The sequence below is a fragment of the Platalea leucorodia genome (genome assembly GCF_965183815.1).
Source record: "Platalea leucorodia genome assembly, chromosome: 5".
Lineage (NCBI taxonomy): Eukaryota > Metazoa > Chordata > Aves > Pelecaniformes > Threskiornithidae > Platalea > Platalea leucorodia.
Genome location: NC_138827.1, coordinates 20,299,180 through 20,581,966, shown reverse-complemented (window position 1 = coordinate 20,581,966; position 282,787 = coordinate 20,299,180). Strand labels below are relative to the sequence as shown.

The 282,787-nt window shown below is 41.0% G+C and overlaps 6 protein-coding genes across 10 annotated transcripts; 5 read left to right on the top strand and 1 right to left on the bottom strand.

Annotated features, from left to right (window-relative positions):
* Window positions 1–62,016: 62,016 nt before the first annotated feature.
* On the top strand, window positions 62,017–73,436 carry LHX8 (LIM homeobox 8; the record flags this gene model as incomplete). The annotated part of the gene is made up of 8 exons (XM_082313237.1): window positions 62,017–62,097; window positions 62,424–62,582; window positions 65,698–65,819; window positions 67,481–67,701; window positions 68,160–68,263; window positions 71,243–71,338; window positions 72,438–72,621; window positions 73,360–73,436. The coding sequence occupies 8 exons, from the start codon at window positions 62,017–62,019 to the stop codon at window positions 73,434–73,436; spliced, it is 1,044 nt and encodes a 347-aa protein (XP_082169363.1).
* Window positions 73,437–92,728: 19,292 nt separating this feature from the next.
* On the bottom strand, window positions 92,729–191,024 carry SLC44A5 (solute carrier family 44 member 5; the record flags this gene model as incomplete). The annotated part of the gene is made up of 22 exons (XM_082312096.1): window positions 92,729–93,609; window positions 95,656–95,740; window positions 96,381–96,469; window positions 97,865–97,935; window positions 99,771–99,844; window positions 101,128–101,231; window positions 101,624–101,718; window positions 102,804–103,066; window positions 104,319–104,406; window positions 105,358–105,450; window positions 108,219–108,318; window positions 110,847–110,978; window positions 111,407–111,519; window positions 114,210–114,293; window positions 115,505–115,628; window positions 117,255–117,315; window positions 118,106–118,234; window positions 121,050–121,134; window positions 124,703–124,787; window positions 132,208–132,281; window positions 139,936–139,984; window positions 190,988–191,024. The coding sequence occupies 22 exons, from the start codon at window positions 191,022–191,024 to the stop codon at window positions 93,497–93,499; spliced, it is 2,148 nt and encodes a 715-aa protein (XP_082168222.1). The 3' UTR covers window positions 92,729–93,496.
* An 8,829-nt stretch (window positions 191,025–199,853) lies between these two features.
* Window positions 199,854–215,036, top strand: ACADM (acyl-CoA dehydrogenase medium chain). Its single transcript, XM_082312522.1, has 12 exons — window positions 199,854–199,936; window positions 203,157–203,256; window positions 204,049–204,146; window positions 204,257–204,326; window positions 206,687–206,787; window positions 206,874–206,954; window positions 207,839–207,969; window positions 209,179–209,287; window positions 210,137–210,277; window positions 210,356–210,451; window positions 211,179–211,427; window positions 214,581–215,036. The coding sequence occupies exons 1-12, from the start codon at window positions 199,913–199,915 to the stop codon at window positions 214,650–214,652; spliced, it is 1,272 nt and encodes a 423-aa protein (XP_082168648.1). The 5' UTR covers window positions 199,854–199,912; the 3' UTR covers window positions 214,653–215,036.
* A 2,536-nt stretch (window positions 215,037–217,572) lies between these two features.
* Window positions 217,573–232,671, top strand: RABGGTB (Rab geranylgeranyltransferase subunit beta). Its single transcript, XM_082312819.1, has 9 exons — window positions 217,573–217,595; window positions 218,216–218,323; window positions 219,423–219,620; window positions 221,983–222,088; window positions 223,584–223,636; window positions 223,756–223,866; window positions 225,836–225,961; window positions 226,749–226,898; window positions 229,645–232,671. Exons 1-9 carry the CDS (start codon window positions 217,593–217,595, stop codon window positions 229,783–229,785), a joined length of 996 nt encoding a protein of 331 aa, XP_082168945.1. The 5' UTR covers window positions 217,573–217,592; the 3' UTR covers window positions 229,786–232,671.
* Window positions 232,672–233,119: 448 nt separating this feature from the next.
* MSH4 (mutS homolog 4) lies at window positions 233,120–262,203 on the top strand (the record flags this gene model as incomplete). The annotated part of the gene is made up of 20 exons (XM_082314299.1): window positions 233,120–233,612; window positions 235,856–236,020; window positions 239,032–239,195; window positions 241,882–241,992; window positions 243,059–243,174; window positions 243,809–243,982; window positions 246,383–246,555; window positions 247,324–247,391; window positions 251,311–251,385; window positions 251,810–251,874; window positions 252,425–252,594; window positions 254,084–254,220; window positions 254,652–254,755; window positions 255,586–255,710; window positions 255,981–256,181; window positions 257,405–257,523; window positions 258,074–258,202; window positions 259,708–259,882; window positions 261,583–261,671; window positions 262,018–262,203. 20 exons carry the CDS (start codon window positions 233,120–233,122, stop codon window positions 262,201–262,203), a joined length of 3,039 nt encoding a protein of 1,012 aa, XP_082170425.1.
* Window positions 262,204–264,159: 1,956 nt separating this feature from the next.
* Window positions 264,160–273,280, top strand: NAA20 (N-alpha-acetyltransferase 20, NatB catalytic subunit). 5 transcript variants are annotated; one of them, XR_014228159.1, is made up of 8 exons: window positions 264,160–264,264; window positions 264,424–264,448; window positions 264,553–264,643; window positions 265,901–266,036; window positions 267,049–267,194; window positions 268,602–268,689; window positions 270,973–271,154; window positions 272,555–273,280. XR_014228159.1 is itself a non-coding variant. In XM_082311732.1 (7 exons), exons 1-6 carry the CDS (start codon window positions 264,212–264,214, stop codon window positions 268,685–268,687), a joined length of 537 nt encoding a protein of 178 aa, XP_082167858.1. In that variant the 5' UTR covers window positions 264,160–264,211; the 3' UTR covers window positions 268,688–268,689; window positions 270,973–271,335. The 5 variants fall into 5 exon arrangements, 4 of the variants coding, with proteins under 4 accessions (XP_082167858.1, XP_082167859.1, XP_082167857.1 ...); XM_082311732.1 differs by lacking the exon at window positions 272,555–273,280 and having other exon boundaries at window positions 270,973–271,335; XM_082311733.1 differs by lacking the exons at window positions 270,973–271,154; window positions 272,555–273,280 and adding an exon at window positions 269,788–269,895.
* Window positions 273,281–282,787: the final 9,507 nt, after the last annotated feature.

The following is a 282,787-nucleotide window of genomic DNA, read 5'->3' as shown; positions in this document are numbered from 1 at the left end:
GAGGCACTGCACCCTGTGGGCCAGGATGGCGGCGAGGGGCTCCGCTCCCTCGTGGCAGCACGACTTGCTGAGTCACATCGGTGCTACGCAGCACAAGTTCTTCTGTCCCCTTCTTGCTCTCCAGGCATCCATTCCAGCTGAGGTGGCAATGGTGGGCCTCCAGCAAGGACCTGCTGTGTCCCTGGAAAGCGTGTTCCGTCTTTGTCTCCAGCTGTCATCAAACTGCTGAAGAAAACTCTCAGCCAGGAGCCCTGCGGGACAGGCCCCCAGATCTCACGGCACCCTTGCTTGTACTGAATTTTAACCTGGGTTGGTGGGTCTGTGGCTCGTCCTCCCATCCTTCAGGAACATCAGCTGTGCAAAATAAATGTTTCCTGTGGTCAGTTTTGAAATCTTTTCTGTATAATGAGTAAACTGTTCCTTGCTTATGCGAACTACATTTTAAAGATATTGCTGCTGTCCAAGGAAGCACACAAGCCAATTTGGCATCTCATTAATTTCTGTGCTGCTTCTGGCAGCCTTCCCTCTTTCTTCCAGATCAGGTGAAAGAGTAGTGCTTGTATTTTCTGTAAAATTATTTCCCCCTGCATCTGAACACGGGTCACCCACTGTTATCAATGAAAATGAAAGCTGTCGCTGAAATAACTAAAAAGCAACAAAATCTTTGCTGACTCTTTAGAGCTTCACAGTCTGGAGCGCCCGCTGGACTTGAGTCTTGTGCGGCCTGACTTGGCAGAGCCCAGCAGCTCTTCCAGTCTCTTCTTCTCTGAGCTTACAAAATGCTCATAAGAAAACAGGTGACTTTGTAAACAGTTGTTAAGCAGAAAAATGCTGTAAGGTAGAGCAGAGTCCAAAACCCCACCTTTGACCAGGGTGGGCAGCATTTTAGCAAGTGTGAAACGCAAAGTGCCACGCAGAGAGGCCAGGTACCTCACTACCTCCTTTAACCAGCAAGACGGCAAGGGCTAGATGAAATTACCAGGTGGCAAGCTCCAGAAACAAATTGAGATATTCTTCACATGACACGCAGTTCTGCTGGGGAACTTGCTGCCAATGTGGCTCTGGATGACAAATGCATTCAGCGTAGGTTCAGAAAATAGCTACTCACATTCATAAAGAAGAATACATCATAGGCTGTCAAACATGAAGATGGAGCCCTCAGACCAGGATTCTGCATTATCTGAGCACAGGGTCCTTCTGAAGGGAAAAACACAATTTCCTTCATAACCAGAAAAAGGATTAAGGACAAAAGCAAGAGTAGGACATTTCACAAACACAAATATTTTTTTTTATTTTCCAAATCTTACTGATCTTTTGGCTGACATTAACAAGGATGGCTCTGAATTCTTCCACTACATTAGTAGCTTAAATCCATGTGCCACCAACAACCAATACACAACCGTAACAGAGCATGCCTGTCCGAGGTCCTGGAACACAGTACTAAATCCAACCTGGAGCGCTGATGGAGTCGGGGTGAGGTACGCTTCCACGGAGACAGAGCCTGGGGTCTATACCAAAACACTCCTCGTGCTTAGGTCATTCTTTGAGTAAATTGAGGATAGATGGTGGTTTCCAGTGGGATATCAAGGTTTAGTTATTTGACTGAGAATGTACAACTGGAGGAAGCAAAAGTAAACTGTAAAAAGAGTTTCCTAGGTATATAAATAAACGTAAATGCTAACACAAACAATTATATCAGATTATGGCAAGTACAGCAGACAATAGTTTGTTGCATTGTCTCATTCTTACTATAGGGAGCACTGTGACCTTTAGGGATTTTAATAAATCAGCTCCTGATGACAATACAAGCAAATGAGAGTGAAACAGGTTTGTGGTTATAGCTGAGGCCCAGGACTTGGGAGATCTGATTTCTATCTTCCGCTTTCCTATAGAGTCTCTGTGTGACTTTAAATATATTTCCCATTTTTTGGTGCTGTATTTTGCCCATCTTTCAATACAGCAAACTACAGTTGCCCCTTTAACATGAGCTTTACTCTCAAAGGGTGATTGTGATACACCCAAAGCAGCAGGTAAAACACACGCTAATAACAACCACAGTAGCAGACAGCTTAGCCTTATCCAGTTCTCTTGCACTGGCACAGTGCTGTGTGAGGATGTCTTCAGAGCAGAGCTTCGGGTAGCTGCTTTGCAAGCATAAGGTATCAAAACTTCTCAGTGAGGTCTTTGAGGTAAGCTGAGCTCTTAGAAAGTATATCCAAATTACAGTCTTATCTGAGGACAACTTGTGGGTCAGCCTGAGTCATCGGTCACTGGTGTCGGTGGCTGGGATGGGGCACCACGGTGCTGGCTGGGAAACCCCAGGGCCACCCAGCAGGAGACGGGGTGGCCTCATCACCTTACAGGCGCTCCACACTGGTACAAGGCACAGCACCGCCTTCGCACCAGACACAGGCGCTGAGGACCTGCTGACGTGCAAACACGTAATAGGGAACGACCCTGAGGTTTCTGTTGCTTACCCAGCAAAATAACAGCTGGAGTTACAGACATTTCTGAAAAGCTTACTAGGTACCTGTGCATCCACAGACAAAACCTAACCCAGAAAAACCCATTAGTCAGACATTTGCAAATGGTGGGTTTTGAGCTGCAAAAGGCAACTGATACTCAAAGGTAACAAACCTAACACTGCAATCCATTATTATCAGCTATTCATTGTAGATGTAAATAGTGTCAGCTTACACTTTTCACACCATATTTTTACTTAATACCTGCCAAAGACTGGAACCAAAATGCTGTCAAGACTGTTCTTTTCAGTTTTGATTCCTTGAGAAAGAATCTGAGGGAAAAACTTGACTAGGACTCCTTCAAACAAACAAAAACATTATGCACTCTTGCAAATGAATAGAAAAGAAATAGACAGTGAAAGGAAATGTCATCAAAATCCCAGGATCCCAACAGTCACAGAGATGTGAACAATCTTCTGGTAACCCTATAGCTGCATTAAAAGCAAGCGAGCAAGCTGCAGGCAGTATCACTGAAATGATTACTCAATTCCTCTTGGAAGTTTACATCCAGTTCATGTCTTACATGCCCTACGCTCCATGTTCTGCAACAGGTAAAAGAAAACTCAGCCATGTGTTCCTGTTTTAATTACAAACCCAGACCTTTCAACCCATTCCTGGATGACTTAATCACGCTGGGAGACTGAGCAAAGATGACAGATGAATGTGAGCATAAGAAATACACAGTTGTTAATCTGAACCTTTCCTCTGTGCTGAGTGACTGTGAACTCCTGCTACGATCAGCAGAAGCAAAACGCCCAGGGGACCCAGGGGAGGCCTGATCCTGGTTCCAGGACTTGTGTAGTACTTTGCATTCCATAGAAGCTGCATAACTCACCATATTTGGTATATTTTTCCTTATAAAACCCCTAAGAGGTAAGGTTTTGCAGAACGTGAATTGAGCCATAAGAAGTGACTGATTTACCCAAGGGCACATGGAAAGCCATGCCACAGCAGGAGACTGAACTTTGATGTCCAGAGTCTTTGACTTGTTCACCAAACACAAGCCCATTCTCCCCGCCTAATCTGTGCCCAGAGGCATGTGCAGTCCAGCAAGAAACAGCAGAAAAGGAGAGGCATAAAAATGTTTAAAGCTACCCTCTAGCTGTAACCATCAGTGGTCCAGCTCAGAATACTCTGACACGCAGCGTGGTGGTATCCTGGCTAATGAACAGAGCTCCTTCTAAAGAAGGCAAGAAAAGCAAAGGGCAATTTTGACCTTATTCAGACTATTCCATCAAACATCCATTACCACCTACACCACAGCACTCAGTATGAAATTGAGATCTCCTAGCAGGCTGACAATGGAGTGTCCCAGACCCTTCTCCTTGGGATGATAGAAGACGGCTCTATTTCATCACTCAGACCAAAGCCCATGGCTTCAGTGGTATTTAATCTCCCTGCAGTGTGTCTGAGCTTTTTCTTTACCAATGATGACTCTTCAATAAAACTCTGTAACTGCAACTTCATATGCACAAAATAAATCAATTCTAACTGCACAGTCTAAGTATGTGAGCATTCTGGCAACCAGTTGAAAACAGATAGGTTCCTACTCATAGTTCCATGGCAGCAAAATCCATGACAAACCGAGGAAGATATGTTCAGAAAGTAAAATCTCACACCGATACTCATATGGAAATCATTTTTTCAAAACACTGTGGTATTGCAAACCCAGCCCAATAAACAGCAAGGTCACAATAGCATTGTTCATCGCGGCATCTCCTGTAAAATTCGGTTTATTCAGAATTTTTGACTGCCAGGCCCCTATTTTCTTTTCAGTGTTAAAAGTTAATGTTAATAGCTGAACGAAAGAGTCATCCTCAATCACCACTAATTATTTCTATTGGTTCAAAAACCCAGGAATTAGGCTATATACTCCTGAGTGCTGCAACCTTACCTATAGAATGGTTGCCTAAATACCAAGACGGAACATTGCATACTTCTTGTTTACGATAACGGAAAGTAATAATTTTATTAGTTACTAATGCTGTGAGAGATCTCATCTGTGTATTTGTTTCTCAACGCAAACATAAAAGCCTATCTTTGCTACAGGACACTACAAAGAAAAAAAATGGAATCAACAGTGGGAAAGAAAATAAGTTTATGTTGTGTTGTTATTCACAGTATAGCACACACAGCACTACAAAATCCATGTTAAAACGGAGCTATTCACACCTGAACCCAGCAGAGATGAGTTACAGGACTCAGCACATCTCTTCCACCTTCCCTGTTTGAAAGCAGAGGGATCCTGGAGAATTCATAAGTGCTACTGAGAAAATGACAGTTCACACTGTCAGACTGTCACTCCAGACTATCTAGAGACTACATCGTATCTCCAGGAGAGGAACATGGCCAGGTCAATAATGCTGTCCCAGGGGCTCAGTCTTTAAAGCAAACCTAACTCCTCATTCACTCTCTTTAAAAGTTCTCTGCAAACAAAATTGATAAAAGATTCCTTTTGTGCATGTAAAGCATATTACAGAGGGACAAGAGTTAAGTGAAGAAATCTAAGACTTAAGTAGAGCTTTGCTTAGATAATGCTTTGCTAAAGTGATTGTCTGGATTAATCTTCCATTAAAATCAACACCTTAAGTAAAATGTTGTTACTGGAACAAGCTCCCGAGGGAAGAGGTCATGGCCCCAAGCCTGTCAGTGTTTAAGAAGTCTTTGGACAATGCTCTTAGATATATGGTTTAACTTTTAGGTTGCCCTGTGTGGAGTCAGGAGTTGGACTTAATGGTCCTCACAGGTCCCTTCCAGCTCAGGATATTCTATGATTCTATGCATGTTGTTGGACAAAGATAAAAGTACCCATGACAACTTTGTTTAAAAAGCACGCAAACTTGTCAGTTTAGAAGGACATATAGTGGTCTTCTTGAGAACCTGTTGGAGCTGCACGGGCTAGTTCTCTGGCTAGAGACAAAGTCACGATCAAATGCATACAATTAACTTAATATAGTGATGAGCAAAAGTGACCAAAAAAAGAGACACCCTGATGTCTCTAACCATTCATCCAGCACTGAGCAAGGTGTGAAAGCTGACCATGTTTAGGTGGTTAGGAGGATCTAGAGCCTGGCTGAGCATGCCTGAAACTATCAGCTAGACAAGCAAGGTGGGAAGAAGCATTCCTCTCCTCATTGTACTCTAGCTTTTTGCACTGGGGAAATTTTTCAGCTGTTGCCATGCCAACCATCCTTTTGGCTTGCTCACCCTTATACAAGACATTTTATTTGTTTTCAATGGTTCCTAATCCAGGAAAGGACTTAAGCTTGTGCTTAACCTTAAACACATACTAAAGTCCCATTGAAGCAAAGAGGGAAGCATATGCCCTGGCTTAAGAATCAGTGCCAAAGCAAGGAGAATGATTTAAGTGGTTTTGGAAATAACTTTGTGGTTTTGCTCTTCCTTCCCTTGCACAGAGACATAAGCACTGGTTGACTCCCCAGAAGGGAAGGGAGCACGCTGCAAGCTCTCTGCCATCATCCTAGGAGCTCCACCTAGCCATCCTGCAGGGCCAGCAAGGGTATGAGCCACTGCCAGTTCAGAGAGGTGGCTAAAACCCCCTCTACAGTCCTTTCAGAGCAGCATCATGGGTACAACTGCAATGCCTCGTTACTTTTATTGTGCTTCTATCACAGACTGCAATGGCCCAGGAAGCCTTGAGTAGAGTTCAGAAATATTCAGGGACAAGGACTACATGCTGTTTGAAGATTGGGGCCATATTATTTCCAGTGAACCTAACCTGCGAGAACCATCAGAGTTCCTTCTCTGTTAATTGGAAAAACTATGCTTTCACTATATTTTTCACTCAGTGAGCTCATTACTGAGCAAAGGTACCACGCAGGGAGAAGCAAAGGGAAGTCCCAGGAACAAGACAAGCCATCTGTGTCTGGTGAGCAGGAGACATCAGCTTTATCTGTAGCAAAAAGAGGTAAAGTATTGCTGCTACCAAACCATTCATATGTGTGACTGAGCAAAGGGCAGAGGACTTCTTAGATACCTGGGTAGCCTTAGAATAAGGCTACAGTGACAGGTAAGTCTCACACTAGCCTTTCTCCGAGGTGCTAGCTCATCACAGCCACAACGAGCAGAGTTCAGCTCATTACAGCCCTGGTACCAGTGGGGGCCCTGGGTATGTGTTTTTTCCTCAAATGTACCTCTGCCATCTAATTAATTAGCAAATAATTCGCCTAAATTTTGGGAGGTCTTCAAGTGGTTGCAGCTTTCTATAATGAGTAGGGTTTTCTAACAGCTCGTTGTGTCCTCTCACTGAAATGCATAGTAAAACATGGGCAAAGATAGGGATTAAATCAGGGACTTAGTAGCATCAGGGGTGGGCCAGGACTGAGCACCCTCCAGAGACCCACCCACTGATGCGGACAGTCAGGGATCAATCAATTCTTCCCCATACATTGTGGCAAACACTTACACGCCCCACAAGGAGCCTTGTTCACTGATAAATACCAGATTGCCTCAACATGGCTGTTCTGGGGCTTAAATTTCCTGAAAAATGCAGCTTTTATTAAAGATAATTAAGCATTGTTTTCTTTGGGGTGAGTCACTGAGCTGCATCATGTACTGCTTTCACATTTTGGAAGATCAGTATGATGATACCGGGGAAATATAATCATTTTGATTACCACAGCAAGAGCAAGGGCAGCAAGTTCTGATCTTAAATTTCACAATGAACATCTATTATTACTCCCATATTAACAAAGCAGAGCCCTGAACATGTTCATTTGTTACTCAGGGCTCCTCGGGAATATTGGAATAACTATTGTTTCATCCCACTTGCTAGATACTACGGCTTTGCAGTTCACCAGTTCAAGACAAATTCATACTGACTTCAGGAAACTATTAGGATATTGTAGCCAATTGACTTCTACCAAGAAGTAATCACTTGTGAACAGCAAGGATTAAACTCCATCCTCAACGTGGTCTAAGCATCTTTTTAGGCACTTTTTCAGGAACACCACATTGGAGAAGCCGAGATTCACAAGCAGTTTTGTAAAAGAAGCTTTTGCATCATCAGTAAAAGTCTGTTGAAGTTAACAAAGACTTTACTACCATTCATTCAATGGAGCCAAATCTTCGTCACCGTTTCAGCAGCAAGGGCAGGATTCACCTCCAGCCATTCAGAGGAAGGAGACACTGCTAGTTTAGGACACATCCACCTCAAACACAAAGGCATTTCTCCAGAGTTCTAGTTCACATCTGAAATGCTTCTGGAACAGTGATGTGGAGGTGTTATGCCAAAGTAGATGCATAAATAATTTGGCTTTCATTTCAGTTAAGACTGCTAGCTAATTCACTGGCAGATGTAGGCACTCTGGGTTATAGATACACTGCAGTCCACCTTCCTCAGCTCAAAAGCTGCACCAAAGTCAATGAAATAACCTAATTAACAGCATCTGATGTCCTGTCCCTCCATTTTTCATTTCTGTCTTTAGTTTTACTTGGTTGAATTTCTGTTAATTTCAAGATCTTGTGCCTATTGCAAGGAAAAAAAATCTGCCTATTAAGAGAAAATAAAAGTCTTAGGCATCAAAAATGGTCAAGCAGCGCTTCAGAGCCTTGCAGAGGCTCGGAAAATCATGAAAATCAGCTGTAGTTAGAAAAGAATGAACCTCAAGGCTATAATTCTGTTTTGCAACACATGTAGCAGCTCACAACTTGTAGCAGTACAAAACTTCTGAGCATATCTGTTTCCAGCTGAGGAAGCTGTTGTAGGATTGTTGTGGAAGGCTATATTCTTGGTTCCTTCTTCTTGCATGTTTAGCTTTCAGAGGATGTCAGGGCTTTATAAGACTTTGAAACAATTGACCGATTGCTTTTTTTCTTTAAGATAGCTAGAAAATGGATACTGGAAAAGTGAAGAATCTTCTAGAAAAATAATTATAGTTGTTCTTAATGATTATAAAAAGTATGAAGACATACAGAAGAGTTAGATTTATTGTGGAAAATTATGAATTGTCTCTAAAACTTGATCACCTGCAAAATATATCTATGTTTGTGACAAAGCTTTTCAAATGAGTCCGATTAGTTTCCACAAGATGAAATCACAAGAATTTCTCAAGGGATTGGTTTCTAAAGCTAATTTTTATTCCTAATACCAGCAATAAATTATTTTGACCACTTCATGAGTTCCAGGCTGCCACAAATTATCCAAACCACACTACTGGAATAAACCACTTTAAAGCTTATCATTCCTACGGAGTATTTTGATTATTTTATTCAACTAAACTTAAACAGCAAAAAAACCAAAAACCAAAAACCGCAAGGGAAACTTGTGTGTGGTTTAAAGCCATGTTCACCTGGTTTCAGCTCTTGTCTTTGTCTTGAGTTAAAGCTATACTCATTAACTTGAAACAATAAACTCAAACTTTAACATATTTGGGTTTAATTTGACTTAAGAATCTTGGCAGCATCCCTGGTAGGGTATTATCCACAACCTTCTTTGGCTTTCACAGATGTACAGCAATTTAAAGCTCCATGGACAATGCTAGTGCCTTTGAGATAACCTAGGTATATTTAATTTTATATAAAAGCACAAACACTAGGCTGCCACAGCCTTACCAAGTGTGTCCCAACAACGCCAGCATTTACATTGAAGGCCCACTCTAAATGCTGGGAAGTCTTTCTGTGATGAAGGCAGGTGCAAAAAGAAAGGACAAATGGGTCATGAATTTCTAAATAAAATGCTGGATTTTTTTGAAGATGCATGAGTATGCAAAGGACATTTATCAGTAGGAAGGACTTTGTAAAAGCGCTCTTCTTGCTACCATGTCATTTGAGTATGAACTTTGTAGCTCTACAGTGTATGCTACAAAGCCTCTGCCTGTGGAGAAAACAAGTCCTTCTTACTAGTGTTACCTCATTTTCTGAACACTTCTTTGCCTCTGCTTTCCTTCCCAGCCCCTCAACTGCAAACCAAGGTTACATTACTCAGTGCTGCCTGGTGTTACCTTGGTCATACACAAGTCAATGTAGTAAAAGAAGTATTTACTAACAGTTACCGCACAGCAATGTCCAAGACAGTGCCATATTGCCCTGAATTTAAAGCAGGAAATTATTTTTGAAGTGTTGTGGCACCTCACAAAAGCAATTCAGTGTTGTCAGCATTGGATATTCTATTGTATTCTCCAAACCTTGATAAGAGCTCCAGTAGTTTCAGCGAAAATTCCCTGGAGTACCTGTCTGATAGCATAGAAATGTAATTTAAACGCTGTTAGCTGATCACATATCATTTGTGAGAGAACTCTAGATTAAGTGATAGGGCACTACTTGCTAAATGAAAGCCAACTTCTGCCAATAATCATAAAAATATAGTTGTGCAAGTGTTTAATACAGGTCCCAGTAGCTAAAGGAGAAAAAAACAGACTGTAATCCCATTGCAAAGACTAGGTGGAGGCACACTCTGCAGCCCAGCGAGCAGAGTTGCTGCTAGGATGATGCACCGTCCCCAAGATACCGTGTCCCATCATTGCCAACCCATCACAGCGAACACCGCTCTGAGTATCTCCATGCTACATCTGGGTGTTGCAGACAGTGACTGCCGGTAACCTACAAACTGCCTGGCTGTGTTCAGAAGTCCCTGAGACTGTGGGTAGAAAAGAGGCATCCAAAAGCTGAGGCCAGTCGTTAACAGCTGGCATGATCGCTGTGTCCTAACAAAAACACGGTACCAAGCCCTCACCCCTCCACCGCGCGAGCCCCCTCCGGTGCCCATGGCCCTCAGTAAGCTGGGCACCACACTGCCCAGTCCTTCTCCCATTGCTGTGCATGCCACTGCCAGGGACAGAGCACAGCCCTTTCCCACCAGGCTGTCCTGCAGCGCCCACAGAGAGCCAGAATCCCCCAAAGCTGCTCATTTCTCAGGGGGAAACAAGCACCTCAGCCTTTCCCTTGCTGTACTCTTCAGTGTGCTTTCCACAGACATGCTGTGTAATTTCACAACAGCAGGTATCACAGACATGGCACCTTTTATGCAAATATTAGGCAAGGTTCTCACCACCCAACATCTGAACTTGCAAACGCAGAGCTCTTACTCCAGTGCTAGTTTGAGTTATTTTGTTGACGTGGTAAAAGACGCAATATCATGCAACACACAAAGGCAGCCAAAACAAGTATCTACAGAAAAGATTTGCAAAATAATTTTCGCTCATGGCAAAACTGAAGAAAATCCCAACTCCCATGGTACGTATATAGAATGACCAGTTCCAGAAATAAATTACTATCTCTGCTTGCATGCTCTGCTCTGTATACTTACATTGCTTGCCAAGACTTTTTAGAGAAATGTTTATTTTAAAAATATGCTGATTCATCAACACTGATTTTTTATGTAGTGAAAAAGGTCGGTTATGACAAATTGCCAGTTTCAATATCCAATTCAAAATCCAGTTTCAATAGTCTAAATGGAAAGTTCCAGTTTTTTATTCAAAGCCAGTTTTTTGTTATGAAAATGTGATCACTTATAGTAAAAATGTGACATAAAAAAGAAGAAATTCAGAACAAAATATTTTAAAATATTCTAAGCAAGTGGTTACAACTGACTGCCTTAATTTTTTTATTTTCAGTGGTTCCTCACATCCTAACCATACATCCGGAAATCTGGATAGTGGTCTTAAGTCTTTCTCATGCTTTTTTCCCTGCAGCATTCTTCTAAGTACCATCAATAGCTATCAAAGCTTCCTATTAGCACAATTCAGACAAACACAGAGGGCTCACAATGCAGACAGTCAAGCCAGACACACCAAGGCAGTCACATCCCTGTGTGTAACAAGTCTGAGTACCTGCACTGACAAAAATTTCCCATTACAATGCTCCTTACATCGTCCTCTACTAATGCTCCATCGCAGCATGGCACACAGGAGACAGCACTCTGAAATCCCCTTTGGATGTAAAAAAGAAAGTTTATCTTACCTCCCTCAAGCACTTATTTTGTTCACTTAGTAACAGCCTTATGCCATACGATCTTTAATTAATATTTGCTCCTTCTTTCTTACTCTCATCTATCCTTTTCTCTCCTTCCTGCAGGGAGCACGGAGGGTTACCTGGGCTTCCCAGGGAGCCTGCCCTCCCTGAGGTCGCCCGTGGGATGGCCTGTGGCCACTCTGAGCCCACAGCAGGGCTGGAGAAGAGGCTCCTCACCTCTGCCCTCCCTCCCTGGGGTGCGGGGCGGCAGGCATCAGGCAGCCTGCCCCGTCAGCGCAGACACTTACACGGTGCTGGAGTACTTCTTGGCTCCTTGCTAGCAAGGAAATGGGCACCTTCAGGACATTTCAAACACTGAGGTGATTGTACAAAGTGGTTTATAGCTTTGTAAAATTACACTGTGTTATTAAACACTGTGCAGCATGTGTTGTCCCAAACCACCAGCAGTAGCAGCCCAAGAACAGAAGCCTAGACTAGACTGTAATTTGCTTCTACATTTTAATCAAGAAATAAGACCTAATCAGCCTTTCTTATAACTCCCCACTAAAACAGCATCATGGAGGCTCTAACAGCATTTGCCAAAGCTGCTTTCTACAGCTTTGCTTTAAACAAAACAAAACAAAATAAAACAAGGAAAGGAGGCATGGGATTTATTTGCAGGTCCAGGTTTTCAAGGCAATTAAACTCCTTCTGCATTGAAATCCCCACGTTTCTTTACTCAGCAGAGCAGGGAAGATCCCTTTGTTCATGGGGAAGATGACAACTGGGATTTACTTATTTGTTCTCACTGTCTGTGAGGCACCCCACTGACAAAGCACATCTACCCACCCCTGAATACGCACCTGGGAAGGACTCTCCCACACTACACATACTGAAACACGCCCTTTGCTACCCACAATGATCAATACCAAATGTTAGAAAAAAAACACATGAAAGAATTAAATTAGAAAAAGGCAGTAGTATAGAAAGGGTTTCTAGTCCACGAGATGTACTTTCAGACTCTAACAAACATTTTACTTTCAAAGGACAGCAATCTGGAAAGCTCAGAATATTATGTAAGGGACATAGCCAACAGAAGGATCATAAAGTTAAAAAGTCTCTGTTAATCAATGACAAATTTAGTACTTGTTGCTACAATTACAAAGATAATAGTTCCTTTATGTCAGTGCCTTTGGTTTTGCAGCTGTAAAATAGCTTTGAAATTCAGCATTTCAAGTAACAGAAATTAATAGGAGGTCATTTCTACCAGAGAAATTTTAGGGGCCCATCCTCTCTAATCATCATTAAAAACTAAATCCACAGGAGAAGAGGCACTTTACTGATTGTCAAGTGGAAGCTATTATTCATTTGATGAAGCTCTTGGCACAGTGCCATTTATTCTGCTGTAGAGCCTGCTGGTTGCTCTACTTCATCTCATGCAATCAAGGTTGTTTCTGCCTGCCAAGAGTTATTTATAGAGTGGAAAAAAAACCCAATATGTTCTCTTGCTTCAAAAACAAGTTTCAAACTTTCTAACTGAACAACTGCTTCCCTACTCCCCAATGTCATTCTTTTATTTTGAGCCCCATTTGTACAAAAACAAAAGCACATTCCTAGATTTCATCTTCCCTACAACATGGAAACAATTCCCGTGCCATGCACATTTTCATTGAGAAATCATCTGATTTTCTCAAGTTAAGATTCTGCAGAGGTACAGACCTCTGACAGCATGCAGCCAATTTCACCGCAGGTCAGCCCTCTTGGCCCCTGTCAGTGTCAAAGGGGATGTGCAGAAGAAGCACCTCCTTTGAGGATCACCTTCACTGATGCAATTCACCTATACCTAGAGGGTGGGAAAAATTTTTTAGTGATGGGGACACTTTGCCTGTCCTCACAAAGCTGCCAGGATGAGGAGGTGGATGAGGTGTTTGGGCTGAGGGAGGATGAATTTCTATCCCAAAGCTTGATTCTCCAGCGTCCAGATCGTGTGTGATCTTTACACCCACGCAGAGGTTTCCACTGTGTTGTGGAAGGGCTTTATGTCCTCTTCGATGCGCAAATGACCATAAATCCCTAAGCAAAAGTTTAAAGCCACTTTTTGACCTCAAGGCCAGTTTAAATCAGGAATTCTGACATTCTTGAACTCAAATATATGAAATCAGAAACAGTCTTTGAAGTGCATGTAGTAAAACACCACTAGTGTCAAGTTTGTGAATGAACCCAGAACCAGCCCTCTAAAGTTTCTCTAGTTTTTAAGAGCAGTCCCATATGAAGCTCAAACTAAATATCTTTAAAGGGGGGAAAGTGAATTTCACACACAGTAAGAGTAGAAATCTCACAAATGCACAAGAAGCAGAACTATCAGCATGCAACTGAGTAATTTTACAGTTGAACTCTATTCAGCTCTGTGAAACAGAAAGCAAATCGTGGCCATTTTCACTCCAGATCTGAATCTGAATCCGAATTCTCTCAGTGCCAGGAGGCACACAAGGCGCGAACATCGTTCTTCCACTTCGATCGGTCTGCGGCTGCGTGCTCTGGAGTCCCAAGGGCCACAGCGCAGTCTTCTGTTGGTTTTTTCCTCAAGACATGACCAATCCAGTTCCATCTCCTCCTCCTCACTTCATTACTGATTTTCTCCACCTCCGCCATTTCGGGTTTTTTTTGAAAGTTGATGCTCATCGTTTCTGCAAGTTTTTTTTTTGTTTTTTTTTTTTTTTCCCCAGGAGGAGGTAGTTGGCCTCCTGCCCAACCCCCATGACTTGGAGGGCCAATGTTTTTTCTGTCAGGGTGGCCTTCCCTTAGGCTGCGTTGGTTCGCGGCACCTTCTTCAATTTTATCCGGTGCACCCTCCAGAGAGGGATCCCCTATCCACCACCCAGGGGACACGCCTTCTAGCCGTGCAGCCCCAGCCGAAGGTTTTCACTCCAGAAAATACTGTTAATCCTCCATTTCCAGAACTATTAACCAGTCCCTTTAAACAGACAGGGTTGTTTTGAGTTTACTCACTGCAGTTCCGATACCTTTACTCACACAGAAGAGCCCCTTATTCCATGAGCATTTTCCCTAATATCACACAATTATTCCCTGAACAAACTATCTGTCACTGGTACATCCTTCCCTCTTCACCTTAGGACTTCATACGTAATAAACAAAGCACAACCCCTGCACGAGTCTCCTTCACCCCTAAAGCAAAACTCTGACTGTTCCCTAATCCTCCATACATAAAGTCTCTCCAGTGCCTGATTTACTGATTTGAATGGGTAACAGAGTAAAGGCAGGGGCAGGCTCACTTGTGTGCAAAGAGCAAGGGACCAGTGCAGCAGCTCTTCAGGTAATCGTGGCTCACAAATTTCTTGTTTGGTTTGCAAACATCGTGTGGGGACTAACAAAGATGATTAACCTGGTCCTGTTTCTAAGCTTTTATTATCATTTAATGAACCTCGTAGACAAAAAGCAGAGGTCTGATTCCAGATCATCATTTCCTAAATAAAATACCAACCAAATGCAGAAGTGCTGTTTTCTAATGAGTTCTATTCCTTTCTTTTTGACCAATACAAAATTTGGTATGGTTTGGTGGATCTTCAGTTAAACAGAATTTGTCAGACGTACAGAATGCTACTAATAACCAACTACTATTGCGAGACTGCCAGGAAATCCCTTCAGTAAAGAAAATGTTGAGCGATTGTTAGCCAATTTCCTAGGGATTTTATACATAATAAGCAAAGTACATTAGGAGCTCTTGATTTAACAAAAAACCCTGAATTATGCATTTGTGTAATGACAAGTACTGTAGGCAACATTTACACAAGTATGCAAATTTTATGTAAAATCTAGTTTGCATATGGTGAAATACCCATCCCCCATATAAAACATGGGATAATTCCAGGGAAGAATTTTCAGCAGGTACTACCTTCTGCTGCACGGTAAGCATCGCACAGCTTGATCGAAAAAACATGCTTTTCTACAATAACCAGCAAAACTATTGTACTAACTAGTATGTGAAAAAAGATGTATAAATCACTGGAAAATCATGTGTGGTTTGAGGATTATGTCTCCAAGCTGGTTTTCCCATTGGATGACATGCCAAACCCTGGACACCAAAATGGGTTATGCTGAAGAGCAAATACCAGTCATTAACTTTCCTGTGGTTTAATAATTACACCTCTTCCTGGGGATGTGATTAAACCACACACAGCATTAGAAAACAGAGGGAATTAAGTCAATATGCCTCAGAGCTGTAGAGTAAGTGAATGTGTATAGCAAAAAAAAAGCTGGATCAGATGGCTGGATGTATATTTTCAAGGTCTGTACAGCAGTGCAACACACGAATGCAATAAGAATAACATCATTACCAGATGTAACGGCATTCTCCCCCTCCACAAGGGAAATGCAGCATTGCATTACAGAAAGACATGAGGGGCACCAAGATCAGCAGAGACCTGACCCCCCACCATGAGCCCTGGCTCTTTGAATGGAAGGATGACTCCTTGCCAAAACATTTTGGTCCACTGTTTCTTTCAGCACCGGTGCTGTGTTTTTATATTCCTTCCTGGAACACAGGGAGAAAGCACCTGAAATGCCTGGCAGGGTACTGCTGCTTCTTAAAAGCCTAAATACAATCAAACTGAAGCCTCTGGAAAGAAACACTGGGTGCAAGGACAAACACCCTCACCCCACACACATGCCTGGCTGAAGACAAGTTTTATGTTCAGCCTTCCGTATTCTCTTCCACTGTACTTTGACTTTAGCATTATAGTCTTAGAAACATTTCCAATCAATATAGAATTACTACATTACATAATGATTCATGTGGCACCGTAAGGTGACATAAGCCACAAGAAATGGCATTTCTGAAGAACTGCATTAAACAAAGACTCTCCTGTTTCTCCAGTTTTTAACTGGAGTAACTCCAGGAAATTCACTGGAGTTACTTCTGGGTGGGAACTAAAAAAGGGGGGAGGGAACAGTTTCTGTATTTTTCTCCCTGCCTGTAAGACAAAGTTGTACAGCACCCTCTCAGTGGGACACTGGTACTTACCAAAGCATCTACAATGAAAATAACAAATTAAAGTGTGATACTGGCAGGGAGAGCTTTCCAACCCCACTCTGACACTTGCCTAATTCTCCCCATGATTCTCTCAGCCCACTTGCTTTCCTACCCATGGGCTTGCCTGTGAGACTGAAGATTAGCTTAGCAGCAGGGGAGGTTGTAGGTGGGAGAACCACTCATTCTCCAACAGCACTTGGCTCACATTGGGCAGCTACACCACATTCCCCCAGAGAGAGCAGCTGGTGATTATCAACCTGGTCTGGATCTGAACCAGTGACCGGGAGAGAAGGGACCTTGTCGTTTGCCAAGCTATCCAGTGCTTCTTAATCTGAGCAGAAGTTTTGCTGCCAAATGTTTGTGGACCTCAGTGAATGTGACTCTTAATTTTTTAAAACACTGGAATTACTGAAAAGATAAATGTTCTACCAGCAAATTTTCTTTAAAAACATTAAGATAGTAATGTGAGAGTTTGTCAGTGTGCTGGTTTAGTCTTCTTGCTATATTACTTTCCCTTCTCTGGAGAAGAGAGCATTCAACAGCTGGCAGAATTTGATGGAAGCAAAAAGTAGCTAATTCAAACAGGTAAAAATTAGATGTTTGTCTCTAAAAACCTTCCAGCTTTATCAGACCCACTGTTAATACATAATAAAAAATATCTTCAGGCTGAGTGCAAATTTCTAGGTGGGGACAGCTCTTTTCCTAATAACAAGTCTTTACCTACTGACCGTGCTCTCTGAACACACGTCTGGAGGGGATGGGAAGAGGACTTGTTCTAAAACCATTTGCAAGCAACAGGGACAAGCCAAAGAGGTTTGGCAAAGTTTAGGAGGATGCTGGCTCAGGAGGCCAAATTAATTGGCTTTGATGGAGTAACATCAGGGAGGAATTTAAGACTAAAGCATTTCAGTTGTGAGTCATTTAGGCTCCAATGCCACCATCTGGTTTTGGACATTCCTGTAACCGTTACTGCTCAAGGCTGTGCTTCTGGGAAGAGTGTGGCAGTGTTCTGCCAGAGCAGGCAACAACAGAGTCTTATGGCTAGCCAAGGGTTGTTTTCAGTTCCCAGGGCAGGGGAAACGACAAAAGTGACAAAGTTTTCATTTTCTTTGAACATTTTTCTTCAATAGTTTGGGGGATTTCTTTGAAATACCCAAGGAGAAGACATTCCATCTTTCAATGATTTGAGAAATCATTTTCCACTCAGAGGTAACACTCCTAGAACTTAACTGTAAGTGACTATTCCCTGTGTAAACCTGCACTTTAGCAGAGGAAAAAAATGGGATGAAAGATGTTTCCCCCCAGAAAAATATTTTGAACAAATAATTTCAAACAGTTCTATCTAATTTCTTGCTCCACTTTCATAAAAGTGCTCAGCTATACAGACTTGGGATATGAACACACCTGGCCCAGCACCTCTTGGCACCTGGGCTGGAAGGAGTCATGCGTGCCACTCACCATAGCAGAGCCAGGATGAACTAATGCAGCAGGCCTGGAGTTTGCTTAGATGCTCCAATGTCAGCAACAGAGTCACCAAAATCCTCTGGGACAGGTGTTTTCTGAACTGAGGCACCACCCCTCACACCCTTCTGCAAAACCCACTAATATCAGTGATAACCCCAAATACAGTCTGCATGATGCTGGCTGCCCGTTTCTGGTTACGCAATACCCTTACAGTCCTGCATATCCTGGGGTAACCAGTCCCTCTGGAAGATCTCCATGGATGATAACACAGCCCTCGGAAGAGGCTGACAAGGTCAGCACATCCAGCCCAATGACCAGCTCACTTCCTTACCCTGAGCATGCTCCTTCTCACAGAACCACAGACTGGCTGAGGTTGGAAGGGACCTCTGGAGATCATCTGGCCCAACCCCCCTGCTCAAACAGGGCCACCCAGAGCCAGCTGCCCAGGCCTGTGTCCAGTTGGATTTTTAATATCTCCAAGGATGGAGACTCCACAAAGAAGGAATAGGATCACTCTTTAAGCAAAAATACCATGTTAGTCTGGGATGACCTGTCTTTGCTAAATTCATGCTATTTTTTCTCCCATTTGTCATTTATCTCCACACCTTTCATCATCCTTTCCAAAGTAAAGCTACTTCTCCTCTGTTGGCCTGGTTGACAAGCCAGCAGCCATCAACCACCTCCTCTGCACCCCTCCTCATTCTGCCCAGGGGTTACATGGCCACTAGTCTCTGGTCACACAGCACTGCCTCAACCAGGCAGTTTTACTAAAACACATTGCAACAGTCTGCTGGAGGGAGCTGGTAAGTGATTGCCTTCACATCACTTGTTTTTTCTTTTTTTTTTCCCCCTCCCTTCACTTAAATTGTTTTTATCTATACCCTCTAGTTTTTCTGGCTTTTGCCCTTCTGATTCTCTCCTCCATCCCACTGCGGGGTGAGGAGGAGTGAGCGAGAGGCTGGCAGGTGCTTAGTTCCTGGCTGGGGTCAACCCACCACAGACTGTCTCTAATGCAGGTCTTTATCCATATCCTTTTGTCTCATAGGCCATCCAGCATCTGCCCACAAGGCTGAAATAATATTTGTGGGAAACTTGGACAAAACATCAGTTTATTATGATATTAGTTTATGATCGATATATTTAAAATATATTGTATTTTAAATTACCTTTTACTTATTTTTCCAGCCTCAGTGCAGACTTGATTGAAGAAACTTTGAATTTCCCTCATAAAAATACAGCTCACACAGTCTTTGGTAATCTTCACTTTATCTTGCACTTTTTATCTCTAAGGTGCGACTATTTTGTTGGATTAATATTTTTTTTTTTCATTATAGGCTCTTTACTTATTCATAATGTCCTTTGAGTTCAGTCTAGAGTCATTCCCCACAACATTTTTTTCTCTGTCTGCCATACAGATTCTGGACAGTTTTTACACCTTTGATTTAAAGAAATTCCAAAGCTTTTCCACATGCAAAGAAACCTAGAGAGCAACACAAGTAGAAATATCTGGACCCTGTAATTATTAGTAGCATTTGCTCTCCGATCTGTATCTGGGAAGTTAAGTCTCCCATAATGATACAATTACTGGTACTACTTATCTCTCTAATAACATTGCTGAGATCTCTCTCCATTTCCAAATCCAACCCTGAGGGCCTACAGCAGACACCCGGCACTACCCCAGTAAAGCCTCTTATATCATCCTTTCCCCAGATGATTTTGTCTCAGACTAATTCTGGTTTCTATACACATTAGTCTTTCTTTGTTCTTAATAGTCACCAGGTTGTTAGTGTGCAGCGCTATCCCAGATAAACACATGCACACACACTCTCCAAGGGATGAGAACTTGCTACCACATCAGTACCAAGCCAACTGCTCCTGTTTGCTGCTCCCAGACTTCTGCTTTGAATTTGCTGGCTCTCCTGACCACTGGATACCACTGACTTCAAGACCAAGTTCTAGGAGAGACTATAACGGGTGGAAGAATGAGAGGGGTCTCACTGCCCAAGTTGGTACTTCCCACCAGCTGGCATTGCAACACCACTTCTGGCAAAATCACGGCTATGTATAAAACTCAAGACCCCTGTTTATATGACATATAAGGAGGACTGAGATCTTCAGTGTTTAGAAGCGGTTTCCTGGCTAGGTTATTTCTGTTTACAAAGTTCCCCTATTAAGGAAATATTTTATTGTGTTTTGATGCATGCAGACAGTACCCATAAAAGATAATACGGAAAGAGAAGAAAGTCCTGACAGTGAAACACTGTAGATATGCATTGTTTCACTGGCAGCAAATAGAAATATTTTGGTCCAGATGCATGTTATGTCATTTATTTAAATTCTAGGGGTTACACCAGGAGTGAAATGGGTCATATCTCTAGTATCACTGATGTGTATTTTACTTGCAATGACAAATAATTATTCTTCTTTGGTTTTGTATTATACTATCACATATCTGCTGTTTATAATAATTACTTTTGGACAAAGTTTAAATTTGCAGCAGTTGAAGATTGCATTTCTGTGTCTTGGGAAAAGCAAAAAAGCCAGGGCTAGTCAGCCAGAAAACTGTCTGGTGCAGACCACAACCAGAAAATTTCCCTTAACAGCTGAGCATATGGTCCTGGATGACAAGGATCTTGCCCTTCAATACATTGTCCATTCTAGGATATATTGCAGACAGGTCTTCATGGATACTGAAAGACTTTCAAAGGTATTGCAGACAGGTCTTCTTTCCCAAGAGCTCCTTTCTTTAAGGACTTCGATCTTCACAGTCACACAGAATAGGAGAATTTTATAGACATAGAGCTTTATGCCTTCTTTAAATGCCAAAGCTATGATATTTTGTGTGGAGGGCTATGAAGAGCTATCCCCAATAAACCTCAACACACTCAGTACTTATTGTGGATAACAAAGCTCAGCTGGATGGGAAGCCTTGCCTTGCTTCAAATCAAAACCCCTCCCTTCTAACTAGCTTAAGGTCAGGCACTGAAGTCAGCCATAGGACACAATTCCAATCATTGCTTTCCCTCTCAGCCCGATAGAGAGTAATTTCTCATGTAAACTCATATTAAAAAAAAAAAAAAAAAAGTCATCTATCTCTCATCTGCTTTCTCTCTGTTTCTGCTGCTCCTCTGGTGAGTCATCCCAGAACTCCTTGCCAAAGCCTCCAGCAACCACAGCAGATAGGAGTAGAGCTCACTTCCAAGAGAAGGCAAATGGAAGCCAGAAAGAGCCTGAAGTAATGATATGTGGTATTGGCAACTGACATTCACATCATTATCAGCAACTCAGTGTCACTCCTCAGCCCTACAAATAACATAAAATATTGACAAGTGCAGAAGGCATTTGCAGGGCATTGCATCTTACAGCCAAAAGGAAGGTCAGAACTGGAAAAGGGAGCATATTTTGGTAAGATAGAAAAAGATGATCTCAAACACCCCCTGCAGTCTCCCTTGCTATGGTTTTTGGAACAAGGAAATCTTTTTTATTATATATATTCATTGAAGTGCATAACACAATGAGCCCTAGTCCTTGTTCGAATCTTAAAATGGCACCAACCATATTTACCATAAATAATAATTATTGTACAGAGACTATGAGAATAGTGTTGCAAAGTCAAAAGACCCATCCTCTGCTATCACAAAATTGGAAACATAGGAAGAATTCTGTCCTGACAGTCCAGAGAGTCCCCTTGTATTGATGAACTTTGCCGAAAATGAAGGTACTGGTGCGGCCTTGGTCTCTAGCTGCAGTAGCAGAAAGCTGTGGGCTTGCAGCTGTTCCTGCAGGAAGTCCAGGCTGCATTCTCCAGAGCTCCGTGGTGGAGCAGCACAGCACAGGGTGATGTGCATGCACATAAAAGTGCAAGGGAGTTTTGCAGGCAGAAGGAAAAAGGAAGGAGGAGGGGACGATCACACAGCTCAGCAGAACTAATCCCTTAAACTATAAAATGATACAGCCAAAATTACACCATTAGATTTCCTTGGCCTTGATACAGCAAGGTCTTATAATGGGCAGCTTTAAACAAGCGAGTTGTCCCAGTTAGCAGAATTCTTACCACTTTTCAACTGATTTTAAGCAACAAGAATAAATATCACACACAACTTGAATTCACTGGTTATCAACTGAAAGGAGTAGCTGCAAACGTAACAGCTTGGCCCGAAGCAGAAATAAACACAGAAGGAACTGCCTGTGATGATCAGTAGCTTATATATTCAACGGGCTTTTTACAGTAGGCCGTTATAGACTCAGTTAAGCCATATCTCCATTTTAATATGCCACTTTCTGCATTATGACACTCCTTACAGCACACAGAAGATCAGCATAGGACTAAAAATAAACTTTTCCTAACTTATTCCTATAACTACACCATATTTCCCTACAATTGCTCTGTTCCAGGATTTATGCTTTTAATTTACATCATTGTATTTTTTATTGTCTTGCAATTACTTCTATGCTGTATCAGTTCCCACTAAACATGAAATTTAAGTTCCTACTAGGAGCTAAAAAAAAAAAAAATCAGACTTTATATGTAAATTCCACTTATGAGTAGTTCATAAAAGTTGGTAAACAATTAAAGAATTTCTGTGACTTGTTAATCAGTTCTTAGACTATTAGAGATCTTTGGGGCAATAGGCTATTAACAGCCTTCTGTAATGTTCAGCTGGTGTGAGTGAAAGTACCTATACACATGCTGCTCAGACTTGCAGTCTTTTAACCTTCAGTGACAGTTTATCAACAGCTAAACAGATACAGAATTCCTCAGAGAGAACACAGGAACTCCAGCACAATGGACAACAGTCGCCCATTACAAGAAGACTGAAAGGCACACCAGTCTATTTGATAGACTGGTCTATTATAAATAAATATACATTATAAATAAAATATAAATAAATAAAAATTATAAATATAAATCATAAATAAATAGATGTCTATTTGGTAGAAACTTAATAAATACATCATTTTTAATGAAGATATGTATCTCTGAAGTTCCTCTGACCACTGAAGCAGAAATGCAATGTATCCCATCTTGAGACCCTAACCAGGGGACTTAAAAAAAAACAAAATAACTATTTCACTGAATACAAAAGTCATTTCACGCTCCTTATTATCTAAATCATGTGGACTTAAGGCATAAGTAAGGGCATAACCGAGGAAGAGTATGCAGCTCAAATGCTTTGACTATAGTAAGTGAGCTGCATGTTGTATTTTCTCAATCTGAAAGAGACTGAAGAATTAAATTAAAGGCACATTTCGTGTCGTAAGTTTCTTGCAAGAATGAGACCCCTCCAAAATTTAGTTGCCTTCTCTACTGTCAGTATCTCCTCTACCTGGACTGCCCTCACTGTTGCCTTAATTTGCAAAATACCCACTAATCATAGTTAATGAGACCACTAAGGTAACGACAGTTTATTAGAGGATGTCATCTTTAACCAGCCATCAGTCCACACCATAACTTCTACATCCTGTAATTTACTCTGCCAAATGGCAAGATTAATTAGCAGTCACTGTCATTGAAGGGGAGGCATACACAGCTATTTCTGGAGAAGTCACCCAGCACAGGACCCACACTGATCAGATGCATCTGCAGACATAACTCAGTGCCTGAAAACACATGAGACTTGCAGTGATACACCACAGGTGACATACATCTGTGTTTCTTCCAACACAGTCATTTTAAGGGCTACCCCACACCTTTGGTGCAATAACCAGCTCTTTCTAACTCAGTCTGCAAACAGCAACAAGAAAATAAGGAGACAAGATTACTCCTTTTTGAAAGATTGCATTTCTTTTTTGATTTAGCAGCACTTATTTTCCTTCTTTCTCCACTATTCTGCTTTCCTTGTCAAAACCCTGTCCCCCACAGGCACTGGGGTCCTGCTGACAGGAGCACAACCCAAGAGCTTGCTGTGCTTCTGTTCACAGAGGCTGCCGAGCCCTGGGAAGCACCGCTGCAAGGGGCCCCACTCATGCTCAGACACCCACGCCTAACAGCCCAGAGCGCCACAGCCAGGGAAGGTCAAACTGGACTTTAAAATGTAGATGTCTAAAACAAGAAAAACACTTGCATGGCAAATGATTAATTCATTTGAAAAGTTTCTAATTGTTCTTGTGCAGCAACTTAAGGTTATTCCTGTTCTGCATGCGATGTCAAGTAAAAACATTGATTCTGCTTCTTTGTGTCCTGGAGTAAAACATACAAAAAATCATGTTTTACAAAACAGTTTTTTGGGTTTCTTCTACAGTTACACTTAACCACATGTATTGCACATATTCATTTTCTCCTGAGGTTTAAGGAACTATGCGGCATGTGTGCATGGATACTCTCATTTTGAGCAAAGCCACACTATTCACACAGACCTGTGAATGCAAAGCTTAAATGTTGAATTTCATCAAGTTCTACTATGAACCCTATTTAAACAAAGTAGGATTTACAATGTATGCTCTACAAGAAGGGATTTTTCTAGCAAATTCTGGGATTAACCTAAAGGAACTGTGAGACAATAGATTTTAACATTTTAATAAACATGTGAATCCCTGGGGAAATTAAAAATATAAAAAGATACCAGTTATTGTGGTCTGCATGCCAGATTGTTTCTTTTCTTCTGCCCTGTTACTCCATCTCGCAATGCTTACTGAGATAAACCTGCATCTCTTCCTACAGCTCTCTGCGTTTGTAGCACTGTGACCCCAGCTAGCCTTAGCAAATTCGACAGAGGCCAACAGCCGTAAGGGTAACCTGGGGGAAACGCCAGCCACTGCTCCATGCCCCATGGGGTGCCCCACACCCTGTTCAGGAAAGACAAGGGCATGGCAGCGGAGCAAGCATCACAGCCCTGCCCTCCGCCCAGCTGCCCAGCAGCCAGCCTCAGTGCCGGCAGCCCCGCGCCAGGGCCAGCCACGGGAGGTGCCATGCACCCTGGCTGCTCCGTGCACGACGGTCCCCAGGGCCACGGCTCAGTGGGGCTGTGGGCCAGGGCAAGGATAGGCTGAGACGCAGGGTGAGAGCAGAGCGATGTCTGCTTAGGCAGCCCCTCGGCAACAGGAAGGATTTTGATAACTGTGCTGGCACAGCCACTCTGAGACAAAGAACCAGAGCTCTGTGCCGTTCATGGGTCTTCCTCACCTTGCGTTTTACTGTTCTGTTTCATCCTGCTCTTTAGTTTGCTACAAATGCACACTGGCTTGTTTCCTTTGGAGTCAGGTATAGGTTCCAGGATTCTTTTTCTCCTCTGTAATTTCACCCACAGCTACCTAGGGAATTGAGTTGTATAAATATTGACAGAGAATTATACGTAACAAAAATATTTGTCATTTTTGTTTCCCTCACTGTTAGGATTTTGCTTCAGGGCACAAGGTGCCTGTTTCAGTGAATATGTTCATTAGTAGACAAAACAAACAGGATCAGAAGGTATGTTTTTAAATAGGATCGGCAATGCAAGCCCTTATTTAAAAACAGTCCCCCATATCATGCTGATACCCATGCACAAGGAGTCACTGAGCAGAAGAAGGTACCTGCCCAGGGATGAGCTGAGAGCCGTGCCCTGACTCCCTGCTCCCTGGCACCGCTGCTGTCCTGCACTGGGAGACCTGAGAACTCTGCTTATTGAATGAGGCTTGGAGACAGTGCTTATCAGGGTAGGTGCAGGGTAATAAATGCATTTCTAAGTATCTTGTTCTGACTGTGTTTAAGCAAAAAGCAATTTTTCCTGGCCTGTGCTTCCTAGGGGATTGCACACAGACTGAAGTTTGAGTAAATATTAAAATACACACAAGGAGTCTCCGAATAGCACCACAGAAGCATCATTCCCACTCCAGTCAGAGGGATTCTGTCTACTTATAACTGCTAATGCAGTACAACATATGGAAGCACCAAAATGCCCAAGTCAGAGTAACTGGAGTTACATAGAGCCCTAAGCAAGATATCAGTCTCAGCCCAGTAACAGGCTGCAGCTGAAATGAGAGCAAGTACACTAAGAACAGCTTTAATCTCAAATACCTGCTGCTACATCATTGTCGGATACCATTCCACATCACCAAGAATCCATTGAAGAGGCCCAGGAGCTGGGAGACAGGCTGAGATGTCCGGTTCTTGAGAACCTGAAACAGCAGCATGGTTTACTAAGGCAGTTTTTTATCATCTGCCATAAGAAAATAAGGGGAGACATGCTGTATTTATATGAGGTGGCTCAATTCATGTATCATCTAGGCAAAACAGGAGCCTATGTTATTTCTGTCATTAGTTATAATTAGAGAACTCTAATCAACCCCCTGCCTGCCCCAGTACTCAAAAGTGTTTGAATCTGCAATTTTGCTTGTGTTCTTCATTAAAGAAGAGGGAAAAAGGAAAAGAAATTCATTCATGAAATTCCCATCCATATCAAGAGTTTTTATTTTAGGTTTTACCTTCAACATATGTATCTTTAGATCTTTTAAACAGGAATACAGTTCTCTTCCTGTACCATCTCCAATAATAATTCTCTCATGCATAAATTTATGTAATGCTTGTTAAAGACTAGACATTTCTCATTCCTTTTCAGTAATAATTATAGGACTTTGGTGCAGAGATAGAGAAGTAAAATTAAGAGAGGATAAAGATCTTTAAGACAACCACAGGAGGTATTTGTTGCACACACTTTCTGGTGCAGAAGGGCAAAATTACTCAAAAATCTTCAGCATCTTGAGTCTCAACTATTTCCAACAGATGGTGCTGATGACATAATTACTAATGATTAAATTTCAACTTTTATTAGTGAAGGATTTTTAAAGGCACAGGTAAGCAGCACCAAGCCCATACTGAGATCTTTACTGGGGCTGCCCAGATGGCGTGACACCAAATTTCACCTCCACCTACTCCGCTGCTTTCTTTCTACATTTCTAGGAGGTTCCATACAAACGCTGGACAAAACCCTGTTCCCATGCACACTGCTGAAGTCTGGACTATTACCTACCACATCGTCATAAGGTGTCATAGATTTCATAGAATGCTGGATTTAAGAGGTTCATAGAGATTAGAGATGGAGTGACAATTAATCATCCTTTTTTACTCTATCATATCACTGCCCCAAAAGGTACCATCCACATGTGCTATAACATGAACAAAGGCTTCATTTAAGCCAAGTGTTTCACTCTTACAACCAAAAATGCATGCTACTAACAGAGAACCAAGGAGATCATGCCACCTCTGCCTGACACTTCTACGCTTGCACAAAATGGATAGGAGAGACTTACAGAGCTGGTTTCAGAAACCAAGCTGCATACCAAAGGATGTGAAAGAAGGTGAAAAAATGCAAAAAGGTTCTGCTTTTGGAAAGACCACAGATCTGCTGATTGCTAGAATCACAAGTCTGCAGCAAAACCCGCTAGTCAAACATCTGAGGGGAATATCTTTGTTTTCCCCAGAAACCTAGCACAGTTTACTTAGAATTTTGTCTCAGACACAGCTAATTGCCTATATGCTTTAAAGAACCAGTGAAATTTAATTAAAGTTTTGTGCTGCCTTGTGGAGGAAAAAAGTCTCCCTGAATCTAGAATGGAATAGGCAGAAGCCCCAGAGCAGTATATGTTTGACTCTATCGATAAATAACCACATGTCAAACATGTGGCCCAATTGCCAGCTCTAAAATACCCCAAACATGTGCTGAACTCAAGCAGTAATCAGGCCAGGATTTAATGGGCGCTTGAATCCCATGGGTTTCAGTGTTGCTGAAGTATGCATGCAAGAACCTTTCCTGAGAGGCTTTCCGAACTGGAATCAGAAAATGTAAGGTTCATTGAGGCGGACAGACCTGTCTCAGTTTCATCAGATTTCCACATTCCTGCCTCTTAGAAAGGAGCTATGAGATAGCGTAACACCAGGCAACACAGCATGTGTGCTGTTCCCACCAGACAGCATGCCACATCGAGCATGGTCAGGTGAGCTGCAGGAGCAGAAGAGCAACACAGAGAGGAATCAGTTACAGTCTGTTTATTCAGCTTATCTGGAATGAGATGTGTGGTGACTCTTATATATCCATGCTCTCAGAAGTATAATTATCTTTGAGCTCAACTACCTTTTGTTGATATAAGCCAAATCAATGAACTAGGCAAACAGACAAACCCACAGCTTCTAGAGATGCTGTGATACCAGCTTGCTTACAAGCCCATTATTCGTGTGGCCGCAGTGCCAAGGATCCAGGCGTTCCCCTGGGATCCAGGGAGTTCACAGACTTAGCCATCATTCATCAGCAATCCTCATGGTCAGGGATGGGCCTCAGACACCAAGCAGCACAGCTCTACAGGGTGAAATAGCAAGGTAGATGGAAAACTGTTAGGGGGCTTCTTGTGCACCATCATCCACTTGGCAGAAGGTTAAAAAGACATGCACCAAAGACAACTAAATGAGGTTTTGTGATAGGAAAAGCGAAGTTCCCCTACGGTCACCTTAGTAGTTTAGCACAACATACTGTAGGATATGTCAGTGTCCTGGTGCTCTTAGAACTCAGGACAGAAGAGGGATGTACAAGCAATGCATGATCAAAACAAAAAAAAAAGACAAAAAAAAAGCACAACTTAGGCTCAAAAACTATGGTGTTGAATTCACTATAGTACTTCCCATGTTTTCTACCTCCCAGCAACCCACAGAAACTGTCCCATGCTACACGGCTTCTGATCTCCTGGACAGCTCATAGGGATCACTCCATGCCTAAGAAATCCTTTCCCAGAGTGCAAAGAGCAGGGCCCTTCTGCCTTGCCCGGTGGGATGTCACCCTTTTTGTGCCCCAGGTTGTGTGGAGACAACCATAGCTCCAGAATGCAGAGCCAGGTTTTCTGGTAACATACTCTTCTCCTTAGCAGTCCACATCTACAGACACCTCTGCCTCTTTTTCTGCCACTGGAGCAGCCTGGCTCAGTCCCAACAGATGTCTGAGAAGCCACTTGTACAGACTGCTGAGTTCCATGGAGTTGTTCAGGTAATTGCCTTGTATGTCACAGGCCTATTACATTCACTGTTTCAATTCTGAGTGGCTTATAAAGCCTACCATGACCAACAAGCATGTTCCCAGTTAATTCATTCTGATTTCCCATACCAGCATTTCCCAGCAAAATTAAGAATAAAAACAATTAACAATCAATCATCATGACAGAATTTCAAGAACATATGATCTACCTGCAAATTAAAACTAAGGATAGAGTTAAAAAGGCCTCCAAGGGTATCCTGCATGGTTGCACGGACTTGCTTTTCACTGCTGTCAAGCAACAAACACATTCATTCTGGCTGTGTCAACACTCCTCTAGGAACTTTATTCAGCACTGACAGCACGGCTAATTCAGACATGGTGCTGCGCTCCTCCAGTTTCTCAGACACTTCATTCAGCTAGGACAGCTTCACACAGTGGTTCTCTCAGCAGGTGGATCAAAGACACTAGTTTTCCTGCACTCATCATCATGTATCTTGGTATTCCTTTCTTCTCCATTGATACCAAATATCAGCAACAGTCTCACTCTCTCAGTTTGCTGTGTTCACATCTATCCCAAGCCTGTTATTTCCCTTACATAAAGTTGCACATTATTAGCTTAGCTTTAGCTAGAGCTGTGATTCTTCCTCAAGAACACCAAAAGCCTGTTCCATTTTGCAGGGAAGTCTCTCAGGTACCAAGCACAAGCAGCAGAAGCCATCTCCCAGAGGAACCACTGAGCATGCACAAATGTGTGACCTGTTTTTCTAAAGGCACCTGGCAGAACCTGCAACACCAGGCAGAGAAAAATATTTTTAGCATTGGCCATCTCTCCTGAATTTCTCCCACTCCAGGAAATGGAAAGTGTTCTCTCTGCAATGTTACTCAGGAAAAAATGGACCAAGTATTCAGCTCAGTTTCCTAACAAATAAGGCTCACTGGCAAAGTACAGCTGTGTATATTCATGTATGCACAGTGTCTCAGCCAGTCCCTACTTAACCAGCTTGTAACCCCTCACCAATTTCCTCTGACAGAGGAACAGAGAGCCATCTCCCAAATTCCTAGTGAAAACAGATGGCCAAATAGCAGAAGGATCTTACTAATATTCTTATTGGTGGAGAAAGTGCAAGAAAAGCCTCCCTCCAGCATCTGAGGGCTCACACAAGGGAGAGATTATGGAGTCATCAGTGAAAACGCATACCTAGCTAAGGCACAAGTGAGCACCATGTTCAGGGAAACTGTCACTCCCATGAAGAGTCTCTGGGATCTATTAAGTGTTGAATTCTTGCTGTAACTGTAATAGTTACATTAAAAATCTGATCCGTCATGTATTACGAATGGATTGGAAATGAGGATTTTTGGACAATTTCTTGAATCTTCTCCATGGGTGGCACCTGGTCCTGCTGTAGCTCTTTTGTCCACTGCCTGATCTCCAGCCAGTAAGGCAAACCACGTTCACATCTGCCTTCTGCCTTTGGGTGACGCAGCTTCTAGAAGTATGATTTAGGAATCCTATTCCATGACCTGCTAAAAAAAGGGCATGGCCTATAACTGCTACCTTTTCACTTAATGTACCTGATGCACAGGACTAAGGACTCAATCGGCTGTGGTTATCTGTTACAAACTGTTTTTTCCTGTATCCCAGCACAGGCATTCTCAGCCCTGCGAGCACTGAGCTGCAGCTGTCTCCTGCCACTGCATCTGGAAACACAAGGCTGCCTGTAGCAGCCTCCAGCTCACCACGGAGTCACACCAGCCCCCAGGTCATCAGTCTCCCCGTCCGCTGCTGCACCACTCCAGCGCTCTGTCTCTGCCACACTCTTTCGCCAGTACCTACACAGTCCTGCCCAGACGTAATCCGTAGCTGTTTCCAGATGACAGCCATTGCCTTGGGCTGTGTTATTTTCCACAGGGTGTGTCATTCTTGGCACTGTTTCCTGAGATGGCAGCTTTGAGCTCCACGTTGCTCAGCCTCTTCTCACCACATCCTCAGACAGCGTACACAGCTCACCCGGCCCAGGCTTGCTGGCTTGTCAAGTGCTCGTGGCTTTCCTGATGAAAGACCAAGTCTCCCATAGTCACTTGTTCTCTCTGTTTTTTGTCCCCAGACTTGGTCACAGCAGCCTTCCCTTGCCTGTCTTCCCCTTTCCCCAGGCCAGCTTCCCAGCCACAGCACAAGGAAAAGCAGCACCAGGGCAGAGCTGCCAGGAGCAGCAGGGCTGGGCCTGTCCCATGCCAAGGATGAGCCGAGGGCAACCCTGGTGCGGGCAGCACCCTTGCTGATGGGCACAGTCCTGCAGCATCTGAACAGGGCAGGCAGAGCTGGGCTCTGGTAACAGTGCCTACTGACAGCCCCGGACCAGGCAAGGAGATCAACCAAGTCCGGGGAATCCCATCAGGAGCAAAAGGAGAGGGGGCCAGAGACACGACTAAAGACAAGCTGCAACATACATCTGGAGTCCACCCAGGAAACAAGCAACCTACAGCATCACTCTAAGGTCTACCCAAGAGAGAGACACTCCTGCAGCACCACTCAGGCAAGGAGTGAAGGACAGGGCCTGAGCTTAAATGGGGCTCCTGGGCCTGTGAGCAGATGGATAGGTGGACACCTCAGGTGAGGCTGGTCGGGGTCATCAGGGCCTACTAGTGCTCAGGGGGTCCCAGCATTGCCCTCCCTCCTGCACTGGGGGTAACGCTCCTCTCCCTCACATCCCACCAGACTCCTGCATGCAGCCTTCTGCGCTGCCAAAAGCCACCTCTGCCCAAGCACGTGGGGACACCGAGCAGCCCGGAAGGGTGTCAGGTGGAGCAGCATCTGCCAGCAGCACAGCCACCCCAGCCCGCTGAGCATGGGTGGTGTCCAGCTCCTCCCTAGCCCCCTCCACATCTCCAGACTCTCCTGGTGTCCTGACTGGGGTGTGTCGTTCATGCCTGTAATGGGGCAGGTTAAATCTTGTTTTCACTGTGAAATTAAGCCCCAAAAAATTCACCCTTTTAATAGAAATTAACCTCAAAACCCTCACCCTGCACCAAGGTTTTTATTTGCATGCCTCAAATAAAAAACAGGTATGTGGTTTAATGTTTGAGATCCGGCCTGCTAAAGCATGACTGCTGCTTTTGCACTTGTAACCAAGCAAAGACCAGGCCCAGCAATGAAAAAAACTTCTGAAAAAGCTCACGGCCAGCTCAGTGTTTGCAAAGGCAGGCACTGAGTGTTATACTGGCAAGGTCTGGGGGGTCAGGGCTTAGAACCAGGGTCACAGCTCGGCTGCTTCTGGCAAGACTAAGGCTTTTCAGGAGGAGGCCTAGAGGAGCTCTCTGAAAGTGCTCACCATGCCAGTAGGCGATAACTTGAGGGGAACTCCGGTTCTTTGGGGGCAAGTCTATGTCCTGAGCCCCCAAGACTTCAGGAGGAGGCTTCAGAGTCCCAGAGCGGAACCAGCAACAAAAGGAAATTACTCTGAAAACTGCTGAAAATTAGAGAGAAACTGTTTGAGAAGTATTGCCAGAATAACTGTAGTTTACCTAAAAGCACTACAGATGATAGGATTACTTTGGAAACAAGCAAATTTTCCTGTGTATGCATCATATGATAATATTTTATGATGCAACATATCTGGGATGTATCGATTAGCACAAAGGAGAAGCAACAGCAACAGCAATCACAACCTAATCTGTGCTTCTTACTTAGGTTGTAAATGTATTTATCGCAGCCTTATTTAGGCAGACTGCAAATTACATCCCTAACTGGATCATGACCAGGCTTGTGAAAGGGGCTGCGAGGGTAACATTGCACCCACAAATCGAGAAGCCATTTCGCCCTTCTTGGCAGGAGTGGAGGAGTCATTTTACAAGGATCAGCAATAATTGCTGCAAGGCTTAGGGGAGTTTATGCAGAAGCTCCCCAATTGCCTATCACGAACTGTCAGATGTATGACAGTGAAAAACAGAAGGAATCATGAAAATAACTCTAGTGTAGCTTCTAAAAATAAAACTCACAAATGTTTGTGAAAATTTTTAAAACACAGACAATGACAAGGTGACTGCTGAAGCTACAGGAGTGTTCTGTATTCAGTAGTGTAGATTACAGCGAATCTAATAGTAATGTCTTCCAATAGCTGAATCTTGGTGGGGAAATGAACTTTGCATTGTGAATAGCATGCTAAGTCCTCGTTGCATTGAAAAGTGATTAAAAACTTCATTGAGAGGGGCTTTTTTCCCCCTCTGTGGCCTCTAATGCTTCAGTAATGACAGAAGACAGAAATAACCTATTTACTTGGTAATTTTCAAGACAACAATAAACTGAATGCTTTGAACTTTGGCAATGCACCATCATTTGCCATTGGTAATATTAGTCTGAACTTCATGGGATACTGTTCTTGTTTATGGATTAATGAAAAATAAAAATTACTTTGCTTCCAGCTAAATGTCTACAACCCAGGCTGCAAAACAGAGCAGAGGAAGCTCTAAGTAGATCAGAATTTCACCTTGAAAGTTGTGTAAAACTAGTAATAGATTCATAGAATCATAGAAGATCTCAAGTTGGAAGGAACCCGTAAGGATCATCAAGTTCAATTCCCTGCTCCTCGCAGGACTACCTAAAACTAAACCATATAACTAAGAGCATCGTCCAGATGCTCCTTGAACTCTGACAGGCTTGGTGCTGTGACCACTTCCCCAGGGAGCCTGTTCCAGGGACCGACCACCCTCTCAGTGAAAAACCTTTTCCTAATGTCCAGTCTGAACTTCTGCTGATGCAGCCGCATTCCATTTCCTTGTGTCCTATCGCTGGTCACCAGAGAGAGGAGATCAGCAGCTCCCCCTCTACTGCCTTCCTTGAGGAAGCTGTAGACTGTGATGAGGTCACCCCTCAGCGATGAGGCCACCCCTCAGCCTTCTCTTCTCCAAGCTGAACAAACCAAGTGACCTCAGCCACTCCTCATAAGTCTTGCCCTCAAGGCATCTTGGTCACTCTCCTCTGGACACACTCTAATAGTCTGATGTCCTTCTTATATTGAGGTGCCCAAAACTGCACACAATACTTGAGGTGGGGCCACACTAGTGCAACGTAGATGGGTATAATCACCTCCCTCAACTGGCTCACTATGCTGTGTTTGATGCACCCCGGGACACGGTTGGCCCTTTTGGCTGCCAGGGCACACTGTTGACTCATATTCAACTTGCCACCAACCCAAACACCCAGATCAATTTCCGTGGGGCTGCTCTCCAGCTTCTCGTCCTCCAATTTGTACATGTAACCAGGATTACTCCATCTCAGGTGGAGAATCCAGCACTTGCTCTTATTAAATTTCATACAGTTGGTGATTGCCCAGCTCTCTACTCTATCCAGATCTCTCTGCTTGCTTGACTTCCCACACTTTGGAATTGCCTGATCCTGCACTCTTAAGAGATGGCTCTTAAAAAGCTACCAGCATCCATGGACCCCAATACCTTCAAAAGCAGATTCCCAGGGGACCTTACTAACTACCTCCTTCAGCAGTCCCAAGTCTGCTCGTCCCATGTCCAGGTCTGAAGTGTTGCTGGTAGTTTTTCCCCTGTTGCCAACTACTTGAAACTCAACTGCTTCATGGTCACTGTGACCAAGACAGCCACCAATCACCACTTGGCCCATGAGTCCCTCTCTGTTTACAAACAACAAATCTAGGAGGACACCTTTCCGAGTTGGCTCCCTTAGTACCTGCACCAAGAAGTGTGCTTCAGGAATTTCCTGGACTTGTTTGTGTCCGCTATATGATGTTCCCAGCTGACATCTGGGAAGTTAAGATCACCCATAAGGACAAGGGTGGTTTTAAACAGTATACTGTTTTTGTATACTGAGTCTTCTTAAGTGTTCATATACTGTCCAGCTTCTTCAGGATGAAAGCCAGAAATACTGAAAGTCTTAAGGGTAAATATTTCATTTTATCAACCCTGAAACAAAAGGATGCTAAGGAGCATCCCCCAAGTCAGGAATAAGCACAGCTACACAAGGTCAGGGTTATCAGAGAGTCTTAAAGATGTAGGTTGAAGAAAGTCTACTTCAGAGATTAAATTTTGAACTTCCACTAAGTGAAAAAAATGTTCTATGTTACAGTCTTCAAATTAAAAGTGAATGCATGCATACTGAAGTTTATGATGATGCAATAAGGGAATGGTGGGTTAGAAAAAAGGGTTAATGAGGAACTGTCTGATTACAAACATAACTAATGATGTACTTTTTACAAAAAGTACATCAGAAAACAGCAGAAAAAATGGGAAGCTATTTCAGTCAGTGATACACTTCGATTTTAAAATAGCTGATTTCAGCAAACAAACTTAACCTGATTCAGGCACTGACCCAAGGGAAAAAAAATGTCAACTTTCCAGGAAATCCCTAGCATTACTGAATGACTGAAATTTGACAAAAGACTGATTATAAATTGTTGGAAGAAGATTTTGTAGCGAGATTCAGCAGAGCTCAAGCCTCAGTAGTCTAGTATTAACACTAAAAGTCTGTCTTCAAATACTCTTACTATCCTCAGTTTCTTAAAACTTGTGGAATTTATCATGCCCTTAAATGCAGTAATGGAAAGAACATTTTCCTGTGTAAATAGATTTGGACAGAGTGCAGAAAATTGCTGAATATAGGTTTTTCTAGGACTGGGCTTAAGGTTAAAGCTGAAGTCAAAAAAAGATGTAAAAAAACTTTCTTCTTTGATTCAAAACAGCCAAGACATATGAAAACAGAATCCAATAGTCTGAACAATAACAATAATAATGAAATAGAGTTGCATATTTGAGAACAGTGGAAATATACACTGGAGGGAAAAATACATGTCACACTAGGCAACTGCTGTTTCCCTAAAATGTTCCTTCAAACAGAGACTTTTCCTTTGTTTTTCAGGTGTTCTATTACTTTCATCCAAGAAAGACAGATGAACTAACCAAATGCCAGAGCTAGCAATGCTGTTGCAGTTCTCCTAGACACACAGCATGGCCCAGGCAAGCCGGCACGGGAAGGGGGACATGAAGACGCAGAGAATTTCGGGTAAGAAATACCGAAGGGCAGTGTGGTGAGTGCTGGCACGTGCTTTCCCTACACTTCTCAAACTCCTCCCCAGACTGCTACTTGCAACAATTTCTCTAAGAAGCCATTTTCTATACCAAGGAAACACCACTGACAATTACTCATTTAAGGAAAAATAAAATGCCTTTTTGTTGAGGAAATATCAAAATAAGTACAAAGAGAAGAAAAAATAAGCAGTCATGGATCATGTCTGATGCAGAGCCCTAATCCATCAGTCACCTGATTTTTAGCTGTCTCCTACTTCCAGCCATTCCTCACCATGGCATCTCAGGCTCTCAGCCGGCGGTGCTGGGAGCTGGTGCCTTTACTAAGGGTGCACTGATGCCGGGAGGTGTTCTGAGTGTGGCGCTGGACTGAGCCCCAACCGAAGCAGTGACCGCACAGTTCCCCCGCCAGGGTCAGCGCACCAGCCTGGCCGTGGCACAGCCGCCACAGGCCCCAGCTCTGCCCGATAGGTGCATGCGAACAAAGGGGTGCGTGCATCGCCCCGTCCTCGGGGAGAACCTCTGTGCACAGGCTGGCACCGCACAGGCTGTGGACAGGCTGATACCGCACCGCAACCAAGCCTGCTGTGGGCTCAGCCAGGCGAGGGGTGGGATGTGGCCATTGGGAAAGGGAAGGGATGCAGAAGTTTTAGTTTTGGATTAGGGGAGACCTTTGCCACCGCCAGCTAGCCCCATGCTCCCAGTTGCTCCTGCATTAGTTAGTGTTTGGGCTGCCTGGCTAATTGTGGCATGCGAACGGCAGGCTGCACAGATGTCAGATGTCACGCTCTATCTGATGAAGAGGTCTCTGCCTCCGGCTGTTTATATATGACCTACCAGAATTTCCTGCTGCATGATGAAATAATTAGGGGGCCCTCATGCAGGGAATAATGTTGCGAGTAGGTTGCAAAGACATTACACATACAAAAAGAAAATCCTAAGCATTTTCCTTATCTGTGATATAATCTTCCAAGACTCCTTATATACATTCAACTTGTTTGTATTATTTCTTTTAAAGTTCTTCATGCAGATGCTAAATGAAGGCTTCAGAAAGTTTAGCAGCACACTTTCCTTTATGCTCAGATTACATAGTGGGAATAGTGGCATAAGCAAACAGGAAAAAAGGGAGATTTATTTGTTTGTTTTAAATCAAGATTGCTTTTTGCCTCTTAAGGCAGCAAACTCTAAACTGCAGATAGTTTAATAGAAGTTGATCCTGTCATCAGAAAGAGTCTCATTTTTGTGGCTCTTCTTTTTTCTAATCAGTTTTAATTCACAAGTGGTTTTATACATAAAGAGAATGTCCATATGCCCACACTCCATGTACTGACTGATCTCAGCCCTCTCCCCTCCTAACTCACTACACTAGAAAACCAACTGGATCACATCCTCAGTTTCAGTCTGGAACAGCTTACCCCTGACTATCAAACTTCCAGGTAAAACTTAGAAACCTGAGGTTTCTCTGACCTCGCATGTCCTGAATACATCCAAGGCAGGTGAACTGGGTAATTCTGCCGGCTGGCAACAGTGGAGAAGCAGCCCAGGCAGGAGCTTGGCAGGGAGCTTTGTTCAGAAACACCCTCAAAGCAGAGACCCACCCAGCTACTCACTCACACCAGGGCTGTGCCCAGAGCCCCCAGCCCCTGCTCTGCGGCCCTGAGGTTGGTTCACTGGGAAAGCTGCAGGCAGTGAGCATGGCCTTCCGGGCACACTGAGCCCTCTGAGAAACCCCCTGGTGTTTCACAAACCGAGTTTCAATGAGGTTGGCAAATCTGAGGCGAGAGTTGGAAGTCATCTTACAGGAAAAAGTTTGTTGCATCTTCTGCATTGGGGAACTGGTTTCCTAGGCTGGAAAATGAGGAGAGTTTGAGTGAGCTAGGACTCCTCAGTCTAGAGAAGAGAGGGCTCGGGGGGTCTTATCCATGTGTATAAATACCTGATGGGAGGGGAGGAAGAAAAGGCAGCCCACTGACAGGACAAGAGGCAATGGGCACAAACTGAAACACAGGAAACTCCACCTGAACATAAGGAAACGCTTTTGCACTGTGAGGGTGGTCAAACACTGGCAGACATTGCCCAGAGAGGCTGTGGACTCTCCATCTGTAGAGATATTCAAAATTCAACTGGACACGGTCCTGAGCAGCCCAGTGTAGCTGACCCTGCTTGAGCAGTGGGGTTGCACTAGGCGATCTCCAGAGGCCCCTTCCCAACCATAGCTATCCTATGATTCTGTGAAAATAGTAATAAGATTGTTAGCCTGAAAAAACTCTGATCTGCCTAGAAAGTCTTCCTAGAAGTCCATTTAATTTGCACTATTCTAATAACTACTTACAGTGCAGTGAAAAACATTATGCTATATTCTTTCAGTTTGGAGACAGACACAGTTACAGTTGTTACCCTTCCCTGCCATTCTTACTGTTCGCATGACTTCATGGGCTGCTGTCAGCCTCAGGACATTCCCTCTGTCTTTCTCAGAGCGATTACCTGCTTGAATAGATATTTTGTTTAGAAATGTAAATATTTTCTTTTTGTTTTTTCTGTTTCCAAAGCACATCATTACCATTTTTCTACTAAGGGAGGCTTATTCTACTAAGGGAGGCATTCTCATTGTTTTTGAGAAGACAAAAATATTAGATAAATCCTGCAGTTCAGATTAAGAAAATAAATGAAAATGAATTTTCAGATTGGGTGTGTAACTCGTAGCCAGCTAGCCTGGATTTTGACTCACTCATCGGGAGGGAGCATGAATTAGTCATAGGCATATCATTAAATAATCAGAAATCTTTCCAGGCAGTTAATCAAAATGGGGTATTCTCACAGAAATGTAGTAGTAAGCAAGGATATGCTGAAGAAATCCCTAGACAGGATAAATGAATAAGTCAAACTTTTTTCTAAATTTCTCTTATCACAAATCATAAAGTAATTTTGGTTGGAAGAAATCTTAGAAGGCAATCTGGCAACCTTTACTCAAACCAGGGACTCTTTGAAAGTAGATCAGGTTTGAATGTCTCCAAGGATGACAGCAGATGAAGCCCCCATATCATTTACCTTCACTTCTTAGTCTTTCCAAAAAAAGCTACTGTGCGAACCTCTGTAGCCTACATTTACGCAAAATGTCAGTAACAAATAAAAAAAGAGGTAAACACACCTTTTTATTAGCAACTGCATATTAGCTGCTAACCAGACAGACCCTAGTTGAGGGAACCTGTGGGTGCAAATCGAGAACACTTTAGTCCCTCAGCAAGGTGCAAGTGGTATATTTGGATCAGATCACTACACATCTTTTTGCTTCTGGCATCTTCACTTCCCATTAACTCTTCTTTTCAACTTTGACCTTTGATGCATCAATGTACTGGTTTTGGATAGGCTAGAGTTAATTTTCTTCATAGTAGCTTGCATGGTGATATGTTCGGGATTCATGATGAAAACTGCATTGATAACACACCGAGAGAGCAGGCTGGCGGTGCACAAGAAGTTGGGAGGGGACATAGGGGACATTTTAGCAGGGCCAGTACTGATAAGACAAGGCGTAGTGGTTTTAAACTAAAAGAGGGTAGATTCAGACTGGATATAAGGAAGAAATTTTTTTACAATGAGGGTAGTGAAACACTGGAACAGGTTGCCCAGAGAGGTGGTAGATGCCCCATCCTTGGAAACATTCAAGGCCAGGCTGGATGGGGCTCTGAGCAACCTGATCTAGTTGAAGATGTCCCTGCCAATTGCAGGGGCAATGGACTAGATGGCCTTTAAAGGTCCCTTCCATCCCCAAGCATTCTATGATTCTATGATAGCTGGGACAGCTGACCCCAACTGACCAAAGAGATATTCCACACCATACGGTGTCATGCTCAGCAATAACAGCTGGGGGGAAGGAGGAGGAAGAGGGGAACCTTTGGAGTTATGGCGTTTGTATTCCCAAATCACCGTTACACATGATGAAGCACTGCTGTCCTGGAGATGGCTGAACACCTGCCTGCTGATGGGAAGTAGTGAATGAACTCCTTATTTTGCTTTGCTTGCGCACGCAACTTTGCTTTACCTATTAAACTGTCTTTATCTCAACCCATGAGTTTTTGCACTTTCACCCTTCTGATTCTGTCCCGCATCCCACTGTGGAGAGTGAGCGAGCGGCTGGGTGGGGCTTGGCTGCCTGCCCAGATGAAACCACAACAATCATGATGGACTCCAGTGCAGAACAAACTGGGCTGAACCATATTAATTTCTTTGCTTCTTACACAGCCTCAAATAATGCACCCAGGCATACTAAAATTTATTTCAAAGACTTACCTCCAGAGATCTTCCAAATTGCTCAAACAGCTGCCGTAAGTGTATCACGTTTCCAGACTTCGCTTAATATAAATGACCTCAGATGACTGGAAATCGGATAACAGGTGACCAAAATATGAAAAAGAAGAGTTTTCAGTGTGGTGACCATCTATATTTTCATGGTTAGGAAAGCTGGATGCACACTTTTCTTAGAGCACAGCATGGAAAAGAAATTCACATTTCCCAAATATCAAAAAGTATGTATATCACTGCTCTATAGATATGGAATACAAATCTATTTTTAAATTATCATTGCCTTCCTATGATTATTTAGCATCTCAGCAGTCTCCCTTTCCCAGTCTCCATTTCTAAATGGATCCTGTTTTTCACTAACCAAAAGTTCAAGCACAATGAACAGACATTTCTTCGAATGTGTGTTGTCCCTACAGGTTTCAGTTCATATTAGCACTTCCTAAGTTAGGTTTGTACATAGCTCTGTAAACCATACTACCAAGGAAGTTGATCTCAAAGGCTGGAATAAAACTTAACATTTCCTTCATCTTAGGCCTCCACTAGGCTCACTATTTAATAGCTTCTTTAGTTATATCAAAAAGATATAGCCTCCTTGCTCACCACCATTAGTAGCATGCAAGTATTCAACATCAGCTAAGGCTTTGTGTGGGGAGAACAGCTGGTGGGGCAGGGGTGCATCTCACATCAAGAGCAACAGTATTCTGCCCTCTGAATAAGACAGAACTGTATTCCAGCATGCTGATATCACAAAGAAGCCACTGCCAGCTCAATTTAAGTTCCTTATTCTCAGTGTACCAGTGCACCTTCAAGAAAGAATAAAGAGACCACAAGACAAGAAAATTTCTCTTGCTCATGTATTTGAAGACTACAACCATAACAGACATCAAGCTGCCTATCATCAAGGCCAGGACCCCCTCGACAGCAGCCATTCCTTTCTGTAAGGGAAAATCAGCAATGATATGTGATGATGGAAGGCATTGCCTTCCTCAAGGACCAATTTAGCACAGCAGGGGAAAAGTAGCTAAGGCAATATGCATCTCAAAGCAGGAGAAAAATTAAAGGCAGGAAGAGGAAGAATGGATTTGGAAGGGAGAGTAAGGGATGAAAGTAGCAGTAGTAACCATGGGAAGGATAACCATGATAAGGACAGTGGATGAAGAAGAGTGAATGCAGTCCTTGCAGTTCATTAGTGGAGAGGATATCTGGACTGAGAAAACTGGGACATCGTAAGCAGAGTTGGAGCCTGGAGAAGTGCAAGTTTACTGGAATAGCTGTTGCTTTGTTTAACTTCTTTCTACCAAAAGGTAAAAAGCCTGTAAGAAGCCCACATCTGCACATCAGGTACCACGCAGCAGGATTACAGTGCTGCTGCTCTTGCTGCAGGCCCAGGCTTTGGCACTCACCTCTGACTACTGCACCAGGGTGAATAAGTGGGAGCTGCTTCTGCCCCAGCATGCCTCTTCCCCCTGACCCAACCCAGATGAGCAACTGAAAGGATGTCTCCCTGGCTGTCCCTCTGCCTTCCTGACCCGGTGCTTGGCATGGCCCCTTCCACACAGTGCCAGCCTTTTCTTGCCTAGCCAGAGTTCAGCATGATTATCCCGAGCTAATGAGACAGCATCCTCCCACCACGCTACCTGTGTGCACTACAGCAGGATGTGCTGCTGGGATAGCACTGTGCTAGCAGATCCTGATCCTGTAGGACCTTAGTCATTAATCTCCCTACACCTCTGTTTCTGCCTCTATTAAATTTTACTGACTTACCTCGCATAGCTGAGAAGAAAAATTATTAAATTAGGAGCATACTGAAAGTTGCGGGAAATTCCCTTCACAGCTGGCTGCTGACAGAGCTGTGGGACTGTCTCCAAAACAATTTAGAGACCCTAGAAGTGCCTGGTATTTGGATAAAGTATTTGTTGAATCACCATTATCTTTTGACCTTTTATTTTTTCACAACATGAAGTCACAACTTCTGCCTAAATCTGCATATTAAACCAAAACCCAGTAGTGGAAGTGTAAAGAAACAACTCCTTACACAAACTAAATATGATCATTGAAAGTTGATGTATGGAATACAAATTTTTCACCTGTAGGGCTCAGTCCTTCAAACCAAAACTTCCATTAACTAAAACTCAGGACTCTTTTTCAAAGTGGTTATGGATTTAGGCAGTCCATTTGAAAATATTCTTCCACCTGTTCAGCAGGTGGAAGTGGATTCCCTGGCCCATACAGACTGCTTCTGAAATCAACAGGTACCTCCCACACCCCACACAGCACCAGCTTCATGAAAACAGACCAGTAACTGCTGAATGCGGAGCGCGGGCCAGGGGTCAGCAGCCCAGCCTTGCAGATCTGTGGCCAGGAGAAGGTGTCCTGGGGCCCACCTTGCAGCAGCACTGACAGACCAACCGACCCTGGCTGCTGGGTCGTGTGGTGGTAAATCCACCAGCAGTTTCCAGACAGTCTGTTGTGACACTGGAGCCCTGTGAAACAGCCCTTTCAGGGACAGCATCTCCTTCCAAACAGTACTGCAGTTATGTCCTCTTTGGGTCAGAACCTGCCCTTTTTGCCCGTCTGCGTACCTCCCCGACCTTCAACTCCCACCACAGAGTAAACGTGTAATAATAACAGACTTTTTAACCGCTAATAATAGATACCCCATGTAAAGATGCACAAAATAGAGACAAATACAGTTTTACAGTTTCACAGGAAATTTTTTCTTGGTGGTCCACTTGATCACGTACATTTGAAGGATAATGCTGAAATGTTCTGAGTGTGAAACAAACTGTAGTCTAGGGGAAACTTGAACTCCCTTGCTGCCTGCCCCCATGATTTCTGTGATTGATTATATATATCCTTGTCTTAGTTTTAAGCTATTCTTCGTTTATTTCATTTGCAACATTTCTTAGGCTTTTCCTGATAATCATTTTATTCCCTTGTCTTCCTTTCATTTGGCAACAGCTGAGCTGGCAGCAAGCCCAAAACATGGTAAATGACAAATCACTACCAGATGAAGCTGTGAGTTTTACATAGAGCATTTCCTCCAGCCACAGAATACTTTGAGGCCCAATAAAATTACCAAACTGACTGAGAATTACACCAAGATCAAGCTTTACATGAAGGCCTCCCAGTTACAGAAAACCATACTAATTCTCCAAGCTGTGAGTCAAGTAACTGCATTAATGAAGCCCCAGAAAAGCTGTAGAATCAGAAGCAGTGATAGCAATGCAAGTCCATAGCAGGTCCCCCCAGTCAGGGTTTAATACTCGCTGCCTCACCTGGGAGCAGGCAAGGCCCTTTGTTCCCCTAGAGAGACAGCAGCCATGGAGAGAAATCCTCCACAAGAAGCAGTAATCCCTCTTGTGTGCTCCCTTATCCACAATAAAGCTAGGGAGCTGTGCCAAGTTACCTCCCTGCAGATGGGGCTTGGAGAGGGTGGTGCTTTAGCAACACAGCCACAGAAAGTTTCCCAGCAATCCAGCATTTTGGGCCAGAGAAGAAAGCAATATCAGAACTTACTGCTACCATCAACCATGGTAAATTCTTCTCTGCGGAGTGCATCCCCTCTAGAGTGTGAAAGGAAAGTGGGATGAAGGTATGACCAGAGAGAAAGATGTTTCTCCTGGGTACCCTCCAAGCAGGACAATGTTGCTTTTTTCCTGGGAGTCCTCCATGCAGTCTCCGTGAACCCAGCATTGAAGGCACAAGGTATGAAATATGAATGTTTTCCTGAACCTTGTTTCACCCTCCCAGGGCTGCTTCCCCAGGACATCACCTTTTGTTGCCCAAAATTATCAGACAAGAATTGAGACACTCAGTCTTGCAAAAAGGCTTCTGCAGTTTTTGCTAGGTAGACATATTTAATCAAGGCTGTAGCATTTACAGTGCCCTTGGAGCTCATGCACAGAGTTATAGTTCCTTATCTAGTTGTACAGACAGAGGTCTGAATTTCTGTGTATAGTAATTCTATAGGAGATACAGAATGATAAAGTGGATGTAAACTGAAACCATTCTGAGTCACATAACATAGGCTAAACAATGCCTGGCTGTGGACATAACCAAAAGATATAAAGTGAAGCCAGCAGAGTCCTAAAGAGAGCAAACACTCCTGGGGTATACCGTTCCAAAATTTTCAAGATGAATGATACAGCCATGCAATGAATGTTTAAAAGTAAAATCAGAGGGAAAGGAAAAGACTCAATAACAAAGTGGTGTTTGGCTATAGTTCTGTGTACCCAGATGCCACACATAATCGCTGGAAAACCACTCCCTTAAGAGGGGTGTTGTTTGGTTTTGTGGGGAAGTTTATAAAATATTGAACAGTTATATATACAAACACAGAATACACAGCACATATCAGGCTTATTTAGCTGCTTCCAATTTCAACCCTCATTCACCAAGGACTTAATTCAGCATTCATAGAGTATGGTTAGGACAATTTGTTGCCACCAAACAAGCTAGTAGACATTTAGGCTTGTCTGACTCCAAGGCACTATGGGACTGAGCAGCACTGGGGTTATCCAGGCTGCACACATGACAAACCAGTCTGTGAGTGGCAAATTCCCACGTCTCCCCATCGCTCGTGCTGCTGGACCCCTCTGCCTGGATGCAGAAGGACCAGCAGGATGCTGCTGCACCCCGGAGCAGCAAAGCCCGGCATGTTTTACAGCCAAAGGAGCACTGCTCTGCCTGCTGTAAAAATACACAAACGAGGTCACATGTAGTCATTCTTGGAAGAGTTAGATTTGAGTGGTTTATGAACAATCCCATACACCTTTTTTCTTTCAAAAAGGCCAAAATCCTGGTTAGTCTCACTGCCATGAGGCATCTCATCTCCATCGGACAGGATACTCAGGATGAGGATGTTCAGGCACACAGTCCACTCATAGCTGGATCTCTGCAATCCTCCAACCCACAGGGCAGACAGCAGGGACCCAGGCCAGTCCCCAGACCCAGCCCTGCCACACAGCAGCAGCCCTCGCCCAAACGTGCTACCAAGCTGTGGTGCACTCCCCAGGCATGTGCTGCACAAGAGCGAGGGCGGGCAGAGATGGCCCCACACCCTGCACCCCCTGAGCCCAGCTCTGCCCAGTGCCTGGGGCCCAGGCCAGGACCATCAAGGGAGTCTGGTGGTGGTGGTCAGCAGCAGGACAAACGCCAGGGCTCCCCTCAGCCAGGTTTGGCTGCTAGCTGGTGAGGGGGAAATCAGTGGAAATAACCATAAGAGCCTGAATCTGGCACTTTGCTAAGATGCTAATTTATTACCACTGGAGTAACCATTCTTTTCCAATATGTTTTTCTTTCTTTAAACATCTTTGAAGTTAAGCATTGCCTGAGAAATAATTGCACTGCATCCCTTCAGCCTTCTCAGTTTGCAGACCCGCACCCCTCCTCGGTGGGCCGCAGGCCAGCCCCGGCCACCCAGGGCTGGGCAGGAGGGATGCTGGGGACCCCCTGCAGGCTCCCCACCAACAGGGTCCCACAGGGTGGGCCCCCCCCACGTACGCCCGTGGCTGGCACCCAGCTGTAATAACCACGGCAGCATCTGCAGCCTCCAAGCGCATGGGATGGGACAACAGCGCTGAAATTGCAGCGAGCTGGTAGGTGGAGGTGAGGGAAACTTCAAAGGGTCAAGTCCAGACAATGCTTTCCTGTCTCAGGGAGTCACACGCAGTCCGGGAGAGGAGAGCAGGGGGAGGCCTGTCAACCTTCATTGGCCACAGGTAATGGTACAGGGTAATTTCTTCTGATAATGTCACCGGAAGAGGAAATCCTGCAGACTAAACTCATTAAGGTCTGAGGGGAATATGGTGAGGGGCTCTTTCTGCAGGAAGGAGGACTGTAGGCTGAGTTTGTCTGAGTGGGGGAGCATCTCTCATGGCACACAGATTGAAAGCTTTCGGGGCTTCCCTCTTTGGTATGTTTTAGTTCGTAAAGCCTAACTTCTCACTTTTGAGTCGAAACTCATCTGTCCTCCCAAAAAGTGCCCCCCCCGAAAACAACAATAGAAAAGAAGGTGACAGATTGGTGCTCAAGAGCCAGTAATTTGGAGGCATTTGAACAACTTTCCTTCGTTGGCACTCTTGTATCAAGCAAGCAAATAAATAAGACATAACATTTCCATAAGTGCTTGTTCCAGAGGTCGTTAAATGTAATGCGGATATTTCCATTGGCTTTGGATCAAAATCAATAATGCCTTGAAGTTGAGGCTTTCCAAGTACTCTATGGGCAATGGTGGAATAGTTCTCAACAGCTCTTCACCAAAAGGCAGCATCATTTGCCAAAAATAAACATTGTTATTTATGCAAGGCACCTGAGGTGTATACAGATTTAGCACCCAGCTCCCCCCTCCTTCAGACATCTGCAGATCTGGAGCAAGTCCCTTGTGGCATGGGCAGGAGGGGGCACCATGACATGGGGCTGCCCATCGGATGAGCAGCCTGTGCCTCCCGGGCACCGGTGACATTGCTGACCCTGCCAGCCCTGCGACCCCCAGCCACTTTGACCCTAATAAACCACGCGCACCACAGTGTTCAACGATTTGTCCCACACGTGCTCTCTGACTTTCAGGCTGCTGCTGCTGCAGTTGCTTTTCTGCACATTGGTAACAGATTTGGAGAAAACATGCAAGTTCCTCCTCTTCTGAGTCCATAGCATAGCAGCAAAGCTTAGCCTGCTCTACTTGATAGAAAAATGCCCTCGACTGCAGAAGCAATGTAGTCTGATCCCTGATATTTTATGAGAAAATATTTTGACGGTACAACAGCTGAAATTAGATAAAGCTAGGATGACTGGCATTTAATCTGCTAATCCTTCCAGAAGCAATTAACTTGAAAATATAAGAGAAAATTTTGTAAGTGCCTGTCTCCGCTTTGACAGTGCGGGTGGTAGCCCAGCTGGCACGCAGCTCTGACCTGGCCTTCTGCCGAGCCGGCGATTTACTGGGGACAGCATCTTGGCCACAGCTCCGCTCCTGCATCAGCAAAGCCATCCCACCCTTTCCTCCACAACACAGCTGTTTACTCGTGTTTAGAGAAAGATTCACGCATGCAACTTGACACAGGCAAAATTCAACTAACTGATTAAAGAAATTGGGCCTCATCTCAAAGCAAAAAACAATTATGACTTTACACCAGCACCAGTCAGAAAATTTCTGATGGACACATTTACCTCTGAAAACACCAGCTTGTCAGAAGTGAAACAATTTGGGGAAAAATATGTCACTTTTGAGAAACGTTACCTTTAAAACAAAGATGAAGAAAAAGTGTTTCCAGTAAAACAAAACATTATATTTCTACCTAATTTTATTCAGTTTTTGAAATGAATGTTGCTCAATAAACTGTAAAATATAAGATCAACATTTCAATAAAGTGTTTTGATTTTGCTAATCAGACTGCTCAATTAATTTTTTTTTAGAAATTGAGATCACAGGAAATGTAGAAGGAAAAAAAAAATCTGTTCCAGAACGAAAGGCTGAAATCATAAACTTCACTACAGAGTTAAAAGTTCTGTACCTGCACTGCTGCACTTTGAAGCATTTACCCATATTAATGGATTATAGTCTTTCACTCAGTATATCCAAAATATCAGCATAACCATTCCTTTGCAGACAAATATATGTATTTCATCTGCGTACACGCATACTTCCATGAGAAACCTAATATCTGCAGAGAGAAGACCAATCTCGTGGTCGTTATTCAGACTGAAGGCAGTGGGCACTTTGACAGAGTAAGGATCACAGGACTGTTGCATGAACAATGCTGCAATTTGATTTTTTAAACACAGAACTTCTACACTTGTCATCACTAAATATGCAAGTAACTTTTGCATCCAAAAATGTAAGTAACACGTTATATGAACTAAACCATTTGTCTAAGGTGGCCTTTCTTAGAAATGAAAGACAAAATTAAGAGGAGTATGAACTAACTGAAAATGCAGTAAATTGAATCACTCTGACTCCAATCTGGGAGGGATAGTTTAACTCAAAACTGGTCTGCTGTGTACAAAGTAAGTCAAAAAGCCTCAAAATATCCCAGAGGCTAAGTTCCGCCCAGCCAAGTAAAACAGGCATAATTTCTCTGCAAAACAGGTATATACATACTGTAAAAGCAGCATATATAGATCTATACTCCAGCATTATACACCCCATTCCTCTTTGTAAAAGGAGCCAGTCCATGGGCCACGCTCTGGCTCACTGCTGCCTTACACACACAAGTAGCCCAGGAAAAAGCAACGTGCAAGCACATGGTGCTCGTGCCCCACCACGAGAGCTGGCACCCTCAGCTCCAGCCGCCTCCAGAACCCCTCACAGCCCGCCCCGGCACCAGTGGCGAGGAGCGGCCGCCCAGCATGGCTCCCCGCGGGCAGAGGCGCTGGGCTCGCCGGCACGCAGGCAGGACAGCGTGCAGCACCTCTGACAATCCAACTGCGTGTTGGGTATTAGAGCACATTTTCCATTCAAAACTCTGGAACTGGATATTGTGCTAAACCTCCCATCACCGAATACCCACATATGAGGCAAGTGACTGAGACGGCAGAAACCACCATTGGAAGCACTGCGAGCGATTTATGCAGGGACCTGTTATTTTAGATAATGTCCTGTGCCGATGGCAGTGGGCCCAGGCCTGTCGCTATCGAAGTCAATAGATTCATTGTCTTTACCCTGAGTGGGGTAAGCCTAATGTGAGGCCCGCCTGGGTCTAAATTACTGTTTTTCAGATGCACATTGCAGATTGTTGAACTCTTACATGAGGCGCAGAGACACTGCTGCTGGAATCCACAGTTTCAGATTGCAGAGCAGAGCACTGAATAGACAGTGAAAAACTGACTACATGAAACCTACTCTCAGATGCATGTGCGTTTACATAATCTGTCCCCGGGACTGTTTATTAGTATTGCGAACTGTGCGCATATAACCTTAAAATAACCCCTTCCTCTGGTATCCCATTTGCAGAGGAAGATATTACACCCCTTAACTAGATCCATTACTCTTCCAATGCTTCCCTAAAATAACTGTTTTGATTTGGGAATTTAAATGAAAGGAAGCATACGTATGTAGGCCAGAGCATATTTAAAGCATCACTTCTGTTCACTGAGCTGGTCTAATTCTGTTTCCTTCTTCGTTCCTGATCATGGTCTCTAAAGCACTTTGCATCCGATCCATGAGCTTGTGCTTTTGCCTGGATATTACCTCACATCTAAAACAATAGAAAGATGGTCATGAACAGGCAAATCCTGCACCAGTATGGCCCTTGGGCTCTCAGTGCAGGAGGACGGTGCTTTAGATGACCCTGGAAAAGATGAGAGCTCTTCGCTCCATTGCACCAAGATGAGCAGAGAACAGAGCCTCCTTGTACATCTTAATGTGTACCTTGCTAAAGACTAATACAAACCCGAATGAATACACTTTGTGAGAGCATCTGTTCTCAAGTGATCTTCAAAATGATGAATTTTCTGTTGCCAGTGTACAACTGTTCTCTGAAAGTGAGGCAGAAGGAATTACCTGCCTCATCCCCTGTGGCAAAATGAGAGATGGTGTGGTCAGCAAAACCATGAAGATGCACCTGCAGAGCAGGCTGCCCTACGTTAACTATTCTTACTATCAAGATGCAACTGGTGCTTACACACAGTGGATAAAAACAAGTCCATTTGCCAAATCAAACTGGTGAAAACACGTGGTTCTAATTTTCACTTATAGTAAAAACAGTCTAATTACCATAGCATCTCTACAAGCCCTGAAAGATAGCACAGCTAGAAAGAAGGGATGCTCCTGTTGCACTGCGCAGAACTTCTTTAGTGATACAAACTGCAGAAAAAGCAGGATCCAGGAATATATGTAAAGTTATTTCTTAAGACTGATCCTGAGACTAAATTCTATTTCTTTTACATACCTATTTTAAAACATATTTTCTTCACTCAAATAAAAATGTTATTGTATTTGAAGTCTTAATCACATCATTAGTAACAACAAATTAAAATGAATTAATCCCATTCTGATTTATTTTGCTTGCAGTGTTAAATAAGAAGTACATAAAATACAATTAAGTCATTTTAAGTCCTCTCTTTAAATCTTAATCATGAATTGCTATATCTAGATAAAACCAAAACAAAACAAAGCTTTTTATTTGGTGTGAGCTGAGAGAGGTGTAAAGCACACAGTCTCCACTTACTCCAAGGTAAATACTTTCACTGCTTCTTAGGATTTCTGGTTAGGAACTTGCTTAGCAATATCGGGACTGGGCACAGATGATTATACAGGATCTGCTATTTGGAATAATTAGTGCAAGGAAACTATAACTACAATGTACGATATACAGAAAGATATTAGCCTAAGGGTAAGGAAGGTCTGACACTTGTTAAAAAAAAAAGACAGACAGAAATGCTTTGTTTACCTGTGCTGACATTTCCCTCTTGTTTGGTACCGACACTTCTGCAGGGCACCTCACGCCAAGGCAGCCTGCTTTATTCATTGTTAAGCACCCACACAGAACCCAGCCTTACTTCTCTAGCTAAGGCACTGCGTGTGCCCAGGTAGCAATTAGACACTTGGCTCACAGACCCCATTTGAGGAGGATCTCAAAACCCTCACTCAGGAGACACCAGCAAAAGACAAATATGAGTCCTGCTGTGTGCAGAGCAGTGGCAGTGCAGCAGGGCCGCGTTTGGGGTTCAGTGTTTCTGGTGTTGGAATAGCACTGCAGTGAGGGGTGCCTACTGGGGAAGAGCTGGAGCTTGGCGCTGTAGTGGAGGGCACCGCAGCTGTGTGGGAAGGACGGGGCTGCAGTGCGAGCGGCCGTGCAGGACAGGTATGCGCTTCCGCTCTGAAATGGTCACACCTGAGCTGCAGGTGATGTGACAGCACCGGACGGCTGAGCCTTGCCATGGTTCTTTCCATCATACACCATATCACGTGCACCCGACAACGAGAGGTCAGAGGGTTATTAATGCTTGTTAGGTCTTCCAAATTAGCCCACCTCTACACACACAGAGGACACTGTAGCTACCTGCCCACTGATGTACACAAGTCCCACCTATGCCTGTTGCCATGGGGTAAGTCCTGGCCTAGAAGTCACAAACCTGCCACAAAGCAGAAAAGATATGTAGCATGAAGCAGAGGATTTGTTGGATGGTCCAGCTGCTCTCCCACCACGTTGATGTGGTTCATGGGTCTCTCCTCTCATCTCACTTTTCTCTAAGTGGTGCCCAGAGTTCTCCCCCTGCATGGATGGACAAGCCTCTCACCCAGAGCAAGCACACACGAGCCCGCACTGCAGGGCTGCTCCTGGAGCCTGCATGCAGTGCACGTGAGAAGAAGTCCAAGAAAAGAGATCTGCCACGTAGCTGCTGATCTTCAGCCAGCCTGATACCTGAGCACCAGAGAGCAAATGTTGCTCCACTGTGATGCACCAGAGGTGCAGCCAACATTAACCTCAAGTTCTTCAGGTGGCCAACAACAGCATAAATGAAGAAATATTTCAGGGAGAGCTCTTAACCATACACAGGGCAGCAGGCAGTGAGGAAGGTACCTTGTCTGTCAGTTTGGCAAGCATATCGGTGAACTCTGTGTCCACTCAAGAAGTGTTGTCATAGACCAGACCAGTATCCATCTTACTGCAGGGGTAAGTCCTAGCTAGTGCCTCTGCCTGTTCCAGAAGACTTATTTGTTTTATTTATTTATTTGTTTATTTTATTATTTATCTTTTATTTTTGTTTATTTATCTGTTATTTATTTGTTTGTTATTTGCTATTTTATTTCTTTGTTTATTTCCAGAAGACTTATTTTCAGACAGGCACTGCACATTTGATCATTTCAAATATCTGCTGCACCAATCATCATTCTAAACGTACTTTCATTATTCATTCATTATCAGAAGGAGTCCTCCATTATAACAACACCTTCGTTGGTCTGTAGATGTAATAGCTGTCTGGTCAGACTCCATTCTTCTTGTATATATCATCTAGTCATACGTATCATAGCTGAATAGTACATTCACAGCTTCTAGCACTGAATAGAATCCTCATGTCCCTCCACAGAGATTTAGCTGTCTGAGATACTTGCTATGGGATCCTGCATATCCTGTTTAACACCGACATTCAGACATAAAGCAGCATCGTATGTCCTGGCCTATGCCTCCATGAGAACTTGGGGCATGATCAGCCACCAGTGTGAAAATCCCCCCAAAACACTAGCGTGATAGACAAGATGAAATGCAGCAAAGACAGGATGAATCTAATTTCCATTTCTGAAGTCTCTATGATTTTGTCTTACAAGAAAACACAGGTTCCCAAAATAACAGTGCAAAGTAGATGTGGAAGCATAGCGAAAATCACTGCAGAGTATTAAACAGTAAAACAAGATAGAGAGTGGCCCTGTCTCCCGCTCTGCTTACAGCAGTGTAGGAGGCAAAAACAAACAGACCTTGACGACAGCACAGCTACTGCTGTGGCAGGCACCAGGCAGGCAGGCTTTCAGGGAGTCATCTTTCCACTTGCCAAAATCATGAACTCCAGCCCAACGGGGCTCCACATACTGGGAGCCTTTCAGTGGTTAGGAGCAGGGCAATATGAAGTCTGCACTTCTGTGGCCCTCTGGCATGGCGTGCTAGCACGGGCCCATTGGATTCTTCATTCTGTAACCCTGCCTCTCGACGCCATCAGCGGCTGGCTGCTGACGATCTAAATATGTGGGTATTTATAACACAGCAGTCGAATAGCGTCAGTATTATAGTCTGCATAACCCTGATGGCAAGTCAGTGGTCCATTGAATTCTAAGTTTTCTTTCACCCCATTAGACCCTCTCTCCCTGAGAGTTAGATAAATAATTTTTCTCCTGCTCAAGCACCGACATTCAGACGGTACTAAGGAACAGCAAAGCATTAGACGGTGAAGTGCTGCTTTATATAGAGCTTTTTCCAGGTAACCAGCCAGAGCTGACTCCTTGAATGTTTGTTTGCACAGATTAAAACAAAGAGTTGCCTTTAAAATCTCCAGTGATTCCCTCTGTCACTCTCTTCTCCTTCTTGTAATCCCAAGCAGAAGCAAAGAACAGAAGATTATCATTAGATCACCAGTAAAAAAAGTCATCTTCTGTCAGATTGCTGTCATGGATTACAAAGAGTATTGAGAGTATCATAGGGAGAGTATGGTGGCTCTTAGGCCCCGCAAAGGGGACAAGCAGTTTTGTGTAGAGCAGTGAGGTGAACAAGACTACTCCTATATGTGCAACCGGGAAATTTTAGGTCCTGTTTAATGTGCTGCTTAAGTAATCAATCGCTTCTGTTACTTTTTTTTTTTTTCTTTTACATATGTTCAGTGAAACATTTCCTTGCTGCCCTTTAAAAGCAGAGACACAATAGCCAAGGGTGCTACTGACCACAGTAGGAATAGGACTGGATCCAGATCCCCAACAGTTTTAGCCAAGATACCACAGCACAGTGCTTCTTCCTAAAGCCACAATGGGCTCACAGATCAAAGATGCATTTTAAATCCTGACTGGTGTGCTTTCATGTGTGAACAGATTAGATAATCTCAGAAAACTGCTCAGAAAAAGCAGGTGACCAAAAGGAGTTGTGTTAAACTGATATGACGTAAACTTATATGACACATATCCCTACCTTGTCCCCTGCCCAGAAGTACTGGACTGCTTTCAAGCACTAAACTCAATAAAAGTAGATGTCTGGGCAGAAACGCACGCTGTCTAGGCCCTTCATTCTCCTATAGAGCAACATCACTCTGGCACCAAGTAAAATTTCCCCGCTTAGTTCTGTGGGTGTCAGTCAAGAGTTAATGTAGCCGTATCAGTGTAAAAATGATAAACACAAAGAGGAATAAGGTCCCTTATTTCTACTTAAAACGCTACACCTAACACCTGCAACGTCTGCGCTTTCAAAAGAAATGTATTTTATTTCAGAGAATTACAGTAGCACTTTGTACACGCCAGTCACAAAATTGTAAATCTTGATTCCCTACTTGCAGGCACATGCAAACATTTTGGCAATTGTAACCTGTGGGTAGCAAACCAGGATCTTGTTTCTGGAGGTTCGCTGTGGTTTTCAGATCTGGCGTGAATGAATCACCTTTTTTCATGAGCTCCCTTCCCAACTCGTGCACTTACTAAACAAAACATCTCTACCTAGGTAGTCCCAAATGTGCTCGGTTCTTAACAGACGTTTTATTTCATGCTGAACATTGTATCAACATGCAAAGTCATAAATTAGCTGGGGAAGGCTTTGAAAGCTTACATCTTGATACAGAGTGAATCTGCCCTTTAATTCACTTTGCAAAGAACAGTCCTTCCTACCGGTACACCAAAGGAAAGTCCCACCACTGAGTGTGCAATGAGGTGCTCATTGTAACATACTCTGAGAAGTGTCACTACCTTAATCATACAGCAACCAAAGTCATCCAAATCTCTGTGTTACAGCCAAATTTTCAACAGTGACTGGTGGTTAGGGAGACAGAAGTATTAAAGTGTCAGAGGTAGTACAGCTCCTTGATTCCTGATTTTCACCAAGCTAAGCACTACTTGAGGAGAAGTCCCCTGACCATGTCTGCAGCTGAGCTCTGAAAACCTGAAATCCAGCCACTTAGAAATCCCTGAATAAATTTCAAGCAAAAGCAAGCGCATTTCAAAGGCTGTGGTGTGCTCAGTGCATGGTATCTGAACAAGAAGACAGGACTGAGGACTGCATTAGGCACCCTCATACCAAAGAGTGGCCTTCGACATTGGAAAGAGGTGGGATTTGATCCCAAGGTAGTGAATATGATTTTTCTCTGAAAAGTATTTGCTCTGCTGTGGGGGAGGGGAATTTTCATTCGTCAAAAGAGCTAACTTCCTATGCCTGCCCCAGGCTGAGTTGTGCTCGGCATTCAGAGGCATAACTCAAATGAAGGAGAGGGTCCTGTGGAAGGCAAAGGCAGCTGCGCACTCTGCAGCTCAGCTCCTGCAAGGAGAGCCGCTGGCCTGCGGTGCTGACCCCGTCTGCTCTCTGTCATTTGCCTTTGCCCCCAGATCCGGTGCCAGCGCCAGCCCCGTCTCTCCGGGGGTTATCACCAGCGAGGCGAATTCTCTGCCGTGGCCGCAGCGGCGGCTGTGGCAGCCGCCCGCCGAGCCGCCCCCGGGGCCGCGGCGGGTCCCGGCGCGGCCGGGTGGGACGGAGGCCCCGTCCCAGGCCGGCGGCGGCCCTGACCGGCGGAGCCCCCGGGCAGCCCCGCCCCGCCCGGCACCGCTCGCCGGTTGCTCTGCCTCCGGCGGTCGCTGAGCCTCGCCTCAGCCGTCCCCTCTCCACGTGTCTTTCTCCGCCGCCTCCGTCCTTCCAGCGCCGCTTCCCCGGCGGCAGCCGCGGCCACCGCGGCCGGAGCGGGGCTGGCCTCTGCCGCTCGTCCCGCCCGAGCTCACGGGGTGGGCAGCGGCGGGGGCTCCTGGGGTGGGGGCACGAGGGACCGGGGGCGAGTGCGGGGCTGGGGACAGTACGAGACCCGGGGGGGCAGTGCGGGGCCGGGGGCAGTGCGGGGCCGCACGAGAGCCGGGGGGGGGGGCAGACAGTGCGGTTCGGCTCCCGGAGCCAGGCGGGCTGCAGGGCGCGGAGGATGCGCGCAGCACCGCGGGCAGGCTGACCGCGCCCCGACGGGGCGGGACTCCGGCCCCACAAGAAGCGCCACACCACGAAACGGGCTCCTCGGGGGGTGCCGGGAGGGTTTAGCGTTTCCACAACACCTGCTCGGGGGCCTGGCACAGGCCGCCCTGCCGGGCCTCGCTGCGTCCTGCGGGGCGAGCTGCGGAGGAGCCGCCGGTGGCACCCCTACCCCGGCCGTCGGCGGGCCTGGCCCCGGTGGAGCGGGGATCGGAGCAGCTGGGCAGCCTCCGGGGGGGCAGAGGTCGCTCCCCCGGGGGAGCCCTCCTCCTGCCGCAGCCCCTCGGATGCTTCGCAAAAGCCCGTCCACGGCAGGGGTTCCTGCGGTACGGCCCCCCCGCAGCCGCAGCGGGGCGCGGGAAGAACGGGTCCCTGGCCTCCGCCCCGGCGGCCGAAGGAGCTGAAAATCTTTCGAGCTACTGCGGCTCCGGCGGGCCCCCTCCTCCCCCCGGCACACGCGTTTGCATTTGACGGCCCAGGTCTCCTGCCAGAGTAGTGTTTATTCATCGCATAAACAGAAGTGAAAGGAATTAAGCGGGCAGATATGATAGCTCCGGGGAACCTTTCAGGCCCTTCAGCATGGAGTTACCATGCTCACAGAAAACAGGACATCCTTACAACTGAAAACATGCAGCGAGCTTTGTAGCTATGTATTTATAAACAACCGACGATGGTTTCCATTTTGGTTTTGCCCTCCAGTACGTTAAGGACAAAATGCTCTTTTACATAATATGATCGCTGCTTTAATTTCCTCTGTCCCCAGCACTTTCCCTAACTGAATGACAGCGTGACACAATTAGCACAGACGCTTAAAAAGTCAACTTCTAGATAAAGCGATCACTGTGATTTCAGGAACACATAGATGCAACACTTAATTCGAACACGCACAGGTTTCATCTAGATAGAGCAGGGACCAAGAGGTGAAATAAGTAGATCTGAGTAAGTGAAGAGAAATTATTGCAGTTACACACCAGGGTGCCAAAATGAGTCCCTGCCCTTCCTCCTGCAGCGCAAGGGCCAGTGCTCTAAAAAGATGCAGGGCTGCATCCCACTTCTTGCCCTCTGCCTTCCCACCCCTCCAGCCCCCAGTTTTTTTCCTGTAGGGGGAAAAAAGAAAAAAAAGGCAAATTGCATCACATTCTGGGTGTTGGTGAGGGAACCACTGGCTCAGGAATCCAACTAGGAAATAGAAACTTTTCCCTTTGACTGATCTGGTCATTCACGATTAAGCAACGCAGAGCTCCACACTGGAACAGCCATGAACAAAAGCCACATGTGTGCAGGTTTGGAAGATCCTGGACCCACAAAGCAGAGTCAGACAGCCTGGCTCAAGAAAAGTGCATTGCACTGATTCAGAAAACAAGTCATTGGTAAGAGACTGGGTTCATTTACTTCTCGTTAAAGCAGCCCAGAACCAAGAATTCAGGGCTAGTCCAAACCCTGCAGCTTTTACCAGAGTCTGGAGCCAGTGGGGATGCAAATTCACAAAGAGCAAGCCCGAGAGGGCTGGCTTGATTTCCTTGCCTGTCTCCCACAGCCCACAGAGGCCCCCACAGCCCAGGACACTGTGGTCTACAGATGGAAAACCTCCGGATACTGGCAGGTGTGCAAATACCAAAGTACGTGTAAGAAGATGGCTGAGACAAGAGAGGGGAGCTTGCATGGAAGTGAACTTTGTCCTGCAATGTCTGTCAGGCTTTCCTCTCCGATCTGTCTCTCCTGCCAGACATCTGCTGGCAAAGGAGGTGACCACATGGCCCCGCGGTTACACAAGGAGCAAGCTGCCGAGAGCGGGAGCAGCCTGCCCGCGGGCCTCCTTCCCGCCTCGCCCAAGCCTCCCTCGGGAGCACGGAGGGACCCGGAGGCCCCTAAGCGAACGGGGAGGTGAGATTGCGGGATCAGGGCACGCATCCGCTAAGGGGGACGCCGACACGCACCTCCACCCAAGCGGGGCCCGCGCCCGGCCGAGCAGAGAGCGGGAAGGGAAGGCGGGGCGGGCGGCGGGGCCCGCGGGGTGAGCTCGGCCGCCGGCCCCGCGCACCCCCGCTGCCCGCCGGCAGCCGTGCAGCGCACCGCGGCGAAGCGCTCGTCCCGCCGTGCCCCGCCGAGAGCGCGGCGTTAGCAGAGCGGCGGCCGGCGCGGAGGGCGCTCGCCGGTCGCCGTCGTCCTCGGGCTCCTGGGGAAGCCGCCGGTGCCGGGCGCAGGGATGCGGCGACCGGGCGGCGACCGCGGCCGTGCCCGACGGGACCAGCCGGGGGTGGGCGGCCCGGCTCACCGCGGCCCTCATCTCAGCGCCCGTTTTTCGTAAGCTGACCACAATGCCATTTCCAATTTCTCAGCAGACCGTGTTTTAACGGGAGAACGAGTTTCGCTAGAGCAGCCTCCAGGGAGAAACGTCCAGCCGCACGCACTTGCGCTACGGTGCAGCCTTTGATTAAGAAGTCCGTATGCCAACACCCTCTCGTTAAAACAACCCTAATTCTCCGCGTTCGGTGTTTTCTTCGTGCTGTGCCTTACCGTCAAATATATGAGAGATCTCTCCTATGTGCAACCGACTAGCCCTCCCACTCACACACATCCTTGCATTACTTGTGAGAGGGAGGAATCAGAACCAGACGCAGTCCCTCCGTCGGAGGGTCCCGCGGGAGCCCCCGCTCCGCTCTCAGCCTCGACAGGACCAGGCCGGGGCCACCCTGCCCGGCCCGGCCGCGGCGGACCGCGGGCCCCCGGCAGGTTCCCCTTCCCTCCGCCTCTCCCTGCTGAGAGCCCGCCGACCAAACCCCCCGCCGCGGGGTGCTGCCGCGGGGCCCGGCGCCCCAAGCGCGGAGCGAGGAGCGGCGGGATTCGAGCAGCCTCCGCGCCGTGCATCCCCGCGCTGTGCGCGGAGGCAGCCGCGGGGAGACGGGGGCGCGCAGAATTCGGAAATCCCCTAGAGCCTGCGTGTCTGCCTGTTTTCATCTCCTCACAAAACGATGCTGGGAATATTCACTAAAATATCGAGGGCGTGTAACTGAAACGATGAAATTTAGACTGGACTTTGGAGAGAGAGGTGATAACAGCGCACAGGCGAAGCACGGGTGGAGCCCGGATAACCGAGCCCGCGCGCTTTCCACGTCCACCCTGTATATATATATATATATATATATGTATAAAACTATAGCGTTTCTGACCTCTTCTCGGCAATAACGCCTCCCCAGTAAGCTCGGCAAGAACTCTCACCTCTTGCGAAGCAGCCCCGGCCATAGCCATAACCAGGCTCTGCTACCTGACTGTCTCCGCGCCGCTTCTCGGGGCGCCTTGTCCTCCCGCCCCGCCGCCCCTCCCGCGCCCCCGGGGCCGCCGGCCCAGCCCACGGCTCCGCGCAGCCCTCGGGGAGGCCCCGGACAAGCCCCGCCAAGCCCCGTACCCCCGCTTCCCCGGAGCCGGCGGCTGCGCCGCGGCCGCGGAGCCTCCGCCGCGGGGGGCGGGGGGGCGGCGAGAGACCCCGAGGCGACCCCGGTGCCGCGGCCCGAGCCGCGGCAGGGCGCGGAGGGGGTCGCGGGGCGCCAGCGACGTGGGGCGCTGGGCGGCCGGGGGGGCCGCCTCTCCCCGTCCGCCAGTGCACCCGCGGCTGTCCGCTGCGCCCGCTCGTCGCCGGGCGGGGCCGGGCTCCGAAAATAATAAGAAACACGGAGCAATCTCGCGTACACTGTTTTTTCCTCCAACGCCCGCTTTATGAATTACTGCTGCACGTTCACAATCGCCGTGGGGAACAACGCGCGGATTGACTTTGTTGGCTCCTACTGCTATATTTTTCAGAGAGAAAAGGCGTATGTATACAAAAAGGGAGTTATTTTATAGAAATCAAACGCGCAGCCCTCCGTGAAGCGCTCACGAACACCCTGAACAAACTCGTTGACAGCGCACGAAAAGGACCGACGAGCCACGAACTCGACGCTGCTCCCGGCCGTGCAACGGTCTCGTCGCACCCCGGGCTTACCACGGGCTCTCCTCCCGGCGGGTCTGGCCCCCGTTTCCTCCACGGCACATCTCTTCGGTGGCCGCCCTTCAGGTGCTCGGTTTCTGTCGTGCCGCCTGGGACAGACGATAGCTCTAATGTCGTACCTCTGACGGTCACGGGCGGGGAGGTCCGCGCAGAGCGCAGGAGAGGGAGTCTCGGCGGGCTCCGCGCTGGATGCGGCTCCGGGCCGAGCTCTCCGCGGGACGCGGGTGCGCGCTCCCCCCCGCCGGAGCCCACGGGGCTGCGCCGACGCGTGGCCCCGGGCACTCGCCGCTGGAGCGCTCGGCCGGTGGCGGCCCGGTCCACCCCGCTGCGGGCGGGGAGCAGAGACCGAGGGGGAGCCTCGGTGCGCGGTGCCCGGGCCGGGAGCGGGGGTCCCGGTGCGCGGCGGCGAGGGGCGGTTACCCCGGGGCGCCGGGGGCGCAGCACCGCGCCCTGCGGGGCGGCAGCCCGTCGCCCCCCGGGGCGGGCGGCCCCGCAGCCAGCGCGCAGCCGGGCCCGGGCGCGGCGGGACCTCGCCCCGCGGGGCCGCCTCTGCCGCGCTCCGGCGGCCGGGCCGTCGAGGGAGAGGGGCCGGGCCGGGGGCGGCGCGGGCAGCCCCGGGCCCGCCGGGGAGACGCCCGAAAGCCGCCTGCAGGCCAGCGGGGGGGCGGGCCGGGGCGTCCAGGGGCCGGGGGCTCCCGGGCTCCGGCCCGCCGCCCCCGCTCTGCCCGCCGCGGCTGGGCTGGGCTGGCTGTCGGTCGCGCTGCCCTGAGCCTCGTCGCGGCCAGAAAAAATACCCAAACCGCTGCTTGCCTCGCTGTGGCAGCGGCTGTTAGGGACATTAGGGTTAAATCTAAGCGAGGTTCTGTCCAGGGTTAGATCGGGTTTAGCGCTGGACAAACGAATGACCGACTGGGGACGTCCCGGATTTACCGGGGGTCGGCACCGCCACTCGTTCAGTTACGGTCTTGCAGAATCGGGTGCTGGGATTGGAAAAAACGATCATAATTTTTAGGGGGGAAAGAACACGGGGCTTCTCCTTTCATACAGTTTCTCAAAAGCAGAATTCCCTTTTATCAAACTTCTCATGTTTCTAAGCATACGGGCAATTCTCTCAGTTTGCTTTACTGAGGCTCTGCAACATGTCTTGCATCTATTGTCAGGCGGAGCTGAAACAAAGAGAAGGGGGAAAAGATGGAAACATAACGACAAGTTTAATTAAAAACACCTGGCTAGTTAAATACGTGCAGAGAAGCAGACACCCCGGTTATTTACCTCACCTGCGATGGACAAGCTGTCGCCTTATTCTCCTGAAATGTCCCGAGAACACGAGCAGTATTTGGTTTGAGGGAACTCTGCGGGCAAGGTTTGTAATCGTGGAAAAAGCGTGCCAGTAACCTACGGCCCCCCTCCGCTGAAAGAAGTGTTCTGGTTTTCCGGGGAGCTGTGGACAGCCAGCTCCTAGCAGCTCTGCCCGCGGCGCGACCGAAGACACTGCTGTTAATTAGCAACACCCGTGAGTCTTTCAGGCTTGATTTCAGAACCGGAGGAACGCTACGGCCTTTGGGCAGCTCAGATGCTCCTTTTTTAGCTTAATGAGAAAGGTTTTATCACGGGATCTTGGAGACGCGAGCAAGAGTAGCAGCAGTAAGGCAGATTTAGTTGTGAGTCGGGGCTACAGGAATACGCTCGGGCTTTGGGTTTCAGCAGTATGGAAAAACCTTTCCCGTTCACACGTACTCTGGCTTTCCGTCGTGTTTGCCTTCTTTGCTAATACAGAGATGTAACTGGAATCTTTGTTTAGACTGGGGTGGCGGGGGGAAGCTGTGGCAAACGACGAAGACAAACGGGGGGGAGATCCTCTGCTTTTTTTCGTTGCTGGTTTTTTCTGTTGTTGTTGCTGTTGTTGGGTTCCCCCCTTAACACCCCCCCCCCCCCCCGCACAAAGCCCGGCGCGGGCTCGCTGGCGGAGATAAGGATCCCGCCATGCTCGGAAGGCGGGTTTTGCGCAGGAGGTGAGGCCAGCGAGGCAGGTCCCCGCGCGGCGGGGTCCACCCACTTGAAAACAAAACTTTTTTCCTGCAGGCGCTGAGAGCAGAGACCTGGCGCGGGGTCCCCGGAGCCGCCTCGCCGCGCCCCCGGCCGCGGAGCTGGTATGCGGTAGGGCAGTGCCATGTATTGGAAGAGCGACCCGATGTTCGTCTGCAGGCTGGAGGACAAGGACCTTCCCGCCCTCGGCGGCCCCTCGGAGAAGGTGTGCGGGGCGGCGAGCGAGCGCACCGGGAGCGGGCGGGGGACGGCGCGGGGCGAGCGCGGTGCCCGGTGCGGGGCGGCGGCCGCTCCCGTCGCTCGGCGGTTCCGCCGCTCCCCGCTCGAGTCCGGCGGCCCCGGGCGCGGCCCCTCCGCTTGGCCCCGCGGAGCACCGCCGGCTCCCGCCGCGACCCTCCCCGGCGGGGCCCCGCAGGTACCGGCAGACCGCCGGGCCGGGCTGGCGCGGAGCTCCCCGCCTCCCCCGGGCGAGGCCGGCGGCAGCCGGCGGGGCCGGGCGCTGACCGCGGTCTCCCGTGCGCTCCCCCGCAGGCCAGCCCCGCAGCGGCCGACGAGGACTCCTGCTCTTCCTCCGCCGCCCTGTCGCCCTCCTCTTCGCCGCGGTCCATGGCCTCGGGCTCCGGCTGCGCCCCCGGCAAGTGCGTGTGCAGCAGCTGCGGCCTGGAGATCGTGGACAAGTACCTGCTGAAGGTAAGCGCGCCCAGCCCGGCGGGCCGCCCGGCCTCGGACGGCGGGGCCGGTGGCGGCAGCGTCTCCCCACCGACGTGGCACGGCGGCCCGGGCTGCTGCGGGGCGGTGTCGGCCGCGGGACCGGCTCCCGCCGCGCCGAGGCCGCGGGGCCCGGCCCGCTCGCACGGCGCCGTCCGCTCCAGCGCCGCCCGGCCCGGTGCCGGGGCTGGCGCCCGGGGGGAGCCCGCCGGGGCGGCTGGGGCCGTCGGGGGCGCCTGGCGAGCCGCACGGAGCCGGGCTCAGCGGGCCCGAGGAAGCTTGCCCCCGCCCGGCACGCCGCTCCGAACCGCCTTCCCGCCCCGCCGTTGCGGGAGCTGTCGGCATCTGTGCCATCGTCGCGGCTTGCTCCCCTTTCCGCCCGCAACGGCGTGCCCTGCGGCTTGCGAGCGGAGCCACTGCAGAAACGGGAGCGTGCGAGAGCACGACGCTAGTTGCGTGCTTGTCTGCGAGGTTCGGGCCTTAGAGAAAAACCGAATTGCTGCTTATGTTTTGGGTAACGCTTTTCTGTGCTGGGATCGTATTTTCTCGATGTGCTGTAGGAGAGAGCGGGGAAGAAAACTAATAGTTCAGAACATCGGTAACTTCCTTGTTGTGCTTAATGTTCCTGGCTAAGCGGTGGTGGCGTGACCCATTTGTTATTAGCTAAAATAAGTCTTCTGGTGTGATGTGAATCTCAAAGCAAAAAAGTGCCTCTTGAGAAACGTGGAAATAAGTTATTCTTGTAAAAGATGGTCTAATAATGTCTGTGAAGGAAACAAGCTGTGTGATTGCAGAGAAGTTTTGCTAGCCTTAGCATTCAGGACTGCGTAAGATCATTTAAAAACAAACAAAACCATGTGACTTTAAACATAAAGTGTCAATGTGGTTGCGGGGGGGGGGGGGGGGGGGCTATTTTCCTTCTGTATTATAGCATTTAAAATTATCCGGGATTAGACTTTTGCCCCCTCTCCTTTCAAAAGTGAGATTAGACAGTCATGCTAGAAGTCATTTGATTCCATTAGATGCAGCCTTAAATAAAGCCATTGTATATCCTGCAAAGTGAAAGTCAGTAACACCACTGAAAACGTCCCAATGTTGTTGTTAGATCATTTGCTTGGATCTCAGTTGGGGTGAGAAGGTCAAAGGAAGGTGTATGCTGGGTTGGTGTTCATTTAAAATAGGGTAGGTGCAGGTGTGGGGGAGCTGCTATGTACCTTTTGTTCTACTAAACCCCAGCCACCTTTGCAACGGGCTGGGCTTGCACATGAACAGTGCGGTAGGACTGGGAGCAGAGCTAACTTGAACTTGGTTCCAGTGACATTTTGGTAGCTCATTTACTGGTCATTGCTGTCTCCTGTCTGAAGAACTGGGGTAATGTGGCTTGGAGCAAAAGACCTCTAATTGATTTAGATTTAAGTTTAAATTAGCTATTGCTGCTTCCTGCACAGGCAGAGAGAGAAAGGAATCTGTGCTGGTAAACTGGTATCTTGCTGATCATCAGCAGTGTGTCTTCCAACTTCAGCCCTGTAAGTTAATAAGAATATAGACAGGTAACATCAAATGGGACAACTATCAAAGTTATCGATGTCCTGTTCTGTGGAGGAGCATTTTCCTCCGAAGAACAGGCAGTGAGATGAGCTTTGCGTGGCTGGGATGTCAGCTCACGCTTCGCAGGGCCGCGCGCCAGCAGCTTGGCTGCGTGCGGGCTCCTCTCGCCTGCGGCGGGGCTCCTGGCGGGGGTCGCCTGGGCAGCCCTCGCGCGGGGGGACCGCTGAGCAGGCTTGGTCTGGCCCAAGCGCTGCTGCCCTGTGTCTGCCTGCAGTGCAGCCGTTTTAAGAAATACTTGGGAGGATCGATTTGGTGACAGCTGTTATCAACAGCTTCACATTATATTGCAGTGTAAATTTGTCAGTGTATGGAAAGATGGCTGCCAACGAGGATAATAGTTGGGAGAGCGTTGGGCAACTGCAAACTCTAATGTTACAACCTGAAGAATGACTGAAAGGGGTGATTCCAGCATGAGTGTTGGAGTCAATACCTCACTTTCTCTGTGGTTTGTCTGGCAGGGTTCTCATGAAAGGCACATCCTGCATTATCTCAAATCTGCTGCTTTGCCATAGGCAATATATGGGCTGTTTGGTATGAGACGAGAAATTGGCTCAGAAAATTAAAAAAAAAAAAAAAAAAAAAAAATCATCTAAACTTAGTCATTGTTTGTTTTACAGAATTCTTCCTATGCAGCATGGGATTATCTAGAGGGTTATTACTTAATTTTTATGGTCGCTGGGAGTCTTGGGTTTTCAAATTATTTAAGTTATTTAGCTGACGTGTGATGCACAATGTCTGCACTACAAAGAGTTCTCTTTATAGGAAAGAAGAAATGAAAATAATTGCACTCAATTTATTTGCCCAAAAATCATATGTGAGTTTTCAAAACTGCTTATTTCTGCTGCTTCCCATGACTATGTCTAGTTTCACTGTGGATATTACATGTTAAAGAATTGTTGAATTTGTTATTAAAACAACTGCTGATATTTTGAAACTCATACTCTGTTCACTAACTTTGCTTTAACAGAAACCTAGCAAATGAAGATGTGGTTCATGGTGTGTTTCTATTTGACAGAGTTTTGGGTTTTTTTTCCCCTTCAATACTTGCATTTTAAAATTTCAAATCACTTTGCAAAGTTTGTTCTGTTAGGCAGGACTTTTTACAGACTGGGAAATAAAAGTATGTAAGCTAGCTGCCTTCCCAAGGTCGTGTGAGGCCAAAACTTGCTCTGTTACTTGAATGCTATGAGAACAGAACTGGGCACAAAATATCTATGTGGAACTTGAATCTCTTGCTTCCTCTTCTGGTGCTTTTAATTACAAAACCATGAAAGCTTATTCTGAAGACTCTGTCAAATTAATTAACTCTTAATATGCATGCAGTTCTATAGGAAAAATGTTCTGCCTTGAAGATAAAATTTCTGTCAATCATGGTACATGTAATTTTTGGCCTTGTCGGTATGGATGGAAAAAATAATTTTTGTAAATATGAAATACAGTATTGGTAGCATAAATGTTGAGGAGTATTTTTCTTTTGTGTTTTTTGCAGGTAAACGACCTCTGCTGGCATGTGCGCTGTCTCTCATGCAGTGTTTGCAGAACGTCGCTAGGAAGGCATACCAGCTGTTACATCAAAGATAAAGATATCTTCTGCAAACTTGATTATTTCAGGTATATCGTACAGGAATATCATTTCATTAGATAACATGTTACACTTACTTGTTACTTTTAGCTTAAGCTGCAAGTAAAAAGTGCATTTAGGCTCTGTGGTTTTTGCTTGCTAGGTTTATTTTCAGTAATTAAACTGACATTTCTTGCAGAGGGACTTGGGAAACCCCAAGTCTGTCTAATGTAATTGCCTACTAAGTCTGCTCCTCCGTTAGCTACTGCATAGCTACTGCATTTATACAATAATTTATGTCTGTGTGCACGGGGTGAGGGCCGGAAAAAGTCAGAGTCCCCGCCACAGTAAGGCTGTAAAGCTATCGTATGTGCAAAGAATCATCTTTAGGTGATGCCGATTGAGAATACAAGGTAGAGTTGAGATGATATTCTGTTTGGACTAGCACTCACTGGTATGAGACTTAAGGTATCACAAGGAACTGCAAAAAAACCCCAGAATAAATCCCGTGATCTTTAAAAGAAGCTTCCAGCAGTTATACCTTTCTGTGATCAATTTGATTTAGAACATGAAGCATTCTTTAAGCTTAAGGTCTAATCCTGTAAGGAAGAATATTATTTATTCATGCTGGCATTAAAAGTACTCATGATACAAATTGGTCCAGAAAGTAGCAAAAAATTTTGCTGTTAATTTTGGTGTGATTGCTAGAACTTCCTCAGACCAAACTATTTATGGGAGTCTCACTGTGTAGTGAATGGATTATGTCCAGCTAGTCAGTTTTGACACTGAAAGAGAGGAAAGGGGCAAGCTGAATACTGTGAACTTCTGGAAAATCAAAATTTTGTGGGACTTAACAAAAAACAAAAACAAACAAAAAAACAAAAAAAAAAACCCCAAACAACAAAAAAAAACCACCAAAAAACCCACACACCCCAAACCCTAAAACCCTCAACAAACAACAAAAAAACACCACCCACAAAAAAAACCCAAAACCAAAAAAAAACCTCAAACAACCCCAAAACCCCCCACAAACCAACTTATGAGTCTGCAAAGATCTTCAGGACAAATTCTTATCTACATAATCAACATATCTTGGTGGCTAGTTTCCTCTTCAAAGAGAAATATTCTACTGTAGTAATGTAAATACTTGCAGATATTTGAATTTCTTTTAAAATAATAACGTGATGGTAATTAAGGAAATAACTATGAAGATACAGGTTTTCCCCCTTCTTCTGCTCAAGGGGACTGAATGATTAGGGAAGGATGATGTAGCTAAATATAATAATTCAGACTACCACTAGTGTAACATGAAATATATTTGAATAATTGGGAGAATTCTGAACAGTCAGCTGTTTCCATCTCCCACTCACAGCTTTTCAAAGAGTAATTATCTTTATAAAAGGAAAGCTGAAGAGTTGTGAATTCACATAGTTAAGATGTTTCAGTTTTATTCTTTGCCTTATGAAAATGTTAAATTCTGTAGTTCAGTAGTGATCTTGCCTTAAGCTATCCAATACAAACTTGCTGAGTTTGTTGCAATAAAAACACAATCGTGCTGTCCCCTCATCCCTTGTGGTCCGCCTACTTGCTGGAGGTCTGAGCTGCGCTGCCATGTCCTGGTCACTTCTAATCTTCCCAAAAGGGAGTCACCCTTTTGCCCGAGGTGGTTAGCGTCTGTGCCTTCACCCTCCTGTTGCCTTTGTTTTTGCAGGCGGTATGGCACCCGCTGTTCCCGCTGCGGGAGGCACATTCATTCTACTGACTGGGTCCGAAGGGCTAAAGGGAATGTATACCACTTGGCATGCTTTGCCTGCTTCTCCTGCAAAAGACAGCTTTCTACTGGAGAGGAGTTTGCTTTGGTTGAAGAGAAAGTCCTTTGTAGAGTACATTACGACTGCATGTTGGACAATCTGAAAAGAGAAGTTGAAAATGGTAACATACTGCTTCTGTTAAGAACTATGTTTGTGGTTTAGTTTTAAGTAAATTGTTGGGTTTTACTTCATCTTCCTTATGAAGAGGTAATTACCTAGCTTTACTAGGGCTGGAAGCACAGGTTCTTGAATTAAAATAATGTGCAAATTATTTGACGTTTTATTTTTTTTTTAAGTTTGTATAACTTGTTTTCTGTGCTAAGGAAAAGAAAGCAAGAGTGTATCTACTTGATAAAATATCATGCTGGATCTATTCCTTCCCTCACTTATGAGGGAGTTAGTTGGGGTGTAATGGGTGATGGTGCCAGATCAATTTAACTTTGAACAGAATATGGCTTTTTTAAAGTTGAAATTCAGCTGGCCAAGTGCTGTTGGTTATTGTCAGAGGACAGTCTGACTTGTGACTAACATAGTTTTGAATGTTTAGCAGACGGTGTTGTTTTCTTTTTAATGCTTCAGGTAATGGGATTAGTGTGGAAGGAGCATTACTAACAGAACAAGACGTTAATCATCCAAAACCAGCAAAAAGAGCTCGGACCAGCTTCACAGCAGATCAACTCCAGGTAGAGGCAGTGCTAAAAACTTGCGTAGTTCAGGTTTATGCGGGACATAGGTGCTGAACCGATAGGAAATCGGATGCGTATGGGGGGAAAGAAAAAGCTTGCATGCTTTAAACTATTTCATAAACTATCAAGACACAGCATGTTTCTGGAATTGTTTGTTAGCTTCAGCAGTTTAATATGAAATAGTTACTCTTCAAGCTTTTTATTTCCCTGGGGGCAGGCAGTAATTCTGCAGCGTGGAAACAAAAAGGTTGTTCTATTTTGATTGCTCGATGAAATCTATTTAATCAGGCATTTATATCACTACACGTAATAAAGACAAAATATTTTTAGAATTATGTAATGTGAAGAGTTGTACTAAAGATGGGTACTGTATATGACTTCAAGACATTAACAGGATGGAAGTTTCAATTTTGTTGTAATGCACAATAAGGGCTGCAAAAGATTGTGTCCTCAAAACAGGTAAGTATCGTGGGTTCCTGTTTATATTCACTCGAACACAGGTTGACTCCTGTCAGTGGCAGCTTCTTGTTTTGCTTTGGTTTATAGAGAAGATGGGGAATAGTTGCGCATTTATTTCTTGATTGCCCTTTTTCCTCCTAAGATGGTTCTCCTCAATACTTGCTTTTTAGATCATATGTTATAGTCTTGGCTATACTTCTGTACACCAGGAAGAGTGTACAGTGTATCAACAGGGACTCGTCTTTAGTTTCCTTCCTTCTCTTCTCCTTCTCCCAGCCCTTCCAAAATGCTTTACGTGCTGGTTTCCTCAAAGCTGCTTTGAGCTCTGCCTGTTAAAAATATACTAAAGTCATTATAGTCTTGGTGTCATATTTCAAGACCTAGCTTCAGTATTTAATGCTGCATGTTTTAGAGGAGAAAAATCCCACTTTATTCATAGAGCTGAGTGGAGTGAAGTACAGGGAAAGTGCATTTGAAGTACTTGGCAGCAATTCTTGTACTGTCCAATTTGTTCCTGTACATGTGTTACTGAAGTATGTTTTTTCCAATATCCCTTTATACTAGCTCAGCCACTAGTTCTATTCCTTTCTGTGGTCAGGACTAAGGGAAGCGGGAGCTAGGGAGTCTGGAAGTACCAAATTGAAACCCCTCCTGTAGGGTCAAGCCTGCCCTGAAGGAGGAGGGAGGGGGATTGCCTGCATCTGCTCTGCTTTCAAGGCTTCTTGTCTCGTTGCTGCCTTGGCAAGAGTTAACTCTGGACTGCCTCAAATATGAGTTATTTTTGGATCACTGCTTCACTTAGGTTTCTAGGGAAAAACACCATGACTAGGGCCAACACTCCATGAAAGGGGTAGTGGTGAGACCAGGTTTAGAGGTCTCAACTTGTACTGGGAGGGAAGCTGCAGCTTTCTACCTAATCCTAGCTACGCATCCCTGCTCTCAGTTTATAATGTCTTTGAATTTCTGATCACACGTGGCCTCTACACCATTTGTCTGAGTTCTGTTTTGTTGGCAGATCTTCTTGTTCATCGTGAAAGCAGTTGAGAAAAACGGAAGCTGAGGTGTAATAACACATGTGAGACATTTAAGCAGTGCTATATAATGTGGCATGTGGCTGTTCAAATCTTGGTTTGCTATTTCAGCCATGACTGGAGACAGAATGTGCAGTCAATACAAAACAAGCATGTTAGCAATAATATGACAAGGGTATAGGGCAAGGGCTGTGGACATCAAGCTCAAACTTCTGCGAAAGGGAACTTTCTTTTTCCAGCAGTAGCTGAACAGGAGATAGGCCCAGCCATCAGAGTAGGAACTGTATTCAGGGCTGCTGCCTGTTTGCTGCCAATGAAACTTCCATGTCCCCCCTCTTTTCCTGTTTTAAATAGATTGTAACCTACTTCAGCAGGTGTTTGAGATCTTAGGGGCTCTTGTTATTTAATGGCACTTGCTATCTGCTCAGTGCATCTGTCTCTCTACCTGTCCTCGATGCTGGTATAAGACTTCCAGCAAGAGAATCATCAGAGGGATAAGTGATTGTCAGAGTGGCAGCATGTAGTAGTAACACACCTCGTGAAGCAGTTATACAAAAGGATGTCCACACTTTTGATATCTTTGTATGAAACAGTAGGAAAGTAAATAGTTTCAGTGTTTGAGTGTGGAGAGTAGTCTGAATCTTCAAAGATGAAGCCAGGCAAAATTTGCAGACCATCAAGGGACAAAATCCAGGAATGAGAAACCAGTTTACTAAGTTGCTGAAGATACCCTACAGAAATCCATGAAGCCTTACTTCCTTAAATAAGGTAAACTCTTACAGGCTCTAAAACTGTTGAGGATGCAGGCCAAGTTGACATCTACTTCCTCAAAAAAATGCAATTCATATCCTAATGATATGTGTTCACTTCAATTTTCTGTAAAAAAAGATGAGTGTAACCAAACAATTACATAGTGCAGATCAGCCAAGGTGGAGCCTCTGTGTTTCTCGGGTCAATTAAAGGTAAATGAGGCACAAAGTGCTTCCCAGTTGCCTGCATCCTCCATGCAGCTGAAAAGGGGCTTAAGTTGCTCGGTATAATGCAAGATGCAGATAGTGACTGACAAGTTCAGAGAGGTGGATCGAAGTTCATTCCTTCCTTAAGCTGTGCACTGTGGTCCGCTGCTATAGATGTTTTCTTTATCAAGCATGTTGGAATTACTTTGCAGGGAATTTTCTCCCGCAGTCCTTTTAATGCAATCATAACGGAGCACCTCCTCCATTTTTTTACTACTGCCAAGCAGAATTCATTTCTTTCATTTCTGGTAAATGTCTCAGTTCAGTTAAGCATAATAAGGGGCTTGTATTTTGACTTTGGGGGATTCCTCCCTCCCCCCCCCCTTAGTGTTTTGGGGACTGTCTGGGGACTAGTGATTTCAAGTTTCCTAAAAACAGGCAAGGAGCAGGACCACAGTCTGAGAGGAGTCTCTAATGCTGCTCTCGGGACTGCACACAGAAAACTGCAATCTCTTATTTTGCCTTTTCAGGTTATGCAAGCACAGTTTGCTCAGGACAACAATCCAGATGCACAAACACTTCAGAAACTGGCAGAAAGAACAGGCTTGAGCAGGCGTGTTATACAGGTAACTGTGCTAAGTTAGTTGACTAACAAAGTCTGGTACCCATCCATTGGAAATGCTTAATGACAATTTTCTCCATGTAGTTATTCTGAGATGGAAAAAGATCTAACCTGGCAGTTTTAACATAACTTCAGACGACATCCTTAGTCAGGAATAGGTCTAGAACAAACATGTTAATTTGGAAAATGCTGTATTCCTCTTGCACTTTGTGTGGAGGATTAATAATCTTCCAGGAAGAAACTTCTCAGCCCTAAGTAGTATAGAAATTGGCACTCTTCTAAATATCAATTTCTGACTTTAATAGTCCGTTCTTAAGACCTGCACTCTTTTTGTAAATGCCTTGTGGTATGACACATCAGGAGTGAGTGAATATCTAGTGATCTGTTCTATAGAGCAGAGTTAAAATGTATACCCATGCCATCCAAAACTGAGAGAAACACAAACTTAGAATCTTTCCTTGAAGATGCCTCTCAGCAAACATTATATGCATGCTCTTTTTATACATAAATATGATTTTTTTTATATAATATAAATGATACATTTATATGTTTTTATAAATAAAAATAAGCTTGCAGTTCCCTTGGCTCCTTCTAGTCTGGAGGATTGACAGTGTTTCTATAGAAACGAGGTATGTGGCAGCTGTGATCAAGCCTTAAAAAAGTGGAAGCTTGCGCACTTCTCAATGTGAAAAGGAAAATGGGTATCCTGTGAAAAACCTGCTTCGCTGTCGGTGGTGTTCAGGCATGGAGATGGCTGCGTCCCGTTGCGTGCCCAGGGGCAGCAGTCTAAGCAGCGGTGCGGGGCTGCGGATGCTGTTGCTCAGCCTGGCGGGACGCCTGCCCCGGGAGCTGTGCAGCCCCTCGCCGTGCCTGCCCTTTGTGGGCTGCTGGGCACCGCAGAAGCTTTCCTGACTTGACCGCGTTTGTTTGAGGCACCATGTAGGCTTAGAATGAATACTTCTTCCTTTGGACTGTCAGTCTTATGTTAAAGGCCCAACTAACTAACTGCATTCAGCTAAAGTTAGAACTCTGAGGTTTTTATTATGCTAATGTTGAAACAGAATGCAATCTATCAACGTGATGTAAATTTTCCCCCTTTTCAGGTGTGGTTTCAAAATTGCAGAGCACGCCATAAGAAACATGTTAGTCCTAATCATTCATCTACTGCTCCTGTCACAGCAGTTCAGCCCTCCAGGCTGTCTCCACCCATGTTGGAAGAAATGGCATACTCTGCGTACGTACCCCAGGATGGGACTATGTTAACTGCTCTACACAGCTATATGGATGGTAGGTATAACAATTTTACATATCCAAGTAGAATCATTATTGACTGTAGCAAGAACAGTTTACCAAATACCAATTAAAGAAACTTAATGGATTTTTAATTTGTAGTATTCTTTATAGAATATCTTAATACTGTACTTGCTCCCTACACCTCATTAAGAAGTGTGCCTCTTCAAGCAGTAGCCCTTCACTGTAAGAGCATAGCTGAAGATCTGGGTAGGAAGACCACTTTTTGTGCTTCCTCCAAACTATGAATACTAGTAATAGGAAGTCAAACACTCATGCCACGTTTTTATTAATATGTAATTTTAATGAAAACTGTTTACCACCCACTCCCTGACTCTTACCCCATGGATTGTAGGTATATTCAGTGCAGCAACTTTGCTGAAAACTTAAGCTTCCCTCACAGTAACGCATGGTGGGGGGAGCCTGGTGGTCAAAAGTATGTTTCAGTCACTGCATGTCTTATGACCCAGCAAGTCAACAACTTTGGCTCATATTTGTGATTAGGAGAGATGGTGAAGGTTTTGGGAGAACTAGACTCTGAGCTGCATGTGTGGCCTGTGTTTATTTTGCTCCAAAGCAGTGGTGTAAGGTGGGCTGTGGGTGGAGGAGTGTGAATGCTGGGCTGGGGAAACCAGAGCATGCTGCAGTGGTTGGGACCAGTGAACTGTTACAACTAGCTTATAATCTTTTTCTGCCTCCGGTGAAGTTGACCAGCAAATATTTCTGTTTTTGTAGCTCATTCACCTACAGCTCTTGGACTCCAGCCTTTGCTACCCCATTCAATGACACAGCTGCCAATAAGTCACACCTAATTCTTTTCTGTCAGGGAAATAAACTATTAAGGATGTAACCTTAAGTCATTTATTGTGTATTAAAAATATCATTGGAAAGATATTAATGTTAACTTTTTATTTAACATCTAAAGCATTTTCAAGATCATTTTTGCTGCCCAGGTATGTAAGTATATTTAGCCTGCAAGACACTTTTATGGATTCTGCATAAATAACTATTACATTGTTTACAAGCCTTATTAAACACTTTTTTGTATTGTCTGGAAGTAGTCCACTCTAGTTATGTGTGTGTTAATTTATTTGTCATCAAAAGAGCACTTTGCCTAAAAGAAAGGACTGACAATTGTGCAAAATGTTTACAATTCTTTGTGAAATTGTAGTTTATCATTAGTTTGTACCTGTAAGTTATTGCTAAAAGTATTACCTGTATTTGAGTTGTATACAGCCTATATGTTAAAGCTTATTTCTGTGAGTTTACAAAAATAAATTTTGGTTGCAAATATTTTCAAAATGAGCTGAATAAAGTTTCTGCTGTAGCATGCTAAGCAAAAATGTTGCTGTGTTTATGGCTGAACTGTGATCATTTGTGAAGTGCTTAACTTGAATCTTAAAATTAAGAGAAGGACCCTGGTATACTTAGGCACACTACACCAAACTCAGGAGTGTTCATATCTGTCTCAATTGATTTTAGAAATCCTTTAATGGGCTTAGATGGGTCTTCAAACACCCCAAATAGGTACTTCTTTAAAGTAAGTATATGCAAAACAGTGCTGCTCCTGAGGGTGAGGGTGCACACCTGCACAGTGAAGGAAATGGTGGATGTATAGGATAGATTTTTTTTTTTAAACTGTGATTTAAGTTGGTGAGTGGAGAACCTAAATTTGCATCTGCTTTAACATTTTGAATTTTTACTGCTTCAGCTTCTCTTTTTTCCAGTGGTTTTATCTTGCAATTTTCTTAAGCAGGATGGTAACGAATATGCAATACTTAAACAGAGTCTGCATTTTTAAAGTAAAATCTAGTTCAGTATTTTAACTGACCTATATCAGACTGCATATGAAAAGAGATTGGAATTCAATCAAATGCACAGAAGTCTACTGTGTTTTAAACTGTTAATGCGCTAAGACTTAGTTGCAAAGCATGTTGCGATACACTGATTTGATGGACAAAGGCTAGTGCATGCTATCAATTCAACTGATTTTTGTCTTCACAGACTAGTTTCCTTCAAGGATTTAAGACGGGTAGATCCCATCTGCACACCTAAACTTTACTTGCATCAGAAGGAAATCGTACTTTTGAAGGTGTGTGTCCATGTCCTTTTTTTCTCTCCCAACTATGAGTTAGTGTCTCTACTTTGTGAAAGTTCTTAACTGTCCCGGTTAAAGTGGAAAAGGTAATATTCTCCCTGCCACCATGGAAAGATGATGGCTTTTGAGAGCAAAATTTTAATGGCAAGCTCTGAATTATTCAAGTTCCGTAAATTAAATATTGGCACTGTTTCAAGTGCTACTCACAGATGTCTGAGCTAATCTGAGTAGCAAAAGCAATCTGTTTGCACTGGCACGGTGGTTTGTCTAGGCTAATATTATCCTGCCACATTTTTTTCACAAAAAACCTCTAAAGACATGGGTGTTGTGGGACTTGACTGACTTTACATTTTATTCTAACATAACTTCTTAGTGAAATACGCTGGGTGGAATACTGAATTCAGCGCGTTGTTTTCAGTACCTAAGCTAGCTCCACATATCGGCCTGATACAAAACTGCCTGCATAGCAGTAGACAAACTGGTTTTTGTTCATTTGTTTGGTCTGATATGCAAGTAGGACAAACTTACTGCTGAAGTTTTACCAGTTAAATGCTAAATAATGCTAATCTAGATCTTAACATAATTTGGCAATTTAAAATACTGTTCACTTGTCTTGTTTTAAAATGCAGCTTGACTTACATCAAGTCACTTTAAAGAAAAGTAATGATTCACTCTAATTTGAAGGGCTAAGTAGCTTCAGATTGCCTGAAACAAAGTAAGTCTAAGCTTATTTATGAAACACCCCCTGCTGTCTGGTTCCAAAGTCAGTGCAGGATTAAAGTAAATGGGGAGCAATTTTCCCATTTCCCTATGAAAATAGGAAGCAGGAGAATTCATCTTTTGTTACTGTGAATGCTTGAGCAGCTATTTGTAAGTGCGGCTGGAAAAATGTAGAGTTGAAAATAGGAAGTTCCAGCGGAGGATCTGGGCTTTCGAGTCTTCCCTTTGAGAATGTCAGACCTGCGCCACTGGCTGACTTCAGCTGGTGCGAGGCTGCGTGGGGCTGACAAAACATATGGAAAACTGAGGACAGTTTTAGTCTGCCGCTCTCAACTGAAGCTGTTGCTGTAGCCTGACTTGCAAGTTTGAATGCTGCTTTTTCTGCTGGTTGTGCGCTGGCTTGCATTTGTGACTTTGCTGCTGAGCCCTTCTGACCTTGGAGCCATCCTTACTGCTTCTTGCTGTTTTTTGAGTACCTTAGATATTGCCATGCTGGGGAAATTCATGGGATCTCTTTATGGGAAGAGAATGCAGCTATAGCTACAGCAGGAACACGTAGTATGCTGAATCAGTGCCTTTTAGACTGCACAGGTTCTATTTAAATCTGAAATGTTGTATGAAATTAGCATGTGAAATAAACTGGTCTTAACATCTTGCTTAGAAGTGACCTATCTTGACCATAGCACAACATAGAGCTCCATGTGGATGCTTTTGCAGAGAACTGTATTTGCAATATATATTCTCTCTGACCCTAAAGCGTTTAGCCTACAAGGTAGGATGATCATGTGGCGCTTGCAAATAGTTTCAATGCAACATATCTTAAGTAATCCAAACTGGAACTAATGATGCAAAACATTTTACATCAAGAGGTTCTCAAAGGAAGAAATATCACTAAAATGTTAAAGTTGTGTCTCAAAAGTACTGCAAGAAGACTGGCTATCGACTTCCACTCCTTTTCCCCTTCCTGTCTAACCTTTTTCTAACTCCTTTTCCCTGACCTGTCTAACCAATGCAAATTGGGGCTGGTCACATATTATTGTGTGCTGGAACAAGTAACTACACTGCAAAATAAAATTTGAAATGTATTATATTTGACCTGCTGTAGGAGGAGGGAGAAATATAGATGAAAAATATCCTCCTGGTGCAAACCTCACAGAATGTCTAAAGGATGTCTGTTTATTGTTAGAAGTTGTTAGTATTTCAGCTTGTGGAGTAAAGAAATAGTCTACTGCTATAGCATCTTCAAGACCTTTTAGAAATATTTCAAACTCTGCAATTAAATGAAATACTGGAACCTGGATGTTTTGAAATTCTAGCTACTCACTGGAAATACGGGTTTGTGTTCATATAAAGATAAACCTGAAAAGTACTCGGGCATTCTCTAGTCTGCTTTTCACCCCAAGGCACAATGAAATATCTTAGCTATGCTAGCGGATATATTTGACTAATCTGTTATTAAATGTCTCCCATAGTAGAAATTTTTAGAGTTCACAGGAAATCTGGCACTTTCTTAGGGGCGGAAAAAAATTCCAACAAAAGAAAATCCCCAGTCTTCTCCTCCCTGCCAAAGAAATCCAATTCATCGAGTCTTTCATACCAAGTCATGTTTTCTAAATGTCTAATTGTTTCCATGCTGTTTTCTTTGCCCATCTTCTTGGAGCATGAAACTCGGTTTTAGCAAGCCCTTACTGATGCTCAGCAGGAGGATTAGGGCACATAAGTTGCTCATTGCTGTGTGTTCCAGGATGATGACTGCTTTTCTTCTAATATTTCTTCTCCACATTCTGTTTGTGACCAGCTGTTATCTTGTCTCCTGTTTTACTATTCTCCATAGATTATTGCAACCTAGGTAAGCAGCTTCTATTTTGCCATACTGAATTTCACCCCGCTTCTTTCTTACTCCTTCTCAAAGTTTTCAAAATCATTTTGAATTCCAGTTCTGAGCTCCCCAGTGCTGCCTCTTCTGTGTTGTCAAAAATTCACTAAGAATCTCTTTATTCTGTCACCCAGGTAATTAACTAAAATACTGACTAGAACCTGATCCTTCGGTGATTCCGTTTTTCAAACAGGAGAAAGTATTGTGTGAAATGCTTACAACTGCTTATTTTCCAACTTTTCTATCCTAGGTTATTTCCCAATCTTGCTTATGTCAGACTGTGACATGTACAACTTCTTGACCACCCGCACAGCTGTTACCATTGCTAAATGGAAGTTGAGCTGATTTGACAGTCTCATTGTTTGTATTCTTGTTATTGCCAGTGTGGTTAAGATTTTAAAAATTCTTGAATAAAATAATTAGACTGAAATGAAACTGCATTATTGGATTCCCTGGCTTTCCTCTGCCCGTTTCCTGGGCTCTAGGCACTGTATCAATTCTTCTTTCTCCTGTCATCTCTCAAAAATAAGAGTTAATGATTTGAAGAGGCGGTGATCTGGCTCATCTGTCCTAGGACAAAATGCAGCAGGCCCAAGCTACTCAAAAACATTTAGTTTGAAATCATCTAGAGAGCTTGCTTTTGTTGGCCTCGGTACTGACCATGCTAGTGACTTGTTTGTACATTTCTTATGGTTGGTTGGCTGGGGTTTTTTGGTCAAAGCTGATATAGGTGAAGGTCTGGTATGGCCTTCTGGTATACATTGCCTATAGTTTTAACTCTGGGTAACAGATCAGCACTACTTGTACTCTTGACTAGATTTACTAATAAATGTACACGATGCTGTTTTCTTTACCCTTGGTGACATTTGCTAATGCTGCCTGATTTTATGAGTTAGCTTTTTGGCTAGAAGTTCATGTTGTTTTTCATATTTGCATTATAGTAACCATAACCATTTTCTGCACTTCTTCTACGATTACATCTGAAGTTGAAGAGTTGCTTAAAGTTTAGGCAAGTTGATCTTATTACATTTCCGCCTTTCCTTTATTAATTCATTTTTTATAAGCATAGATAACTTATGAATAGTTTAATTTCTGAAGAAACTGATGATTCTTGTCCCTGTGTATGTGTCCCATGACATTTTACAGCTTTAGCTCTGGATTTGTGGTATGCCTTCTTGAACCCCTATGTTTTCATCTTGTAATACACTACTCCTTAGGGCATGCAAAGTTAGCGATGTTATAAGGATGGGTAGTCAAATAGACGTACAAGGAATACTGTCTTTGTCAAAGACACTGTTGCCAGAAATATTTTGACACATGCATCTGTGCTTTTGTCTCCCTTTTCCTTCTTTTTTTTTTTTTTAAATTACATTGCCCTTAAAATCATTGCTGATTCAAAAGTCACAATAGTCTCTGACAGATAAAACTGATTCTATACTTAATTCAGAATGACAGCTGGTTTATGATGGAAGTGTATATTATTAAAGTAGAAGTTGCAAGCCTTCTGCTTTTTGTACAAACATGTGTGTAACCTGCTGTACCAGCTGAGGCGATCATTCCCATTCTGTGCTGTGCCAGTGACATGAATACCAAGCTAGAAATTCACAGGCAGCCACCACTCTGGTCCCCCTGTGCAGGGCTAGAAGGTGGCCTGCTGCCCATAGCCCTGCAAACCCTGGCTAAGGGTTTACTTGATTCCATACTGCTGATTTCACCTGTGGCTTTCATCATTACAGGAACATACATTTAAACTCCAAATATCAAGCTACTCCATATGTACTCCCTAGAGAACTATTTGGTAAAAATGTATGCAGCTGCAGCAGAAAAAATTTTGCAAGTTCAAGAATTTAACTTCTGTTAATTTAATTCTGTGTATTACTGTTGTTGCTACTTAACTTTTAACTTCTGCTCATTCTAGAATTAAAAATTAAGCAACTAGACTTGTCATACAAGTCACTAACAGCATGATAACCAAGTTTTTTTTAAAAAAAAAAAACAAAAACAAAACAAAACAAAACCCAAAAAACCCCAATTTATCATTAATTTAAATGAGCAGAAAAAAGCCCTGAACTGGTTTAGTTAATTTCTGAAAATCCACAGCTTAGTTGTGTGTGGATGAGTCTCCAGAATAATGACATCTAGGGACAAAGAAAGATAGTACAAGATTAATAACAAAAGAAACACAAACTGCCTCTAAGTTGTTAATAAATGGATTTACACTGAAGTGTATGTTTGCACATTTTAACTCTCCTATTTCCTTTTAAAATAAAATGAAGAGTTACTGAAAACATACCAATCTGTTAACTCTCTCTTTCATGTGTTCCTGGGTAGAACATGAGAGAACAAGATGCTTAGTGGATATCTACTGCACTACTGTGTACTTTTAACTGGCTTTAATACACAGTAATGGAATGCAGATCTAACATTGATTTTGGAGAGTGACCACCTGTTGTCTTATGTAGCTATCCTGGTTTCAAGCAGAATAGTTTTTCCTTTAAGTTATAAGATGCCTTTGCAGTTATACGTAAGGTTGTGACTAACGCTCACCCTGTAAAGAAATGCTGAGTCCAGAGCATGTCCTGAGCAGGGTAACATTCATGCAGCCCCTCTATTCCTGGAGGTTAAAAGAAATGGGAATACTACAGGTACTCAGTGTGTGCTTCCATCGACCACTTAAATTTGAAAAAGCAGATAGGTTTGGGATTGTGTGACTTAGAAAAATATAATCTGAAACTCTGGAGGTCTAAATTTGTTGTAAGGCGGCCACTTTAAAATTGTTTACAGATTTTTCCAATAAGTCTGGTAGTAATAACTGCAATACAAATGTAACATGGCTATTTTTTTCTCCTGTGGGGAAAAGCATTATTGTGGACTGATATGCTGTATAAACTGAAGTTAAAGGAAAAGACTTACTGAGTCATTCTTAGTTCTTCCATATATGCTAAAACAACTCCCTATCAAATGTTTTCTGTGTTCTGTTTTAAAGAAATTACATATTGTGAGTAGTCTCCAAGAGAAAAATCTTAATTCTTATCTGTATTCATTTTCTCTCCTGGCATCTATTGTTATCCCCAGCTGGCTCACCATCAACGCTTAGTCGTTCTCATTCTCTTTTAAGGATGGTGTTTTTATATTCCACACTTGATCCTGGTTTAGGCAAACTTAAACTCTCGGAATCAAATGGCTTTAAATCTGATCTTCTATGAAATGGATGCCAGGGAAGGGGTGGGGGGGAGAAAAAAAAAAAAAGAACCTCTTAGCAAGGGAGTTTTTTCAATGTGTAAAATCTTCCTGGTGTACACCCAACTTACCTGTTACAACTGCATCCTCTTCTGTGGTGCTCTTTCCCCTTCTCCAGCAACCCTTGAGAGGAGCAAAACAAGTATTCACAAAGAAGCAGCTGAAATAAATACATTTCATCGTCCCTGAAAATCAGCAGTTTCAGCCAATGTTTCTGTTAACAAAATACGTGGTTGATCATAGTAGCAATGGTCTGTAAGAGTTGGATATTTACAATTTGTTTTGACCCCTTCCCCTTTTCCTGGTACCGAGGGCAGTGACTTCTGCATTGCTTGCATTTATCTCAAGTTATATAGAAATTCTGTTAAATGCAGTTCTGATATTTGACAGACTCCCCAAGATATTTGCATCTTATGGAGCTGGATCAACAATAAAAAGACAAAATTGAAAATCACTGTGCATATGAAAAAGTATTTAAAACACTGAAGGACAAGTAGTGCTTTTTTCTGTTTTGTTTGTTTGAAAGTTATCCAAATCTTTGGTTTAGACTATCTTCTGTTTTGACATAGTATGGCTGTAGTTGGTGAAACCTTGAAGAGAATACAAGTTAAGCTATAAACAAAATATGTGGCACATGACGAAGCAAACTCCTGTGTCTTCTGTTTTCTGATACAGGACTAGCAGGGTTTGATCCCTGCTTATTTCTAGGTGTAGAAAGTGGTACAGTGCTTGCTCTCAGTTTCTGGAAGAGTGTTTTGACCCAAACATTTCTTTTCAATTAGTTTCAAAATCCGCACTTCAATCAGAAGAGATCCTTCTAAGGCAAGCAGAGCAACTGAACTTGTTTATCACTATGTCCTCTGACCAGCTCGCAGCAGAGGAGACTGCTTTGATATTTCTAGATGCAGGAGTCAGTTGATACAACCCGCCGTGGCTGTACTGTAAGCACTGTCCAGCACTAGTGACTCTTCTCTTGATGTGGATGAATGGCAGCAGTAGTGCAGAATGACAGCCTCTGTCTTTAGCCTCTGGACAGGTCTCTTGCAAAAAGTTTCTTCTGTAGTTGATTTGGCTTTTTCAATATCTTTATCTAAATGTAACTCTTATATTTTCACTATATTCGCTGGTTATGACAAACACGCCCTGAATACCGTGCATGTGGACTGCTGCGGACTCTCATGTAATCAGCTGGAACACCAAGGCTGCGGTCAGACAGAAGACTTCTCAAGAGCTGCTGGTTCTGCGCCTCGCTGAGCTATTCTGCTGCCAGCCAGCAGCTGTGGGACCTGCACCACCCTGCTAGTACGGAACAGACCGTCTTGGATAAAGCATGTAGCTCAACATTAGATTGACCTAAGTAACAGTAAAGCTAAAAGGCAGCTAATTTTGTATTGCATTGCTGTGCTGCAGCATTCAGCCCTTTTAGTGTTGGAAAACTATTATGGTAACCTAGAATATGAGGTGATTATAGAATATACAAATCCCAGCTTTTTCAGAGCTAAAAATGCAGGCTTTCCTGGATGAAGAAGTTATTTAGTATTGTTCCGTAGCTAATGCCTTAGTGTATCTAAGAAGAAAAGAATTCATCTTCTCCTACACAGGCAGAATAAAGTGTAAGGCAAAAAAAGCATGATTATGTTTATAGATACAACGGGTAGTTTCACATTGTTCTGTTGTTTCTTAGACTGGTTAGAATGCCTGTGCAGTCACCTTTCCCCTTCACCTGGACGTGTTTTTTTTCTAAGTCTGTGTTTTGTTAGTTCAGTGGGGAGATTAAGCAGATATGTGGCATCTTTGCTGTTTGAGAAAAGTGTTGAATATACCTCCTGATACTTTGCTTAGTTCTCCCATGCTGCTTAAGAGCCTTGTTGAAAAACGACAGAAGTTCAAGATACCAGGCAGACTATTAATAAAAAGTAAGTAACTCTTTTTCTGAACTCAGGCTTAGAAGCTCAGGGCTTAATTCTTTGTTCTAAGCTGCTGTCCATATAGTTTCTAAGCATTTTCCAAATATGGCTCTCTGTGTAAGGACATCATCCAGAAATGCAATACATGCTCTTCCCCACAGATGCATAAAGGAGATCACGTATTTGTTGAACTCCATGGGGAGTCCAGCTCAGCGATGCAGCTTCCGTGGAATAATAAGGGTGGTAAAGGTCAGGAGGTTTCAAATGTAAACTTGTTCTAGAACCAAAAATCCATTCTTTGTCTATTCAGAACATGTTGGATTTGAGGGATAAGTTGTCTGGCAGTTATGGTTTTTTTGAGTAGTTTAAGGCTGTGCAGTGTGCCCTGAATTTTCCAAATATACTCCCCTGAGATGAAAAATCTGACAGTGATTTTAGAATCAGTGCTGACTCCTAACCTGCTGGCTTACTGTCATCAAATAGGTGACACAACGTAAGTCTTCTGAGGGCTAATATATTTCTTCTCACCAGGCTGCTGGTGCAATACAATACCTTCACACAGACCATTGATCCTTCACTTCTTGTTAAAAACTGGGTAAATCAATTTGATGAGGACACCCACAGTCAATCTATTAATATTAAAGGTACTTCCAGCATGAGAGAATTACAGCTTATTTCAGGAGTAGGATTAGGGCTAGGGAAAAAAAAAAATCTCTAAGCTATGTCTGGCCCTACTACAGACTAGTCTTAAATCAGTTCACCCGGGCTTTTTCAGTAAGTACTCTGGTCTACCATTTTGAAAAGCTTGAATTCAGCAAAGAAAGCGGTGAAAAAACAAATCTGTATAGAGAAACTTTTGAGAGTAAATTTTGATAAAGTGGCTCAAAACAGAAAAAAAACAATAAGGAAACAATACCGCTTTTGCAAGAAAAAGAGCCAACACCGCCCCCCCCCCCCCCAATCTAATTTAAACACTGAGCTATAAAGACGTACCTTTTCCTGATCCAGTTCAGTTTCTCTCTCACTTTATATTAATGGAAATGTGCAGAAGGTTTTGGTGACTTCTGTGTGTGCAAAAAAGCAACTGCTGGGAACATGCTTTGAAGCATCCAATAGAACAAGGACAAAGATTTTGCTTCTTCATGTCATGCTACCTGGTCCAGCACAACTACACTCCCATGGTGATTGCTTTTATGTCAATGTATAATGTTCTTATGTGGGAGCAATTATTTATGCAAATATTAAGATGACAAAAACCCATCCAAACATGTCATTGTTATAAGAGGCTGTAAGAGTCCTCAGAAGGGACTGTACTAGGATGTACCGGCAAACAGGTACTGAACAGGGTAAAATCTATCAGGGAAAAAAAAATTAGGGCATAGCTCAGACCAGTTTATTCTTTAGACAAATGCTCTAAAAAAGTGTGTGTGTGTTTGTTTTGTTTTCATTTGTTTTGTGCTTTAAAGTGTACTCACTTCATATGTTACCTACAGTTGTGAAGCCCTTAAGTTAAAAAAAAGACTAATGAAGTAAGCATTTATTCCTTTGGTTGAAACAGTTGACTGTTAAGTGTGATGTAAGGCATGTGAGCTTTACGGTATTTAATCATTACCAGGATTAGCAGCACTGTGTTTTACAGGTGGAGTAACCAAAACCAAAGTCGAATGTTTGAGACTCCATCTGTCATTTGTCTCCCTTCCAGCGTTCATCTTTTCTCTTCTGCTCCCTCTGATTTCTTTTTCCCCCACACCAATAAGCGTACGGCAAATCAACAACAGTCCTGGGAAAAGACCCCACAACTTCCTTTTCTGCCTGCAAATTGCACATTCCTCTCTTCACACAACTCTCCCTGGACTTCTTCCCCACCCCTCCCATAAAGAGCTTTTCCCTGTTGGGCACGCACATGACTATGTACCAGCTCTCTTTTCGACATTGCTGTCTTGTGTGGTGGTGGCGGTGGCGGCAGTGGCGGTGGCGGCTTTTTTTTTTCTTAAAGCCCTCCCACATCTCAGCAGGAACCGATCTTCCCACCCCCCCGAATGATAGCTTATAACAGCTGCCATCGCAAACTGCACCAATATTATTTCCCAAGTTGACCTCATGGGAGAAAGCTGTCTACTGCTCCAAACCTCCTACAAACAAAATTTTATTACTGAAATATGGGAAACCTACAACAAGTAACAGTACACCAGTATATAAAAAAGTTACGCATTTTCTTATTTAAAAATTAAGCCATTGCATTTGGAAGACAGCTACTCCATTAAAAAGAGTCACACAAGGAAATGTTTGATTTTTTTTTTTTTAATGTGAGTTAGCAGGTCATCCAAGAAAGCTAACCATAAAAATATCATTTAAATAGGATGTAAACTGTAATTTGCTGAATGCAGGAACAACTAACAGCCACCTTTTTTTACTATTTTCAGAAATAATCAGCAGAAATACTAGCATTCCTGTAACATGGATACAGGCACTTACCCAAAATACGATTTTAAGACAAGAAAAAATTGCGTGTGTATGTTATGCATAGTTAAATTCATAGAAATGTTACCTTTCAATATACATTTTGATCCTCAGTGTCTCTGCAGGAATTTGTACAGGCATCTTGGTAGTGGACTGACATGCTAAGACATGCTCCACGGGGTATGTTCAAACATGCAGTTACAAGTTTCTTGTCACGACATCAGTTCAGAAAGAGTTGCCACCGCTGGACACCAAGAGCCACTAATATAAAACTCGCAAAGATAACATCTACTTTTTTAAGCTCCCGTGACCCAGGACCGCTACAGCTGAGTATTATACTATGATTTGTTAAACTGTTTTGGACCACTGTTAGTGTTCTCACAAAATAACCCACTTGTGAGCTTAATCATACCAATATGATGATGCTATTTAAGTACTTAGTATTTCTGTAAGAAACTGGAACTGCATAAGCTAAAAAAAAAAAGTAAAATAAACTCCAAAAAAAAGCCTTTTGACATTATCATTTGGAGCAAATTAAGCACGCAACATTCTCCTGAGACTACTTCGATTCTTTTCCAAACTTGGGCTCTTTCAGGCTGCAAAATTAAAGTAGATCGCCCGCAGAGCCCAGCCAAACCAACAGAAATGAGAACTTGGGACTTGATGAAAGTTGATTCAAGACAGGAAATTGAGTTGGTCAGATGTGTTGAAAATGATGGCAACCAGAAACTGCATTATGAAGCTCTGTGAAAAAACAATCCCTTTCTTTCCCTCTCTGAGCCATCTGCAGATGTGTGGATTTGCAAAGTAGCATGCCAGGTCTTAGAAGAAAATGCACCAATGGCAACGCTCATCTGCAAAGTCAAACTGCAAAGACGTCACAGGTGGTACACATCAAACACTGGCCAAGACAAAAGCAAAAACATTCTCATCCCGTATTTATGACCAGGGTCTGTTTCACTATAACAGGGCGGTTACGTTATCATTTCCGCCTTCAGCGGAAATTTCAGTCAGACCACGCCACTGCCGACTGCACCGCTGTTCTGTCCCAGCCTAACTGCAGCACAATTCTGACTGGCGGTGTCAGAGCGGCGAGTAAGGCGGCCTCTGCTCCCCTTTCCCTGTGCAGCAGGCGCTGGTGCCGGGGAGGGGAGCTCCCCCATAAGCTGCACAGAAGCTAGGCGCTTCCCCCAGCGAACCCATCGACTAAAGATGAGTAGCCATGCTGCGTCCTATCAAGCAGCGACATGGGTCATTGATCCGCACCCCAGGCCTGCAGGGAATGCTTGCATGGTATGGCCTTCCCCTTGGGTAACAGGCAACTAGAAAGAACAAACCTTGCAAAAGAAGAAGGAGCCCTAGAAAAGACTGGAGATCAGACTGCTGGTACACGTGAGAAAACTCAGGCTAGGTTTTGAATTCATCTGGATGAGGATTAAAGTTTCTATGGCATGCAGCCAGCGTTAGATTTAAATGTAATATGAATGGCAAGAAAACCATGTGAGATATAAAACACATCAGTCTGAAAACACATTTAAAAGGAGGCAAGAAAGCAATTTTGTTAGTAAGCTTGAAATTTTCTGAAGGAGGACAATATAACTAATAGCTCCAGTCAGTTCCAACAGACCATGTGTGTTAACAGGAGATACTGATGTAGTTTAAAAAAAAAAAATCCAGATTTAATTAAAATAACTATGTACATATGAGACACATAGTAAAGGTCCTCTATGCTCCAAAATCCCCTTACAATAACTAACTTTTATATTACAACTATATCTTCCAGCATCTGGGTACACTGTGATCGATTCAGCACGGCTATACATGATCACCTGAAGTCAAACAACGACATTGTGCTTTAACCTACACAGTGCTTTACTATTGTTGTCGTTTATTGCCAGGGTCAGAACCGAGCTTTACAGTGATGCTTTGCAGAACAAGAAGAATGCAGTCTTTGCTAGTCAAATTTGTGTCTGATCAAATGTTAAAAAAAAATGGGGAAAAAAGTATGCTTTCATGAAGATTTACTGTAAAACAGGAGTGTCTTTTAGCTCTTCCAAGCAACTCTTCTCTACCAGGCTTGTACCGCTTCCTGTATTGCATGGCCTCAGTCATATATATATATATATTTTTACATTTATATATCCATAAAGTGCCTATCACCATATTGATAAACATCCTTTGGAACCACTCTGACGCTTAGTTTAGCTGCTAAACTGGGCTCAGGGAACACCAGTGCCCCTCTGAAGATCACTTCTACAGTTCGCTGTTTAGTTTGGACCGAACTTGCCCACATCCAAACCTTCTGGGCTGAGCCATTCTCCTCTCTGTATGCTCTTGCCTTGGCACAACTTTACTTTTCCAGCCGCTGTCATCCACCCCCAAGGCACAGACACCTCACGGCTCCTGCACAGGAAAGCTGTGCGGTACAGGTACCGCTGCTCCTGGTGCTCCATAGCCGATGATATGGCTGACTGGACAACACAAACCCACCAACCTCCCCACCAAAATTGACAGCATTTAACCCTCTCTAAGAAATAGCATCCTACACTGATCATTTTCCCTTAACACATCAAATAGCTCTTCAGTCACTGAATCCCAAACATATAGCCATACTTTCTCCACTGAACCTTTGCTAGCTAACGTCTCCTCCCACGGCAGTTGCCACTCGGCCCAAGATGACAGCAATGCCCAGCTGGCCGTGACTGTCAGCATCATGGCTTTCTCTGTTAATTCAGAAACTCTCGAGGTTTTGTTGCAGTGATCGCTGAATGCCAGAAGCATCCTCAAACAAGGCTCCCCACATATGGAACGACTTATAATGCATACCTTAGATATTAACCTCCGGCCCAAATTCTCCCTTTGTCCTGCCTCCAAACAACTGCTCCAGTGCTGCCTCTGCTGAAATCCATCCTCACCTCTGAAAAGCTTTTGCATTGTTTTTAGTTGTTTTTGCTTTTTTCCCCCCATCAGCCAGAAAGATGTACTGCGGGCAGAGATACCGCCCCGTTTCCCCTGCTTGTAGCAATGGGCCACTGGCCAGAGCGGGACTCCGGCCTGCTACAGCTCCAGCCGTGATTTCAACACCTACAGCAGCATTTCCCGTGAAAGCTGAGAACGCTCAGTCCCCCCATGGCGTGCAATAAAAGTTTTGTTGACCTCGCACAAACACAGGAGAAAAATATGACTTTTAGCGAGTCTCCTAAAACTGACAAGAGATTTCTACTGAGTTACAAGGTATGAACTTGGCTGATTTAAAATACACCTTGTCTGGTATAAGATGATCTCAAAACCGGTTCAGGCAAAACTCCCGTGTTTTATTATTACGTGGTTCAAAAAATTTAAGTAAAAAATGTAACAAGCAATCCTCAAGCCTTTAGTAAATAAAACTAAGAATGGCCTTCCATTAAGGAGTGGCCCCCCCGCGCCGCGGGATTTCACGGCTGTCCCGACCAGCGCAGAGCCAGCGCAGAGCTCAGGTACGGGCGCGGTGCCTCCTCTGCTCCGCCCACAGGCAGCCCCGCCCGCCCCGCCCCCCCGCTCGCCCCGCCCCCTACTGCCCCGCCCTGCCCCTCCCCACCGATCACCGCCGCCGCGCAGCGCTGGGCACCAACAGGCCGACTCCGTTTTGTATCTAAATCTTTATTAGAACAATCCCCAAGAGCTGTAAAACAGTGAAGTAACAACAAAATTAAATATTAAACACTTTTTAGTTATCAAAGATATTTAAACAATACGTTCCTATTTCTGCATAGCAGAAGCAAACAGGTTTTAGAGCTCAAACTGTCATGCTCATGTTAATTTGGTTTTGGCAAGATAATAATATAACCTTAATAATCACATTAATGGAACAGTAACCTCCCTTCCGCCTCTCCAAGAGCCTTTTTTGTGATTTTACAACTCATTATTTGGGACAAATACATGTGGACTTTTTGTAGCATAGAGTAACAGACAATTTTAATATTAGTAGCACTAGTGTTACTTATACATGAAGAAACAGTTATCTTTCTAATTTGATTACAGCGCAGTACAAATTACGTATTACCTCAAAAATCATCACCTGTATCAAAAGTTAAAAAATTTAGAATAATTTATAAAACACTTGCAGAATAGCAAATTATCAGTCTTGAAATGGAGAATGAACTTTATGAACATGCAAACAGACGTATTACTGTAATAAACTATGTATTTGCTAGCTTTTTTTCCTTCTGTTTTAAGTAGCAAGGGCCCAGCTCTCCCCGCAGCTACGCAGGTACAATATGCATCATCATTGTCACTGAAAGCAGAACAGGCCCTACTCAGAAGTTCACTATACCATAAATTAAAGCTATAAAAAAAAAAAAAATCTACAGTCTTGCATTGTTTTTATTTAATTATTTGCAACACCACACTTGCCAGGTGTTTTCGCCTGGACCACACAATCTACTTCCATGATCTGACAACGGCTACAGGGAAATGGTGTGCACTGCATTACGCAGTTCAAATACATCTGACATCTTTTCTACAATTCATTTTATATCACTTAATTTGAAATAAAGAGAAGATTGTTTTTCCTATCATCTAGCCTTTTCTGTTTCGTAGCCTACATGATATGAATAAGCTTCAAAATATAAGCCAGGTAAAAGAATGGCCAGTAAGGCACTTTGTCAGAGAGGACACAGCTGTCCAGGCTGAGCAACTGGTCAAAGGGAGACATTCTCCGTTCCCCAAGTCAGTCAGTCTATTCTTCATAACCACTTCTCTGACAACCCATTTTTAGAAGAATACTTACTGACTGTCCCAGAATCAGCTTGACATTGCGTCCACCCAAATCTTTTTCCTGTTCTGGAGCAGAACATGCAACAGTAAAACATTTCATACTTTTAAATACTAATGTTTAAAAGACTATTCAGCATCCTTGTAACACCCAAGAATGAGCTGCTGAATAATACTTGGAAAAAAAAACAAACCCTCAGCAGGAGAAATGATCCCATCTTTCTTGTTTCTTTGTTTTGTTTCTGGGGTAACTTTTTTTTCCTTTTTTTTTTTTTTTTTTTTTTTTTTTTTTTTTTTTTTTTACAAAATTTGAAGGCTTGACATTAAAACTTTGGTCTAAAACATGTAAACAAAAGCCATCCATTAATATGTCATAGGGAGGAGACACAATGAATCCAACCAGAACTAAACCAAACATGATTGCGTGGATATGATAGTGGGTGTTTTCTACTGTCTCTTGGTTTCTACATTCTGCTTGTTTGAGATCTTCAAAAGAGTTCTTCCTATTCATGTAAAAGGGTCTTTCTGCAGAGCCACCCTGCCTTTCCCAGGAGAGGAGGCGCCCAGCCGAGGGCCAGGCAGGACCGGGACCCGCTGAGCCCTTGGCGAGCGGCAGCACGATGGGCTCCCGCCGAGATTTCAGTTCTAACGTCTCCTCCTCCACTGCACCGTACGCACTGAGCAGCCACCCACCTTCTGTCACCTTGGTCACAGGGCTGGCCTGCGCCTCGTGGAATGGGTGGGCGTTTTGTCACCGACTCCCATGGGCTCAGGAGCAAAGCATATGTGACATATTTTACCGTGTTACAGATAGCCACGTGTTCCACTCTCTAAAGTGAAGAATGGAATTTTAGATTTTATACTCAATCAAGCAACAAAGTAAATGTCCAAATCCATAAACGTCGCTACCAGTACCTCCTCTGTGGTGTTAAGTCTGCAGACTCTGGCCCACAGGATTAGTCAGGAACCATTATAATAAGTTAGTTTTAACATATTTTAAGTGATTCTTTCCCAAGTAAACACTTGCATTAATTTCTGCTTAATTTATTAATAGCAATTTATTTTTAAAAAGCCAATTTTAATATTAAATCATTATGATTTATTTATTCAATTTATTGATTACAAAATCTACATGGTATTGCTTTGTATTTTCACAGTTCTCATAATTATTTCATTAAGAAAATGGCTTTTAGATTTTCTTCTCAGAAATGATGATCACTTACATTCTAAATAATTTCACAAAATAGTGAGTGGAGCAAATTTATACATATATATATTTTTACTGTATATAAATAATAATACAATTTAAAACTTTCACTTTTAGAAATTCCTTTAGTAAATGCATAGGTTTGTTACAAAAGTCTTCTAATCAAATAACTGTATACTATTTCTACTATGTTTTATTCCTAGTAAACTCTATTGTTACATTCATATGATAAAAAAAGCACGCTGTATTCAGAAATACGCTTTTTCAGTTGAGCTCCCAGTAAGACACTCAAGTCCAGTAGAAATATAGATTACTTAATGCAGTTTCTTTAGCTGCGAACTAATCACACAGTAGTATTAAAACAAAAAAAAGAAAAAAAAAAAAAAAGCTTTAGCACATGGACTGTAATCAGACCAGCAGCTTTTTTAATCACAGAATGGTGACACATACCCCCAAAAGTTACTGATTTAATTCTCGGAAGAGATTAGAATAATGGGGGGTGGGGGTGTGTGTGTATATTCAATGAGAATAATGAGGAAGGAACGATGATGATGATGAAAAACTTCATCAGTCAAGAGTCTGATTTTTTCCAAAGGTAGGTTTCTCAGCCCTTTCTGAAGGTTAGGTTTTCTCTAGGGTATCATCTCAAGAGGGGTCACCAAAAACTGAAGGTGCCCATAATCAGTAGTTAGGTTTCAAACTGTACGCCTTTATTTTACATTCCTTGAGTCCTAAACTGAACCACTCATTTCTGCTTCAGGGGAAAGAGCTACAGTGCCCGCTGGATCACAAAGAATGGATCCTGTCACAGTTCACAGGATTTCAAGATCCTACCATGCCCATGTCTGGAGGCGCATGGGTGGTAATCACCTGTGCATCAACATGACCCCAGACCTGTTGCATGAAGGACAGTATTTCTGCCTTTGTAGTGATTACAAACATTGCAAACTGGAGCCATTAGTTAAGAGATCAAAATCACTTTGGGATGTGGATCATCAGTAAATTTTCCCCAGAAACTTATATTCAAATCATCTGGAAAAGAATTTGCCTGTCTGTTTGTGACACCAACAGACTCCTGGGACTAGGAAAGTATTTCCAGGCGCTGAACTCCTGTAACAGATCTGGCAAAGGTATGGCACATACCACTCCTGGGAAGCAGACAGTAATGGAATACCTTATTCAGTACGGTGGAATCCATGAAAACTAGGAGCAGCCATCAGTATGGTTGGGTTCTTGGGCATCCATGAGACTAATAAATTAAAACCTTTTCAGCTCAGCTCATGGCAGTAAGACTTGAGAAGTACTCCAGTGTAAGACTTTTTCCATGAGCAGAGCTGTTACTGACCTCAGTGACAGTTCCACTAATGAGAGGGTCATGAAACTGAACAGAATGTTAATGTGCTTTCTACCAATAGGTTTTGTACTAATGACTGGGCAAATTTAATAATCAAAAGACAAAATAAATCTTTTGGAGCATCTTTCAGTAGCTAAGTAATTCATCCTGTATCATGAGAAGACTTGAGTTCAATGTCTTAACACCTTACTGTGTGAGCCACTGAGAGCCTGGAGACCCACAGAAAGAGCACACCTGGCTCTTGGCACCGGCACGGTCATTGCAATGTCTCGTTAAGAAGCCCTTCTGAGCTAGGCAGAGGCAATGGCATTCCTTGTGCACATATATGGCCAAGACTTTCTTCCAAGGAAAAAAAGACTGCATTTGGTTTTCCTTTCAGTGAAGCTCAGCTTCCTCATAATGTAGAACACAATCAGAGACTTGTCAGAGATAGGGGGATATTAACACCAGTGCATCTCTCTTAGACATCAGCTAAAAATGATACATTCACCATCTTGTACCAGATGAAACCTCATTTGTGTGAACCACAAATCACTTCAAGTGCAGTGGGACCTTCTCTCAGTTATATCATCTTTTAAGCACAACTCACAGAAAACTTCAAGCAGTATCAACTATAGTCTTCTCTGACTACCTTCTTTGGGACCTGCAGGGTACCATCATTTCTTAGAAGACGCAGTTGTGGATGTGATTAAAATATCACTACAGTTTTCAGTGTAGGGAATCATTAATGCATGTGTAATCACAGTTTAAATAGCTGTGAAACAGCTTGTACAAAAAAATACAATCATAGCACCATATTTACAAATTTAGTACCATCTCCTGGTTAACTAGGGAGTCTCGAACTATCTTTTTATGGCTAATTAGGTTATATGGTAGTGCTTTCAAAAAATTGCCTGAATTTCTTTTACAAATATACACTTATAAAAAGAAACATTATCAAAACTGCTGTCATCTAAGGCAGCAACTTGTATTACAAAAGTTATTAAAACATCATTATAGACTTAAAAAAGCTTCAAATTTACATTTTCCTTTTCATAGGCACTATATAAACTCAAACGTGGCCTTGTTTTCACAGCTGTTAGTTTAAGCATTTAAACTAGTCAAATGTTACCAATGTTGCTCATTTTTTTAGATATAAGCAAAAGGAAAAAATAATCACCCATTAACCAGAAGCATCATTTACAGTTTTTACTTTTGCCTACTTTATACACATTTTGCTTAAAAGTGACACTGTTTTGACGTTGAGGTTTAGTGTATGTTATCCCACTGCCTTCTTAGGGCTTAGTTCCTTCTTCCCTAGAATTCGGTGAAGGCTAGCTGACATGAAGTACGGTTTTGCTGTAGATCCATCATTTCTTTCCAGGTCTTCACCTGAATTTACAGAGCAAAAGCGGCCAAAAGAGAAAACAGCGGGGGGGGGGGGGGGGGGGGGGGGGGGCGGGGGAGAGAGAGAATTGAAGAAAGGAGAGAGCAAAAGACCCAACATTAAAAAAAAAAATCTCAATCAAGGCAATTTAGCTATATTGTTAAGTTGATGAAGGACACTATAAAATTTCTGTTTTCTCAAACCAGAAGAAATTTTACATAAAGCAAAGACCCAAACATCTAGCCATTTTAAAATGACAGCAATATATCCCTTTTATTCTCCAGTTCTCTGGTTTGGCAGTATAGGTGGAAATTTTCAGAAACACTCATGCCTCCACTGAAGCCTGGCATTTTGGCTACTTCTTGCTATAAAATTTGTCCCAAAGAGAGCTGTGGATTTAAGCACTTTTTAAAACTGGATCCTTTTTCACTGCCTAAGATAAACATCTTTTGAAAACCTGATGCCACAAGTGCACAACATTCTATATGATTCCTACTGTCCATTACTGAATGGAAGCATGGGAAGCAAAACAGGATATGAATTTAAAATAAAGAGGCAGATGTTACTTTTTTTCCTACAGAAGGTCATGAGTAAATCACTGGTCTGGGTTCAGCCCAGTGTTTATGCCATGCAGTAGTCACAGACTACTGAACAATTTCCCACTGATGGGCAATCTGGAGGGAGTATGCAGTGAGGCACAGTCATTGCAACTGCAACCCTGCACAGGCAGACAGCTGTATCTGCAAAGCCAAAAAGAGAGCACTAGTTGTAAGGAATGGCCAAGAGGTTAGAGGAAGCAAATCTTCATATATCTCCATGGCAGTATATACCATGTGTCTTTGGAATAAACTAAAAAGAAAATCTGTTAATTTTTTAGTATACCAACAAACTTTGTAAATTTTATTAGTTTGATCAATTTCCATTTCATTCTAAATAATTGTAATAATTTATTTATTTATGGTTTGATTTTATTTCTTGGAGTGTCATTAGTGCTATGGCTGCCTGTGATCATGTTTGTTCAGAACCAAAGTCCATAACTCGAGATTAATAGGACGTAGCTCTCAACTAGACAGCAACTTCCAGTTTTCTGACTGATTTTGTTCCTGTGGTTCTTTGGCAACCCAGTTATTTCCAAAATCACTGCTAACCTTAGTTCCTAGGGAAGTAGGGTTAAGAACCTCAGTGTTTAAAGGAAAGAAAGAATTTATGGTATTTTAAGAGGAGAATCAGTATTACCATGTTTATCTTGCCTCAGTGATCCACTGTGTGTATGATAGATCAAGCCTATGACTACTTCAGTATTCCCTTAGTACTATCAAATAATTCACCAACTGCAAGAACAATCACTGCCATGTAACTTCTACCTGGACCTACCAGAATGACTTTCATCATTGTAGAAAAATTGTATCTTTATTTCTTTAATTCAGTAAATCTAGCAAATGGAATGTATTTTGTAATAGGTACATCCTCTTCTTACAATCATGTCCTAATTTGAGACCAACAGATTTCTTCTGTGCTTTTAGTATTCTCTGACTGGACACATTGAACAGCAGTCCCTTTGAGAGTGCCCATGATTGCTTGCCACTGGGGGGGCCAAGGGACAGATAGTTTTTTAAATGGTATTTCACACAAATTTGAAGGCAATTCAGCATAACACTTTGTTCAGGGCTATTATGTTGAAAACAAAGGACCACCTATATACCAAAGAACAACTTTGTTATTAACAAGAGGTTTGAGTGAATCATTGCTGTCCAGGGCTCTTTACAAAGCACCCAGAAGCTAACTGTTAATGAAAGTTAAGGAACATCTGAAAAACAAAAGCCAGATATCCCCACAAGCCATATAGCTATCTTCCATTACTTAAACTAATTAAATTTGAATACTAAAACACTTGTGCACTGAAGAATGCATCAAGGAGCCAGTCTGAAAAGCAGAAGCAGTTCATTTTTCACACAGTCTGCTAGCAGAATTCCATAAGGAACGGATAAGGTGGTTTTCTACTCCTCTTCCTGTGACTTGCAGGTATTAGTGAAGGAAAACATAGTACTTACAAAAGCAGAGGAAAAGAGTGTCGACACACATTGCATAGACGCTGAAGAACCCGTGTGCAACTAGGTAGGAGCCAATAATGACCGTCTACAAAAAACAAACCACAATAAAACCCCAAATTTAGTTTGGCATCAATGTGACAGTGTTAACATAAGTCAGGACCCTAGTCTGCTAAGCAAATTTGAGAGGATTAATGGCAGCTCTGGAATTCTACCAAAGGTTACTACTGCTGTGGAAAGGGATCACGGGTTCAAGACACTGTATCCCAACTTGCAGTAGCCACCAGTTTTCCAGCTGCCAAATTGGAGCCATTTCAACCCCCAAAGAGAATATATGCCAAGAATATTCTGAACTCCTTCAAGATTATTCTAAAGAACGACTCATCCTGGAAATGTTCCAGAGTCTAGGGGAACTACAAAAGAGGAAAGATGCATCACAAGTCCATTAGAAGCCACACTGTCATCGGTGCCTCGCCACCAGCCTTTGCTGTCTGGGAAGTCTGAGCAAAGCAGATGTGAAACCTAATTCTTCTGAAGGTGCAGAGTCACTGCAGTGCCACTCCTGCCTAAAGGATCCAGAGGACTAGAGTGTAGCAGTTCAGTCCTCACTTCAGTGGGTAGTGTGCCACTGAGAGGATGATAACAGGAGCTGTTACCAGACCATGCCCTGAGTAGTCTGAGCACCTCAAACTGCCCTCAGTGTTCAAGAGATTAGATGGTTGCCTTACCAACAATGGTACCCAGTAGTAATTTAACGTTGGTGCTTCCTGTGCAAAGACTGGTATTCTCTGTGTGAAGAAAAAGAACGCAAGAACACCTGCAAGAAGCACAGAAGATTAGCGATTACTATGCTAACTCTGATTTCCTAACAGCTAAAGAATGGATGAGACAAAACAAACAGACAACAGATCCAAGGTTGGTTTAAGAGTTTGTAAACAATAAATTTCTCAATACTAATTATCTGCTGGATCTGTATTCTGACAGAAGAGATATGTAAATTAATCAATTGCCATAAAGATATTCATGGGCCCAGAAAGACTTTAATGAATTGTTTTGTTTCATCATTCTACTGGATTTCATAGCAAAATTAATAAATAATGATAAACAAGACAATGACATGGGATAACAAAGACCATTGGGTGGATCTTTTCTAAAATAAAACAACAGTGAGCAAAATTCTGCTGCTTTAAATTTTATTGCTTGAAGAAATAATTAAGTATTTCAGATTAAAAGGAGAAATGGCAGTGCTAGTGATAAGCACGACAATAAGTTTAGAACAGACCAATGCATCTATAACAGAAATTGCCCAAAGAATTTATTCTCAAAGAGGACGAAGACATGAATTAATTTCAGTATTTCATGGCTTAGATTTCAGAGAATATGTTTCAAATCAAATTTGCTACTCCAGTTTGAAAGTCATTCTACAGCAATGACAAAATATTTTAGATCTGTTCTTGGTACTAGTTTTCAACTTTTGATTGAAATATAATTCATTAGTAATCTTTTAAAGTATACAGGATACAAAATACAGTTATTTGTAAAATAACGTTTTGAAACTGCTGTGACAATTTAGAAAAACCATAAGGGAATACTGCCAACTTGAATTTCTGAAAGTGCTTAATTTTTAAAAAAAAAATCACTTTTCTGTCACAGGAAAACATGAATAATATATTTTGTTATTTACTGATAACTAAGAAAACCCTACAAGGATGTTAGAAATACTCTATTTCTTTTGCTATAGCTTATAGCTATAATGGGCTAGAATACAGCAGAGCTTCAGGCCCATCTCCTGCAGACCTGCACCACCTCTTCTTGTATGTATGCTGTCTGCTACCAGGTGAATCTCATTTGCAATTTTGTTCAGTTCTTATGAAAGGAGAACCAATTGTGGCTGACTTATTGGATGTGAATTTGGTTTGATCCAGCTGTGATGCTTTGGCTGCAGAAGTCCTTGTGCCAGCAACACATGCAAGAGCACTAAAAGCAATTAAGGAAAAGAGGCTGTCAACAAAACACTGGGGGAGGGGAAAAAAAAGAAAAAAAATCTATTTTAGTTCAATCTTGCAAATCCTAGAAACACAGCAAGAGCTTCCCAAATAGTCAGACCAATGAGAACCTCCAGCTGTTAACTAAGCATATATGAATATGGCAGGCATACTTGTAGGTACCAGAAGATAGAACATACCGTTTGAAAAAAAATTGATTAGCTTACCTACACCACCAGCAACGAGAATTTTCCCCAAGAATAAAAGAAAGTCAGTAACTTTGTCCAGAACTGCAACTCTGTTCAGCAAAGAACAAATGATACATAATCATCACAAACCAGACATTTGTATTCTTTCTCCTTAAATCTCTGGATAATTGACAAAACACGACCAAGCAGCTGTCTTCTGCTGGTTTCACAGGCTGACAATACAACAACGCAGAAACACAACACAGAGATGAGCTTTGTTACAGCCTAATCCGATGAGGCAAAAAAGCACTGTCTCTTGCTGAGTTAGGCCTTAATGCAGCAATACTGCTACAGCACTTGAAGATTGTTTATTGCTCTTGCTGGTTAAAAAAAAAACAAACCAAAACATCAAAATATTTTTATTTCAGCCTTTCTACTAGGGTCACAGATAAGCCAGCCCAGAAGAGGCAAAGTACACACCAAACCAAAAAGCAACATTTGTGTAGATTGCTGGCAGGTCTGCTCCTATCTGGCCACATTTCATGACCCCATAACATGCCAAATCTACTATTTTAAGATATCACGGTACAACACTGAAGGCAGGAGGCGTCAAAGCAGGGAGACAATCACAGATGAATGAATGAAGGTAGACAGAAAAATGGACAGTAAATCTGCAGCCCTCATTGAAAGCAACAGCAGGGAGTTTCTGCTCAAAATCCTGCCAGCCTGTCTTATCAGAAACTGCAGGTAAATAATGGGATGGAAAATGAGCTTTGTATCATCAGCCTCTTGACAGCGCTGAAGGCTATGGATATGGTAATATACAGCATGGACTACCATGAAAGATAAATGTTAAGAAATATTAAAGAGAACAAATCATCATTAACCTGTCAGAATTCAGAATTAGCAAAACACACAAGATAAAACAGTCTCCGTTTGAAACAGTAAAATTATATGCCTGGCTTTTAGCTATTGCTCTTACTGATTAAGAACAAAAGCACAAAGGACAGTGAGGTGATGTTCTGAAATGAAATGAAGGCAGCTTCTCTTTCCTATTGTACAAGCACTACACGGTGTGGACACTACTGTACCAATATTAACGCAGGGTAACAGAGTGAATGCACTCCATTCTCCCATCTGCAATCCTTTCCTCTTCTTTCTTAAGCATCGTTTCCATTTTCCTGTCTTTCAGCCTCCCCCTCCACTCCTCTCCTCCTCCCAGTCCTTCACGTAATAATTTAAACCACCTAACCAGTTTTACTGTCTCTCTTGCTTGGTAATTAGATTGTCTGCTATTGCATCAACATGGCCTGCTCCCATTATTTTTTGATCTCACAGTAGTACAGGAAGAGCCAGGAGCAACGAAGAAAAGTACTGATGAGAACAGGGAGTTTGGCAGGAGTCTTGGTAGTGGGGAAAAGGGCCAGGGGAGTTCCCAGCACCAGGGGAGATCTGGTTACGTTAAAGATACTGGTCTTGAAAGCAAAGTACTCTCTCTTCTTTACTTCCACCCTCTGACACCCCATAAACTTTCTAGATGAATCTGAAGACTTAGGTCTTTCTGCTTTCCTTTTCACAGACAGTGAGTGGACCAAAGCTCAAGAAACACACATACAGCAGATGATGAGCATGCCATTCCTGTATCGGTAGATCTCCTTTCAGGGGCTCCACTGGCTTCTTGGAGGCACTATTACAATCTACTGGGTGCTTATGAATTTAAAAGAGCAATCACAACAAAACTGTTAGATTATACCAACTTTGCATAGGTTACTGTGCTGGACAGCCTGCTGTTACACACTGAGTCTTAGAAGTGAGGGCCATGTCTGAGGACAGAAGCACCTTACAATAATATTTGGAGGAGAAGTGGGAGAGGAAAGAAGTGTGTCTTCAGAGTGCAACAGCAGGAAATCCTGACATTTCCAAGGACTGGGAGATGGCCCCTTACCTTACCACATTCCTCATGAGCAAAAAGAATGCTTCCTTTGCTGAGGTGCAGAAGTTTTTACCATATATGGCAATCTGCAAAATAATAGTAGCTGTTAAGTATTTTAAATAATTAGGATACCTCCTTGTATGCCAGAATCTTACTGTGTGTAATGCATAGTTCTCTCTAATATGTGGCCTTGAAACCCAGATGAACATAAAGCACTTCCCCCAGTCACTTGCTGCCTCTCAATGCTTCCCACCGGGTTGGGACAGAATATTATGCATCTTTCCCCTTCAAATCACCTGGTGATGAGCATGCCACCCCTTGTGATCTTGCAGGCAGTAGACTCAGTACTTAGTTTGCCAAGTAGAACAAATAAGGTACTCGTTGAGGGATTCTTCTCACTTTTCTAGTTACCTACACTAGATTTATAGTCAGTGGAAAGGAACAGGCACTTGTAGAGCAGAAATTAGTTGACCCCCATAGGTATCTCCTTGGACCTGATGCTGCTCTCGCTTAAGAAGAAATCAGCAATACCAGTATCAAAGTCAGTGGGTTTACATCAGCATAAAGTAAAGCAGCTAAAGTTATTCAGGAACAAAACCACTTCTTCTTCCTGGAATAGTGTCCACAAGGGTAAGGTATACTAGAACAGCTCTTAGTGCAGTCAGTTTACCAACTGTAAACAAGACAGTCAAAAAGAATACTTCCTCTTCAAGATGGCATTAATTTGAAACATTAGTTGCATGAACATGGGTTATAACGGACCCATCACAGCCACCTCCTTTGAGATAAGTAGTCCATGACTACCATTCAACCACTGAAATTGCTTCAAGGCAGAACATCCTAGGCTGAAATCTGTGTCTGTTTAGGCGAAAATATGGAATTTCTCTTCTGGAAGCTACTATTACCCTATTTTAGGGTAATATCACTGCTGCTGCTAGTAGAATTTGTGCTTTTAACTTCCAGGAGGAAATACAGATATCACATGCCTTCTGACCTCCTTATTCAAACACTACATCCAAACAGAAGTGTCATCAACATGCAGTATGAAACAAGCTAATATTCCTGTTGAAAACAGGATTTCAATTGCTGAATCAGAGGGGAAGTTAACCAGTTATGCCATCCTTTCCCACTTACTTTGGGGGGTAAGGACGATGGACAAGTATAGGCATGAAAAGAGGCTGAGTTCAGAGGAAGGAAAAAAAAAGATCTTACTTTTTCATGGTAGGACCACATGCATTTCCTGAAAACTCCCATAAATCCCATTATTTATTCAGCAGATTCTAGTACTGCTGGCTGTTGACCAACTAGTAGTGGCTAGGATATTTTAGTGTCCCAGAAAGGGGAGACCACATGCAGAGACAGCACATACCATGATGTAGGCATTTCTGTTTATAAATTTTAAGAATCTTTCCAAACACCAGAAACAGCATTTGAGGCAGCAGAGTAGAAATCTAGTGAAGGAGTTCTGTGTACCTGAAAAAAAGGAGGGAGTACATCATACATAGAACTCATGAACAGTCTTCAGAACATAGAAAGCTATCCAGAAGAAAATCTTAAGTTGTGACAAAAGTAGAAACATTATTTCTTTTCTTCTAGGTATGGGCTCTCTTTCTCAACCAAATTTACCTCCCTAGCTTTCAATTAGATCAGATTCACATCCCGCGTGAACTTTGCATTGAGTTCCCAAGGACATAGACTCAATTTGAGTAAATCAGCACAAATTCACTGGCTTCAAATGGAACTACAATGGCTAAAAATAATGTCAAATTACTCTCTTTTCATTGCCGAAAAAACGTCTTAGAAAAGTAAGGAAGTAATTTACCAAAGGACATCTTAATAACCTAGAGCAGATTCATAAATCTCACCTTTCAGTTTGTGATCCAAGTACTCCAGTATTACTCTAATAAGCTGGACAATTGCAAGAATTAAGGCTCCAAATGCCAGCGAACCTGTATGGTATCTAAAACAAAATAAATGATTGTTATGTTGCGCCTATGTGTATATGTACAACTATATATGTATGGGGGTGGGTGTGTGTGTGTGTGTGTGTATAGAAACAAAATTATAACTGGAAGAAGGTCCATTATTGGGAATTACATATACTAATGGACCTTCATCCTGATCTGCCAGAGAGAGGAACAGGATGAAGCCATTGGTGCTGTTGATGTTTGTGTGAGTGCTGTGTCTGTGTCTGTTGATCTGCGTGGCCAGCTGTGTATGTATTTGTTGTATACATGTGCACATACTGGGAACGCCTGCTCAGCCTTGTAATTGGATGCACCTGGGGGCATGAAGCTGCTGCAGCCTTGCCACTATTGGGCTACAGGATTCAGCCTCCCCCTAACAACTACATTTTCCTGGTTGTACTGGTTTTGGATGGAATAGAGTTAGCTTTCTTCATAGTAGCTTGCACGGTGATATGTTTTGGATTTGTGATGAAAATAGTGCTGATAACACACCGATGTTTTAGCTACTGCTGAGCAGCATCAAGGCCTTTTCTGCTTCTCACACTGCCCCACCAGCGAGCAGGCTGGGGGTGCTCAAGAAGTTGGGAGGGGACACAGCTGGGACAGCTGACCCCCAACTGACCAAAGGGATATCCCACACCATATGGTATCATGCTCAGCAATAACAGCTGGGGGGAAGGAGGAGGAAGAGGGGGACCTTTGGAGTTATGGCGTTTGTCTTCCCAAGTCATCATTAGGCATGATGAAGCCCTGCTGTCCTGGAGATGGCTGAACACCTGCCTGCTGATGGGTAGTAGTGAAAGAACTCCTTATTTTGCTTTGCTTGCGCACACTGCTTTGCTTTACCAACTAAACTGTCTCAGCGCACGCGTTTTCACATTTTCACCCTTCCGATTCTCTCTCCCATCCACTGTGGGGGTGTGAGCGAGCAGCTGGGTGGGGCTTGGCTGCCTGCCAGGATTAAACCACAACGCTGACTAATCATTTTCATTTGATATTCTAAGTCTGGCTTCCCTGGATGTAAAAAGAGTGCTTGTTGGATACACGACAAGGCTCACATCCAGCTCCACAGTCTTACCGTATTGCTCGTCCAAATGAAGAGAAGAGCGGCCACAGTGGAATATCAGCTGGTTTTCGAGAGGCCCAGTAATAAGAGGCAAAGGCACCAGCAAGGGTACACTGACCCAGTGCAATTGCAAAGTTCACCAGCCAGAGAAAGACAAAGGCATTGGCTAACTGGAAGATGAAGATGTACTTATGGTACAGGCTTTCTCCTCCGTAAAAAGCAAAAGTACACTGAGCACCTGGACACAATTTAGTCACATTGCTTGTGTTAAAAGTCTGTATAGAAAGAAAAATAAACAATACAATGACAAGCAATGAATTATGAATTCTGAATTCTTCAGTCTCTGAAGTTTCGCAGCTTAATATAAATAACATAATTCTTCTTGACGTTTCATTAGCTCATTCAACACTGCACTCCAATACTATGTAACCTGTTTACATATTTAAGGATTCATATTAATGTCTTATGCAGGTGCTTAACTTTAAATCATGCAGTTAGCAAACAGGGCTGTTCACCACATGCCTGAAACCTACATAAATGGAATCTGAATTTCAGAAATATACTTAAGATACATAAACGCTTCAGTTTCATTAAAGAAAACTTGCTCACATAAAAAAAAAAAAAATTATTTATTTGAAAACCAGAGGCCAAATCTGGAGTTTGGGTGAATTACCACAGTTCAATTGAAATCCACTGAGCTATGCCATTTTATACAGCCCGTGGATGTGGTCACAATTTCCCTTACCTATCTTAGAGTATTAAAACAGGAGTAGTCTTTACATTGAATCACTTTTCCCTATTTCTATTGTTCATTTCATGTACTTGCTCAGTTTAGGCATGAAATAAAACCAGTCAATTTCTAATCCCTTTTGTTTTTAATGTTCAGACATCAGCAGGGTGGGGAATTGTTTAGGATATACATAACGGCAGCAGTACATTGAAATTTAAACACCTGAAAATAACCTTGATATAACATTTGATAAATATTTCTAGTTTTCAAAAAATACTTAAATTCAACTCCACAGTCAAATCAAAACATTTGACTGAAGGCAAAACCAAAAAAAAAGACAAATATTTTTGGAGCTTCATAAAGGTCATTGCTGTGGCAAAAGAACCCCAATATTTAGCTAAGCCTCTGCTTCAAAACATGGCTGGTCCTTGGGCAAGTTTGAGGCACAGCTTTCAAAGTCTTCCATTGCCTTTTGAGGACCACAAAACATAATCCTCATGAATTCAAGAACACCTTTCCAAATAAACCTGTATTTCTGTGTCTTCCTTTCTCACCCTGTAAATTAGAATGGTTAATATTTACCTGCCTCACAGGACAGTTTAGCAGAAAAATTAGTTTATGTCTGTAAATTGCTTTGAACAAAGAAGTGTTATCTGAACACTAAATACTATTTTCAGATTTAACATGAGGAATCATTACTTAAAATATGCACATTTTCTACTAGCATTGCATTTAATAGCGATTAAGAAATGCAATTAGTATAGCTCTCACTATAGGTAAATATTTGTTACACTTACCTCTGGGTCACAAGTCAGGTTTGCATACTTGCACAGTGTTTGATTAGCCATTACTTTATACACAGGTTCTCCTGATGTAGCCAGAAAACTGAATGAAATATTTTAAGGAGGAATCACAGAACTGTAGGCTTTGAGCAACTTAGTATTCTGCAGTGGGTAACCACGAGCTCTAAAGAACTTGTGCAGATAACAGAAAAACTGCTCTTGCTATGCAGAGATGTGTATGAAGGGTTGATAGACAAGACTGAATACTCTCGTTACCTAGAAAACTAGGGCAAACTCCATCCCAGAGCTGTAATAACCCCTGACCAGAACAGGCAAGGGGAATAACCTTGAAAGTTGACTCAGTCTTTCCTGCACATCTACCTTTGACAAGGAAGATTATGCAGTAGTTCTTCGACAGTTCGTATTTCGGTGGAAGAAGACACAGAGCATAAGGATAAATTAACATTGTCCTGAACAGCAATAACTGACCCTCTTTGCATGTGAAAGAACAATTTGTTTTCAAAAAGCAATTTTCCCCTTTCTGCTACCTTGCCAAACCCTTGCTGTTCCAGGAACAGACAGTGGTTGATGTTACGCAATTTAGAGAAGATTCAGTGCACTATATGTTCTCTCACTCCTTTCCTATACTTTTCTGAACAAAACACACCTGGAGCCCACCCCACCCCCAGCTAACTAAGAGACCATTAACATCAGGCCTATAGAGCATGCAGCACATTAAAAGCCATATTCACTCCTTGCTGAGGGCCCTTTTTTACCCCTTAAAGTCAATAATATGTGGTACACAAGGCTTTGTATGATCCCCCTGCCTTGGCATGAATTTTAGTCCAGTTCTTTTTAATGAAATTAAGTCCACTGTCCGATTTGTACATCACATGCAAATGTGCAGTGAGGAAGAGTGCATCAGTGCAGCAAATGCTAAGTGACCAAATAGCCCTCTTAACACTGGCTTGGTTAAGGTGAAATAGCAGAGAATTATCTTGTCTTGCAGACCAGAAGATTGTTCCTCCAGAGAGCTACACAGACAAAAGGATACACAGCTGTCACAGCCCAGTAGGAAATACAAATTGCAATGAGTACGAAGGTGACGATTGGGTAGAACAATGTAGACATTATATAGCCAATAGCCCTATGAAAGAAACAAAACATATCATTAAGCTACAATAATTTAAGAAACAAGCTTTTTATCAGTCCTCTTCTAGCATCACCCTATTTACTTGGAGCTACTTTTTGACAGTGGTAGCATAATCTAGTGTTGGGATCTCAGAATACTGCAGGTTCTTTCTTCAAATTTCTTCACATCTTCACTTTGTCATTTCTACCACTCCGCTTTTATCAGCAGCACTACAGTCAGCTTTACCAATTTGCCACGTTCAAGCCTGTCTTCTACTTTGTCCTTCTCCATTACTGCTTCACAGATCCAGGTCTTTCCAGGTCACAAACCCATTTGAATCACATCTCCTTGCTGACTGCTGCAGACATTACCCTTTACTTCCTCGTCCCACTCTGCTCAGCTCCTATGCTCTTCCATCAGCTCCTACACACCTGAAATTACCTCTTGCTACTTTGTATTTGAGGACACTCTTCCCAGCCCCTTTCCTGCCTTAAGTACTAAATATTTTGGGGCAGGGGCATTCAACTTGTCTTTGTAATGCCAGGACATGCTAGCACCTTCCTGTGACTATGTAACTTTCCTTGCATGTGCCATAAAGGAGTGGTGCTTGCCTTTGGCTGTTGGCAGGCAGAAAGAATAATGGCCTTTCACTGTTGACAGCTTAGAGAGCTCCTTTTAACATCAAGGCTGATGTTTTAGAGGCTGACATTCTAGAAATACTTCTTGTGGCTAGAATGTGACTAGTGTGCAGGAACTTGAGCATGCCAGTTCCTACTCTGCGGGGACTCCTCTGGAAGAGAGTGAGTTGACACTGCCCCTCTGGGTAAACTGGCTGCAGCTATTGCAGAGGCGGACACCTCCAGATGGGTATCTCACTGGATGTGATTTCAAAGAGCATGTGTTTTGTTCATTGAAGCTTACAGGTTGGTTATCTTTACGCTCCTGTCATCTACCACTTCCCATTACCCTAAATTTTCTTTCCAGTGACCATGTAAGCTTATCACAAGCCTTTGTCTCTTACTATTTTCTATAGTATTTCTCCTATGACTTGTGGCACTTCTGATGCTATTTGTTTCATAGGAGGCAGTTTCCAGAACGTAAAAGGAGACAAAATTACTCAGTTCCTACTGTGAAACTAGTAAATGCTGGGGGGAATGCAAGGGAACTGTCATGTGCAACCAAGAGTTTAAGAGCAACACATCAATTTCTGTCTGAGTCTAGAGATGTAAAAGCCCATTAAGAGTCACACAGGAGGACACGGCCTTATGCTGTCTGAGAAATAATCACTACATATTAGCAGTGTCCAGCAGTTAATGGTAGGCCTCTTAGTTACCAGTAAGACCATGGACAGTTACTCCAACAAACTGAGTAACAACTGTTAATTGTTTCTAATTATGGATTTCAAGTCAATTATTAGCATTATAATTGTAATATTTTTTAAAGAGTAGTTAAAAGATATTGAAAAATGTAATTTGATTTCCAGTCATTAGCAGCTTAATTTTCATCTTCCTGCATACAGGGCATGGTCTGTTAGGTTTACAGTAATTACATACAGTGTTTCACCTCATGCCTTATGCATGAGAGTAAAAAAATTACCCTCAAGTGACCTTTCCATGCTGCTGAAAAACTACAGAATGTTATTACTTCTCAGCAGGAAGTTTATGAACTTTCTGAAATCCTTCTACCTGTCAAGGTTGGGAACAAAAGTGTTGCAGAGTGTTAAAGGTGTTCCTGGTTTTTAATGAACAGGAATTAAAGAGTATAATTCAGTGCTGCCAAAATTAATTGCTATGCTCTAATTGCACAGTAGCATAAGACAGGAAACAGGTACCTGGCTGAATGCAGAACTTCAGTATTTCTTAATCCCATTGCAAAAATCCCAAATCCTAATTCCTGAGAACCACAATGTCAATGGAGATGGAAGAAAACTACAAACAAGTGCACACAAATAAACTCAGAACTAACTCTATGTGCTCTAACAACAGAGCTCTACTTCCAAGGCCTATAAGACCTTAGCCTATTTGCAATGAAATTCAAGGGTCTGATGTTTTAAGACCATTTCTTCTTTGTTATATTCCCATTTTTTTTAAAAAAAAGAACTAAGCGTTGGCACTGTGTAAAACAGGAACCACTGTGAACAAAGTCTATGCAGATTTCAGGAAACACAAAATGAAGAGGTCTCCTAGGCCTTCCATTCTCGTATCCTGCTCTGCTTTCTTCTTTACTCAGAGCTGAAAAGAAGTATCTTGGACTGCACCATATTACAATATCTGGTCATGGAAGTCTCCTTTTCTCTCTGCAGATTTATGCACATCCACACAAAAGTTTGATTGGAGCCAGAAGAATCCAGTCTTACTTAAATCAAGGCCACAGCCAAAACAACACCAATTCTCCACCACTAGTATTTCACTCTGGAGACAATCCAGTGACAGAGTAAAGTTGGCAGCTATAGGTCTCAGGCTCCTATTAACAGTGTACCACACTTAGCATTTCAGCTGGTACACCTTCTTGCACTGAAGATGCAAGTGGTACCACTAACAGCGTATGTATTCTTAAGGCTGAGAGATAAGAAATGTCTTATGGCAAAAGAGAAATCTCTTATAAGCACAACCTCATTAACAGAGAATTGGCATTCCTTATACTACCTGTTCGGCTCAACAAATCCAGTGTTGTACTTTAACTCCCGATTTCTGCCCCTCGTAGTGCAAGATGAAGCTCAGGAAGAGTGTACCCTAGAGATCATTTAATAAAATTCAAAATATTTTAAAATCAGACAAACATACCTACTACCTTCCTTCAACAGTGCAATAGCAATCCGGATCCGATTCCTTAGGAAGATCAGCATCAGTATGATTATGACCTCAACAACACAAAGTATAACCACTGTAAACAAACAAACAAACAAAAGGTTAGATTTACCAAGAATCAAACCAATACGCTGCCTCTGTAAATTGTTTTTTTTCCTTGTATTTTACACTACTGTTCATGAACTCCATAAAATTATCTGCTAGAGCAGTTCTCTCTTTCTCTCACTGCACCTGCCAATCTTCAATCCTATTTCATAGTTTCGTAAGTTCCAGTGTAGGGAAATTCTACATGCAGAGAGTCAGTCAGAACGTGTAGGACCCTGACATCAGCATTTATAATTTTAGAAGAAAAATGGAACATATCATTCTCAGGCAAAGATAATAATTTACTTAAATGTGACTGTAGTATTTGGCCTTGGATACAGTTCACCCTTAACAAATTTTACTTTTCGTAAAAAAGCATTTTGCATGTTTATACTCTAATGCTGCTAATTTGTAGTATTTAGATACAATAAAATAAATAAAAAGGACATGAAGCGTCAACTTTTTCATGAAGAGTGCATTTTCCTGATATATATTATTCTAACATTTAGATTTACTTAAACCAACAGGTTGGTTTGAGTATTAACCTGGCATGAGCTCCCTTCACCTTTCACCTCATTTGAGTAAAAAAAAAAAAAAAAAAAAAAAGAAGAGGCTAAGGATAGGACAGTTTTGGACAATTTATTTTCACCTTCCAGTTGTGCTGCTGGAATCATACAAACTTGCTTCTGAGGTCAGAGAGCTGAGAGCACCATGTCCCAGAACACTTCCTCTCTTAGTTATGAGCAGTGTTTGAATCATAACCCAGATCTGGTTTAAAGAGTCTGCTTCAGTCTGATTTCTATTTGTGTCAGTTCAAAACCTACTTCTGGAGTAGAAAGTAAGAAAATTCTCTGGACTTCATCTAGAGAAGACAGAGTCTTTAATGCCTGAAGCACATCTCCTCTGACTCTGAGACATATCCATTAATTCTGGGGGTGCTTCAGAGGAGCACATCCATCACATGGTTAGACAACATTTAAACCAGCCCAGCAGTTGTGGATGGTTGCACACAGCAGGACCTGTCTTCTCCAGCTGAAACCAAGAAGTTTTGTGGAGGGAGAGAAAGACAGAAGGGATAGTGTCCCTAAGCCTTGGTGTCTGGAGGTTTGCAAAGGGACATGGGAATTGGCTTCAGGCCCCACCGCTTAGACAGTCTCAGAATACAGACCCAGATAGTCACAGATGATATTAAATTGCCATCCCAAGTATTATCGGTACCGCTAGCCATCAGAACTGCAGGTGGCAAGTGACCACTGTGGTGCTCAGAGCCTCAGATTTTGTTCAGAACAAAGTTTTTGTTACATGCATTTCAGCACCTATTTTTGATATGGATCTCCATGAAGGAATCCATAATCAGGTTTCTTTAACGTTGGTTTCATTCCAGTTCGGCTCTGTTAAGTTAATGTAGCTTGTCCCAAACATTGTGAAAAAACAATGCAATGTCAGTACATGATGAGTTCTAGACTAGGACTAAGAGGACCTATGTTTTCTTCAAGGATATTTAACTGCTTTGCTGGGTGACTTTGGAAAAGTAATTTAACTAACTCCTGAGTACTTCAGTTTACTCATCTGAAAGTGACACTGACCTCTAGTTAAACTATACATTGGCTGCTAAGAATCAGGCAGGGGAAGAGCTTGGAGAGTTACAAGGAAAAACAGAATAAAGTCCTAATATTCTCTAGGGATAGCATACTAAAAAGCTCTGCCTCATGAGCTCAATGATCCAACACAGAGTTAAATGAAGACACAAAGCAGAGAAAGGAGATTTAGGCTGTAAACTACTGCTCTGTTAATTCAGCTACCAATAGGGAGAGGCAGCGTTTTAGGTTATGTCCCATTCATCATCAGTTAGTGTCTGTGTGCCTTCTAATAGAGCAGTAACAGCAGTGCAAGTAATATTTAACAGGTATTTGTTCTCTCTTCCGTCCCTCCTTCCCTGGGGAGGGATGTGTATGCTGCAGGCTGTCTTGTTCCAGTAGGATTTTGTTTTAAATACACTGCCCAGGTAAGAAAAGGCAATGAAGCACTTTTGAAAATAAAGGTGATGAAATTTGCAGTGGTTCATTCCACAGTCTTAGATCAGCCTCCCAGAAAATTCAGTGACCTGAATGTAAACAGTTCTACAAAGATGTGTAGAGTTATTAATCTCATTTCTGGCGCCCTCAAAGAGGGAGAATGAACAGATTGGGAGAGAAAAATGCCCCTCCTTATGCAACTTCATCAGGACTAACTTAGTTATTGCCTTCTACTGCCCCATTATGAAGACTGAACACACAGGAAGTGGAATACTAATAACACAAGCATTTTTCACTCACATCACTACTGCGATTGCATTCTCTCCCCATACTAGTCACCTTGCAAAAAAGTAGATTTTTACACAATACAAAGAAAGAGAATTCTGCTTACTTCTCTGAGCGACATATGTAGAGGAGGAGACTTAACAAGGCAGAAACTGTAGCAAGACAGTGACTGATTCTCCTGAATATCCATTAACAGATACCGAGTTTACAGGACACTTACTAAATGCTAACCATGTTTGCCTCAGTTGCAGGTACACTCTGAAGTCTGTCTGGAATCCAATATCATAAACAGTGAGGTCAGATCCAGGTATTCCTTTAAGATGATCATACTCCCAGTAACAATGCCAGATGCCTTTTAAAAAACAATCAATATAAAATGAGTGTTTCTGAAGAGTACAAAGACAAGTCTTTTAAAAAAATCTTTTAAAACCCAAGTGTTTTGTCCTCAGCATGTCAGGTAAGCAAAAACCAAAAACGCATTACTGTGAGACTAGTCAATTATAACATCACATATATAGACAGGAAATATCAGTACAAGTGAATACAGACTAAGCATACTGTGGGTAGATGATTCAGGTTACCACATCTGGTGCTAAGTATCAGCAGAGCTCAATTCTTACTAAATTTTGCTACCATTTAAGCCCTTCTTACTTAACTGTGTCTAATGCTAGGCATTAATTCTCCCAATTGTACCACTTAATTGATGTAATTACTGATTTTTCTTGCCCAGACTTAAGCAATAAGGAAAAATAGCCTCAGAGGCTAGAAGATTACACCTACCATAACCTATAATTCCAATCACACCAAAGATGAAAATCCAGAAGAGAACCCCAGCCGTGAACCTCAGTAACACAAGGAAGAGCAGACTCACAACCATTGCAATGAACAGCCCACTAGAAAGACAAGAAACAGAAACACAGGGAAAACAAGTGTGAGAATCTTCACTTTCTTGCATGCCTGTTAACTCCAAATGAGGGTCACTTCATCTCACATAAGAGAATGATTTGTAAAAATGTATTTCAAAACCTCCCTTATGAAATACATCCTATGGCTATTATCTGCTATTAGAAACAAACAGCTTATATATGGTGATCTCACAGGGCAAAGCCAGAAATATTTGTACAGACTAGGTTCTCAGGTTGTCTGAACGGGACTAGTACAATGCCTTTTTGGTCACTTACACCAGCTGAACAACTCACTGCCTTTTTCAGTCCATGGTCTAGTCTACAGTACAGAAAGTTAAATTGGAGGAATACCTATGCGTGGGGAGGCTGCTGTTTTATGTCCTCCATTAAAAATCCCTACTTGCAAAGAAACAATGTTAGTAAAGTAACATTCTAGGAGCCTTCCTAGAAGAAAAGAATTAAATTTAGGAGGAAAACCAGTGACTCTTTCTACCCATCAGAAGAGGAAATGATCAGGGCATTGTGATGCCTAAAAAGAAACTGTTAAGGGCTACCAGCGGGACCCCTAGGAAAGACACCCACAGAGTGTCTTCTCTTTATCAAGTCTGTGGTAAGGAAATACTTGTTTTCATTTCACTCCCAGAAAGCAAGTCAGAAAGGAAAAAATGACTGCAAAAGGCTTTTTCACTCAGCGAGGCCTTTTAAAGCAATGTGAATAAAGCAATGTGAATAATAATCCTATCCAACAAACATCCAGTTCAGATGCTTCACAGAACGTTTCATTTCTCAGTATTTTTAGTGGGTGTTACATTAGAATTTTGTATTAGTACAGACTCAAACAAATTTAAAAACTCTTCTTGCCTGTTTCAGTAACTTCTGAATGTTCCCAGCTTATTTAGCCAGTTACCAAAGATAAAACATGGGTCAGCCTGATCATAAACAATCAAAACCAGATGTTTTGGGCAAGCTAAGCCAGATGGGCAGAGGGACAAGAAAAAGAACACCAGCTTATTTAGTTAAACCTTTGTAAACTGGTCTTAAACCCTAGCCCTTTAAAGGCTTCCTAGCATGATGTATTTTCCCCTTCTGAATGGCTTGTTTGAAATTCAGAATGTATTCCTCAAAAAAAGTTGTAGTTTTGTAGCTTATGACTCTATTCTTGAAAGCAGTAAGTTATCTTTACCTAAAGTTATCTATAGATATACAAGTGTCCTAGTAACACCAAAACTGAGTACATGGTAACAACTGTCCTCAATAGACTGGTTCCCTTAAACTGAGGCTTGAAAGCAGCATTTCTTTTTGGGTATGCTAAAAAGACTAGAGCAAATCCATATTTAATTTTTAATCCGGCCTCCTTTCACTATCAGGCCGTCATTGTCATCACCCAAACTCTGGCACTTGGATATATTTGTCCAGAAATCGTTAGATGTATGCTATCATTTGGTGAAAAGTGTGAAGAAAATTCTATCCAACTACCTTAAAAGTAGCAACAATTCCTTATAAAAATACCATATTTGAAATGTGGAAACTGGCCTCAGTATTTAGAGTTTCTTTTCCAAAAATGGTCAATTCTCTCTCCAGCCTATCTGTTCAGTGATATCTCCTTTGAAAGAATCTGCAGCATAAGCCTGATTTCAATATGAGATCTAGAGAGAACCGAGCTTGCTGAATACCAGTTTCTTGCCACCGACTACCGTGAGCACAGTATCAGACTATGAGAATGCTGTCCTCCAACCAGTGACTGAACACCTTTAAAAGCTGACAGCTTATGTTTCTGAACTGACTAATTCTCCATATTAAGTTTATTATCTAAAGTTTATGTATTTATTGTTGTGGATTTGCATTCAGGCTTGAATAATGTATGCTTAATATATGCATATTATAGGCTCTCACCTGGCAAAGACTTCTGGTCCTGTTTAAATGTGATCAACAACCTGGTCCATCAAAAACAGTATTAATGGGCTAAAAATGCACATATACTTACCTATTTGCTTCAGCAAAATAGCTACTTCTTTTGTTTCAGTGCTGCATTTTTACTAATTGGTGGTTAGTGAGTATTAATTACAAGATAAAGTTAATACTGTTCAATACTTTTTGTTCTTGATGTTGCTTTGCCTGCTGCATTGGATTTATGGATTTATATTGGATTTATGGATTATAATGGATTTAACTATATATTGCTAGTATGAATTTAGAAATTACATGTTTTTTATATATATATATATAATATATAAAATATATATTTTATATATATATAAATATATATATATATATATATATATATATATATATAAATATATATATATATATATATATATATAAAAATGACACTTAGCCACTGCAATTGGTTTGAAAGTCTCTTAATTAAGATTTTTCAGTTTTGGAATGACCACACAGATGGGTCCTGCAACAGAAGACAAGACCTCCTGTTTTTCTGCCCGGTAAGATATTATAGAGCTACTCCAGATCAACTGACACTCTGTGTATGTATGCTGTGCTATCCTTACCTCATCTACAGTACCATAACAACATTATTATCATGTGATGAAAGGAAATTACAGTTGCTCCTTGAGTTTAAAAGTAGGATTGGTAACAAACACATACATGATCTGTTTTTTAATTCCCAGCATGCTCCAAAGTGAGTTTGGAAAGAATAAAAATACCCATGAAAATCTTACATTAAAATCCAATACCAAGAAATGGCATAGTCTTCAAAAATTTTCATTCCAACTGATCTTGCATCCAGGACATTATTGATGCCACTGAGAAAAGACAAACCAAAGAAAAGGTTGCTTTAGGTAGAAAAGCAGAATTTATTTAAACAACAAATAGGCTCAGTGAAAGAATTTGAAATACCTTTGCTAGTGATAAGAGTATATTACTATCCCCCAGCTCCAGTTCTATAAACAAGCCAACATCAATCACAGTTACGCCAAAGAAAAAACCCATGTAAAAATGTCTATACAGCTCCTGAAAAAGCTTTATTAAAAAAAGCTTTATGAGTACTATCACCAGATATAACTGCTTATTATGTCACAAGAAAAGTGTATACTATTAAGATCTGCAACGTACCAAGAGCCAAACAGTTGTGACTCCAGAACTGCTAACAGCAGAGAAGCAGAAAACAGCTCAGTGAAGCAAAAGGTTGATTTTATGGAACTGTTTTCCTGTCCTGCAAAGTGCTTGCCCATATTAATGTTCTCCTAAGAAGAAATGAAGGATCTTCTTATCAAAGAACAGACACTGTAGTCATAGATGCCAGAAGAAGGGAATTTAATAAGGTGCAGGTGTTATCAGTATTGGTAAGGTGCTAGAATGTGGTAGCTTTGGATCGAGAGGTAAGAAAAGGTACCCCTGTGCTCCAGACAGGCTGAGGACTAACAGCAGCTGGAGAAGTGAGGCTACTGCAGCAGTTTTCTCTCATCCTGGCTGACGCCCAGGATTGGAGATGCTTGCTGTCCATCTGCAAGGGAGGTGTTGTCATGCATCAGAGCCCAGTACATCACTTTTTGACCTTTAGACGTGTACTAGAAACAGGAGCACTCTGATGAGGTGAGATGCCCAAAGTACTAGGACAGTTCATGTTAGTAGAAAGGCCATCATAGGAAGGAATAGCTGAGGCCATTACTGGCTGGCCTGAGTCCTGCAGCACTAGGATTTCATTTTGAACCTCCTTTAGCTTTGTTTAATACTAATTTTTGCTAGGAAAAACAAGAAGAATGATTTAAAAACTGACAGTCAGTCTGAGACAGACTAAACTTTTGGCTCTTTGCTCATTTCTGTATATCACAGCGCTGGTTTTCCTTACTGGAATTTTGCAAGTGCCCAGGCACAGAGAGACCATTTACTAGCAAGTTTTTCCTGGGCACCCTCAGTCATTTGCTACAACAGATTCTGATTATTTTTTCAATTCCTAAATTAATTCACAATCGCAGAATTGAACAAACGAGCACTTAAGAAGGGTAAAACCTACTTTGCAGCTTCCCTGAGATCAGTTACATTTCTTGTTTTCCCTCTTCCATCTTTGAACGTGGTCTGATTTGCTACGGTGAGCACACCATTCTTTGTGGAGAAGTCTGGGAAGCATCTCTTAAGAACTATTCAAAAGATCAAAACAAAGCATGCATATTACATTTCATGTCAAGTTCCACTTTTATCGCTTGTCTTTTGTAACATATTTAAATCATTTCAGATTTGCAGTCAAGTGTTTTTCAACTGATTACCTAATGATATGTTGACTTCGACAAATCTTGGAAGAACCATTATATTCAAGATTATGATTATTATGCTCTGGGGCTTTTTTGTCCAAGCTTAGGCATGGTGGGATCATAGCTTTCAACTAGAGATTCTACGTGCTACCAAATAACAACAGTAGTAGCAGTTTAAGAATTTGTAATAAAGGCGGAACTTACTCTCTGGCAGTATCTGTGCAGCTTACAAAAACTACAGCTTCCCAAATATGTCATTTCATGGTAATAATCAAACCAGCCCCCAGGGACAGACTCAACATGACTGGTCACAAATGGTATTAGCACCCAAAACAATACATAACAGCAAATGTCAGTTCCTCATATGCCAGATGAGATGCAGTACCAGCCACTATCACTAGATATTCTTGGAGAGGAAGCAATGGAGAAAAGACAGAAACTATTGGTTAGTCAGAGGGAGGAGGAGATTATAAAAGAGAGAGAAAAGGAGAGATGTTTACATACTCATTTATGCTGCCCTCCTCTTTGCTGCAAAACATCCTGGTTTTCATTCCAAAGGGAAGAGCGGGTCAGTCCTCCTACACAGCTGTACTTTAACTTTATATAACAATTCTGTGCTTATCAGGTTCCAACAAATACTGATGCCATGGTTCAATATTCAGTCTAGAATATCTACCTCACCAGTTATTCTGAGGAAATAATTAAGTAACATGTCTCTCTTCCTCCCTCTGTAATCTTTGCCCCTTGTTGTAGTCTAAAAGAAGATAATAGCTTCTTTGCAAATTATTTTCTGTCTTTTGGGTCAGTACCTCAGTTTTCATACAAATTCTTAATTCTTTTTTAAAATTGAATCCATATTTTCTCTTTTTGGTAACCTCTCTCTGGTTTACATGATGTCTATTTTAAAGCATGGAAAAATAAACAGCAATTTCTTATTTGCATGAGCTTCTGGGTCAGTGACAGATACTCTTGGCATCACACTTCTGCAGCTGAGATGAGCTCTGAGACCTGTATTTATCTACTCAGAAATACCTGCTGACCATAGTGACAAAAACATTTTTTGGCCCCTTAATTCTTCTGCATGCCCTGCATAGCCAGCACTGCAACTGAAAAGCAAGCTGCAGTGTAACTGGGCTCCAGTATCATCTGAACTTCAACAGCTGGCCATATGATCTTTCCTACATTCATGGCATTTTCTTGATGCCAATGGGGTTACTTCCCACATGTTTTGGAAGGCACAATTTAATCTGTAAAGCTTTTGTTATCAGTGATGATTCAAGAGCAAGAAAGAGCTCAGCTTGACCTGATCACATGCTGAATGTTCACAAATGGCAGTTAGAAAAAATAATAATAAATCTTTATACTTTCAAACTGTTTAAAATTGAATGGTCGTCACTGTCAGATAACAGACAGCTCCTAGTGACCTTGCCACAAAACACTTTTCAGACTGGAGCTGTGCTTTAATGTGAACGCTTATAATCTGCTAAGATGTGTGTAAGAAGTAGAACCACTCACAAGGCCTGCTTGGAATGATCATCGAAGGACAATCTTCATCACGTAGGACTTGAGCAACAGACTAAAAAGGGGAAAAATAGGAATGCTGAATACATAGCAGAATAACTACGTGTTTTTCGTTTCTCACCCAGTCTGAGAAAATGCCCCAAACTGGGCTTTGTAGCCTCCTCCCCAAACTTGACTGGTGGAGCTGCAAGATACATTCATGACGTAAGTGAGAATCCAAACTGTCATTGTGATTTGGGAAAAGACTATTCTTCTTTCCTTTTCTAGTGACAAAAAAGAAAAGACCTGTTCATTTTGGATCAGCATCTAAGCCAGAAGTGACTGGGCAATTGTTCCTTGCCTCCCCTTCGCCTTTTCTCTTAAAGTAGAGTAAGAATTTAACACAATTAATATAGCTGAATTGCAAGGTCGTTTAAAGATGGGAGAAATAACGCAGCACATTTGAGTGCAAAATCAGTTACATGAAGGATAGATTAATTTTCCTAGTGAAATTACTAAGTAGCTATAGATGACTCAGGAGCCTTAAGAACTGGTTTGAGATACTCTGCTCTACTGCTGTGGAGTACCTAAGTACTAAAGGATACTGCTTGCCACAGTACTGCAACTACATGGGTAGCTGCAGATATTCTTTTAAGCAAACAGTAATCGTTTAAAGAGTGGGGGATTTGGTGTGCGTACAAGACCTTCACCCCTGATTAAATCACTGTCAAGCCATATATGTGGGACAACTCCTTACATGGTGAAATCAGAATAATTCAAAGCTTTGATGTAGCTCAGTAAAATCATGCATATTACATATTGCTTGAAGAAAAAATGTATTCCATCACCTACTGATACATACACACCTTGCGAGGATTGTTAAAACCAGGTTTGCAGAACTGCTTGAAGTAATTCCACTGATCTGGTTTATATCTGTAGGAAGCCTGAACATCAATGTAGGTTGCAAACCTGTCTGGGCACTTTGAGACACAAAGCTGCAAGAAAAGAAAAAAAAATGAGTAGAAATACACTGTGGGTAGAGAAGGGTAAGGGAAGTCAGTGCAATAAAAAGCAAGAAAAAGGCCACCTATAAAAGTGCACTGTTTTATGGAATTGCCTTCAGCAACGTTTACTGCAGTATTTAGAAAGGGACATATGTTTTCCTTTTGATTCCCTAGATGAATGCTTCTAAAATTCTTTGATAGAATACACTTTCAAAGTCTCTCCTCATATCTGGCATATCAAGCCACTCTCTGTATCTTCTTAGGTTCTACACATTCTGGTAGATATGCAGAGCTTTCAGTTTGTTGAAAAAAAAAATTGGTTTTTTTGAACACCAGGAAGAAATCTGTTGGATCCTCCTCTAGTTCCATCAGCAACAGTGTATATGAGCAAGGTCTTGCAGTAGCAACTTTCACAGGATACATGTAATTTCTATTACATCTATAAGGAGAACTTTATTAGAAAGAAGTTTCACGCAGCTAAAATTGTTCCACTCTTTTACACAGTCTCTTCAGTCAAATACATCTCCACAGATATCATTCAAGTCAAGTTAGGTGTAAATCACTCAAAGGTGACTTTTTACTACTGACTAATGATGAATCTCCCCTAGTTACAAAGCAAGAGGGGTGCCCATGCCAGGAATGAAATTCACACCACTCAAGGTCCAGCCATTATAAACTGGATTTATGTGAGAAATCAAGTGAGGACTGGGGTTTGATGAATGCATCCAGTCAGAAGTTATGATTTAGATTTATGTAAGGGAAAAGCAGCCGCCCCAATACACAGACTCTGAAGGCTCTGTTTGTCACTGGAATCATGCAAGTGTACAGCTCTTCTGACTCCTCAGTGTTCCTAAATACTGTGAGGTAGTTTGAAGTCCATCTTTTTAGCAAGTTTCAGCCTTTTCTAGAAGGCTGTTCTCTGTTTCCAAAGCTGTGCTATCCAAACACCCTTTGCAAAGTTCTGCTATCCAAGTACCAGAGAGACATCATGCATGAAACTGTATTTCGCCTCAAGGGCATTCCGTCATATATGATTCACCTGAAGGAATTTTGGGAAAAGATCTTATACTAGTCCTTAGAACAGGGAAGATACTGCAAGAGGGTCTTTCTAGACAAGTACTACAGCCCTATGGAGTACCCACGGGCCAAGGAACAAAGAAAGAAGAGTTTTGACCTTGCTGGGACAACAGGTGACTAACAAGTATACACTTTACTATAACCTCAGTTTCCCATCTATGAAGCAGGCAATGAAATGCGCTGTCTATGGATCCAGTGAACTGTAATAACAGTTTGCAAATCCACAGTCTTACTCAAGAACTGAAGCTCTTCCCATGCCAGTTCTTGGGTTTTTTTTCTCCTGCCATTTGATATGAATGGGACAGGAATGAAAGACCCTGTCTGCAGTTCAAAAGAGGAATTATCAAACAAACATTTCTTCAGCACTTTCACAAGAGACCAGAGAATTAACCATCTGCAGTAGCAAACAGCATTCAAAAACATTCTCAGTTTTGGAGATGTTTGAAAATAAACAAAATAGCTACTCTGCTCCCCCAAACTCTCCTTCAACAAGTATTTCACCTTACTTGATTCATGACCACTGCCAACTTGACCACAGCACCAGTCAAATCCCATACAATGACCTCAGTATTTCTGAACAGGCTGAATTGTTCCAGTAACAGAGTCTAAAGACTGCAGGGTAACAGTGTCGGTGTCTGCATGTGGACAGATGGGGATTCCTGAAGCAAATCTGCTGCTCATAAAGTTTCCATTCTGACAGCAACTGGTCAGTGTTAAGAGAGTTCTTGCTCTTCCTTGCTGGAGATTTCCATCTCTTCAGCTGTGTCAAATAGTCCATACGGTCACACTAACTGATAGGCCAGAAACATCTATCAAGGATAGGGATCAGGAGTAAGGGCAAGCTGGAATGGGAAACATTTTAAAATGATAGTCAAATAAGTAGACAATTAACATTTGTCATCAGTAAATTGGTTACCATATAACAACCCTCATCCAAATTAATACTGGACTTCACTGAATGTTGTCAAGATGGCTGAGACCATACTCTGTCACCTGCAGTTTAATTACACAGTACAATTACTTTGGCAGCAAAGTTGGATCAGAGTAGTCCTGCACCTAATGCTGCACTGACCTACCCCATGCCATAAGCTGTTGCCTCCTAAGGTGAACTGACATAACTGGTTGTGCAATTCTTCAAGAAACCAGGTCAGTGAAATGGTCTCATGTAAAAAAGATCAGGAGGATAATTTTAACCCACACAACTTCAGTGACTGGGTTTATTTCACAGCTTCATGAGAAGTTGCAGCACAGCTAAGGGAGTACAAATTGTGACATAAGGCAACAACAGGCTTTCAAGCTCTTCACCTTTGAAAGTGCCATAGGCTCTAACCACACCCAGATACTCCTGTCACTGGGGATATGCACATTTTCTTGAACATGTCTAGTTTGGAAAACCCTAGATGTCAACCAAAATTATTTTCTGCATGCACTGATTACTACTGGATAGCTGCCTGTGATGAATTCATAAGTAACAAATCACTGTATTCAACTAAACAGACTTTTTTTTTGTCAACTCTTATCCAAAATACACAACCTTGTGCATTTCTATTTATTTTTTCTGACCATCACAGGCTACAGAGACTGTGTGCTACATGTCATCTATAGAACAATCATATTGTATTTTGAAGGATATGAACAGCAATTTTTAAATCCAAATAAATGGATGTCTAGTTCTTAAGCACCATGACTAAGAGGCAGGGAAAATATTTTATCTCTGTATTTCACTTACCTGTGTTGTAGGGCACTGTAGGTTAATTAACACTACGGGGCTGGCACATTTCAGAATGTTAAAGTAAAACAAAATGGTCTTGTTCCTATGGAAATGGATATAAGATAATTAATGTTACAAATATGGGTGCTTATACATCCTACCATCCAAAAATTCATAGCATACATTAATATTTAAATTCTACTATTGTGAACGGTCATATTACAAACACAAGACAAAAAAAAACAAATCCCAAGGAGACCTTGAATGTTCTGTACCAAGACATCTCCGAAACCAGAAATATTTGTTCTAAAGAATGCTAATTTTGAAGTTTTTTCTACAGCAAGGTTTTAAGCTGAAACAACCCTAGGCACTGTTACAGGCATCTGTAGTCCCGCCTCTAAGAAGTGAGGTCTGTAAAATACCCCTGCAAAAACACTGTGGTCCCTTTGCCTACACTGAACACATTGGGTATGTACTGCATGCAAAACTACCATCAGCAAATGCTACACTGTAAAAGCTGCCGATTTTTTGTTGATCAGAAGGTGGCACCAAAATCAATCAAAAGCTTTGTGTGGTTGGAAACCGAAAGTGGCTGGCCAGGAAACAGAATGATAATAGCATCTGCTAATAATGCTGATAAACCTCCTTTGATATAAATAAGGGACAGTCTGTGGGGTTTGCACCCCAGAATCCACACACTTGACAGCTTCTGGAACTTGGCACTTTGAGGTAGCTGTCACCTCAGTTTGGATTTGTTGAAAACCGATTACCCCAAGATCTCTGGATTTAAACATCTGGGTTTTGAAGACAGCAAAATATGCTGTTAATCTTTACTATGTCAGAAAATTATCATATAGCTCTAGTGAAGATAGCATGGCAGTAGTCCTGCCCTTTTTACACGAGACTTCCAAGTCAGCTAGCCATGCCAGGACTATACAGTGTCCCTATAAGAAATAATGGTGCATATGCCCTGCTATGGCCTATGATGTGCAAGAGAACACAGTAAGTGGTGTTTGAGCCACCACTGACCCCCACTGTGGCAATGCAGCACAGAGGGAGCTCTGCCTTGGGAGCAGGATGGCAGCATTAATAATGAAGTGTGCTTGGGCTAACAAGGCTGCCCCTCTTCTACCTGCAGACTTGGCACAAGTCCTGCTCCCACGTCTTTCCATTGTATCCCCCAGTCCAGGACATATCGTCTGATCTTCCACCAGCACGCGGCTTCCACCAATTGCTGAACATGGCTATGCCTTCAAAGCCATTATATAGCATCACTGCACATTCAAGCTCCCTTAAAACTGGGATTAGCTCAACTGCCTGACATTTAACAAGGTTAAATTGTTTTCACTGAGGTATGTTCTACTATGCACTGTTTAACAAAACATGCATCCTGGCAAAAACAATTCACTATCATTAGCTGTTATTTCCTCAAATCAATAGAATAAAATTTTGGACTGAAATGTCATCGTTCTTCAATAGTTTCTTGACAGTATTTATAACCTGTGAGCTACTCAAAGCCATTAATGAAATCTTTTTTTTTCTTACGTCTTAGCCCACTTGCTGATAGTGACAGCAGAAAAGAAAGTTTAAACATATACATAACACAAGAAAACAGTCACTGGGAAATAGGTCTGTGTTCTTTATAATGAATTTGTGTTGTATTCCGTGATTACACTGTGCTCTGTGGAAGGCAAAACAAGCTTAGAGATTACATGGAGATTAATCGATGGATTACAGGGAGACACAAAGAGGCCTGAGAGAGACACGCATGACAACACAAGGTAGAATTAATTTGACTGCATGGAATTCATTGGAGTTCAAATGGGTTTTTGCATGAGCTATGAGCGTTGGCTTGGTTTTTAGCTTCTTTTTTCTACTCTTCAGTGAGATTGCTGGGAATGCTTGTTCCAAGCACAAGATTCAAACCCCAGAGACTGTGGTCACTTTCCAAGGAAAAAGTCTCAGACTAAGCCCTTGGGGGCTTTGGAAAACCATAGTCCTGGGTTCACCTTTCACACTGCTTACTTTCAGGGCATCTGAAAAATCTGACAATGGTGTCAATGAAGGCCTGACAAGCACATCCCACACCTCCACTTTTAGGGACTAGAAGGACTTGGTCAGAGGGGCCTTCTGGTCTACAGCCATAAAAACTTTTGCTTTTCCAGTAGGTTGTGTTCTGTGTCCTTTGGCTTATATTTTTATAAGAAACTCCCCAATGTAGCAGATAAGTGCCAAAACACAGTCCCAGTAGCTGTATTATTCCGCAGCCATCACATATAGGGAGGGACATTTGTGAATACAAACTGGAAATCACATTGTAAGAAATAACTAAAGGGAAGACTTCAGTAACAAAGAGAAAGAGGGAATGGGAGTGGATGATAAGAATCAGAGAGAAACATCTGGCTACACGCTACACAGTGCATGGATGCTGTGTGTCTGAGACTCCCAAACCCATTTGCCCACTGCTTCCTACAGACCAGAGAGGGGACAAGGACAAATTGGGGGCATGGGAGGGGAGCAGAGAAGGGGTGTAGTGAGGAGAACACAAACAACTACAACTTTTTCTCCTAGTTTTTTGTCTTCAGGAAGCTGGACTCTCTAACAGCTGCTGTGAAGAATCTTAGTCAGAGGGTGGAAAGGGTCTTCTTGCACTATCTAGTCTGTTTCCTCTGTAAAAAAAAACTTGAGAGGATATAAAGTCCTAGTTCTGCCTCTGTTCCACTCCCTATCTCCTGCTCCTCCCTTTCTGAACCACCCTTTGGACAGTGGCTTCCTCAGTTTTTTTGCAGAAAACCAAATGGGAAAAGAAAGAGGCAGCAAAGAGCTGTTGTCAAACACTAGCTTCTGTTTTGCTTCCTGTGTAGCATCCAGCTTCTTGACAATGACAAGGGCAAAAAGGGTGCCTAATACTTTTTAAAAGGGAGAAAGTGAGGGGAAAGCAAACTATTTTTTAAATTCTGTTCCATAAACACTTAGATTTTCAGAGAAAACATTGATGCAACACCTTTCTTTCCTCAGCAGCTATTTTCATGTAGAAGTGCTCTGTTGATATCAACTAATTAATTAAACTCTCATAATTCAAAATTTAAAAAGACTGGGAAACTGAGACAAGTAAATAGAGCTGTTTGGCTGATATCCCCAAGGAAGGTATGGTTACAGTTGCCTGTCTCCCAGACCACTCAGTTTCTTCTCTACTAGCACTGGATAAGCACCAGAAAAAAACAAGACCTTTTCCTTATGGTCTTTTCTGTTACTTGGTGCATGTTGAGAAAAACTGAGAACCAGGCTACAATGCTTTAGGACTACTCTTGTCCCAAAGTGGACAGAAGAATTACTCAATGGGTTATTAACTGTCCAAACTTTGGCATTTAGAAGCTGTGCCAGCTACTCACTTTCTATGCAATTAGTGATGCAATCTTTAAGTTATATTGATACTTTACCAAAAATATTCTCTGAATGATGAAAACAACTGCATTATAGTAATAATTTGGGTCTAGATTTACACTGAGCAACTAATCTATTTTGGAACTTTATTTGGAATACATACAGTGAGAGCATCACTGTCTCTTCAACTTCCCACATGAACCCTGAGCAAACAGAGAGATTTGAAACCTCACATCTTATTCATAGTGCATGAGTAATAAAGGTATGTGAATGGATTTAGTACTCACTCATTAAGGGTATCTTTCTGACCACAGAACTGCCCATAGCTGTCAGTTGGATAAATCACTTTCCTGGGGTCACCGTGCACCCAAGCTGCAAATATACACATATCTTTTAACATTTTAGGCAAGTGTACACAGTTAATAGTTGAAACTGATTAGCATGAAAACGTATCACCTCTAAAGTACCATTTTAATCTTTCCTGATCACCACTGAAGAGTATTGATTTGTAGATTTCCTAATGAAAACCTAAAATATAAACCAAACTAAACCGAACTCAGATATGGATGAATCAGTAAGAAAGCAAACCAGTTCACTTTTTACCTTCAGGACACATATATCTGGGTTGTATCCAAAATATGATGTAATGGACTTAAAAAATAATGGTTATTAAAAGAGGAAAGAAGAGGAGCTAACTATGTAGAAAAATTTGAGCGTTCACAGACAACCACAATGGCATTGAAATTAATGGGATTACCTGGGTGTGTAACAGAAATACACAGGGTGTGACTGAATCTAATGGACTCCATTTGCACTAAGAACGGAAACAAACTCTCACTTTGTAAATGAATACATTTCCTGACATCTCACTTGGCTGTTGTCCCATTTTTCAGTTATTAGGTCTGTATTATATGCTAGCATGAACCATAGTACTGAATGGGAAGACAGGCTTATATTGAACTTTTAAACTTCTTTCCTCCACTTTGAAGCAGGATTTATTCTCCAAGCCATTTTCACCTGCACCATTATTTCCCTTTGAGGATCAAGTACACGCCAGCTATCACTATTAGTATCGTTATTTCTAAGCTGCAGTGTACTGTCCTGACTAAGCTTCCTTCATGACTAGCCAATGACTAGCCTTTGAACTGTTCTGAGTACTAACTGCTGATTTGACCCTAAATAATGGAAATTTCATTTATTTTTAAGTATCATCTGAAAGTAAGATATAATGCCAGAATATAATTCCATATAACTACCCTGAGCTGACACCCTAAAATCAAGTTGCTAGAGAACTGGTAGAAAAGATCACTGATCTTCTCCCAAACATTTCCTTGTGCTTGTATTATGTGGAAAAGATTACAGGTATTACAAAAATTTTAGTCCCAACCTTCCCGCTCTTGCACTATATACTGAATGTCAGGAGCCCACTTAGTCTACATTTTAGGCTTTGATCTAAGCAAACCACCTTGAACTTGCTTCTTTGTAATTACCCCATTTTCTCTCAACTTTGTGACATTATATTTAGTCATTTGTGAAACTGTCATTTTCCTCAAGGTCACTTTGGTAAGAATTACAGTGCTTAACAATAATGATATGTACAGCAGAGACAGAACCTATCTAAGATCTCAGACTGCAAATTTATTGAAATGTTTGGGACAGATGCAGAACATCTTCAATGACTTGCAAATAGCTACAGAGAATCTGTAGAGCTACCTTTCACCTGGAATGGTTTTACGTTACCAAAATGAATCTGCTAGTTCTTTTTTACCTATGATAGTTTTCCTGTGTTTTGGAGTTTGTAAATTAACCTGCTGCTTTGTATCAAACATTTTCTGAACATGCAGATTAAATGCATTTCAGATTAACTGTGGTGTTCCGATGCTCAGGGAAACCTAAAGTGCTTCCTAGTGTTAAAGCCCATTTACTTTTTCATTTGTTAGCCCCCACTTACTTATTTCAGTAGCATTATGTAATAAGAGCATTTAGGAGGCATCAGCTCTCTCTTAGGAATTCCTATAGTCAGTTGATAACTCATATGCATACATGACATTAGAAAGCAGACAGCTCTCTGGTGATTGCAATGAGTCTGTAGGTTATGCCACATACACCACCTTCATCATGACTCTGACAAGAGGGAGTTTTTCTTTCTACTTTAATATGACCTTGCTTTTCATACACATAAAAGTGTGGTCCCAAATGGATCAAGCTCCTATACAGACCTGAAAGACCTTTCAGGCCTTACTTGTATGATATTAGATGACTCTAATATAAGGGTGTTTTCCCAGCCCCAAAATTATATTTTTAAATTAGTTTGGCACATTATTAAAGGGACTCATTTTTCGCATTTGACTGTATTTTTTAACACCAGCAAAACAGGTAGCAGTAGAGAGAAGCCCCACCATGCCAGATTCAAAGTACTGGTAAGAATTTTGTAGCGAGACTTATATCTGGTTCATATAGATAATTTGGAATTAGTTGCTACTGCCAACAATATCCCCTTCCTAAGTAGCATATTAAACCTGGAATTATTTTTCACTCCTCAGACAAACTTGGGAGAAAGGAGATAAACACTGAAACATAATGTTGGTTGGGTCTTTTTTTGCTACCTCAGTCTTATTAAGGATCTTTCTGTAAGAAGGGCCCATCTGACCCAGGCTTACTTCCTTCAGCCTTTTTGGGTGGACTAACACAGCCAACAAGAATAAAACTCAGCTCATCAAATGGGCAGAGCAGTGTATTCTCCTCACGTTCTTCTTAGTTCTAATACAAAGTCTGCTGAAATATTTCAAAAGGCTCCCTTGGTTTCACTGAGTTTGTATCAAACCTTGGTCTCAAATTTAATCACTTACCTTTTGCAGGGTGTTTCTCAATTATTAGTAGAAATTAGCAGAGTATAAACCATGGAACACACTGCTCACTTCTGAACAGAGTTTCTGTTCAGACTATACCTGCTTTGCCAATATCGAATTGTCTAAAACTACTCCTGCTTGGTAGTAGTTGTCCTGTGTGCCTAAGGCTTCAGTCATGTTTTTAATAAAACAGTATTAAAAAGAATCTGCTTTTAAAAAATGTATTTAGCACACTTTGTGAAATTCCATCACTGGGATCAGCTGCTGGGTGGATGGAGGAAGACGCCTCTCAGCTAAATTTCAAAGTGAAACAAAAAATAATTGGGTCTGATTTATGACATACATTTAGCATTTAATTAACTCTGCAGCAGAAAGAGAAGGGAAATGACCAACAGAAGAGAAAATACACTGCTTCTTTCACTGCCTGTGCCAGGGCTAACCACGAAGATTAATAAACTTAATCCTCTGTCACCTTCTTTGCAAACTTAGCGCAATGACAGTGAAAGAATCCATGTGATAAATACACAATTTTTCTGGCCTAGTCAGTGAAGAATAAGTACCTAATTCAACAGTTCTCACTGAGTGAACAAGGTTATTGTAAGAACCAGCCTGACAGAGTAGCACCATGTTTTGCACGTTGTGCTGCACTATTGGTGACTCACTATCAAGCACTAAATGAAAAAGAATCCAGTCACATATAATTTTTATTCCAGCATGCTCTGATGCTCATAAGGCTGCAGTATGAGCGCTGGCACAAACATCTGGGCTAAAAAAGAAAATTAAAGAACAGCTGAACCATATTACGCAGTTCACTTAGCCCTCAGAGCAGCAATGTGACATCCTATGACACCAGTATAGCATTTTCGGGAGGCCTGCAGTTATGTCAGTCCTTTTATTGATGTGGAGCCAACACACATGGACAGTATCAAAAATAGCTCATGTGTGTCACTAAATGTCTATCAGATGCACTCCTTTTTTTCTGTGCTCTATGGGCTTTGTCAGTGGTTGTTAAGGCTGGAAAGCTCCCTGCCAAGGAGAAAATGTGATTAGAACAATGGCATCCCGTGATACTTAAAAATGAACTGCAAATCTATTTATACTGTCTCATTCCCTCTACTGTGTATTTTTGAAAAGGCAGTCTTTCATATCATTATTTTGCTTCCTTTAAAGGTGTATTTTTAATGTTTTAATGTATGGAGAAACTGACCTGCCAAATTGTTCTTATGGCTTTTTAACACAAGCAATTTACTAATGTATTGAAACAGGTAATAAAACACATGACACAGAATTTGTAAATCCATGTTGATAACACTTGCATTGTATAAGCATCCCTTGGAGCAATACAACAAGAGTTATTACTTTGAATTAACCTGTCCTTTGGAATGTGAGGCTCTTTTCCAAGATAAGTTATTTGCTGCCTTTTGTGTGCACTTTTCTGAATTAAAATAATCTTAAATTAAGAGGCTAAACATTTGGAAAGTATCACCTGGCTAAGCCCAGTGTCTCTGAAATAAACATGAAGCGTTAAGTTGGTTTGATAGGAAGGAAAACTACATGGAATGTTAAATTAGCACAATTAGTTCATCTGTAAAGTTAAAAGAATTATAAGAAAATAAATCATAGGATAACTATTTCTATTCAGTGCGGTCACTCAACAGCAGCCATCACTGAAGCAGAACTAAGAAAGGCTAGTATCAAAAATCATTTGGTTTCATCTTTCAAGGAGAATGGATTACCTTTTACTCAGACTACATTTTGGCCCCCCTGAAACATAGAAAAATTCCACCCCACTGTGACACAGACACACATATAGCTGAAGCCTATACATGCAATACTGAGGGCAAAATTTGACTCAGGTTTTCAATCATAGCAGTTATGTGATGAACCTCCATTTATTGCTTACTTCTCAAGCCAAATTACACAGGGATCCAGAGTGGTATTCACACATATTCAAGAAACTGTGGAAATCTACTTTTTTTTTTTTTTTCTATAATAAGGCATAATTCATAACTAAGGATTGATTTATAATCTATTTTCTCTTAATGTGAACTTCTTTGACTCTGATGTATTTTGTACAGGTCTGGCCCCTGGAACTGTACCAAAGCTGATCTCATCTTTTACTTAGAAATAAATTAGAGTAAAAGAATAGCTGAAGCACAGTACAAAGAAAGATGAAAAGCAGGTACCAAGTGGATCTGGATTTGGAGCTGAACTAAATGCTTCTAGATTGAAAATTCATATCTTCTCTGTAAGAAAGGTAGAAAAAGTCACCAGCTAGAAATCTGGTATTTGGTTCCAGGAATAGGTTCTAGTTCTAACGGATATTTCATAAGGTTTGCAAGAGAAGGCTGTTCAGACACCTGGTGTCCAGTAGGAAACTGTCTCACATCACGGTAACTACATTGTCTGAGATTACAGGCACGAAGAAGCGAGGAACTGGCCAGTCCTCCTCTGCTGCTGTCTACTTTTGCAACATCTAGCACATGGGGTTCTTTGGAAACTGCACATACAAAGCTGACATAAAGTTCTAGCCAAAAAATTAAGGAGATTTCTACAGTGCTGAAAAGAGAGTCAAGATCTGGCAGCACAAGAATGCTGTACAGCTAGAAACTGCCAATGCTCTCCTTTCCCTTTGTCCAGGTTGCAGCACTTCAGACTACTGCCTGTCTGCACAGGGGCAGGTCACCAGTCACCAGAGCATTTGTATGCTCAAGAAAACAACAAACGTTCCTCTGATCTGAGTCCCGCTTCTTCAGTTCTGACTTTGCATTTGAGCAGTGACAGAAGGAGAGAGTAGAATATCAATGAAGAATCAGTCAATCCGGTAGGAAGAGGAGAACAGCACAGACGTTAGAGGGATGTCCTTCAGACATGGCATACTCCCAGTGTCAAGTGGGAGGCATGGCAGTTCTGCAACAGCTGTGCACAGTCCAGCAACTACTGTTGCTTCTTAGGACTAATAATTTACCTCCTTTTCTTCAGTCTATTCCAGAGCAGGTTTAGTAAGCAGAGATATATACTGGATGTATATTCTGGTAAGTCCCTCTCCAATCTCCTATCACTGGGAGTCCTGTGACTATTTCTGCTCTAAATACTTCCACAATTCAAATGAACATTACTGTCAATTTGGATTTAAGCAAAGTGGGAACAATGCAATGAGGCCATGAGGGCAAGAAGATGCTTCATTCCATAGCAAAGGAAAGGGCCCACAGAATCCAAACAGTAGCCAGAACTGTGATGAGAGAGTATATGCATGATTTTGCATACACAGAATCCAGTAGTGGCTACAAAATAAAAAGATCCTGGACTTGTCTCCATACAGATGGCACTGATGTTAACTTAAGCATCACAATTACAGACACTGACCTTGTGAAAAAAATTGTCAAAGGACTGCATTTCAAGTCAGTCTGAAGCTGACCGTACAATAATGCCATGCAGTACAGTTAGGGACTCTCTTCCCAGATCCAATCCCAAAGAGAATTTTATAGCTGCTGTGAACTCTAGAAGTAGGGCATAAAATCAAGTACAGCTTGAATAGCTTCTGAATTCACTTTTTATTCTGCCCACTTTTCTTACATTCATAGGTCTCAAGTTATCACTCATTTTTGGAAACAGAGGCTCAAAGAGATTAGATAAGAAAAAAACAGAGAGTTTTGAAAAGAAATAATTTCTTCCACCTGCAAGCATCATCAGCCATCTGTTACCCTGGTGTTTGCTTCCTAGTGCGGGCTTTGCATTTCCTTGCAAAGGTCCTCCATGCCTCTCACTTGCTGGTATATACCATTTGCTTCCTCACTTCTCCATCTTCCTGAAGACATAAAGGTTCATGACGGGGCAGTAAGTGCAAGAAAAGATACATACAAGAATTCCCAGTGCTTGAGACAGAGAACAGACTTTTTAGAACATGTTCAGTGCTCAGCTACTACAGGCAAGGTGAGAGGAGACAGCTCAGCATTGTGGCTTGGAGGATGTTACGCTACCGTATAATTGAGTAGGAGGACAGAGTATTCTCTCAGACAGTTATAGGAATCCCCTAGGTTAAAGCAGTCTTGCTTACAGTCATCTTTTCATGCTACAGACAGCAGCTTTTCACAGAATGGGTGGGGTTGGAAGGGACCTCTGGAGGTCACCTTGTTCAAAACCCCTGCTCAGGCAGGGTCCCCTACAACAGGTTGCCCAGGACCACATCCAGACAGCTTTTGAATATCCCCAGGGCTGGAGATTGCACCACCTTTTCTCTCTACAGAACAGAGAATGGTATTACAGAATTATGAAGAAAACAAATGGCTTTTCTTCTATGTAAGGCAGGGCCAAAACAATCTTTTACAAGCAAATTGAAAGAACTCAGACAGACACGCAGATACAAAGTACACTTACGCAGATACAAAGTACACTTTTACAGCATCATTTGTCCTTTCACACACAGGCATTCATACCATTGTCTCACACAAACAAAATAAAATGGCTATTATTAATGAATATCTTGATGTGCAAGCAACTCTGGATCCCACAGTAAATGAAGTAATTTCTCTTACTTCTCCTTTTACTGCTCACTAGGTTCTTTCAGTAATATTTTACAGAACAAAAAGCCTCTTAAAACCAAAGTGTTTATCTCTAACTTTTGCTGTCAGATTAATGACAAATGAAAGTGAATTTTTCCATCACAGTTACTTTATGACAGCAAAATTATCAAACCATGTCATTTTTACTTGAACATATTTGATTTTGAGTTTTTCATCAGTAAACATATGGTTTTAAACTTCTCCCTAATTACAATAGACACAATGTTAATTCATTATTTGCTTCTAAGCAAGGCATTGCTTATTGATTGGAAAGCTTTACATAGATATAAGCAAAAGGGACATCTCAGTTAAAAATTCTAACATTCACAAAGTTGCTTCCCCTGTGTATGAGAAAGCACTACTACACCTGCATTTACTTACCCACAATTCCTAATGCAATGTAACCCAGAATGACAACTATGAAGATCACACAGCAAATAACGTCTGTACAGTGCCTAGGGACAGAAAGAAACACTTTTTAAAAACAAGGCGTCTAATATGACCCTTTGAAAACACTGAGTGTCATAGAGTATTTTAACATCTGAATAAGATGTCTGCATCTGCATTTAGTAGAAGTCCTACTCACAAAGTCACGTTTGAGGTGTAAGGCCCTGCTTTCACAGCAAGACCCAGCAAATAAATGTGTACGCCTTTTGCGTTGTAGACAGCAATAAAACCATATTGAGGAACAGGTTTAAATATTCTTAAAACAAATAATAACCTTACTACATTGAATCCATGAGATCACATATGGTATAAGCTACTAGAAGACATCTGCCTCAGCACGTCCCTAAAGCTGGTATCAAATATTGCAAACAATGTGATGAAAGAAAGATTCAGCACATCTTACCTGTATTATAAATAGCTTATGAATGGAAAAATAACAGCATGAAATGAAAAAAAGCCTATATGCAACTACCCCTGATCTCTGCACAAAATGCTGACTCAGCTGCTTGACCTCATTTAATGCAACTAAAATACACTCTATGGAGAGAACAAAAAAACCCCAACATATTGTGGAGAGCCATACCTTCTTTTACAGATAAGTAATCAAAGAACAGCACTCTCCAGTCTGAAAACTGAGCCAGTGAGTAAACTGTGAGTATTCAATTAAATTACTGTCTTCTACTTACTGGTCTGCATATTAAGTTCATGCAGGCAGAGGAGCGGAGATGTGGACCACTAGACTAATTTTTCTCCAGTGTCTGACCTTGATGAGAGCAGTTCCAGGAGTGTAATTAATATGAAGTACGACACTCCCAAGCGAGCAGGAGAAGGTCAGTACGCACTTGCAGAGACCATTGACTCCAAGGGCTCCTGCTGGGGTCAGCAGTTCTCTCCTTTACAAGCCAACTTCACAAGCCCTTGTTTCTAGAGTTGCGTGGAAGCAAAACAGTTACGATCTCACAGGCCTTTGCAGGCCTCACTGGTAAAGAAACATTTGCAGCTAATGGTCTTGCCAGGAGTTAATTAACAAAGGAGTGAATTACTCATAAATGGTGTGCTGCCTAGAGCCGCCTTATCTGAAGGATTTCAATCGCTGGTGTTATTTACCATGTCCTGCTTATCTGACAGTTTTGCTGAAGAATGGGTTGTATAACCTAAAGGTGTATGAACTGTAGCCACCCCACTTGGGCAGGGTTCATATCCACAGAGCCTGTCGGTGGTGCTCCGGGCTGTCCCCACAGCTGTAGTAACAAACTGCTGCTGTTCTGACCAAATCCTGGTCTGCTTTTCCGTGACAGATGAGTGAGCAATAATCACCCTGGGAAAGCTAACCGTGCTTCAAGTTAAAGGACTACCTTCATAAAATCAGCGATGTTCATCTCTGCTTGTGAGGCCACGCAAGCAGCCAAGTGGATGCAAGCTGAATCTCACCAGTAAAAGCACTCTTAGAATCCAAACTCCAACTGACACACAGTCATTTTAGGCATCTACCATTCTTTCCATTTTCCAATCTATGTTTCCTCTTACAGAGAACCGTTTTTCTTTAGCATAGAGGAGATAGAGATGGCAGATCTTTTACGCAGTTGGAGAACTTGAAAAGAGTGTCCAGGTGTGGAACAGGAATGAAAAATCCTTCTCTAGAGGGACACAGTTTTAACATCTCACTGAAATAAATTTTTAGTGAGGCCACGGTGGTACAGGATTCAAGGTCAATATGACAGTAATCTAAGAAAGGACAACTGCTTAAAGTAGAAGCAGTGATGCTAAAACAATGCTGCTCATTTTCCCAGCCTCTGTTGAGAAGCAGTACTGACACTGCTCAAGCTTGGCTCTCGCTCCATCAGAGCTGTTTTTAAGAGGTACAATATTTAATTCAAGATGTCTCAGGAGAAATATGGCACCATAAATACTTTAATTACAACTCCTATAGTCTCAAAAACCTCTTCCAGTCCAATTCTCACAGGTCTCATTTTATGATACCTAAATGCAATTAAAGGTTACACCCATTTGTGCTAAAGCTTCCTTTTAAAGTTTTGCAGAGCCACCATGAACAAGTACCCATAAACACTTTACCAGAATGCAGGATTTTCTGTTCTTTGCAATACACAAACTTACAGCACCCAGTAAAACTCACTGTTGCCAAGTATTTCTGTTATATAAATATTTAAATATATATAAGTAGTACATAGATCCTCTTTTGGGTAGCTTCAGAAATTTTTGAAAGAGTTCATACAGACTAATTGTTGTTCATACGAAATAATTACTTATTTTACTAGATACCACGGGTGAAACCCTGGCTCCATTTAACATCATTGTTAGCTCAAGTAGCTCACTTTCAGTGAGATCATAACATTACCTCATAAATACAAGCCCCCACAGGAGAGGAAAAAAAATTTAAAACATCTAAAATGAATAAATTAAAATAACTCTGTAAAGATACAAGGCTATACTGTGAAGATTCTGCGAGTTTCCAAAGTTGCAGGAACTGGAACGATGGGAATTGCCTCTTCCTAAACAGGAGACATTGGAAGACCATGCTTATTGCTGAAACCTAACCAGAAATTATCCAGCCATGCTTTGACTGAAAACAGATTTGATATGAATTTTTTCAAACTAAGAAGGCAATCTGTTATGGCAAATCTGCTTTTTCGGTTTGTTTCAGGCTAATGAGGCAGAGCAAAATCAGTCATGAGACTGAACTGTTAAATTGAACCCTAAGGAAGATGGATTAATGGAAATATGATAGAATAGGAATTGGAATTGAGAACACTACTTATCATATGGGCTCTATAATCTTTCTTACAGATAGCACTATCATACTTTTATATAATAATTATGTGTAAACATTCAAAGATTAATGAGCAAAAGCACTTTACATTTCTTATGGTATAGATGATGAAAACATTGAAAATGCTTTTGCTAATAGCCAGTATTGGAAATTTTGATGGTTTTTGGTACTTTTTAGATAACTGAGTTCCGTAATCTGAACCAAAACACAGCGAGTCTATGTATTTGAACACAGGAGCTTCCATAGAGATAAATTGCTGATAAAACCATCAGATTCATCATTTTAGATGACGTAATAAAAGACCTTCATTTGGTTAAGTGCACAGTTCAGGCTCCCACATCACATTTTACTGCTTACTGCTGTCATTTAGCTTAATTTATGGAGCCTGATTTGCTTTCCACCGCCTCTCAGAAACATACTGGCTTCTTGGCTTCTCTTGCTGTATTACATGTGGCAGTGCATGCAAACAATACTTTGTGCATGTGTAATGGCATCCTAGCAAATAAATGAATGCAAAGATAAAATCATCTGCACAGAGTATTAGTGCATAAAAACCATTTATTCACGGACAGTTCACGCACTTAATTGTTAATGACTGACTAGAACCTTTCTCTGTTTGGCAGTTTCATGCCCAACCTGTCACAAGTGCAATTTCGCTCAAGATGCTGCACTAGCAAGAAACTATGACATTTATTAGCTAAACCGCACTAGCAGTATATTAGCACCTACAACTAGTCTTGAGCCCAACACTGTGCAAACACAGAGCAAAACGAGGCTCACGATGTTCACAGTGTGAGTTTTAGGTTACCACTTTCAACTCTGCTGACACATTAAGGTGACGCCTGATGTCCTCTCTTCTGAGATCCTCTCCCCTGCTTGACTAACAGCTTGTGTTTTGAGACTTCACTAAATCATGTTGTGTCAAGGTGACGTTATACTATGCCATACAATGTCATGAATAGCTCTGAAGACCCCTTTCTTCACTGGGGCTGAACTGAGAAGCAAGATCTGCTGTACAAATGGGTATTTCTATCAGCACAGTGACATTGAGGGCATCATCCTGCACAGCTGAATAAATGTGCAAGGCGCCCTATAAACTAAATGTTTGCAGAGAACGTCCTGCAAAAAGTTCCTTTCAAAATCCCCCATGAATTGCCACTTCTACTGTAGAGGCCAAAACTGCACAGAAAAATATATTTATACAAGTTTTCACCACAAGCTGTTTTCCATCAGCTTGAATTCTGCATTTTCTTAATGAGTACAACTGATCTGCACTGACCTGCATGGATTTACTAAGTTGATACGTCTTAGTTACAGACACCAGGCTTAAGGAAGTATTGTTTAGTTCTGGAAAACCCAAATTTTGACATCTGCAAATGAGCAACATCTGTAGACACTGTATGCCCCAAACCAGAAACACGAAACAAGAACTCCAAGAAAAATGTAGGCTCCCCCATTCATATCAGAGAGAGCACTGCAGGTGCCCAACTTCCTCAGTTCCTAGGGGTGAACTTCTGGGGGCAGGGAAAGGTGGCTTGGAGGAAATTTCTGCCTTTGAGGAATCAGAGATAGCTTAGACTTAAAATACGATGTGCTAGAATTTGTCTTATATGAATTCAGTTAAACTGATCATCAGATCTGGTGCGAGGAAGGTGTACATCTCCAGCACAGACTGACAGGGAACACCAGGAGTTTCTACTTTCCTCTAGAAAGTTGTCTACCAAAACTCCTGCTACATCATTTTGAGCTGAGAAATTGCAGAGCTACTGCTTCAACCTGTAAGCTTACTCACTTGGTGGATGCAATATGTAAAACCTTACAAGTACTTTATGGTAGTAATGCACATAGATGAACACTTAATAACATCCCTGAACTATCACTTAAATTCATTCCTATACACAGTGCACACAAAGTCTAACTGGCAGTATCATAAAGATACTTCTCAAATTAGGATCAACTCCCTAAACAAACATTTCCACTTATTTCTAAAATTATTAGCTTTCAGAAAGGAAAAGAAGAAATAGATCTTGCATAGACGAGAACAGCGTGTGTGTTCAGGTGAGAGTACCACAAGGCTGCAGTGTACTCTGTCATAAATTTTCTGCTGAGAAAGATAAAGTGGATAAATAACTTGTGGTTCTATAATTTATTCTTCTCACTGTGGCTAGTAAATGCTACTTTAGAACTTATTCTCTGTGTTACATCTGGAAAAACACTAATGAATTACCCATGATTTCTTAGATGCTTTCTGAGCAATTTCACTCTACTTGTAAACTACGGACCCTTCTAACAGGTAACAGACATACTTTCATCTGCAGCACTGACTATCGAGTGAAGTCAAGCCAGATTGTTCTGGCAGGAGGCTTTGTAACAAAGTAGTATGTTTCATAACTACTTTTAGGTCAGATACAACCCACTTTTCAATGCATGTTTCCACTGTACACTAACATTTCTATGGAGAACAGAGGCAGACAGTCTTGAACAGCACAGAATGAGAATGGAAAAAACTCAAAGGACTGCAGTATGTAGTCATACCAATAAAAGACATCATCTTGACATCTTGATAACATCATTTTGGATTTTCATGAGTTGGCTGGATCAGAGTCAATCAACGCAGCCACTGCATTTTAATCCTTTTTAATAAAAAGATATTTGCATGAATATACCAAACTCCACACACAACCCCCTTGAGAATGACAGTACTAGCAAAGCACTATACACATTGCCTTGTTGAACACTCCTTTTATCCACCACTGTTCAACACTTTAACCACTGGCAACAGCTCTGTTCTATTTAAAAAAAAAGAAAAAAAGTTCAGGTAATAATCTTCTTGCAAAGGATCCATCTGACAAAAATTGTGGGAGTAATCCATTCTTTAATAGACATTAATATGCCATTATTAAGACTTGGCTTTCTGTTTCTCAGTTTTTCAGGCTTTTAGTGGTTTGGGGGGATAGCTGGGTGCTCAACAACTCCAAAACATCATTTCTACTCTACACCACCTCCAAAAATGCATCAGCTTCAGCAGTCACGATGAGGGGATGTGCCCTTTTTCAGCTGTCTCTGCACCTTTCAATGCAGATATGTACAATTTGCAGCCTATCTCCCTAGAAACCCATCCTCTCAATTTTTCAAAGATGAAGACAAATTTTTTCCCTGACCAATGAAAACTGACAATGAAATCAAGAGCAGGACAAATTATTTTATCAGCAGAAAGCAAAGAAAGATAGGCGTTTCCCCACCCACGCTGTGTTTCCCCACCCACACTGTACAGAGAGTTATGCCAGTTATGGCGAGGCATACAAACAGCTCTGTCCCCACCCACATATTCATTACTAGCACTCATTTGTCTGGACAAAACTGTATGCTTTCAGCTTCCTAGTATCTTTTCTCCTACAGAAAAGTGGGAAGCCCCAAAGTCAGAAACAAATTCAGGGAAGATGCCCATTTTCTTCCTGTTGAACTCTTTGGAATATCTTCTGAGAAGGCATTTTGTTCATAGGAACTAGATAGTATTTATTTACTTGAAAGACTGTGGTTTCTTAATCATTTAATCTTAGTAATTGGAAAAATGAATTAAAAAAACCCAGTTCATTCATTGTCTTGAAAAAAATTAATAATAATCTTAAACTACTTCAAGGGCATGTCTGTAGTGTACTGCACAGTGCTGGACTGTTAACCCCAAAAGGTCAGGCAAGTCATTTGGGTATCTTGCAGAAACGGTAGGCTGAATCTAAATCCAAGTGCACTTCCTTGCAGAGTATGCTCAATAAGCATCAATGCAGCTATCACTGCCTTACAGTCTACTGTACAATGCAGCCATACCCTTAAAGTTTAGGGAACTGATCTTTTTTTATATTGTTTCCAACAATATTATCTCATGAAAGCATTATAAAATGCAGTGAACATACGTGGTAGAGTAGTGTTGCATTGTATTTATTTGGTTGTGTTTTTAAGAAGGTGCTGTGGAATGTACAATTAGAATAGCACATGTATATATATAACTGGAATTGCAGAAGCTGTCACAGCAACTACACAGATGTAACAGCAAGCCACAGTGCAAAACGAGTTTTTACTAACTGTATCATGCAGTAACCATAAAAACAAGAGAAGCCCTCCTGGCATACCATCACCAGAGTTTCACCACTCCTCATGCATATGAGAGAAAGGCACAGTAATAGGCTGTTCAAAAATACCATTAAATTGCAATATTTTAGGATCCAACTCTGCAGTCCACAGCACCACAGGTAGTCTCACTCACTTCAGAGACACTCTTCACGCATGTAAAAACTGTTCACTCAAGTAAGGGTTTCAGGGCTGAGTCACTCCAGCAGCCAGCCACATCACTGACACTACTTTACTGCTGTCACTTTTCAAGTACTACCTATTTTCTTCCAGGGATTTACCCTGCTGGCCAGCCACAGTACAAATGTAACGGTGTACACCCAGGCTATACTCTGGAGAGAACTAAATAAATCCCTTGATGAGGTGACTACGGGAGCAGGAAAACCAGCTGCAAACTGAAGAACAGAGTGTGCCAGGGTTCCAGTCCTGTGCTGTATGGAAACAAGACAGACTGTGTCACGTGGCTGTGACACCCCAGAGCATAACATGGTCCTACTTATATCAGCACAAGGTAAGACAGCAGGTACTAGACAATATGAGGCATACAGAATTGACATTCAAATTGAAAGAACTTAAAAGCACACAGTTAAATATTCCCCAGTAATCATACATCCTCAAGGGTAGTAAGGACTGTCTTCTAGATTTAAAAGAATTGCAGAATCAAATTCACAAGTTTTGTGAACAAATTTTTTTATCCCCTGTTCACTGCAAAACCAAAAGAATTAAATAAAATGAGTTAAGATATTTACCTGTTATGAATAGGTCCTCTGAACTTTGGGTCAAATTTTCTTGGTTCACCTGCATTTAAAAAAAAACAGTATAAAAATATGTCCTTATTTAAAATAAAATCTATAGAGAGGGGGTGTTAACAGCAGTCTTTGAAGAACATCTTCCATATATTCTTATTTAATGAGTTCTGTTAAAATAATTTCATGCAGGCAATATCAGTAATTCACCAATACAATTACCTAGTTTTTGTAGATGAGATCAAAGCTTTTTTCTTCTAGCTTAAAAACTTTGAGGGCCTCACATTTACCACATGATAAATTACCTTTAATGTACATCCTATCACTACACCTATGCACAGTGTTCACAGTAGAAAGTTGCTGATATTTGAGAAACAAGGATTACATCTCACAGTCACATGCTAAGTGTGTTTGGCAACAAGTGAGTGAACCTACCTCTCTGGAGCTACAGCCTAAGCCCTTCTGATCTTTCTCTAAAGCAACAGTTTGGATTCATGTTTGTACTTAATGTTATACTTCTAGTCTTGCAGAGTTATTTGTACTTCCCACTGCCTTGGTTACAGGACTTTACAGACATAGAGTTGCAGGTTTGCTCTTTTTGCATTGGGCTTATCAGATGACAAAGCACGGCTGGAGACTGCAGAAATTCAGTGCTGACCTTGCTCTACACTACCCTGCACATATAGTGTAACTGCACGGGCTTCTCCAAAGCCGGAGATGAGGTACAGCGCTGCAAAGCAGGCAGAAGAGCATGCGTTTCAAATATCTTCGCTAACTCTCAAGTGGATGCACCCACCACATATCCCAGTGTAGGAAGCAGAGCAGGTTTTAAAGTTGATTATGCATACACCCTGAACATGGTTGTTGCTTTATATGAGTCTCAGAACAACTAGAAGGTCAAGTTGGGTCCCTCCTAGAAACAGGCCAGAGTTTACAGATGGAAGGAGTCAAACGTGATACACTTTTTTTTACATGGCTATCCTGGTTAGCATAGTTCCAACTGATTCACTCTATACATAAGCAAACTATATTAAGAAACTGCCAAATACTAACCCACCAATCTGTGCTTCAAATGTGGACTTGAATAAGATGAATTACAGTATGATTTCACTTGGGAAAGAGTAACAAACATTTATAGCAGAATTTAAATTTTCAAGTTTCAAGCTACTGTATGAAGAGAAAGAAGCAGTCCTTCATTCAACATCCCAGGATTCAGATTTTTCCTTTTGAAGCTAGCTATTCAGCTTTATGCAATTTTTTAAAGTTCAGTAATTACGGAGATTTACTGAACCAAACTTTGTGCAATGAAAATTACTTCTTCATTCAACTGTCAACATTACAATACAAATTACTGTTTCAGAGTGCTTTCTCATTGCCTTCTTAAGGACCTCCTCTTCTGAATATACTTGGTATTAAAGGGTGTTACCAGCCTAAGCTTTCCCCTGCTCACAGAAAAAAATACTTATTTTCTTCAATTAGAGAAGAATTCAGGAACTTCTCAAAAGCAGAATTTACTTATTAACTAAATGCCAGACTGTTCTTGGTTTGTATCAGAAAAACCTTATCAAAATACACACAGACCAGTACAATAAACACAGCAGATAATAAAGTTCTATTTGCCCTTCATCTGAGGTGTTCAGGCCCACCTTACCAAGCTCCTAAAACAAATAGATTTTAACACAGAAGAGACTGGGAAAGCTAAAACTTTGGGGGAGTGATGTGTGACAGCGATGCTAGGGAGTGGAAGATATAAGTTATGCTGTTACACAGGTACTACAGGAACCCACCATGGTCCAGAAAGCAAGTGGAATATACACAATACCTAATGCTGGGCCAAAACCTGTATTTTGAAGAATGTTTTTGTACAGCAATTTCTACAGAATAAGTATTTCTACAAAATAATTGATTTCCAGAACAATTCAGAGTCTGTAACATTACTCCGTATTGACAGGTTCTGGCCATAAGGCATACTGAAGTGAGCCTTTGTTCATTGCTCATAGAGGACCCAAGGTCAGCATGTGAGAAGAGCCACACCAGATCACAATAAAGATGCATTGAACCCATACCCTGTAACAAGGGGCCATAGTGAATACGTGAGGCAAAATGCAAAATCAAGTCAAACATAGCGGTATTTCCCTAAAATTGAGATTGCAGAGATTTGTAACTGCACTTTTCTGAACCAAAGGTAGTGACTTTGTATTAATAGTTGTGGGTGAATTTCTTTCTCATTCATTTCATAAACCTCTATTTAACTTGCATACACTTTAACAATGTGCAATGCCTCACATCACGGAGTACTACAGGTTAATGAAACATTGAAGTACTACCTCCTTTTGTCTGTTTTAAGCTTGCCATCGGTCAGCTCATACCTGTATGGCAGCATGGCATGCTACTAATAATTTTACAGGTTATTATATTTCTCTTTACTTGTCTATCTTCAAAAGTCCTAGTCTGTTCAATTGTTTCTCATACATAAGCCATTCCATACTTTTGGTTATGCTTATATTCCTTTTCTGTACCTTTTTCAGTGCTACTATATATCACTGGGAAAGGAAGGGCCAGAACTGCACAGGATATGCACCACAAATATTGGCTGTGATTTATACAATCATATAATTACCTCTTCTATTTGATCTCAGTCCATTCCTAATAATTCTTTCTTGCAGTCTACTTGGTTTTGGGGGCAAACACTTTCACTGAATCATCCATTAAGACCCCAAGTTCTCACTCTTGAATGTCAGTAGTTAGCTCAATCCCACTACTGGAGGAACCTACTCTCCAAAGCTATTCAATATTTTCCTTAACTATTTGAACAAAGAAGTAGAATGAACACTTTGAAACTGTGCAGGTGACAAGTGTTAAAATACTTCTGGAGACAGAATCAAAGGCATTTTGATAAACAATTTAACAATTCAAAGTGATTTTCATAAACTGACAAAAGTTATGAAGACAAACTCCATTCACAAATCCATACAGAATAATCGCTTTCAACAACACTGACGAGAAGAACCCTAAAGGATTACAGCAGACTACAAACAGAGAATGAGTCAGTAAAGCGATGTCTTTGCAAAAAAAAAAAAAAAAAGCACAATTCATTCAAGAAGTGTGAGCATGACTGGTGAAGTCACTGTTCCTTGTGCTTGGGACATGTAAGGTCTCAGCTGAAAAACTATTTCCAGATCATGGCACTAGAATTTCAGAAGATACAAACAAATTGGAGAGAGTAGGACTGATTAGAAAGAAGACAGTAAGAGGTTTACAAAAAGCAGTAAATGAATGGAAACTTCAATGACTGTGATTAAGGGAAGGAGCACAAAACAACAGGTGCATATAACAAAACAACAGGTATATACATCTGCAAATACCATACAAAAATGACAGTGATCAGTTGTTCTCAGCTTCCTCTATCAGAGAGAGGAGCTAACTTCATTTACAGCAAAGATGGTTTAGATTAGGCATGAGGAAACCCTTCTGAACACATGGGCAGTTATACACTGGAACAGGTTTTCCAAGCATACTTCTGAATTTTCCTCACCCTAAGCTTTTAAGAATGGATTAGACAAATACCTGTTGAGAAGAGAATAGGAAAATGTATCATGTCTCAGCACAGAGAGAGCCAAATGGATCTCTCAAAGTTCATCTAGCCCCACATTGCTGTAACTGTCTGGTTACAGCCTTCTAAGACCTAGCATGTCCCAAATGTATTTTAACGTGCTTTTTTGTTTTTATCTGTTCTCACACGTTATGCATTGTTTACTTTTCAGATAGAAAGGAGTGATTTCTGATCTCCTTGGTATGGTAGCAAGCTAGATCTTCAAAAACACAATAGACTTTCAGCAGGGAAACCACACACTTATATTTTGCTTATGGATGTTTCTCCAGTCTGTGTTGTACTGAGAAAGCTTGTTGACAGAGGCAATCTCCTGAGCTTCCAAAATGTCTCCATTAAGTAGAATGGTTTTATAATGTAACCAGTTGGGGAAGATGTAATGTGTTTCCACATAAGTGTCCTCCTTTCCATAATAACGTCATTATTAACAACACCCATCATTGTAAATAGCTCAAGTTTTGTTATGTATGTCATATCCGTGTGCTTCTGAAATGGAACAAAGAAAATGTATGATAAAAGATACATGTATTTATGGAGCATATTCAAGTGTAGTAGGTGAACTCCACAAGACTGCTACAATGAAAACTAATATCCACTAATTACCAGGCAAGAAGATAAAAACAGACAAAGGACTCCAGAAACGAGCTCTGATTCAAATGGAGACTTTCATCCCCATCAGGCAAGCAGAGGGATGCTGTGAGATAGTAACAGTCATTAACAGCAGTAAAATTATTGCAGTACTGCAAACTTCTTCCAAGAACTGGTCCTCACTGCCAGCAGTCAGCATGCTTATCATGGCACGGTGCAGTGCAACACTGCTCAAACTGTCTTCCTCTGTCACTTAGCTCTTGATATCAATCCATCACAGAATATGGCAGTTTACGCAGGAAAAGGCAACTATATTCTAAGTTAAAAATACACTAAAATTCACTGACAGAAGTAGTCTGTAGCATCACTGGAATACTCCTTACCAAAACATATGACACAGCAACTGTGATCATAGTTTCACGGACCAACAGAAAAAAGAAAAATGCTGTTTGTTTCATTCTCATTTTTCCAACTTAGATATCAAATTCCCTACTTAATTACTACCATTCTTTAAAAATTGAGAAGATTCTTTGGGAGTGAAGTGGGAATTATTTATGTTATTAGTATTTACGTAGTTCCTGGTAAAAGCAAACTAATTCCTTAGCTATAAAAGCCCAAACATATTTAGAAAGCAAATTCCAAGCTTTAGGAGTTTGGTAGGCATAAGGAAGAAAGCAGTGGTGTGGGATAATGACTGTCATTTTTTTGCTAGGATTAAAAACTGATATGATATTCACTCTTTGCAGATGCGACAGATTATTTCACAGGCTGCTTTATAATAGGAAACTTTTGTATATTGAATTAGAATATCATTACAAGAAATATTTCACACGATATTTCATTTACCAATTCTGACTCCAAACAGCAATATGAATTTAATTGTTGCACTTTATTACTGTAATAATTAGAAAAAACCCAAATCTAAATTACTTATCTAAAATAAAAATCGACAAGATATAGATAAAGTTTACCTTTGATCTGCAATTTAAATACACTAGCAAATATCATGCTGGAAAAAAATTAGTATATTGCTAGTAACTGAAGAAGTTATAGAAAACCATTTGGGGCTGGATCCAAGCCCATTAAAATCAATTGAAATAGCCCAGTTGAAATAAATGAGATTTAGATCAGGTGCTTATGAATTGCTGTAAGAAAGCAGGGAAATTACCGTGTTTTCCATAGTAGTTTTCTTCATCTCTATCCATGTTACAATACCTGGATCACTTTAGCAAGCTGTGTGAGATATTAACAGTGGACTCCTGTGTTGCTAGCACACCTTCCCCAGCAAGCACAGATACACAAAAATACTACCGAAACAGGTTTTAAAATAAAGCTGAGTGTCACAGACTTCTCCAATCAGAACGGAAATTCACAAAGTAGGCAGGCCTTTCTGCAAATAGCAAGATATCACTGAGTGCCTTGCCCACCTACTCCAAGGCAGTCTGATAGTACAAGTGAAGAGGAATGACTCTTATCAGCTCGTGTTAACCTACACTGTATAAGCAGAAAGGGAAATGTCTGCACCTCAATACCATTTGTAAAATAATCTTATGGAAGTCAATACAACCGAGCAAATTACTGATGATTTGCTAACTGAGGCTAAGGCATCACACTGTCAGTAATTATTGCGCTTTTGTAGCCTGTGCTACTGTGGGAGAAAATAGCCTTTACATGTCACAGCTGGCCAAATCTTTCTTCCTCCATACACGTGACCAGCTCCCCCAAAGTACAAGTCAGGCAAGTAGGAAAAACAAGATTTACTCTGACATGTTTAAGTCTAAAATGCAAACTCTCTGCTGTATATCATATTTTCATTCAAGTGGAACATTTATCTGTAGAAGTAGTCATAATTTACTAAATTATTTTCTTAATAAAATGTATATTTCATATTTCTGCATAGCACAAAAGTGCAGAACAGAAGAGTCAGCACTAGAAAGCCTTAGCATTGTTAGTTTAGATACTGTAATGCCTATATACTGAAAGGAAGTACAAGGCATTGTAGTTAGTGGGTGAATCCGAAAGCCTGAAGCCATTAAAAAAAAAAAAAAAAAAAGCTAGTAACCTCTCCTTTTAGCCATAAAGGAACAGAATCCCCATGCGGTGATCCTGACCAGTATGAAATTTCCATTCGCTGCAGAATATGATTAAAACACCAAGTGTAGAATTCTGTAATGAGAAACATATACACTTTTATATACACTCCTACAATAGCTTTACAGACAGGGCTGAACTACATGCAGGAACTACAAAAATAATGTTTTTAAGTCAACCCTGTCACTGTGTAGGACACAATGACAAAGAAGAATGATCTCATATTATAGTTCACAAATGATGCCTGTAATACGAAGTCACAGCCCGTTTTGTTATTACAGAACTTAACAGCAATGTTTACCAAATCAGATATTTAGTATAACCAGTATCAGTAAACAAAGGTAAAAATAATATGATGAGAATGTAGACTGATCTTTTGTAAAATACTAACCATTGACTGAATTCTCATACTTAATTACCTCCCAAGACTTCCTGCTATCCTTAGGCAAATAAAGAAAAAAAAGCAAAGCCGAGAAGCCAAGTGACTATGATTCTACTGTGCTCCTACTCAAGTTTGCACCTCTGTCAAAGGCTGTTTCAATAAATCTCATTATAGTACAGTAACAGAAGGCCTTGAACAGATAGTGCTAAACACAGATGTACAAGAACTAACATGGCATTTGGCCAGCAATGTATTACCCAACTCTAATAAAATGCTATTTCTGCTTCAATAACTATTAGTTTCTTCAGGTTTCTTCCTTGGTGTTTGGTCAACAATTACATGTGCCTGTGCCTAGAATAGGTGTGGCTTTTTAAGAGAACAGTATTTTTATTAGAAAGGCATTGGAGCGGAATGTGTATGTGCTGCTTCCCTCTACTGGAGTAAATAGGTATCTTCAAGTAATTAAAAGTATTCCTATAATATGCCTCAGTAATAGTAATGCCTCCTTTAGGGCAAGTGTACACCATCTGCTAATTCAATGCTCAAAGATACAAGTGCACAAGCCAACAAATTAGGCTGCTAATAAATGCTCAGGATGTATTAGGACTGAATGAGATTCATCCCAGTTGATGTTTCTCCAAAAAATCATACGAAGATTTTGATGCTTCTGCCCTTCTATCCTGGGTAGGAGTAGGAAAAAACAAAATAATACAAGTTCTTGGAGAATTCATCTGTGCCTTTCAGAAGCAGAAACTTCTTGAACACATATGAAAGCCTAATCTTTGCAAGGTTTACAGTCTAATTTTGCGAAGAATCCAAATAAATGTTTGAGACGTACTACTGTTTAGTAGCAGTCAATTTAATTTTACTTAAAGATTATTTTTTTAGGCAATCTTAAGCTACATTTTAAGTCACATGTAATGTTCCTTATACAGAAACAGCCTAATGATCCTAGTAATATAAAATAATACGTTATTGCTTTAGGACACAATTGTGTAGAAGCAGTCTATTAAGTCAAAAGGTTGATATTAATATAAAATCAGCTCTTCCAATAAGTCTTGTACCAGGTTTACAGGGTTTTTTTCCTCTTTGAAAGAGTCGGGTGTAACTTGTTTGTTATGAGATCATACACTGGTACACACATAAATTTCAATTATAATAAAAGCACACTTACGATTCCTCTCTTGTGTGACAAATTATACTAAATGGTAGCTGCCTTTGAAATATCTTTTATTGTGACAGTATGAGTTTCTGTTTGTTGCTCCTTCAGCCAGAAAAGCTAACAAGGAGGTGAATACAACTCACTTTGAATTCCATTTTTAAATCCCAAAGAAGACAAACTTTTCTGACTTTGGGTTGTGGAAGGGTTGTTGGTTTTTTTTATTTCCTATTAGCCATTCAGGCAGACAGATTTTTTTTTTTTCCCCAGAAGAACAATTAAACGTGTTAATCTTTTAAAAGTTGAGAATTCAGCATAGAAGTCTCAGTGAATGGATGCCACACATTGAAATGTGAGTTAGCAATATCACTGCATTAAATAATTATACTAGACTTGTAATGTCTTGATCCTATATTAAATCACAGGCTAGATTATGTATGTCATGTTTGTTGGAAACCGTGCATTGCAGAAGACATCCCCTTGGTTGTTTCTTCATGTGCCCACACATGCATATTGAGCTCTGGTACCTTGAGCATTACAAATTAATAGAATAAAGATAAAAAAACTAAGTAAAATATTTGCCTTTGCATTTCAAACATTAATTTAGGTTGAACAAAATGGTACAAGTAAAAGCTATTAGGGAAAACAAAATAACTTTAAAAATGGCAACATTAGGTGATTAAAGTCAGGGCTAAAGAGGGACTCTAGGTTCTTACAGTGGAATCCAGAGCTCTATGTCACTCAGGCCATCTAACAACAGCAAAATTGAAATCTATCAAAACAGGATAGTGGTATCCAGCACACTAAGGCAGGGGATGATTAGCTTGCCAGTAAAAAAAACACTGAATAAATAAGTGCATCTTCAGCTCAGTTCTCTACAGGTACTTGGTTACCTAATTCTGGGCAAAATTCACAGCCCTGCATCCTTCCCTGGAGTTTCTATCAAAAAACCAAACAAGGCATTCTTTCCTTAAAAACACAGATGCCAGAAGAGATAATGGTGCCTGTCTCCCACTAAACAAATAGACTGCTCCAACTTAAGATGCAAGAGATCTAAATTCAGACCCATACTGCAGAACAGTAGGCTGGAAGACATTCCCTTAAACGTGAACAGAAAGGTCCTCCATGCAGCTGCAAGGGTTACTGTCAGAAAGAACACAATTATGTACATGATAGGGTAGCTCACAGTGGAGCAACCAAGAATCCTGTCCCTACTCCAATATTTAATACGTAACATACAGTCAGACCAGTAAGTTCTTTCTTTCCAATACAAAAAAATAATTTTTCCTTCCTTTCAATGTTTTAACTAAAAATTTCTTATTATGCTATTACACAGAAGTTAGCTTTTTTCTGCCAGATGCCAAAAGTACTCTTACCATTCATCTTATTAGAAATTCCCAGAATGCAAAGCTTCAAAAAGATCTAACTGGTGGCTTGGATTGCATTGGTAATAGTAATGCAAGAGGAAAGTTATTAACAGCAATGAGAAACCATTTGCTCTATCATATGACAATCATCCAGATTTCAAAGAAAAACATTTTGCAACAGGTTTTTGATCAACTCACAAAACAGGAACTGCAGTAACAAATAGCAGCGAGAACATGCAAATTTTTATTAATGTACATTGCAATAAGTTCTCCAATAAGCTACACACCCAAGGGAACAACTCTTTGTGGTGCTATACACTTACTACTGCATTAGACTAGTGTGAATTCATTCCCCCTCTGGAATTTTCAGAAAGATTAACACATGGGGAAAAAGTTGTGGTTCAACAGCAGAACAAATGACACTAGTTGAAATGCTCCATCTTGAACATTCTCTAACCACTCCCACACAATTCTTCCAATTCATTTCCATGTCCACACATTCCTTTCTTCCTGTAGTTCTCCATCAGCTTTCCACTGCATTCCCTGTTTTTCTGGAAAGGCAAAAGCATACGCAATGGGTGTTTTGGAATTACATTGTGATCACTGGCTGACCACTATGCTCAGGTTATTTGTCCATGGACAGCCACCACTCAGAATGTTCAAGGGGCTAACTAGGGAGGCAACGGTCACGCAGGGCGCACTCATGAACTAGGCAAAGTGTTGAAACCCAAATGATACTTGAATCCAGTACTGCCTTTATGCTACTGATACTGGCTCATGACTTGCAAAAAACAGAGGGGGGAAGAGGGAAGAGGAGGTGGCAGATGAGACAAACAGGTCACCTCATCACATAAGTGTCCTTTTCTTTACACAGTTGCAGGGACACAAATCTTCACATGCAAGTCACAATTTTCCGTCCATGTTCAGTCTGAGTTTCAAAAATGACTGCCACTGACTGCAGTGGAGCTGAGGGCATGCAGCACTGCTCACAAACCGAGTGTCACCTCCACAAGTCTTACTGAAGAACATGATAAAAGAAGAGGGGGAAAAAACACAACACAGTGAAAGACAAGGGTTTAAGGAGGTTTCAAGAAGACCAAAGTACTGTGTACTTCTGTGCCAGTTTTACCCATCATACAGACTCCTTTGCTTCCCAAGCAGTCCACGCCATAAGCACTACATATGTACATACCATAAAGAGAATTGCATGGGAATCCTGAGGTCAGTGACAGTCCAATGGAGAAGGCTGACCTTTTTTTCCACTGTGGTAAGAAAACCAAGCACTAAATTAAGCTCTAAGAATCCAAAACTTTAAAATTACTGTTATTGCATTGTCCTAATTAGTCATGTATCTGAAGCAGCATGATGTTCTCCATGTCATAGCCACAAGACAAAGGGAATGACAGCACATTATACACCCAGCTGACTATCAGTTTGTCCAAGAATTGTGCAATGTTTTTTCCTGAGGTGGTGCCTGAATATGTTGTCCATGCTCACTTAAGATTACAGAAAACATCAAAATCTGTTTGACCAGCATGATATGATCAAATTTCAAAGGTCCACACCTAACATTCTTCTGATACTAGTGATAACATAGGCTACTAGGCAGATTTTCAAATACACCAGTTGTCAAAAAACTACCCACAGAAAGGGCATTTTAAATGTATACAGTTAATATACTACAACTTAATTAATCACTAAACTGCAATTCTGCCATGTGATCGAGAATACTGATAGCTAGTGGAGGTTTTACATTTCTCTAAACTTCAAACAATAAGTTTGCTGGCAGTTTGGATCACCTACACAGCTTTGTTAAGGCTTCCATTTCAATGTGCTTATTAGCTCTTCCCCCAAATTCTTCTTTAGAGATAAAATAACATCTATTCTTTCGTCTCCCAGCTTCCATTTCTTATTCTTGTTCTGGGACTATCGCAGCCACGGCTTCTGTGAATTTCCAAGCAAAGACACAGATACCAAGGTGCTTCTGAAATGGATGAAATTGCGTGGGAACAGTACTTCTCTGCAACTTCAACTATTCTGCAGTTCTATGAGACATTTTGTCAAAGTGAGATTGGGCCCAGAAGACTGGATGAACTCTAGAGAAAAGCAAGGTGTTATCATACAGTTATGTTTGATGTAACTGTTTTGTTAAATACCTCCTTTTCCCAACACTTTTACTTATTAATCCAGCTAGGAAGGTTGCATGGTCTTGAAACATACTCTGATGCTTCAGAAAAAAAAGCATCTAAAATAAAGTCTTTGATGCTTTAACTGGAAAAAGTCATGTTTTGAAATAAGAATCAGATTCTTCCTACCCAGGATCAGAAAACGCCAGAGGTTTCCATTTCTAGGCTGCTTTACTCCATTTGATCTAGGACGACAGACGCTAGCCAAGGACTTTTTCTTCTAGCTGAGTCTCTAGCCCCAAATGCTTTATACCATTACACTTCATTGCAACCTTTTCGAGTTTATCTTATGCTGTAAAATGCTGCATGCAGATACCATACCATCTGAGACCTTTTCTGTAAATCATTAAAATAACATTAAAATAACACTTTCATAACCTCAGAAGGAGGGTATTATCTATCAGCATTTACCATTAATAATTAAACCACTGCACTGTTTCTACTGGGAAAGGAAGTACAATTATACACATTTTTCATATACAAAAATGTCAGGTGGAGGAAACAAAAGCTGGATTATTCTGGACTTTGTGTACATCATCTATTTGCCACTATTTTATTTGTACAAATGCATTCAATAACTTTGCAAGCAAGGGGACAGTCAGACCCACAACCTTCTGAATAAACCAGTGTCGAATTCACAAAAGCCATCTTGAAACTGCACTAATCAGAGCCTTAACAGCAATGCATAGTTTTGAAGATCTGTCCTCTCTGTACACCAGGCCTTTTCTAATTACTGCTCATTTAAACTAAGAATGGCCAATGGTTGCCTGGTTTTGGTTAGCTGAATTTGTCTAGTGAGCTAACGTTCTCTGTGAAAATTAAGCATCAAAAATCCTAATGTAACATGTTTTTAAAATGTCCAACGTAAAAGGTACATAGCTATCATGTGCCTCATGCTGTTCCGTAATTCCAAATGTAACTAATGTGTAATTTTTCAGTCATGATTTCTTATCCACTTCTCAGAAGGCGAAACAGTAAGATAAGGTTCTACCCTTTCTTCTTTTTTTCCCCTTTTTTTAAAAAACATTTTAAAATGCAGCTTGTGTCTTGAAAACAGCATTTCATATGTCCAAAGTTTATAGACAGTTACCTCAGTTTTACCTCCCTTTTTCAGCCCTTCGTGTCTTGGAGACTCTGTTCCTGGTGCGTACTGCCCTGTTCCTAGCATAGTACATATGTACTACTCTTCCATTTCAGCAGCCCTCTGGCAACGTGCCTGTTGAGCACGTTCAGCAACTGGTGAGTTCACTTTTACAACTAGAACCCTGCTTTTAGGAGGAACTGTGTTCCTGCAGGTGAACATAGGAATTTGAAAATAATCTTCTGTTTTTTTCCCACAACAACAACAAAAACCCCATCACTACTACTACACACTAAATGAGCCTGATACTGAAATCCAAGGGAAGGCATAAAATAAGCAAGATAACCTTCAGCTCTAGAACAAGTTGTAATTTATTGTTAAGGGGAAATTAGACTATTAATACTCCTCTACAATACATTTTCAGGACTGACAAAATTTATTCCACTAAATATTTAGCACTCTAGTGGACTATGACCTTTGATAATGACTATAATTTTCTGTGAGACAGAAGCTTGGTCCTATGTGATTAATTACTTCAAAATGGAGACAATTCATAGATTTTCGCAGATGTTCCCTTAGGAACTAAGATCAAATATTGATTTAAAATTTGCTTTTATTGCCTATTATTTTTTATACTAACAATTATCCACTAGAAAACACCTATTATAGCCTATACAGTACCTTCAAGTTACAACTTACTTAGCAAAGTCAAAATTTCTTTTAGATGTAAACAGAGTACTAGAAGTAGCATTACAAACTGTGGTTTCCTTTCTATTTGAGTAGAAGTATTTGAGTAAGAACTTTGTAGTGTGGGTCAGTTCCAAACCAGAGAAATGACACGAGGGTATTCCTTGGTGTAATCTACCGACTTAAGTATACACATGAAGTTCCGCTTCTTTGAATAATGTTAAAAAATTACAATAATTTCTAAAAATTGCAAGCCAGACATCCTGATTCACTCAACAAACTACTGTCTCTCAACCTTTGTTCTTCAATGGAATATACAAATACTCACCCCCCACAGTCCTTTATTCTGGGGGAAAAGGGGACACAAGTCTATAAAGTACATTCTTACAAAGTAGGAAAAATTGTCTCTAGTAATTTAATGCATGGCTTTTGGAAACTCCAGCTTCAGCCCTCCAGTCCATGAGAATCTGGCCTGGAAACTGCACCCAGCTATGATTAGCTGCTTACAAGAGAAAACCAAAAAGTATCCAGAATATCTCCCTGCATAGCTTGGGGAATTAGTAAAATTTTACTCAGTCTCCTTAACAAGTCTTTGGATGTCATTATTGTATTAATTATCTTTATTGGCAAGCTGTTGCAACACATTTTCTGTGGTTCCCCCCACACCACCCCTGCATTTTTTATCTGAAATAAAACCATTCTTTTTCTCAAAAAGAGACTGAAAAACTGGAAACAGAGCAAGACATTTTCTGCCCTCATTCAGGTCTATGCCTTAGGCATAGCTTTCTGGACCACACGTGACTAAGAGCAGTGCAAGCGCCATGGCCCTGCAAGCACTCTCTGCCTCGCCCCCGGCTTACCGGCCTGCCCTCAGCATGGCGCAGCTGAGGGCTGCCCCCCATTCCCTGACTCTGGAGAGAGGCTCCGGGGCAGCACTGCAGAGAGGCCTCAGCCAGGGCCGATCCCGCTTCCCGTGGGAGCCCAGCCTGAGCCACAGCTCCCGCTGCCTCGCAGCCATGCCTGTGCCGGGCACCCAGCCCAGACCATGAGCCACCTGGACAGCGAGCCACACGCCGGCCACCTGGCTGGCCTTGCGCTCTCTGGTCACCACCGGCCCGGCCCGAGATCATGGAGCTGTTTTACCCTGCTCACCCCACCAGACCTGGCCCTCACTCTGACCCGCCAAGCCGTGTTACCAGCCTGACGCCAGCCCTGCCTCCTCGCCGCAGACTTGCCGGCAGCCTGGGCTCACTCCTGGTCCCCAGGCCATCCCGGCTGGCCTTGCCTGGGCACCGTGGGACAGGCCCTGGCCCGCAAGGCCCCTGCTCTGCCAGCCGAGTCAGGGGGCTCGCTGCCCGGCTCCCCAAGGCAAACCGTGCCCTGACAGCAGGATGATTACATAAAGAGTGACTAATTAATTTTTCTCAAAGAACAACATATCAGAAATTCAAGTGTATTTGAGATTAGTAAAACATTTTATCTTAAAAGAATACCCTCCACAATGATTTGAAGGGTTGTTTTACCCAAACATTGCTGGAATACCAATAGATCATGTATGCAGAGCAATATCTCGTAAACTACACTACATTAATCTGGACAATTTAACGTATCACAAGTATGTTGATAGTTTAAAGCATTTCCAAAAGCTAGAAAATGTTTTATTTTCCCTTTACAAAGGGTGTTTTTTGAACCATGCACACACAGTTTCGTGTGAAAGTCTAACTGCCCAATTACATGACTAATTTTTGCACTTGGTTACTAATACCTGGTATGATATTTGAATACAAAAATAATTGGGTGTGCTTTAGACTGATTACAGTGTTAGGCAAACAATAGATTTGTCCAGAAAATTAATGACTCACACATAAGACTAAAAAGCCTTATCATTAGACACGTGCTAATTCATGGGCTATTCTCTGTATAGATACACACACCTTGTAGAGATATTCTTTAAAAAAAAAAATATATATATAAAGAAAACTATTCAGATGTAGATTTGGTAACTCATGACTATTGCTGCTTTAACAGAGGTTAAAATTTATGTCTATATAACACTGTACATAAGATGCATTATTAGGAATGCCTGCCTTTCTGAAAGCAGTCTATATACAGCACACTATCTATAATGAACAAAGCACCAGTTCTCCATGGTTGTTTTTGAGCTGTTAGATATGCAGTTACAAGTGGAGTTTGTAAGAGTATGTTAATTAGATCCAGTATTTTAATAGGCAGCCACATTTTCATTTATTTTGCCTTTATTTCTGAGTCTACTGCCATTTACCGTAGGATATGCTCTGCAGTCTAACTGGTGTTAACAATGGCTCTGTGTATCTAGAACAGTGAATATATTCACAAAACGATAACACAGGCAGATTTAATTTAAGAATTTATTTGAGCAAATAAATCCCTTACAGTTGCTTAGAAATGGTCAGAAGTGACCCTTTGTTCCAAGTTTTTTACGCTTATTAATAAAAAACAGACTTCTACTATATTCTCTATTTTGTCTTCATAAAAAATCTTCTGGAATCAAAAGCTTGAGTTTAAACAAAGCCAAATGTGTTCTTAGACAAAAGAAGGGGACTGTGACTACTGATGTTTTCTGTCTCTATAGACCCCTAAAGGCACAACATGTTATGCCAAGTTGGTCTGGATCCATTGAGCCAGGTTCTATTCCTAGGTAATAAGACTGTTAATAATTAAGTAATCCAACATTAGTTAAACGTTTTCCTTCCTAAATGGAACTTGTCAGCATTTCCAACATACACAATTAATGAGATAGTTACACTGACAAGAAAATAATGTCTCCATACATCTAATTATTAGGTGCTACAATAAAAAAAAAAACGATTTGAATGGTGATCTGAAAATTGTTTGAATGATTTTGAACGTAAGAGGATCAAGTCTGAAAAGCTTCACATTAGCTAGAGATCTGGAAAAAGTGTTATATGATGACTCTTTAACCTATACACAGGCTAACTTGCAATGATATTCTGCAGACATGCATCCCCAATCCTCTATAGAGAGCACTGTGCATTATGAGAAAAGTCTAGGAAACAACCTGTTCCTGCAGAAGCAGGTGTCAAGTTACTTTCTAAAGCGCACAGAGCTGGCTCAGATTCCCCCCTCCATTTCAATAGCAAAATACATGATGTGGTCAATGCGACTCAGTTTATTATAACTGGTTTGTAAGATTTCCCAGTTTGTGACGCAATTAGGAACACATTTTCTCTTGCTGTTGGTATATCAATTTAGAACCAAAACAGCTGAAGAATATAATCCTGGATGTAAATTCACGGACACAATGGCATAACTAACAGTCCTGAATGCTCAGTCTAGACTGAAATGATTACAGGAGTAAAACCCATATATAAGAAGCATTAGATGTGGATCAGCCATAAGGTATGTGGAATTAGTGAAGAGGTAATTACAAAAGATAAAACCTGTAGGAACATTTCTACAATGCTTTCTACAGTCTAAACAACATGCTGTTCAAAAGAAAGGCCACTCAATGCTAACCCAGCCCAGCATCTGCTTCCATTATAAGAGTGCTAGCATGGGCCTTAGCAGCATCTTAAGAAGAGAATGTTCAAGATCCAAAAGCTGGGCAGTTTGTCAAATGTAAATTCTGGTTCAGATCCTCACTGTTATCTAAGAGGGAAAAGGTACTCTTACAGGCTTCGTAGCAACTCCAGACTACTACTCACACTTCATACACAAATGACATAACAAGGGTATTACAGCGCCTGAGGGGAAAAAAAAAAAAAAAAAATAATCACAGCCCACTGTGGACGTGAATATTTAACATGAATGTTTAACACACGAATGTTTAACAGGCTGACAAGTAACTTGTGTAGAAGCGATATCTCAAAAGACAAATCAAAACCAGAGCAAAGCAGGAGGTAAAATATGATTTGGGGAGATTCTCAGAATACATATTAATCTTAGCAACACTGAGAAAGTTTTTTAAGAGAGCTGCAAAAACATAAGAGAAGATGGAAGCCATAAAAATAAGGATTTGGTTTACTCTGCTGAAAGATCAGAAAATTCCTTCCCAGACTCAGAATTGAAACATGCGTCACCTCCTTATAAAAAGTCACAGAGAAAAGAGCATTTTACAGTCCCAGGCTCAGCTTTATGCACTGCAGATGTCCTTTAACATTTTAAGAACAACAGTTAGCAATAAAATCATAATGGATATAAGAACTTGCTGACTAGAACTTCTGGTACTATTTTCTCAGCTTAAAATGCTTCATATTAGGCCCAGATGCCTAAAAGCTAGTCTCTAGTTTAATCTCCAAGATATTCCTATAAATTGATATATTATATTTGGTAAACATTAATAATTGCATAGATTATAACTGGAAACTAGAGTCTTATAAAAGACTATCAGGACAAAGTTGTAATATCCTGTGAAACTGTGAAATCCTAGGAAGTAGAAGCAAAATAAATCCTGAAAATTGAGCCTTTAGCATTGCATTTTTGTTGCTGCAATGCTTGTTTCTACTAGGGGTATCTGTTGCTGAAAAGTATAGTCAAGAAATATTGTAATAATAATAAACAATAACTAAGAAATTCTTCTTCTTCTTCTTCTTGTTATATGTCCCAATAAAAACTGTATTTAAAGTGGCACATGTTAACACCCAGGTTACTTAGACTTTTCTCTGCCACGTATGAAGTCAGTTGCTAGTACACAGGTACCAAAAAGATGTACTGAAGTACAGTCTGTCTTTGATTCTTGCCAAATGCTGCAAAGCACGTAAGCCTAACATTCAGCCATGAAGGTGCTGCTAACATGCTTTGCTACGTTGAAGTTTATAGCAGTAAGACAGGTTTCTGTGGCTAGTAACTCTGTTACTGGTGCCGTGAAGAAGTCTACTCTGTCTTGCCCAATGGTACGCTGACAGAATGCGCTCAGGACACATTTACTTGCAGACAGGGCAAGTCCCAGCACTCTTTTCATGGCCTTTAGATACCATGCTTAAATTAGAATTGAGCTTACAGAATGCATTACCCTAGTACATTAATTGAGACCTCTTGAGACCTTGAGGGAATTGCACACCAACATAAATTTCACGGTCTGCAGTCTGAATTTGCCTTCTACAGTGAACCACCACACCGTAGTATTCATTCTGATGAGCCTCTGGTTGGTACGAACAAAAGGTATTGCAAAACTGAACTGTCAGTGTGTGAAGGGAAGATTTCACAGTGCATGCTTATACCCTACTTTTTCCTTAGCATTGTGTTAATCCAGCAATCTCTTTAAAAAAGGAAAGTGAGGAGAAAGACACTGTAGATGTACTGTACTACATATAACTTCAAAATACATGAACTTATTATCAGCACTCACTAAATATTCCAAATCTCTGAGGAAGCTAAAAAAAATACTATTACCTAGCAATTTTGCAACAATTGTATTTTACCTACAATTTGTTTCCACATATGTCTGTGAGCATACACATATATAGATTTAAAATTGTAATTGGAAGGATTTTCTTCACTGTGACTCTGAAATGCAGGATTTGAACACTCCAGGGTGACATGTGTCCATGTGTTATTGCATGATAACACTTGCATCACCTACACTTAGCTAGCAGACTATATACTTACTTTCTAGAAATTACTGTTCTGTTAAGACAGCAATCCCTTAGTAATAGGCAGATCTCCATGGAATTCCTCTGGCTAAAGTATAAGCAGAACATGTGCAAGGATTCATAATTTATATTCTAGTAATCTGTGACCTCCAATGTTCTAGGCCCTGTAATCCTTTTCCTTCTGTTCCATATGTCATTCAACCCTCATCTTCCTGGTTCACATGCCCTTAAATAATCCTCCATCCTGAATCCCAAATTCTTCTCCATTCTCTTCCTAACCACATTTTTATTGTCATTCTACTGTGCCATGTATGCAACAGGGCTGCTCCTGGATGACAGGTTTTCATTCTGCTCAACCTTACACATAAAAATGTTTTATACATCTAGTATTCACAGGCCTCATATTAAGCAGGCTGTAATTTAGTCTCAGTTATGGTGGTGTTCTCAAACCAATCAAATCACAGTCTTTTGCTTTAGGATGCCACTTGACTGAATTACTGTTTGAATTTGCTTTGTTGTCATTTTACTACCAATTAATATCACCCATTTTTCCACATATTCAAGATGATGTGGATCAAGCTAACAAAAAAAAAAATGCTGTCTTGAAGAAAACATTCAGAATCAAAGCATTAGAAAAATTCATTATTTGCCAGAATACTGAAACTTAAAATCTTAAAAAACAATGTATCATTTTCCAAGGCATGCAGCTCCGTCATCTCAGCTCTAACTAGCCAGCTGTTCTGCTTCGGCTAATTACCAGAAATCAGTAAAGTAAAGATAGCTTATTCAAACTGCTCTGCTAGTCCAGTTCCAGATTATATTCCCCAACCAATATTCTAGTCTTTATGTGTCTGATCCACGTCTGCTTTTAAAACCCCTGAGCTTCATTTTCATTCAATCTTCTCTCTTCTGAAAATCCATAGTAGTTGTGGTATTATAGCCCAGAGATCTAAAGATTTAAAAGATGTATAACTTTCAGGATGAGGTATTCCTTTAATTAAACTGGTTGAGAGCAATGGAAAAACAGAAGAAGGACTCAGGCATTTCATCAGGCCACCAGTGAAAGTAACTACAAGTCTACGACATTAACTGGTTTAATCTCATCAAAAACATCATGTGGAGATCTTGTTCTTTCAACAGTTAACACAGATTCCACTCACAGATTTTTTTGAACCTTTAGATTTTACTCCTGAAAATTTCACTACTTAAGGTTAAAAATTTAATTGCTACTTGTAGTGATCTGTACAAACTACCTGAGTATGAATTTCAAAGATGGCTATCAGTAATATATGGGGAAGGATATGGGAGCAAGAACAAGAGATTATATAGGTTGTTAAAGAATTCCTTCGGATATTCTGTTTCAATTTACATCAAATCTGCAAAATGTCAGTTGGAAAATGTCATACAAAAGTATTTTAAAAAATTATCCTGTAACTGTCCGTTGCACATCATGAAAAGAAGAAAAACACTGCAGTATAATAAACAATATTATTAAGGATAGCATTTTAAAAGGTCCAATTAGTTAAGTAAAAAACCCCCCAAACCAAAAAAAAAACCCTCATACAAAGTTTTATATGGCTTAAAGAAAAAATGTAGACTAAAATATCTGGACATGCTCCTCTTCCCAACAAAAGTAACAGGAGTTTGTAACTGATTTCAGCTGGATTAGGACATTTTGTAATTAAGCATGTATGTAGAACTTGGGCAAATCCTAATAGAACTGCTGTAAGTTCTATTACTGCTTTAAAATACAAACATGTGAAAGAACTGAAAATTACAGTGTCTTTGTGCATTTTAATAACAGCTTGTTTAACGAAGAGAGCTGATCTGAAATAAAAAGGCTACCTAAGAAGGTACATGTAGACCAATCAACTAAAGGGATCACTGAATACTACATTTGCTTGCTATACCTTAGAACGCAAAGCACACATTAAATATGTCAGCGAGCAGTAGCGTTAGTCTAATCTCCTCTGAATTGCTGTCCTTTACACTGTACCATCCTCCATTAAAACAAAAGCAGCTCTTCATGTCCCCTAAAACATTTTGCCAGTCAAGAGACATTCTGTTTGGCAGCCTATCACAGAAAATAACTGGAAAGAGTGAAATCAACATTCAAACAAAATTGCCAATTAGGTAAGGCAATCAGAAATTAGTTTGAAAACTAGTTTGAAAAGCTATTCTGTAGAAATAACCCTATGTTGGCAGAGAGATTAATAAATGGACATCTCAGAAAAGGACTGTTTATGTTAGAAGAAGAAGAAAATTACTCATTTTGATATACATTCCTTTCCTGCATATAATTTAGCATTATGAATTTGAAAGTTGAGATTCTGAAGCCAATGGTTTATTCTCTAGTTTCATTTTCAAAAGCTTTTGGGATCACTCCAATTCTAGCAGCAAAATTCTTGTTGAGTTCCATGGACGATAGGCTAAAGGCGAGCTGCAAACAGTTGCAAATCCTTTATAACTTGCTCCATTAAAAGGTGGGATTTCTCTATCGGTTCCACAGGAAGGGGCCCCTGTTAGTCTTTCCTGTAAGTTGGATGAGACTTGAACTACTCTGAAATAATGCTTCAGAAACCTCATCTCTCTCTACTGCTTCTAAATTCTATCTTCTGTTTTTTTAAAAAAAGACAGATGGAGTTCTTAAAGAGCAACCTAAATTTGTGTTGCGATCACTACACACAGCAGCAATTCCAAGAAAAGCTACAAACATTTGCACTGAAAATAGCAAGTCTTGAGTTTATCTAATGTTTTAAGCAGCAGACCTTATGCTAGAGAAAAAGATGCCAAAGATAAGAATTAGAAGCTTCCTGACTGGTCTTTTACTATTTTCTGAAAGGTTTTCTCCACTGTAGTAATCCAGTACAGGCTGGCCTAAGGTGAAGGGACAGGTCTATAAACTGAATTAGGGGCCTAAAAAAAAGAAACTAGGTAGACTCGAGGGATCCTGTTACAAGCAGACCACTACACAGATAGGAATGTAAAAGGTGTGAGATCATAGTCAGCAAGCCAAGGGGAAAACAGGACTGGTAGACAGGTACACTTGCTTGCTGGGGAAGGCTTGGTTTCCAATCTGTGAGAGTACTGACTTCGTACTGAACAGCGCTTTATATGGCAGAGACTTGAACCCAGGCTTCTCCTCACTCTAATAACTTTCCTACTTGGGTCTTTTTCATGCTCCTCTGAGTTTTTATGGCCACTGAATCCTGCTTTGCATTCTGCTCCATGCCCTGCCCTCAGAATGGAGAAACAATCACTATCCAGCCCAGTCTACAATCTAATAATTCGGGCTCTTGTCTAGACTATGCAGATTGCGCCCTGACCCAAGATGAGGGCACTTTATTCAGGACTTCCTTGGTCTTCTAGCCAGAACATCCTCACATGCGAACCACCCTATTGACATTTTACAGCAGTAAGCTCTTCTGACATCTTTGCAGAACGGCTCCAAGTAGTGTAAGCTCACAATTAAGTCTCATAAATTCTGAATCATGACAGCACTGCAGACATATCCTAGCCCTACTATTTCCTATCAGCCAGCTATAACGTATCCCATGCTCAGCCAAGTTGTTTTCTTTTGTTTTCCCTTCTCAAGGAAGTTTCTTGCTTCCCATTGTTTTACACTCCTCCGATTACATTTCCCTACAGGAGTATTTACTTATGCATTAGTGATAACAGCAAGACATTCAGTCTCTAAATAAGATTTAATATTCAATTTACCTAATTTTATTAGTAAGTGAGATGTGGGCAAATAGTTTTGACCATCATAAAACAGTCATTAATTGGGCAAGTATATACTCCTAGTTCAGGACTGTTAAAAGTTATGCTAACATCAGTCTTCCATCACTAGAGGTGTTCATAGAAAGCAATTCCCATAAACTGTCAGACACTAAACAGCAACAGACAGAAGGAACACAAGAGGAATCTGAAGGTCGGACCGATCCTACCTTCTCTTGGGTACCAAGTTAACAATTTGCAATTGTTACAAACATTTGCAGCTTGTCTGTCTGGGTTTAATTTGTTTGATGCCTCACCAAATTCCCAAGACAACAAACATGTTTATTACTCTGACCTCATAGTTCAGAGAAATTGCCTCAGTTTAAACGTGTTAGAAATGACAGTACAACACATCCACCCAACGATGTTCTTACTTCTTTCAGAGGACAGGCTACTTGTGGCTGCAGCATGCTAATTATACCTGCATTCAGAGCATGTATCCATGGAAATGAGGGGTGACAGGACAGTCACTGAGGCGTTGCATTTTATATCTGAAATGAGGGGCTGAGAGTCAATGTGAGCTGCAAGTCTTACCAGAAATCTTAGTTTAAAAAAATGCATTTGCTCCTGAAGTATTAAAATAACAAATCACAACACACGTGCAAGGCAAATTCTAACCTGAATGAAGATCACCTTTACATTTGAAGACTGTATTAGTTTATTGATAAGCTAAATTGTACAATCAAAAAAATAACCTTTTAACCTTTAGAAAACAAACAAAGTCAAAAGCTGTAGCTCAATTTTTCCTCACAAGAGGAAGAGTTGAGCAGGTTAAAATTTTGTGGATTTATATCCAATTGATAGTTTTTAATTTCTTGTACTCCTCAGTATATGTTTTCTCTTTCAAGATTAATTAAAGCACCTGTCTGGTCAGCTTAAGAACAGGTTGAAACTCAAGAGGTTGGTCCTGTCCCTTAGCCGTCTACTCCTGTCCTCTCCCTTGTGGCAACGGCAGCATTCTTGCGGGTTCCCGGTAAGTAACAGCCAGGTTCTGATGAGACTGAAAACTACCTCCAAGCAAAAACATTTGGCTCACTTTCACTGCAAGACCTCACAAAGCTGTGCCAGGGCATAAGGGAAGACAGCAGCATGCAAGCGTGAATAATAGCAGCACAGCTGAAGTATAGCAGCCATGTAAGCAAGTCAGGAGATCAATGGATGAATTTTATGGGCTGATTGTGATAGAAATACATAGACATATTGCTGCATCCGTTGTGTTGCACTGAACTGATGTGCTTTAGAAACCAGTATCATTCAAACTTCTCATTGACATTGTCTTAAGGGAAAGAGGCAAGTATCGTGGGCCCAATTCTGCAACCATTTGGTTATGAAAGTAACTCTCTGAAGATAACGGTAACACTGCATTCTTTTATGCTTCCCTAGGCTCTTCAGGTGTCATTGAGCACATTTGCTGCCAGAGTTTTACTAGGGCAGTGAATGGTGGTTTATACTTTCATCCAGTTTTCAGATGAATTACTGCCCCAAAAATATATTTTTGGGATTTGTTTGGTTTGTTTTAAAGACAATCAATACATACTCCCCTAAACAATTTTTCTTTTTTACTGAGACTCTGATATGCCAGAATTTGATTTCTAATACCAAAATGCGCGTGTGTTCAAACTCTAGTCAAATACTATTTCAGTTAGAATTACAAACACAGAGAAACAAAGAGGAAACATCTGCTGTATCTGTTACTCTTATTAATATTGTGAAGTAGCTAAAAGAGAGCACTTTTTCTATGGTAACTACAACTCATTGCTCTTATTTGTACTATTTTCTTCTTCTCTGTTAATTTTTTTTCTTTATACATTTTTACATTCATTCACATTCAACTAATAATCACACATAACATAACACTGAGATTATAGTCAATATTAGGATCATACATTTATTTGAATATATATTAGTTCTTTTTTACACGTATTAAATCTATGCTTCAGCAAAATCCCCCGTACGTGAGTTTACACTGCCAGTGATCTCTACATGTCATGAAGTCCCTGGGCACATTCCTGACAGTAACTTTATTATAAAACACAACTCTCCTAGCAGAAGACCAGTCACTAAAAATAAAAGTCCTGTTAAATAGTAGCCATTTCCCTAGTCACTTGTTGCTTCAGTCAGATACCTCAGGTTATAAGAAATGGCAGATCCCAATAAATCCATCTGGTTGTATCTGGAGTGACACTTAATAAAATAAGAATTACTAATCAAAAAAACGCACAATTTTTTTATTATTTATATGTTACATGGGTATACATGCATCCGGGGCACAAATCAAGTAAGCCAAAGGCTGCAACAGCCCCTGCAAATATACACAGTTAATACTAAAACAACAGGATCTCAAAAGTTAATAAATGTTAGCATTAATGTTACATATTCAAACTTGATCCAACCTGTTCTCTGCGTAAATTAAAGTGGGGCTCTTAGTAGCTACACCATGATATTCATATTCCATCTGTTGTAATATTTCTTCTATCCTCTTAAGTATGGCCCAGTTCAGGAAAGCATTTAAGAGTGGGCTTAATTTTAAGTATATACTTTCCTTTTAGCATACTATTAATTGTGATGCCAAATTCAGGGCTTTGTACACAAACCCCATTTTCCACATGGTGTCTTAAATCCATACTAATTTTTTAATTTCCAGATTTCCACACTGCAGAGAGTCCAGCGTAGGGCCACCAAGATGATGAAGGGTCTGGAGCATCTTGCCTATGAGGAGAGGCTGAGAGAGCTGGGACTGCTCAGCCTAGAGCAGAGCAGGCTCAGGGGATCTCACCTGTGTCTATAAACACCTGCAGGGAGGGTGGCAAGAGGATGGAGCCAGACTCTTCCCAGTGGTGCCCAGTGCCAGGACCAGAGGCCATGGGCACAAACTGACACACAGGAGGGTCCCTCTGGACACCAGCAAACAGTTTCTCACTGCGAGGGTGACCAAGTACTACCAGGGAGGTGGTGGAGTCTCCATCCTTGGCGATATTCAAAAGCCATCTGGACATGGCTCTGGGTGGCATTGCTTGAGCAGGAGGGTTGGACCAGATGATGTCCAGAGGTCCTTTCCAACCTCAACCAGTCTATGATTCTGTGAATATTTAATTTCTCTTTTGCTTTGCTCTTTCCCTCAGCTTTTCTTGCCTCCTCTTCTTTTTTTCTCTCCTTACCTGAAGTCCCTTAAACTCTTCCATACCTTTTATTGTACTTTAAGATCTTGATTACTGCCATTGTCTTTGGCAACAATACACTATCTTTGAACAATTTCTTTTTACTTTTTAATGTTCTTTCTCTGTTCCATATCATTTGAATTTTCTCTTTCCTTTCCACACAGTCCTCAGCTGTTCACAATATTTTGATGATATAAGACTCCTGGTAAAACTGTGCCTGTTATCAAGGTGGTCTCTTCATTTGCAGAAACAGGACAAGCTGTCCTGAAAGGAGGGTGAGGGGAGAGACTGAGGTTATGCTTACCCTATGCTTAATCCATGTCTGTGTTACCAGCCTTTGAGGACACATTTACCAATTCACTTAAATGTTTCTTTTAAGCTTTACTTTCTTTGACCTCCCTTTTCACATTTACAGCGCCTTATTAAAGCACTTGGATCACTAAAACATAACGCCAAAATATTTTGCCAGAAATTTCTTCCCCACACTTCTAGGGACCAGATGAGACAAAACATTTTTTCAGTGGCAGCAAAATTTATCAGAAATATCCATTTGCTGAGGTGCAATATAGAAAAAAAAGCAAAGAACAGGATAAAACCAGCTTGTCCAGAGGACCTGTGCTCTTTTCAAGAAAGACGAATCACAGACACGCTCTTCAGAAGTAGTCCTGAAGATGCAGCAAATTGGTTATCAGCTAGTTTCTCTGATCCTCCAGCCACAAGCACGTTTTTCTGTCTCGCCTATCATTTACCTATCATTCTGACCTTATATTCATAGGAGAAGGAAAAATTTTGAAGTATCAGCAATTTGTAGTGTTTGTCTAGAAATGCAATTTGCCTAAATCATTTTGAGGGAGGAAGTAAGTTTATACAAATCTCAGTTTTCTATTTTAATCTCATGCAATGATTACTCTTACAGTGCATAAATATTAAATTGCAGTTAACGTTATCAAAAAGCTAATAAAATTCTGCTGAATTAACACCAAGACCAGGAGAGACTTTAGAGGAAGGCACAGTATAGTTCTTTGCTAAATAGCCCATAAAGCAAGTAATGCTATTGAAAGTAGGAAATGCAATTTAATCTGAGGAAACTACAATTCTTCTAATTGCAGAAAAGTTACAGTATTTGAGCAAGTTTCTTGCAAAGTCATTACGACGTAGAAGACGCTACCTTAGATAAGGAAGTAATCGGGGTATTACTGGTTTGTGTTATTATGCTTTCTGACTATCTGCAATTTCCCTTTTTTTCCCCCCCTGGGAAAAGCAACACTGATCTTTTTGACTTTGTAGAACAACTAACAATATTTGCAGAACATTACCAGCTATTGCAATGAGGGTGTCTTCACCACTTGAAGAAAAAAGGCATAATTCAGAAAACAATGGAAATCCAAATAAATGCAGAGAGTTTTTGCTTTGAGTTAGTTTTTTAGCTCCCTCTATATCCAGGTTAGCTCTTGCTGGATATTTGTTCTTTATCTTCATGCTGGTTGAGAGGATCACTAACTGACTGTTTCCAGAATGGCTTTCCACTCTTGTATAAAATTCCCATGTTCCAAATGTCCAGAAGACAAAGGGAGGTTCATTAAGAGAATCCCTTCGTGGATTACAGATATTAGAGAGGGAACTTTGCATCCCTTGTTCCCTCTAGGTAAAAGGCATTCCAAAGCACACAGACACCAGATCCAGTATGAGGGTTTACCTGTTCAAAGGCCCATCCACTGACAAGTAATACATTCAGCCAAGTTTCCGACAAGACACCACAATGGTTCAGAAATACCACTGCCTATCATGGCCTATGGAGCATCTGAGTAGAACTCCTTTATCCAGAGGATCACCTTTACAGCATAAAATAGTTGACAGAAACTGATGAAGAGCAAGAGAGGAGGTTTTGAGCTATCTACCTCACCAGATATGTTGAGTACAAAGAAAATTTATTTTTAAGGAATTTGGTGAGTGCAGACAACAGAAAGATGAGGTGGAGAAATTACCAGGGTCTAAAACGTAATGATTTCTTGTGTAGCCTCAGAGACAGATATACCCTTTGGAAAGTTAACCAGGCTCAATAATAACTTTAAACAAAATTATCTGATTATTCCTAGACTTACTTGAGTCTGGTTCACTAGAATTCTGTTTTTATTGAAAGTTTAAGTTAAATGAAACAGTTAGATAGTGATGCCATTAAATTTAGCCCTCTCACTCTAACAAATACTCTCTCAAACAAGTGAAGAGCTGAAGGAAGCAATTCTCTGACTATATAGCTGTTCACATTTTGAGAATTAACTAAAGGAACTTCTGAGTAATTTATTAACAAACTGGTTAGGGAAGAAAAATTAAAGAATGCTTAATATCTTAGTGCCATATTAAAAAAATATTTAGGATATAAAAAAAAATTCTTCAGCTATCAGTCCTGAAGTATCCAATGAAGTAAAATTTCTACATACTGGCCACAGAAATCCACAGACTTTTTTTTTTTTTTAAATACTTTAAAGATCACACTTCTTAAAAATCATTGTGTTATCTGCTGCTACTTCAACACAAGCAAGATCTTTCTTTAACAGAGAAAGGAAGATCTTTAACTGAGCAAGAAGCACAAGAGTAATACCTAGCTCTCATACAATGCTTTCATCTACAAAATGTTCTAATCTGTGATTTATAGTTGGTGAAACCAATAGACTTAAAAAGATCAACTTGCCCAAGGTCATCCAGACGACCAGTGGCAATAGCAAGATTAGAACAAAGATTCTCCAAGTCACAGCCAAGCTTTATATCAGGCTACATAGCTGAGAAGATACCAGAGGTCCGAGCAGAAACCAGAGCGTGTCCAGTCTGGTTCAATATGTATCGTTTCCTAACACTACTTCACTCTGTATGAGATGACTGGAGTTGTCACAGCATTGTTACTCAGTCATTAGTAGAAGAGGACCAAATGTCAGATTAAACACAAGGTAGTTCATAAGGTAATGAGGTAGTTGGTAAGACAAGTCCACCAGTACTCCAGTATTTCCACATGCTTTCTACACTGGCTTTTAGAAAATCACATTAAGCCTACTAGCAGCCATCACAAGTTTAACAGGTCTGACAGTCTGTGATGTGGGGTCAAATACACACCCACCCTCCTATGCTCTGTACTAGTACAGTTGTACTTATACAGACCATGTCTACACAGCAGCTTCCATCACGAGTTATTGAAATGCTCTCAAACTTTCACAATAGGAACAAGAGCTACAGCTTTTTGTTTAAAAACACTGAGTTGTAAACACCTGTAAACAAGAAATTTGAAGCTCTCTACCCCAATTCTGCAGCAGTCCAAGGCAATTCATGTCAGAGTCACCAGTGTCCTTCCATATTTGCCGCAATGTGATGTTCCCTTGTGCTGGACAGCAAGCCAGCTCAGGGAGCCAAGCTGGCCAAAACCTAAACTCTTTTTATTTCGTACTCGGGAGAGTTAGTTTTCAGCAGTCTGAGCACAAGTTCCCACAGAAAAGAGAGGAAAGGAGTACACACAATGGGTCTGAATGGGACTTCAGAAGGCCTAGCCTTGACTTAGGATACTGTGATACTGCATCCAAAGGGAAGTGTTACCCCACCAGATACGTCAGAACCATAGAATCATTTAGGTTGGAAAAGACCTGTAAGATCATCGAGTCCAATCATACTAGCTACTTCACTCAGGCTTACTGCCAAGTCACTGTATGAAAGCATAATGATCAAGAGAAACACGATTCCCACTGCTACTTTAAAAGAAAGTTAAGTTGCATAAATAAAACATCATATCACAGCTATTTCAGAGAAGGTTATAGTTTTAACATCCGGTTCAGGTCAATGCTGAATAGTGCATATACTGTTTTACAACATTACAGAACAAACCCAATAAGAACCTTTAAAAATCTATAGAATTACAGATGCAAGAAAATTATTGTTATTTTTGAATGTGGCTATGAAGGTTAACTAGGTTTTAAAGCTTCAGGATTTTTTTTTTTTTTTTTTTAATAGTAGACAAACTGAGGAAGATGCTTATCATTTATAGTCACCATAGACTTACTTCAGGTTAATGATAGACTTTAATAATGTGCATTTTTAATTCACTTGCAAGAAAACCTGATGTCTGTAATTCAAGTAAGACCGCAAATTTTCACAAGCATATGTAACTCACAGCAAATAAAATTGGTTTAAACTCAGACATTGAAAATAGGGGATTTTCTCCCTTTGTGGGATGTCACGAGTCCATTAGTGTCAGAGTTCAATACTCTCTGACCAGGTTACTTTAGGTATTCCACACTAGGAGGGTTTAATGTTCAATATCAGGTTTACTTATTTGAAGATATTTGGCATTCCATGGGTTTAGCAGAGTGATACAGCCTTGTATGGAAATCACAACACAAGTACAATATAGCAAGTGCAATATACTTGGATCGCAGTACAAACATGATTCCCATTAGCTGTCTCTATATGCTCCATCATCACAATGCTGGGAAGAAATGTGTGAGTCAAAGCTAGCTGAAGCCCACAGCCCTCTTCAAAGGTCCTTTTGTTGGTTGTTCTGGTTTTATACTTTACAGTGGACTGAGCCACATATATTCTTGCCCTGCCCCATGCCAGTCTCATTAGCTCAGGAAGACATGACTATCTACTATTTATCTCAGGAAAGTCAGTTTACACAACTATATTACCCACTGTACATCTAAAACAAAGGTTACCCTGTAGTCCTTTTTGTGTTGAGGTTAAGTTCAGCTTTCTTTACAATAACTACTGGTCATTCCCTTCATTCTTCCCAGAGGTCATAATTCTTGCCCATCTCCTCTGAGCCTTCTCCCATTGTGGGGGTGTGTTGACTGATCATATAGGATTCTACATGGTCTGAATCAGAATAGCATCATCCACACAGAAGATTAAAATTTTGATCAGAAACATTCTAGACATTGGAAGGTTGGTAGATTCACCACCCTCTTCCACGCCCATTAATAGATGACAACACTCACAAATTTTCACCTCTGAAATATTTGATTTCACAAGCATTAATGGTAGACTTTCACTTTAGTCTTTTTGTGAATGTGTTTCTCTTGAACAATGAACATTTCAGGTCCCATTTATAGATGGTCAGACTCAACAATCAGTTGATATATAATCTGTATCTTAATAGTTAGAACATGACAGCCCCACACTGCTTCCTGGGAACTGATCCATGGATGATCCATAGCAACAATTTGGCTCAAACACACCATAGCTTTCCAAGTTAGACAAACAGGCTTTTCCATGGAAGATGGGGAACTGTGAGAAAGGTGAAATGATGCCCTGCACTACATGGATTAAGTCCAGTACCTCCAGGTTGTGTAACAACTCCTAAGTGAATACACAGTAGGTCTGACATCTCCTGGAAACACAAATTTACAACACGTGCACCAAACGGAATGGGTAGAACATGAAAAGTAAGCCTCTGCCTCCAAGAGCATCAGCCCTCCTACACCCACATACACACAGCATAGCACTTATGGGATTGTTCTAGCAGCTGCCAATGCTGAGCTTGCTTACATTCAGGATTTCTGAAGTGGAGCGTGGAGGGCAGAAGTATGCAACTATAAGGGATCCAGAAGTTTTGGACAATATCTGTAGCCCTCAAAATCCACCTGAGCAGAACTTCAAGTACAAAAAGAGGCTAAGCCTGAGGAAACTAGCTTTGCAGCAGCCTTCAGGAAAGGTATAATTCATGCTACCAGTAGTAAAATTTTACATTGTGAAACAATTACAAGTGTGTGTCCATTCAGATTCCCCAATCACTTAAACAAGATCAATGTTTTTGCTAAAAAAATCTGTGGTCTGTGCAACAGCAATGTTTCTCTTTTTGTGAGTGCTGCTCCTGGGATGGCAGGGGTTTTGTTGGTTGGTTGGCAGTTTTTTGTTTGTTTTTAAAATCTTATTACACTTAAAATAGGACTGATCAAATGGTTTAGAATTCTAATGTTTTCAGCTTTCCAGACTTCCTCTCCTGCCAATGCAGCAATGGGAATATTTGCCCTCTGGCTTAAAAGATACAATACCAGATCTCCATCTAAAATGCAATTAATGGAGCTTGATTAATTGGAACAAAAATTATTCTGGAGGGGAAAAAAAAAAGACAAGGAAAAAAAAAAAAAAAAAGATGGGTGAACTTCAAAGCAAGTAGAAATGGAAACACCTAATCAGGTAGGCAAGGGAGACAGGAATGAGATGATGCAGTAAGATACGTGGAAGAACAAACTGTAACGTTAAGTGTAGGAGAGTTTACAAGACTGATCAGGTGTCCAAGAACAACAGCAGACTTATCCATATGTCCTTCACTAAAGACAAGTCTACTACAAGTTATATTTAGTAAGCGACCTAAAGGCATTAAGTTAAAATTGGACTTCAGTTCTCTTGACAGCTGAGAAATGGAATAAACTATTCCAAAAAATCAATTTCTGAATTAAAATTTTGAATCTAAAGCATAGCAATTTTATAATTAAGAATGGTATGAATGAAAAGGAAAGAAGATCAAATCCAAGCATGTTTTCAAGATATAAATCTTTGCAAGCCATATGACTTGATCTTAACTATCAGCAGTAATTTCTTCTAATGCACCTAAGCATTTTCTAACTGAACAGTACATCCCCATCAACTGACTCAAATAAGTCAAACTATAACTCTAGTGCACTGTATAAATGAGAAGTTGATAGTTATAATATGTTACTACTTGGTTTTGACTTCTGGATAATACACTAATGAAATGATTCCTGAATGCTTACAAAGAAACACAGTAAGCCCCATATGATTTCTTGACAGAACCATATAGATAATGAGCATGTACTGGCAAAATGCAGTTTAAGATGATAATAATGTATATCCTGAATGCTTTAGGAAATGCAATAATGAACTTGCTTGAAGGAAATAAAAATATTACCTGAACCACAACCACGTATTTTCCTATTATTAACAGACAAAATGAAGGATAACAAATGGTTTTCCTCTTAGAGCACCTTCTATGTTAAATCTCAATCGCTAAACCTAATCAAAGCTTCTATTAAAATTGAGAAGATTGATATAGATTAAACGTGACAAGTTGGGAATACTAGGCCACATAAGACTGACTTTCTAAGATCACATGCCAGAAGGCTGTTACAAGTTACTGTTCTATTCTATTCTAAGGATGGAAGCCAATGCTTTTCAATCCCAGGCTTTTTTAGATATACCAATAATTATCCTCAGTCTCTCTTCCTGCTTCACTATAGACTCAGAAAAAAAAGTAAAAAACTGTTATAGTTGTGGATTACTGCACTCAGAAATCTGGAAATATTAAAGTGAAGTCAGTTTGCCAGTGACCTCTATAGTCTTGTGACACATTTTTAGCTATGTGTTTGCCAATTATTTTATGTCAAGACATGGTCCCCATCTCCCTCACTATGATTTTGATACCTACCCTACTAAGCCCTACTTTAGTTGTTATCCAACTTGTGCTAGAACACTGAAGCAATTATGTGTTTTCACAATACACATAAATGCCATCATTCAGACTTAAAGGAAAAAAAAAAAGATGGCATTTTCTTTACCTCCATGCCTGGATTTCCCCCCTGCCTCTTTAAATACTTCCCACTCACTAGAGAATTCAAGCAAAAATCTGTCTCACAGTTCACATTCCATCCTACTCGTATTCCCAGTGTCAGAAGTGTTTCAGTCGTTTCACACAGTGCATCACCAGAAGCAAGTACATTGAGCCAAACAGAGTTCTGATCATTAGGTATTAAGACCTATTATTTCTGGGATACTCTGATTTGTCAGAGTTGTATCCATACAGTTACATTTACAGTTGCTTTGAGCGTATTACTTGTTCAAGAAACGTGACTGGAAAAACGGTCCTGAAGTGTGAGCTTCTTTCCACATATTCTACAAGTTTCCTGTCTTGAGCAACATACAAGTCATTAAAAGCTAACCGATGAAAACAAAATGTTTCCTTTACCCATTAAATATTTCCTGATCTTTTTCTAATGTGATAGTCCATGACAACATTCATCATACTAGGTGCTTTCAGAGGAAGATTTTGTCATAGTCAAAATGCTTATTTTATTACAGATTCAGCATTTTAACTCACCAGAATATTTGGAAAAGATTTGCAAATAACTTTCAGCTGTATAAAAAAATCTGCTGCAATGTGCTTTCTACCTAATTCTATGAAAGCCGCAAAACAAATGAACAAAATCACCTCCAACAACTTGCTGATCAACGTCTATCACTACTGAGGTTTTGCCAAAAGAAAATGGCAGTTTTCCCTACAGGGAAAAATCATGCGTTACAAAGAATCCACAGCTGGAAGTCAAGTACAAATTCATCCTGATAGAAATCTTGTGTTCTAAATATGATTATATTTTGGCCACCTGGAATTACCTTTAAAAAAAAAAATAGTTCTGATGGTGATATCTAATGCAAATGTAACACAGAAGAAAACATAAGATTTCCTGCCTTTCACTCACTTTTATTTTGCTGTAGGACAAATCTGTGGTGTTGAAACCAGTACAGTGAGGGTGGGGAGGAAAACTCACAAAATTCCTCTAAAACAGAGGAAAACAATGAAGGAGCAGGTGATAAACCAAAACTGTACTTTCAAGCAAAACTATTATTTTGTAACAAAAAGACAGATAGATAGAACATAGAGAGACAAGCAGACAATAATGAAAGACAAAGCAGGCACTCCAGATGCAAGGTGCGCAGCAGTCACAGATGATGTCAAAATAGATGCCCTGTAATGACAATAGCTATAGTACAAGAACTTGTCATCTATGCTAATAATTAGCATAAACTTTCTTTAGCCTTGCAATGCAACCTCATAATTACTTAGAAGCATGTACACTAGTAACATTAGCAGCACTTGGTTGAGAGATTGTCTCTCAAATGGTCAGGAGGAAGCTGCAAGTAACCACAGTGCAACTTGCCACTGCGTTTGTAATGCAACTAAAGCTGCAGAGAAAGACAACGTAACATGTAGTTGTCATTAAATGTAAATGTAGCACACAAAAGTATAAATACATAATTTAATCTTCTAATCAAATATTTAGCTTTCATCCATCTTTGAAAAAGGAAAGGTGAGGACACAGGTGAAAAGCAAACCAATCCTGATTGTAAGAGGAAATCATGTACAACCCAGTATCCTGCAGTGACAGAGCGAGGGAAAGCAGAGACATGTGGCTTTGCCCTTTATTACACTGATCATGACTGATATGTAAGTTAAACTGCACTAACATCAGGAAGACATGTTTTAAGATATTGCCCAGCTATCCTGAGGGTCTGTGAGTGCTCATCAGGTTTGTACAAGAGGATGAGCAGACAGGGCAGGACAGTGCAAACATGCTTGAAATGCTCAAAAAAGTACAGCTACACAGACTACAGTCCTACCCTTTCCTCCAGTGCTCCAGAAAGGCTTAAGGGCTTGCACAGTAACAGCAGAAAACACTTCCCCTTTCAGTTTCACTTATTATGCAGGGTAGAAGCAGAATTTTAGCCATAAACAAGAGAAAAACTGAATCTTTTAAAATATATAGCAGCCTATATTAAGGACCACTGCCATTAAGTTGCCCTTACTTAGTTGGACAACTATGACTCAGTCATTATTTTACAGGCAAATTCAATACTTAATAGCAAATTTACTGCAGGATGCCTTCTGAAGATGGTAATTACAAAGCTTTGGTACTGACATATAACTATGACACTTTGCCCTTAAATATGAGAGAAAATGGTTAAAGACAAAATAGTTTAGTGCAAGTTACAGACTGTTAGGACTAGTCAAATCTAATGGGTTTTCATTCTCACACTGACTGTAATATTATCATTAACTGATCCCGCTAATTGAACTGACCCAACAGCTTAAAACAAGCCAAAAAACGTGACAAAAAATACATCAGTTGGCCTTCCACATTCGCATCTTCCACACTGCTATAAACTAGGGTAGCATGATGAAGTTTGACAGTTACACACCTTTGAGATATTTTCGTTTCATTTGAAAATTCTGTCCACAAAGTCAAATTCATCACTAGCTTCATTTTCTGTTAAGAGAACATCACTGCCAGGTTCTTGGGGATTTTGGAGGATTCCTCCCTATTCCTCCCTTCTTTACATACTATGGGCCTTGGCCCAGACCCTGCAAATACTCAAGCATGTGACTACTGTCAGCAGTCTTAATGACCACAGAATCATAGAAGATCTCAAGTTGGAAGGAACCCGTAAGGATTACGGGTGTTGTGAGATAGACAAGAAAGGCAGGAGAGACTACAAACTAGCTCCAGCGTGTCTGTAAGCCCTTATCCTAGGTCAGTTCCAGCATCACCTCAGATTGCTCAGTGAGTCCGCTGAGGTTTCCTAACACTCATGTTTATACCTTGGTATTACACCAAGTGCTAGGATGTTCTAACACTGTTGGAGAGAAGGTATTAACTCCACTTTGATACTTGCATGGATATAAGTTCCCGTCTTACTTGCAAATACAGCTATGTTATGAGCAGTTGCTAGCATCAACAAGTGGAAGTCATTCTGCAGGGAGAAAAGAAGCAATTCCCCAGACTGCTCCTTTACTGTGTCATCCTTTCTTATTATATTTTCCTTACACCTTTGAGTGAGATAGAGCATAAATAAACAACATTCATAGGTTTTCTCATATATCTTTTCCTGGCAGTGGTTACAGTGCACATAACAGGGAGAAGTCTTGGAAAAGAGCTCTTGGCAGCTGGTGGGTTTATTTTCTTCTGCTTGCAAAGCCACATTTCCAGGTGTACTATACAACTTCATTGATAGTTTGTGGCTCAGAATTCTAGGGGATTTGTTTGTTTACCATCCCCAGTTAGAGATTCACTTGTTTTGGGGTTGCTTTGGTTTTGTTAAGAAACTTTCGTTGATTTCTCTTCCTGTTTTGTTTTTCAGTATCCCAAGCCACTCATTCTCTACCTACAGATTTTTTGACTCCCTTAGTTGAAAGGGAAACCTTTCATTAGTTTCCAGTAGCTGAACTCTTTTTATTAATTTTCTATAATTGCAAAATAAGCTTCAAGACAGCTGCTGAGATGGACGTTCTCCCTCAGACTGGAGGGCTGGAGTCCCAAAATGGTGGCTAGCCTCAAGCTTGCGGCAAGATGCTGGACTAGTGTTACATTCTTCTTGCCGCAACACCCAGTCGTTTGTAAAGAGCCCATCAGCACAAATTAGCAAGGGTCTACTCAGCATGAACTACATAAATAGAAATACAATGTATGGACATATATTACTTGCTTTCCAAATGAAATTATGTATTCATAGGTACAATAATTATGTTATTGATGTTTTTTCTAGGTGTAGTAGGGACCTGGACAGATGCCAGAAAAACACTAACAAGGAAATAGATATGTATGTACATATTATATACATATTTTCCTAGATACATATATATGTATGTATCCAAGCACTTTATAATCTCACAAACCCCACTCAAACCTTTAAATTACTTATGGGGGTAAATATTACAGGAGTTCAAGAGTATTGGTCACAGGCACAGAGCACTTATTATAATTTTCCTGTTTATAGCGGTTGTCTAAATGCTAGCACAGATATTGCATTGTACTGAAACCAACAAAAAGGGGTATTCACAGATACAGCTCATTGCCTTTTGTCAGACAGAGCAAAGCAACAGCATAGGAACTATTTATCATTCTGCTGGGGGGAAAAAAAAATCTAAAAATAAATACTGTATTTAGTAACACTGTTAGTCAGCTGTTTTTTAGCAACCTGATCACGTCCAAGAAATTGTAGCTCTTTTAGAAAAATATAAGTGATGCAAAAAACAATTAGTTTTACTGTAACATCCAGTACAAATAATCTTAAATAATAAGTACCAGAGCTATTATTCATCGTATTCATTTATTTCAAAGTACACTGATTATGAAGGACACTAATTCAGCTACCAGATTTCATGGCACATCAGCCTGTACAAGTCTAGATGCTGTGCATGCAATTGGCCCAGCAGGAATCTGCTAACCTGAAAAAGATACTTACTTTCTTCTATATATTATCAACTGTGCAGAAGAGACAATTAAGCAGAATCCTGGCCCACTCATGTGTCAGAGCTCCTCTTTCTGGTGACACATGCTCCTAAGGCAGAAACAGGTTCCCACCCTTACCACATCAGAAGCACACACTAAATCATGTATTTTAACAGATTATCTCCTGGTTTAAGAAGCAGGTACAAGCATGGGACTTCCTTCTGGAGAAGTAACCCACCAAACATCTTCTGAGAACCTTAGTCATTGGTTCTCTTTAGGGAGAGGATCTCTTTAGGCCAAACTGCCTTGTCTCAGCAGCTGTCAGAGGTCAATCAAAGGCACAGTTTCAGGTTTTAGTATAATAAAAGAGCTTTGACTTCAAAGCGACTGCTCAACAGAGTACACTCAAGGAGTAAGGTCACTTGCTGCAGCTCTCTTCAGCACAATCTAGGAGGGAAAGGCTGATTTCACTTCTGCAGAACGAGGTTGGAAATGTGCAAATATTGCTGTGTGGCCTTTCTTTAGTTAGAAGGAACAGTCAGGAGCATCCCATCCCTGCCTGTAAAAATTCCCCATAATTTGTGTGGGCATGTGGACAGCACTGAATTTCTACATCAGCAGTAAGCTGTATGCGATTATCCCACAAGCTAGAGATTTCCTCCTGGCTACTTTTATTTATGGGTGCTTACAGCAGCCCCGCTGCTGTGAAGTGCCACAGAAAATGAATGTGATATGAAAACACAAAAAACAAAAAAAACCCCCCACCCCTGATGTTTCATATGGATTGCAGCTCTATTATTCAAAATGACAGGTATAAAGGTATTTATATCTATACCTGAATAGCCGTAAGTTCCAGAGACTGGAATTCCAGGATCGTAAAAGCTTGGTACCAACAAATTCAGACTGAACAATATGGAGGGGAAAAAAGCAAAAACATTAAGACAACATTTAAGTTGCACAGGTCTTTTGTCCAAAATGATACTCAGTTTCTGTTGGGATCTGTTGTCTAAGAAAACTTAGATATCCAAAACATCCATCTAACTCTAATGGCAGCCAGGCATTTATTTCCTGTCATCCTAGCAAAAGTAGAACACAGGTTTACAATAAACCTACTTTTTCCCAGTAATTACTTATTAGGCTTGTCACTGCTTTCCCACCACCCCCAAGGAGTTTATGTCCTCTGTATCACACCACCTGAATGAGAGCCCATTAGTCCATCTAAGTCAGCATAGTCCAATGAGTACTATGAACTAGATCTCCTGTCTTGGCTACTATTTTTCTCTATCCAAGAGGCAATAAGGAATGAATTTTTAAGCAATGAATATTGCTCCAGGGCCAAATGCTGTCTGCTGTGTCTGAACTTGACCAGGAGCTGCTACAGACACTGCAAAAGGCAACAAGGATAGAGGCATCCCACAGCAACACTGTTTTTTATTAGGGCTTCTGGCTCTCAAACTCGCTGAGAGTCGACCACCTCCCAAACACGTGATCATAGAAAATAAAGTTGGAAGGAACTTTGAAAGGTTGTTCTGTTTGTCTTCTTCCAGGATCTTCCTGGGTACTTCTTCACTGCTTCCTCAACCTATGACTGAAACACCTTCTTCAAAGTCCCAAAGGAATCAGCACAAGTTCAGCAGGAAAAGACTACATGCGAAAACCTAAATGTCCAGGCTGGGGTATATGTTGTACAATGCACAGCCATTATGTTTTGCTTAGCCTTTACTGTAACAAAACAAGGTTGTTAACAAATTTGGGGATGTGTTTATCTTCATCGTATTAAACAAAGCAGAGTCATATTTCACCAAACACACATTGTTCCTAACCTCACAGGAAAGCTCTTATGTTTATGCGCTTTAATAGTTCTAAGTCAACAATTTATGTTATCCTGCTACATGTTTCTGTACTATTGTATTAGGCTAACAGTCATTAAGGAGACACTGTCTCCTTGACACAATACCCAGATTCTAGGGAAAATTATATACTCACACTAGCAGATTTTGTAAATCTGACTGCCTCTGAGCCTGGTACTAGCAACAGGAAAAACAAATAGTAAACACAGTTAAGCAACTGTGAATGTTATGTGTTTTTGCACTTGAGGAGCGAATGCAGAACAAACAAGTTTTTTTTCACATCTGAGTGAAGATCAATTACTGAATTTCCTAACAGGTTTGTTTTAATTTCGTTTAACTGTCACAGCAATTTTTCTTCTGACCAGGTGATTATGTCTAATTTGTTTTATTTTGCTTATCATGGATAACAGTAACAACTAGTCTGTGCAGAATGAGATGTTTATGACTCTTAACATAAGGATGCTGTGTAGAGAAATACAGGTCTGGTATGACAGGAGAGACCTTGAGAAGCGGAGACACAAGATTGGATGGTAATACAGTCTACAAACAGCTCACAACGGACAGTTTCGAAATACAGTGCTGGAGCTGGAAAACGCTGGTTTTCAAGGATAACAAAAGCGAACAAAGAGCAAGTATTTAACATAAGTAAAACACACCATATATAGTAAGTTTGGATATAATTTGAAGTTGCAGGCCAATGAAGAGCAAGGTATAAAAATATGTTAGCAAACACATAAAAAGGTCTCCAAGTGGATCCTAGGGTGAAGAAGAAAAAACCATCAATATCAACATCATATTCCTCCTGGCAAGGCGCTCCAGATGCTAGCAACTCACAGTAACACATACACACACCCCCCTCCCAGCACCAGGATGAAGCCACCAACCTTAGGACCCTTAGGACCTTAGGATGAACCCTCCATCACTACTCCATGTCTTAAGGTTGGTGGCTTCAGTCTGGTGCTGAGGGGTGGATGTGTTACTTTGAGTAACACATGGAAGGATGAACCTTCCATCACTAGGAAAAAGGAAAAGGGGATAGAAACTAAGAAGCATTAATATAACAATTTTAACTCTATTTAACTGTAAGTATTATTGAGACTTTTTTCTGTACAGAAGTACTTTTTCTTCTGTATTAACTAGATTTGAACTAATAAAGATCATTGGATTAGACTGTTAAGATTTTAATTATTCTAACAATATAATTCTTGACTTTATATGAAGTGTGTATCCTCTTTGCCCACAAACAAGGTTTTCAGCTCAGCACAGGTGCTAAATTCTCTTATTACAGACCAACTGTAGTATAAAACACCAAACTTTTCTTCATTTCCTCTCCCTTCCATCACCTCTAATGCATCAAATAATTATGAAAACTGTCTCAGCTTCACTGGTGCACATTCTGAGAAACTCTGACAAATTTGCTATAACAGAGTTGAGATGACACCCTAGCCCAGGAATTTTAAGCATTAAAATAGTTATGTTGATACTGTATTTTATTATTTCAATGAGAGATTATGAAAAACAATATGCCAAAGAGAAGCTACACAGGAAAACCAAACAGCACTATAAATGCATCTACCACTTTGGAGGAGCATCTTTAAGAATTTCTCCTAAATGCCAAAGGTCTGCAGAGGTTGGTGAAAAAAAACCTTGTTTTTAATCCATACTGAGGGTGGTAAGAAATAACTCCATGTGTCTGTAAATACCTATCTTCTTTCCCAAGTACAGGAGCGCACTCTTCCAGTCCAAACCTATGAGAAGTTCTTGACGGTAGACAGCAGGCAACAGTCCAATCATAGCAAGGGACCTGAGCAAGTCCTGGAATATGCTTCAAAGCCTTGGTTTCCAAGAAAGTTCTGATTAACTAGGCCTACTAGGACCAGAGATACGTTTTGCAGCATAATGACTACATTCAGCATGCAAAAATGTTTAGGCCCTTATTTCTTTCATCTCTTGCAATACTGGTTTTAAAGTAGCAAGATAGCCTAATGATATAGGTATTTAAAAAAGCAAAAGAACAACAAACCCAAACCCCAAAACACAGCAACCTAAGCACCTGTCTAAAGCCTAAGACTTGTTCTTTTACCATGAAAGGCTGGGAGCACAGCTGAACTACGGCTTGGGGAGATACGAGTGGGGAAGGGTTTGCAAATACTTGCTACACAAAACCTTGAGTGTTTTGGGTCTGAATTCAGTAAGCCATCTTGGACTAAAAAATGAAGAAATTAAAAAGCTGGAACTTTTTTTCATTTGTCAGGACTGCCTGCTGAAAGACAAACATGTCAGTTATTTAAGCAGCTGTAGCCGGAGAAGTTCAAGGTACTGTCTGTTTGCCTGCTTCCTGACTGAACAAGCCTCCTCTCTTGTCTTTGAGATTTCCACTAGGCTTCTAAAAATATGTAAGCAACTATACTACATGTATGTGCATGAGAGAAATACAGGCAGGGCTAGATTTCATTTTGGTTTTGTTTTACATTTAAGACTGTACCTGATTTTGAAAGCAAGAGAAGCTTGGAAAGAGATGGAGCACCTGAGGATATTTAACTGCCAGCACACCAGAGCATAAACATGTCAAACAAGTATGAGAAAAGTGCCAAGTCTCACTTTCACACAACCATTAGTGTCTCTGCATTTGATATAAAGAGGTTTCTTTAATTTCTTTTTATCAAGTTGAGTTGTGAAAACAACTGCTTTGTGGTAAATGCACAAAATGCCGATTAATTCAAAAAGGATTGCCTTTTAGTGTTTGACAGTCATATTGAGAAGACAAAATGCTGTGGAGACAGACTACAGAGTGTTAAGGAACAGCAAGAGCAGGACTGCTCCCTAAGGCAAGGCAAGTCTGGACCCCAGGATGCCCAAAACACAGGCTGCGCAATGACCTCACACGTACAGCACCAGAGGCAGGCGTGCAAAGCAGTGAGAGCAACAGGTCTTACTGACCGTTCAGTGATCATCAGGCAAGACATGGTAACAGGCCAGGGTCCTCCCAGGAATTCCACGCAGCACTTCAGAAACAGGGCTAGGGACAGACACCCCTAGGACACAGCTCAGGCAGGAACCAAAGGCACCAGCCTGAGCTTAAATGGAACCCCTGGTCAGAGGACATGGGTGGAAGCCCCAGGCAAGACTGGTCAGGGCAATGATGACCTATTCATGCTCTCAGCGTCCTGATGCACAGAAATATCAATGGATTCCTAAACAGAAGGATTCACTAACTCTGACAAAACTGCCAAGTTATGGTAACTGTACTAATTCTAACTCTGCAACAGTTACACTTCATGTTTCTGTGCCATGTCTCCTTTTTCAGAGCACATAGCCCAGGGAATTAAGAACACTAAAGGCTTTAAAAATTCCATACACACATGTAAAGCCTTGTTTTGATAATACAGGGAGTTCCACTACAAGCAGTGGGTTTGAGCTTTATCTCCTCCTGCATGACAATTCCATTACAAACCCACACTTTCCTGGAGTTCGTATCAGGTAGAAACTTCTCAAATCCATCTGACAGAGAACTGTGCAAAGGTTAGAGTTAATTGTTAACATCACTGTTAAATTGTATGGTAGCAGAAAGAATTTCCCCTCAACTACGTGTTAATATCCTGCTTGTTAAAAGACATAACAAAGTTTACGTAGTCATAAAGAAGCCTAGCTTGTTAAACTATTTCTTTCTGGGTAATGTTCAGTGACAGTCATATCACTCAGCAACAAATAATGAACTGAATAGTGTATAACTATGCATAACAGTTAAGTTAATCTCCTTACTTAAAGATGTTCTGATTGCATCATCCTTGTTCAAGGCTGAGCAATACCTTACTCCCAAGAATGGCTCAGCTTAAGTCAATAAGCTGAAAGAAGTACAATACTCAAGCTCGAAAGGATGATAAATCAGAGCCTGGATGCTTTCACATACTCTAGAATCTTAATTGGACTGGAAACTGTAGTAATTAATTTGGCCCAAGAAATACAAAGTACTAGACCACTAGATGAGCAATTTGTATTGACTAAATCCTACTGGTTTTATTGCCTATTCACTTACTGACCTAACTGTTTCTGGTATGCAGTACTTTTCATATTTTAAGAAGATACACTGAATTCAACTCAGCTACTTATATTAATAAAGTAAGCACTTACTGTTGTATCAAAGGAGATGTTTGTAAATTTAACTGAGCTATTGTTTGCATCTTGTCAACAATCTGTTGAAGACCTATTGCAAAAACCTAGAATATGCCTAGCTTTATAAATCCCAGTCATCCCATGAAAGTCTCCATGATAATCCAAATGAGGAAAAGATGTTTGAACTGTTTCTGAGATTAGCGCAATGTAAGAATCCCATGAAGGTATCACTATCACCGACGTTCCAAAGTACAGATGCTTCTGAAATACCATAACTGCACAAAACCCTAAGAATATCCAGTTATCTTTATAATCAGGGTTTTACCATAATACACAATAAACCACACTGCTGTTCAGAAAGTCTCTATTCTATTGGGTAAATACTCTACATTTTTTTTAAACACCCATTAATAGTCACTGTAGTCCAATAAAAATAGTATATGTCTTTAATACTGTCTAGACACATATTTGTATCATATCCTATTGCAGTCAATAATGTGCATTTAAAGTCTTCAAAATACGGATTATGAAAATGCATATTTAAACAGTTCTGAAATGCATATTTACATAATTAACTGTAATTTATCTTGAAGGCTATTGCAAACCTTTGTGTTCGCTCTCACACGATTCTATGGGGATCTTTATTTTTTCTCTAATATTTTAATTTAATATGCATAATAAAAAGTTAGGGTTATCAGTCCTGTGCTTCCTAAAGTTTTGGGGCACAACTTTCTATTGACTTCTTTAGAGACAAATTTGAGTTAAAATCTTGTAATGATAAAAAGGTAAAATGAAACAAATTTGTACTGCGTTTCTAATTCTTTCTTGATTCACTGATTGTTCAGTGAATTATGATACATACTTTATGTCTTATCTATTCCAAGAAAACAAACTCATTATAAGAACATTCAATATGATCATGAACCTCCTGACTACAAGTAATAAATATGTCATACAGCTCAGAGTAAGCAGATGCATCTCCACATTAGACACCTGATTTAGAGCCCAATTCTGCTCTGGGAAGAAATGTTCCTCATACTTTGAGATATTAGAAAGCTAGCTCACACACACAAAGCGTGATGGTCTTATATGCATCCCCTACTGTTTTATGTTTATGAAGTCAAGAGAGAAACAGCAGCCACATTAATGGCCTAAAATTGCTCTGTCACTTTCACCTCAACCAAAGTACACATTGCGGTATCTTCATTTTTTTTCAACAAGTCACCCTTTTGCAAGTATTTTAAGTATTGTGTTTACTAAACCTACTTTTCAATAAATCTACAATGTGATTGCATAAACCTTCTGTATGTGTTTTGTTTATACTTTCCAATCACTTATGATTCCATCATCAACTTCCATTAAATCTGCTAGAAGAGTGGATATGTGTGAAGATAATTTTACATTTTGTGAAAATCAGCAGGAGGCAGAGAAAGACTACCCTGTACATGCCTTGAGGCATGAAAGGTTAAACAAACACCATATTAGACTGCAGAGAATCAAAGATGGGGGGAGGAGAAATTACTGTCTACATGTCCCCCAAAACTTGATTGACTTGGACAACACAATCAGTCACAAGACATGAACACAGGAAACCTGGCTTCCTGAGTTCTGGTACTCATGGACTTTACTTTTTTTAATGGAAAAATTTGGAACACATAATCAAATTCAATTTAATTACCTACTGTTCAGAATCTCCTCACAATTTAAAGTCAACACACCCCCTTCTCCTTCATGTAATTACTACCCAGGCAAATTAGAGGGATGGTATAAGAATTTTAGTCATCTAAACAACTTGGGACAACAGGTGCCTGCTACAAATATAAAAGTGGTATAGAGATCATAGAATGCTTTGGGTTGTAAGGGGCCTTTAAAGATCATCTAGTCCAACCCCCTTGCCATAGGCAGGGACATCTTTTACTAGATCAGCTTGCTCGAAGCTACATCCAACCTGACCTTGAACACTTCCAATGATGGGGCATCCACAGCTTCCCTGGGAAACCCGTTCCAGCATCTCACCACCCTCATCATAAAAAATTTCTTCCTTATGTCCAAACTAGATCTACCCTCTTTCAGTTTAAAACCATTGCCCCTTGTCCTGTCAATACAGGCCTTGGTAAAGAAAGAGTCTTTCTCCCTCCTTCTTACAAGCCCCCTTTATATATTGAAAGGCTGCAGTAAGATCTCCCCAGAGCCTTCTTTTCTCCAGGCTGAACAACCCCAACTCTCTCAGCCTTTCTGCATAGGAGAGGTGTTCCAGCCCTCCGACCAGTTTTGTGGCCCTCCTCTGGACCTGCTCTAACAGGTCCATGTCTTTCTTGTGCTGGTAACCCCACAGCTGGATGCAGTACTCCAGGCGGGGTGTCACCACAGCAGAATACAGGGGGAGAATCACTTCCCTCGACTTGCTAGCCACACTTCTTTTTATGTAGGCCAGGATACAGTTGGCTCTCTGGGCTGCAAGCGCACATTGCCAGCTCATGTCCAATTTTTTGCCCACCAGTATCCCCAAGTCCAGTATCCCCAAGACCTTCTCTGCAATCCATTCATCCCTCAGCCTACATTGATGCTGGGGATTGCCCCGACCCACATGCAGAGCTTTGCACTTGGCCTTGTTGGACTTCAAGCGGTTTGCATGGGTGCACTCCTCAAGTCTGTCATGGTCCCTCTGGATGGCATCCCTTCCCCCTAGCAAATCAACTGCACCACTCAGCTTGGTGTTGTCTGCAAACTTGCTGAGGATACACTTGATCCCACTGTCTATTGTTGTAGATGAAGATATTAAATAGCATTGGTCCCAATACAGACACCACTCGTTACTGGTTTCCACCTGCATATTGAGACATTGACTGTAACTCTTGGGACAAGGATGTTGTGGACCACCGTTACCACAGGACCAGGCAAAAGATGAAGCAGCATGCTAAGAGAGAAAGTTCTCACTCAAAGAGACCTATCTGCAGTAATAAATAACAGGAAACATACTACAAAGTGCTGCTTTTAAAATTCTCTCTCTGTTTTTCTCCCCAGCCCCCTAAATTTATTCCACAGTGAATTGTTTTATCTAAAACTAGGATGTTAGCAAAATCAGACATTGCTGAAGCTCTGTACCTAGGTTCAGCAGATGTGCTCAAAGAGTAAATGATTCATCCCACTTAAAACATGCACTGCAAAGCCTAGATAAAGTGGACCAAATTTATGTCAGAGGAAGAAAGATTTGAACCACCTGACTCTGAGTTTCACCTACTTCTAACACTTCTGAGAATAAAGTGTTAAATCAAGTTTCAGCTTCAATATGAATGTCACTGTTGTGGTTTAACTCCAGTTGGCAACCAAGCACCACACAGCTGCTCACTCACCCTCACCCCCCAGTGGGATGGGGGAGAGAATCTGAAGAGCAGAAGTAAGAAAACTTGTGGGTTGAGATAAGAACAGTTTAATAATTGAAATAAAATTAAAATAATAATTTTTTTAAAAAAAGTAATGAAAAGGAAAACAACAAGAGACAGAGAGACAGGAACAAAACTCAGGAAAAACAAGTGATGCAATTGCTCACCACCCCACCAACTGATGCCCAGCCAGTCCCCGAGCAGCGATCACTGCCCCCGAGCCAACTCGCCCCAGTTTATACACTGAGCATGATGTCATACGGTATGGAATAGCCCTGGGGCCAGTTTGCGTCAGCTGTCCTGGCTGTGCCCCTTCCCAGGTTCTTGTGCACCTCCTCGCTGGCAAAGTACGGGAAGCTGAAAAGTCCTTGACTAAGTATAAGCACTGCTTAGCAACAACTAAAACATCAGTGTGTTGTCACATCATTATTCTCATGCTAAATCCAAGACACACCACTACACCAGCTACGAGGAAGACAATTAACTCTATCCCAGCTGAAACCAGGACAGTCACACACTGGTAAGAAATTTGAACCTCAGAAGGTGAAATGAATTACAGAACATGATATACAAGGATTTATCAGCAGGAGCTAAGAAGGCTTCATCTGCAGCAGTGCCAATAGCTTCCACATCATATGACACTGCTATGGCTAAATAGCCCATTTTCCTTAGATTGAGGATGTCCTTCCTGCATGGTACATATGTGTAACTGGATGAAATCAAGAAAGGGAAATGCAGGCCAAGCTACCATATACCAATAACATATCCTGATACAAAGTTTCATAGTTCATCAAAAGCTCTTCCAAGGGAAACAGAAGAACCGCCCTCACTTGGGAAAATAAACAAATGGAATTCTTTTTAGTAAAAAAACTGACATGATCGCTTCACAGCAGTAACTAGGAATCCCAACTATAGACTCAAGTTTTGGTTGCATCCCCTACTGGCAAAAGAAATCATAGGAAACTAGTTCTTCCTAGAGAGGGTCTAAATATGCAGATATAAAAAAGTAAGCTAGCTGAATTTTAGTTGAAAGTAATAAAATTTGGCACTTCATATACTTTCTCTTCTTAAAATAGTGACAAAAGCTTTCTTAAAAGACAACGTCATCATCCATTTGGACTTCAGTGATTTGTAAGCTAACAACTGAACTACAGTTCACGACCATAGGAAATTACTTATGGTACAATCACTGCTAAGAGCCTGATTCTGCAATGAAGTAAAAAAGAACTTTACCATTTATTTCAACAGTCACATGACAGCCCTTAACATTGCAGTTACATGAAAGAAAATACTACTTTAGTTAAAAAAATAAAGATCCCACAACCTCAAAAATCAGCTACAATGAGAAAAGGAAATAATGAGTAATTTGCCTCCTTAGCTTCAGTGGCAATCTTCCTGTTGGGAAATAACTTTGTTTTTTCTCATTTGTAAGTCCCCTGCTAGAGAGAGAGGCCTCGATAAAGTCAATGTCATTATTCTTCACAAATCCTTCATATTTAACCCATTTTAAGGAAAAACTTGATGCAATTCCTGGAGCCAGCTTACAGGCTGGCTCAAGGAAGATTAAACTTAAGGAAGCACTACTAAGCTTGTTTTCAAAGATGAACTTACGGTCCTTCTCACACATGCATGCAGACAGACAACACAGCTAGAAGCGAGAGAGCTTAAGAGGAACAGGCCTCAAAATGGCTATGGGCTTATCAAAACCTTTTACAGAGCCATATTCACACTACCAGTCAACCATTCTGTCCGGTACCTTGGGCTTGCAGCAGTCAGTCTAACACTAATAACCAGCCATCTGATAGGATACTTGTTACCTCAAAGAGAAATCTGAGGTAGTTACAAAACTGTTCACGGAGCCTAATGTCAGCTGTCAACTGTGGGCTTGACTCATCTCTTCTGAAGAATCGGATTGATGCCACAAGTTAAAAGACCACAACTTTTGAGATGAATTTGCCTTTGTCATTTATAAATGCTGAAACTCTGAGGAATCCTTGAGATTCCCAGGAGAGAGGTTTAGGACACCTATACCTCTGAAAAATATACCTGTGGGCTAATAAATAACCAGTTACTGGCAGAGACAACAAAGTCAAGAGAATAACTATTACAGCAACCTAATTTAAAAGGAAAACCATATCGTTTATGCTGAATTCAGAAATGCTGCGCTTTCCTTTTGTAAGTCTTTAACATTACGTGATCTAACAGGGAAAACAAATCCAAATTCAAACCTTGCTTCCCAATATAAGACTAGAGCAATTACTCAAGATTTCTGCAAATGTGGTAACACAATGCACACTATCACTAACAAAATCCACATATGCAAATAAGATAAAAGGAAGTAAACACACTGATGGCAAGAAACAGCTAAAATAGCAAAAATTCTAGTCAGAATAATTCTTCAGAACTACAAGGTGATTACAGACACATTGCTCTCCTCCCTCGAGTTGAATAACTAAAGGAACGCCCTTTCTTACCTGAGTAACATGCTTTGAAAAATGAAGTTACAAAATGATTGTATTATCATATCACAATACAACACTCGGTACTTCCCGTCACAACTTTCTTATCAGAGTGTTCTTGCTTACAAATGGCAAACAAGGAAGCATACACAGCACTTACTGAACTCTACTCAAAAGGTATTTTCCCTTCCTGAATACTGTGTTCCTGCTCTTCTTTCAGAAGAATATTTCCATGCCTACCTTTCTACCGTCAGTGCTGAATATCTATGGTCCTAGGCCTACTCCCTCTGCAGTAACCTGCAAAACCATTTGAATTCCATAGGAGTAGGAACAGGTTCTCTCAGAAGTCAAATAACTACAGACTCACCTATTTAGATTTCACATTTGAAACACACTCATTTCCTTCTGGCTTGTTTTCCCTCCCTAAAGGCTTATTTTCCTTTTCTTTTTTGTGAGGAAGCTAAGCTGTGAATTTTCTTTTAGCCACATCAAGGTTCAGACCATAGAGGTGAATTATAAAATAGAGTTTTCCGAGTTGTAAACATGCCACACAGCATGCCTGTGATACCAAGGCAAAGGCTGCTTTACCAAGCCCTTTCTGCCCATTTGTATAACTCAGCCAATTACAGGCAGCCTTTGGGACTCACAGAAAAGAAGCCTTGTTTCTAAGGGGGTTTGCTCATTCTGCAGATTTGTTTTGCCACGGAAATCTCGCGCACATTGGCAGAGGAAATCGGTTTTGTAGCGACACCTTCAAACAGGCTAAGAAGCTTTGCAAACCCCGTGTCCTCTGTCGCAAATATACTGGCTTCCAAGGAGCAATTAAAGCAGAGCTCGAGCACCGGGATGAAGTTCTGCCCCCGGTGACCTTCCCCGACGCGCTGGCTGGCAGGATCCAGTCAGGGAGCGGAGCGGGCTCAGTCCGGGCACCCCGGCTGCGGAGCTCCCAGTCCCTACGCCCAAAGCACCAGCACCCCACAAGCACCGCCAGCACAGCGGGCTGCCGGCCCCGGTACCCCGGCCCGCCGGTAAGCAGCCCCCAGCCCCGCACACCGCTCCCGCGCGCCCAACGGCCGGCGCGGCCTGGCCCGGCCCGGCCCCGCTGGCCCGAGGGCCGCCCCTCCCCGCCGCCGCGCACCTGCCGCCCGGCGGCCTTCCCGCCCGCCCGCACCGGCCACCGGGCCCCGGGCGGGCACGCACCGCGGCCCGCTCCTCCCCAGAGCGCGGACAAAGCGGCCACAACGCACCTGCTGCCGGGGAGGAGGTTCTCGCCCTGCCCGCCCCCATCTCTGCGCCCACCGGCTCCCCTCCCCGAACCCGACCGCCCCGCCTTCTTCGGGCCGGGCGAGCCGCAGCACAAGCGAAGAGGTGCCCCGGCGCCTTCGGGGTGCCCGGGGGGGCCCTACGCCCACCGCGCCCCCAGCATCCGCCGAGGGAAACAAACTCCGGCTGCCGCTGCACGCCGGCTGGATCCGCAATGTAAACAGGCCGGAGGGAGGCAGAGGCGCCGGCTGCCTCCGCCCGCTAGCACCGGCGCCCGCCCCGCCTTGCCCCCGCGCCCGGGCGCTCACCGTAGAGAGGCGTGGAGGCTTCTCCCTTCCTCGCCATCGTCTCCCGGTGCCCTCCGCGCCGGCACAGCCAGGGGCCCGGCGCCTCCGCCCGCCGCTCAGCGCGCTCTTTGTTGCCGTGAAGGCATGAGAGGCGGCAGCGGCCGGGCAGCCTCCCGCTCCGCTCCGCTCCGCTCCCCTCCGCCGCGGCCGCTCGGAACACCGCCCGCGCCCCGCGCTGACCCTCCCGTCCCGTCGGCTCCGCGGCCGACGCCTGCGCCGAGCCCGCGGGGGCGGTGCCCGAGCCGGGCGGGGGGGGCCGCGGGCAGAGGGGGCGCGCCGAGGGCAGGCGGAGGGGCGGCGGGACGGCCCGCAGCCGGCAGCCGGACCGCACGCCCCCTCCTCGGGACGCGCCTCGCTAACTTCGCCCGGGCCCGGCTCCCGGCGACAACTTCGGCAGCTGGTGGCAGCGGGCGCCCTACCTGGCGGGGTCCGCGGCGGGGAGGTCTCCATCCTCTGCCCCCGCCGCCAGCCGCTGCCTGGGCGGAGCGCCCTGCCGCCGAGCGCCCGTCCTTCCCCGGCGAAACGCGACTGCCAGCAGCCGGCTCGGCTCCGGCGGGCGCCCGTGCCGCTGTCAGGGTGGGAAGGCTCCCCCTTTCCGTGCCCGGAGCCTGGAGGAAGCAGACAGCGGGTCCTGGAGCCGCTTGCGGCCCGCCCGGGCCCCGCCGGCACCGGGAGCGACCTTGGAAAGCGCCTGCCGCCGCCGCCCCGCGGAGCTGTCCGGGCCGCCCGTGCTGAGCTGTCCGGGCCGGGCCGGGCCGGGCCGGGCCGCCCCGCGGGGAGCAGCCTCCAGCCCAGGCGAGGAAAGGGCTGCTGAGAAGTCGAAGCACTCCGGTATGCTCACAGAGAGCTGGGGTTTCCCTCTCCTCCTGACCGGGAGGAATTTTAACACTTCAGTTTTGGTTCTGGGTGGGGGTATTTTCATGATTCAGTCAAAAAATAATGTTCAGTCCTGGCAAATACAAATTGCTGGTCATAAACTTTCCTTTAGTTGTCACCATCCACCTCCCTTTGTTTTATCCGAATGAGGCAATGGCCTCCTAAAGAGCAATTAGTCTGATTGCTGAGATTCCTTTTCAGTTCTGACAGCCCAAATCATCCCTACAGCGAAAGGACACTATATTCAGATGTCGCATTGCTATTTATCTATTAATCTGTTGTTAGGGAAACATCACTAAGTCCAACACAGACAACATTTTGTATTGCAAAAATTTTGAAACAACCCTGTGTAATTCTTGACAGAAGTGCACCTGTAGGCCATCATTTACATTTTTACACATCAGCAATTTGAGGAAAAGGTACTTTCCAAGGCTTGCAAATAAAGGTACCCTTTCAAATATTGGCTTAAGACCCTCAGAAGCACACGATTATGTTATTTATGAGTAAATTAATACACATAGATCATGGAAGTTGTTACTATGCTTGTATTGAAACATAAACCGATCATACACGCATTAGAGGCAGTGAGGGTATGTGCCTCCTCCACAGTCAGTGCAACATCAGCTCTTGTAGAGCTAGCTGCCTTGGCTGGTTTTAAGAAAACTAAATCAGGCATATGTAGCACCTTATCCATCCTTCCAGAGGTTTCAGGTCAGGCCAATCGCTCTAATAATTGCTGAATTTCACATATGCAGTTTTCTCTGCTAGTAGCGGAAGTACTGGGGAAGTTATTTCCTCTTCTGCGTTAAATTGTAAGGATTTATTTGTCCTTCTAACTTTTAAAATGAATAGTTGCATCCTCTGGTTACCCTGTTTCATCAGAATACTACCTAGGCAGAGGTTTATGCATCCTATGCACTACTGGTGGTCTGCAAAGTTAATGAGAGTTCTTTCTTAAACCTAGTCCACTGACCTTAAGCCACTTACCTGGTCTAGCTACTAAAGATGCCTGTCTGTGTTCCTGGAAATGAATCCCAATGGTAAACACCTGATGTGGAAAAGGGATGACATACTTTGCTATCTAAGAAGAAATCCTTATTTCATCTCAGTGTTGATGACTAGGAGAACAATTCAGACAATCTCACCTACAGAAAGAAGAGCTTCTTGTGTCACAGATGGAGTCAAACGTGAGAAAAGCTGCATAGGACCGCTTTGTAAGAAGCAAGGTGGTGGGTTAACGTCTTCTGGCTCATTCTGATAAGGCATTGCAACCTGAAGGTAGCAGGGCATGACAGGATTTGCCAGTCAGAGCTGAAGCAGTATTCTCAGAGAAGCTTCAGTACTATTCCACAGCTCGGTGTTATTCTGTTCCCTCCGTGCAGAGAGGTGTATCTACATATGGCCTACTTTCGAGAATGGACACTGGAATCTTAACAAACTACATGATAAAAAACATAGGTAATGAAGTTTATATAGCCAGTATATATACAAATATAGTTTATTAAATAATTAATTAAATGAATAAATTAAATAACATATATTTGTGTATATACAAATAAATATATAAAATATATATCTATCATATATATGGTATATATAATATACAGCATACACAATATATTATATAGTATTTATATTATGTATTGTATTTAACATGTTATATTTAACTTACGTACTATATAACATATAGCAAATGTTATATATGTTATATATAACAGAACATATATATATGTTGGGCTATGGCTAACAATCAGAAATAAACTTTTACTTACACTGCACTTCCAAGTTCTGGCAAAAAAACCTCAGATGCACTCTAGCAAAGTTGTTTCCTTCTTTTCATTAGGGTTAATAGACCAATATGAAATTAGGATTTTATGATTTTTTTAAAGAATAAAATCATATATAATATTAAGAAGTTAGTGTAGAATCCTCCAGAAGAAGTAACTTTTGACTTCGTTCTGACTATCAGAACCAAGGAATAACTTAAAAATACAGTAAAAAAAGAGAAAACTTGCTAAAAAGAATTTAAAAGGTTAGAATACACTAAAAACTACATGAGTTAGAGTTTTTCAGGTAGATAGGAGGCTATGTAAGGACACCACTTTGAGACATAGCAGATCATCTTTATATATTCACATTTCTCAGAGGGGCCTGAGAAATGGCAAAAGGAAGCCAGCACGTCTAGACAGAATGAAAAGGGCAGTTGCTACAAACAAGGAGGAATCTTTTGATAAGTTGAAGTTTTGTTCAAATGAGTAAACTATAAAGGATCACAAAATTTGGCAGGTAAAATGTGAAAGCACAATAGAGCAGACCAAAAAAGAGTTTGAGCGTTAATTTGCAAAAAGTGTGGACACTAAAAATAATCCTTTTTTTAAAGGCCAAGAGCAGGGAGAGAATATGCAGGGCCAATATGATATTTTCCTTAAGCTTCCTATGCATATATAGACTTGAAGGTGATAAACATTTTGGAAATTTTTGAAAATACTTCTGATGAAAATCCAGAAAACTGCAGACTGATAAACCTCACCTCTGCACATTGCAAACAGTGGAAACTACAATAATGCAGACAGACTTGGAATATATGATATATTGGGAAGTATGATTTTTGTAGAGAAGTCAGGGCTCAGAACTCCTGGAGATCTCCTAAGGAGTCAGCAAGCATGTAGATGAGGGAATACAGCTGATCTCCAGGTTACTTGGATTTCTGAAAACATTCCACAAGGGTCCTCATCAAAAAGTCTTAAACAAATTAAGCCACCATAGAGGGAAAAGAAAAAGTCTTTTTATGGCTAAAAAATGTTAAGGGATGTTAGGAGTGAGGGCGCTGCCTTCGACAGTACCTACACACAGGACCCCCATTTACCACAAGCACAGGCAGCCATGTCCCCTCCTCATCTTGGGCTGGCAGAGACAAAAGGTCACTAGTGCAGGCACATGCACGAGGCTCTCCAGGTGCACAAGCACATGCACATTCGTGGCTTCTCTGTCTGCCCAGTTCCCCTGCCTGGATCCCAGCCCTCTTACCTGCCTCACGGGCTGCCTGCTTGCTGCCTGGTCTAGCTTGATGCTTGCTGCAAATGCATAGCGCTCACACTCATCCCACAGGCACTCCACACTCACAGGTCACCCTGGATAACAGCATGGATCCTTGCCTGCCTGATATCCCTGCCTGGACCCAGAGTCTCCTACTCACCGGTGAGCCCAGCTTGAAGTTTGCCAGCGAACTTTAGGGAGGACACTGGCACTGGCCACCCTCAGCAGCCAGCACCAGGCGCACGAGCTGTGACCCGTGGTCCCGCTCCAGCGGCTGGCACTGAGCTGCTCACTCGCCTCACCCACACTGGTCCCTCACAGTAGCAGGTTTTCAGGACACACGCTGTTCCCACCTCAGCAGCCAGCAGCCGAGATCTCCACCCGCTCCAGTAGCTGACACTGAGACCACACTGGCTCCAGTAGCTGATACCACAGGCCGGCGGCACCCACATCCCCAGTCTGACTCCATTTGCTGGTACCAAATCCACTCACACAGGACCCTGAGTAGCTGGCACTTCATCCTTACAACACACATACACATGGGATAGATAGTGAGATTACAAAGAGAGGTAGTTAAGAAAAGATTTAATAAGAAGATAGGATTTAATAAGAAGACTGTGGTGATCAGGTGCTGGGCTCAGTCAGACAAGTGTACTGACTGCCCTCTTTTACACATGACTGGTCTGTTTTATATCCCATTCTGTCTATTCCTCCTTTGTTCCTCCAGATGCCCTTCCCCTGCACATTCCTTCATTAGTTTGCATAGCTCCACAGATCCCTTTCCAACATTCCGGACCCTCAGGTTTGCATCCTTATCAGTTACGAAGTCCTACTTTCCCTGTAGTTTATTGAGAGCCAGTTGGTTTCTTGTCTTTGTCACTGCTATGTTTGCGTGTCAAGTTTGTGTCTCCATATTTTGTTTATGACTTCCCACTTTTTCTTGGTATCCCATTTGACAAGACCTTTGATCAGATAACCTTACTGATTAGTGTGTGTCTCTTTATGTTCTTGTTTATGGTTTCCTCCTTTTCTTGTTCTCCCTTTTTGCATTGAAAAGGTTATTGACCAGGTACTCTTAAAGGAGCAGACACTTTCCTTCCACATACCCTTACAAAAATATTTTTTAAAAATTTCAAGACTAAACAAAAAATTTGTTACAGTGGTGGGGTCACCCATGGAATCTCAAAGACTTACGTGTTGGGACTCTTGCTGTTCCAGGTACTCATCAAGGATTTGAAAAAGGAGAGGAACACTGCAGTGGAAAATTTTCCTGCTGATAGTAAGTTATTTATGGGACTGAAAGAATCTCAGATAAGCTCAGGGTAGATAAATGTAAAATGATTCAGACAAGGGGTGCAGAGAAATAGCTATATACAAAGATGAGCTTTGAGTTGACCATTACATCCCAGAAATCATATTTTGCTATCATAGATAATATATGAAAATTTTCATTTCAGTGTTCAGAGGTAGTCAAAAAAGAGTACCAGAAAATAACAGAAAAAGAGAACAGAACAGAACTTATACTCTCATCTTTATGCAAGAACATGAGCCACTTTATGATTCTGATTATTTCGCCACAAAACCAAGACATTGTAGAAAATATCCAAAGAAGATTATTCAGCCTGGAAAAGAAATAGCTAAGGGGACATTGAGACATTTTTCTCTTAAATCATTGACATGAAGAGGGTGACTAGGGACTGACGGTTCACTGCCTCTTCCAATTCAAACAGTAGGGACAACAAATGAAGTTGAAAACAAGCAAACTGAAGTGGTTCTTCATAGTGTAAGAAACTAAGCTGTGGTTCCCAACACATTTAAAAAGCAACTGGCCGAGTTAATGGAAGAGACATCCATGAAGTGTTATTAAATACAAAGGCATTACCTCCAGCTCAGGAAACTTCTAAACTGGAAAATTTTTGGAGGGTAGAAGAACAAAATTGAAAAAAATATCACTGCATTATTGGCAAATGCTCTGTTCTTGAACCCTTCCCTAAGCATTCTTCATTGCAATAACCATAAACAGGACACCATCCTAGATGGACCTTTGATCTGACCTAGTACAAGACTTGTTACTTTCCTGGAAAAATGAGTTTTAGCTATCAGTGTCGCAAAGGGCCTACTCGTTTGTCACATGAACATTATATGAAAATCTCAACCTTCACCTTCTTGTGCCCATATTCTCACTCCCATTATTATTCTTCCAGGATCTTCAACACAAGATTTCTCTCTTTCTTTACTTTTTCACTGCACATACCTCAATAGGGCTATAATCTCAGCTAGTCTTTCTGAACTCTATCTTACATAATTCAACAACAGCAACAGCTGTGATCATTATTGAATTCTGTCTTGCAGGCACAAGTTCTGTCAGCTGTTATGGAAATTGGAACTCTTGTGATTTAAGGCAGAATTTACTTTGTGTTTTGTCATTTGCTGCACTTGCTAAAAATAATTATACACTTTTTACTATAAAATTAATGTCTACATTGTATCTTACATCAATACCCATTTACATGGTTAAGTTCTTGTACGCTATTAAATGTTAGCATCGGTTTGGTCTTGCATAGCCACAAGTGGTACTTTATAACATAAATGTTGATGAAAACCCAGCCTACAGGGGGCTTCCTGCAGCGCCCCCTGCTGTCTCTGCGGCGTTAAGACGCCGCTTTTGCGGAGCTTCACGTTCCATCAGAGGCGTTTTGCCACAGCCGCACACTCCTCTGACAAAACACCTTTTTAATTACTTTACTGTTTTGGTATCTAATCTACAAGTGTTAAATACGTTTGAGAGATGTGTTCCTTGCAACTGGACAAGGGCATTTATTAATACATGATTCTGGAAGGAGAAATGTACCAAACAACACAGCTTGAATACTTTTTTAGCTGCTAAAGTGCCTGCTGCAGCATATTTCAATATGATGATTAAAATTGATTTAGTGCTAAAATGTCCTAGACGCTTCCTTTACACATAGATAGGCCTTATCTCATTCTATTTTTTTTTTTTTAATTTTTAACTTGTTTATCTTTCACACAAGTGAAAGCCATGGTTGTCTAAGTAAGTACTTGCTTGTGCAGTACACAATTTTTACTGTAGTAAAAGTGATCAGAGGAATAATAAGTAATAAACATGACAGAGTAGTAAGGGTTTGAGAAGATAAAAAGGAAAGGCAGGTGCTGTATTTCCTGCTTCTGTGAGAAATGCTAAGAATGCTAGATACACATAACAGAAACTTCTACCTATTGTCACTCCTTACATAAATAATTTTGAACCTCAAAGTTCAAGTGGTTCAGGCTTTGACAGATAACCTTGCCATCTTTCATATCCCTCTCTTCCCAAATACCTAGTAGACAGGGACCACTGAGTGGAGGTCGTCTGTGCTTTGAATTTTCCGCTCCAGACTGGCTTCATAAAAACACTGTTGACAAGACATTGTCAAAAAATTTCTCATTCATCTACCCAAGAAGGAGATGTGAAGAGAGGTAGAGGGAAAATTATTTGAGGGAGTGGAGAAAGGTGAGCAAGGGTATAGCTTCATAACTACAAGCTGCATTAACTAGTGACCTTAATCAAGAGTTGGTTCTAGTACCTTACCCCAGTTGCTCCTGTCATTTAGCAGAAATCTCCTTGAATACCTTTGTCTTGACTCCATGCACTCCTTCCTTCCTTTTTCTGGAACAACTTCTGTTCTTTAACTCTACAACACTGCAGGAGATCACAGATAGTTAGCAGCTTTTTAATACAGAAGCTTGCTTCCAGAAAGTACATAGACGCCTGTCTTCAGAAGCAAGTAGAAAATTTCACATGCAAAGATGCTTCTAGTGCAAGGCAAGCCTGGAGAACATCAAATATTAAGGTGTATTCCTGACTCAGTTTCCTCAGTTGGACAATTTCAGACAACTGCCTTCTCAGGCTGTGTCTACATGAACAGTTTAGTTCAGGTAAGGAGTGCAGTTTTGAGGTGAATCTCCCTGTTGCCCCCACTTACTGTGCCTGTTATTTTAATAAAACCTTGAATAACACTGCTTTACAACACTGAAGCAATAATATTCAAAAGACTGATGCACTGCATAAATCAAATTTACAAAACCAATGCTTTTGCTTTAACATACAGCCAGAATTGAGAGCATTTATACGCACATTTTACGTAACTATCAACAGTACACATCACTATGATATCTCAAATTAGGAACGGTATTAAAGTTCACATTTGTATGAAAATCAAATTTTAAAAGCCTAGCTATGCCAACAGATTGCATTCTTTTGTAGTTACAAGTCTAGATGTTCTCAGAAAGAGACCAAGTCCAGGCACATACTGCATTTCGTGCACAGAACAGAAAATTGTGACAGCCAAAAGCGCACCAGGGCTGGGGTTGAGCAGGGCCCCTGCACCAGTCCCAGTCACGCCCCGCTTCCTGGTGCGCCTCCAAAGCACGAGTTTACGATTACCTGAGGGGCAAAAATACACTAAAACAGGTCACAGGGACTTTTCTGCTAACAAGGAAAAGACATAGGTGGTTGGAGGTGGCCCGGGAGACTTGGCATACACAAAGCAAGTTGGCTGAGCCTTAGGCAAACTTCCTTCTCTGCAGTGCAAGGTCCGCTGCGTGGGCTGCCTTGTTGGGGAAGGGTCAAAGACCTCCGCCTGGCAGGTTTTGTGGGGCAAGCAGTAAACCAAACAAACAAACTCCCCTTCAGCTGGACGGGGGTGCGACGGCCACGCCCAAACCCGGCCCGGCCAGCCCGACCGGCCGCTCGCCCCCCGCGGGCCTCCGCCTGAGCTCGGCCCGCCTCAGGACCGGCTCTCCGCACAGCAACGGGGCGGCCTTCTCGAGGTCACAGACCACGCCGGGCCCAGGCCCAACCCCCAGGGCCCCTCGGCGCTCGGCTAAGCGGGCGGCCTGCGCGGCACCGGCCCCGCCTGCCCGAGTGCCCCGCCCCGCCGGGAGCCTCCGCCACAGCCCGGCAGCCCCGCCAAGATGTCGGCGTTGAGGGTCACTCGGGTGAGCGGCCGGGCCGGGCGGCGCGGGGCGAGGGCTTGGAGGACATGAGGCCCAGGGGGACGGGACGGGGCGAGGCGCTGCTGGCGGCCGGCGCTGCGGTGGCGGGGAAGCGCCGCAGGCCGAGGGAGCGCCGCAGGGCGAAGGGCTGAAGCTCCGGCGGCCTCGGAGCCGCGCAGCGCCGGCGGGGCAAGGCCGGCGCCCCCCGCTGTGACCTCCCGCTCCTGGCCCTGACAGCTGGAAGGCCGAGGGGCTGCCCGGGAGCCCCGGAGGGCAAAGCCGTGCAGGACTGAAATCCAGTCACTGTTCTGTTTTTTCCCGTTTCTGCTTTATTATTCGTGAGTTTATGGCCTTAATCTTAATGGTCTGAATGGGTGTTGCCATCTGTTATTCTTTAGCTGAGTTGTTGCACAACCTCGGGGCTCTTCATGTGCCAAAGGCCGTGCTGCAAAGTCTTTAGAGAAACCCTGTGTAGGTCTGGCGCCTCCTGCTTCCCACTTAAAACAGTGGAGACAGCTTCAAAACATCAGGGCTCATAGTTCAGGGTATTTTATGCAATGTATTTCCTTAAGCATACCTAGCTGTACTACCTATGCTAATTTTTTAAAATATGTGTGATGTGTAATAGTTTTTTTCCTTAAGTACTAACATTCTGCTATATTGAACCACCGTTAACCTCCTAGCTTTGACCTAGAAAGTAAAAATTATTCAGAACTTCTTTAGCAGTTACACAGGCCTTTTTCTGGTTTCCCCATTTCAGAGTCATTCATGAGTCTGAATTAGTTGAAGGGCCCTTCGTCAGAGCTTCCTGGCAGCAGTGTTATTTTGCCCCAAAGTGATGCAGCTTGACCATGTGTCCAAAGTGTTGCTGTGACAGTGTCAGTGAGGGAAGAAGTCTCCATCTGAAGCCAGTTGGTGTTTTATAGATCAAAAGTAATGCTTTAGGCAAGCCCAGCTGACAGTTAATGCCTACTGTAGGGCATTGGTGGTTCAAGTTCAGCCTCCTGACGTTACCCCAGCAACAAACTGCTCTTGACAACTCTTTTCATTCTTGTCCTGAGTTATGTGAGGGAGAATCAAGGTTAGTGACCTTAGCTTATTGTTGTCCTACCTTCTTCTGTGATGTGCAGCTTTTTGAACAAGTTCCTGTAGTTCTTTTGGCATTAAGGTAATAAAGATTGCATCACTTCCATGTGTATCCTTGTCATACCCTTTTCCCATCAGTAGATTATTCCAGCGTTAGTCTTGCCATTTTAACAACCATATTTCTAATTGTGACAAAACTTATGCAGCAGCGCAAAGAAATGCAGTAGGAGTTGCATCTGAGCATCACTAGCAGTAGCTTGTCACTGAATCTAACTGTTCCTCTGAGTCAAGGAATAGGGAGGTTGACAGAGTAGACAGACGGTCATCCGAATTCTTACGTGTAGCAAACCATGATCCTTTGTCACTTGATCGCTCATGCAGCTTCCAGGTATGAATCTCACCTGTCTAATTCATATTCCTGTTTGGGGGGGGAGTGTTGAGTTTTTCCAAAGTAACCTTCAGTGTTGACCTTGCATACTACTCTGGTACAAAAAACAATAGACATAAGTTCTCTAGTATAAATTTGACAGCTTTTTTCATATAGTGTATCACTTTTAGCAAAAAATTACAATCATCTGGCTTTTTTCCAACCCATCTTGTCTTTTTCCAGATAAAATAAGGTATAAAACATTCTGAAGGACAGGTCTTTCTAGATGTTTGTTGGTATTGTTTGTTATGTTTTTTCTATCTGAGTGGTAGCAGTAACACAAAACTTAGCAAGATAACATTTTGCAATGTCTGTGGCTTGTGAACTTGCAATGAATAATATATTGCCTACTGGAATATGCAATCCTTCCTGAACTATTAATAAACTGACTTAACAGTTGAGTATTCCATTATGTCATAGCCTTCCCCTTTTCTGTGCCTAGCAGTGGTCTTTCTGCATTTCTTCACCTTTCAACTTCATAGATGTTTTCAGTATCCTCTGGAAATACTTTTTTCACTGTGTTCATGCCTATTACTGCCTGTGTTTTCCATGCTTCTTGTAACTTTGTAACCATCTGAGTAGCATTCTTATTTTTAAGAGCACAGTTATCTACCACAACGTTTTGAAGCTACTTGTTGCCTCCCCAGCTATGTAAGTTTCTGTAATGTCCTTGTCTTCTAGAGTCTCCAGTAAAATTTCTGTGATATTTTTGCACTGTTATGGTTAATTAAATTTTTTTAATGTTACAGAATAAGTGACTGGTCTGATCATGGTTGGTTGGTTAGTTGTTTTTCTTTCTACATTTTCACATAAGAAAATCAAGAACAAGCCTTCACACAGTATTGATTTGGGTCTTTCTAGAAATTTATCCAATTAAATATTTTTCACTTTTTTCCAAAACAGTTCAGAGATTCATAACTATTGAAGGATGAAAGAGAGTAAAACAACCTATTAAAATCAGATTCAGACATGTTTTTGCACAGTATGAAGGCATTCCGAAAATAGCTGTAACAGTAATATTTGTGGGTACTAAACTTAAAGAAGCAAAGAAAGCACTTACAATGAAAAAGAATAAATTTGTGATAAGTATTAGGAAGAAAAATAAACTTTAGATAGTCTGCTGAGTTCTGTCCTATTTGGAGTATAATAACAATAATCACTAATTGTCCATGGCAGCAGCATATTAAAAGAAAGCAGACGTGAGTCTGGGACATTATATAAATATTCTGATAGATATTGGTTAATAGGTAAGTTGGTTTTAAAGTCTTGCTAAATCTGCATTTGGGTAAACATTGGATAGATAGAATAATCACTAGTGGGCAAGAAAACCAAGTCTGATGAGTGTGTGTATAAATGAAAGAAATATATGTTGCTATGTGTCTGTGAACATAAATTTTATTTATGTTTTCTTATTTTTAAATAATCAATTGCACAATACGTAAAAGTGGATACAGCAGTTCACTCGTGTTCGGTGCTGTTCAAGTCTGGGATTCCTGGTATAGCTGTCAGTTCATGTGAGCGCTGCTTTCCACAGGAAGAAAACTTAGGGTAGCCAAGAATTCTTTTGTCACTGTAGTAATTGTATTATACTTCATGTGATACTGTTTCTAAAGAGGGATTCTACATTTAAAGTTGTGCCATAGTCAGGCTAGTAGCTTTAGGAGACCTGAGCTGTAAAGATCTTACACCTCACGTTCTTTTTCTCTTTAGCAAATGCTTCGAACCATTGCAGGGCATGGATGGAGGTCACATTCTAGTAAACCTGCTCAAAACTTACATATAGGCAAACCTGGAACTGGCTTTAGCTTTGGTAAGTATTACAATTTTCAAAAGAAATATAGCAATTAAGGGCAAATTGCAGAGTTAAAAAAAATAAAATCCTATATTGCAGTTCAATATGAATTTAAAACGAAGGTACTTATTCTAAATAGATTTCTATTCTTTTTTTAAAAAATGTTTGAAAACCAAAATTACTTTCTTCCTCAGCTCAGGCAAGTCAGGTATGTGTGTAGTGTTTATAAGATTTTCTTGGTTTTTTTAACTCACGTCTGTCTTAAGCTTTTTTATTGCCAAAGTGTCTTAGCTTTGAATAATTGTCTCACATTGCCGTTTACAATGTTAAAGTAACTCCATGTAGTCATACTTGAACTTGGTTATAAGGAAATATTTAAAGACGTTCATCCTCATCTTGGCATATTATGTACAGAAAGCAAATTTAGTGGGTCAGCAGCTAGGCGTTTGAAACTGAATAGCCAGGATCTTCAGATGGCATCTGCCTCCTTCTCTTCCTCCATTTAATTAGCACAGCATTCTTCTTGTTACTTTTGGTAATACATTTTATGTTACACAGTCCTCTCTACTCTGTTTTCAGTATTTTGTGGATAATTTTGTCAGAAGTAAGTGCATTGTAGGTGTTGGTGAGAGAACAGTGGAGTCTTTCTCCCAGGAGGAAGAGGAAGCTGAGCATTTTGCTTCCTGGAGAGGCCCAGGAAGTGGTGGTTTGGGTTGTCCTGGAAGGACACTCTTGTTTTCTCTTTTCTCATAGTCTGACAGCTGGCAAAATTAAAGATAGTAGAGAATTTTTTTGTTTGTTTTTACATAGAACTTACTGATGAACAGAAAGAGTTTCAAGCTACTGCTCGTAAATTTGCTGTGGAGGAAATTATTCCTGTTGCTGCACAATATGACAAAACCGGAGAGGTAAATCTACCACAGTGTAAGGGAAAAAATAGACTTTTACCTTAACCTGCATAAAATTTAAAATGTTGATTGTGATGAATCAGAAGGTGATTTTCCCCTGTCTATTTCAGTATCCTATTCCACTTATAAAACGGGCTTGGGAACTTGGTCTTATGAATTCACACATACCAGAAACCTGTGGTAAGTAAACATTCTTTTTAATCTGTAAAATGAAACAAAGAAGAGGCATTAGATGAGATTTATATGTGTAATTATGGATCCTGTATAAAATAAACAGTTGCATACTTGAATAATCTAAATTTAATCAGTAGGCAGGTTGACACATACAAGTGTTACTAGGTGTGGATGTAATCAGGAGACAAATTAGACAGATTATGATTTACTAATTTATGACCAGGTTTTCCTACCGTGATTACAACTGCCTAATGTGCCCCTGGTACACTGTGTCAGCTGATTAGGTAGAGAAATTAGAAGGTCATATTTTGTTCTAGTCTCTGACACAGGCTGGGGCAATTTAAGAGTTTAATTTTATTCCAGAAGGACAGTTTTTCAGTTTAGATTAGGTGCAGTACAGCAGTGCTTTGGCAGTGTTTAGATATATGAGTAACCGTAGAAAAAATGTTAAATGATTTAGTTTTTTGCATTTATATTACCTGAAAAAGAAGTTAGGGAAATGTCCATAGCAGACCCTTGTTTTGGAAGACTAATCAGAGGGTATATCTTGTATCAAAAATTTAATAAATGAGGTTAAGGAACAAAGAGACAAAAGGAGCAACTGTGAGGACCAGATTTAGTCTGCCACAAATTCTAGAGAAACTAAAGGCTGAAACAGCTGGACTACTGCAGTGTATAATCACTTGGTTATTAAATGAAAAATTACAAGTGGCAAATTGGACACCATTGCTTTAAAACGTCTCCAAGGGAGATCTGGGAAAATACATACTAGTAAGCCTGATACACCATGTAAATTAAGAGCAAGTAAGATGAAGTACAGAAATAGCGGGCACAGATAAACATGATATGCTAGAGAAGGGTTTTTGTGAAAGGAAGTCATGCCTCATAAAATCATTGGAGTTCTCTGAAGTAGCTGATAAGTGTGTGAACAACTGGTTGATATAGAATGTTTGCACTTCCAAAATGAGTTTTAAAAATCTTCAGGTTTCATAGTGGAAAAATTAGCAGCACAGCCTTGCTGGGTCTTGTGCTATCTGGAATATCTATAAATAAACTGGAAAAGGGGCTCAATACTGAGGTGACAGAGTTTACTGATAATACTAAGTTATTCAGTGTAGAAAAGATGAGGCTGCTGCAAAGAGCTGCAGGAGAAGGTCATGAAACTGAGTGACTGTTAAAATGGCAAATGCAATTCAAAAAAGGAAAAGCGATGCACATGAGAAGGGAAAGAAGCAATCCGAACTTCACAGAGAAATGGTATCTTCTGAACTAGTTACTGCCTCTCAAAAAAGAGATTTTTGGGCTTATAATATGTAGTTCTGTGAACGTCAGCATAATGCTCAGAAGTGGTCAAACCCATAAAATTTAAGGTCACAAGGGACCTTTAAGGGAACGAAGAAAAAAGCAGAAGGCATAATTATGCTGCTGCCTGAATCCAAATTGCACTTGCCTCTTTAATTCATTATGTAGTCAGATCCTTCCATCTCAAGAGAGTATTGTGGAAATGGAAAAGGTTCCTAAAAGGATGACAAAGATTATAAAAGATGTATCTTCTGTGTGAGATGTAGCTTCTGTATGAGAAATGACTAAAATGTCAGTGTCATGGAGAGTGTGAAAAGGGATTGATAGTTCACTGTCCCTTTCAATATAACTAGAAGGCATCAAATTAAGTCAGCAGATGGCAAGTTCAAAATAAATGAAAGGAGATGGTTCCACATGCAGTGTGTAGTTAATTTGTGAAACTCATTGGCCCTGGATGATATTGATGCTAAAATTTTACATAGATTCAAAAAGAGACTGGGCAAATCCACGTAAGAAATGTCTGTCAAGGGTTAGCATAACAAAGATACCACAGAGAGGTATCTCTTTGCCTGAGGAAGTCACCTGAAGGCTCGGGAAAATGTTTTTGAGGAAGTATAGTTGTATTGTTATTGCATTGGTATGTACTTCCCAAAGTGTTGGCTTCTGTCAGAAACAGGTTACTGAGTTGGTTGTGTGACTAATATGGACACTTCCCCTCTGCCCAAGTGGTGTGGTAGCTCAGAAGCCCTCTCTCTGCTTCCTAAGAACTCTTCATTCTCAAATGTAAAGTAGTAAAAAAATTCAAGTGGTACATTCTTGCCGCTTTGTGCAACTTGTCCCACATGAATCACACAATAACCCTGGAACTGTGATATGTAATTTTCAAATCACCTGTTACTCTTCTGACAAAACTTTATTTAAAAAGCTTGCATGAGAATGTCTAATCAAACACAGTACACAATCAAATGTATGTGGGGGAATATGTTTTTGTTAATTAATTTGTGTAAATCACTAATATGTTACAATTTAAACCCATTTTAGTAAATGAAGTATTTCAACTGTAGGTGGTCTTGGCCTTGGCACTTTTGAAGCATGCCTTATTACGGAAGAGTTAGCTTATGGATGTACAGGGGTTCAAACTGCCATTGAAGCAAATTCCCTAGGGGTAAGTTCTGTCTTTTCTTATGTCCCTTAAACTAGAATCTGTGCACTTTAAAACAATGGATTAATGGTCTAAATATTTTCTTTCAGCAAATGCCAGTAATCATTGCAGGAAATGAGCATCAGCAGAAAAAATACTTAGGAAGAATGACAGAGGAACCAATAATGTGTGTAAGTAAAACTGCTACACTGTAGAATGTTCCTAAACCATATTAATCAATATTACTCGCTTTTCCTCTCGCTTTTCCTCTCGCTTTTCCTCTCGCTTTTCCTCTCGCTTTTCCTCTCGCTTTTCCTCTCGCTTTTCCTCTCGCTTTTCCTCTCGCTTTTCCTCTCGCTTTTCCTCTCGCTTTTCCTCTCGCTTTTCCTCTCGCTTTTCCTCTCGCTTTTCCTCTCTTTGTCTTTTTTTCTCTTTTTTTTTTTTTTTTTTTCCCCTGAAAACACTGACATGTACTCACAACTTAGCCCATTTTGGTTTGTAAATAAACAGCGGCATTTACTGAAAGTCAGGGAATAGCTAATGAGATACATTCAATAAGCAAATAAAAGATATTACTTGGAAAAATGTTCCCATCCTCAGTCGCGTACCAAAAATCAATGCCTTTTATTTCCCTTTCAAGAGGGGGTGTAGGCATTTAAGAAAAATACAAGGTTTGTGTAAAGAGAAACTCAACTTGAATGGTAATTAAACTCTATTTGTGATCTTAAATATTATATAAGCAGTACTTTTTACATAGAAAGAAGTCAAGATTCATGTGCAGTGCATTAAAATCTGAACAACTAAGCCTCATACAATGAAGGACACAGTAAACATAAAATGTTACTCGGTGCTCTTATTTTCAGTTTTTAAAGATCCTCAGCAGTTTGTGGGTTTTTTGGGTTTGGGTTGGTTTTTTGTTTGTTTGTTTGTTTTTTTATTTAATGTTTTGGCCTTTACCATGCAGTTCACTTAAACCTTTTGCAGATCAGTTTGATGCACATAGTCTGCAATAACTTGTGGTTGCCTAAAACCAGAACTTTTATTCCTCAAGATCTTGCATTTTATTTTCTTTTAGGCTTACTGTGTAACAGAGCCTGGAGCAGGCTCTGATGTGGCTGGTATAAAAACAAAGGCTGAGAAGAAAGGAGATGAATATGTTATTAACGGCCAGAAGATGTGGATCACAAACGGTGGGAAAGCAAACTGGTGTGTTAACTGTTACCTCATGTTATATTTTCTGTTGTTATGTTATACAGGGGCTTCCCCCCTCCACCCCCAAAGTTAAATTTGTTAAAGATCTGTTATAAATCTGAATGTTCATTGTGTTTCAACATGCTACACTTTAATCTCTGACTAGTTTATCAGGATAGGATATAAGAATGCAGTCTCAGTGTTGTGCAAAGGCTAAAAAGGAAAATGAGCGATGACATGACAACTCCTTACTCAAGAAGGCCCCTCAATTCGTGCTGCTATCAGTCAAGCAAAATTAATTTTGCTTTTTCTTAAGGGCAGCACAGCAACAGTATGATTTAACTTGCAAAGTACTCAAGAGGTTCATACTACTAGCTACCTTGCCTTGTAGTTGTGGTGATTGAGATCAGTTGCTTCTGATTTTACTAGAAACACCTCTCACTTCTAGTGAAGCTAGAAACACTTGGATTGTGGTATTACGTTCTACTTTCTGAAGGGAAAACATTTTCCAGCTGTCAAAGAATCCAGATATTGCTGTGGTGTCTGTGGAGCGTGCTTTACAATATAAACCTCTTTCACCATGTCTCACATCACACTGATTCGCAACACACAAATTCTTCTTAATTCAAGTAGAGAAACTTTATACATTTATCCAAAAGCTGAATTTTGTAGTTGTTTATTTCATTGTTCACGGCAGATCCATCAAAGACAATCTACCAGATATCTTTTGACATTACTGAACACCATAAATGTGATTTACAACTCTTTAATTTCTAAGAGAAATACTTATTTACAACTTATACCTAGAAGAATAAAATTAAGATCTTTGAAATCAGGTGTTAACATAACATTTTGCAAGCAAGCATGTATTTCCTAAGCATTAATTTTTATGTATGTGCTGTGACTAGATTTCTTTTGTACTATTCATGAAGCTGATAATGTCATAAAGACTTACAATACCTGGAAAAGGCGGAGAATCTTTGCCTGTTGATCTGAAGTAATTTTATTAAATTTTATGAAATCTTGAATCTCTGGAAACTTCCTCTCTCTTGCTCCCTTTCAGTTTATTTTGGGAGGGGCAAGAAAAAAAGTGTTGTTAACTTACAGATAGAATTTATTATTTGGTAAAAATGCACATAAAAACATTTAAAATGTTAGCTAAAGAAAGTATCTGGTTGTTAGCTGTGAGGATAAACTGCATCCCTCTTCTTTGTTTTACACTAGGTATTTTTTGCTAGCTCGTACCAATCCAGATCCAAAAGCTCCTGCAAGCAAAGCCTTTACTGGATTCATTGTGGAAGCAGATAGCCCTGGAATCCAAATTGGAAGAAAGGTGAAGACTGTATCTCTTATTTGACAAGCCAGGAATTATTGTTCAATTCTAAACCAATAATGCAACAAATTACCATTGAAGAAAAAAGACTGTTACGCAACTGAACGTTTTCATATGCTCATGTACAATGATCTTTTCATTTTCACAACATACAGAAACTATTCATAAGACATACTTAATTATAATTTTATTAATTCAGATAAGGAATTGTTCAGGATGGTCTAAAGTAAGATGACTTTGAACAGCTGCAAAAGAATCTTTGAGAACTATTTTATTGACAAGTGCCAATAAATGAGAAGTAGTATGCCTTGAAAGGATAAGAAGCAAGTTGGACAATTTTAACCATAAATATGCACACAGTGAGCTTTAATTTTAGCTAGTGCTGGTCAAGAAGGAGGCCTTGGAGACACTGGTGCTAGTTCTCTCTTTAAAAAAAAAAAAGAAACCAAACACTATTTTTAGTAGTAGGGAAAACTGGATGTTGAACAGTAGGAAAGGAATCAGAGAACTTGAAAAGCTCATTTATTTACTTGTAGTACACCTGTACTGCCTGAATATTAGATTCTTTACTTTTTCCACTCCCATCTCAAAGGATATAGTTGAACTAGAGAAAGACATCTGATTACAGCTACAGAACTGATTTCATATAAGGAGAAAGTAAACTGCCCAGTTTAGACAAATTAAGGGCATGCTGGTCTGCAAGTGCAAAACTAGTATATGGTAATTTTTAGATTAAGTATTTTGGGGAAAAAAAGCATACTTTAAGCTTTGAGTAAACTAAAGAATGAAAACGTATTGTACCTTTGAATAATCCAATTTAGTTGCACCTCTGTAAATTTCCCTTTTCAGGAAATGAATATGGGTCAACGCTGCTCAGATACAAGAGGTATTGTCTTTGAAGATGTGAGAGTCCCAAAAGAAAATGTATTAATAGCTGAGGGAGCTGGCTTTAAAATTGCAATGGGAGCTTTTGATAAGACCAGACCACCTGTAAGTATCAGAAATATCTTATTTATAAAACACAGTAGGAATTTCTGATTTTTTTATTCTCTGCTGTATTCAATTCAGGTAGCAGCTGGTGCTGTTGGATTAGCAAAAAGAGCTCTTGATGAAGCTACTAGATACGCTTTGGAGAGAAAAACCTTTGGGAAACCAATTGTTGAAGTAAGTGGAGGGGGGAGGGGTGGAGAGAGAGAGAGAGAGAGAGATATAAATTAAAGCTATGTTTTCACACCAGATGTACTACTACTGATTTTTCAAGGTTATTCCTCGATACTTTTTTTTTTTTTTTTTTTTTAGTTCCTTAATTTTTATATCTCTGTCATTTTGGGGTTTCCAAGTATATAGGGTCAACACCATTTGAGTAAACTTAGTTATGTGGTAACTTCAGGAATTTTTCTATAATTTATCAATGATAATAGTAAAAGCAGAAAGAAAACTCTGCCCAAAAACCTGAAACTCATGTACTATCAGGACATACTTAAGTTCTTCAGTGCTAATAAACAGGGATTTTCAGGAAAGGAAAGAACCTCTGAGGTATGTGAAACAAGATGCACAGTATTAATACTAATAGAATACATTGCCAATCACACCGCTTACCAGTTTTAAAGAAATATGAATAAACAGCAAGGTAAATACCAATCTCATAAATAGAAAAGAACAACTTCGTAATTCAGTATTTAATCCCTATGACTAAATGGATTTAAGAATTAAAAACTTTGAAGTCTAATTCAACATACAATTATGAAAGCCCGATCCATATTCTGTAGAACTCCTCTAGTACAATTTACTGAGTTTGTTGAAGAGATCACTGTATTAAGATTATACTTTTCTTGGATGTCATTGAATTTTAAGTGGGCAATGTTAACCTAGTTTATTTCATCATTCATAGCACCAAGCAGTGTCTTTCTTGCTTGCTGAAATGGCAATGAAAGTGGAACTTGCTAGGATGGCTTATCAGAGAGCTGCATGGGAAGTTGATGCTGGTCGCAGGAATACCTACTATGCTTCCATAGCAAAGGCATTTGCTGGTGATATTGCAAACCAAGTAGCTGCAGATGCAGTACAGATTTTTGGAGGAAATGGATTTAATACTGAATATCCTGTAGAAAAACTAATGAGAGATGCTAAAATTTACCAGGTAAGTAAAAGAGAGAATATGATCTTTATAGTAATGCATAAATTTTATATAAAATAAACTAATGGCTACTTAAATCATGATGTACACATTTTAAAAAAAGTTTTTAGAATGAAAGCAATAATCTCTCAATTTAAAGAAAGAGTCATTCAAATCAAGGAGATTCTTGCATACAAAAGTCATTGCACTGGACCAACAACTCAACCCACATAAGAGAAAAAAATTATGGTGTGTGTGTCCCCTGCTGTGCTAGCTCTTTGAAATTGTTGGACTCTTAATTTTGAAGATTTTGAACTCAGAAAAAAACACCATAGAAAAAACTGATCAAAATACAGTGCCTACTTTGGTATTCTATAAGTAGGTATGGTTTATGAATAATGCTGTTCTTGAAAACCTTCAGTGATGGAAATCCTCTGATCTTCCATATGTATCCTGGACTGGTGCCTGCCTATAGTTCAGCTTTCCTCTCAGCCTGAGCACTAAAGCAGCTTCTTCACCTTTCTCCCCATAAGTTGTGGGGTTTTTTTTTGTTTGGTTGGGTTTGGGGTGTTTTTTTCCCTTTCTGTTTCCAGCCTCTTCATCATTTGTCGCTGTGCTCTAAACCTTCTGTTTGAAAGTTTGGTATCATAAGCTGGGTAGAATACTTTGGTTGAGATATCACCAGTATTGAGTATTGTGGAATGATTATCTTGCATGTGGTGTATTAACAGAAGTGTGACACAACCTGGAGTGATTAGCCTTTTTTTCTTCTTTTTTTTTAACAACAAAACGGGCTCATATTTAACTAATGTTTAGCCCGTAGTCACCCATAATGCCATTTTTTTTTTGCAGTGCTACTGCCAAGAAGTTATTCCATGTCATGTCATAATTCTTCTGTTAGCATATACTATGCTACAGTTCTTCATTCAGCAAGAATATTTTGTGTTCAGCAAAACCAGTAATCTTTATCTTTTCACCTCTTTCACCTAGTCGCTATTAATGTCATAGACATATCAAAATAGATGATATCAAGAAATGCATGCGGACCATGGCTTGTATTGTTAGTTAGCTGTAACAGCTGTCATTCTTGAGATTCTAGGTAGTTAATATTTCTCTTACAGCTGACTTTAAAATGAAAACTATTATTCTCACTAGCCAAGAATTTATTTTTGTCTATTTAAGGAATGACGACCACTATTTTTGAATCTAAACATTCTTAGAACTAATTGCACTCCTGTGAGTGAGGAAATGAATGATTAATTGAACTGTATTATGATTGGGCCTTTTTCATGTCAGCTTGCATGCTTTTCTAGAGAAAGATGGTGTAGGGTTAGAACTTTGTTTGAAAGCTGAGAGTGAATTTACAGGTTCCCAGTTATTTAGATTTTTCCATTACACCCATCACAAAAGCATGGCTAAGTAGAATTTTTTTCATTATTCAGATTAATCAGATTTAGTATTACATTTTTGGTGTTTTTCCATTCCACTTCATCCCCAAAAGAATTCAGGAAAGGCTTTTGTCTTTACAATTATTTTGTCCGTGTCTCTTGATTATACCTTGCACTTCACTGTGCTTTACTGTATTGCTGACCAATTCCAGATGGTATATGCTTTTGGCCATACGTCTCATGTATAAAAACTTGGTTTTCCAACTTTTCTTCCATATATTTGATCTTTTTCAGTATTACACAATTCTAATACTGTGTTTACTGGTAACATTTTTACATGTCCTTACTCTGCTCCAGGTTTGTTGGGCTACAAATCTAGGCTACTCTGGTAGAAACTCTAACTTAGTTTCCTTTCTCAGATTTGGAAAACTTCCCTTCTTTAATTGTCAATGATTCTTGAAACAATTTCCATCAGCTTATAAACCAAAACCTTTCTTGTAATTACTTAAGAAGATTGTGAGTTTTGATGTCTTCACGCTTGAGTTCCATGGCTGTCTTCATCAGCAAGTAATTTAGTGCAATAGGAGCAGATTAGTAGATTGCAGGAACAGCGGCTGAGGCCCCTATAACTACACTATAAGCAGTCTGGGCAGGCTGAGTTCATAGCAAGCCTGTTTGGCCCCTTGGACTGTACGTCACCGATATGCATGTAATTGTAAGGGTCCAGTTGTACGCTTGGACCATTATATCGTCATTAGGGATCGGTGGGTATTCGGTATATAGAGAAAGCAGAGCTTCAATTTCAGTTTGCTCCAAAAGGCACCTAGTATTCATAAAATACAATCTGCTCCATGAACTGGATCAACATGGGGTAAGCAGCAGCAGTCAGAGAATTCACTTTGGGAATGAACAATGTCTTCTGAACAAAAAACCTAATGTGAACACAGGTATAGCATCTTTATTTTCAAAAAGCTCTGTAAGGTTCTTGGGAAGGTAATTCCTGTAAGTGAATGAGAAAGTGAATTTGTACGAATTTGAGCAATTTGCCAAACCAAGTTCTGGCAGAACTGGGAGCTGAAACACTTAAACCCCTGAACTATGTTGCCTCAGCCCTCACATTACATTGCAGTATACCTGCAGAGCATATGGCCTCCTTTGGCATGAGAGCTTCATATATGCTTTGTTGTCCATCTTTGACTTTGCTGCCAGCAAATAAATAGAACAGAGGGATGAGGCAGGCTCTTTCTAGAAAAAAGTGCAAGAATACATCATTAAAAAAGTAAAACAAAACAAAAAAAACAAATAAAACTGTATGGGAGAGAGTGCTAGTTAAGAAGAAGCAATGGAAGTAAATGGATCAAAGAGAACATTTGGTATGACCTTGAAAGGCTAGTCAAAGAAAATACAACACTTCAAGCACAAGTTTTCTCTTCCCTTCCACCTATTGTTTTAAATCCTACTTTGTAAAACCTAAATTATGTATTTTCTTCCTCAGATAAGAAATTTTCCTCATCCTTCTTCATCCACCATGTCTGTTTATTTTCATGAGAACCTTATTGAATTTAGATAAGAGCACCTGAGAGAACAAGACTGTCTCTCAATACCTTGTATGTGATTTATTCAATTTAGCCCACTGTAGTTACTCTGTCACACTGGAATTTTCCATTTTCTCTGTCTTTCTGCACATCCTAATCCACACTGGATTAATACTGTGAAGGTTTAGAAGTGTAGATCTGTTAAAACCTTTTAAAAAGTCGTTAGCTAATATTATTGCAATTCTTCTTTTCAGATTTATGAGGGAACTGCTCAGATTCAAAGGATGATCATAGCTCGCGAACATGTTGGCAAATTTAAGGCTTAAAGAAATGCATAAAATGTGTCTGACACTGTTGTAGTGTTCTGTGTTCTCATGGAAGAGGCTTTTAGTGCATTTCTCAATACAATTAAGAAGGCATGGAGAAAAAAAAAAAACAAACCAAACCTTTCCTTCAAAATCTTTTTATTCTATACATTACTAAGGGCTACTTCTGTTCTCCCTGTCCAGTCCCTCACTTCATTCCTGGCTAACAAAGCTGAGCTGGTATTTTCTAAACATTCTGAATTCCAAAATGATTGGTTGTTCAAATACAAAATGGGCAAGAAATGAGACCCTGACAATGCAATGTTTTCTCACTATAAAATTAGATGATCAGAATGTTATTTCTGACAGTTATTGCTGCATTCTAATAAAATTTTTTTAAGGGAAGTGTGGTTGGGTTTTATTCATTTTGCTTGTCGCATCACTTAAATTGTATTTTGGGGAAGTTGTGCAGTGTCTGAAATCTGTTAATAGCTGTACTTCGGTTCCTACTATGCTACTGCTCACAGCAGCTGAATAGCCTTTCCAGTTCAGCAGTATGAAGGCCTGTGTTGTTATTGTCTGCATGTGTGTCTGTTCTGAGGATTTAGATACTATCTGTCGTGGTTTAACCCCAGCCGGCAACTAAGCACCACTCAGCCACTCACTCACTCCCCCACAGTGGGATTGGGGGTAAGAATTGGAAGAGCAAAAGTGAGAAAACTCGTGGGTTGAGATAGACAGTTTAATAGGTAAAGCAAAAGCTGCGCACACAGGCAAAGTAAACCAAGGAATTCATTCACTACTTCCCATCGGCAGGCAGGTGTTCAGCCATCTCCAGGAAAGCAGGGCTCCATCACACATAACAGTTACCTGGGAGGACAAACACCATAACTCTGAACATGCTACCCTTCCTCCTCCTTCCCCCAGCTTTATATGCCGAGCGTGACATCATATGGTGTGGGATATCCCTTTGGTCAGTTGGGGTCAGCTGTCCCGGCTGTGTCCCCTCCCAGCTTCTTGTGCCCCCCCAGCCTGCTTGCTGGTGGGGTGGGGTGAGAAGCAGAAAAGGCCTTGACTCTGTGTAAGCACTGCTCAGCAGTAACTAAACCATCCCTGTATAACCAACACTGTTTTCAGCACAAATCCAAAACATAGCCCCATGCTAGCTACTATGAAGAAAATTAACTCTATCCCAGCAAAAACCAGCACACTATCCAATAGTAACTATTGGCTTGAGAGAATGTGGGCTTTTGCACTGTTACACTCACTTAAGCAAGTAAATGTTCAATGAGGATGATTCACTTCAAGGGAGTAGCTTTTCCTTAAGAATAGCTTACGAAATCGTGTTTATTTCAAATCCAGTATATTTAAACCTATTATTCCTTTCCATCAATGTATATGCTTAACTATGTTTGCAGCAAGAACAGCTGAGAAGAAGGAATTGTTGTGAGATTTTTTTTTTTTAACCTTGGATAGACCCTTCTTGGCAGCGCTGGCAGAATGGACATTCCCTGGACTTCTTGAACAAATTACTCAGCACTGGTGAGGCCCTACCTGCAGCACTGTGTCCAGTTCTAGGCTCCCCCGTACAAGAAAGATATGGACTTAACTGGAGGGAGCCTAGGACAGGGCCACAAAGATCATTAAGGGATGAGCATCTGTCATGTGAGGAGAGGCTGAGACTCTTTAGCCTGGACAAGAAAAGGCTCAGGGGTGATCTTATGTATGCGCATAAATATCTGATGGGATGCAATGAAGAGGAGGAAGCCAGCCTCTCCTCAGCAGTGCCCACTGACAGGACAAGAGGCAATGGGCACAAATTAAAACACATGAAATTCCACTGGAACACAAGAAAACACTTTTTTTGTTGTGAGGGATGTCATACGCTGGCCATCTGTGAAGATACTCAAAACTCAACTGGACACAGTCCTGGACAACCTGCGCTAGCTGACCCTGCTTGGGCAGAGGGGTTGCACTTGATGATCTCAAGAGGTCCCTTCAAACCTCAACAATTCTGTGAATTAATTTGCAATTTCTCACCAAAACGTCCTTGCCTCACTATTGTCTCTTTCATCCATCATCTGAATTTAGTGCTGGATGGTACAATTACTGTCATCAGGTATCAGTTTGGCAATGCTTATTTCTCAGGTAGGCCACCTGGGAAATTAGTTCTTTACATAAAGTGTTTAATCACTATAAATCACCAACTTATTTATCTGCAGAAAACCAATAGTGCAACAGCCTTGATAAGTATTTGATATATGCAAAAAATAGACCTTACTTTTGACTGTTCTATGCAAGCCAGCATTATACAGAATATTTCTTGTATAGAATCAAAACGGAGTTCCTGCCTGGTATGGTTCTGTCGGGGACACGTGCCAGCATCAAGTGCTGGTAATCAACAGCATAATCAAAACTAGACAGTTTCAATTAGGAAGCAAAGGGGGTTTTTTTGAACAAAAGTACAGTTAGCCTTACCTGCTCTGTGACTTATATTATTGGATTTGCTTTTCCGTAGAACTGAGGTAACAGAAGGAAACTGAAGCTATTTCTAAATGCTGTCCTGTTTGCTGGGATGCAGGAAAGTGCACAGTTGGAGCTAGTATACTTTAAATTGACTCCCTCACCTGTTGTAAGATAACCTTTAGTTGCGGCAAGCCTGAACGTCTTCGTGTAATACAGAGGGCTCGAGGGGCGTCCCCCCCGCGGGCCCGCCGCGGCTTCCCGGGCGCCCTGCGGCCCCGGCCCAGCAGCAGGGTCTCGGGAGAGGCGCGGAACTGAAGGACGCCCCCCGCCCCAGGAGGGCGGCGGCTCCTCGGCCGGGCGCTGCCCTGCCCTCCGCGATGGGAGCGACCCACCGCCCGCCCGGGCGGCTGGCGGGCAGCTCTAGCGGGGCCCTGCCGGCCGCCACTGCTTGCTCCGCCCCGCAGCAGGACGCTCCTTCCGGTGCAGGCGGCGAACATGGTGGGTAGCGCTCGGCGCGCCGGGGAAAGGGCCCGGCCCCACGGGCCGGCAGAGCCCGCGCCTTCGCCTTCGGGGCGACGGGCAGGTCTCCAGCCGCGCAGCTCTGCTCGGCGGGCCGGGAAGCCGTGGCGACGCGGGTGGCAGTCGCCACTCCGGTTCCAGAGCGGACCCGGGAGCGTCCCTGCCGCCCGCCCGGGCCTGGCGGTGGCGGGACGGCGGGCCCGCGGCGAGGCGAGGCTGTGCGGCAGCCCGGGGCTGTGGGGCCTCGGGGCCGGGGCCTGGGCCCGGGCGGGGCCGCGGCCTTTGCGGTGAGGGGCGCGGCGTCCTCTGCGCCCGCAGTGAAGGGCTCCTTCCTCCGGTTTTTCCCTTTATTTCTGACGAATTGGTGATTTTTCTCAGCTTTATTGAAAGACTTTGTTCGCAGCCTTTCCCTGGGAAGGATGTAGCCAGCTGAAAAGTGACAATGTGAGATACGAAATCTGCCCCGTGTTCAAAATAGATAGACAGATGCCTGTTTCCAGACAATCGGTTACTGCTACTAGTGTTGACTAAATTATACCTAAGTCCTAAAACCTCTTGAACTGACATGACAACTGACGTTTTGTTGGTACTTTCCACAGGGGACACCGCAAAAGGATGTTATTATAAAACCTGATGCCCCAAGCACATTGCTTTCCGAGAAACATGCAGACTATATAGCTTTGTATGGAACAAAGAAAGATGATTATGTATGTATCGATTTGTTTCAGTATGGCTGTGGTTTTATTAACAGTAATAATAACCCTTATTTGCTTGCTCAGAGTTAAGGGTTAGATGCTTACAAGCTAATTGTTTCTTGCCCTGCAACCCAAAGTATAAAAGAAAGATGTCTTTGTTAATTTTCCTAGGTCTGTGATGAGTTTTGGCATGTATTATCTGAGTATAAACTTGAAGATTATCAGTTTAGCTCTAGAATTACTCTGAGACCTGGGAAATGAACTATTTGTTGCTTCTTCATCCACTAGAATGCACAAGGAGTATAGCTGCATTTACACGTTGCTCTTTTGGTGGGACAACATACTGAATCTCACCACAGCACTGCTTTGTGCTTACTAGGTTTGATAAACACTTTAACTAGCCTAGTTTTATAGTCAGAGATTATCAGATGTAGCCCAGAACAATAGACGTCCAGTTCCAGCAGGTGAAAAATGTCAATAATGGCTTATGTCTGAAGAAAAGTTGCAGTTATCTTTCCTTTCCACAAAAGAACTCTAAGCATTATTGCTTATGATTTTTGTTCCTGTGCTTAAAAAGTACTGCATGTAGAAAATAATGTTTATGGGTAGTGCAGGTGAGGTAATCAATGTAAGAGAATTAAATACGAGATTTCACTTCTGAGTGCAGCTTTAGATTGTGACAGTTTTGGCACTTGGAAGTAAGTTTCATTAAATGTTAGACTTGTTATTTTTGAGACTAGTTGAGGCAGTAATTCAAGTGGTAGTTTGGATGCCAAGATAATAACTGATGATCTGAAGTGAATTGGTGCCTAACTACTTGTACGTGTTTAACTTGACATTGAGCTTGATACTTCTGAACTAGAAAATACAAGGGAGGAAGGGAATGTAGTATGTGTAGATAGATACATGTGCATGTATGTATGCACGTGTACATGCACATATGCATGATGTACAGAAGATTTGTGAGTGGCTGATACATAGTAAGTTGTTAATGTGATGGAAGACGGTTGACATATTACAAACCGTTTGTAAATGTTAACTAATGTGTTTGCATTGCTCTATATTGATGATGTGCTTACCTGATTAAGAACTAAAATAATGCACTACTTAGGAATACTGTATGTCGGAGTATTTGAGGATGAGTGGTGTTTACTGGGGGCTGACAGCAATGGATCTGATGGGGCAGCTGCACCGAATGAACAAAGAAGAAATTCTGGCATTCATCAAATCATGTCAACATGAATGTGGTGGAATAAGTGCCAGCATAGGTCACGATCCTCATCTTCTGTATACCCTCAGTGCTGTCCAGGTAAATGTAACAGGGTAATTTCAGAAAAAAGCATTTATAATTCATGATTTTGATGATTGCAGTTTTACAGGCCGGGTACTGTTGGATGCCAATGGACAAAACTTTAGAATTTAGCTGTATTATTTCCTACAAAATTGTCAGATTTCGGAACGTTATGCTTTTAGTGATCATTTAATGGTGACTGCATTCTTGATAAATGTTGTAACAGTCGTCTTGAAATACTTCTTAGCTACAGGTTTTACTGGAGTTTTTTGTAGATAATTTTGGATTTTATAAATTCTTCTTAGTGTACATTGAGGTGAAAGATATGTATGACCAGAATAAGAGTGAAGTTTTCGATTTTATTTTTTAATGTATGTATTACTATATATTATGATTGCTATATATTATATTAATAAATAATTATGTAATATTTATATAATATGTATAATTACATGTAGTGTGTTTGCACTTTATCACTGTACAAAAAAAACATTGTAGTAACCAGTTCTTGTTGTGTTCCCCAAATCTGCTTTTTTTTGTGTATAACTTAAAAATTATACCAGTCTGTTGAGCATTTTATTTATTTATTTGGTGTGTGCTCTTCCCCGAGAAAAAGTAATTCTCAATCTTACTTTTTCACCATAACGATCTCCATTATAGATTTAATTTCTCACTATCTCTTGGGTGTCCCCCCTTTTTTTTTTTTTTATGTTTCCTTCTCACGCAACTGTTGTGGAAAAAAAATACTGAAAAGGCTCAAATGCTTCTAAACGATTGCGTGGTTGCTTGCATAATGTATCTCTAGTCCAGTCTTATGGAAGAAATACTTAAATGGTGTTACAAATAAATAAGATAGCATCCTGTTATAGGAAGAAAGTGTGTTGGATTTAAGGTGTTGGATTTGAAACCCTTAGGTAGGACAGAAGAATGCTGTTTTCTTGGGTCAGTTTTGAGTGTTGGCATGTATTATCTGCTCTAAAGTTGTTACTTATCACCACTCTAGCTCTACAATTACTCTGAGAACCAGGAAGCTAAAGTTTCTTTAGGCTATGACATTGGAGCTTTTCCAAACTGTCCGATTAAACTCCTTTCACAAATTCTAATCCAGTATAAGGGGAAGGGGGTACAACTTGAGGTTGTTTACTTTTACATATTAGAGATGTTCGTTCTTAAATAAATACTTGATGTTATTTTCCTGTTAGCTGAATGCAGCTCTGGATGTGTGAAGTTGAAAAGCATTAGCAAGTGCTGATGTAAAATTTTTGGGGTAAACTTAACCAGCATGTCCTAATGAGCACGCATGTTCTTAGTGAACAAACACCGTTTAGTCCTATCTGCATATCCAGAATGTTTAAAGGGTCATGGCACATCTTCCTTTGACCATAATCAATAGTAATGTGTTCAGATTTGCTTTTTAAGGAGCATGCTATGATTATGTATTTTCTGTTGGAGTTATACGTTCTTTTTTGCATTTCCGTAAGACTTAAATTTTATCTAACAGTTGGAAGATTCCAGCTACCTCTAGGTGTTCAAAGTCATAGTTGTTGGTAGTTTTCAGGCTTGGCACTATAATATTGCTTAGTTTGAACTGTTCGTTCTATTACGCTATTTATAATAAATTCTTAATTACTCTCTTTACAGATTTGCAAGTTAGGAGTAAAAACATGAAGCCAGCTGGGGCTCAGAAACAGTATTGTTGTTTTCACATGACATTGTGTCATATGGGTTTACTGGCTCAAATCAGTGCTAGCTCAGAAAACTTTGTGTTCCCTACGATGACCTTTATTTTTCTTCCAGAATATATTGACTGTACAGTTTATGTCTAATCATATTCTTCATACTTAAATTATTGCAGTTTGGTTCTACTCATTATATTTTAAAATTGAATGTAAATAAAAATCTTATAATTTGAAACTAGTCATTTCTGACAGGCTTGGACTGTAAGTGGTATTAGTAACTAGCTGCTTAACTTACACTTGCACATATTCAAGTAGCAGCAGTGAACAAACTACAAATTTGTAAGGCTAGGATGTCATTATTCCATTACAAAATTAACCATAATCAAATCTATTCTACATAATGCTAACATAAAAACAAATAAACCCGATTATGCTTTTGAAATAAGAGCTGGAAGTTGGAATGTAACAAAGCATGAAAGAGTTCAGCTTGAATTGCCTATATTTTAATTTGAGAATTTCTTAAAGGTTTTAGACAGAGAGATGAACTGCAGTGAATGAAATTTTATTTTAATAAACCTTAGAAAATAGTATTCACAGTCAATTCAATAAAGTCTTTTATAAATCTAGGAATTTTTTAAAAATAAATTTTAAAAATTTTTGTCTCTCTTTGATTGTTACTGTGTCTTTTTTTTTTTTTCCAGATTCTTATCTTATATGATAGTCTCCATGTTGTTGATGTAAATAAAATTGTTGAATATATACAGAACTTGCAAAAAGAAGATGGATCATTTGCTGGAGACAAATGGGGTAACTTTTAGATCTTTAAAATTTAGTGACTAGGTTGATGTGTAGGTCTGTGAACTTAAGTTTTCTTGGATGGTCTTTTTGCTTATGTATTGTATGTGAACACTTTTATTTCCTGAGTTATGAAAAAGGAGGTTTTCTGAAGGACAGAGTTGTGTTGTGTTTTGTTCCTTTTGTAAATATTCTAAATTTCAGTTCCATTCTTGTATTAAAAATAAATTGTCCAGCTCTTAAAGAAGAAAACCTGTGAGGATTTGTAACTTGACAGTACTTCGATACACTAGATACACTATTCCATAAGGAGTGTTTTATGCTTGCTATTTAATGGCAGTCAGTTATGATCTTTATCCATGTCAGCTGTGAAAGGATCTTTCACTATATGAGAATGAGAAAAACTGGTTTTGTACTCATGAACTTCTGTTAATACTGATTTTGTTTCTGCACATAAATTCTTTATGAACAAAGATGTTATTTTTAAGCTGTAGCATAAATATTTAGTCACTCTAAAAATACTTATCCCCATGGAACACTTAAATTTTAATAAAGTCTATTGCATATCACTCATGTTATTGTTCTGGTAAAATTCAGCAGTCAAGATCATGGCAGTATGTGTACGCTACTGTAAAGGTAGCTGTTATGCTATGTGTTAAAATGGCTCATAGTTTGCTGCATCCTTTTGTTAAAATATTGAAACAAACATACTGAATGCATGATGGATTTATGTTATTTCTGAAAGGCAGGCAGAGTGCAACTGAAGGAGCGTGATACCTGATGTAGTACAGAACAACACGTGTGTGTGTTACATACTTCAGTTTGCGGATTTCTTCAGAAGAAGTGTCTTGCATCAGTTTGACCAAAAAAAGGAATATTTGTGGCTGGGTTCAATTTTAAATTTTGACTTCAAGTATCAATTGCTTGGAGTTTGTGCTAGGGGAGTTATATTGGTATGGACTTGCCAAGTAATCATTCTGCAATAGGTGTCGTGTTTTTGGTTTAGCTTCCAGGTATAAGTATGCAAAAGAAAACTTGCAACTTTCATCAGTCGTCTTCTTAAAGCAAAAATGGCTTCTACTCTGCCCAGATTTAAGGCAGATGAAGAGTTGTGTCCGAGTATTTTTGAGTCTGCTGCTCTGCAATTATCTAGGAGCGCACTAGAGATAAACTCTAAAATTATGTAGTTATTTGTAAATTACTACTAGTTGAATTGATTTGGATATGTATCTGACTATACACCAGCTCAAAATGAGTTGTTCGCTTTTATGTGCAGTAAACATACAGATCACTTGAGTTCTAATGTACACTTTCTGAATTACTGAGGAAATAATCCATGGGCTGGAAAAGGAAACAGTACGGGAGCAGTTTTTGGCTGATTTTTGTTGTTCAATGTAAAACCTAGTATTTTAACATTTTGTTCCATAGTTTCAGTGGTGATTTAAATGTATTTTTGTTGATGTTAATAAAAATGCTCTTATTTTATTCCCTACCCTGCACATTCTAGGAGAAATAGATACAAGGTTCTCCTTCTGTGCTGCAGCAACTCTTGCACTTCTGGTAAGTCCTAAATTATTACTTGCGCAAGTACAGAATCTTCTCTTTGGTACTGCTGAAGTTTCTGTAGTTAATGAGCTTGGTAGAATATAAAGTGCATTAGTTGCTTTTCTGACTTGCAGGGAAAGCTGGATGCTATTGATGTGGGGAAAGCAGTAGAATTCGTTTTGTCCTGTATGAACTTTGATGGAGGATTTGGTTGTAGACCAGGTTCCGAATCACATGCAGGACAGGTGAGTTTTTCTTTATATGGAAATGTTTTAAATTAGCAAGCATCACATACTGCCTATAAATGTTTCTTTACAACATGTATCAGTGACGTCAATTGATGTACCTTTCTTGTTTCCCAAATGCCTGATTCTAGTAGCTTAGTTAAAATAAATGAACAAATAGGTAGATAAATCTGAGAAGATGAGTAGAGACTCTGGAGGTTGCAGTCTAGGCAAAAAAAACCCCAACAGATCATGAGGGAACAAGTCTAGGACTGTATTGCAGTCTTCACATAGTGATGTTGGAATAGTTAGCATGAGGATTTTTAGAGAATCAAGATCTATCACTGTGCCTGTCATAAATCATAATGAAACAGAGGTCAATTGTATAATATGTTTGATCGGCTGATGAACTTAAATAAAAGTGAGACATGAACCTTCTCAAGGGGAGGCTTGCTTAATTTTTTGAGGAAAGTCAGTTTTAAGATGAGATGCCTAACTCGGGCATGGGAACATTTATAATGTTTTGTTGTAGGCAGTAAAGAGTGTTTTACTAGTGACCGTGAATTCTGAAAAATGCTCAGTAAAATCTAATTGAGAAGAGAATGTGGTAGTATAATTGGAACAAATTAAGCGATCTCTCAAGGAAGAGAATCTCAATGACTTCTTCCAGCAGAAAATTTACATTAAAACTACCTTTCCTATTTTTATTTTTTTCATGGAGGGGATTATTGCACTTAACCTGAATTTATGAATAGAAATCAACTTTTATTAAAATATTTTAATGCTGTTGGAATCACCTATTTATTTTGCATAATTATGGTGAGCAATGCCATCGCCAGGATTCACCTCAGCACATGAAAATGCTACAGGTATTTTGCTGACAAAAAGTGTTGGGTTTTTTCTCCCCCCCCCCCTTTTTTTTAAATCAGGAAAAAAAATTTAAACCTGGTACATGTACCTTATCTTACAAGTTTTATCTACAGTACCATTGCCCATATGGTCTAAATGGCTGGACATTGTTCTAGTGTTCAAGGAAGTCAGATTAAGTAGCTGAACCCACTCTGCAGCTGGCATTTCCTGGGAGGGTTAGATCTGTTGTGCATATTCACGTACTCCTTAAAATGCTGTGAAGGGCAACTCCTTCACCTGCACAGTAGTTGAAAAGTTTTCTGGGAATATCACCTTTATTTTGCAGTATTCTTGGATAGGCACATTCCTGTTGATGTGTGCTTTTGTTGGGTTTTTTTTGTTGTCTTTTTGGCAGTGTGTTTTATTAGGAAAAGGCAATTATGAGCAGGCTTCAGTTGATACTGTGGTTTCTTGCAGTTTGTGCTTGGCTACTTTCTTAGTGACTGCATGAAATGTGACCAGAGTATGCTGTTGCACTGTAAATGTTATTTCCAGGAAAAAATAAACAGGGATTAATGAGTGCACATATCTTACATGGCACATTGAAAGTAAGCCTGACACAACTAGATGTATGGGGGATTGCCAGGATAATTAAATGATCAGGGTTAACCTGTTTCTGCTAGAGAATTTATTTGGTCTTTAGTTTGCTCTCCACAAGCCTTAGGATAAGAGGTACGTACAAGAACAAACCATAGCCTGGATGCAGAATTTTCATAAAGGCCATGTCCAGGCTGCAGAAATCATTTTCAGTACTCTGACTTGAGAGTCTGTGTTTTTACAATAAAACTGTATGGCTCTGCCTGATCTTTTTCCAAACCTTGCATTAGTGTCTTATATTAGTAAAACCTTACTGTTCAATAATTACATTGTGTCACTGGTACTTTTATACAGAAGCAACTGTAACAGTAAAATACTTTTCTAATGGAAAAGTAAAACTCATTTGAAACTAAAAGTTGAAATGTGTGCTTATTTTATATTCTGTTTGCATGACTGTATTCCTGCTTTGAGATCTTCCTGCATTTAGTCTGCTAAACTATACTTAGTTTTTAAATACACAAAAAATTTATGTCTGTAATTTTAGATCTATTGTTGCACAGGATTTCTGGCTATAACAGACCAGTTGCATCAAATAAACGTTGACTTGCTGGGTTGGTGGCTTTGTGAACGTCAGTTACCTTCTGGAGGTCTCAACGGACGACCAGAGAAGGTATTAGGTGACTTATTTTGTTTGTTCAAACATCAATAGAGATTACTTTTTCTAAAGCTGAAGTACTTCTGGAAAATGTCATGACTTCTATGAAATATTTAGTAAACTTTTCAAAGAAGTCAGGCCTTCATTTGATTCTTCATTTTGTCACTAACGCTTGTCATGCAGTCCTTAGCTATGCTTAGTTTTGAGTGCTCAGTTTAGGAAAGTACACATACTGAAGTATGTCTTGCTGACCACTTGAACCAGTATCCTGTTAAATCAGGGCTTGAATATTTTCTGACATTGGGAATGACCTCTTTGGTAGGATTTGTACAAAAGTTACTGTTTTACTGGCTGTAAATCGTGGGTGTAATACTGTTCTACATCACACAAGGAAATTGTGTAACCTAGAATGATCTCCACTAGTAAATACGTAACCAACCAACAGATTTTTTTTCAAGAAAATGAAACTAGTTGATATGAAGTTCTTTGTACTTAGTCCTGAAAAAGGCGCTATGCTTTATTAGCCTCTCCCACAGAAGGTGAAGGCTGTTTAAAAATCACATTCTTGTGGGTTTGTTCCTTGAAGAAGGGAAGAGGTTTGAAAAAGAGACTTTCCCTTCCTGGAAAAGGGAAGTCCTCTGAAAAGACACTTTCTTCTTTTTTACCACAAAACCTCTTTAGGTGTTGTATCTCTGCAACGGTATTATGACAGCAAACCTAGTAATTTGCAGAATCAGCAATAAAATTTGCAACGTCATGTTTAAAACAAAATCAAATAATAATCTGCTTCTCTGCTTGCCAGTTACCTGATGTGTGTTACTCATGGTGGGTGCTAGCATCTTTGAAGATGATTGGTAGGTTACATTGGATTGACAGAGAGAAACTGCGCTGCTTTATTTTGGCTTGCCAGGATGAGGAGACTGGAGGATTTGCTGACAGACCAGGAGATATGGTAAATAATCCTTTGCTAAATAAAATATACTTAATTGAAAATTTCAACGGAATAAGTTTTCTCATTTGAGTGTAACTCAACTCGTGATCCAGGTGTAAGCATTTTGCAGAGCCTGCAGTTTGCTTTGAAGGAAAGAATAGGGTAGAATTGCTTTCGAAGGCTTACTTGGGGAGCATGTATTTTATATTGCACTTGAACTGTAGTATCCCCCACTGAAGTCAGTCGCCATTCTGTGCAATTCTGGTTTGTTTCCCATAACACCACACAAATCGTTTCTCATGAGACCACTTGAAAGATCTCTGTAAAAACACTGTGTTTGGTGGTGAGTTTTTTGGGATGTGTGGGTTTTTTGGGGGTTTGGTTTGTAAAATGATATGCAAGCTAGAGTCCAGCGCAGGTTAGGTAGTCTTAAGTCTCTTAGTGGCTTTGCCTGATGTAAATGAGTTGTAAATTTTTATTAAGAACCCTTACATGCTAACTTTTGTTCTGTGCCAGCCCAGCCACTGAATAAATCACTGGCATTTGTCTAGCTTAGGGAGGAAGAAGCTTTTGTGATAACATTATGAAGAGGCTGGTGGTATGGATTTTCTGCTTGGTTGAGAGAGCAATTATGGTTTAGCTGGTCTGTTCTCTCTGGTTTCAGGTGGAAATAATTGAGATTGTCCAGGTAAAATGGCAAATGAAGTCCATATCTTTCAAGGGTGCTGGACAGATAAAATTGAAAGTATTACGAGACCTCAGTGCAATTCCTATAGAACACTTGGCTGCTTAGTTGTCAACGGCTGAGGGAAGTCTTAGCTGTTTTTATTGCAGCTGACCATGTCTTCTCCTTTCTCCACAAATGCATTGAAAACTGAAGTAGCTTTCTATTTCTTTGCAAGCTGATACATTATTCCTGCTTGAGGGAGGGGGAGAAATATCTTTACTTTGGTCTGTCATTTGGAAAGTGTTTTAGTGTTCTTAAAATGGGAAGGTTTTTGTATTTCTAAGGAGCCCACAGAAAGATGACTTCTCTTTTCAGAATTCTCTAAGAAAAGCCTCACACTTAAAGTCTTAATGCTTTTCTGGCTTTGAGATTAAACTTGAGCTATTTCTATCAAAAAGTGACTAAAAGAGCAACTTTGCAGAGCCTTTCATCTATATCTAATGCAGGCACCTTTGGGAGAGTTCTTGCATATTATGTTTGCGGTTATTTCATATTATTTTTACCTGTCATCCATTATTGAAGTGGGCACTGCCATGGAAATGTTGATGCCTAGAGGTTTTTGCTTTGTTCCTGCAGAAACTAATTCCTAAGAGACCCTGTTGTTTTTTTGCTTTTTTGTGTGGTTTTTTTTGTTTGTTGGTTTGTTTTTTTCTTTTTTTTAATCAATTCTAGATTCTAGTCTTTTGATTTGACATTGTGATTGTATTTCAGGTTTTGAACCACTTCACAAAGAGACAGCTCTGTCATCTTTTTTTAAGTTCTAAGCAGCTAGTGCTCGATAACTTAACTTAGTAGCTGTGCTTATTAGCTCTTAGTTGTAATTCAGCAGGTTTTTCCTTTTTTTTTTTTATTTGCTTTAAAGAAAATTGCAGAAAGGAGCAGGCCACATAGCAGTAGATAGATCTTCTAGGAATCTGGGCTTCCCTGAACATACCTACTGTTCATCAAGACATTGAATCTGTAGCTTCATTTGCACACTTACCATTGGGGACCATCTTCCCTTCTGGGCCTGTCCATCTGTACAAGGAAGGTCTGTCTTGCCATTCCTAAACTGTACTGTTATTTTGCTACAAACTTATTTATTTTACTCCTCCTCTAATGGCTGCATACTCCTTCTGAGAAAGAGCAAGTAGACGTATGTCTGAGCTTTGACCACACCTGTAATGTGGTTGTCAAACCATTGAGGGGCAAGACTTGCTATGCTAGTGTAGTTTGAACCTTCTAGGCTGTGATCAATGGTTGGAGATCCTGTATATGGCTATAACATGGTATTCAGCATAGTGCACTGCAGTATAGGACCTTTGCAATAAGATCGGAAGTTCCACTAATGCAAACAGGCTGTACCAGACAGCACGGGTACTTTCGGATGGGATTTTGTAGAATGGCTAATTGACATAAGCATCTTGCTAGTGGAGTTATGAGACTTGATAGTGTATTGCAGTTATGTGGTGATACATGCTTTTAAGGAAGGTTCATACAGTGAAGGAATACTTGGATATCAAATAACCGCTCCTGCCTCTTCTGGTTTTTTTTCTTCCTTGTGTTTTTTCCTTTCAGTTTTTTTAGCACAGTAGGTTGCTGCTCCCCTCTCAAGATTTTACAGCACAGCTCTGTATTCAGAGACCATTAAAGAGCATTATAATGTTACTGAAGAGCAAATAGGGAATTTATGGAAGTGGTACTTGTACATGACCAAATTTACTTTTTAAATTTTTATTATCTTTGCTTCTGCTACCCTATGACATTGCATGCTAATGGAGACACGTGAGTGCTTCCTGCCAGATTCAGAGTTGAAAATCATCTTAGCAGCAGACAATCGACAAGCATCTCTGAGTAAATCATAGTATTGTAATTGCATGCTGTGGAAATTGTCTTGCCTGCCAACACATCAGCACAAATGAAAGTTTGTTCAGTTGTGTTGTCTTCTTCAGTCGTGGAGATTTGCAGTTCTCTTGCTAGGGAAAAAAAAAGCTTCATTGCATACAAATGAAAAGCTGATTGACTTTTGGAAACTGACACAAACTTTCTTTCTTCTCCCAGGTGGATCCATTTCACACCTTATTTGGAATTGCTGGACTATCTTTATTAGGAGAAGAACACATTAAGGCCGTCAATCCTGTCTTTTGTATGCCAGAAGATGTCCTTCGAAGAATAAATGTACAGCCTGAGCTTGTGAGCTAAGCCTTGTAGAGACAAAAGGCTGATATGCCGGGTTGCTTTGGTTTTACTCATTTAAGTCATCTCATCTCTAAACTGTTAGCATATTCTTCTTTGAGATGCGTTTACATGATGGAAGTAAAGCAATAGCTTTACTGTGGGCTTTGTCACTTTGTAAACTGTATCAGAACAGGCTGGTTCTAATAATCTGAGTGTAATATGTTCTTTGGTTGTATATAAGAGATGTAGGAACATTTCTAATCCGTATCTAAACATATGGGCCTTCGCTTTTTTTTTTTTTTGAATATTCAAGTCAAAGCAATAGTGTGAATGCTTAATTTTTGTATTCATGTCATATCAACCATATTAGCATCTGTCTTTACACAAGCATTTTTTGATGGTGGATCACACAAAGCACTTTAAACGAATATGGAAAAAACCCAAACAAAACCCTACTTAAGCCATGCACTTAATGCCACACACTTGTGTATTTAATTCCTCCTGTTCATCTTTGCCATCACTTTTATACACTGAGAAACAGGCTTTTTCTTCTGATAATAATTGATACCAGTGAAAACAAAAATTATGGTTCCTTAAAGTATATAAATGTCTTCATTTATTGGTGGTAAAAGATAGACAAAACATCACTGATATTTGAAATAGAGCATACCTTGAGTATGTATAGTGAAACTTGCTAACATGAAGCATTCTAGAGAAGGTCTCTATAGGACAGTGACTTGTAACTGAATATAGACTAGATCCTAAATTTGTTGCTGGGTTGAAATCCTGCTTTCGTACCTTTTAAGACAATAATTGCCAACACTTGATTATGCTGTAATTGAGAATAAAACTACCTGTGGAAAATACTTGTTTTCTGAAGGATGAAGCCCTCTTTGCCTTCACAGAGGCCCTAAAATTGCCTCTTAATTTACATTGCACACATCCTGGCTGAGACTGAATGGTATTCCAGTTGAAACATACATTAAAAGGTAATCATGAAGGGGAGGAAGTCTATTATAATCTTTGTATTTATGCTTAAGGAAGGTCTAAAGTAATTTCAAACACGGTTTTAAAAGGCAGGTGGTTAGTTTTATCCAGCCTATTCATGTTAGTAGAGAGTGAGAAAGAACTGGACAGAGTAACTTTTTGGTAGACGTTTACTTGTGGAGAATTTCAAAGAGAGAATGTGTTTTTGAATGCTCAGATATTTCTAATGAATTCTTTAAGCCTTCTCTACAGGCTTTTAGATACGGTAAAAACCCTGCTCTTTTTAGCTGTCTAGTTGCCTGATGAATTCTTTGGTCAAAGCCTGGAATTCATTTATTTTTCAAGGTTTGGAAAAAAGTTACAGTAGGCTTTGTGTTGAGTGCAAGGGAGTGAGAGCACTGATCAGGTTTCATCTAACTGTAAAGTTAAACAGAAAATTTTAGAATAAATTTTTCTCATTCCAGGCTACCTTTGCAAGTGCCACTTCTTTTCATCTGAGGAAATGCTGTTCAGTACATAGGAATTTGCCGTTTTTTCCACGTTATGCAGACAGAATAGAATGCTCTTCAGAATTTCTAGTCTGGTATGGACTGAGACACCCTGGGAATTAATGTGTGGGTGATACTGCATGACACTGTAGAACATTTCACTGTAGGTTGAAATCCTATTAATATTATTGGAGTTTTTCTCTGAAGAAGGTCTGGTCAACTTCATTTCCTAAGTGCTGTGATTTGTAAAGATCTTACAAGATTATAGGTTTAAAAAGGGGTGAGTATGTGCACAAGCTAAAAACTTCTTAAGAATCTTCCATTTCTTACATCAGTTTTTTTAAAAATATTGTATTTGTAGAAAGAGAGTCATCACAATTTTTCTTATGCAAACAAAATCGCATTTTCTGTTAAATGTACTGTGAAAAATATTAGTTGCCCAGTGTCTGTGTCAAGACTTATGTCATTTTGGTGCAGAGTACATTGTTACCGTCTACCTCTATTTTGTTAAAAGTACCAATAAGTGTGGGGTTTTTTGTTTTTGTTTTTTTCCCCCTGAGCTTATGTAGTTAGAAACTTTGCAGTAATTAATCTACTGTCCTCAGTCTTCAGTTACAGGTTCTTATTAAAAACTTTCAGAAATTTGTACTTTCATAACTTTTTTTCCCCATGGAAATCTTCATATGGAAAGATCCTGACATTATCTTAGTACTTGATCTGAAGTACTGTAGTGTAGCTAACATTCCCAGCAATAAATATTGCAAGATGCTGTATGAGAATTTGCGAAAAAATAATGAATAATTCAGGTGCATAAAATTGTGTGTCTGTAGATATGTTTATTAAAAGAAAATCTGTGTATGGGGGGGAAATCAACAGCCATTCTATTACCTCTGGACTTGACCATGCTTTTAGAATGTATGTGCTTTATTCCAAAGTTTTGTTGAGACAGCTTGGTTAGGCGAATTCAGCCTTATGATTTGTGACCATAAGCAAAGAAGGAGCGTGGAAGATGGATGTTCCTTTTGTTTCTGCTTTTCTTGCCATACACTTGGATTTCTGTCAGAGGAAGGGGAGAAGGTCTAACACCAGCTTCAGGAGTCGGAGTGCGCACGGAAAGTTCAATGTAGGCCTTGAAGTTCAGGACAGTGTCAGTAACTGGAATCGGCACCTGCTGTCTTCTACTTTGCTCTGTAGTGAAACTGAAGTTTCTGACACTCAAAATTTTAAAGCTGTCTGATGGACGATGCTCAGTGCTGAGGGAGCACACGCCTGTTCTGAAGTGAGGAGCTGCAACTGATAGAATTTCTGTTGTGAAGCTGAATAGCCAGCAAACTACAACTGTCTGCAAAGAGTTGCGGCCTAGTAAAGGCTGGCTTTTGTTTGGAGTGACCTTAATGCAGGTGTGCAGTTTACAGAGAAAATGTTGTCTAGTCAAAATGTTAGCTGAAACAGTTTTAGTGCATGTATTACATGCTAATATACAAAGCAGTGTTACAGTGTTCTAAAACATGCGTAGAACAACATATATTTAAGACAATTCTAGATGTAAACAGGCTTTATGGTTTTTATTGGGATCTTTTGGTATCCAAACTCTTGAGCAGGGCTAAGACATCTGTGAAGCTCCTGCTAAAAACAGTCTGAATGAAGAATGAATGTGAGACAAATTATGTTTAAATGCTTTACTCCTGTTTTAAAGAGCATAGCAGACCATTTCTTTGCATTCCTACATTACCCTGTCTGTAATTGCATATTTATAGTGAAACTTGTTGCATGCTCAGCAACTCTGTTTACTACTGTATTATTTATAGCTGTACTAGTAACTGCAGCTTTACAATTTTTTCTTCTGTAACGAGAGAGCCCCATCTCGGTACGGCGGGGTGGAGATGCGGCCCTCTGCCGCCGGCTGGGCAGCGGGCGGGAGCGAGCGGCGCGGCGCCGCTTGCCGCCATCTCCTCAGGAGGCGGCGCGGCTGTGAGGCGCGCGCATGCGCGGAGGGCGCCGTTGCCGCCATGTTGGGCGGAGGCGGTGCGGGTGGGTTGGGTGTTGTCCCTGAGCCTCGCACCGTGCCTGTGCCCGGCGAGGTGGCGATGTTGAGAGAAAGCAGTAAGGCCGACGCGGGCGGGCGGCCGCCCGCCTCGGCCGCCTCCGAGTCCTATACGGGCCGCGGCTCTTCCACGTCGGGGTTGGGCGGGCGAGCGGAGCAGACGCCCCGCTATACCTTTGGGCTGCTGCAGACGCCGCGCAGCACGGCCGACAGCACCGGCGGCTTTTCCAGCGGCGGGCTGAGGCCGGGTAGCTCCAGCGGGGAAGGCCTCGCTCCCGGCCGGGCGGCCAGTGGTAGCAGGGTGAAGCCGCCGGTTCCCGGAGGCGGAGGAGGTGGGGTGCAGCTTTGTCATCTCTGTCCGGGTCTTTTATCCCTTTCTTTTATCCTCCGGCCCTCTTTGCTGGGTCGGGCTTCGAAAGAACTGTTACAAGCAGTACTTATGAGGGGGCACCAGCATCTCTACGACTTAGCGACCTCTTTTTTTTTTTTTTTTGTTCAGCCCATCAGAACAATGGTAGTCGTTCCTCACACTTATTTAGATAAATCTTTATTATTTTCTTTACGTAAGCTTTTTAGATGGCAATATTAGGGTTTCGTGCTGGGGTCAATAAACTGGTTCGAATTGCAACACAATATTTGCTTTACTAGAGACCTGAACCGCATTCAGTTGGTTATGGGTTTTGGTTTTGTGTTTAGGTTTGTGTTTGGTTGGTTGGTTTGGTTTTTTTTGCCTGGCCTTTGAAATATTTTTAAGTGCTGTTATCCTTGATGTGTTGTAAGAACGTTGTGGTCCTACAATGCAACACTGCTATTTGCCATCCTTTACATAAAGCTGCTGTTAACACCAGTTTCCTGGCTCCCCTCTGAGGACAAGACCCCTCAACAGCTCCTGCATGCTGAACATCTGTGCATCAACCACTTCGTATGACTTGATCCTACTATCAAAGTCGGTATCTTGGCAGGCAGAAAAAAATGGTTCAATTTATATTTTTTGCAGTGGAAATACTATAAAAAAAAATGGAAATTCTTTTAACGCTTGCTGAAATGCATTCTGAAGTATGTACATCTCTGTTACGCATAAATTGGGAAGGAGGTAACGTGGTTTTGGGTAACGTACGTGATCCGTCATGAATCCTAAAAAAACCCCAAAACCAAACAAAACTTAGAATGCTAATTTGAGTAGGGCATAACTTATTTGTTAAATGTTGGTTTTAAAAAATACCTGTAGATGGTTTGGTTCATCTGGTCTTTAAAATTACGTTTTTCCCAATGTTATACCAGATTCAGTACATTCTAAGATAATAGCAAAGTCTCTTCTGCCAAACTTCTGAGTGAACTTATGCAAAAATCTTAAGTGAGTGCTATTTTTAAAAATTATCTATATGCGTTGCAATGCTGATTTGTCAACTCTTTAAAAAAAAATTAAAGTCTGAACTAATAATGTTTTTTTTTCAGCTGTCACAATTTTGTAAGATTTAAACAAACAAACCCCAGTACTGTAAATATTTTTGTACCAACCTTGAGAAAGTGTCATGCAGTTAATGAGTCATCTGAGAACAATACTGAAGTATTTTTTCTCGTAGATCAATTTTTAATGTAATAGAAGGAACAGAAACATTTGGGTTTGCATGTCTCTTAAAACCTGCAATTTTGTAAGTTTTAAGTGGAAAGGGTCTTAAGGGTCTTTTCCAACCTTAACGACTCTATGATTCTAAGATATAAACTCTGTTTATATTTTAATTCATTTTTTATCTTAAAAAGCAATTATCCAAGTTAGATTAAGGATGTGATGTTGTTTTTAGTCATCCCAAGAGAACAGAAATTAAGCAAAATACTTTAAATAATTTATTGAAACTAAAGAATTATCTGAGAAAGAGATTTTGCAGGACTTAAAAAAGTAGATAAATCTTAAGATACACGTGTAAAAGAAACTGCAGATAACAAACATGTCCCGGATTGTTGTATGATTTGTGAGAGCTGAACCCCACAAATTTGAAGGGAGATCATTCTCAAGTGGAGGAGTTTTTACCATAGTTCTTTGTTTTCTTTTATTGTCCTTTTTTTGAAAAGAATGCTCAGCTTTAAAAAAAATAAAATTTTCATGAACACCTGTGCAGGTTCAGATACAGATTTTAAAACTGATAGGCAAATGTGAGATAGAGCTGACTTACAGCATTCTTTCATAAATCTAGAATTCACTAGAATATGAAATTATGCATTGTGAAGTGACTTCTGTTGTATTATTTCAGTCTAAAAATGTAAACAAAGATTTTTATTGATGCTGCAAGTGATGTCATTGTGGAAAATAACCATATTGATACAAGCTTGTTTTCAAAACAGACTGATTTTTATTTCGTTCTATACTTGTACTACTTTGGAGAGCTTTTATAGAATGACATTAAAGGTTATTACATGCATAGCTATTTCTAGTAAGAAAAATAAAGTTTTCCAAGCTGTATATTTATATATTGCTTTCTGAATAAAAACCGATTCTAATTTTTTTTTTTTTTCAGTCAAATGATACACAATTTAATATGTCTGTTTTAAAAAGTTAATTTTTTCCCCCCTCCTCCAGAATCATATTTTGGGGATAAAAGTTCTTGTGTAGAAAATGTTAGCACATTGAATCTCACAAGTTCTTCTTCTGTGCGAGGCCTGAATAGCACATGTATAGGAAAAACACCCGTCTCTTCTAGTAGATCTGTTTGCAGAAGCCGTACCCCTCTTATGGGATATTCAGGTAAGATTAACAGCTCTTAAAGGAAATAGTCCTACTTACATTTCTAACATTATTTTATTAACCATACTTATTTTTTAATGTGTTACAGTGAGTTTCTTTGTGACTACTCCAAGAATTGGGGAATCAGAGTAACTATGATGTTGAAACCCACAGAGCAGATTTCTCTAGACTTTATGAAACATAACAATGAAACAAACCCACATCTTCAGTTTCCTTTCATTTTACCTGTGTGTTGTTTAGCCTGGAGAAGAGGAGGCTGAGGAGAGACCTTATTGCTTTCTACTACTACCTGAAAGGAGGTTGTAGTGAGGTGGGGGTCGGTCTCTTCTCCCAAGTAACAAGCGATAGGACGAGAGGAAATGGCCTCAAGTTGTGCCAGGGGAGGTTTAGGTTGGATATTAGGAAAAATTTCTTCATGAAAGGGTAGTCAGGCATTGGAACAGGCTGCCCAGGGAAGTGGTTGAGTCCCCATCCCTGGAAGTATTTAAAAGATGGGTAGACGTGGTGCCTAGGGACATGGTTTAGTGGTGGACTTGGCAGTGCTCGGTTAACAGTTGGACTTGATGATCTTAAAGGTCTTTTCCAACCTAAACGATTCTATGATTCTATGTGTGTGTGTGCACGCATCTATATATTTGTTTATGCTTGCTGTATTGTATGTGACATTCTTTGATCTTCATTGATCTATATTGAAGACAGCATATCCAGAATATTGCATTCTGAAGAACATTGGTTGGTCACTGTATATTTTTTTAGTGTGATAAACTGAAAAACTAACCATCTTGCAAATAAAATTTGTGTAATTACCATACCTAATCTAAAATACTTATTATTATCTTCACCTTTTAGTTGCTTTTAAAAGAAGAGTTAGTATTGTGATCAGCTGATGATGATGGGTCAGAGGTTGTTCTGAGTAGAAGATTCAGTTACATTTTCAGCAGGCCTCAGATGAAACTTCATGCGAATGCTGTTGCTGACATCTTGTGGCCTGGAGAACATAGGTAGAATAAATGAAGGTTCAGGCTTGGTTGTGTGCAACATGAAAGATTTTGCTCAGGTGGCAGCCAGTTGTAGTTCAAACAGCCTTTTATTATTAAGTGCTTAGATAAACTCTGATTCTGATCTTGCCTTTCCAGATTCCTGGTAGGATTAGTTTTTGTTCTTGGGGTACAAATTGAGTCTACTCAGAAGAAGATGGCAGGTTTGGTGTATTATCCCTTCTCAGCAGGATTGTTCTGATTTGAGAATACTCTTATTCCATTGCTTTTTGAGAGCAAATTCTGTGAAGAACAAGGGAAGGTAGTGGTGGAAAAGAATGTAAACAATCACTAAACAGCAGGTAGAGTTTATTGGTGTTTCAGATCAGTAAATATGTCTATGCTATGAAAATCCAATTCCGTTTAGATGTTTCTGAAAGTGTAAATGGGGCATGCCTTGTATATGCAAGTATTTTTCTTATTTTGAATGTTTTAGATTTAATGGTTATTTAATAGCGGCACCTCTTCTGAACATTTAAGTCAATTCAGGAAGGGTTAAGTGAAGAATCTGTTCAATTCAGCTATTTTAAAGTTTAGCTTAGCTTTCAGCTGAAAGTTAAGAAGATTGAGATCATGAAGGGTTTTTCCAGTTTGTCTGAGAAGTTATACCAAAGCGTATATAGCAGCTGCTTTTCATAGTGTGGTAATTACTTCAGTATTGCTCAGCAAGTTACACATTTGCTCATTTGAATAGCACAGTCTTGGAATCTTTGGTCGCAGATTTCCAAACAAAATGTTATTAGTAGCTTCTCCAATAGAATTTGGAAGAACGTAACACCATTTTGCAAACATGAAACAAAAATTAGCTGAGGTACTAAAAGAAGCACTGCATACATATTTTTGGTCTTTCACAGATTAAAAGAAGTTCAGTACACCAAATTAAAATGGCATCACCCCGTTAGTTAAATGTCATGCTTAGGAAGTACTGTGACTTAGCACTTCAGAGCAGTGCTTCTTAAATAGTGCAGCATAATTTGGTGTGTGGGTACTCTATTACTATTGGTTAAGACACATTGTTGCACAGATCTGTGATGGCAGGCACCCAGAGGGAAGCTGGGGAGAAGTGGGAGGATGAGCTCATTTTGTCCAGCTTCTTATCCCCCCAATGCTGATTGCAGATGATACCTCATCTCTGAGACTGTCCTTCTTGTTGGCTCACAGCTTAGGTTTTAGGCACTGAAACAGTAATCCTGTTGTTGGTGTTGCAGAGAGATAGCTGCATATTTGAAGAAGGAGGTGAGATTAGTTGAGTTTGTGATGATATTTGGGAAGATTTAAGCCAAACCAATTTTACGGTACTAAAAATGTTTTTTAAAAACAACAACAAAAAAGAAAATCAAATGATTGGGTCTCAAGCATGCTATAGATATATATTTTTAGAATAGTTTAATAAGTTTAGTGTAAAATCAGATGAAACATATCTCTCCCTCCCTCCCCCCCCCCCAACATTTGTTTCCCCTAACTTCACGAGATCTAAGCCACCTTGATCAGAGTTGTGCTTTTAGTGGAATATTAACTTACAGTATCTCTCTGCAGTTAATACACCTGATTTTAACTGGAGCTAATAGCTATGCATTGTTTTGAATTTAAAATGGCGAATGTTTAATAATAGCCATGCCTTTTGGCATGTACTAAGCATCTTTTTTGTTTAATACAGAGATAGTGACTCAGAAACTATATTTTCACTTGCTACAGGAATGTGGTTAGTTCTGACAATCTTAAATTAATGCATTCAATCAGTCTTTTAATGTAAGAGTATGATGTTCATACTTAGGAAGGTGTGCCTTGTCTGTATTGTATGGCAAGTAAAGAGTTCAACAACCAGGATTTTTAATTTCTAACTAAGTTTGTTAAATTGAAAGGGCTTTCCATGGATATGGGAATGTAAACACATATTTCACTTGGAATGTCAAAGTATGATTCTGTGAATGTAAAGTAGTGGCTTGTAACTGAATATATGCAACTGTTTTACAGTTACATCGTCATCTACAGTCTCTGCTCATACTGTTGCATCAGTTATTGTGGCTGTAGTAGAAGGAAGAGGCCTTGCCAGAGGTGAAGTAGGAATGGCCAGTATTGACTTAAAAAATCCTGAGGTGATATTATCGCAATTTGCAGACAATACAACTTATGCCAAGGTACTGTTGCGTATTTAATTGCTGCATCCCTCACAGGCTAGTTATTGTGACTTTCTTTCTTAAAAAAACTTAATGACTAATGGGAAATTAAATTTTTAGTTTGTAGAAGAAATTTCTCAAAAGTGAAAGTAACAAGTTCTAGAAAGTGTGAAATGTTGAAAGGACTGCTATTTTCTCTACTGTGCCTCAGATTTTAGATAAGGAGGAAAATGTTTTGCAAAAGAAAAATAGCCTTTCTGCAAAAAACAGTGTGTTTGAACTATATGAGTAAGATGCTTTGTTTTGAAGAGCATTGGGCAATACATGGTAGTAAAACTTGCAAATATTTTCTTCATGCAAAACAACTCTGAGAGCAGAACTGCATAAATGTGTGTTTGGGCCAGGGGCGGGGCACGGGGAGTAGGATAACTGTAGGGCTGGCTTTGTATGGTTCCCTAAATATTCCTTCTCAGTTTTGGAAATGAAATGCACTCAATTTACAGTCAGGTGTTCTGCCTACCAGCACTGCATGCACTACATTAATTTGGACAGTAATCTCTCTGATTTATGCAACACCAGCATTAATAAAACATCTTACTTAATGGTTTTGTTGTAGTTACGCATGCTGGAAAATAATGTGGCTTGTAGCATCTTTACAATATTCAAAGAAAGAAAAACAAATTTTAATTAGGAGAATAAGTAGATATGACTCAGAATATAAACAACCATCAAATCTATTTACTAAAATATATGTTGTATAATGTCTTTTTTTGTTGTTCACCAGTGCTTTTAAAGCTTATCCTGGTCTTAACACACATAAGTACATATTGAACCTGGCAGCTACAGAAATACTTCTGTAATACACAGTACTAAAAATCAAAATGATATGTGCACCTTGAAAATGTGGGTGCATGAGAAAATGTAGACATTCAAATGATGATGTGGCAACTTAAATAACAGTTCACTTAAAGGTTTGAAAGTGAAATATTGATTTGCTGGTACCTAGAAAAAAAAAAGTCCCATGTAATCAAAAGAATGATAAGACTAGAATTCTGCAAGGAAACTTCAGATTATTTTTATGGAAATTGTTTAGTAATTTTAATGTTTTCATAAAGATTACAGTTACTTCTAAGAGTAAAAGGCTTTCTTTATAGCAAGCAGTAGCTGTGTTTATAGTCTAGAGTCTTCCCTGTTATACTGTGTCAGGGTTAAGAACTGTATTATTGTCCCATGAAATTTATCTTTTTCAAACTGAGAAGTATTTTAGCTGCCCAAATTCCTCCCCCATCCCTTTACTTTTGGTTTTGTCTTGAATTTAATGATAAAATACAATTACTTCTCTTAAGCCTTTCGTACTTTGTCTTTAAATTCTGATAACATGACTCCTCTGTTACTCAGGCTTGTAACTTGATAAATTTACATCTTCTATAACCGCCTGCCAGGCCATGGCCAGATTATTCAGTATTTTCCTCCCTTACCATTCTAAAAGATGGCATTTTTATTTGTACACATATCTTCTTAGTTTTCCATTTAGATTACCCTGTTCTCCATTCTGTGGAAAAAAAAGGAGAGCTACCAGTATACAACTACTTTTTCCCAAATGCACTACATGGCCTAGTTTCTTGTCTTAATCTCCAACACCTTTAACAGTCCTGTCTGTCTGCTGATCAGCTGTTTTCTTACAGTGTCACTATCTCTATTTTGCTAGTGATTGATATCAAGCTTATTGGATTTTCTTCTGCCGCCTTTCGTTTTTTAATATTCTGTAAATTAATTCATTAACGCTTTCTTGTATTCTTTAAGTTCCTCAAGATTTGCTTTAACTGTGATGCCTCTGAAAAAAATTTCCTAGTGATTATCAGATATGACAGGCAGTGACAGCTCTCCCTCCCACCCCCCCCAATACCCTTAGATGATTTATTTTGTGTATTCTTTTATGCTTGTTCACCCTTCCATTGTTATCTATCCCTTCTTTCACATCCTAGCTTCTAAATGCCTAAAATATAGTCTTGTTTTTTCATGTTTCTCCCTTGAGAATTTGTGGGTGATGATATAAAAGAATATAAATGCATAATGATATTTGTCCTTTCTTATACAGTAAACAAATAGAAAAGCATATAGTGTACTTTCAGTCCCTACAGCAGGCGTGTATAACATAATCAAAGCAAAGTTGGTTTAAATATGCACGTTTTGAGCCTTATTGAAAAAGGTAAGATTGAAATAAATGTTATAAGAGGAGGTCAGAACAAAGTCTAAAACAAGTCTTAATCAAAGATTATTAATATTCAAACCTGTTGCGTTTCTTCATCTTCCAGAGAACCATTAAGTTTTCAGCCGCAAGCCCGGAAAGCTACCATCTGTTGAAAATAAGTCCTTCTCCCATCATAGCCATGGAATATAGTTTTGGATATTTATCTCTTGCTTCAATGACAAGCATGTTTCTGTATTTAAATAATATGGGCTAGATACCTCTCTTTTTTTTTAGTTTAGTTTAGTTTCATGTATGTTTATATATCTATCTATAGATACAGATAAACTTGACTCAGTGTAGAAGTTAGCAGAAAATTTGGTCTTTATTTACAAGACTGGAACTGTGATTTTAAAATATAAGGATTCTGTAATTCTTTATTGCTGGTGCATTATCGTGTAAAAATATTTTAAATTATATATGGATTTTTATTGAAATATTTTGAATTTTTTTGTTCAGGTTATTACTAAACTCAAGATTTTAACACCACTAGAAATAATAATGTCAAACACTGCTTGTGATACAGGGAACACGACAAAATTGTTCAGTCTGATAACAGAACATTTCAAAGTAAGCTCTTAAATTTCATTCCTTATTTTAGAGTTCTTCTTGATCACTTTTATATGATTGTTGATTTGAGAGTTTTCCACAACTTCTAAAACCTTAAATGCAGTCAGATTTTGTTTTCTATGATTTTCGGGCCTAATTTTACCATGGTAAAGAATAACCTAAATGCAGCTCCAATGCTGCTAGTTCTAATGCTGACAGTTACAGAGATAAGTATATTACTGATTAAAGCCGAAAGTTTTGAGTTTGTGGCATTGAAGTAATTTGAGCAATATTGAACCTAGGAAAGATTCAGAGATGAAAAAAATCAAGCGTTTTCCTTTGCTGCTGCTTTGTTCTCTCAACCTGATAAATAGATGGGGCCATTGTATCACAGAATAGGAAAAAGAGCACTGGCAGGGTGAAGAAGGGTGAGATGAACTAGTATATGTAATTTGAGTATTAAAGCCTCAGAATTTTTAAAAAACTGTATTAATTACTACTTGAATTGCTTCCATGTCTACACCGCTAACGGGTTCTTCACATGTCCTCTTCTACTTCCTGAGCTTTCCCCTCTTGCATAAATCATTTGCGCATCACACGCATTCAGTTACATAGACCTATATATCTTTATTCCCTATTTGCCATTGAAGGCTTGACAATGATCCCTTGGGCTTAAACCTTGGCAAGGGAAAACTACAGTTTGAATGTGAGCATCGATGCTAGCAAGAAAATAATTCTTCCTGAAAAGTCATTAATTTTAACCAAATCCAGGTTAAATTCAAAATTTGGAGTATCTGGTTCTTGAGAGGAAAATCAGTACCCAAGAAAAAGCCTGTGTTAATTTGCTCAAAACACTAGTATGAGCCTTTTTATATGTACTCACTACCAGAGAGAAGGAAAGATGAGTGACAATAGTGTGGCTTGCTTGTGCTAATAAGCTAGAATGAATACTTCTACAAAGTCAGATTGCTGAATAACTTGGTAGATTTTCTTGGGAACACATATCACTAGAAAAATAAAGAAGTCTGTCTGATGAAAAATTCTCTAACCTTTTAAACTATTTGCTTCTCCCCCCCCATCTTCACAGAATGTGACTTTTACAACTGTCCAGAGAAAATACTTCAATGAAACAAAGGGTTTGGAATACATAGAACAATTGTGTGCATCTGAATTCAGCACCATTTTCATGGAAGTTCAATCAAAGTATGTTTAAATAAGGAAAAAGCATACTGTGTCCGGATAAGTTTCTAACAGCTTTTTACATACTTAGCATACAAGTCTGTGGCTTGTTGCAGAAGTTAGAAAATCATAAGAGAGCTGTTCTTTTCTTTTGCCCTCCGGTGTTTCTGATATATCTAGAAACTTAAATAGAAAGCCCAGTACAGGTTTGGTTTTTTTTTTTGAGTTTTCACAGCTTTCCACTTTCTCCTTTTCATTCTTTCCTTAAAGATACAACTTAACAGCTACAATTGCCTTTCTTTCTGGCCTCAGGAAATGTTTTCCTTGTACCAACAATTTTAAGTAGTGATACTTGGTGACCTGGGTCTTCATTTCAAGTCACATGTTACTACTGAAATATATACGTTCACAATACCAGCTATGTAGTGTGGGGTGTCAAGTGTATAGAGGCTCAAACATCCATGAATGTTTGATTTACATGCATGTACGTGCACTATACATGGGTTAGTGCATATTTAGAACATACTGCTTTTTCAGTGCTATCAATCCCAGTAGCTGTCAAGGAGAAGTGTGAATGTGATTTCTGTAGTGCACCGCTTGGTTTTGTGGTATTTAAATAGCACTATTCAACATTCATTAAAGATTGTTTCTTTCCAAGGTACTACTGTCTTGCAGCTGCTGCAGCTTTGCTAAAATATGTTGAATTTATTCAGAATTCAGTTTATGCTCCTAAATCACTCAAAGTGCGTTTCCAAGGGAGCGAGAAAACAGCTATGATAGATTCATCATCAGCACAAAATCTTGAACTAGTAATTAATAACAGAGATTCTCGGTAAGGATATTGAAGTTTACAAATTACACTTTTATGAAGTTGTATTTCACCACGTTTCCTTGACGTTTGTGTCAAAGAGCTGACCATTACGTTTATTTCTGTATGACAAAACTTATATACCATTCAGAGCTGTTAAAAAATACTTGGACGGAGAATTGCATTACAATTCAGCACAAAATTTCTAGCATAGGAAATCCTACAAGTGAATTGCAGGAAGAGATGATACATAGTCATCTTTACATTGATGTCTATATTTTATTCAAACTTACAAATGATGTTGATGCAAAATTTCAGATTGTGAAATGAAAGAGGCAACATTTCTGCAAGGAGTTGCTTATGTTGGATTAAAATGCCTAGGTTTTATTCATTTTACACAAGTTAAACACTCCAGGCTGAAAGGGTGTTTTGTTTTCCTTTGGCTCTAAGGAATAGTGGCAAACAAAGTCATTTCTATAACGATGGTCATGTGCAATGTGATACTTGATTGCATGGTAGCTCCCCACAATGAGAAGAGTGCTTGGAGCACTTCCTTCACCAGCAGTTACTTGCCTTCTAGGCAGAAGAAGCTGCAGGGCTTACCTTCTCAAGACTGTTATACTTCTGGTTAGAAAGAGAAAGACTTGGAACTTGCACTTTGCTGCCTGCCAGGTTCTAAGATCCATCTCTGTTTAGAAGTCCACTTGTCACCCTGATAGAAAAAGGGGAGCCTGGAGATTTGTCACTCTCCAACTATTACTCAGGAGAGCTTTCCACTTCAAGAGATGTCATAGAATCATTGAATGGCTTGGATTGGAAGGGACCTTTAAAGATGATCTAGTTCCAACCTCCCTGCTGTGGGCAGGGAGATCTTTGACTAGATCAGTCGTCCTTACCCTTCTGCCACTGCTCTTTTTTTTTTATTTTTCATTTCTCTTTTTTAAAATTTTTGTGGGGATCGTGGAGTACACACGATCTGTTCTTCAGAAGTGGGTGGTAACTATAGTTTCTTTCTGTCATGCTCTGCCCCCAGTTCCTTCTTGTTTGCTCCGTTGCTTCATATGTAACTGCAGGAGGCAGCCACTCTAAGATTGGTACACTCGGAGCTTTCTCTGAAAGCTGCTTCTAATTCCACAGATGGTTTTGAGAGGAAGGAGGTCACAGGAGGAACTGAGCAACAGTAAACCGCTTTAAGGTTCTCTTTTTTTTTTTTTAGCATTATTGCTGCAGAATTTTTGCTGATGCAGTGGCAAGTTTGAATCAGGCCATACACAGCTATTTCCCTTATGTGGATCTTACTCCTAAAGCCTGGTTAGATATCGTTGTATCAGATATTAACAGGTAAAAGTTAATAGTACAGGCACACACCAGAAGCACCTAAATCAAGTTCTTGTGCCAGTATTCATTCTGGAGGGGCTTGTCTCTGTTCATTTACTGTATAGAGAAATGAGCCCTCAGTTGCTTAAAGGTAGGCAGCGTGGATACTATCCCAAATGTAGAGTTCCCCTTAAGTGTTGTCATGAGTTGCATCTTATGGTAAATGTCCTTAATAAAACTGGGGTTTAATTTCCGCCTTTTTTAATTCTCTTGACTATTGCTTTGTTCTTTTATACTATGGTATTTCAGGAGTTTCTGTACTATCTATCTATCTGTATGCTGTTTGTTTTGTATACTTGTATCAGATTTCTTCCTATTCAAGTTCTGTTTTCAATCAATATGTTTATATGGCCCCAGTGTTCTCATTTCCCATCTTTCAAGCCAATAGCATTGAAGGTTTCAGGTTTCTAAAACTGTTTAGGTATGTACTAGATGTAAATATTATAGGCTGTTTATTTTAAACAGATACAATCAGTCCTTAAGTATGAGACCGTGAGATGTGTAACATGTAAAAGCCATGAACATGAAAACAATATTTATAAATCGTAAGCATGTTATTTCGCTCCTGTATTGACTGTAAGTCAGTTCTTTAAAATCAAAGCTTATTTCTCTCTTGGACTTCCAAGTATTGTAAATCATTTTCAGAAATGTATTTTAATGAAAATGTGCTGATTAGTATTTGATCTCAGATTATAATTTGTAGGGTTTGTTTGTTTTTAATTAGTTCAATTGAGAGGAAAAATGTGAACTGCACCACTGCAGTAGGAATGGAATACTGCTACAAAAAATGAGAAAAATACTGAGTACAAATGTATTTCTATACTTTGGAAAATGATATAATGAAGCCTAATATTATATTAAATTACATTAAATTACGTGACTTCCTAAACTGCTGTAGTTCATGTAATATGCATGGCAAGGAGGGAGGTGCTAAGCATCCCAAAAGCATGCCTCAAATTTGTAGGATGGTCTTACCTGAAAATGTTACTTGACATTTACCATCTTTATTTTGTGAGCGTATCCTTCACATGTATTTTGTTTTCAAAGGAATGGTCACACGCTTTTTGGCGTCCTAAATTACACTAAAACTCCAGGTGGAAGTCGAAGACTTAGATCCAATATCCTGGAGCCACTAGTTGATGCTGAAACAATTAACATGAGACTGGACAGTGTTCAGGAATTACTCCAGGATGAGGAGCTCTTTTTTGGTCTTCAAGCAGGTAGTAGTTTATTTTTTAATACATAGTATTATGTTTCTTTTTAAACATTTTTTCTAATCTATGAAAGTATGCAGTGTGACTCAGTATGTTTGAAAAGTATTTTTTGAATGATTTGTCAGGTGACACTTATGTAGTGGACACTTAATTTTTTGAAGTAATCTTTATTATGATAGTGATATTTTTCTCAAGTATTTTGCTAAGAAAAGTGAGTTTGTCTGATAAAGTGGATAGAAGTCAGTGAGCCAATAGCTTTTTCGAAGAATTTGAGTTTGTCTCTTTATGGCTAGATATGCACTATGTTGGAAGTATACATAATGTATACATTTAAAACAAATAAAGACATTGCTCATTTAATACTTGTTGTGTATGCATATTTTTTCCCATTGCTTCATAAAACATAGTGGTTCAGACAAATGTAAAAAAAAAAATAATACCAGAGTATGAGTTAGTCCACCTGAAGTTGGATCATGTAATCTTAATCTTTATCACAAAAGAAATGATTCAGTCTAACAAAAAGAATATTGCTGGATTGATATATGTCCACCTGTACAATAATCAGTACATGCTTAGGTATAGTAAGTATAGCTATGACAAAATAATTTAGATAGCAGTTATTTTTAACCTGTTTTTTTCCCCTGGTCAATAATTTGTGAAGATAGAATGAAAGAAAAAGATTAGCATAAGTATCAGTAATAGTGTGCATTGAAAAAAAATAGAGTTTATTACAATTTGAGTTCAGTTTCTGATCTGTTTACTTTTGTTTTACAGTTATCTCAAAATTCCTGGATACAGAACAACTACTTTCAGTTTTGGTACAAATTCCAAAGCAGGATACAGTATGTTTTGAAACACACCTTAGATGATCAGTTATCTGGCTATAACATGCAATATATAAATGTGATATCTATAAATATGCATGATATGATAAGAAAAAGCCTTCACGTTAAAAAGACATGGAATAATGTTATTGTAGATTGAGCGTATATCTTATTTTACAGCAGTAGAAGATTCTCATAGGAGAATCTGAGAAAAATTTGGGTTTTCTTCAATATCGCAATTTATGCAAATTGACTCCCCAAAATGTTTACTTTTTCATCACTCCCCACCTTTATTCTTCATAAGTGTACACCCTATTTGACAGTACTAGGATGAGAGAGAGGAATTTTCTTCACATCAGCATAAAAGTGTATAACAGAAATTTACTCTCTCTCTCATTTTTGGAGGTTAATACAATTTTTGATAGCCTAAAGAAAATTAAGCATCTTTCTTACTAGAAATTAAATAATTTCTTAGTTTTCATGTAATACAAATCAATAGAAATTAGTCTTTATTTCGTGAAAAATGATTTTGAAAAAGGTTCTTAAGAAGCACTCTGACTTTGCTCAGCTGTGCTTATAATACAGATAAATCTGTATTCAATTACTAAGTCAATCGTGTAAACATACAAAGCCAGAAATGGGACTTACCTGTTAGTTTCCAAGACACAGACATTGTATGAGCTAAGCGCAACTTTTTCATGCAGGAGTTGTGTTTCCTCTGAACAACAACCAGCTGACGGAAAACAATGTACTCACTTGCACAGCGTAAGCAGTACCAAATGAGACAGAATTTTCCCTTACGCTCTCTGTTCTCATAAGCAGAGAACGTTACGTCTCAAGCACACACAGTGAGATACCTAGGTTATGAATACTGTCCGGAAGTCCCTTCTACATCCAGTTGTCAACTTGACCCATGCTTCTCTGTTAACCTTTGAATGCAAGGAATAAGTAATGCATTGGAGAACTGATTACTCTTAAGTTTTCTCAGGGTCCTGTCTCATGGATTAAAAGAGTGCCCTGCTCTTACCAGTTACCTTGAATCACACATCTTACAAGGCAGACCAAAATGAAATGCAGATAAAAGCATTTATCCATAAAAGCATAACTAAACAATAAAGCTATAAATGCTTACAACAACATAGTTTAGTTGAAAGACAAGTAATACTTTTATCTGCTTATGTTAAGGCTCCATCAGGAAGGTATTTTATCCCTTATCGATTTGGCAGTGGCAGCTATGGTTTCAGTCTGTGCGAGTGCCTTATGCCTCATGTTGCATCCATTAGATTGCATTCAGGAACTTGACCAACAGAGAAGGCTTCCATCACAGATCACCTTTGGGAGAATTACTGAATACACCTTCAGATTCAAGTTCCTTAGAACGCTTCTTTCTTCCTCAGAATTTATAGCAAATTTCCCCTTTGGAGACTTTTAGGACCTTGAGGCAGATTTAATCTTTTGCCTTGAAAATCATGCTGTAACGTTTTTAACCAGGAGATAGTTGTGATTAATTAAACTAAGGTTTCTCTTCCTTCAGCGTGCCAGTCTGTCTTTGTTAGACTGGAGATCAGCTCCTGTTCATAACTAGTTTTTAAAACAAAAAGTGCCAAAGGGGATATAAAAGCTCGCTCCCTCCTAGTGACTATTAAAGTGTTTCAAAGAAAAAAATTTTTTTTTTTTATCAGACCTTGCCTCGTATATCAATCTGTACATTAACACATGCAATACAAATATCAAAACAGGATAAATACATGTAGCTTACTACTGGATCTTGGTTGAGACCAGGCCATGATAGTTAACCACAGTGAGCTTGAGATAACTGCACCTCAACTTTTTTCTACTAAGCATGTTGTAACCATTCCATTATAAGTTACATTTGCCTACTGTACTTGAGTAGGATATTTCTGCCAATGCTTTTGAGGCTTATGCTTGCCTGTGTTGATGCTGGTATGCCAGCATCATAGATACTTACAACTCTTTCACTTCTCGGTGTCTTCTCACATGCTCACTTACCTGCTTAGATAAATGACTTGTCTAATGCCAGTTAAAGAAATCAGGTACAGACTCCAGCAGGACTGTAATGAATGCAGATAAATCTCTTTAATCACGTATCCAAAAAGCTGAACGTTTATTCCTCTCAGCTTTCCTTGTAGAGATCTGTAACATAAATGAAAGATCAGCTGTATGACTAAAACTGTCAGACTGGATGCCTTTATGTATGCATAGGACCATGTACACCAAACTTCTAACTGCAGTGTTTTAAATCTTGACTGCCTCCAATATAGCAGAGCTTACTATTCATGCAACAGACATGTTCATTCAAGTGCTAACTCAGTTGCTTTTATCAAATGCTAGATTAACACATTCAGTATGTTCCACTTCCACTCTGCATAAAAATTTTCATTGCAAAATGTTCCACCAGTCAACAGATGAGCTGCTCATCTGAAAAGCCTACACTTTCAATCACTAGAAGTATGAGTGGTATGTTCAACATGAGCGTGCTCTCATCCTAAGATGACCATCAACTGACAATCTTGCTGAGATGTGTTACTTCAAAAATCATGTCATTGGTAAAATCAAGTACTTCCTCTTATGAAATCTGCATATATAAGCAAATTAAAGGTATCTGGACAAAAAAACAAAAAACGGATTTCCTTAAAAGACTATTTTGTCTCAATCATGAAGGATCCTTAGAAGTTGGATCAGCATCCATCTTCTGGTGGAAATGATGATCACCTGCTCTGGATTACTTGATCACCCATCTGAAGAACAAATTCAACAGATTCTGTGCCTGATGAAGTTCCAGGCATGTGACAGGTTGATTCCTTCTCTTAGAGGGAGAAGGTACCAGTTTTTTTGGTTTAAATGAACTTCCAGGAAATACAAAAGTTAAACTAGGGCTGATCCACTGACATAGCGCTTAAATCTGTAGGACTTGTGTCTCAAGCACAAAAACTAAGTCAACCACTTCTCTGAATCATCATTCTTCACCTATGAGAGTGACTGTGGACAAACTAATTTCAGATGCTGTAAAGGGTAGGCTTGCATTTTAGTCATTAATGAATCATAAAGAAGTAACATTATATAGAAGAGGTATCAACTATGGTTGTATTCATTCATTTTCTCCCTTTGACCCTAAAGTGCAGCATGTACAAAGATCCACTTTTAACACCAGTTCAGTTAAAGTTCCTATAAGAACTATTTTAGCAAAGGTACATTCCATTATGAGATACCAACTCTTCACGTATTACCATATCTGTCCTTTTGATGTCTGATTCCATCAAGGGACTTAGACCCCATATTTATTTGCAGATTATGATTCTTCTGTTCATACATTTAGCATTGTTTAGTCCTATCTTTTACAGAAAACAGCTTTATATAGGAGGTAAGGTAAGGCAAGAGACGCCCTCTACCACAAGAGTAGAGTTACTATATACGAACGAGAAAAGATTTCACATGGGGTCATACTCCTGTGTTCATGTTGAAAACTGACACTAGATTTTGTTTGGAACGAAACAATGTGCTTATCTATGTTGGTTTCTTAAAATCTTCTCACACAGTGCATAGGTACTGCATATGCTATGCCTTAATATCAGCAGTAAAATTCTTTATCATAAATGTTAATGGGGCATACAAAACAAGGTAGAATGTGTATGTGGACAAAACATTTTGAAGAGCAGTCATTATTGTAAGCAAAATTTTTAAACATTTATTGGATTTTTTTTTAATTACATGGGCAGATGTTTAAGGATATAAATACATTAACCAAAGATAAGTCAACTAAATTGGGTTATGTTGTGATTAACAGCATTTATGAAAAGGGCTATGCTTGTTAATTGCAATGCATAATGTATTCACTTTTAAAGAGCCTACAAGCTATGTAGAGCTTCTATAGAGCAGACATACAAACACCTCCAATATTTGTAAAATTTTTCAACAGGTTAAAACTGCTGAATCAAAAATAACTAATTTAATCTACTTGAAGCATACTCTAGAACTTGTGGAGCCTCTAAAAGTAAGCCGTCTCTGTCTTTTTTTTTTTATAAAGTACAGACTGTTTTGTTCTTACTTTTATACAGTGCAGTTTGTTAAATTTCTTAGAATATAGAATATCTCAAGTTGGAAGGGACCAATAAGGATCATCAGGTCCAAAAAAAAAAAAAAAATTATATCTTACTGAACACAATATTGCCAACATAGTCCGTTATTCTTAAGCCAATTGAAAATATGCATTTGAGTCTAATATTCTTAAGAACTAGATTCCTACCATTACCTGAATAATTGATTTTCTAACAAATATTTAACTGAAACTCCTGCTCAGATTCCGTAAGCTGTGTATGCAGCTCCTAATAAGCCTCAGTGAATCTATGAACTTTCAGTCTTTTAAAAGGGCTACAAAAAGAAGTAACTGTTCATGTTCATGTTTTAATCATCAACAGGCTGCTTTAAGAAGCTGTAACACACCACTGCTAAAGGCTTATTACAATTCTCTTGAAGATACAAGGTATCTATCATAATACTTTAGCTGGTATGTTAGAAACTCTCATCTTAAAAATGTCTGTAAGATTAAAGATGTTGCATCTGTGCTTATTTGTAGTTACAGGTATAGCTCAATTCTTTTGCCTAAAAGCTGATTTTAACTGTCAAAAATTCTAATTTTCAACTAACAAACAAATGCAGGGGAAAAAGCAAAACAGAAAGTTAGCTGTGATACTGCAATTGCTGATGAACTGCACTCCATTAGAAATAATTCTGAAAAGACAGAAGTAGTGGTTTCCTAGAGTCCCCATAATAATGCAAAATTCAACTGTTGCCTGTCTATTTGAGAAATAATTTATGTCCCCCAAGGATTTGTATGACATCTTTGGTCAGACTTGGGTATAGTCATACTTCATTCTGAGGCAAAAATAGACATGAAATTTAGTGTTTGGTTTTAACAGTAGATAATTTGCTTCAGTTATTTGTAATACTCTTATTTGTAATTTTGGGGTGATATTGCAAATAAAAATAATAAAGTATTATGTAGCTAATTAGCAATACAACTAATATTGCAGATTTGGAATTATACTTGAAAAGATTACAACTGTAATTAATGACGATACAAGGTACACAAAAGGATGTCTGAGTATGAGGACCCAGAAATGCTATGCTGTTAAGCCTAACATCAATGAATTCCTTGACATAGCTCGTAGAACATACACAGAGATTGTTGATGACATAGCAGGTATTTCTAAAGCAAGATTTTTATTTATTTGGAGTTCAAAGTACATTGCACCTGGCATATAGAAGCCATGTAGTCATATGTATTATAACCTCATATGTAAAAAGTATTTAGTATTAGTATAAACTGGTTGTCACTGATAAGTAACTGAAGTACTTTTGAGATACATATTGAGATTCTCCTTTTGTAGATAAAAACTCAGTTTTATTTTAATGAAGTTGAACAATTATATTGTGATTCCTGTATTTAAAACTGTTGCTCCTTATCTTCTGAAAGATCTGAAAAAGTTAAAGTAATGTAACAGAACAATTCCAACTAAAACATTCTGCATAAAACATGTAAATCTTTGTTTTAGCTTCTTGAATTAAAATATCTGAGTTCTTTGTTCTTTATATTTTAAGGAGTCATGGTCTATCTGTGGACTACTTTTTAGCCAAGCTATTAAGAGTTGGAAAATACAAACAAAAGGAATTTTAGCATAATGTCTGTTACTGTGCTTTAGTAACCTTCCTGTTTCTCATTAAGTCAAAACAGAAGAAAAAAAAATATCTTCTGAAATGGATCTCCTTTTTTTAGTATAAAATGTTGATTTCTAGCTAAAGGACCATCTTCTTAGTTTACTGTATAATTGGAAACTTAAAAGATCACCAGAAACTTTAGCATCTGTCGTATGTTGTGAGCTTCTTATTTCAAGGTTCTCTCTGTGTTCAAGGCCAGGTTGGATGGGGCTTTGAGCAAGCTGATCTAGTGAAAGATGTCCCTGCCCATGGCAGGGGGGTTGGACTAGATGATCTTTAAAGGTCCCTTCCAACCCCAACCATTCTATGATTCTATATCCAGAGTGTCCTCAGTTGTTAGTCTACATGGTGAGCGGTTGGAACATGAGAGTGGGCAAGCTTAGAGCAATGAGCAGCAGGGAAACACCACTAAGTAACTTCATCCTTTCTTCTCACAGGAGTGCCACACTATTACCCTCTTTGCAGTATTCCTCTGTCATCTAACAATTTCCCACATATGGTATCTTCTCAGCTAGGAACAAAGTAGATTTAAGGGGGGATTACAAATGTAAAGCATTACCCTCAGTCTGGGGAAAGAAGATTGCTCAGAATCATGAACTGCTTAAAAACTGAGAGTCCCTAGTCTACAGTTCATATTCTGTCTCCTGATTAGACACTGACGCTAAGTGCTTGAGCAAACTTTCCTTTCCATAGTTAGGCCCGCCTGGGAGTTGGTCAAATGCATGAATTGTCTTTAAAGAACACATGAATTTATCTGATTCTCCACTGGAATTTTTTCCCAATAGCTTTATGCAGCCAGATTTGTTACATTAATATGTTACTTAAAGGCCTTTTTGTCTTGTTACTTACCTGACACATTCAACGCCTATAAATCACATTAACAGTATGCATCTTTGTACCAACACAAACATGTATGTCTGTGTATGCACATGAATGTATGTAATTTGACTCAAATCTTTATTTGTGGTATGTAGGTATGATAACACAACTTGCAGAAAAGTACAACCTACCAATGAAAACAAGTTTCAGCTCTGCTCGTGGATTTTTTATCCAGATGAATGTTGATTGTTCAACATTACCCAATGGCCAACTTCCTTCTGAATTTACAAAGGTATCTGTACGAGATATGTTTTTTCATAATATGTTTGTATATTTAATGTATATAAAAAGGTATAATACATTATTAAAAGACACATACAGTAATTTAAGCAACAATTAAAATAATTTCAGTGAAGATATCTAGAAGTAAATGAAGGTATAATTAGTATGTTTTTATAACTGCTCTATTTCTAGTTATACTTAATATAGTCAGAAATGTGCAATTACATGCAATTATGTTGTGTGTAAATATAAATTTGTATGTCTTGCTGATAACTGCATTCTCTTATATGGATTTTTCATAAAAATTTATATGGGAACAATGAAACCAGGCATTGTTTTTTCCACTTTTCTCCCCTGTATTGTTTCCAGTTTGCTTTGTATAAATTGTTTTTGTTTCTGATAATGTGGCAAGTTCTTATTGTTGGTTTGAATTCCCTGTAGATCACTAAAATGAAAAACACATATAGCTTCACTTCAGCAGATTTAATAAAAATGAATGAAAGATGTCAGGAGTCCCTGAGAGAAATATATCATATGACCTACTTGTAAGACCATTTAAAACTATTTAATATTTGCTGACTACATCTATTTTGTCCAATTAACAGCTAATTACATGTTTTCTTAAAGCTATCTTTCTGTTAAGTTATGGCTACTTACAGAAATAATCCAAAGCAACACTGATCAAGTGTACTTCCTGAGACAAAAAAACCCACAAAATGCGTATTGTATTAAATGTGATTACAAACATATAGGTGTTTATTAATAAGGGTGGCCATCATATTTATTAAATGTTTATGGGTGAATTATCTACACAAAATGACACAATGAACGTGTATAGTTTTGTAATGCAGAATCGTGACTTTTAATCAGTTCCTTGCATTTACAGTAGTACCATCTGTTTCTGTATTTTGTCCTTGCTGCATGTCATGTTGCTCTGCTATTTCAGAAGACTTACTAAGTGTAATGTTGCATGTCAATTTTATGGAAATTCTTTCTAGAAACCATGTGGAGTTTTTATTAACCTGAAGGCCTAAGGGAATTAGAGTCACATTTGTTGTGTTAATAAAACATACTTGATTCCATAGCTATATTTTTAGTTCATTCTCTTTGTGAAGCTTTCTTATGAGCTGTTGGTATTTGAGCTATGTGTCCTGTGTCTGATAGCAGAATTTGATCTGAGATGATGGTATAAGATCTTAATTTGCTTCAAAGAAATTTATACATTCGCTTGCATCTGGCAGAGATGATTGCATGTTAGGAGTAACCTCCCATCCTAATGTATGCAGTATGAACTTTATTAACTTGCTTTATTTCTGTAAGTTGTATAAAGGGACAGTATGTACTGTGCAACAACTAAATCAGTGTCTTATTTCAGAATAGTGTGTAAACTACTGAACGAGATCTATGAACACATTCATTGCCTGTACAAGCTGTCTGACATTGTGTCAATGCTGGATATGCTGCTTTCATTTGCCCATGCCTGCACTCTTTCTGATTATGGTACGTTTCTTTTTTGATTCCATCATGGGCCAGATGAAGACCCTCCTGTTGGAGAACATCCAAGCTGTTTTGTCTGGTTCTCCAATTGCTAAGCCCATGTCATTTATTTTTCTGGATCTCAGTAGGCTTTAAGTGAGTGTCTCTGGTCTATCCTTGCCAGCGTTGTGCTGATGCTCTGCAAGAATTACTTTATTTGAAAATGCACTAGTTTAATAATGTAAAGGTTTCCATACTAACTCTGCAATGTTTTATATCCTTTTTCTCATTTAGTTCGTCCAGAATTTACAGATACTTTAGCGATCAAGCAGGGATGGCATCCCATTCTTGAAAAGATAGCTATGGAAAAACCTGTGTCTAACAACACATATCTGACAGAGGGTAACAATTTTGTCATTATTACGGGACCAAATATGAGTGGAAAATCAACATACCTAAAACAGATTGCTCTCTGTCAAATTATGGCACAGATTGGTGAGTAAGAGTCTACTGTATTAGTAAATCTTCTGCAGCACATTTATTGTTTTTTAGTTAAAAATATTTATGAAGTTGAATGATTTGGCTTCTGCAATAAGATTCTGTCTAAATAGTAACAGGTAATTTTTAGTCTGTTTGCTCCTACCAGCTCTTGTGTCACTAACAGAGGCCACTGCAAGGTTTTGGGTCTGCCATTGGAAACTTATGGGGCCCCGTCTGTGTATCTGGAAGCCTCCCCAGTCTGTCTTTAGGAGAAGCACAGTTATATGCTTCAGTTCTTTGGAGCACCTTAACCCAGTCTAGCACCTCATGCTAGATTGATAGCGAGTGTCCTTGCAGTATGCCTGTCGGGCTACATATATGTTAGTCATCCAAAAGGAATAGATGAACTTGAGCATACCTCAGTTATGTAGAGAAACATGCTTACAGCCAAGTAGAATTAATAGATAAATAATCAACTATTTCAAATAAAAGTAGTAATAAATACTGTAAGGTTCTATCACTAAAATTATAGAAGTAAAACAAATATTTCTAAAGTCTAACTGAGACTTATCCCTATACTCAGGAATTCCTCATGATTTTTACCTTAAAGATAAAGGTAACGCTGGTAGCACAGGAGAAAGACCTTAATAGGCTGACCCTGACTCTACTAGAATGAAACTACTTAGCAGTGGAGAATAAAATTTGTCCACCATGTGTTTGTGGGTCCAGTCCTGAACAACTGCAAGTTTTTCAGGAATTGCTCTCAAAAACATGAGTTAAATATGAATAAAGGAGACTGTAAAGTCTTTTGGCAGGTTTCCTGTTCTTTTCTATTCAATAAAACTAATAAGCCTCAAAGTCTGATAAAGGCAATATAATCTTGGTTTTGGGAAGCTAAGATTTCTTGGGATTAGTAACTCAATGGCTACAGAAATGTAAATTAATCCTAGTGTTTATTCTCTCTTTTGCATCCTTTTAGACTGACACACAGCTTCAGGCATATGATTTCTTAATGTTTTACTGATAAGCTTCTTTAGTTATGGTATCTATATAATAATTTTTTCCTATAAAGTAATAGTAAACATAATCTTATGAAACTTTATAGAATAAGATATATTCTCTACAGTGCATAAAGACCAAGTGTAAAACTGGAGTTTTTTTTTCCCCGCTGACATATTGAGGCAAATTGGCATTTGTCACACTGATATGAGAAAACTTGTATTTTACTTGTTTTGTAGGTTCTTATGTCCCAGCAGAGTATTGTTCTTTTCGAATCGCAGAGCAGATTTTTACCAGAATAGGTATGGATGATGATATAGAAACAAATGCATCAACATTCATGAAAGAAATGAAAGAGGTATTAAACATAGCTAATCCAGGGTCCAAGGCCCATTTTTACTGTTAAGCTAATAGAAATTGTACTAGTATATTTCCACTGAAAGAGTGTACTTTGAAAAGTAGTCAAAAATTCAGCTTTCATCTGTTACTTTGATGATAAACCACAGAAAACCGGGCATATTTAAAAAAAAAAAGATATCCCAATACAAGTAAAAATCAGTGCTCTGTTGGACAGTACTTTCAACGTTTTGTTATTTCTTAGACCTTAAATGATTATTTCTAGGAGCCTAAGCCCTCTCAATTCCCTCTCCCAAACTGATGATTTTGAGGGAAATTGATATGTTCAATGGAAAAGAGAGTGCTGTAGTATGAGTCTTTGCTTGATTAGAATTGACAGCTATTTGAAATCTGTGAAAAGCTAAAATTTGTGGATCTGACAAGATCTTTTTAAATTTCTGCATTAAGTTTCATCTGAATAACACAAAGTATTCCCATTAGCAGCAGTATTCCTCTTAGGGTTTTTAAAAAATGCATTTATAGGAATGATAACACATTAAATATTTTCCTAGATAACATACATCATACAAAATGCTAATGACAAATCACTCATCATAATTGATGAACTTGGCAGAGGTACCAGTGCTGAAGAAGGTATTGGCATTTGTTATGCTGCCTGTGAATATCTGTTGAATTTAAAGGTAATTGTTTTGAAAAAAAATTAAACCTTATAATTATTTTGTCATGCTGAAAGTAAATATAGTATTTTTTTCATAATTTAACTTCAGTTTTGTAGAGATTTCTTGCCTAAATATGATATTTTTCATAACTAGTGAATAGTAAGAATTACAGTGATAGAGAAAAAATGCTGACATAAACTGCACTTCTGTTCACTGGTTGTAATTTAACCCCAGTAGGCAGCTAAACACCACCCAGCCACAGTGGGATGGGGGAGAGAGTCGGAAGGGTAAAAGTGCAAAAACTCGTGGGTTGAGATAAAGACAGTTTAATAGGTAAAGCAAAAGCTGCGCACACAGGCAAAGCAAACCAAGGAATTCATTCACTACTTCCCATCAGTAGGCAGGTGTTCAGCCATCTCCAGGAAAGCAGGGCTCATCATGCGTAACGGTTACTTGGAAAGACAAACGCCATCACTCCGAATGTCCTCCCTTTCCTTCTTCTTCCCCCAGCTTTATATGCTGAGCATGACGTCATATGGTATGGAATAGCCCTTTGGTCAGTTGGGGTCAGCTGTCCCGGCTGTGTCCCCTCCCAGCTTCTTGTGCACCCCCAGCCTGCTCGCTGGTGGGGTGGGGCGAGAAGCGGAAAAGGCCTTGATGCTGTTCAAGCACTGCTCAGCAACAACTGGAACATGGATGTGTTATCAACATAGTTTTGGTCACAAATCCAAAACATAGCCCCATACAACCTACTATGAAGAAAATTAACTCTATCCCAGCCAAAACCAGTACACTGGTCACCATCTCTTTCCAGCTTGCTTGCAAGCTTGCATTTCTGTCTCGACAGAGAATAACCCAGTCTCTTTAGTTTTGCTTAGTACAGCTTTGTATGCTGGAATGTTAAAGGTGAACCTCTCTACCTGGCTGTTATCTTTCCAAAGTACAGTGGTAGTTCCACACAACTTACAAATTGGTCACACAGGTCAGAGGCTTGTTTAGAAAAGTGGAAGATGGTTTTAGATGGGTTGGAAGTTTCACCTCTATTACTAGATACGTGATCAACCTCAGGTTGTTGTCAGCTTTTTGAAGTAAGCGCGTAGGTGTTCAGTTTCTCACCAGAGTTTGTTCAGAGTACTTTTGCGGTTTGGTTTGAAAAGCTCAGATATTTTCTGTAGCTGGTACTTTTGGCAAAACATTCCTTGAGAGTATTAAGGCAACAATTTGACAATCATTCAAATTAACCCTAGTCAAATTTTGTAAGCATTATGGATTTCCTATTAACTTCTGATACTCTTTTCCTTCTATTGAGAAAGGAATGGGAGAATCCCCAGTTGGAAGAGATATCCTTGCCAGTGGTAGAACTCATCGCTTAAAGATTTTAATTTGCTTTAGTAATTTAAAGACAGCTTTTCCATGTTTTGGAGGAAAACCTGGACATCTAGGAGATCATTTAATTTTTCTTATTTATTGTAATTTATTTCAGGATCATTTCCAAGCTAAATTTTCTTTCTTGTTTCCTTATTTAGGCTTTTACGTTGTTTGCCACACATTTCCTAGAACTGTGTCATATAGATGCTTTATATCCCAATGTGGAAAATTACCATTTTGAAGTGCAACATGTGAGAAGCAGTGCTGGAAATAAGGAGAAAATTGCTTACACTTATACACTCTCTAAAGGATATACAGAGGAAAAGAACTATGGTAATGGATTCCGCTATGACTTTAACTTAGTAAAGATTACAGAAGATACTATTTCAGTTATTAGGAATCTAACAATATTTTTCTGCTGACAAATTTCTGCTGAGTTTGTATCTCTGTCATAGAGTAACAACTACAGATCTGTAATATGCTCCAAATACTTGTGTGTTTTAAGTAACCATGTAATGAGATAGTAGTTTGGGTAGTATGAAGAACTTACTTACATGAAATTTCATAGTGAAAAAAACATTTTAGTAATGTCGGTAGCTACTTGATTCACCTCTCTTTGAATGAGATGAGCCATTCTGAGCACACAGTACTTGATTTAATCTCTGCTTGTGGAAGCGAGTGAAAGTTCTGGAGAGACTTAAAGCTGTGAATGCTGAGGTTTGTGTTATGTAAAACTCTTATGTGTCTGTCATAAGTAATGATGTATCTGTTAAATAGCAGATTGGCCCTTTTTGATTAGCAAAAAGGAATCAAGTTTCTTTAAAAAAGACAGGAATTTTACTGTGTATCAGCCTAAGGCTATTTTGAGAGGTTCCACTAGAGCATCAGTGTTCTCAGGAAAGCGGGTTTACTTCTCTTTTAACTTTAGAATAAATCATACTGAAGACTGTACAGATTGGCGGATTATGGGTCGATAAAGAAATAAGTGAGTGACAGTATCCCATAACTACATATTTTAAAGAGTTACAGAAATCCGTATGTTTCCAAATACTAGATTCTGAAGTTGGATCCTTCATTTAGGTGACATTTAATCAATAGGAAATTAGCTACACATGACTTTTGCAAGCTAATGGTAACTGAAGACTACAAATTATTCCAGCCAAGTTTCAATTAACTGTACTTAAAACATTTCTTTATCAGAATTTGAGAATAAGTTTCTTTACCTTTGGCAGCACAAGCTCAATTTCAGATGCTACACCATGACTAACTCAGAATAATCGTATGTTTAGAGAGTATTCTCAGAGAACAGGAGACCTTTAGTAACTCAGCGTTGGTGTTTTGGCTTTACCTTACTTGAGCAAAGTTACATTCTAAGAAAGAGTGCAAGGGCTCTTCTTGACCCTTTTTTGTTTTTAACCCTACAGTATTAAAGCACCCGATGAAGCACAGAATTTCCTCAGAACAGCCAGGGCCACAGGCAAAGGAAAAAGTAAAAAAAATCATGTTAGGGCAGAAAAATATATTTTACATCTCTTTCTTACCCTGACTATCTGGCAGTTTGGCTACTGGCAACAGAGTAGAAGTTGGAACATGACATCCATGTCCACTGGATGTCTGGATTTAATGGAGAACGCATTTAGCACAACCTCAGTATTTTCCAGCCTACCAAATTAAAAAACTAAACAGAGAAAGCTGTTAATGCCACTGTGCCATTTTTTTCCTTTAACCCCTAATGTGTTTCATCCTGCCCAATTACAGTATTACCAGCAGTAACTTCATGTGGAAGTGCATCTTAGAGGTAGCATTACAACAAAGTAGACATTTTATTTTGTAATTCTCAAAACCATATTTGTTTATTTTTAAAAAAAGAAAAAAAAAAAGAGACACAAAGAGAAAATGTATATCAAAATTATTTTAATAAAGAGTAAAACTTCACCCTTTAAAAAATAGGCTAGGTTAATTCTGGCAGACATAGTGTGGAAGGTAGGAAAAAAATTACATCAAAAATCCTAATTTGTGTTTTATATGTTTAGGATTAAAAGCTGCAGAAGTTTCCTCCCTACCATCATCTGTAATTTTGGATGCAAAGGAAATCACAAATCATATTGCAAAACAAATCTTGGTATGTAGCAAAAATTTATAATACTGTAATTCACAGTTTGTATAAAACTCAAATATATTTTCAGTTTCTGAAAGGATATAGGATAAGCACTGCCTATGGTTTTATGAAACTAGATTTCATTAAAATTTCTATTTCTGGAACTAGTTGTAAAAGATTATACTGAAGGTCACCATTAGGTGACAACACAAAGCAGTCCTTAGGGTTAAGGAGTATTGGATGTAATGTTAGTGTACAAACCAAGAATCAGGAGATCAGAAATAGGCTGGAAAATAGCTAATATTAGTATTTTAATAATAGAACAGAATTAATTTCATATTTTAATGCATGCGTATGTTCTTAAGAACAGCACAGGCAGAAGAGCACTCCTGAGATGATGAAACAGAGAGCTGTATACCATTTAGCAATGAGATTGGTTCAGACTGCCAGAAATTCTCGATTGGATCCAGACAGTTTGCGTATATATTTGAAAGGCTTGAAGAAAAAGTATGAAGCCAGTTGTCCTGCACCTGGACAAAATGATGAGCAACAGTAATGTGTAACATAGGCTGTTGCTCTAATTTTTATGACTGCAAGATGATTCTGTTTTTTTCCATGGTATTAGAAAACACTGCTTTTCACATGTTTTAAAATTCTTAGTTCTTAGTCTAAATTATCCTCACTACTGAAAGACCATATTCTTCATGGGTTTTTTCCCCAAAACATACCTGAAATAGAAGCATTTACTTTGTATGAGGAACACAGTTCTTTTTGATAATGAACTATATCCCTTTCATTATTTTAGAGACAAAAAAGTTATATAATATTTAGTATTTTCTACGTGATATATCTGGTATTATAGCTTATATCTGATATGAAAGATCTTGCCTAACAAAAAGCAGTCTTTGAAACAGATGGTCCACTTGTCTTGCATAGGCAAGCTCTACTTACACTCTTGAACATGCATCCATAAATCCTGTTGTTCCTTATTCAAGGAGGGTTCTAGCTCCCTCAATCATTATGCTTAATCTAGCATAACGTAGGCAGTCCAGGACTGCTTCCTCTCCTGAACTGGGCAGCCAGAGCTTTTTTGTAACACAGTAACAGCAAATTACTGTGGTATTGACACGTTGATCAGTTTTTGTTTTGAAAGTGAGTAACAAGAAATCAATAAGAAGTTGAATATCCTTCTTTCTTGATTTTTTTTTTTTTTTAGTACAACTTCACTGAGTTACTGTAGCCATGTATTCCAGCTTGAAGGAATTTCTCTTTCCTCACTTCCTTCTAACCAACTTTGGCCAAGAGTTCTTATGTATTTCTTTTATATATATGTGTGTGTGTGTATATAATTTATTATACCTATATCTGTAAAATGGGTAACACACAACACTGTATTATCTAATTTATAACAACAAATATATTTTTATGTATAGTTATAATATAGATTTCCTTTTTATGTATCTACCTTTGTAAACACACCAGTGCAACAGAATAATATCTGTAGTAGGCGCACGGTGGTTTTTTACCCAAGAAGTTTTTTTATTGATTTAAGCTATTAACTACAATTCCCCTCTCTTCAGGCCTTAAATGTTGCCAATTATATCATAGAACCATAGAATTATTTAGGTTGGAAAAGACCTTTAAGATCATCGAGTCCAACCGTTAGCCTAGCACTGCCAAGTCCATCACATCTGCCCGTCTTTTAAATACCCCCAGGGATGGGGACTCAGCCACTTCCCTGGGCAGCCTGCTCCAGTGCCTGCCAACCACTTCAGTGAAGAAATTTTTTCTAATATCCGATCTAAACCTCCTCTGGCACAGCTTGAGGCCATCTCCTCTCATCCCGTCACTTGTTACTTGGGAGAAGAGTTGGTCTTGAGTCTTGAGTGTTCAGTTTCCAGGAGGTCCTCTTCTGGTGTTTCTTCCCTGCATCCTTACAGTCTTGGGTCGTAGTGCCTGGCTTCTTGGCCATCCATTGTCCCGGTTTTGGCAGTAACGTTATCACGGGCCATGGCGTTTGACTGCGTTTCCCAGGTCCGACGCAGAGCATCTGTGCGCTGCTGTTGTGGCACCGTAGGACTTCGTGTCCGCCGGCATCTTCCCTCCTCCGGGAGCTGTCAGCTTTGCGCGTGGTGGTCTTGCATATTACGGCCATGCCGTCTGTAGCGTCGGGGTGTGGGGGGGGTGTGTGTGCGTGTGCCTGGCGGAGCTGTCCTGCCTGGGGGTCGCCGCGGGGCTGCCCTCGGGCGCCGCGCAAGCTCTCGCCGCCCGCCGGAGCCGGGCTCCCAGCGCCTCCCGCCGCTGCAGCCCCGCCGGCCCGGCCCCGCCGCTCCTCGCTCAGCCGCAGGCGGCCTCCGCCTTCCCAGCCGCCCGCCCGCGGCTCTCAGCGCCCGCGCCCCGCCGCGGCCCCTCCGCGCGGTACGGCCGGCAGGGGCGGGGCTGGGGCGCTCCGCTGCCGCCCCTCGGTGGCGGAAGGGGCCCTTGGGCGGCGGGAGCGCTTCCGGGGCGGCGGCAGCGCCAGGGCCAGCGGCGGCGGCAGCAGCGGCAGCGGCGGCAGCAGCATCATGACGACGCTCCGCGCCTTCACCTGCGACGACCTCTTCCGCTTCAACAACATGTGAGCGCCGGCCGCCTCCCTCTCCCTCCCCCCCCCCCCGGCCCGTGGGCGCACGCGAGGGGCTCCCCCTTCCCTCAGGCGCCGCCGCCCCTTCCCCCGGGAGAGCTCGGGGCGGCGGGGGGCGCCGGGCCCGTGGTGAGCGTTGCTCTCCCCCCGCAGCAACCTGGACCCGCTGACGGAGACCGTATCCTTCCCGCTGCCGCCGGCCGCCGGGGAGGAGGCGCGGGGCCTAGCGCGGGCGGCGGCAGCCGTGGCGGCGACAGCTTGCTCCTTAACGCAGCGCCCCAGTACGGGATACCCTTCTACCTGCAGTACCTGGCCCACTGGCCCGAGTACTTCATTGTCGCCGAGGCGCCCGGCGGGGAGCTGATGGGTTACAGTGAGTGTGGCGCGGCCCCGCGGGTTCCCCCGTTACCGGCGCACGGCGCGGCGTGTTTGGGGGATTGAAACGCAGGAGCTCTTCTTACTCCGCATTTTCCAAATACCCAACAGGGAAAAGGAACGTTACATATCATCTTCCCGTTTCATGAACCTCTGAGCGTATTACGTAGGACTCGTAGCAGTAGTTTTCAGTTTGATGTTCCTAGGGTGGCAAGGACGCTCGACTGTGCTAACGTCCACCCAGGTTTTAGACAGGTGAATATATGCGCACGAGCGTTTCTGTAATCCTGGTATTAAGTCCCTGCACTCAGCGCTGATCTCGCACACTGTCAGTCATCAGTAAGTAAAAATGCTGGGCTTGGGTTTTCCGTTGTCCTGCGAGGGAGAAAGGGCTCTGGATCTGGATGTCAGATGCTGAGTTGCTGTGGAATATTTGTGTTTTTCAGAAATCATTCCAGCTGGAACTGTTCGTTTGTTTATTTCTTCCAGGGTTTTTTTCCCCTCTTTTTTTGTGTGTGTGTGGGGAGGGAGGGGGCAGAATAAGGGTCTTTGCAAGGACCTGGGAAATAAAGTATTTAACATAGTAAAGCTTAAAGCATTTGCTATACAGAAGGCTTCTCTGTACCCACCACATCAGTTGCTTATTAGCAGCGACTGATGTTTAGAAGAGTACCGTGTGGGACTGTAAATATTCATTAGTGAACTAACACTAGTTTGGTTCTGTGTAGAAAGGAGAGGAATTACAAAGAAGCCCCCCAAAACTACATCCCCCCTTTTTTTCTTAAACATACCGTGTTTGCAGGGCCTTAGCTTCCTATTGCCAGATTGGCAAAGCTTCCCAAGGTCTATTCCCCCATAGTCACCAAAAGTCTCCAGTAGTTGCCAGGATGGTGAGTTTAGTTTTGGGCTTCTAGCCCTCCATTCCTTCATTATTTTAGTGAGATCCTGAATTCTACTCAGTCAAAGACTCACGAGAATTGCTTAAAATTCGCATTGGGAACTTCTCAAACAATGAATTTGAGAATTTTTTTTTTTTTCAACACTAGTCAAGAGACTACTGTAATGCTTGAGCAAAATGACATTTTTAGTGGTTGCTGAATCACTCAGTGATAACCTAGACATCCCTGTTTGGGCCTTTACCACAATCATTGCAATCTTTGTTTATATACTGCTTGGTTCTTTTGTGAAGATGTATAGCTGTGGGTGGTGCATTATGCCAAAGGTGCTACTGCTCTGATGGTCTGTATGTTCGCAGTAATGGGTAAAGCGGAAGGCTCTGTGGCTAGGGAAGAATGGCATGGACATGTTACTGCTCTCTCTGTTGCACCAGAATTTCGACGGCTGGGTTTGGCTGCTAAATTGATGGAACTACTGGAAGAAATTTCAGAAAAGTGAGTACTATACTTCTCTTTAGCTTTTAAAGTAATCTTTCTACAGACACCTGTCCATGGCTTAGATATTTGAATTGCATGAAACAGATGCAGAATTTTGCTTTAAATAATGTTCTGATTCACTGAAATTCCCCATAGTTAGGGAACAAGAATTAAAACTGTTGCTTGGCAGTTTAAGAGCTCAGGGTTTCTATGAAAGCTAACTTGCCAGAATGGGTAGGAAGTAGCCTGAATTCCAATAGAGATACTGTGTAAAAAGTCCCTTTCTTGGCAGGAAAAGAGCTTCATGAAACATCAGCACTGTTTCCCGTAGGGCCTCCAACATACTTGTTCAGTAATCATGGGCTTTGTGCAATTCCCGCAGGCACAATCTTGAACAAATCTTGTACGGCAGACAGTGTCTTAGCTTACTTTCTATCTCATGCTTGGTTGCTTGTACCTGCTGAAAATTTAATTTAGTGTCAAGTGAACCCACAGGGAAACCTCCTCAACTGGTAGGGCAACCCCATTGTAGTTGGTAAAATCCGAAAATAGTACGATGTTTTGAAAAATTTGCCTTGTGAGGAGAAGGGCTGTCTCCTGCTAGGCAACTGAATTTTGTGACTGATTCCACCACTCCGCCCTGCCATGCGCTTTGAAGGAGGCAGTCCCAAAGCCAATGTGATCTAAAAGGTGGACTCTTTTTTTTTTTTTTTTTTTTTTAAATAATTTCTAATGGATATGAGGCTTGTGTGGGTGTTTAGCTTCTCCTGTTCTTCCTGTTCATAATTCTCAGCCCACTGGCTGGTGTAAAAGAACAGTCATGTGACAACAATAAAATGAAATTTGTGCCTGTACTGGATTTGCCCCTTGGTAAAGGAGTGCCTCTGTTATTACAGTGTGAAAGATGTTTGATTAGCATACTACATCACCAGACCTGCTCTTGCTCTGATTACAAGTTACAGGTTATTATTTAGAAATACATTCAGCTGCTGTTCCTTACTGTGGTTTTTTGGTTTTTATTTTTTCAAAGAAAGGGTGGATTTTTCGTCGATCTCTTTGTGAGAGTGTCAAATCAGGTCGCAGTAAATATGTATAAGCAACTAGGCTACAGTGTGTACCGGACAGTGTTAGAGTACTACTCTGCTAGCAATGGAGAGCCAGATGAAGATGCTTATGGTAAGTATTCGTTCTGCCTCAAGGTGAATGGAAAGATTCTCATGTTAAAGGTTCCTGGGCTTGTTTGTATGATTTTTTTTTTTTTAATATAAAAAAAGTTGAGATAGTTGCTGACGAAGGGATTTTATATACTCCTTTAGATAGCTTTTCCTACTGAAGACTACATCAGTTACAAAACTTAATCTTGCAGTTTACATGTTTTGTAGCATCTGTGGCAAAATAAACTATGAAACAAGAATAAACTGGTAAGTACAAAGGCGCTTATGCTGTACGTAAGATGAAAATAAAAATGCAGTTTGTTATCTAACTTTCCTTTCCAAGGAATGCTCACACCCAGTGGCTGGGCTTTTGCTAATGTTATTGGGGGAAGGAATTGCAGTGCTTTCCTCATTTCTTCCCATAACGGGACTTGAAACTTAGTTTGTCTCAGATGTCTAACTACAAATTTACAAGTGTCAGTGGTCAACACTGGCAGAGAATTGGGTGGCATTTTCAGTTTAAAAGGGAATGAACATGGAAATTCAAGTATGTTAATGTTAATTCTGTTAACAAAACTGAAGTACCAGCTGCTTCCTCTTTCTAGACCTTCTTTCCTTTAAGTATCCTCCCCAAAGGTTACATGGCCATGCTGTATATCTTTTCTGTTCTTGCACTATTCATTTGAGATGCAGGAGTACTATGAAATACAGGAGCTATGGACAGACATCTACTATTGTTGCAGATGCCTTAAAACATATATTGGTCCTTTTAGCCTGCCATTTCCTTTCCATTCACTTGGGTTTCACGCAGGGTTATATTGCAGTTGATAACATTGCTGCTGAATGACATTAAGGACGTCAAACTATTTAGAGTGTGTCCAGAGGAGGGTGACCAAGATGGTGAGAGGCCTCGAGGGCAAGACTTATGAGGAGTGGCTGAGGTCACTTGGTTTGTTCAGCTTGGAGAAGGCTGAGGGGTGACCTCATCACAGTCTACAGCTTCCTCAAGGCGGGACAGTGGAGGGGGAGGTGCTGATCTCTCTCTGGTGACCAGCAATAGGACATGAGGGAATGGAATGAAGCTGCATCAGGGGAAGTTCAGACTGGACATTAGGAAAAGGTTCTTCACTGAGAGGGTGGTCGGTCCCTGGAACAGGCTCCCCAGGGAAGTGGTCGCGGCACCAAGCCTGTCAGAGTTCAAGGAGCATCTGGACGACGCTCTTAGTCATATGGTTTAGTTTTATGTAGTCCTGCGAGGAGCAGGGAGTTGGACTTGAGGATCCTTATGGGTCCCTTCCAACTTGAGATTTTCTGTGATTCTATGAAATCTTCTTGATTAAAAATGATATTATTTTAATACAGAATTCACTTAATACGGCTTTGTACGATGACGGTCCTATTATAATAGCATTTTTTCCTTTTGCCACAGATATGAGAAAAGCTCTTTCCAGAGATACGGAGAAGAAATCAATTATACCTCTGCCTCATCCTGTGAGACCAGAAGACATTGAGTAACTGTAAGCTGTGATTCTCAGGCAACTTACTAAGAGTGTCAGGTTCCTTCTCCCTGCAGCCCCCAAGAACTTATGGGATGAGAAATCTTAGGCTTAATGTTTTTCCCCATGAAATACCAAAAAGGAATATTGAGAAGCTTCCTAATGCTGTTTCTGTTGGTAATGGCTGCATACTCCTGCACTTACACCATTATTTTTCCTTTCAAATATTGGAAATTCAGAGACTATTAAAATGGAATTACCTCATGTATGGTGTTTTCTTTCAAACCAAAAATAACTGAAGTCAGTAACAGTAAAAAGTGTTCAAATGCTTTTATTCATGACCAATGAAAATACTGTACAATAGCCAAGAAACACAGGAGGGGAAGGCAGTGTATAAATACTTGAATAGAAGATAAACCTGTTACACAGACTGTAGAAATGTCTTTCCCCTCTTCATGGCACAGGCATGAGACTGAACTTAGGTTCACTGTTGATTTGAAAAAGCCAAACAACCAAAGCAGTCAAGGCTTCGTCTCCGCTGTGGACCACATTCAAGCCAAATTCTGTGTTCTGGGTACCCATGCATACCGTACCATGCTGTGTCCGTTGAAGTAATCTGCAGTAAAGATTTCTTGTTTTTTCATACTCTTCTTGCTCAGTTTCAAGGTCAATGTAGGATTTCCAAAGAACCGGCAAAAGAGAAGTCTCTCCTTATGTTCACAGCCTCTTCAAACAACTCTATATCTAACACTGAGATAATGCAATTTTTTTTTTTAATGGAGAAGCATGGATAAATGTGGAATTTGCAGAAATGAAATTCAGAGATCAGAGTATTAATTGACCATACAAGCTAGGATTAAGACTAAGTGATATCAAATCTTGTGCACATAATTAATTTAGATTACTCCTGTAAGCATGTTTCTCCCTCTATGTTTTATATTTGGTCTTAAAGTCCTGTGTACCCTGCCAAGAAACAGATGCTAACTTAGACAAGAGACAGGCTAAGCCATTATAATGAGCAGTTCTGTTTAAGCTGGTAGATAATTTACATTTTAATTAGCCACACTGTGTAATAAATACTGGGTTTTGTTCCTGTTTTTCTGCCATCCCTGTATACAGCTTCCTGTCCCTTTTTTCCTCTCACTTTCTGTCTGGTGTCCTGTCTCTCTTGGTCCATCCTTATCACGTTCCCCATCACTATTTTGCTCTCTCTTGTTTTTTCTTTTTAAAAAAAGTTCCCTGTGCCTTTTCTTTCACTCCCCCATTCCTCTGTGTTGTGCTGTGTCCCATTTTTGAGGCCACGGAAGTGACACCAGGAGTGACAGGTTGTCAGAAGCAGGTCCTCCAGCCCATCACTGTTTTTACCTTCTCCATCTCTTTGTCCCAGTCTGCATCTCTCTCTGTATTACTCAGTCCCCCTCCCCTGTTCTCTGTTCTACTTTTTCTGTCTCTATATGTCCCACTCCCTGTCCCCATCTTTATCCTTCCTTCCTTCCTTCTTCCTCTCCTTTTTCTCTCTGTCCTTTTGTCCTGCTCCCTGACCCTATTTCTTTCTGCATCTCACCATCCTTTTTTCCCTGTACCTTTCTGTCTCTGGTCCTCAGTCCTTCTCCCTTGTCCTACTTTTCTCTTTATAACCCTCTCTCCTGCTCCTCATCCCTCTTTCTCCATCCCTCTCTGCTGCTCCCTGTCCCCATCTTTCTCTCCCCCTGCCCCCCACCCAGGTCATTATCTCTCTCTCTCTCTCTCTGTCCTTCCCTCCCTCTTTGTCTCTCTATCTGTCTGTCCTTCTTGTGTCTCTACTGCTCTGTCCTGCTTGCTGCCCCTCTTTTTCTCATTCTGTCCCACTGTCTTGCTCCCTGACCCTCTTTCCTTCTGTTGCTCTATCTGTCCTTCTCCCTTCCCCCCTGCCACCCTCAGTTTCTCTCATGCTCCCTCTTCATTTTTATTCTCTGTTGCTCTGTCCTGCTCCCTGTCCCATTGTTTCTCACTGTATCCCTCTGTCCTGCTCCCTGCCCCTATTCTTTTTCAATTCCTCTGTCACGCTGCCCATCCCAGGGGTTTTTATCATCTCCATCCTGCTCCCTGTGTTTATTTTTATTTGTCCTGCTCCCACTCCCTCTTTCTGCCCCTGTTCCTTTGTCCCTGCTGCTTCTCCACCTCTGACCTGCTCCCTTCCCCCCCGCCCCCCGCACTGTGCCTCTGTCCTTTTTCTTGTCCCTGTCTCTTCTGTCTTTCGCTGCCCCGTTGCCTGCCCCATGCTGCACCCCCGCCATCCAGCCGGCTGTCACTTTTCTCTTCTAGTGTCCTGCTCCTCACTGTTGGCGGCCTCCACCTCTGCCCATCGCTCCGGGAGCCGACCGACCGACCGTCTGTTCCCCGATGGACCAACGAGCAGAGCTCCGGGAAGTCCGGGAACGACTGCCGAGGTGTCCCAGGGGCAGGGGGAGCGGCGGGGCCCGGAGCCTTGGAGCAGACTCGCACCCGTGCGTGACTGAATAAGCACTCGCCGTCTCCTTTGCCCGCAGCGCTCCCTTTTCACCGGGCGAGGGGCTGTGAGGGGGCCCGGGGGCGGAGGTGACACGCTGTGGGGGTCAGGCGACGCAGGGGCCGGTGTGCGCCAAGGGGGAGCCGAGCGGTCGCCGAGCTGCGGAGGGAGGCGATGGCCGGGCCCGGGAGCCGGGGAGGCCGCCTCGCCGCGCGCTGGAGCTGGGGTCCCGCGGCGCGGGGCTCCCCCTCGGCCGGGCCGGCTCCGCGGGCACGCCGGGAGGGGCAGTCCGCTGGCCTCCGGCGCCCGGGCGGCCGTGCTCTGTGTCGCAGTGCGTGCCGGGAGGTGTAGTTTTTGCGGACTCGGCCGCATTGCCCCATTGCTCTGGGGGCGTAGCCCGTGCTAGCGGCGCGGCACGAGGTGTAGGTTTGTTGCTGGTTTCTTGTGTTTTTCTGCGGGCTTCCCGCTGCGCCCGTGCCCCGAAAACCGGCGCGGCCGGTGGGCTCGCCGCTGCCGCCCGTCCGCCAAAAGCAAAGCGCAAATTTTTTCGCCTTGCGAAAGCGAAGTCCGCAGCGCGCGGGACGGCGGGGCCGGGGCCGCCCCGGGGCACGCGCCGCCCGCCTGCTGCTGCCGCCGCCTCGTGGCCGAAGCGCGGGACTGCAGCCCGGCCTTCGCGCGCCGGCTCTGGCCCCTCTAGCGCACGTGCGGTGCGCGGGAGCAGCTTGGCAACCTCGCCAGGGCTCCCCCGAGCCTCCCCCGGCCCCGCTCGCCCCGAGCGGCTGCCGCCAGCTCCTGCACCTCCCCTGGGGCCCCGTCGCGTAGCCCCGGGTCACCCCCGAGCCCTGTGGTGACGGCGGCAAGCTGGCCCTCCGTGCCTCTCCAGAAGCCCCTGCGGAAGGGGGGGCTCCGGCCGGGGCGAGCCGCGGGAATCACGGTCGCTGCTTCTCCTTTCCCTCTCCCAGAGGCCGCGCTGAGGACGCCGTTGTCCGTTCGTCCCCTGGGGATGCCGTTGACTGCATCCACCTGTGGCTTGGGTGGGTTGTCTCTGCCCGGCCTCGCTGTTCTCATGGCGTGGGGGCGAAAAGGGACGGGCGGAGCAGGCTGTGGGCAGGAGCTGCCGCGGCTGAGGCTGGAGAGGCTGGAGAAAGGTAAAGCAGAAGAAATCGAAGGCCATGTGGCCAGCAGCTGCCTCCCGCTGCAGGCAAGAGAGCCTGCCTCTCCGGGTGAGGAAGGATCCCTCTTCGTAGTCCACAGCAGGCCAGACCGCCAACGTGCACCGCGGGGTCTGTATGTGTAACCCAAAGCGTGGTATGGCTGCACAGTGCACGAGCGAGCCAGGCTACGTGTCTAGGAAGCCTCATCTCATAAGAGCTGCAAGACACCTATGTATTCTCCTAGGTGGAGGACAGCCAAGTGACTGGAGTTACAGAAGAGGAAGGAGGAGAGAAGGAGAAAGAAGCGTCTGAACTGTCAAGTTCTCCCAGCAGCACCGAGAGCGAGAGCTGCAGCGAGTCCTGGGCCCTTGGGGCCCTGTCGCCCCTCTTCTGTGTCCAGGCCCTCCCTGCCCCTCTCCTGGCCCCCTCTCCTTCCTGCTGCTGCAATTTTTTTGCTGCAAGTTAAAATTGTGTAATTTACAAAGTGACTTGCAGTTTGAACTGTAACTGCCAAATAGCTGTAGCATACAATTTATTAGTTGTATTTAAGCGGTTAGGTATTTGTTCTAAATGTTTAAAAAGAGAGGCAACTGAATGTTACAGGGTTTTTTTCCCAATATTTTGATGGAGTGCTCTGAAGTACATTATTTCTGTCTGGCTTTCAGTGGTGCATTTCCCTGGCAGTTCAGTAGCACCTCTCTTGGGCAGTGCAGCTGGCCAGACGTCCCTCCTAATTATGTCACACAAACAAACCTAGTCAAATTACAACTGTGTATTTTGGAGATAGATAATTTAACGGTATCAATTCACAGCCATGTAAGTTAAAATAATGCAAAAGGAAAATCAGATACTTCTTTTATAGTCTTGTTATTGGATGTATATTAACATACGCACACCTTTTTAGCATAAAGTGAATTACTGAGATTTGTTCTTTATTTTTCATTTTACTCTTTAAAGTTTTACAGTTCACTTCCAGCTTTATTGACCAAGCAAGCAAGATGTGCAGCAGCAGCGCCAGGGCTGTAGCTGTTGTGGTGGATGTGTAAGCGCAGATTCTGATTATGGTACAACCTTGTCCTGCAGCCTCGCAGAGCTGTCTCCCTGCAGCAGTGCTGTAAGGAAGGGATGAGATGTTTTCCAACACCAGCAAGAGTGTTTACTTTTATGCTAAGAATGTGTTCAAAATCGTATCAATTAGTCTTAATACTGATTTTAAGCATTCAAATCACTCTAGCTTTTAAAGGATGTGTTGTATTTTGAGCTGACCTGCTCACCTAGAATCCTCCTTTAGCTCAACTACTATCCTATCCCTTATTCTGACTGAATTCCTCTGCTTTCTTCTGTGCTACTTCTTTAATATGCTGAAATATAATTTGGGATTTTTGTGTTTCAGATGTAAGCATTTCGTGATGCTCCATAGATACCCCCCCCAGCCCAGGTTTGCCTGCTGGTCGTTACGCATACTGACAGTAAGGGGCCAGCGCTGTGCCTGGAGAAAAGATTTCTTTTTGTCTGCGGTTCCAGACGGGGATTTTTTGAACTAAAGTTACTGTTTTAGTGATACTCAGAATTGACTAATTTATGTGGACGAGTGTTACGTGTGTCTGATTCTCTATCATTAAACTATAATCTTTACATGAGGTTGCTGTTTTTGCAGCAACTCCAGGCATTGAACAAGTGAATGCAAGTTAAAAATACTTGTTTTCATTCCATAAGATACATATGTATACACATATATACACAGATACGTGGAAAAATCATTGTTGCTTTCAGGTCAGTGCTGCCTTTAGGTAACAGAAGAAATCCAGTTCCTACTCTCCCTGCCTCTCTCTCCATCTAGTTTGTATTTAATAAAAAGGCTTTCAGAAACTTAGAACACAAAATGAACAAGAATTATACATATAAGATGGAATAAAAAGTCCAAAATTAAAAACAAGCATAAAATGTAAACTATAACGAATAACCACTATTTCTCACGTGTGCTGTCAAAAAAAAAAACCAACGGATTTTATAATCCCTATAAAAATAAATAGAAAACACTGATCATGAGCTAAATACCCCTATTCAATGACAAATTCATTGGATAACTAAAAATAAAGATGAACAGCTACTCCCACAGTGCTAACAGAAGGACATTTCTAGTCCTGAACAGCCTCCCATAACTTAGGTTTGATTCCCCTGTACAGGTGACTCTTTGGGAAAGGGTATCTGATATTAGCAGCTCCATGCTTTCAAGGACTGCTTGTATTAAGTTTTTGGCATTATCAATCATTCCCTTTGCTCCCGTTACATTGCTGGCTAAGTGTTTGTACATAATTTCCAAGACTGTCCGTGCCTATATTTAATTCTCCTAGCTTCTGCATAGATCTAATAACAAATGGCAAGAAAAAAAAGACCACTGAAACGGGTTATTATGAAACTTGAGGAGCGATAGGAGTGGGTGGAGGGAGAAGCAACAAAACCCCCCAACCTGTTAAGAAACTGTTCAGTAAGATTCTGTTGCTGGTCAGCTCCATCTTGATTTACACCTCCTTCCGACGACATTTGCTGGTGCAGCTGTCGTCGTTGCTCTTTCTGTTCGAACTGCTGATAACGTAGTCTTTGTCTGTAATTTTCCTGAAACTGCTCTATTGAATCACGAAGCTTGAAAGAAATGAGAATTACTAATGCAAATTAAATAGTTAATTGTGGTATTTAGCCTTAATATTCACTCTCTGGTTCGTTATTTCAATACAAGCATCAAAAGGCCAGCAGATTCGCTTCTGAGGAGCAATGCTTTGGTTCTTCCCTAAAAATAGATACAATTTATGTATTAAAAAAGGATAGGGCTGCCAGCCTGTACTATTCACTGTTGAAGTAGTTCTGCCCTAATTCAGAAGACTCCTCTTTCCTACAAAACTTCCAAGTATTACTTAACATCAAAGCAAATAAATGGGTGATTGGAAATGGAAAATAAAGATCAGAAAACAATGCAAGCTACATTCCAAATTCCAAGTCATGTTTTCACTACAGATCTAGTATTTTCTGCCACATCATTGACACTTCTCTGCCATCACGTCTTCTATATTAGTATCATTACCACTATCAATCTAATTTTATACTAAACATCCATCAGCTCAAACATTCCTGAAAGTGCTACATAGGAAAATGTTTGTATCAGTTTTGCTATTCTTGTATCCTAAGTATTTCTGCATGGCACCCTTTCCAAAATGCTTTAGCAATCGGCAAGCGTGCAGAACATATTAAAAACCTTGGATTCCCATCTTCAGTTTTGTTAACTTGCAAAGAAGTGCTCTTCAGTCAGCGACTTGGAGCAAAGCTCGCTCTTTAGGAAGTTATTATTTTGAACTTTTGGGCTATAATAACAAAGGTAACTTAGCTGACTAAAAGACGAGTGATCGCTTGCTGAACACAACTTGGAGCAGGAACGCCGCGCTCGCGCGGGGTGCGCCCTTTGCGCCGGACGCGCTGTGGCCAAACGCCGCCGCGGGGGCTCGGAGCGCCGCCCGGCCGGGGGGGAACCGCCCGCCGCTGGCTGCGCTCCCGGCCCCGGGGCCGTGCGGAGCACCCCGCCCCGCCGCCCCCGTTCGTCCCGGCTGCGTGGCCGCGGGGACTCCCGCCGCCCTCCCCTAAAAAGGGTGAGGGAAGCTCCCGCCGGCCCCTGCCCACCGAGGCACGGACGGGGTTCGAACCCGTGATCTTCGGTTTACGAGACCGACGCCTTACCACTTGGCCACCGCGCCTGCGTTAACGGCACTTCCCGACGCACTTCTATCGCTGGCGCCACGCCCACGGCTGCCCTCGCCAACCGCGCGCCGGCAGCGGGCGGCCGCCTCCGCCCCGCTCCCGCCCGCCGCGTGCGCCAGCGCCAGCAGCTGGCGGCCGCTGGGCGCTGTGGCGCGCGGGGTGCGCGCGGCCGTTGCTCCCTCAGGCGCAGAGGGAGCGGCGGTGGGATCCCCCTGGGATCCCCCTGGGATCCCCCTGGGTAGGCGTCCGCTGAGGGGGCGGAATTCGTGGGAGGGGGCTGAGGAGAGTCCCTCGCTCCGTAGGAGCGGCGAGGAGCTGCCCCGTCCGTCTGTGGAGGCTTCCCTCTTCCCGCCTCGGCCCCGGCGAGGGACGGAGCCCCGGGGCGCTCCCGCCTCTGAGGGCGGCCGGGCCGGGCCGGGCCGGGCCGGGCTCAGGCTGCGGCGACAGAGAGGGGCTCCCCGGGGGCGGGCGTGGGGGGTGGTGCCGCAACTGAGCGGGGCGTGCAGCTGTGCTGCGGCGGGGGTCGTCAATACCAAAAGGTGGCACTCTCACATTTAGATTAGTAAATGTATTGGAAGCAGTGTAGTCAGACCAGAAAGAAAAACTTGGGGGGGGGGGGGGAAGCGGGAGTAAAACTATCCTCCGAGAAAAGAAGCAGAAATGCAAAACGTTGGGATAATTAAATGGTAAATATTAAATTAAACTCACTAAGTGCCTGGTACTTGTTCCCTATAAAACTTAGTGTTGTGAAATGCAGAAAAGATACTAAAAATACATGTTTTTCTAGATTTGGTCTCCTAGATATTTACAAGTGTGTCCTGAAAAAAAGCTTTTTAGGTTTTCATTTACTGTTCATTGTGGAGATCCCTTCAAATTCCCTATGAAACCTTTGCTGGACAGCCAAGTTACATTCCATCTTCCTGGATGAAAGGAGTTTTGTTTGTTGACCTGTGGGGGGTACTGATCCCCACTATGATCAGTCTTTTTTTTTTTTTTTTTGGTGGAAGAAGCATGTAAACATGTTAACAGAGGTACCTTTGTAAAGGCTGAGATCAGAGTTACTAATTTAGTGGTGCTGTAATGCAGGTGTGTTAAAAGATTAACGTGTCTATGCTTTTGGGATGTTCTTTGAACTATCATCAGGAAAACTCATGCCTGACGGCTTGACTGTATGAACAAATTTCAGTTCTTCAAAACTTGCCATTTATCAGCTTCCCTGTGATAACTCTCCGCGTGCCTCTGTTTCAGCAAACAGAGCTTCACCTGCAGTGAAAGCTGTCTAATTTAAACTACCATACTGGATAGTCAGCCCATGTTCAGTCTGTTTGTTACTACCCAGGGATAGCTGTCCCAGAGGTGATTTGTTCTGGTTTTCCAGTCCTTATGGGCATGACCAGGCAGTTAGGTTAACAGGTTGGACTCGATGATCTCAGAGGTCCTTTCCAACCTTAACGATTCTATGATTCTGTGATAACTGATGGCCCGGCCAACCCGAACACTTGCTGGAGTTTCTCTGCTAGTCTTGTTCATCACTAGCTTCAAAGGATATACTCTCTTCAAAGGACATCTGGACTATGGAAAGCTGGGAAGCCAGAAGAGTACTGTTGTATTCTGCTTTTGTCTTGATCATTGTGATCACTGCAGCACTTCAAAAATGTGACGATGTGTAGGAGTGGAAACTGCCTCAACTCAACTCCCACACCTGTAACTTTTATGATAAGGAGTGACTGCAGAGGGCCAGTTATCTTAGCTGACTAAAAAAGAGTTACTCCTGGTACTACCAAGCTGGCAGCAGGAAGGAGTTAGATTCTAATAAATCATATTTGACTGATGTCCTTCCATTTCTGACCTACTAGCTTATTACAAAATATGCTCTTTTATGTGCCATATTTGCCAGTTGTAACTTGTTATCACAGTTCCTGTGCAGCTCATGTCTGTGTTTGGTATTTTTCATGTTTTTGTGTCTTTGTGAGCTGAGAAGTAATTTTGTGATGAGCGGAAGCAGAGGGGACTATTTATTTGAATTATATATGGAATTCACAAGTTAGTTAGTTATATCTCTTCAAATACACTACATTTTTAACAAATGTATTTGGTTGGCATCAGAAATAGTATTTAATGGTAAAGCAACTTCTAATACTAAAGTTCTTCCTTAATTGTACAGGGAGATTGAAAGTTTGATTTGAAATCATAAAGATCTTCTGAGTAGATTAAGAGGAAATACTGGATTTGGTTAAAAAAAAGTTGCCTACTCTCTGAGCCCAACTTCTTAAATGCATCTGGAAAAAATGTTACTATCTATCTAAGTAAAGTGCTGTTTAATGGTGAGCTGATTTATCAAAACAATAGTTTTTATAACTAAAAATGTAAATTTGTTTTTAAAACGTGTAATTGCCTGTGGTTTCTTTTGACGTCTGGATAGTTTTGTTTGAAAGTGTTTTATGTTGGTCATTACCTTTGTTGGAGCTCTGTGTGAAAGCCCTTATTCTTTACGCTGAATCCTCCTTATGCAGTGTTCTCTTCTGACAAACTTTTTTAAAACACAACATGAATTTCCTAAAGGAAAGGCTTTACAAGACTCCAAAGCTGAAAGGGTAATGTCAGAGATTTTGTCAGAAGTGACCTGCTCGGTTGACATGGGGCGAGCGGTCGACATTGTCTACTTGGACTTCTCCAAGGCTTTTGATATGGTTCCCCATGGCCTCCTCCTGGAGAAACTGATGTGTTATGGCCTGGACAAGTGGTCTGTGCAGTGGGTGAGGAATTGGCGGACGGGCCGCACCCAAAGGGTGGTGGTAAATGGCTCTTTTTCAAACCGGCAACCCGTCACAAGTGGGGTCCCCCAGGGATCGATATTGGGCCCAACACTATTCAGTATCTTCATAAGTGATCTGGATGATGGGATCAAGTGTACACTGATGAAGTTTGCTGATGACATCAAACTGAGTGGGGAAGTAGACACCTGGAAGGGAGAGCCACCCTGCAGGAAGATCTGGATAGGCTGGAAGAGTGGGCTAACAAGAACCTTATGAAGTTTAACAAAGACAAGTGTAGGATCTTGCACCTGGGAAAACATAATCCAGGAGTGCAGCTCAGACTGGGATCCACCTGGCTAGAGAGCAGCTCCGTGGAGAGGGATCTGGGGGTCCTGGTGGACAGGAAGCTCAACATGAGTGAACAGCGTGCTGCTGCAGCCAAGGAGGCCAGTAGGATGCTGGGTTGCATCAAGAAGGGCATCACCAGCAGAGATAAAGAAGTCATTATCCCTCTCTACTTGGTGCTTGTCAGGCCACACCTGGAATACTGAGTACAGTTCCGGTCCCCGTTATACAACGAAGATGTGGACAGGCTGGAGGGGGTCCAGAGAAGGGCCACCAGGATGGCCAAGGGTCTGGGAAGCCTGCCGTATGAGGATAGGCTGAGAGAGCTGGGTTTGTTCAGCCTTGAGAAAAGGAGGCTTAGAGGTGATCTCATCGCCATGTACCAGTACTTAAAGGGGAGCTACAGAGAAGGTGGAGACTCCCTTTTTACAAGGAGTCACATGGTGAGGACAAGGGGTAACGGGCACAAGTTACTGCCAGGGAGATTCCGATTGGACACGAGAGGTAAATTTTTCACAATGAGAACAGTCAATCGTTGGAATAATCTCCCCAGGGAAGTGGTTGACTCCGCTACGCTGAACACAAGTTTAAGACTCAGCTGGACACGGTGCTGGGCCATCTCGTCTAGATTGCGCTAGAAATGGGCCAGATGATCCTTGAGGTCCCTTCCAACCTGGTATTCTGTGATTCTGTGATTCTAAGATAATAACCATTTTTTTTTCTTCCTTCCCTAAGCCTTGCACTTATGAGATGGAGGTGTTGCTCTAGGAGAGGGCTTTGATGTCTATTTTAATGTACAAAACTAGGCCTTTCTACAAATATCCGTGACTCACTTGAGGAGATACAGGGGAACAGTCATATTTATGGAGAATTTGTGCAACTGTATAACTGAGTTTATAAAGACTTGCTATGGGGAAGCTGGAATGCTCCTCAGTTATCAATTACTTAAGCTTAGACATTGTCCTAGCTTTATGAAAGAATGCTTCTGTTCACTATTTTAACTTTTCACCAACAGCAGTTGTCTTGGAGGGATTCAAGAATGATGCAGTGTTATGGTAGAGGGGCCCTGCAGTCCTTCTTCTGTAGAGAAGACTGGAGACTCATCTTCAGGTAATTTTTTATGTGAAGGGAAATATTTCTTAGAATTACTCTGTAAATTTATGGATAAACACTTAAAGGAAAAAAAAAAACCCTCCAGCTGTTGTGTCTCAGGTGCTCCTCTAATTTGTTACTTTGATTCTCTTTTAGGAAGGTCTCGGTGGGGGTGTAGACTATCGTATGAGGTGTGGGGAAATGTGTGTGACTTCTTTACTATCAAGGAAGCATCTATGATTTGAGACAGTACAAGTATTGTAAGAAATATGTCATTCTTTAGCAACATCTGTATGATACACAACAAGCTAACAGGCAGGAGTATATAGCATTTAATATTGTACAGAGTAAAGACAAATGTGATGATGGCGATTTGTAGAACATGCTTTAATATATTCAGGTTTTATTGAAAACCAGGGTTTAGCTTGTGGAAAAAGTTCATTCAGCATAATCTCAAGCTTTATCCGTCCTTCTTGTCTTGGTGTTTACATTATCATACTAATATGAACACAGTTTGGGCAGGAAGGTTATGTGTTTATATTTCTTGGACTTTGTAAAACAATCAAAACCCCAAATTGCCAGTTGGCACCAAAACAAGTGCTGTACCTCTGATATAGTCTAACTATAAATTCTGTAATGCACAAACACATAGTCAAAAAATGCTGCACTTGTTTTGCAACGTTTGTGTCTGGTGTGTGATATCTGAAGGTAAGTTTATGGCATACATAGCTTACAAACTTTTAGAATGGTTAAAGTTCATAAAGAAAAGGCATTTTATGAAATTTACAGGGCATATTAGTAAGTTTTAATTTGTTCAGTTTTACGGGTTCTACTTACTGCTTTATGGGTTTTGTAATACTTGGCCGGATTCTGATGTCATTAGCGTAGAACAGATTTTAATAAGGAAAGGGTGGGTGATCTGGTATGGGGACTGCCTCCACAAGAGGAAGTGTAACAATAAATATTTAAATGAAGCAGCTTCATCATGAAAAGCAGCTTTGTACATATGGAACAGCTTATAGCTCATTCCCCTGAAAAAATGCATAGAGGTGTTCTAGAACATAAGCTGAGCAGAATACAAAATGCAAATACGAAATTGCACAATCCAGCACATCTTGAAAACCTTGGAAGAATTCAGGAAAGTCATGAATGAACGTGGGTGTAATCTCGTCTACATCAGAAATAATTTTCTAATTCTTTCTTTGCCACCTTATAGTTCTGAAATATCCCTTAGTTTCTCACAGAATAGCCTTATTCTTTGTACTTACTTGGGTTTTTTACAAATTCTTTTTTTATTGTTAGAGAATTACAGGTAGCCTCTATTCAGAAAAATGTGATACAAACACTATTTGTTTTCTTGTTAAATTCAAGACTGGTACTGTAAACTATAAAAAAGAATCGCAGTATTTTGTAGCTGATAAGAATGCCCATATAAACTTCCTTGTGGGTTATTTCTGTATCTGTGACAAGGTAACCCAATTAGAAGCAGAAGTCTGTATTGCAAGGTGGAACACACCCAGTAATTTGCAATGATATTTTAATAGTTTTTGACTTCACTCTGAGAGGCCTTAAAGGTTCATTTGCATAAGTGAACAAAATGTTGCATTTGACTCACAAATGAGGTTAAACTATCTGGGGAATATTGAGAAGCTTGCCTGATCGCACAGGCACAGCTTTGTAAGAGGTGTATCTGCGTAGCCCGACCTGAGCAGCTCAGTGGAACCATTCCACCAGTCTGCTCCAGGGCAGTGACATGAGAGGTTCACAACAGGAACATGCACCTCTCTGGAATGCCTCGTTTATTCTGTATTTTGAGTTGCCCTTTTTCCCTCCCTGAAAAAATCTCACTTGGAGGGAGGAAGAAACTAGGTTTTTCCTTCTTCTTTTTTCATGCTGGCACTGTGAGTCAGGACGATATTAGAGCCTCCTATCTCCCTTGCTGTTGCTTTTATACATGACTTCAGTGTTGCAGCTCATTCCTCTCTCCACCAGCAAAAGGTGTGGACTAATCCAAGAGATTATCCTTAGAGATTTTTGCTAGAGACTTGACTCTCTGTGGTTGACAAAAATACGTACTAGAATCATACTACATTTTCCCAAGTCTTACTACAGCATCTTGAGTTACCGGTTTTTCTTCTTGATGGGGATGGGTTTAAGCTAGTGCTTGTTCAGTGATCTGTTTAGTACCCCTGCGCAGTCATACATGGTCAATCCATGCATTCTGTAACTGTAAAGTCCTTTTCTATGCCAGACTTTAGAAGACTTTTTAAATAAGGTGTTTTGCTCTTGTGAAAAAGAACAGGGAACATCCAAAATTACTTCATACATCTCTGCAGTTGTTAGTACACTGTCAGAGCTTCTTAGGTTTGTGCACTTAACACAATTATTCTCTAGGTAGCCTAGGAAAAGCACGCCCTTCCAAACTGTTCATACCTTCTGAAAAGTACTATGGCAGGATAGGTATTCTTGGAAGCTTAGGTTTTTAGGATTGGGCTGAGCCAACGAAAGTCATTTTTCAATGAACTAGTTAGTAGATG

Bases quoted from the DNA above. Each gene is read 5' to 3' on its own strand.
- NAA20 (XM_082311730.1), top strand. From the start codon at position 264,212: ATGACGACGCTCCGCGCCTTCACCTGCGACGACCTCTTCCGCTTCAAC. The intron at 264,265-264,423 runs GTGAGCGCCGGC...CTCCCCCCGCAG, and splicing joins CTCTTCCGCTTCAACAACAT to CAACCTGGACCCGCTGACGG. The intron at 266,037-267,048 runs GTGAGTACTATA...ATTTTTTCAAAG, and splicing joins CTGGAAGAAATTTCAGAAAA to AAAGGGTGGATTTTTCGTCG.
- ACADM (XM_082312522.1), top strand. From the start codon at position 199,913: ATGTCGGCGTTGAGGGTCACTCGG. The intron at 204,147-204,256 runs GTAAATCTACCA...TGTCTATTTCAG, and splicing joins AATATGACAAAACCGGAGAG to TATCCTATTCCACTTATAAA. The intron at 211,428-214,580 runs GTAAGTAAAAGA...TCTTCTTTTCAG, and splicing joins GAGATGCTAAAATTTACCAG to ATTTATGAGGGAACTGCTCA.
- RABGGTB (XM_082312819.1), top strand. The intron at 219,621-221,982 runs GTAAATGTAACA...TTTTTTTTCCAG, and splicing joins ATACCCTCAGTGCTGTCCAG to ATTCTTATCTTATATGATAG. The intron at 226,899-229,644 runs GTAAATAATCCT...TTCTTCTCCCAG, and splicing joins CTGACAGACCAGGAGATATG to GTGGATCCATTTCACACCTT.